Here is a 280,797-nt window from a genome sequence, read left to right as displayed (position 1 = left end):
GAAGCTGCACAAGTCGCTGGGACCTGATGAGCTGCATCCATGGGCCCTGAGGGAACTGGCAGATGAAGTTGCCAACCCACTATCCATCATCTTTGAGAGGTCATGGCAGTCCAGTGAAGTTCTCACTGTCTGGAAAAGGGGAAACATACCCTCCATTTTTAAAAAGGGATAAAAAGGAGGACCTGGGGAACTACAGGTCAGTCAGTCACACCTCTGTGCCTGGCAAGATCACAGAGCAGATCCTCCTGGAAACTATGCTAAGGCACATGGAAAATTAAGAGGTGATTGGTGACAGTCGACATGGCATCACTAAGGGCAAATCACGGCTGACAAATCTGGCCGTCTTCTGTAAAGGAGTTACAGCACTGGTGGATAAGAGAAGAGCAACTGATGTCATCCACCTGGACTTGTGCCAAGTATTTGATCCTGTCCTGCACAACATCCTTGTCTCTAAATTAGAGCTTCAAAATCAGTCCTACTTTGAGCACAGTTTGGACTAGAAGCATTAGGAGAGATGTCCCTTCCAACCTGAATTATTTTGTGTTTCTCTCCTGCTGCAGATACTAGATGCAGCATTACTTAGCTCTGCAGGCATTATTAATGCTTTGGAGCTGTTAGGAGAAATGTTGCAGTATTGTCTTACCATGCCATGTCACAGCTGTGAAATGCAGAGAGATTGCAGTGCTTTGAGCTAAAATCCTAGGCGCAGCCCTGCTACTCAAAGGAATAACAGTAGCCAGCTTAATGGGTTTTATTTTAGCACACAAACTCTGTACTAAACTAGGGGAAAGAACAGAAAGGCTTTATTTATTATTTGACAAACACAGAGACACTAGAGCTGCAATGAGAATAGCAGGGATTCAGACTCAGTCAGTGACGGGTACAACTAAATCTGTGTCTACAAAACCAAGTTGCATGCAAGGTGCATCATCTGGTTTTATTGGAGCAGCCGTGCTGCTGAAGTTTGTGCATCTGCAAAGGTCTGACTCATGGGCAACCGTTTTTTTTCCCCACTATGAGAGCAGGAGGAGCATATAAGGGTGCTATCTCACAGCACTTCAGTCTTTAGATGCATGAGAGTGATTCCATCCCACACTTTTCTGGACTATAGCCAGAAGTGAAGCTTTGCATTTTGTGCTGGTGAGGGAGGCTGAGTGTGTATCCCCTGAGCCCTGAAGTCCTCTGTTCACAAATCAGGTACCGCAGAAGCAGTGACAGTAGCAGCAGCAATATCTGTCTGCTTCTGAGCTGATGCAGCTGCACCATGGCATTTCACAGTGAGAAGAAAGTGTTTTTCACGTCAGCTCATTGCATCAGTGAGGACGCACATTTTGAACACATTTTCCATATTTTATTACACGCTGTCTCAGAGTGATGCTGGCAGTTCTGATAAAGCAAAGTGGCTTGGATGAGTCAGGGAAGCTGCACGATCTGGGAACTAGAAGTTGAATTCAATTACTGATTACTTTTCCATGCAGTCTTTGCAGCATGACTTTTTTTTTTTTTTTAAATAAGCTACCTGCATTGTCAGTTTTTATAAAAGTGTGAGGATTTAGGATGCCTTTATTATGTTTGGGAAATGAGGTTACAGAAGCCTTGGTAATGTGGGGAAGAATGAAGCTGCTAGAAAGCTGTGCTTTACAAGGGACAAAGATTATCCTTGTCAATCTTTTAGCTCAAAGTTATTACGTTCTTTCAGAGTCATGTATATGGTGAAGACTGGAGTTAATTTGTCAAGGCTTCCTTCTGTTAATGATATTTTTTGTAGCACCTTTCTCTTGATGTTCTCAAAGGACCTCAGTCACCTTCTTGAAAAGTAGGAAAGGTTAAAACCCCCTTATTTTACGTAGTAGGTCCAGCGATCTGCCCAATGTCCACTAGTACCACAGGGCTAGAAGCAGGTTTTAAACTCCAGCATTTTGACTGTCGGGATGAGACTCCAGCCCTGGGAAAACATACCTTTTGCCATACTCTTCTTCCCGCTACTTCCCTACAGAGACACTGGTTCAGCTTCTACTTGGCATAGCTCTTTCGTTGTAAAAGGGAAGCTACTACTTCAGGTCCTGTGATTCTAGAGGATATTGCAAAGCTCTTTGCTCTTTGGAAGTAGCTCTAGAAAATTCTGATACAATACCACCTGGAATATTGCTGTGGAGAAAAAAAGTACTAGCTACAGTGCTGTTTTTCCAAGGTTATCATAAGCCTTTTGGATTACTTTAGTAACAGCTTACTGCCTGCATGTGTAGTTTTAAATCATGGGTTAAGTAACAGAAGCAAACAGGAAATGCAAAACTGAAGTCATAAAGGCTCTGAGGAAAGGGTAAGGAAGCTGCACTGAAATATTAGTAAAAAACCAGTTGAAACAAGTTTTCCTGGTCTGGGGAACTGGCTGCTAGATGCCACAATAAGTTTTTACATCACTCTTAAATCTAATATTTTGAAAAAGTAGTGTTCAAGCAATTGGTGAACCAACTGTTTCATAGATTGATCACCATTCCTAGATCAGATTACCCCCCAAAATGGGTACAAAAGTGACAGTCACAAACCTTTGTGACAAACCTTTCCCTGCTCACACAAAGCTTTGAGCAGGGAAAAGCTAGAGAGAGGAAACGAGCTAAACTGTGAAAGGGGAGACATTCTTATCAACTGCAGGTTTTGTGCAGGCATCCTAGAATGTCTACACAGAATATTCTGCCATTTAATAAAGCAGGAGCCTATTGCCATCATTACTGACTTCCACAGATCTCTCCTCAGAAATAATTTCAAAGAGATTAACTAGGGGATATTTGACCACCCCTGATACAGCCATTCCTTGAATCTGGGCATGAGGAACTGCGTAACTTGACTCTTAGGTATGTATAGTAAGAAGTCACGCACAGCTTATGAACAGAAAATTTATTTTTTGTTCAGGTCCACTGGTAGTGAAGAAAGGAGATGATTCCTGCTCTATCACCTCCTGCATGGTTTAATCATAGTAATACAGGCTTTTTTCGAAACAGTAATATAACTGCTCCTCCCCACCCTGCACATCAGGCTGTAAAAGTTGCCCTGTTCTAGTAACTCTTACCATTTGTGCTAATAAATTGATTCCCTGAAGTTGTTGCAAATTACAGAGCTGTTGCAATTATGATGACTCTTCCAGGATCGTTACAATGAGGAAAAGCCAATTTGATGAGTGTTTGCAATTACAGTTTCAAGTGTCAGGATAGGGCACGATATTTTTCCAATTACATGTCACTGCTAAAAGCTAGGTGTTTTTTCCTAGTGCTCTTTGCTAAAAAAGGTCTTTTCTTATTGCTGTAGCTGTTGTTGTTTTTATCACTATAACTTTTAGCATACATGCTTCAAATCCGTAACTGGTCTCTAGCAACAGTCCCAGACTAAGCCTAATCATGAAAGGTGCAGTGTGTGAAGCTGAAGCTGCCGAAAGAAAAGAAGAAAACCTGGAGGCTACAGGAGATTCAGGTGGCATTGATTCAGCAGCGCGTCAAATGCTTCAGGCTGAGTCACTGCTGAACCTCCTCACAGATTTAGCAGGTGGCATTTTACAAGGACCTTTTTATACATGAGCTGAGTAACTGAATCCCCCTTTTCATCGAAGATCTCATATTTTCTAATATAATAGCCTTATATTTAGCCTTTGGGCTAAATTCAAGCTTGGCTATCTCTCTATATATCTATCTTATATAATAGCTGGAGAGCTTTTTTGGAAGAGCAGTCGTCACCAGATCATCAGAGGCAGAAATATTCTAAAACTTTATATGACTTCTTCAGAAAGAGATTTATCCTCCTGTGGGCTTGTTGGACTTCTGAGTGAACTTGATACTAAACCTAATGCGTAAGGAGTTTTAAATAGATCTACGAAAAATTATCTTCTCCCTCTCTTGACTTGTTTAAAGTTTGGCCTCAAAATGTGTAGCTTCTACTGATTCTTGAAGCATTGAGAAAGTCTGTTGTGATAAGATGGGTAGGAAAAATGTTGAATTTTAATGCAGAAGTTAGAAAAAACAATCAAAGTATTTTTGAGGCATTGTTCATAATATGAGAAGAGATACAAAAGAGGCATAAGTCCTATTTTGTTGATTTTGCAAGTCTCACACAAAGCTTGTTTATATGTACAGCTCAGTTGCCTTTTCTTTCAGTTTAATCCATGGGGAACCTTTTTAGAAAAGGCCAGAGCAGCCAGCTGTAGCATTCTCAAAATCTATGGACTACTGACCTGAGGCTTAATATGGGCCACCCTTTTCCAGGGGTGTGACTGTAGCTGTCGGACTGAATAGCATTAAGATGTCAGTCAACTGTGATCCTTGTCATGGAAACCAGCCATTGTGGATGGCGAGCAGATTTCTCCTTCACAGAATTTTGGTACCATTAGAAAGTTCTCACATGGCTTTCTCTAGCATAGAGCGGGACCTACAGATTATAACATCGCTGTGAAATACTGGAGGGGAAAATCTGAACTAATCACTCATAATAACTCTGCACAGACCCATGGGGTAAGTCTGAGGTCAGGGCTTAATTGATCTTTGATGTGAGAATAGCAGTAGCTGTAATTCACTTGCTGGTCATGGGAATGGCGCTGAGCCAAACCCAGTTTTCTGTGAGCTAGATACGGGGGAGAAAGGGTAAGAATGTGACTTAAGAGTGTCTCAGTTTTACATGCAAAGGACCTTATCTCTGCTGGATCATCCAGGCTAGTGCAAAGTGAATGCTGAGTAGAACACTCAGAGCTTGTGGTGTTTTATACCAGTTTTGTGCTTTCTTTGTGCAGGCTTCTTTGTGTTGAAATAAAATCTTAAGACTTAAGAATGACGTTGCTTTAACAGTCACTAAAGCTGGGTGTTATCTGGCAGCTCGTGTTATTTGGGAAACAAAAGCAGATTATTAGTTGGTCCCTTTGGCCATATGGTTTGTGAATTTGGATAGCTGGAGTGACAGCATAACCATTGAAACCCAGCTCCTGGCACCCTCTGTCCATTTGCATTCTAGTAATGACAATGATTTGTGTTTTCTGTACTTTTTTGCTTTTGTGGTGCTGCAGATGGTGGGGGGGAGTAGGGAGGAGAGAGGGAAAGAAAATTTAGGGAAGGGGCTTCTGTGTCCTGTCGCTATAATTCATTGTGATACGACCTTCTGGATTTTCCACCACTCCTCATGTGACTGTCACCTTGCATTATTGTAATTAGCAACTGCCAGCCCTAGAGATTTGATGGTGGAAGTGAAAAAGTCCAAGAAGGTCTCTACCAATTTAAAATTAACCCTGTCACTGCAGGACAGATTGCCCTGGTCCAGAAGTAGCTCATTGTCATTCACACTGGAACAATGGTATGCTCCTGCTGTTGTAATCCAGCTTCCTTGTCTCACCCTGCTTTATTCTCCTTGTGTCCTCCCAGGCCCCAAGGCTGCTTCAACCACCTTTCTCCCCACATGCCACCCCTCTTTGCTGGTTATGAGAAGTGATGTTGCTAATGGGAGCTCAAGCTGACAGTGCCAGGGTCCGTGTGGGTGGATGATAAACGTGGCTTTCCATGGCTGTGCCCAACGAGGTCTGTCCGCCCAGCCTCAGAAAAGTCCCTGCTCCTCTGTGCACATCTCTCTTCTCCTTCCTCTCTGCCTGGGACTTCTCCTCCCCCTATGTGAGTGCTGCAGAGTTCAAAACCACCTGGGTCCCTGCCCAGTTAGGTAGCCGTCGGTTTATGCTGCTAAGACTGGCCATCTTTGCTGCTGTGGATACCTCAGGCAGGTGGATGAAAGCCAGGCCATAGAATCATGGAATAGTTTGGGTTGGAAGGGACCTTCAAAGGTCATCTAATCCAACCTGCAATGAGCAGGGACATCTTCAACTAGATCAGGTTGCTCAGAGCCCCGTCCAACCTGGCCTTGAATGTCTCCAGGGATGGGGCATCGACCACCTCTCTGGACAACCTGTGCCAGTGTTTCACCACCCTCCTTGTAAATAATTTCTTCCTCATGTTTATCCTGAATCTCTTCTCTTTTAATTTAAAACCATTACCCCTTGTCCTGTCAGAACAAGCCCTGCTAAAAAGTCTGTCCCCATCCTTCTTACAGGTCCCTTTTAAGTACTGAAAGGCCGCAATAAGGTCTCCCTGGAGCCTTCTCCAGGCTGAACAGCCCCAACTCTCTCAGCCTGTCCTCACAGCAGAGGTGTTCCAGCCCTCTGATCATTTTTGTGGTCTGCTGTGGACCCTCTCCAACAGGTCCATGTCTTTCCTGTACTGAGGGATCCTGAGCTGGACGCAGAACTCAAGGTGGGGCCTCAGATCTGCCTCCTTATGCTACAAGTTCCTCACCTTTGTAAAGGGACTATAGACTTTCTCCAAGTGTAACTGGCAACAGCTGTTGTCAAGGCCCTCGTTACATGTCATTTACAAATCTTGCTTCATTTTCTTGTAAGCAGGGGGTGGCTGGAGGTCATCCTTGTTGCTATTCTGTTTGACTAATTAGGAGCAGCTCCTGTTCACCTGCTGTGCAGAGGTGACAGCACAGTGACAGCTCAAAGGAAGGTTGCCTTCCCCTGGGCAATATCTAGGGTTTCACACAAAAAATTGGTGTATGGAGAGCGCAACAATATCTGACACTTAGTCTCTGTAGTCATACACTCATGTAGTCATCTGTTCAAACAAATAGAGCACAGTCAGATAAAAAAGATCCTGATAGTCCTGTGGTTCAGCTGGGTGATGAACTATTGTGACAGGCAGGTTTGACACTGCCCTGGCTCAGATACCATTCTGATAGAGTTTGCGTAAAACCAAAAATATATTTGCTTGCTCTATTCCGTACCTTCCTGTATAGGTACAGGTTTTTTTACTCCCAAGTTCATAAAAGCTGGTACCCGTAGTCCTCTAGGATAAGGCCATACCCTTTTTGCAGTGGTTCTATGCTGCCATAGTAGGTTCTGATCCACAAGATGCTTCCTTCTCACCCCCCTTGTTGTTTCAAGCAGTTAAAACAAGCACTGTTGCTACAAATTGCCTGTTTCTTAGTTCAGCTTCTCTGTGGGGCTGGGACTGATCAGCCCCTCCTCATCACCACAAAAAGCATTAAGAGAGCCCTTGAAACATGTTTTCAGTATCTGGTCTTTACATGCTCAAGCCATGAAAGTTCCTGAGCCTGCTCTCAGCTTCCGAACACACAGATCTGCCTTTGTAACACGCACCTTATTGTGTCTCATGTCCATCCACATGGCAGGCCAGTTTTGTAAGAGCACTCTTGTATTTTGTTGGTGTGCCTGACACCGTGCTACATCCCAGCAGTTGCAGTGTTCACCAAGAAGCGGGAAAATGCCTACATAGCTATTACTGCTTTTAGCTTTTCTAATCACATCAAATTCTCATGGCCTGTCAACTACATCAACAGAATAACACATCCTTTCCTTTTCTTTGTGCTATGCTCTAGGTTATTTTATTGCATTGAGAGCTCCAGCAGCTTTATTAGGCCAGAAGACTCAGTTTCTCTTCTCACTTTTAGCATATTTACAGCCACTGCTCATCATCAGAGAACACTGTGGGTCTGTGGAAGAGCATCCTTGAGAATGCATAACCTTGATGTTATTCTTTGCTTCATATCGACAAATGAGGAGAAAATTGTTGCCAGTAAATGTAAAGATAGACGTGGAAAGAATGGAAAAGGACCAGCAGAACTCTCAAAAATCTCTGGAAACAAAGTTAAGTCTTTGGGTTGTTCATGAGATGAGACATTAGAAAAGCAGGTGTGACAGGCACTAGTGGAATAGTTTGTGCTTGCATTTTGTGACTGCCTTCAAGGGAATATGACATGATTAAGAGAAATTTCTGCTTGTTACTTAAATACCTGGCTAAATTTTATGTCCATGCAGCACAATGCAAAGTGTCAGCACCCATTGCTTCTGGAGCTTATGATTTAAGCTAACTAGAAATGTGCGTGGTTAAGTCTTACACTACTAGGTTAAGCTGGCCATACCCAGTGATGCTTTCTGGTGAAGCATGGAAAATGGAAGGGTTTGTATTCAGTAGCCATCAAATATTTGTCACCAGCTGAAGGAAATATGGGCCAAAACTTGCTGTTCTACTAACTATGGGCAGCAACATCTCACCTTCCTCATGCTGCAACGGGTACAGCGTAGTTCAGGTTGGAAGGCACCTCTGGAGGTTTCTGGTTCAACCTCTTGTTCAAATTAGGGTTGGTTGAAGATCTGAACAGGTTGCTTACAGCTTTATCCAGTCTTGAAAACCTACAAGGATGGAGAATCCAAGGATGGCGAAACCTTTCATTTTTGCACCCTCAAACAGAAAGTGTAACCTGCAATGCATGGCGATGTAATATCTTTGTGATCAGAGGAACGTGGTAACAGAATCAAAGCTGCTGTTAGTCTGCTACTTGTGCACTTCTCTGCTCTGTAGCTGTCTCTATCACTGTGCCCTTCAAAGTGTTGTATTGAAAATAGTGTATTTTTCACTTTAGGAGGCATGTCCTGCCTCTGTGACCTTAGAATATTTAGCAATATGAATGCAGATACATGCCACACATGCAGTGAAAGTCAAAGACTGTTTTCTCAGCCTATATTAGACACATTTCCCAGCTCTCACCTTGTTATTTTATGAAGGATGCAAAACTGAGCAGCTAAAAAGAGTGAATCAATGTTCTTTTATGTCAGCACTGGCTTAGACTAAGTGCCTGGGGAGCTATCACTGTACCTAGCCCAGTAGTGCTGCAGCTCTCCAAATGCCCTGGCAACCTTGCATCCAATAAAAGAACTGTGTTAATTGCTTGAAACCTTTTTTATATCTTCCTTCCAACAATATTTTAATGTATTTAAACCTAAGCTTCAGAATATCAGCAGTTCAGTGGGAGCTGCTGGTTTAGTAAATCCTGGAGTCCTGAGTTAATAAATCCTGACACACTGGGTTTAGTCACAGCTGAAGCTGGCTCTGCCACTAGACTGTTCTGTATCCTTTAGTAAATTGCTTTGCCTCTTCATATTCCTGTTTGGCCTTCTCTTCATTTTTGGTCTTTCTGGCCTGATGCTATAAGGTCAGTTGTTGAGTTACTATTGCTATGGATTTGACAATCAATGTCTTGCAACCCTAAGCAAATGCCCATATTCCCCAGCTATTAATTATTTGTTGCTTCTTGCTCTCTGTCTTTTCACAGGAAAACTCACAAGAGTCTTTGTTTTGTCCTATTGTGGAAGAACTATTCAGCAGAAAATGAAAAATTGTTTCTTACCCAGCAGTTATAATAACTACTATGAACCTGTCTTTCTAGATACATGATTTCCTGACATTAAATGAATTTGACATTTACAGCTGCTTTTATTTCTTCCAAGAGCCTTGCCTTTTTTTTTTTCTCTCGCTTAAAGTGCTGTTGTACTCTGAAAATTGTTGTTAATATTGACACCATGGGGGCTCCATATTTCTTATGTCAAATTTATTCAGAGCACAAACATGTGGATTGACAGCAAGAAACTCCCTGGCTTTTGTGGCCTTTGGGTCATGATGGGAAAGGCCTTTTCTAACTTATAACCCTGCAAATCTGTATGTGAGTCTGCCTGAACTGTGCAGAAGTGATGGAGGGTGACAAAGGAGAGCATGATGCACGGCGCTGAGAATAGGCTGTGCAAGAAAAGCAGAGGCAGCAGGCTTCTCTCCCATGCCCCGCTCTGGCTGCTACAGAGGATTTATGACGTGGTAACAGGCTTTGCCGTGAGTTGAATATGAACAGCACTTCTCCCGGACTCAGTACAATCAGCATTTTTGCTGCATTGTCTTCATTGCTTTGCTTCAGTACTCCAGTGAGCTGACTGGCAAGGTCCAAAGTTGCATGCTAAGATCCCTGCACTGCTGCAGGAAAATTAATGCGCTAGCTGCAGGAATAAGGAAATAATGCACCTTGTAAGTGCTGTTCGCTTAGGCAGAGATTCACTGGGGAACAGTGAAGAACGTGAAGAGGGCGTTGCCAAATATTCCTTCTTTGCTGTTATCCACTGCAGAGAAAATAATTTGCATGTAGATACTGCTCTACGAACTGCCTGATACAGTCTCTGCCCTCCGCAGCAGAGAATTGCTGGCTGCCTTCATACACGGTGGACAGATCCAGATTGCCATAAACACGAGGCTGGGATGATGGGATCACTTATCATTTCACCAAGATGAAATCCAATTAGAAAAAGCAATTTCATTGAAGTGTGTACATCTTTTACCAGCTTACTCTATCCATTGTTGTCTCTTACAGTCTAAATATGAGATTCCCAAGTAAGGATCATTAGGTATTCACAGTGCTGAACACAATGGGATCCTGATCTTCCTCCATCAATCACTATCATCATCACGTCAGCATTTATTTGTTTACACTGTCTGTTCTTTCAGTAGGAAGGTCTGCTGGGAACCATAGTGGTAATAAGGATAGAGAACTGCTTTTCTCAGCCATGCTTCCTTTTAAGAATACAAATGGCTTAGCTCTTTATGGCACCCTAAATGACATTTTTCCACAAACACCACTGATTATTTTCTGAGTTGGCTCTTCTCTTTTATGCCTATCTGATGCTTTTTTACACTGTAATATTTTATAGCTTTCTAGCACTTTCCATTTAAGGATTTTGAGGCATTTATATCTCTGAGGTACAGAATTTATTTTACAGATGTGAGAAACTGAGGAAAAGCATGGTGATGTTTACTTGTATCAATGTCATGCACTGAGTTTATCACAAAACTGGCATTTAAAATAAACAGGTCACCACCATTTCTTCCCCTGGTTTTAGCCATTCCCTCCCTTTGTGCCTAATCTTCCTCCTGTCGTCCTTTCCTTCTACTGTTTCGCCACTGTCTTACCCTTTCTTTCAACAGGTCTTATCCCTAGAAGTAGAGTTTGTTTTCCAGTTTTGTGAATCTGGATCTGATCCCCAACCATTCCTTTCATTTATGCATATGCCATACAGCACTCGCACACTGCCAGTTCTGCTTCTCTTTTATATGCTAACAGCTAGGAATTTCCACAGCAAACTCCCAGCCATTTCAGAGACCTTGGACACTGGCAGTAATTCCCATCTCTCCTGCTTTTTCCTGTGGCCCATTATAGTCCTGGTATTTAACTTTGTATTATAGGCCATTAGCATTTTGCCTTATAAACAGGTCATTCTGAAATGCTGTGGAGCCAACAGTGTATGTAGACTTGGAGAACAGTGTTCTCTGGGCCCTTCTGGACTCTGTATCTGTCATATGACTATGACAGTAGTATGTGGGGATGAGAGCCTGTATTTCAACAGACTCCTAATGCAAACTTTCTTTCTGTTATTCCCACATTGTAATAAAAAAAAAATTTAAAAACCCCCACAAAAACAAACAAAAAAACCCCACAAAAACACAAATCACCCAACCAAAAAACAAAACACAAAACCCCCACAAATGTTCTCTGGATGAATTCTTCAGTGTTTGTCCTTCAGTGCACCCCTAAAAGACCATCATCTGTGTACGATGCAGCTGGATAAAGGCAAGAGTTTAGGGTCTGAGTGTTCTGATTTGGTTTGGGTTTTTTTTTCCCCTTCCCCAAAAATAACATAACTTCTACACGTGGTTCTTTCAAAAAGCTCTGGGCAATATACTCTGTGAAGTAAGAATAGCCAATTCAAAATTCTGATTTGTATTGATGTGGGCACTCTTTGTATTTTAGGCACTGTGTAAATGCCTTTTCTGAATAGATTTGTTATCTTGTTTTTAATGCATTGAAACAAGGGGCAGCTGCTAAGGAGGAGGGGAGGCTCTTTGCCAATGTAAGGACACCAGGGAAGCTGTCTGCCAATTTCACTAAGAGAAGAACATCTTTTTCCTTTCCACTCCTCTACTCTTTTCCAGTGCTTCTACTCCTTCACATACGCTCCTGGATAGAGATAGGAGTTCAGTCTCCAAACTGAATCCACTCTTGCTCCCTTCACTAATGCTGTCAGCAGAGCAGAGTTACGTGTTATGATAGTGTTTTTACATTGTGGGTAGCTCTTCTCTATGTGCTGGGTTGATATAAGCAGGCTTACAGCCCCTTTCCCCTTTAGCCTGCTCAACGCAGGATGCACACTGCAGATCACTATTTGGCTGTGCACATCTTCCCTAAAATGGCTTCAACCCCGTCTCTCTCCTAAAGGCACCGCAAGGTCTTTGAAACCGTGTCTTTCATCTGAGTGTGCTCAGAGGAAAAATTCTTTACTTCAGAGGTCTGTTTTATTTCTCACTTGTTTCACATCACCAATTACCTGTACGAACAAGGCAAAAGAGCCATTAGAAAGAGTAGTCCTGTGCTGATAAGCTGGGTACCAGCCGATCCGACTTTGCATCATGTTCCAATTAGCTCTAGCCAGGAAAAGCATCAGTGACTGGAGTAGACAACATGGATGGGAGATTCTCAAGGGATTCAGCCAATACCAAGTGGATCAGCAGCCTCATGTTAGATGCTCTGATACTGGTGGAAATGGTAGTTTTCAGGTGAGACAGAAAATCTCCCTTCTATGCTGTTTTCCACAAGGCTGTCACAGCCTTATTCTAAACACACAACTGGTCATCCATACATGTCTGTGCCACTTCTTGCTAGATGATAGTTACATTCTGCCTTGCTCAGAATTCCCCAACCACTCTTCATTTGCAAAAGCAATCCTCCCTACTTTCTACCTTAGACTTCTGATAAATAAGTAGGTGTGTTACTGTGTTGGGGGAAATTTGGCCTGTATGCAGAGCAGAGAGTATACTGAAATGGCCAATGTCAGCTATGCAATTGATGGAATGATGAAACTTGTCCCAGTTGCTTAAATAGTGTCATTCATATATATTAAACTATAGTCTAATGGTGGAGTATTAATCTGGAGAGAGAAACTTATCAGGTTGGAAATCCATGTATGGTTGGTGAAACAGCATCTAAAGTTGGCCTCTTGTTCCCCCTTAAAGTTTTAAGTGCATTTCAGCTTTTGAAGCGAAACCAGTCTGCTGGAGGACTGCCCGGCCTTGCTTTGGCTTGCCTCTTTCTCTGGGTTCCTGCCACATAAGAGATGTTAGCTACTTCGGTTGTGCTTTAGAAACATGGAAAATGTGGCTCATGTAAGCTTAATGTTAATGGATTGCTGGACTCTTCAGGCTGATGTTGTCTTTTGCTCAAGAAGGAAAAATTAGTTTTCCCCCTTGTCTAAGCCTCACCCCTGTTGTTTGTTTGCAAAGAGAATGCTTTTGCAGAGGTGGCAGGATTTGACAAGAGTAGAATGGGAAAGAGGCTTGCCATCTAGATGTGACATTTTCTGTACCTCACTGGAGCTTTGCAGCAGGATCTTGTTTCGCTGTTCTCCGATGTCCTGTTTTGCTGTACTTTTGACTGATGTCTGTTAATGCTTAATCACCAGTCAGCAATCCTTGAGCTATCTCATGGCTTATTGAGGTCCACTGACTGTCACCATGCAACCTGCAACAGCCTTGTTTTTGTAACATCAGAGTGAGAAGTTGTCTAACAGAACCACTTTTTACTGAAGTTTTCGAATAGACAGCCACCACAACTCTTATCCCATTGTAGATAAAGATATGCTTATGAGGCAACAGGTGTGCAAAAAAGAATTGATTTAGTAAAATACCATATATATTTATATATCCCTTCCTATTTATATACCATCCTCTATATATATGTTTATATATCCCTTCAAAATCAGGGACTGTCAGTGATGATCTGCAGCGCAGATACTAAAGTGAACCATTTTGATGTGAGCAAGTTTCTCTCCATACTGCAAGGCATGGGCTCTCCTCAAGTCTTACCTGTGTAAGTATGGTTATGCTAAGGTAATGTGTGGTTTCACTGTTTCACTTCTGCCCTCCGTTCTTCAGGTGTGACTACCTGCCGAAGGTATGGAAATATCATCTTGGCATCAAACTGGCGCCAGGGAAAGAGGGTTGGCTTAAGAGCTACAAAGCCAGCTTGTGAGACAGTTCATTTTTTGTTCAGCCTTTGCAGGCTTCAAGTGCTTCAACCATTTCTTGTTTGTAGGGCAGTGGCAAACTTCTCAAGCAGATGTTAATATGTGAACACAGGGAAGAGTGGTGAAGTGCGCAGCTCCTATCCCATGCTGTGGCCCTCATTGTTCTGAAGAATTACACACTTTGTCAAGTCCCGTTTGTAATTCCTCTCTTGATTCAGCCTATTTTCCACCAGAGGGAAGGGAAGGTGAACTGCTTAATTTGCATGGCTCTTGGAGGCAAAAATCTTCACAAAAATTAGGGCCTTGACATGGTGATTTTATATGCATGTGGATGTCTTGTCAGCCCATGGTCATCCCACAGAGATAGCATTTCCCTGAATGGGTGGGTAAGGCCTGTGTGCACTGAATGTATGAAGTGCTTTTGGTTTCTGATGATACAAAAGGCCCTTGAAATAAACCCTGGCCTCACAGAAATCAAGAGCGAAGCTCCCAGTGGCATCTTTGGGGCCAAAGTATTGCAAAACTTCACCTTCCAGAAATGGCGGAAGTCTAAATGGGCCAGATTTGTCTAAGCTGCTAATAGGCTGCTATACATATGGATCTTTTTTTCTTAAGCTTAGTTTGCTGTGAAAAGACATTTTGCTTTAGAAATGGTTTTCCCATAGTGACCTGGTAAAGACAGGCTGATAGCCACACATTTGAAGAGAGTCTACGACTATATGGGATGAGTCCATAATGCTCTTCTTTGGGCAGAGTGTGGTCTCATGGAAAAATCTTAAAGCACTCATCTGAAAAGACCATGGAGAAACCCAATTCCAGATCTGGGATTCAGCTACCCTGCAGTTTTTTCAGGGTTCAAATTTCAAAACCGAACTGGGATCTAAATAGAGGCAAATGGCCATTCTCTCTTTATAGAAGACCTGAAATTGTGGGCTGGCATTTCCCTGACCTCTGCATTGGCCCTGCTGCTGTGTTTTGTGGCATCAGGCCATCTCACCAGCACCATTATGTCAAAGGAGACCCAGAGACCTCCCTGTCAATGATAAAAGAGTCATGCTTTCTTCCCCAACACATCATTCCCACCCATAGCCAAGCTCTGAGATAAAGTTGTCCTAGGAGGATTGCTCAGATGTGCAGGTCTGTTCCCACAGCACTATTCAGCCAGCCTTGACCTTTAGGGAGAATTACTGTGTGAGGACTGCTCTGCCCCGGTATCTGTTTTGGCTCCTGGCTGCCCTGCACCATCAGCCAGCAGGAGGGCTGGTGTGAAGTGCCTGGTACCCAGCAAAGCACCCTGCTCTTGTCCCAGCACAGGCCAAAGGGTACCTGTGGCAGTGTCGATAGCTCTGAAGGAGCAGTCAGCAGCAGGGGTTGGTGAAGCCCTTTCCTTGCTAACCCTGAGGACAGGAAAGGACGCACAGCGCTCGTACACTTTAGGCTCATTCTTTGCTCCCATTTCTCTCGGTGCTGGATAACCAGCTGCTGAAGCTGAGGTTGTTTCTAACCCCTTGGGCAAAGTTTTACTGCCACTTTCTAGCTGGTTGCTTTGGTGCTTTCCTTTCCCACTGTTGTGCATGGCAAGGTTGGCTGGACAGTGCAGCCCAGAGCAGAGCTATGTGTCCTCAGAGCACCCAGGAGTGAGCCCAGGGCAGCAAACACAGCTGGTTCTACTTCCATGTGCAAAATGTGCCCTCTGCAAGTAGAGGGTTTGGGATGCTTGTAGGATCTTTTTGATACAGATGACTAAGATGATATCTTCTCCTCCACCAAATACACACTGTCCTAGGCAGTACCTTTGCCTAATTTCCTGGGAGCCCAGACCTTGGTGGGAACCCACTGGCACTGTGGTATTGTGCCCCTCCATGACACTGATTAGCCTTTATTGGCTTAATTTCCCACTGACTCTGGCCTCCTATCAAGAGCTTCAGGGAGACCTGAACGTAAGATGTCCCTTTTTATTCTTCTGCCTGTAGGAAGCATTGGTGATGGAGCTTGGCGGACAAGCAAAGATAGGAAATTCCTGCTTGGTCTCCAATTCCAGTCTCCACTTCCTCCTCTTGCCAGAGTAGGAGATGTCTATATTTCAGCTATATTTTTCTACTTTTAATGGACAACATCTGTTAGTATTTTTTGGTTGGCTGCATTAATTTTAGAGAGCAATCTTATAATTTTGTCATTCATTGTGGCCTTCTGTTCCCTCTAGTGGTGGCTGGGTTCTCTGTAAACCATAGCTACATAGGGAATTTGGTTTAGGTCTGAGCCTACTTTCAAGATCTTATTTAGCTGTGTTGTTCACCAAAGATATTCACTAAGAGGGCTAGGAGGCATTTAATCCGAGCTCTGGAGTTAGGACGTAGTCCTTCTGCAGGCCTGAACTTCTCACGACCTGGTGTGTCAAGCACCAGTCCACCAGCAGGTGTCCCAGAAGCCCACTGGTTTCTCATCACAGTAGACACAGGGTCTCTCATACCAGGACTTGGGTCTTCTGAAGGGCAGCGTGGATGCTGGACCACAAGCAGGATATAGCCAAACTAAAAGCGCAATGTACAAAAGGAAAACGTGTGGATTGTGGGGTTGGGTGTTCTTGAGCCACGATCTTCACCTCACCTTGTGGATATGCTCCTTTCAGGGGCTGAGGAGCCTGCTGTTGCCTTGGTGATTGGAGCTGGCTGTTAGCACCACCAGGAGAGCCTAATCGGGTATAGTTCAGAGGATTATGAACAAGTCCCTGCAGTACAGCATGAGTAGGGGTGATTTCAAGGATGACGTGAGGCAGATATCTTATTTTGTGTCATGTTTAGCCAACACAGGAGTACTGGATTGAGACTGTCAGCTGCTTATCGTTCCTCTGCGCTGCAAAGAGAGCATTATCTTTCTTATATTCCAGAAGCCCTTCGTCTTTGAAAGGGACAAGAACTTCACTGGGGACTAACAGTTCTCTGTTAGCAATACCATCATGAGGCAGTAGTTTCTCCAGCTCTTGCAATGGAAATGAAACCTCTGCCTAAAGGAAAAGCTGTAATAATGTTGTATTAGTCCCTGCCAGAAACACAGGAGGATGTGCTAGCACCATCTAGCCAGCATCCCCATCATTGCATCACCAGCTACCTCTTTCTCCCTTTTTTTCCATCTCCCAGCTCGATGCAAGTAGTTGTCCCCTCTTTTCAACTCTAACTCTTTTTACTGCCTTGTATCCTTTGTCCTCTGGCATTATGGCACAGCCTCCCCCACTCCCCACCATCTTTCAGGGAGAGGCTGCAAACTTGCAGGCAAAGCCATAGACTGTGTCCCAGTACTTGGGAGTGAGGAGGAAGGGAGATGTTCTGGTGACAGCCCAAACCTCAGACCCTCTGACAAGGGTGAAACTGGAGTATTCCTGTGTGAAAATAGCTACAGGGCATGCATTGAAGCAGCCCCTGGGGAAGCTCTAGCTTGACAGAAGGCACAGTCCTTCAGCACTAAAAGCAGGGACCTGTGAAGTCACCTTTGCTACCTGCTGTCTCCAGGTGGGGCAGCTCCAGGCACGGGTCAGCTGGACCCAGTGGTCTCATTTCAAGACCATTTGTCCAAAGCAGCAGGGGAAGAGCCAGATGAGCAGCAAGTAACCACCTGAGGCAAGTAATCACCGCAGATTAGGTAGTGCTGTGGGGCCATCTCAGCAGTGCTCTGCTTCATGCCGTGGAGGCTGTCCTGGCAGCCCACTCTGTCTTGAAGCTTGCACAGCCCCTCAGCTCATCTTCTGGCCTAATTTTTTGGGGTGTGCTCTCTCTGGGCAGTGACATGGAGGTGGTACAGCAGCGTGTGAGTGAGGGCAGAGTATCACTGCAACCCTCGGTCCTCATCCCCAGTGTGTGAAGGTCACTGGCTCCTGGGTAAATTTCCGTCAGATGCAGCACTCTCCCGTTGCAACTCAGCATTTCTGACACCCAACTGCAGCTTCTCATTCTCATTTGATCATTTTCTTAGTAAGGGGAACTAACAGCCGTTACTAGACTGATTTGGCCACTGTCCAACAGTGTATATATTACTCACACATTTCCCTGCTAGCAAAAGGCTCTTCTTTTTTCGCTGTCTGGTCGCAGCCTCTTCCTATCTTCATCATTAGATAGCTTAGAAGGTCAGTGCTGAAAGAGAAATCTCAGAGGCTTTTTTTACAACTCAGATTAATGGAGGGCTATGGGGGAGGGGGAGGGGGGGAGTAAAGGGAAGGTATGCCCAACCGAATTGATTCTTCACTAGGATTGTCTCTGATATAGCTGAAAACACAATCCTGGAAAATGGGATATTTATAGAAGCCATACTGCTCCAGTTGGGTAAATCTCAAGGTCATCTGATGACCACTGCAAAAGGAATGGCCAGATACTGCTGCTGTTGCCCCAGCATCATGAAACTGTAAGACCTTCAATTCAGCACTGAAATCTGCATACAAAATGGGATCCTACTCCCTCTCCCTAACAACCGTCTCTCCTGAAACTGCATTAAGGAAATACACAGCCCAGCAGTGAGGCTGCTCGAAATGCCTGCAAGGATTTTTTTTTTTTTTCTGTGGGAACATTAAGCTATTAACTCTAATTCCCTCGGAGGTAGAGATCTGCAATTCATTTCACATATAGGGCACCTCAGGAGTTTGCCTGAACAAGCGAAGGGCCAAGTGCTGGCCTGAAGCTAATTCTTTTATTTTTGAGACTTTCCCATCCCTTGAGGAAATTCCGTGTGAAGGTACTGGATGCCAGAATCCCCAGAGAGAAAAGAGGAGCAGAGGACTTGTGTTTTCACTACATCTGTTATATTCCTGCACAAAGACAAGCACAAGTCCTGACCTCATCGTCAGATGAACACAATCCTTTCACTGCCCCCACACCCCAAAAAGTACTAGCTGTCAAAGAAATCTGTGGTGACAATGAAAGGTGAGAGCAAGGTATGAACCACAGCTGTTTCACTCCAGCCCAAACAAGTGTCCAGGTCTAAAGAGTGAGGGGTCTCCACTGGAGAGAGTGGAGTTAAGGAGGCGCTCTCCTGAGGCAGCTACCCCCTTCTGAAAGTTTACAACACTCCCATTCTAAAACATTAGAGGCAAACTAAATGTGACCTCTAGACAACCTTCCTGAATTGCCCTTCCTGAGCACAGAGCAACATCTTCCCTAATATATTCTCTTTCGGACATATTTTTTCTCCAGTAGGGATGCTTGCAAGAGCCTGTAAGTTTTGTGTATGGAGTTAGAAGGGTAAATAGGGTAATTATTCATATCTTCAAACATTTATTGCACTGTGAAACAAAATACTTGATTGCGGTGGCAATATTGTAGCCAACATAATGCAATGCAAAGCAGTAATAAAACCAAAGAAATTCAGACTGTGCCACAGTGGTCCATGACGAGTATGAGAATAATCATGTAGCAACTGCAACAAGGAGCATGCAAAGCACACAGCGAAGGTGAACGCTCACAAAAGGACACTGCATGAAGGGCACGTTTTTACTGTTGCATGACCTTGGGTCAGGTTAAGCTAGGCTGAGCAAACACAAGTGTGCCAAGCTGTACTGGAGCATGTCCTTTGAAAAGGTGTGCTCGCTCAGGCGAGGCTGTAGGACTTCTGCAATCACCTCCCAGGTCCTCAGCCCTGCAGTACCCCAGGTATACATTTCCTTCTGGGTAGCTGGAAGCTGGTCTGGTTCTCTTCATAGAAATATTAGAAATAATGCCTGCCATCAGTCTGCATTGCAGGTGGATTTAAACCTGGTATATACTGTCTTAGTGAGGAGTCATTTCTGATGTAGAAGTAGTGAGTAGGTTGCTGACCAAGAATATGCAGCCCAAGGGAAGTTATGGAAAAGCACTGGAAAATGAGTGGTTTTGAGCACAGGGGCTAATAACCCGCGCCTGAGCCAAGTTGAATGGTTCATTAAACTCAAGTGATAGGTTTTCGTGGGTCAAGGGGAAATGGTTACAGAAAAATGCCGTGGAAAAGCTTACCTTAATGCTGCAGGTGAAGGTGAACACTGAGTGCGAATATGCAGTTCTGCACAAAAAGGTGTACAAAATGAAAGCATGATATAACACAAGACCGTGCAAAGCATTTGACCTCCACATTCCCGGACCAAACCTCCCTCCTTGCCTCTCTGAAGAGCAGAGGTTGTAGGGGTATGAATTCCTAGGCTAGGATGGTCCATCTTGCTAGGAAAGCCCGAAAGGCTGCAGTTAATACACATGACATTCTCAAGGATTAGAAAGATGATTTTTCATGGGTCGAATTACTTTAGAGACATTGGAACTATCATATCAAGGTGAATCCTATTATCCATCCAGCAGTACACACAACAAATATGAGACCACCACTGGGGTATGAAATGTAGAGGCAGGTTACTTACATGGAAGGAGATGGTTAAATGGGAGAGAAGCCTGTAAGTACACTATTTCTCTTGTTAAACTTAAAAAGTTTAAAGCAGAGATTGTCTTGTGTTTGTTGTTGTCTTAGCCATATTTTGGAGAATGTAGAGTTGGCTTTTACTTAGTGAGGCCCAGCTCAAAGAGGCAAATGTTGCATGAAGCACCTAAAAATACAGGTCCTTGTAGGAACTACGCTGTTTCTTGATAGAAGTTTTAACTTTTCATTGGAATGCTCTTAAAAAGGAAATACCTTGCTCCGATCTGCTGTCGACTTTGATGATTAATGCACTGCTGAGGCATTAGGTGTCTTCAGGTAGCCTCACAGAAGTGCCTCGTAAACAAGACAAAGCTGTAGTTCGAACATTGTGGAAGCCTTTGTCTACTCTTTTTTCTCTTATTTATTAACACTTCTTGTTGAAGAAGAACTGTAGTGTAACCATTATTATGCTTGTGCACCAAGCCATGTGATAGATGAGAAAAATTCTCTTCTTTGGTCTTGTCCTCTGGGTGTAGCACCAACTCCATATTCACTCTCTCCTGCTGTATGTGGGAGTAAGAATAAATCCATACGTTTTTAACACTGGAACAACCAACTCCAACAGTGCAGAACGCTAAAGTGGCCGTACAGAGAGTGTACAGGTTAGGGCCGTGCCAGGTTAAGAGGGGTATAATTTATTCATTCACTCCGTCTAATGCTGTTTTTTGTGCCTTTTGAATTCTACAAAGTCACAAGAGACTCCTCCTGCTATGCACATTTTTTGAAAGACCTCTAGGCAGAATGACCTCCTTTTCTGTTCCCTTGGTGAGAGGACACCCTTCTGCCTACAGTGAAATGAAGCAAATAATAGCATCTGCTAGTCCAGGGGGCATCTTTCAGAAGTGGAAGCTTATAGGTTTTGCCTGGTATTTTCCCTCTTCCTAAAGCACATGTTAATGATTTTGACCTTTCTAGTAATTTGATTCCAAAACCAGTGTTGCAGCAGCTGAGCCCTAAGCTGTCATTTTGCAGAGGAGATTATTATCGCTCTGAAATCAAAGAAGAGGGCTGCTTGTTCAAGCCTGTGTGGAGATCCCCTCATGTATGGAGATCCTTCTCGCTCATCTCTCTGTGTCCTCAGCTCTGGGCCTGCTGTCAAGAAGTTCCAGTCTGCTTGGCCAATGTAAGGATAAATCTGCTGCCAATTATTTGCGTCATTGTAGTATAAAAAACCTCTAGGAAAGCCAAACTGGTTGAACATTTTGGGGTGATAACAAAGGAATCCTTGTACACAGGTACGTAGGGTAGAGGGGGGTTATGTGTGTGAAGATGTTTGTTTGTGGTGTACAGTCATCGAAAAGCCATTTAGGCTATTTGCAGACATGCCAGAAAGCGCTCCCTGCTTGCTGTAAGCAGAAACTGGCTCATGTGGAAGGTCTCCTTCCAGATCTGTGTTCCCTTGGCTCCTCCCACAGTGTGAATAATCCCTAACATTTCTGTGACTCAGTGGATTTGCGATGGAAATCACGGCAATATTTTCAGAGCCCCAGTCTAATACCTGAGCCCCGACAGGATTTTTGCCCCCACGTCTCTGGCATTTTGCATAGTTATGTAACGCCTCTTACTCACAGCACTGAAATCCAGACTGTGTCCATGTAGTGAGGAACTAGTAAAATTTGGAGTAAGATCCAAAACTTCTTTTTGTTCACTCTTGAAAACCTTTTCATTCATGTTTGGGTTTGCAGCTTTTTTTTTTTTTAATGTGATTTTTTTTAATGGCTTACATTTACCGATAGCTTGCTCTATTGGCAGGAACAGGGAGGTCACAGCTTTATTTTTAACTTCTTGCTTTTGTATTTTAAAAGTCAAGTTTCTGTATGGAAAGGAAGTTCATTTAGCTGCTTCATGAGATGAACATAAGCATCTGCCTTCAGCTTGGCTATTTCACCCTCTCTTCTCTCAGTCGTCCTGTTCCCTAAATGCTTAGTAAGAACAGCAATTGGAAGAGTAGGTGTGCAAAAAACAAAAGATAAGTAATCTCATCCATACAAACTCCTAAGCCCATGGCTATGCTCCTTGTATCAACTCAACAGAAAGCTGCTGTCCTCAGAAAACTGATAATCAAAATCTTTTGGGAGGCTCACTGCTCAGTGCAGAACAATGTCTGTTCTCAACCCAGTTTCTGGATGCTCTTTTCTGGAAAGTGTCCTTTCTGCTGTGCATGAGAGAGGTGGTTCTCCCAGGTCAGATGGAGCATTCACAGCCAGGTACAGAGGCCACAGAGCCTTGTCATGGGGCAGGTAAGCTGGGGAATGGTCACAAGAGGACTATTCAGATATTTTTTTGTTATATTCAGAGAGGTGATTTCACCTGGCTAACTGAAAGTTAGGGGTAAACCACTTTGCAGTGAGTTCACCTGTATGAATGCAAACAGGATTTGAAAGTGGTTGGCAGGCATGTCTTGCATGTCTGCACCACCTGCCTTCTCTGGGCCATTATCGCCTTTTCTGAGAGGTTGTATCAGCCACTACTGCTGTCTGTAATCATAGTAGCACTGACTGCACTGTTTATATATTCATACAACCGTGATCTCCCACGGTGAAAGCTGCTTCCCTTAAGGCTACAGACTTGAAAGCAGACCCACCTGCAGACTGCTGTGCCAGCAGCTGTACAGCAGGCAGAGAAGACAGGGCTGGAAAAGCAGTCATGCATTGCAAAGCCACTACCAGGCTCTGTTTCACAGGTGAAGAAATGGAGACAGATGGAGGGCAAGTGAATTGCTCGAAGTGGTATGAGTAATATCACTGGCAATGCCTAGTCTTGAAACTAAGCCTGGCTTAGGCCAGGTTCTGTGCAACGTGTAGTAAATTGGACTGCAACATCCCTGGGCTCCCCAGTCTTGCCCCAGAGAGACTCACTGCAGACAGCTGGTGCGGCAAACACTGTGGTTCTACCATCGTGTTGGCTCTGATCCAACAGTACTGCTGGGGGACCTTCCCCTTTCTTTCTCCTGAGGGTGTCCATGGTGAAAAAGCAGCTGATTCTTTACACAATAGGTGCTCTTTTTTAAATCAATGTAATTCCTTCTGGATTTTGTTCCTGTTCAGCTCAGTCTTCCCTTTTTGGGCACATGATGTAGTCGGGTGACTGAATAATTTATAGGTACCACCTGGCAGGAGCAGAGACACTGACATTTACAGAGTCAGTAAGGATGAAACAAAGACTTTGTTGTTTGCTGATGCTCCAAGAATAGGCTGCACTGAGAGCAAGCACAGCTTGTATTTCCCTGTCCCTTGTCCCTTTGGTACGCTCTCCCAATCCACTCCAGTTTGCAATTTCCACTTCTTTTTTCCCCGCTTCGCTCGCTACAATTGGCTGCCTCACAGGAACATGAAGCTCAGGTGCTGCATGCCCTGGCTGCACAGAGTTTTCAGTAGACTGTGGGCAAAAGTTGAAACTATCACCTTTTGTGCAGTCAGATGTATTGCAGTGTGATGAACTGGGACTCTCCCCAGCCTCTACTAACTGGCAGCCTGGGGCGGACCAACCTGTCTCATTCCTAGATCTCTGAGTTACCCTTTTCTGACCGATTTCTTCTTTCCATTTGCCTAGGTCTAATCATCTGCTAGACCCCTGTCTCTGACTAAAGAGCAAAGAGCATGCTTACCCATGAGCCCTGTTTTGGAGTTTTACCTTCCTTTTAGTCCTCCAGCTTGGCCAGGCCCTGGGCTTAAGGAGACCGATCAGGTTGGCAGGACAGTGTGCAGGAAGAGGGACGGCTGTAAAGGAGAAATGCGATGGAACTGATCCCAAATCATATTTGCCGTTTTGGGCAGCAGTTTAATTACCCATGATGTGAATATATATCCACCCCGGCCACATCTAATCTGCCAGTTCTTCCTGTCTTTCAGGAAAAATGATGGGATGGAAAAGAGCCAAACAGTTTAGCCTGTGTTGGGGCTAGGACTTTTATGGCTCATCTTGCTCTTTTATGGCTTATATGGCTATGTCAGGCTAACCCACAATTCATTGATTTTTCTAGTTATTCAGACTTTGCCTAGCTGTCCATCATCCTAGGAACCAGCTAGTTTTCTGAAAACTAATTTTCCCTCCCATTTCAACCCAGTACCTTTGGCAATCCTAGGACACTTCTCTTGCTGTTTGGGATGCTTGGATCTGGCCTCGATAAAGTAGGAGAGCTTGCTATTGCTCTTTGAACAGCACAGCCCTCTTTGCTCTGACTGACTGTTAGGCTGAAGTATTTGCATGCTCCAGGTCAGGGATGTCAAACTCATTTTCTCCAGGGGCCACATCAGCTTCGCGGTTGCCTTCAAAGGGCCGAATGTAATTTTAGGACTGGATAAATGTAGGAGTAGTTAATCTAGGAACTTAAAAAGAGAAAGACAGAGAATAGCACGCATATGCACACAGAAACTACCAAATGATGAAAATCAAAGAGGTTTCTAAAGTCCTCTTTTCAGATTGAAAACTTGCCGTCCAGTGTTAATGGTGTACTGCTCACATCTCCAGAAAAGGTATTTAGAAAGAAGAGGGAGATGCACATTTCCAGAGTTGGATGTATTGGAAAGGATAAATGCTCCTTCCCATGGTAACACTAGTCAGTCAGGCGTGTGCTGTGTGTCACTTTTTGGAGAAGTGCCTGCTCCACTGTACAGCACCTCTGCTGTCACTGACAGTAGTGTCAGTCCTGTGTTCCTCACTTAAATTTCCATGACTCTCCTCTGCACCTTCCTTTAGTATCCTTTAGTATCCTGCACATCCTTTAGTATCAGGCTGTTCCCTGCCTCTGGATTACAGATCAGGTCTGGGAGTACATCCCCTATCTTGACTGTGCCATGCTTTTTGTGCCTCTATGCCTTTTGCAGCCTCACATGCTGACCACTTTCACACTTTTAATGTCCTTTATTTCTTCTCTCCCCCTCTGCTCTTCTCAGCTCTATAATAGTATCTGGCACTTCTTTGAAAAATGTTTTTAAGCCATAATCATAGTTTCTTCAAGTTTTTACAGGTTTAGCCATCTCATAATGCCAGTTGGGAAAGTGAAGCTAAGCACACTTATTGATCACCCCAGGAAATGTTCAAGTCAGAATCAGAAGACTTCGAGGTATCTCAGTGCATGGCTCTGGCTCTCTTCCAGGGCCTGGACAATGCATGCTTCTCCAAGCCACTCAGGAGGTGGCAGTTCCTGCCATCACAGACCAGCCAGTGGGACACGCTGTGCCAGCCCCCCATAATCTGCTCCAGTGCAAACTCAACTGGGAAGTCAAGCTAGTGGGCTTGGTACATGTAGGTGACCATCATTCGCAGGATCCTATCGCCAGCCCAGTTTTGGGGGTACCAGCAAACAACTGGTTCTGCAGGACTATTCTAAATCTTTTCCAGATGTTTGACACACATGCCTGAAAGCCACAGACTGGGCAAGAGAGAAGGATATGATAAATCGGATAGATCTTTCATTTGCCCCTTCTCATCTGTGTGATACTGTCATTATCTGATGTTCTGTGTTCAGAGCATGAGCAGGTCTTGTGTCATCTTCAACACCGGGGTGAGCATAGCTCAGCTAGCTGTAAATACATATGTGCTTTGCTTTATTGTGCGGAGTGTAACAGAAGGGAATAAAACATTTCTCCCATTTATAGAGAGTAGTCTATGTATCTGCTATATATTGATCCTCCTTGGACAGAGCTGTTGAATGGCTGTCAGCACACTGAAGCATTTTAAACATAACAGAAAGCCAACCTAAACTTCCCTCATCTGGTCTGGATAATCTGACTGATCTCACCATTCCTGCTGAACAATGGAAAATTGCCTGAATATTTAAACATGTATTGTTCTTTGGGAAACAAAATGTTCAGCTAGTTTGGTTGCCTTAGCAACATCCACTTCTAAAAATACAAAAGAGACAATCTACAAAATAAGTGAACGTGTAGAACAGGCAAGGAGAGAAAATGTTTCTTTCTCCCTGACCCAGAGCAACTGGGTCATGGGCATGAAATGTTTTCATTTAAACCTCAGTGAAGGATTTAGGGTGTATCTTCACACGTTTGCTGCACAAGTTTAATTTTTAATAGTTTAGAACGTGACTAATGTTAAACCCATGCAAGCCCCTGTGGCATCCCTTTTATATTGGCTCCTAACTGATTCTGTCGATGGTATGTCTAGAGTGATGGGAGCACAGAAAGCCCAGACTGCACCGTAAGTAAGCAGCAGGTCACAGCAATGGTTTCTGTGTGTTCGGGGGCAAGTGGGCTAAAACTGTAAAGGATTAATGAAGAATGATCAAAGGCCAACCTGAGACAGACCTTGCAAAGGTGAGTAATAGAAACAACAAACAATTCCTTCATGACATGGCATGGAAAGGACCTGTACATGCTTGAGGAGAGTAATGAGGTGATCATTGGTGTGACCCGAGGACAGCATGAATTAAACAAGTAATACTTCGATTTTGAGAAATTCTGACAGTGGAGAACACAGGGCAAGTGCTGTGTGTATAGAAAAGGAAATGACAGCACTCAAGATGAAATTGGAACGTGAGCATCTTGATCAGCTCCAGTCACAGGCACCAGAATATCTCAGAATATTGAGATAGCTGGCATATGAAATGGCAAGTCTTCCAGGGCGGATTTTTAATTAATTTATCAAGTTGGTGGTGGCACTGTCTGACTGCAGAATAACAGATGCAGTAGTTCTGTTATCTCTAAGAAAAGGAAAAGGGTGTAATCTAGGGAAATGCAGACCTATTCTTCTGACTGCCACAGTGCATGCGGCTTTAGAACCAGCCTGTCTAGGGAATAATAAAAAACACAGAGGCAAATTAATAATGAAGTACAATGCAATGTTAGTTTGTCAAAGGCAGAGCATGCCAGAATAATTTGATATTTCTCTTTGATAAGACAACTGTTTTCGATAGTGGAAATGATAGAGATCTTATCTGTCCAGACTACAATAAAGTACTTTGCATAGTGACATATGTGAAATTAATAGCTAAAGTAAAAGTTACAAAAAAGTTAAAAGGCCGATAAAGAGCTGGCTAGTGGGAAGACAAAGGTAGGTTGTACGGAAAGGTAAGGTATCAGGTTAGAAGAATGGAATCCAGTAACTGGCTTTGCTAGTTCATTAGGTTTAATATGCAGAAATGTATCAGCACCCATAGCAGCAACACTATGGTGGCTCAGCAGCTGTAAATGCCAGAGAAGGACAAAAACTTGCACTTAGTAATATATTACACTGTCATCACATGGTGATTGTGAACTCCAACATGTTGCAATTGTGAAAAGGCAAATAATACCCTACAAAGTATCTGGAGAGAGAGGAAAGAGTGAATTGCGGTGTGCAGGACTCAGAAGAGATCTCATCTGAAAAACGGAGTTCAAGTCTTGTTGCCTGCTTACTAGAAATGTGTATTCCAATTGGAACAGGTGAAGAGAAGAGCGAGAGATGGTACCAAGAAGAGGGAGACTCCCAGCGTATGTGAAGAGACAGAGAGACTGGCTTTTAGAGCCAGCAAAGGGAAGGATGAGAGAGGCTGCATTTTCCTTCTATAAATGTGTCTGGGTATAAAAGTCAGAAGAAGATTTAGTTATTAAAGCTGAAGGACAATTGTATCCCAAGAACAAGTGGGTATAAACTGACCATAAAGGAACTTAGCCTGAGAATTAGAAGAAAGCTTCTAGCCATCTGATGGGAGTGGTGAGGAAAGGAAGCCAGCGTGCTTTAAGAAGATTTCACTAAAATGAAAGACATTTCATGCTGTGGCTTCCTGTGACATCACTCAGTGACCTAGTGGTTCCTAGGGCTATATTTGCTTAATCACAAGTCAATTTGGTGGCATACATATCCAAGAGGTCTCCACTCTACCTAAACCTAAGTCTACGCTTTCAGCCACACCAGTACAACTCAGGGTGCAAAACAATGATTGACTGGAAAACACTTGGTGGGGAGAGAATGACAACATGGAAAGAAAAATACTATTTCAGCAGAAGGCCCTTGTCCTTCCCTGGTACTGAGGGACACAAGATAATACCACATCTGAAAACTGAGCATACAACCCTATGATGCTGATTCCAACAGATGAGCTGAAAAAGCTTCATAAAAGTATAGTAACTGCATATACTGTGTATAGACTCATCATGGAGACAGACAGAAACAGCTCCAACTCTCTGTAAGTCTGTTTTTTTGCTTTCCCCCATGAACTGTGAGTCCATTGAGGCTGTTCACATGAAAGTTGTCTGTTTTCTGGATGTTGTTCAGCCTGTTTTAAGTCACAAGGTGGTTGCCATGCTGCATTTATGCTCCTTGTGAGATTTTGTGACAGTTCTTCTCAGAGAAACTTTTTACAGAAGAGAAACTGATGTTCAAGCCAATGGGATGACTTGCATGAAGTTGCTCAGGAAGTCCATGGTAGAACAGATTGTCAACCAAATCTCTCCTCCCTGCCTAACCACAAAGCCAGTGTCTCCACTACTCTTTCTTCCCTGTTTCATTTTCCACTTCTATTCTACAGTGCTCCTGTCAAGTTCACTCATGTCCTCTTCACTCATTTCTCCTCGCCAGCTGAAGCACATGGCTTGGATGCCCTACTGCAAGCCTCTGCCCTCTAATTTCTCGTGGTTCTCCATTGACTCCATCCATCACTCTCACGACTCTCACAGTTGTAGGTCACAACAGCAACAGCACAGGGATGGTTAGGAAGAACATAAGACAATGAGTAGTTGTGACTCTAGCTGAGGCAATATGCATGTACAAATGGGAAGCACAGCTTTGGGAGAGCCCTGGGTAGGTTTCTTGGTTTATGCAGTGGATAGAAGCTAATGTGACAGGCTTGCCAGGTCTTGCTCATCAAGGGTAAAACTCATGCAATTAATTCCCACCTTCTGCTCCCCTCAGCAGGCAGCTTTTGCTCAGTGTTTTCTCTGCAGCATTGAAGCCCCTGCCTCCTCTGTGTTCCCCATCCATTGCCAGGCACAGCTGGTGAGTTGTCCTGGTTTCAGCTGGGGAAGAGTTAATTTTCTTCCTAATTGCTGGTACGGTGCTGTGTTTTGGATTTAGTATGAGAAGAATGTTGATAATACACCAAGGTCTTAGTTGTTCACTAAGTAGTCAAGGACTTTTCAGCTTTTCACACAGTGCCAAGTGCAGAAGAAGCTGGGAGGGGGCACAGTGAGGACAGCCGACTACAGCTGCCCAAAGGGATATTCCATACCGTGTGATGTCATGCTCAGTAAATATTTTGGGGGAAGAAGAAGGAAGGGAGGAATGTTTGGAGTTATGGCATTTGTCTTCCCAAGTCACCGTTAGGCGTGATGGAGCCTGGCTTTCCTGAGGATGGCTGAACATCCGCCTGCCATGGGAAATGGTGAATGAATCCCATTTTGCTTTGCTGGCATGTGCAGCTTTTGCTTTACCTGTTAAACTGTCTTTATCTCCACCCACGAGTTTTTTCACTTTTACTCTTCCGATTCCCTCCCACCCCCAGCGAGGTGGAAATGAGGGAGCAACTGTGTGGTGCTTAGTTGCCAGCTGGGGTAAAACCATGACCTGAATATAATCTGTGATCCACTGAAGACCATCTGGGGTGACAAGGGTGCCACAGAGCAGGTCACAAACCTCTCATGCTGACATGTGAGCCAGTGGGCCACCTGAAACTCCTGTCAGTATAATGCATGAAGAGGAGTTGACAGAGAAGAAAGCAAAAGCAGTGGATACTGCAGTTGCTGTGCAAGACTGTTAAAATGATATTAAATTACTATTCTGGTCGGATCTATAATGCAAGGAAACTCACATGTGTGTATCCTTCTACAGGCAGAGTGAGCTGCAGCTCGTTTCTACATGTGCTTTGATTTGGAAAAACAGCTAAATATATATCATTCACACTCTACTGTAATTACTCTCCAGAAACAAAATTTATGTGCAGTGTGGAAAGGATCTGTCAATGCCACTGTAGCAATCAGTGAGCAAGATTGTGCAAGCCTGGTGGTTTGAGCAGGGAGATTTTCTCTGAAGTATCAGAACTTTTATGTGTCTAAACTGTGATCAGAATGGAGACCTTTCTCATCATATATGTGTCTTTCCAGTCTCAAAAGCAACTGTGATATGGTGAACATGATATCTGGCTGTACAGACAGTTACAGTAGTCCTTACCTTTCACAATCTTCCTGTCACTGTCCCATTTATATGGATGTAAGTTTTGGTGCAATTGCTTAAAAGGAAAATGACTTAGTTGTGTATAAATGTGGTCAGTGCCATGAGAGTCTGAGAAATGATTAATCATAATGTACCAGATCTTCACATGAATCAAGTTAATATTTGTCATGGAGAAAAGTGTGCAGGGCAAGGTGGCATAAACTGACATTTTACCCAGCTGGCCCTCACTCTGCAGAAAGATTAAAATGGATACAAAGAGAATGTTATTAAAAGGAGTTTAGGGTTTGTGCTATCTGTGCCACAGGTATATGTCCCTTGGAGACTGCTATAGAGGCCAGAGATTTAGATGTGCTCTCCCCTGTCTGCTCCTAAAAAGCAAGAGAAGCAAAAGACATAAAGCTGGGTGTTTCATGTCAGTGCTTGTGAACTTGTTCAAAAACCACAGGTACTTGGTATGACATTAAAGGCTTTTTACAAAATAGTATAAAAATATACACTGAAAAAAAAAGGCACACCTACATTCCTGCTTGCAAGCAACAACAAAAAGGAGAGGAAGGAAGTGATATTCTATTATATAAACAGAGGAGGAAAATATAATGGCATATACAAAATTTTAGCCTAATTTTTAGTTGATTATAAAGGAAAATCAGTGAGCTGTGTCTTTGTTGTCTTTTTTTTTTTTCATAAAGACTGGATTGCTAAGAAACACTGCTACACTCTGCCTCAGCGCAATCCTTTTGATCGGCTTTCTGCCTGCTTTATATCACAGACTCTCTGACTAAGCTGGGGCCACAGACCTGTCCCATTCTCTCCCTTTTCTTTCCATTTTCTCTCCTAGCTAGGAAGCTTACACACTATGGTGAAGACTTGAGAGCTTGGATCTCACTGTCTCCACTATTGCACCCTAGTCTTACCCTCAGGAAAGTTATCACTTTCTTTATTGGCAAGATAATTAAAGGGAAGCTCGCTTTGTACATCAGCTGCTCCTTTGCAAAGCTTCATGCAAAGCTTTCTGCTTTGTTCAGGAGGATTCTTCCCCGTTAGCCAAATGACTGATGTGGGCTCATCCCCTTTTATCTGAGGTATCACATTGTGATAACAGCAAGAGATTCTAAGCCTGTGGTCCAGTGGTCGAAAGCGGTGATCCCGTGACGTGATCTTCTCTTCCTTGCATGTGTGTTCCTGCCTAGCTTTCACATCCCCTTCTCTGTTGGTGATTTCCAGCTGCCTGTTTCCTGCTACCCCTTCTCTGACCTGTGATTCAAGTAGCTGTGGGAGTTCAGTGGCTCTGGGGACTGTCATCACAGGCTTTAATGAGTACGTGGTGATGTGGCGATGCCTCACCTTACAGTGTGGGGACACAGCACAAGAAAGAGGAAGGGAACAAGCAGTGAACTAAACTCCAGCAAAGGTTGTGTCTGCTCAAAGATGTGATGGCAGGCAGTTGCAACATCTGTGTGTGTTTGTCTGTGGTTACGTACAGCTCTTCTGCCATGTTCCCCTATGTTGCTTTCCACCAGGTGGGAGAATCCTCAAGGATAAAAGCTGATCTCAGTGGGGAGACCCTAGGATTTTTCTATGTCAATTACAAATCCTACCCACCTCATTTGTCACCAACTTTTTGCTTGTAGCTTTGATCTCAATTACTGATCTGTTCCTAAAACGGGGGGCAGATATGAGTAAGACAGTAATAATGCCTTTACTCCTCTTCCCCCTGCAGGAAGGAAAAATGGTCACAAACTTGGAGACCCAACCAGGCAAGGCCAGGAGCTGAGTAGGGCTCCCTGTTGTAGAAAGACTGTCTTGCTCCATGGCTGCTTCTGCTCTCTCACTGTCAGAAAATGTCCTGAGCCCAGGAACATCCCGGCAGACAGACACTAGTTCCTGCTACTGCTTCTGCTGCACAGCCTCTGCCTGGGACCTGGTAAGAGTATGAAGCAAAACTTCCATTACAGCAGAAGTGTAGATCATGAAACTTGGTCTTGAATGGGCTGCTGTGTGTCCCCATGCAGAAAAAAAGCTTTGGTTTAAGATATTTAAGAAATGGCTCACAGCACCGCATGAAGGAACAGGGGAAGCTATGCTTGTTCAGCTTTTCTGTCTGAAGCCAAGAACTTCCCCAAAGTTTCAAAGATTTTGGAGATGCGGTGTATGATGTAACTAGAAGTTTGTACTTTCTACCTAGCAAAGGTTTTCCTCATAAACAGGTCTAGATGGCATTGAAGTATATAGCAGTACAGTACATCCACCATGCTGAGGCTATGTGCAAAACCAAAAAAGTTCCTGCAGGCTTACAAGCACAGCAGATCTCCACAGCCAAACCCACACTCCAGCTAAATCTTTCTCTGTTTGTAGTTCGGTAGAGCCAGGATTTTGCCCTCACATCCACTTTCATCAGAATAACTTTTTTTAATCCTTCACACTTCTCCTTAGCCAGCATGCATCCCAAACTATCTGTCTGACCAGTGTCTTCTTCCCATTTAAATCCCTGACCATCTTCTGCAAAGAATCACTTAATAGGAGTTACTGCTTTTCCATTGTGTGGTTATTTTAGATATCTGTAAGGCTTTCCATAATCTGTGTGGCTATGTTGTATCAGACTAAACTGTATCACCGTGTTTGTTACCATTCCTCACCCATATTGTGTCCCAGTGATTTCCTTACCCCTCCATTCCCCCTTCAGTGAGATTCCAGGTTCCTGAGGGGAACCTATCTAGAGGTGCTAGGAACAGCAGGATTCTGCCTACCAGAAAGCTCTGGCTCGCACCTGCTTCTCAAGGGTGAGTGCCCCATCTGTTCATGCTCCAGCTGATGTCTCCACCACCGTGCATGCCCACAGAGGCATTCCACAGATGCATCCCAGCCAACCCTTTGCATTCTTTCCAGAATATCTGGCTGGGTCACAACACTGCAGTGGACACAAGAAAAGCTGCCCCGAAGGTTGCCTTTAAAGCTGTGAAATGATGACGTTGTCAGCACATAGTGTTCATTCCCAAGTCATGAAGTTTATTCTGGGACCACTTTCGAGCTTCAAAGGTCCATCCCCTTGCCAGGAAAATATCTGTGCTGTTGAGTTCTCCTTCAGATTCTCTCCATATGGCATAAAGGAAATGTTCAGAAACCTAATCTGAGGGGGATCGGGCTGCGAATTCTCCTTGTCTCCATTGACTTCATGAGGCACGAAATCTGAGGGTGCTGTAGGAATCAGGCAGCCTTTCTAGTGCACACCAGCTGTGTCATGTGCCTCCAGCAGGAAGGCAAGCTCTCATGTGCCTCCGTTACTTCAGACTCTGCTCTTGCTGGTACCCTGCTTGCTCAGAAGGACCCTATGGCCTGTAGATAGACCTGCTGCTAGGTAAGCAAATAGGAATGACATGTTCTTCCCTTGGGGTAAGAGATGAAGGATGGTCTTGTGACTGAGGCACTGAGCCGTGACTCAGAAAAATCAAAATTTCTGTTCTCATCTCTGTTGCTCAATTCTTGAGTGACCTTGACAAGTCATGACTACTGTTTCAGTTCCCATCTTTGATCTGGGGAAGATACAGCTTTCTTTTTCCTTTGTCTAACCTGTGTCAGTCCTCAACTTTTTGTGCCACAGATTATCATCAACAGTATGTTTGTGTGTCATCTAGCACAGTTAGCCCTTCACTCTGGGTGAGCCTTGAGGTGCTATTATGATGTCCCTAAGTAGGAGCAGCGGTGGAGCCTGGGGCATGTGGGCAATGCACTGATCCTGACAGCTCCTTCCTGGTCCCGTCCTCTCGGTGCATGTTGACTCTGCAAAGGCTGTCACAGTCTCTTGAGCATGAACCCCTTGGTCTGAGCTGCAAATAATTACCGCAGCCTCAAATGGATAAACACCAGATGCTAAACATTCACTGTCAGATGCTGCATTGTAAGTGAAGGCAGGTAGTTAACCTACTTTGGGTACCTCATCCAGGGTGTCAAGATGTGCTCTCAGTTCTGCTGACACAGACTTGAGGAGATAAACTAAATCAAGCTACATAAGCCTCATGACAGAGGGCTTTTATGTGCCATCCTTTGGAAGGCCATGGAAGTGCCAAATGCCTGACAGTATCTGGAAAGGAGATGACTGCAAGAAAGCAGTGGCTGTTTTGGAAATGATATGTAAAATGCCTATAATTGTATAGGGGGATGTCTAAAAAAAGGAAGCCACTTCTGCAAGACAGAGAGCACACAGAAATCGGGTGGGAGACAAAGGGAGAATAAACACCTATGTGGAAGAGACATTTCCTCAGTACAACATACCTGTTGGTAGACTCTTTTCTCAGGCCATAGGATGTCAATTTAAATCACCTATGGAGAGTGACTTGATGTCACCAGAAATCAACAGGAGAGTAAAGCCCTGTATAAATGGGCACCAGAAAAAAATAGTTTAAGGGTGTGATCTGATCCTGTAAGATTCTGCTTCAGAATCCAAGCCTGCATCAACTCTTCTACACCCTGAGCAGAACAAGGGCTGTGGGGTGGGACAAGGTGAATTGTGAAGGAAAAATTGAAGAGAGGGCAACAGAGAACAATCTTGTGAAGAAAATGGATGGAAAAACAGTAATAGGGACGAGGAGGTTTGAGAGAATAGGATGAAGGAATGAAATGTGGGAGTCGGTGTGTGGTTGGGACAGAAAAAGAAAAGATGAAAGAAAACTGCAAGGAGGTGAAAGGACAGAAGATTTTCTGTGTGGTGATGCAGTTATCGAGCTGGGTGTACCTTGGAGCACACATTGAATGATATATCTGTGGCCCTCCTGATAGGTCTTGGAGAGGAATGTCTTGTACTTCTCTTTTACCTTTTGATCTGGTTGGGGAGAAGCGTATTACTAAGACTCAGACCTCTTCTTTAGGAACCTTGAGTATCAGGGCAAGCTAAAAACAAACCATTTTCCAAACATGCTTATAAAGAGTGGCATTTTTTCAATGCCTGGAATTCCTCAAACTCCTGTCTCTGATTTGAATAATCCCTACAAAGCTATGTGATTTCAGATATACCTTGCTGACAGCAGAGGCAGATACAGGGTTATCCTAGTCCCTGAAGGGCAAGGTCTTCTTTCATCAGGAAATTCCTTTACAGACTCTTCCTGTTATTTTTATAGGCCAGTCTGAGACTCAGTGCTGGCTTAGATCTAGTATGAAGCTATCTTTGCTTCAATCTTTCTCCCAGACTAGCCAGTCACCGATTCCTGAAGAGCTCGCTATGGCAGTTACTGCCAACTTTCTGTATTTTATTGGGAGTTTCTCAGCAGTCAGAGGCTTTGTGTCAGAGTTATGGGCTTATCCAAGGGTTAGCTCTCTTTTTATTTAGTTAGAGTATGTTTCCCTGATGGTTGCTGAGAAGAACTTTAAAATGTGAAAGTTACGAGGTTTAAAAACTAGAAAAAAAATTTAAAATAATTCCTGATTTTGAAAAAATAGTTTCTATATGGATGTCATCATTACTAGTTGCCTCATTTGTGATTTTTTAACAGATTCTTTCAGAGTTCTGAAATAGGAAAATGAGATGGTAGCCAGTGTATTTGTGTAATAATTTTTCTGCAAGATTTCAAGATAGCTCAGGCAAGAAACGTGCAAAGCAAACTGTCAGGCTAATTTCTTTCAGTGTATTTCCTTCCCAAAAGTTGTGCCATTTGAAATAGAGTGGCCAAAACAAGCGTGAAGCTTCACAGAAGTAACTCAATAATGGAAGTGAAGCTGAGAGTTTCTTAGCATTAGGGAATCTCCATAGATAAAAACTGCATTATAAAGTTGTCAGAGTGGATCACATCAGGATTGCACATGCGTTGTGGCATTTCCATTGGTGCACCTCCTGCAATTAAACAAGCCTTAAAACATTGTGGCATGCTGTGACAGTGTGTCAGAAATTGTGCTGCCCAGCCCTGAGCGTCACCTTTGCCTCTGATTCCCGCAGAGTTCCCTGGTAACACGCAATATTGCTCGACACATCCAGCCACTTCTCTTGACCTTCCAGACAAGCAACAATACTCAACCCCAGTTCCTTAATTTAATCTTTCAATGTGGTAGCAAAACCAATTAGACTCTAAAATTACTTCCTTGACTAAATTAGCATCTTCTGTTTACTGTTGTTTTTGCCACAACATAATTCGTTAATAATCCTTAGGAGCCTTCTCTATCAAAGCACCCCACCGGCTGGTACAGGCTACACCACAGGCAGATTACGAAAATACAATTGCAGAACAATGAACGATCTTGCACATAGCTCATGTCCCAGCTCCGTCCACCGTGTCTGTTACATCCAAGCTGCAAATCTAGACACAGCACCCAGGAAAACTCACGGTCTGACCCCACAGGCACACCAGCAGTCCCACCCAGCCCCCAGGAGCGGCCAGCTGGTGGCTCCACACCTGCCTGCACCCCGCCAGCAGCCCAGGGCCAGTCCTCCTGTTGATGCTACAGTGCTCAGCTGGGAGCCCTGGGGCAGGAGTGAAATCTTGTCAGCCGGGGGCTTGCTGGGTAGAGGAGGCGTGGAGCTGGGGTGTTCTGGTGCTGGTGCACTTGGGCCAGCAGAGTCTTTCTTATTTTGCTGACACAACTGGGAGAGGCTGGCTGCCCCTGACGCAAGAGCAAGCTGACCACTGTGTTACTCTTTCTCAAAGGCTCCTCTTCCACTTCATGTGGTTCACGATAAAAACATACCAGCCTCTTTACTCAAGGCTAATGAAACCTGGTGCTTTCTCCTTCCCTGTAACATGAAGTGTATGGCAATATAAGCAATAGAAGGGACTGCCCAAAACAGCAGGGGTGTGAAAATAAACTGTCTTGTGTGTCTCTTTTCCCTGTGATCCTCTCCTGTTCCGCAGTACAGTCAAGACAGTGGTCTGTCTTGTTTCAATGCTTGTGGAGAAGTCACTGTAGACGGTCAGGCACCACATCAAATACTCCACATCTACCAAGAACCCATAGCCAGTCCAAAGAAACTTAATTCCCCCAGCTCCCTATTGCCCCATGAGCCATCTTCAAAATTCAGTGTATTGAGTTTAATGTATGCCTTAGAGCTGGCTGAAGGAGGTGTATGAAGGACCTGGCTGACTGGTGAGCCCTTTGACAGAGTAATCCCTTGTGAAAAAGCACATGGAAACTCCACTTTGCCAGCCTGAAGTTTGAGGGGCTCACCTATTGGACTATATTCCCCAGGCTAGCTGGCACCGTGTGCAGTCTCCATCACAACAGCATCCACACAATCTGAAGTCAGGACCGGGTAGTCATACTGGTGCCTTCTTTCCACACCTTGCAGGCTGCAGTGCAGTAATAACAGCATCTTTTACATTTCACATTGTCTCCAGCCTTAGTAAAATGACCACCGGCAGAGAACAAAACAGTAAAAGAAGGTACTACCAGTGAGAACGCTGATTTACGGCCTAAAGGGGATATAAGGACATATCTAAATGGTTGTCTTGGTATCTGCTTGACTCAAACCCTACAGCCATCCACAGTATTTCCCTGCTGGTGCTTATCTGGGACCATTCTGGTGTTTTTCTGGCTCCTCTCGGTGCACTTGAGGGCTGCCACCACAGAGAGTGCAGAGGTGGCATCTTTCCCTCATTTTGTTGTTCCTACATAGACTGTATATTACGACAAGGCTCTCTTGGCAGTGGATTTGCATGAATAATGTGGCTGTACTGTACACAAGTAAATAATGTTTTGTTCTAAAGCATTCCCAAGTGTTGTTTGTGCAGTCTTGGAGTATTCTTAAAATACTACCTACCCAGCCAAAGTTTGGTAATGAAAAGCAAGTGATTCATCCTGTAGGACAGGAAACCCTCTTTCAGGACTGCAAGGATGTGGCGATTCCAGGGCTGCACAAAACAAACTTCAACCACCGCGGAGCTGTAGCTGCTTCTGGGTTGAAGAACAGCTGTTGGGTACTGCGTGACACCATGACATACCAAATCCATTCAGGAAATGCAAAACAGTCAAGCAGGTGCTGCTAGGACATTCAGAGTAGGTGAAGCACTAGGGATTTTGATTGACTTATGCTATTTCAAATAGTGACCCTCTAGAAAAGGCATCTTTAAAGAGTCAGTCTGTTATTGCTTTTACAGTGCATCAGAGAGTACCTTCAGGAGAGTAAGACTGCGTGATACCATGGGAGGGTATTGGATCAACCACTGAGCAGTGTTTTCTTTAAGGTCTTCCACCCAAGTACTGACAGGTGTAACTCAATAACAATGAACAAGCAAGACCACAGAGAAGTGGAATAAATATTATTTCAAGTCAGTGAGAGAATAAACAAAACATGCTGAGCTCTCTCTTTCCAAAAACTTAGTCAGAGAAACCAGTCACCAGGCGGTAAACACCTCATAAGCTGAGGATCTCTAGAAAGGGAAATGTGGTATGTAGCTAATTAAACTGGATTTTTTTTTTCAATTTAAGGTTCTTTCATTCTAACAGGAAAAAACAGGATGCTGTGGTAACTTGAAGCTGCTGGTGTGACTAAGGTAATTAAAGCGGCCCATATGGATTTCAGACCACCCACCTACCCACCCCAGCCCTTAGTCAAGTCAAAACAAAGCATTAAATTTTTGAAGAGTTGCAGCTATGGAAAAATATAGGCCTCTAAAAAGCTTGTTATTAGACACTGCCAAGATAGGGTTTTTATGAGCTTTTCTGTTAATCTGGCAACATAAATAAAACACCAGAGTTTTTGTAATGTGAGGTGGAGGCTCTTTGGCAGGTATTCCCCTTCAGGGCTTGTCTCTCAGGCGTAGGAGATGCAGGTGGCAGGGCATGGTGGCATCTTCTCAGGGTTGCCAGTTTTCACACATTCATCTCAGTGAGACAGATTCTCCTCTCTATAATGTAGTAAACTGAGAGTAATTCCATAGAAATCACTGGTGTAGAGGCAGTGTGAGGTCATCACTGGAATGTGAGGTCACAAGCAGCTTCTCCCTATAGAGTAGCAAGGGACACCCTGCTCCCAGGCAGCTGAGTTTCTACAGGTGAGCAAAACAAATCTGTGGGTTTAGGACTACTGCTCCTGCGCGTTACAGATGGTTCACTGTGAAATTTTCCAGCCCAAGAGATCTAAGAGCCTAATTGCCATTTACATGCAAAATTAAGCAATTTGTGCCATGCCTGCAGTCAGGAGTTCTGCAGCTGCTAGATTTCTTGGTTTGTGAGCAGTGCCTTTATCATCACTAAAGATGGTACCTGTCTCCCCAAATGTGGCTTGTTGGCTGAAGTCAAGGTGCCCAGTAGGGGGTCAGCCTGATATGGTGCCCTGCACGACATCTTTGCGGGGCATTTCTGGAGGCTGTTGCAACGCTCAATAAACTGTGGGACTGTTGTATCAAAGTCCCATGGCTCTAACTTTAACTATGTGTTTTCCACCTCTTCTAATATTTTAGCCTCTTTGTAAATCTCCGCTCTTTCTTGTGTCCCTCCTCAGGATGATAACGTTCTTGGTTCTGGTGTACAAATGAGTCTTGCAGCTTGAAGAGACCAGACATGGGTTTCAGGAAAATGCCGCTGCCCAGTGGTTGCCTCTCAAGAGGAGGAGGATAAGGAGAAGGTCTTTGAAGGGTTGCTTCATTACAGCAGGCAGCACCTGTGTTTTTCTGCTTCTGAAGGTCTTGAAGTCCCAGTGCACCTCTCTCCTCACATTTCTTCTGGAGCACATCATCCTTTTACCTTCTGCCCTTATGGGATTCTTCTTTCCTCAGCCAGAAACTTTTGAATAGGATGAAATCTGAGACACAGTCTACATCACGTTGGGTTTTTTTCAGGTCTGGCAAAACTAGGTGGGCACATTGAGCATTTCAAGGATGCACTGGCAGAAGAGACTAGTTTAAAAAAAAAAAAAAAAGAAAGCAGAAACGTCGTTAGATTTATATCAGTAGTCAAAAGGAGAAGTTGTGTTTTTTTGATTCCTAAATCTTTTCTGTAACCTTCTGGGGAGATGCACAGAGGTGTTTTCCTGTCTTTGGAATTGCTCGGCTTCAAGTTATCCTTGTGGTCCTTACTGGCAGCTTGTAGCAATAAGCAGGGAAGACTAATAAGGTGAGTCCCAGCAGAAAAATGAAAGAATGCGGCAGTAACTGTTGCTCTGGCTGCTGTGGAGAGAGGTGGCTGTGGCTCACACGTCTCCCCCATGGCTAACAAAGAGCTGCCTGGAGCAGATGCTACTGAGCGCATCCCAACCCACTTACTGCCCACCTGCTCGCAGCATTTGTCCCTGCTGACCTCCTCCTTGAGGCTGTGGAAAGGACTCCTCAGCAGATGGAGGCAGCAGAAGTCCCATTGCCAGGGCCAGGGTTAAAGGATCAGGGCACATGGGAGCAGTCTTGAGACATTGAGACTGGATTCACTGACTGTCTCTTCCAAAATAATTGATAGCACTGCAAATTACTGTAATTCTCTCTCTGCTGAGAAGAGATTAGCATCCTCCACAGGCAGTCAGGTCTTTGAAACCTGATGCAATGCGTTGCAGCTTCTCATGGCAAAGAAAACACAAGTCCGTAAGAGGGTCACGGCAGGGCACAATTTTGGATCTTTTTTGCTAAGAAATGTTATTAAGAGTGGAGGTTTTTTTTATTTCTGTCATTTAACTTGCACATGAGACACTCAGAGATGGATATTAAGACACGGATAATGACTCAGGAACATCACGCAGGCAGAGCAGAGCAAGCTCTTCAGTGCAAGAGAGGGAGAGAAAATAGCTGCAGCAAGTACATTTCAAGGTCAGCTTTGTGGAAGGGAGACAAAAGGCTGTAGACTTTGAAAGCTGGTGGCTCCTAGTATAACTTCTGTCTGCTTTTATGAAGTGGGACTGCAGGGAAGAATCCTGCATATTGTGGCAATATTTCAGGACAGTGGATTTTGGGAAGCTCTCCAATACTGTGACAAGCCAGATCTTGAGAACTGTGATAGGTGAATCTCCAAGTGTTGGAAATTATGAGGTTTGTCTACACAGAGAAATTGCAGTGGCTTTAAATATCCTGATGGAGTTAAAGCGCTGTGATCTCTCCTTTACTGTGAATGAACATCGTAAAGGTCTATGATGCCGATACAACCACAACCATTTTTGCACGTGAAAACAAACCAGAACAAAACAAAACGCTAAACAAACAAAACTAAAAACCAAATGAAACCAAAACCCAAACCAAGACAAAACAAAAAAACTCCACCAAACAAAACCACCACCACCACTAACCAAAAAAAAAAAAAAGGGAGTGGGGGCAAAAAAATAAAAAAACAAAACCAAAACATCACCCCCCCCTCCCCAACTGAAACAAATACCTTGGAACTACTTAAGCAGAATACGTGGATCATACCAGAAAGCTCTAAAAGTCTGCATGATAATCATTAGGAGATGAAGTTTACATTCTTGACTAAGACTAGATTTGAGACTTGAGTAAACTGATTCTGTCTTTTCTCCTGGTTTTTGCTACAGCTGCTGTCTCTAAGGGTCTGGAGGAAACTGGCCTGAAAGTGGGATCATTTCCTAATTTTTCCAGTCCTTCAGCAGCCATGGCTGTGTGATTGGTTGCTGACAACTAGATATATAATAGCTTTGATAATGCACATGGAAGTGAATTCCAGATTGAAAGTTACCCAGATAAACTTAGCATTTTTGCTCAAGCTCCTTGGCTTGTCATGCAATCATGAGCTGATTCCAGATTTTCTCAGATCTTCTTAACTGAAACAACTTTTATGGGGACAAAGCGGGTGCCTTTCTAGAGGTATATACCTTTCTGTAGATACGTATCTGTTAGGCACTCACTTGCAGACTTGGACTTGGGCTCCACTTCATTGGAGTATCAACTGAGAGTGGAGTGTCAGCAGATTCCTTGTTTAGCCTGAATTGACTTCATTTGCCTCATTCCAAATATAATTCAGAAAACATTATTCTAGTGACAGCAAGGGACTTCCTCATGCCATTGTCTAGGGGTACAGGGAGGATATCTCCTACAAATAGATGTCACAGAATTAGCTGCCCTGGAAAATAAGGACCTAGCAGATGAGGGGAAATAAATCAGATGAGTGATGAATCCTGCTTTATGAGTAGATGGGGTAGAGGTCTCCAAATAGATAATTCGGCTGGCACGGTTACTGGTATTCTGAAAGGGAAGCTCTGACTGCCTGACTGGCAGTTTCCTTTTGTGGTTAACAGATGAACAAAGGATTTCAGTGTTGCTTCTCCATGATGTTTCTTCACCTTTCATAAAACCCACAATTACATGAACTCACTAAATAGTCACTGAATTTTATCTCCCTTAAACCCAAATTCCTTTAGGGAAGTCGCAACCGGTTTACAGTAATGCTACTACATTTATCCAAATCTCTCCTCTAGCCTGTGTAACTTAAAAGGATTTTACGTATTAGTCTGAGTGCAGAAGCCAATAACTGTACATTATTCTAGCTTTATATTGAATAACAAAGATCTGTGTAGCTCAGTAACCTACACACAGGAAAAGGAATATAGCTTAACCCTCCCACAGAGAATTGCTGTGTTTGACTGTGGCATCTATGCCTCAGTTTCTTCCCTGTAATGAGACCAGACCTGCTGCTGTCAAGGTTTTCTGACTGACAGACAGCTGCTAGAATTGTTCAGGTTGAAAGCAGCTGTCTTGCTTACACTAGGAAAACTGAAGTCCACAAAATAAGCAGCTCATCATCTGATATATTTACATATTCATCCCTATAAAAGCACCTATCTTCTCTGCAAACTACACTGAAGCAAAATACACTACTATAGATTAGAATGGCGATCAAGGGCTTCCTAATTGATTAATGTGAATTTAAACTTGTTTTCTTCTTTAGTTCTCTTTACTACATCTTCTTTAGAGAGCAGGTCACCCCTCCTGAAACATTGAATATAAAACCTCACTGTGTGCAATACATAAAAACAGGGTCCATTGCAGAAAATGAGTGCCAGTGTCGAAAATCCTGCATTAAATTGCCTATCCAGTGGCCCTTTCTTACCAAGCTTGTTCTGATGTTTGAGGAATTTAGGAGAGTAGAACAGCAGAAGTACCCAGATCTAGATCTTAATGCATTTCTTGGACTACTCTGTGTCACGGTGGGTGCTTAACTGGAATTATGGATGAAAAGGGTAGGGAGAGACAATAATTTAAGCATTAGTCTAGATTCAAAGACCTGCATTCAGTTCTTAGCTGTCATGTGATTGCAGTCTCGCCATTCCCCATCCGTAAAAAACTTTTGAAAGCTGTAGCCTTTCTCTTTGGGAAGCCTTATGAAAGTGGATGCATCAGCATCAAGAAAATGTCTAGGTACGATACAGCTGTGTAAGCCAGTAATGTAAGCAATGTATTGAACAGTGTATTGAACAAGCCATTTTTTCCATATGCGGTATTAAAAACTAGTAGTGATGAAGTAGTGTGATTTTCCCCTTCCATTGATTCCCAGCATGTTAGCAATTTCTGCAGCCTTCTGTAGTCCTTCCAGGTTCCTTCCCAAGCCAGAAGGTGACTCAGTTGTGCCTTCTTTGACTTGCACATGCGATATCCGGCATCAGGACATGGTGAAGAGCTGGTGAGAAAGTGTTGTGTAGACCCACAAGGGGACAGAAAGTTCCCCCGATGTCTCTACCCACTCGGTCTGCTGTGGGAAATCCAAAGCGTTGGACTTATGGATATGTTTCTTACTTTGAGCTTTTAGGAACTTGATGGAATTGCAGATACCCTCATCTCCTCTTCCCTGAAACCTCTTACTTGAGATAGCAAAGAACGCTTTCTTCATTGTGAGGGAAGAGAAAAAGGGAAGGCAAAAAGTGGGAAAATAAACCTTTCTTTAAAATGTAGTTGGAGCTAGGGATGCGGTAAATCCAGCTACTCAGTTGCTGCTTTGCAGTTGTTTGTTTCTACCATCACCCACAAATGTAGTGGAAAGGCTAATTAAAGTCATTGAATGCCTTCTGATTTATTCTTTCCTCTATTTTATACCCAGTATATATTTTCATAAGTTGGGTTGTTGTTACAGTGAAGGTAAAATGTCTGTCCTTTTTCTAGAGACTAAGTGTATAAGAAAATAAAACCACAAATTATTTATGGTATCACTTGTAGTGTATCTGAGTATACCTAGAGTCTAAAAATACCTATTTTAATTAGTGACCTCTTGGGGGTGAGCTGAGAGCTCTATTTTTAGGTACAAGATATTGGAGGAGGTGGAACTCCAGCACAGTTTCAGGGCAATAATGTAACATGGATTTCGGTAATATATTAATAGTTCCTAGCCCAGCAGAGGAGTGGGGAAAGTTTGTGACTGTGCTGTTCAACATCACAGCGTGCTTGCGCTCTGCCTGCAATATGACTGAGACATCTTTAAAGTCACAACGTTCTACATTAAAAATCCCAGTGATGGCTAAGTGATTAAAACACGGGGGAGTAACAACTGCTAGAGCCTACTGTTATAAGAAAGTAATTATGTACTAAATACCTAAATTCAGGTACATTTGATGGAAAGTACTGGCTGATGGGATACTACCTACATGGAATGGGGCTTGTAAAGAATAATTATAAGTTAATCCGTGGTATCAGCCAATTTTTTTTTAAACAGTAACATTAGAGTATTCTCCTTTGACTTCTGCTTTTGCATTCCCATTGGCATAAATGTGAATGTACTCCTAAAGCAAAAGGCAAAATAACAGTACTGCGTTATATTATTTGCCAGATTTATAGTCTATCACATCCTGTTGTCTGACTAGCCCTGTTGGGCAGGGTGAATATTGCTGTGGAAAACTAAATTTAAGATTGTCTGATTTACTAAATCTCAATCTTAATCTTAACAAATATTATATGAGGTAAGTGGGAGGAGTGAGGGGGAGCACTTATCTTGCACAATGCAATAAAACTGTAACTGTCATTGAAAGCAGTTATGTCTTGTTACATTTCCTTTTATTGTTCTGAAATACTAGACTGTTTCCTTGCTTGTCTCTAGACACATGGGAGATGTTATTGCAGGGTAGCTGAGGAAGGAGCTCATTTGCTACCAGGGGTACTAGCCTGTGTGCATGCTCTGATCCTATAGTGAATTTCAGCCGGCTTACTCCCTTTTCACTAAGTGAAAGATACTTCGGGCTTTTATTTACCACTGCATAACAGCATGTAAGTGAGAAAATAGATAATATTAGCTTATTCCCATGCTTGTGCAGTAAGAGCAACGCTTGGTCCTGAGATTAAAGATCAGACTGGGATCCACAGGAGAGGGGACGGTACCCATAAGATCATTAAGCTTTCTTAAACCCTTGTGAAAGTACCATATGCTGCACTTATCTCTGCATTCCTAGTGATTAGTTCTGGGTCATTTAATAACGGTCAAGTTATTGCTCCATACTCTGATCAGTTTGATAAACTCTTCATGTGCAATCAGTGTGGGACATCTGGGCCATTTAGGGACACACACGGCTATCAACAGTAGGTTAGGTTAGATGGAGAGCTTGAGCTAACCCTGCTGAAGCCAATGTGAGCCTTTCTCATTACTCTGATTCGAAGCTAGATAGAGACATATTTTGGCATGAAATTTATGCATGCTTCTTAGAAAGTGTCCCTGCAGGACAGAGTTGAAATGCAACATTGGAGGAGGGCTTAAGAGAAACTTGTACAGCTGTGGTCAGTGTTGCACCTAAGACTGTTCTCTCAGATGTACAAGCTGGCCTGTTCAAACTCCGTTTACAGTGGGGCCTCTCTTTTTTTCTAAAGGAGATGGCATTTTGGTGGTTCGTCTTTGCAGATGCTCTTCCTCCTCCCGCTGTTGTCAAATACAGTGAATTGTTACACAACTGTTGCATTTGTTGTGCTATTATATGACTGCATTTATAGGGATGAAAAGCCCAATAGGTTTGAAATGATCCCTCCTCCTCAATGGCAGGAGCAGCGGCAACAGCAGCAGCAGGTATATACAGGGTATACGTACAGGCATACTCGCTCTTCCTCTCTCTTCCAGAGCTATTCTTAGTAAAGGGTGTTTCAAAAAGATGGACCCAACTTCAAAGGCATAGTGGTTTCAAATTGGATCCATCGTTTTGAAACACCCTTTACTAAGAATAACTCTGGAAGAGAGAGGAAGAGCGAGTATGCCTGTACGTACCACTTTGCACACTGACACTCCTCCCAGGGGAACGGAGGAAATAAGCCAATTAAGCTTGGAAAAGGCAGTGTTAGTTGAAGATCCTTCTGTCTGATTCTCAAAGCTTTAACCAGACCTCTGAGTTTGCCAAGAGATTCATTTTAAGAAACAGCTGCTTAAAGAATTCGCCTTATTTGTCTGCTGTCAATCAGAGTCTCAGTTTGCTGCCCCAGTGGTAAACATTCACCTCCATGCTGTGAGTATCTGTCTCTGTGTCCCCAGCTCATTTCAGCCAGTGGGAACTAACACCGAGGAGTCAGCACGTCTTTATTCCTGGGAAGTTACACTATCTGTGTGCAGATGTTGCTGCCGTTAACTTGAAAATCTGGCTATGTAGTGCCAAGAGCAAGAAACATTTATAAAACTGGGATTCTTTGCCCAGGTCTGCTGCTGAAGCCTGATCATTTCACTGTAGCTGGTGGAGGCATCACAAAAGATACACCAGCAAGACTGGTACAAATAGTACTCTCAAAAGTAGTTACTCAGGGGACCAGAAGGAGCTGCTCTGGTGCATTTATTGCAGGTTAGAAAGTGACCTCGGGGGTAAAATCTAAATAGTCACAGAATAGGTGCAGCAGTGATAACAATTTCTACCAATGTGTTCAAGTTCTAACCAGAATTAGACTGTGTGTCATGATATCTGTCCTTGAATTCATACCTACCGGTTGTAGCAGTGTGGCTTTATATAGATAACTCTCCACCAGGAACAAGATGAGGACGTTAATTTGCTCTGCACAGACTTCTAATTGCCTGTTGAAATGAAAATAAATTTTGGCCACAGTACCTTGGGCTGATTTTTAGTTAAGCAAAAGCATGTTAGGTCCCATTTGTATATATTAGAGGAGCTGGGAACAGGGATGGGTATGAGACAGTGATGTTTGCAGATAATTAGTTTGTTTAGGCTAGATAAATCTTCAAAGAATGAGAAGCTTCACAAGGATATAGCCAAAGGTATGTGGATGGGCAGGAGTCTGGCTGATCTGTGCAAATATGTATGTGTATTAGTAACTACTGGGGAGCTAAAGGCAGGTAAGCACTATTAATATCTATCATGTGAGTTAAACGCAGTCACAGAGCCAAGGTGCTCACTACCACTGACTGTCAAATGGTGCTTCATTAGCACCATGCTTTTGAAATAATTTCTATCTATTATGGATTACAGGACAAATTTATACCAATTCTTGTATTTTGCCCAGAGCTTGGCCTCTTGCAGAGAAAAGACCATGCTCTGGATGATCTTGCATGAACCGATCAGCTACAAAACACTTTAAAAGATAAAGGTCTCTGTAGTCCATTGCTATTCTTCTGAATCTTTCACATTATTAAATTCATCTCATTATAATGCGTCTTTTCAACAGGAAGCTATCAAATGGATCCCAAGAATGTGGTTATTCTGACCCAGCTCATTTGCATTCACTTATCTCATGATAAAAAGCATAGCCGGAATACACCAGCTGTACAGAAGAAGATAAATAGTTCAGATGTCTATTTGGAAGCACTGTAAGTAGATATTTTCTCTCCAGTAATGTAATTTTATCTTGCTGTATCTAATTGCAGGTAGTTGCTGAATCTAAAGATGAGGTTGCTCTGTTTTCTGTCTTAACAATGGCTCTAAAGCCTGAAGCAATACGAAAAAGTAAGATTATTTTTAAATTGTCATGGGTGATTCCACTGTTGCATATATTTCTTGGGCTTTCATGGATTTCAGTAATTCAAAACTTTAATGTCTCCTTTTATGAAAAATAAGTTCTAAAAGAAGTTCCCCTGTAAGATGAGAAGGTTCATGAATTGGTTCGGTAGTCAACGGCCAACACATGAGACAGAAACTGAATGAGCCAACTGTTTTCTTAAACACATCTCACCCAGAAGCCATTTCTGACACTTCTAAAATGTAGAATTATGATATGATGCTTCTGTTTTGGTGATACTTTACTGATTTACCTATGGTTTGCACGGAACTTTCTGTCTGTGGCAGCAGAAGGAAGAACTGGTTGCTCTGCACTGTTAAAATAAATCTGTGGACTCATATTCATGGCCACTGTCCCACCTGGAATACAACTTGGGAGTCTCCTTGACAGCCATAGACCTCTGATACTTGTGAGCAAGAGCTCACCACTCAGCTGTAGGTGTGTTCCACTTGTAGCTATCACCATCTTTTAAATTATTTAGCGAGTTTGGTCCCTGCACTAGAGGGCAGTCAGAGTCAGCTGCACCAGGTGGTAGGGATGTCACACCAGCCTCAGGAAAAGTGCGAAAATCTGTCAGCAGAAAGGGCTGCGAAGTCTCAGGACTTGCCCTTTAGTATTAGCCCTTTGCCAGGGCCAGGGATGAGCAGCATGGGCACTGCCATTTCTCATCATGAATGAGAACTGAAGTGCAATGGCTGCTGGATCCCTCTCCAGACAGTATTTACGCAAGTTGATCCCTCTTCCTTGACTGTTCTCAACTCCAGCTTTGCATGTATTTCGCATTTTCTGGGCCCACCTCATACATTTTTAATGTAGATAAATCAAAAGGAAAATAACTGGATAGGAATGAAATGCTGAAAAAATTGCTGAATTACATGATACCAGTGAGACAGGACTCGGACAGCTGTCATTGATTTCCATAGACATTTAAGTGCTCGGGTTTGTCGGGAAAATCAAGTGTGATATGTTTACATATTCCCTTTTACCACTGTAGAAGCCATCAAAGCATTTCTGTCTCCTGCAAAGCTTTGTGCTCTTCACAAATCCAATCAACTTGCTCCACATCACCTTCATGAAGGGCTACATTAACTTATTGGAAAGGTCCTGCAACATTTCAAATCCTGTTTGAATTGTAAGACAGGCACTGGTAGTATCCATTCCCTTGCCTGCTTTCTCCCCAGGGTGGCTGAACATGCCTGGCTTCTGGCTGCAGTTTGGTATGGACCACTGGGCTGTGCCCTGCGGCATGTGGCATGCCAAGGGCAAGAGATTGGGTAGATCCTTTTAGAAAGAGTGTGGGCTCCCATGAGATAGAGTTCGCCCAAGATTTGGAAAGGAAAGCCATCATGTGATTGAGGAAGTGTATGTGAAGCACAAAGCAGAAGAGAAAATGGAGTTTGGTGGCAGTAGGTCTGGAACACTGAGTCATTGATTTATTTAGGAGAAAGAAATTTTCCTTCCTCATAGCCAGCACTGTGCCATGCATGGCATTCTGAATTTGTCTCTTGAGAAGCAGGTATTGCCTGATGCCTCAGACAAGATACTAGACTTGGTGGTTGCTAATGCAACCTGGCCAAGCAGATCCTGTGGTGTGTTGAAGAGAGAACTCTGACAGCTTGGAAATTCCTGTCCTTGTGTGCAGCCAGTTTTACAGCACCACAGGCATGAGGAAAGGATATCAAAACATGATCCTCACATAAATACCATGCTGCTGAGTGAATGGCAGCTTTTCTTAAAGAGCAGTTAGCTTTGCAGACCAGCCCCAAATAGGTTTTGGGGAAGAGTTTTTCTTTTTCCATCAAAAAGCAGGCAAAAGGCAGAGAAACGGATGGCTCTGTTGTCAGCTCTGGTTGAGGTCCCATGTCACTAAGCCATCTTGGTGAATCCTTCTCCTCCCTTTGCACCCCACACACAGTGCTCAGGGCTGTCCATAGCCCACTGGCAGCCAAGCCTGGTTTGCCACCTTCTGCACTAAACAAACTTGCCTTTTGGCTTGCTGCTGTTGTTCATGGCTCTGTCAGTTTGAACAGCAAACATAAATACAAGCATTACCAAAAGCAAAGCCCCATGTGGAGGTGACAATGTGCATCTGGAACTGGTCCAAATTGAGTAAGTCTTCTTTCTTCCTTCACATGCTTAAGCAGGAACCAGGAAATATCTCCAAGGGATTTCTTTTTTTTGTCTAATTCCTGTTTACCTGTTTCATAAAGAGCTGGCAATTTGTAAACGTTCCCAAAGCATAAGGTATGCTCTGAGCTTTTGCTTTCTCAGGTTTCAAGTCTGCTTATAGTACAATAAGGCTAAATAAATGAAGGGTAATAGTAGCATCTCTTTGCTTTGTTTCCTGGCTGGCATTTCCAGTCTGGTCTGGAACAGCTGAACCAGGAAGGAATTCTCACTGTTGTCAAAGGGCTGTACTTGAATATGTCCAGGGACTGTCAACATTTCTTTTATTCTGTGTGTTCTAAACTCCCACCAGTTTCACTGGGTAATGACACTTTTTTGCCAACAGCACCATCAGACACCCCAGCAGGGATCTCCTGTGTTGAGGCTAGAGGAGATTTATGTCTCATTTCCCTGTGCTGTGTGTAATCCTTTTGCTGCAGCATGAGGACATAGGGAGTACAAGGTCCTGTCATTCCGATTTCTTAGTATTTCACAACACCTTTGTACTCTCTTCGTTGTGTAGGGGACTGCATGTGATTCAGAGCAGTGAGGAGAAGGATTGCTAGGGCCTTGGGAAGTCCTTGTTGTGATCACTGAGATTTACTAGCTCTCAGGCATGAACAAATTAATCCAAACATAATAAACCAAATCCTTCTTTAAAAGGTCAGGCTCTTTTCCTTTTCCCCTTTCCCTTTGCCCTTTCCCTTATCTTTTCCCTTCCCTTCCCCTTACCCTCTCCCTTCCCCTTTCCTTTTCCCTTTCTTCCTTTCTTCCTTTTTTTTCACTTTTCTCCTTCTCCTGCTTCTTCTTCTCCTTCCCCTTCTCCATTTTTAGTCTCCTCTCCTATGAGCACCGAAAATTCTTTTAACCTTCTCTTCCAGATTTTCAGGCAGCTCTAGCATCAAAGAGGAGCTGATGTACCAAAACCCCATGCGAAGTCTGTTCTTACTGTATTTCTGGCCTGGTTTTGCTGCAAAGAGGGATGGATGCCCTCTGAAGCTCAGAATGGTATCTAGAGCTTCAGATGCTTCCCCTGACTATGGTACTTGTCCATCACTTGTCCAGAACATATACTCTGTTTGTAAAGCACTTGGCCACTCACAAGGGAAAAAAAGGTCACTATAGAGGTGAACTGCTGTCATTTTTGGGGGGTGGGAAATGTCACTCTGTCTTTCTTTTTTGTGGGGAAGAAAATGGGAGACGGCATCATAAAATGACCACTTGAAAGGCAGTAAGACTAAAGGACAAAAGGAGAGAACTCACAGTTCAGGTCAGCTAGGTGCCAGGTTTTCCTTCATCCAAGGTACATTGCCTGTTTGAAACATTTTCCTTCACAGTGGTGTTAGTAGACGAGGTACTTGATTTATGAATAAGAAACTGAAAGACGGAGAGATAAAGGAGACATTTGCTCCAGAACAAAATGTGGGGCTATTCCCAAGGAGAAAACACAGACTCATAGAGATGGACCTAGAGCACGTTTAGATGAGGTACCAGGGTATGCAGTAGTACAACTCCATCAACCCAGAGCTTACTCTGGTGCTGACATTAAGTCCTCAGGTAGCTATGCCTTTTTCTGTATCTTTGTTGGCCAGTTTAAAACTAGTTTGTTCATATCTGTGCAGGCTGAGGTTGAAGATATGACTTGGGTTGTGAAGGAAATGGCAGAACAGAGACTGAGCAATGCTCCCAGGCGCTCCACACCATCTCCCTTCTCTGCGTTAACTGGTGCTATGTCCTGCAGGGCAGGAGGAAAGGGGGAGCCCCCTCGCAGTGCACTGTGCCTGGCCCCATGGCAAGCAGAGCTCTCCTCTCTGCCAGAGCTCTCCGTCTGTCTCCGTGCACCAAAAGCAACATCATGTCGCATTGATTCATGGGATATCATTTTGGGACCACAGCCACATTGGCCTCTGTGGCTGAAGTTTATATAAAAATATGGAATCATAGAATAGAATCACATAATCATTTTGGTTGGAAAAGACCTGTAAGATCATTGAGTCCAGCTATTAACCTAGCACTGCCAAATCCACCTCTAAACTGTGTCCCTAAGAACCTCATCTACGTGTCTTTTAAACACCTCCAGGGATGGCGATTCTACCACTTCCCTGGACAGCCTGTTCCAATGCCTGACAAGGCATTGGATATAAAATATATATGTATATAAATATATTAAAACATATAAAAATAATTATCTTTAAAAAAGAAATTACAGTCTTCTAAAACCCTTAGTCGATCTGAATCAAGTGTACCACATAAAGCTTCTTAAAGGCTCTGCAAGTCATATCCTGTCTCCTCAATAGTTTTTCCCATAGGTTTTCAGGGGCCTCAGACAGAATGGCTAATTTGGAAGGCAAACACCACAGGGATGATGTCCAAGGAGGGAAGTCCATTATATTGCCTTCACGGTGCAGAATAAATGCAGGCAAGGGCAGAAGGGATGGGGGAGTGACAAACCCTACTGTGTGTCACTGAAGTGAGAAGAGTTGCTGGAGAAATATTTCCATGGCAGCAGTTCTGTTGAGTTACTAGTATTTTTGCATAACAGTTTGTCAGACTAGAACTGCAATTCCAAAAAAACCCCAACAACAACAACAACAAAACAACAAAAAACCTCAAACAAAAAAAAAAAATCAAGACCAAACCCTTAGTAATAATTCCTGGTTTTAAAGTAAGATGTAGTTCACCTTTGTTGCCTCTTCCTTTTCCTTAGGTAAAATGCCTAATGGAAACCACGTGTCACTTGTACCCAGTAGTACATAAAAGGAGAAAACTTTTCAGAATTTTTTCTCCTCTTTGTTTTAGAAGTTGATTCAGGCCTATAAACAGATGTATTCTTCACTGCATTAGCAGTTTCTTCCATTTTTAATCATCCACATGATGCTATCCAAATATCATTTAACCTATAATTGTCTTTTGTCCAGAAGCCCAAATATTTGTATCACTAGTAAGAACTCATTAAGGTGGCACTCAGATTTTTTTTTTTGTCCTTTGAATGCTGCCAAGTAGTCAAGTTATAATATATTCAGAGATTTGAAAGGCTGCAGTCTGAGTCCTCTCCCTAGTTATAAAATAGCTATTCTGAGAACTAACTATCCAATTAGTACAATTACTTCTTACCAGTAACAGCAGGTCCAACCTGGTTCAAAGATAATATACCTCATGATGTGTAATATCATACCCTGTATGAAAGTTCCTCTCTGAGGACAACTATCATCACCTTGAAGCAAGTACATTAAAAATCCTTGAAGATCTGTACTGTACATGGTGCTGCTAGAAATTCTACTTTTCTAGATTCTAATATTTTATTTAAGGAAAAAGTTTGTAGTCTTTTCTCTTCAGTAGTAGATTGTGGCAACATGTAGGGCAAAGCTGGGTGACACTGAATTCCAAAACGTCTGACTTAAAAAAGCTGAAGGGGAAATCAGGAAGAGCATGTGCTGTGCATGGTGATCAGGAATTGTGCATATAAGCAAATATTCTGGTACCATGGACATTTCAGGTCTGAAATACATGTGCAGCCTTTAGATCAAAGGCTCTGTGTTTTATTATGCTGATCTATATAATAATTTTGTGCAAACTCCAAAGTACCAGTATTTGGTAAACATTCACTTATCCACCTCTGATATGGAGCAATTGCAGGAATCAATTGTAGTTACTGTCCAACAGCATGCAACAAACTGAGCTCAGGTTTGTGGCAAGAGGTAAAAAAGCTCTTACTCATATGAAATGACAGGATAAAGTCTTGTAGCTGATGCCCTTGCCATGGTTTTATGTGTACATACCTTGATCTTTCCCAAGGAGCTGAAGAGACTGAACACAAGGGGAGGGGCAAGGTCTTGAGTCCTGCTCGGTTTCAGGGATTGCCTGGGGGGCTCTCATGGGGGAGTGCACAAGCACTGACTGACCCAGCACAGATAGTTCAGAAGTAACTGAGATCTCCTCGAAGGTATACCAAGCTGATGAACAGTGACTGGGAGAGTGAACTGGGGAAATGGACCTTTGGTGGTGGGTGGATTTGTTTTGGGAAGGGGCAAAGGGGAGGGTGAAGGAGTCCGAATGTTTGCAAGATGATGACTCGTTGCCCCAATTCTGTCTGGTGTTGCATGGGTGGCTGTGCAGGCAGCAGTGGGGATTTCAGCACTCCTGTCAGGTCTCTGTGATTTTTGGCTGCAGAGGGTACACTCCAATGACTGGTGCCGAGTGTGTGCACAGTGCCAAATTGTTGTTCAGGCTGGGAAGAGCTATCAGTGCTATCTAATGGAGCTGGTCTGGAGATGTCACTGCCGGGTTAACCACTATCGACTATTTTAACACACAAGGTGGTGCAGCGAGTGGCTATATGCTTATCGCAGCAGGCGATTGCAGAAGACCAGGAAGGGCAGCAGGCTCACTAAAGGAAAGGGCAGCTTGATCTTAAGAAGTGCAGAAACGGCATGATACTGGTAGAGAAAGAGAAGCAAACACCCATCCCATGCTTCTTGAAATCTTAATGGCTCCCTATCCTTACATAAGTCTTAATGGTATTGCCATGCTTTTCTGGTGTCTGAGTTGTGAAAGGTTCCAATGATGTTCTCCTGTGACTGGCTGGAATACTGCCAATCAACCAGAATCACCTTATTTTTATCTTCTAGTGGAACAGAGCAGAATCACAATTTTTCCTATGGAAAAAAAAAAGAAGGATTTAAGCTGTTAGAGCTGGGCTGATCTTTTTCTTAGGTGTGGTTTGGGCTTGGTTGGTTGTTTTTTCTCCATACTAAGCTTTTCAGGTCTGTATTATTCTAGTTAGAGTATGTTACTATTTTAATCTCTTATCAACCTAAACCATTGACCTAATACATCTTCTGGGATAAAAGGCATTATTTGATACAGGAAAATTTGTGTCAGTTTAGAAAAATAAATTGTGTACTCACCAGCAAAAGAGGGCCCTTAAGGATCAAGTCTCGGGTTCTGAATTGGCAAATCAGTGCTGATTCAGGTAATGCAGTTTTTGAAAAGCTAGTCAGCACCCCACAGTGTCACACTGAGGCCCAAAGTATATTTAAAGTAGCTGTGTGCCAATTAAGGTAGTGCGTGTGTCCACCCATTTGTTTACAGAACTATCCTATATACAAGGTCAAAACTTCACTATAGTTTGGCTAAGATTCCAAAAAGAAAGAAAATCCATTATGCTTTCCTTCTGAATTTCAGTATGTTGTGTGTTAATTTAAAACATTTCCACTGCTGTGGAGAGCAAAAAGTGAACCTGGCTAGAGGCAAGAGGTGAAGATAAAGGCTCTGAATTGTTCTGACCCTGCAAAGAGAAAATCCCAAGCACACAAATCAACTCTACTAACAGAAAAATAAATCAAGTCCTTAACATTCTCACAGCTATATCTGTGTCATGGCATTTTAATAACACCACTAAGAATGCTGTTGCAAGTTATCTAATTATTCAAGGAAGAAATTCCCCAGCCTAGGCTTTCTACCAAATCTCTTCTCACATTCCTCGAGGATTGCTCTGAAAAAGGATGGCCTTACACTGGCAGAGCTCATGTGGAAGTCTGGGGGAATTTGCTTTCACTGTGAGCTGCAGGAAACAGTTGGTGAAAAACTAAGTCTGATGGTAAGGGCTGTCAGCCAAATGGCCAAGCCCAAGAAGAAATAAAGGCATTTAAACCGTTACTGATCTCCGTGACAGGCTGTGGTTTACATTTCTGCAGGTCGCTGGTCCTGTATCTTCTTTTGCCTTTCAGGATTAACATAGCAGAGTTCAAAAGCTTTCTTATTTTCACAAAGAATAAAGAAGTGGTGTGTCTCCATGAGCTGTGGGCCAACTGGGCAGCAGTGCAGAAAGGAGAGTCCTGGCGAGGATGGTTAAAAAGCTAGAGGCAATCTCAGATCACCTGACACGCAGACGGGTTGTGCTGAATGCCCAGTCCTTTGGCTATTGTGTGTCACTAGATGGAGGACGACAGTGAATGCTGGAGCATGTGCAGTGATGGGGTTGTTCAGCCTAGAGAAGAGAAGGCTCTGGGGAGACCTAATTGTGGCCTTTCAGTACTTAAAAGGAGCCTATGAGAAAGGTGGAGACAGACTTTTTAGAAGGGCCTGTTGTGGTAGGACAAGGGGTAATGGTTTTAAACTAAAGGAAGGGACATTCAGGCTGGACGTGAGGAAGAAATTTTTTACAAGGAGGGTGGTGAAACACCAGAACAGGTTGCCCAGAGAGATGGTAGATGCCCCATCCCTGGAGACATTCCAGGCCAGGCTGGACGGGGCCCTGAGCAACCTGATCTAGTTGAAGATGTCACTGCTCATTGCACGGGCTTCGAAGTAGATGACCTTTGAAGGTCTCTTCCAACCCAAATGATTCTATGATTCTATGCCTCACAGCCTGCTGATGACAGCTGTGCCAGTGATGCAACAGGTACACCTGAGATTTGAACCAGTCCCAGGGCAAATGGAGCCTGTGCACTGGTGGCTCCGAGTGTCTTGTATAAGCATCCTAGGTGCCTCGAGTTTCCTAAAGAAAAGCAGGACATGGAAAGAATGAAATACCAGGGAGAGCTGTACCCTCCAGTTACTTTGCATCCTTGTAGAAGTCCTCAGAGGTCACTAAACCAAGTGCACGTCTCTTACAATCCTTGAGGTGGGAAAATACAACCTGAATGAAAAAGCTTTACCTTACAGAGATGTAGGAATGCATCAAATCTAAGTATGGGTGAAAGGGTCTAGTGAATTCCAGCATGTATAGCTTTGATTTAAGAGTTGATGAGCCAAGTTTCCATCAGTATCCACCACACAGGCAGAGTTCCCCATGAGCTGTGTGGCCTTGACAGTCCATGCCTCTTCAAGGTGGCACCACTTTCATCTTAGTCATGCAGCTTATTGCTGGGGACACACATACCATGCAAGCAAGAACCTCGTACAGCATCTTCCTTCCTGTGCTGTTGCTTGTCTACTCTATGTGGAAGGTCTTTCAGACCAAGTGTGTACACTCAGGTACAGAAGAACATTGTAAAAGAAATTAGTCTTTCCCTGGGCAGGCACTGAGCAAAGAGGATTTCACAGAATCACAGAATGTTAGGGATTGGAAGGGACCTCAAAAGATCATCTAGTCCAATTTGTTCCATCCCTCTTCAGATATCTGGAAGGCTAGTCTTGATGGCGATACAACCAGAGACCTGCTCTTTCCTGAATCCCACCTTTCGAGATCCACAGTGGACTTCTTTCTTCTTTGATACACAGTCTCCAGGGCTGGGCCAGCAACCAGCCCTCCCAGCTCACAGGAGCACAGCCTGACAGTAAAGTCAGCAATTTTGCCCCCTGACCTTCACTTCACTTGTGGCTCCTGTGAAACCACTTGGCTGTAAACCTGGCTGGGCAGGTTCAGCAGAAGTTTTGCTGAAGAAAGATTAGCAAGCTCAAGCCTTGATTAGCATCTGACTTCCAGAAGTGGATGGGCTCTAAGGAGACACGTAAATGTTTGTTTTCTTTGTGAGAAGGTACAATATTATTTAATTCATTGTAACATGTCAGGATTTCTATTAGAATGAGAAGCTTGAAGAGGAGTACATGCTTTTTTGAGAGAGGGGGATAAACAGAAATATGAAGAAACATCACATATATACAGCTAATGGAAAAAAATTCCAAACCCTACTGTACACATGCAGCAGAGATTATATCATTTTAAATGTTTTAAGTGCAGTACTCATGTCTGGGGTGACCAATTATCCATCTTTTTTGTGTCTTAGGGAAAAGTATTATAATAATTGCAGGCTTTGATCAATGGTAGATGAGTCATTTAATGGCAAAACTGTAGCAAAGAGTCCAAACCTTTTAATTCAAGTACATTTTATGCTCCCGTCCTGTTTAATTATCCAGTTATGGCAGCTTGGATGAAGAGTGGTAGACCGTGCATATCGAGTGACTTGAACTCCAAATTTTATTTGTAAACTATCAGTGAACAGGATGGTAAGTAGGACTAGATCCTGACCTCTCCCAAGTGGTATTGCACTTACTTAACCCAGATGAGGAGTGTGCCCAGAGAGCTAAAAGGAGCTCAGTAAAACTTCAGTGAAACTGAAGAGTCATCACACTTCGAAAGGCAAAAAGAGGAATATGTGACAGCTTGCATTATGACCTAGAAACTCAGTCACTCCATTTTTATAATTGTTCTGCACTAAAACCAGAAACATAGCCCTGCCCTGCCCCAGAAACTATAATGTCCAGTCATACAGTTCGTATGGAAACCACAAGCGTTATCTGAATTTACTGCAGGCCTTTGTTTTGCTTTTTATCTATTTTGTTTTTCCTAGTCTTTGGTATTCTGTGTTTGCTAAAGTTATTCAAGAATGCAGCACCAAACAACGCCCTGTTACTGCTCTGCAGCTTTTATATGAGAAGACAGCCTCTCAAATGTACTCATCCTAGGCAGTGATAGCTACCTTCACCCACACTTAAGGTTGCACAATCATTTCTATTACGAGTCTTTTTTTTTTTTTGTATTTTTCCCAAGTTGCTTGCAACTTTACTGAGTTCTAACATGCAGGCTGAAATTTTCCATGCTGGGTGTCTGCTGCAGGCCTCTTTTGCTTAATTTAAAACAAAACAATTTAAATATCACCCACTTCTGGCACAAGATGATGCAAAATGTGCACATCTGCCCACATTAGTGTACATCTGCCCACATTAGAAACCTTACTATCAACAGAAAAGCTTTGGTGCGTTTGCTCCCTCACCCTGCTTTGGAGGTCAATACAAAGCTGCCCTGCTTTTTACAAGTGCCTTTGTCATTACTGTGGTATTTCTTGAAATCTGAAAACAATGTAGGACTGCAGCACGCAGGCTGTGCCTTGTTAGAAGGAACCTAGAGTTTGGAAACTGAATTCTGTAAAAATGTGCCAGCCTTTCACGTAGAAACCAGCTCAGCCTGAAGTGTCACAGCAGTGGCAGCACCTGCCTGACCTGAGGCACCAGAGGGAGGGGGTCAGCCAGGGGCAGAGGCTTTTCCTCCCCAGGCCTGGGTCTGTTGTTTGTGTTCAGCACATGATTTTGAAATCCCCTGACAAACTAGGTACTTGGAGGTTCTTCTTAGGTTAAATATGCTCATCAGCCTTTCGCTGCCTCAGATGACGAGCTCATGTTCCAGCTACATATGATAAACCTTGTGAGGACTAAGGTGAAATTCCCATGTTGCCGCTGTTTATTTTTATTTTAATACTTTGGAAACCTTATGGGATATAGTTCACACAATGCTGTTAACATTGCAGCCATTCAGAAGCCGGGACTGTCCTTGCAACCATATTCAGCCCCTCTTTGTGGCATGAAAATGATGTGAAGGATATAGAGAAACAGTTGAGAAATTATGATGTCAAGGTGACCGACTGTAGAGCTACATCCACCTCCAGACTCTGCTCATTAAACCGTCTCCTCTGTGACTTATGACTCTTCCCTAAGAAGCTTCAAAGTATTGCCATTTTCTTTATGTCAGGCTGCTTCCTCTCATCCCCTCTCCCTCTGGCTTGTGTTAATGAAAGTGTTAATATATAAGTGTTATATTGTTAATAAAGAGCACATATGTGGCTAAAAGCAAGGGTTATGGCAAGATATCAGACCTTTTCTCGTAGTAACTAGGACTCAGAAAGAAAAGGGGAAAGTGCTTCTTTTGAGGTGCATAGATGTTTTATTTACGTTTTTTCCTCTTCTGGCAGAAGCTGTAGGAGCAGGTCTGTGATACTGCCACAAGCCCAGAGCAGCTAAGAGACAGGTCTGCTGCAAGCGCAGGCAAGGTGGGTCTTTGCCTGGGGCAGCAGACAGCTGCGGGCTGCACAGTCATGGTTGCCACAGTGCCTGCCTGGCCAGTACAAAAACTTTGGCTACTGTTGGAGATGCTCCTGTTGCAGAAGGGGCCACGGTCCTTCCCTGGCAGCTGCTGCAGGCCCTAGTGCATGAGGACAGGGGTCTCAGCAGATTTGGGCCTCTTTCTCCTGTTTCTTCCTTCCCCCTTACCCTGACGCCTGCCTCTCATCTCCAAGCAGCAAATGTAACTAACTTGTTCTGTAAGGGAAGATGGGATTACTGCTGAAGAAATACTAGAATAAGCTTCTTGAAAGAGACTTCACTTATTTAAAGATATTTAAAAGCTTTTTCTTTAAAATGTAGAATATCGAGTTCTAGGAATGAACTACATACCTGATTGACACTTTGTCGTTCATGAGCAATGCAGTCATATCAACCTCAAGCCATGTCATGAGTCTCACACCATCGTACACGTTCTTTAATTCTCTCCCCAACACACATTAAAAAATATCAAAAATGCAGAGACAAGTCATGTCAAGAAATAATATACATCTAGCCTTTTTTGAGTATATGAACAAAACCAGCTAGACAGTTTTCTATATTTTCCGGTCAAATTTGCGCTTGGGATAAAAATTAAAATATGGATGACCCCAGCGACTGCAAATTTGACTTGTGTTGTGGACTACATCAAGACTGATCCTCAAGGCAAGACCACAAGCCAATCTTCAGCTGCATTCAACTTACAAAAATTTATAATGGGTTCATGAAGCTGGAAGTGTGCATGTTTGAGAAAGCTGTAGTGCTAGAGTGGCTCTAATACAGGATCTCCAATACCCTGTTGATGTTGCTTAACTCTTAATACTAATGACTTTTAAGTGGCTTAGTTATCTTAAACTGCTCCAAAGCCTTAGATTGATTTAAGCAGTTTAGCTTATAGTTGTGCCAGTCATCGTTCATAGGGTTGAGGTGTCTTGATTAAAGCAGTGTATGGTCAGGAAGCGTCAAGACATACAGTTGAGCTCTGATGAATGTTCAACATTTTGAAGAGATCATAATTTCCTCTTTTTTTCCTGATTTTTCTTGTAAATAGAAATACATACACATAGAAATAGAAATACATACACATAGAAATAGAGGCTTTGCAGCATTGAGATTCAGGGCAGACATGAATTTCCTAACAGTGAGGAAGTTCTCAAATATTAACTCTGGAACTAAGTATTAATCTGAAATGATATTTCAGTGCTCTTTGGCATCAGTAATTTGGCATGTTACTTATTTTCAATATTTCACTGGTATCTTAGGATTTTTCCCTAGCAGTAGATCATTGAAATAATGCCTAGCTCTTAAGTAGTGCTTCTCATCTGCTCATTGAAGCAGCAATTTGCATTGCCCACTCCAATTTGAAGAAAGGCAGTTGACAAAAGTTTTAGAAGTTTTGCAACAGCTACTTTGTTTTCACCCTGATGGAGTAAGAAGTCAGAAGACACCAGAGCCTCTGCTTTCCCCTTGGGGAGAGAACTCACTGTTTCCACAAAACAAGGCTGAACCAAGGCCTGAATCTAGGAGACCCAGCAGACTAGCAGTCTGCCTGGAAGCGTTTGTGTAAGAGGCAACAGTAGATGACCATCCCCTGCATCAGGAAGAGTCTCAGGACACGTAGAAGAGAAAGGGCAGTGAAGACCTGGGTTGGGCAGCAAAACCAGAGGGCCCTGAAGTTGGATGCACTGAGCACAAGCCCTGTGGCCACGTATTGGAATGTGTTGACTTTGCTAATCATCATCCGTATAGCCTGGTTTTTGCCAGCACCAATTGATTAAAATTATATTCTGCATTAGCACTGTGTTGCTGAAAGGTTTTCTGGAGCTTAAGCTGTGAAGGAAGGTTGCAACCCTGCATTTCTTTCTAGTGCCCCTTATATTGAAAGGTCCATGGCTGGGTGATTGTCCTCATCTTACTATCACAACTCCTCACTCCTGATGAGAGTTTATTTGCTCATTGGCTGCAAGCTCCTCCAGGGAAGGATTGCTCTGCCATTGACTCAGTTGGAAATATAAGAATGGACCACGCTGAGGGAAGGTTTGTCTGGAAGATGCTTAATATGCTTGGCACCCTGCTAGGAATACTTCACTGACAGTAGTACTGTCTCTCTAGTGAAGATCTTTACAAACACAGAAGAGAAAAAAAAGCAAGAGGAGTAGAACCCTACAGCTGTCCATTCGCCCTGGGGCAGTTTCAGGAAAATCCTTCACCAAGGACAACTTTGAGTTAAAGAAATCCCTTTTGCTAGTGTCACAAGCTCTAACTGGTGAAAAGAAAGGGTCCGTTTGCATTTGTGCCAAAGAGGTAATGTTTATGTGTTCCTAATTTTTAGATAATACCACAGAAACAGTTGAGAGATAAGCAATACAGCTGAATAACAAAGAAAAAGACAATGCCAGTTGTGTTCCTGTGGCCTTTATTTTAGTTTTTAGAGCATATCAGGCACAGACACATTAGTCAGAGGTACACATGGTGTGTCCTTTGGGCTCTGCCTCACTTCTGTCATTTTAGGATGACACTGGGAACATTCCCTTGCTCACCTTTCAGCAGTCATTCCGAGTGCTTCGGCACCATCATCACTTCAGCACTTTACTTTATAAATACATTCACCAACTGCCTTGTGAGGAAAGAGACTGTTATTGTACCCAGGCGACTCATGGGAAACTGAATGACAAGAGTAATAAATGGTTTATCCAAAGATACATTGAAAATCGTGGCAACTCAGAGAGTTAAACCTGCATCTCCCAAGTTCCAACCTTTCATTAAGGCCACTGGACCTTAGCAGAGGATGCCTGCACTCTCCTAACAAGTTTGTCAACACACTCACTTAAAATCTCCAGAATAAGAGCACACAGAGAAATCTGATCCTTTATGTTAGATCAGAATTCCGAAAAAAAAAAAGCATTAACTCTGTAGATCTGAAATGCTACTTGTTGCCTTTAGATAGCCATACTTTGTCACCAAAAGCTCTGGGTTGCATATCCAAGTTTACCTCACATAAAGGTGTCATCAGTTCTGGAACAGAATGTAGTAGCGATCCTGCTGAATCCAGCAATTTTGTAAGAAGTCACAGAACAGCTTATAAAAGGACAAAGTAGAGATGATTTGTGTATTTGTAGCCTGGCTCAAGCTTTTCTAAAGAGTTAATGGGTGAGAGGGACCAGAAATTAAAACTACCTGCCTTGTTCTGCTGGTTCCTAATTGTCCCAGCAAGTTCCCTCATTATGGGAGGTCATGAAGGAACCAAACAAAGACACACAAAAAGCCCCATATCTGGAGTTACAGAAGAAAAATGGGAAGTACAGTTGGAATCCAGAGAAAAATCTCTGTGCAATTAATACGAAAGAAGAAAACGTGAAGCTCAGAAAAGGTTTCTCTGCTCTGTTGTTTAAGTCAATAGGGATGTAGTAAAGAATTTTTTTCTATCAAAAGGTGAAGGAGTAACACTGCTGTCAAAGAGGGAAAACACGTCAGAGCCAGAATCTTCACTTTGTCTGTGATGTCAGCCTGTCTTTATAAAGCTGTGAAGTCAGTGATGAGGCCAGCACAGTGCCTGAGCGATGGATAAGTCTTGGCTTTCTTTCATTGAAGAGCCTGGAGAAAGCGGGAGAATAAAGGTGGCTGTGCAAAGGTGGTGCTCTCCTGAACTACCACTCTTTCCACCAAGAGGAAAGATGGAGAAAAAGAGGCAGTGCTGAAAGGAAAGTTAAGTCAAAATAGGGTCCAGAGGACAGGGTGGGCCAGGAGGAGATGTGACGATTGATCCCAGTGTTGGAACAAATTATTGTGAACCTGAATATATAGTAATCATTCTTGGGCTGAAAGTGTGGATCCTTGAATAATTCTCCAAGGCAAAGAAAGTGATCTCAGAATCGAAAAGGTTTTCTAATTGAAACTTTGGCTAAAAGGAGATTAAAGTGCAGACTTGTGCTTAGCTTGGCCTCATTTTAGGACTGAGGATGAGATTCAAACAATGACTGAAGATATTTTTAAAGGGTTATTCCTGTTCAAAGAATGAATGAAGTTTGAAATAACTTGCTAAATATAACTACAGAAGACTTGTAGGTCAGAAGGGTACTTTTTGTACATGTCTGCATCGGAGGCTAGATGATCTCTCTCGTTAAACCTCTGCTTCTCATTTGCAAAGACTGGATGATACCCCTCACCTCTTGGAGTTGAAAGAGAGAACCTTCCAGAGTGGAGTGAGCTGTATTCTGCCCTCACAGCTATTTGCCTTACAGTCATTTTAAGTTTGATGTGAGAACTGGAAGAGAGAGATTGGCTGTGATTTCCATGAAGTCAATCTCCTTTCTAGCAAGAATTCTTTTGCTTTTCTCCCTGCAGACATCAGGCAAGACTTCTCTCTGACCCTCATGTCTGAATTTTGAAGGCGGTTTTATCCTCTGTTATTTGCAGATATGTGTCAGCAGGTTAACGGGGAGGTATGGAGAAGAAAGGTCACACCATCTAACAGACATGTGAGTGTCAGGGACTAGTCCCACAGTGAGCTGTGAAAGATCTATGACACAAATCATGTCAAAAGAAGCAAAAGCTAATGTTTACCTCCCCCTTAGTTTAATTCTCTCGGCTGCAGAGAAACAAAGCAGAAGAGAAATCAGGAATAAAGTCCAATCAGCCACGTGCTGTCAAACGGTTTCACCTGCTCCTGGGAGCACAGGCTGACACAGCCGTGAGACACAGTCTCCACCACTATCCTACTCTGAAAAAAGGATTGCGTCAGGGAGGCTAGTACTGCTGATAGAAGTTTTGTGCTGACTAGATAGCTAAGTGAAGCTATAATGGACTATGTCTTTTTTTTTCTTAAGGTATTCCACTTTGTGGAAGATTACAAATTTCATTGATTGACCAGTTTTATTGAATGGAGAAGGACTCTGAAAAAAAAATTCCTCTAGATCTTAGACTGGCCAGCCAGAAAGAGTTAGAGCTTGTGATTTCTAAGACTCAATCCTGTGTGTTTACAATAGGGTTAATATCCTTTCCCTACAATCTCTCAGAGTTGTTCTGAGGATATGACTGTTAAGTGGTAACAGAAAAAAAAGTGGTTTTTCATAGCACAACATATAGCTGGGAATAACACAGCTACAGGGCACACACATTGTTTAGAGCTGACCCCGCTAAATTGTCCTAACACTTCATTGTGCTGTGGAGACCTGAAGTATGAATCTGTGCTGAGAGCACCAAGGAGAAATATGCACAGGGAAAATAGCAGTTGTGCATTCAGTGCAGGATTCAGCTTGTGTGCAGGATACAAGGTGCAGAGACTGATGCGGAATGAGAACAGTAAGGATGAGCACATTTGCTTATTTGATCCATGACTGTATGAGACGGCAAGTCCAGTTCTAGGACCAGAGAGAATGTACCATGGCCGCATGATGCACAGTGCTGAAACGGTACATACTTACTCTGCTGTGGCAAATGCTTTTTAAAGAAGTGAAGGGACACTCTGTTCTGGCAGATTGTATATCATGCACAGTCTGCCTGTGCTTCACTGGCTTCATGATGACTCAAGTATGGTCTGTCCTTCCACAGCTGGTATAAGTCTCCTATATGAATATAAAGCTTCCTAAATGCCATCTTGTGAGCTTTGGCTGAGAAGATTATTAAAATATGATTGTGTGCTTGTTTCTAGTCCAGATGAAATTTGTAGCATGGTGACCCTGTAGTGTGCAGGCCACATATCAATGATTGTAGAGTCACTCTTCAAGTTCATCAGTTCCCTGTGCAGAGTGTGGTACAGGTTCCTCAGACAAAACAGTTTGTGATTCTGCAATAGGAGATTATCTCACAGTGCCTTACCTCCCACAGGGAACAATGGTTTCCTAGGCAGTTCTAATCTTGGCATTTCCTACTTGTGAGTGCACGATTTCGTGCCCTTGGTGGTGTTCTTTCTGTGTGTCACATGATCGTAAGTCTACGCTTGTGAGATTTTTCCACACAGCACTTGGATATTTTGTCTGTAACTCTTTAACAGTGTGCTTTTGTGTCATCCTTTGCAGAACTGCTGCTGCTGCTCTGTTTGTAATCTTTAGTGATCAATTCTGCTGTGAAATAAAGCGGCCTAAGACATGATTGCTTAAGCATCTACAATAATGAGACTAAATGTTCTGGCATTGAGGAGCTTCTGTAAACAGAGCTGCTTTTGTGGTGGATTCCTACTGGAAGTTATTGAAGTCTCATATCAGTATTTCTTGTTAAGTTTTAAAACATACTGCTTCCTTTATTACCTGCATCCCTAGCAATTCTCTTTGTCATTCAACAAATTAATAACCCAGCTGTTTTAGAAGCCAGTTTTACATCTGAACTTGAGGGTGACTTTCACCGGAATGCAATTCAGTTACACATTGTGTCAGATGCCAGGTGCCAGGGCCAACCTCAAACGAATACTGAGCTGGTTTGTTACACGGCTCTTGGAAGTGGGGCTGCTTTCATGCCCCTGCCAGGAAGGGATGAGAAGCGTTCCTCGCTGTGAAGCTGCTCCCTGCGTCCCTAACCAGAGGCTGCTGGTGGCTGTTGTCCCATTAGGAGCTACCGCAGCTGACCTGATTTTCAAATGGGAGCTTGCCCTTGGTAAGATCAAAAACATTCGCGCTGCAAATTGAGTGCACTTTTAGATAAATGCAGCACTTCTCCAGAGCAGTGTCGATTTTTCAAGCAACATAGCAAAAGTGAATTTAGCTGCTGTAAGTAGGAGGAAGAGATGCTGAGATCTACTCCTGTGACAGAAAAGGGAAGGAAGTTAGGGGGTATGGATGGGAGGAGCAGTGGTGGTGACCCAGCACAGGGATGAGAGGAGTGAGGACAGATCATGCTGCTGGCACTGATGTTGGAAATAGCAGCTGTTCACACACTCTGAACCCAGTCAACCAGAGGTGGTGGCAGCAGAAGACAATCGGGTTCTCCAGCACTCTGGAACAGGCAAAATAGGCAGCTGGGTCACTCACCGATTCCTCTCCCCAGCGCCGGTGGGATGGGGAGGAGAATCAGAAAAAAAAAAAAAAAGCAAAACTCATGGGTTGAGATAAAGACAGTTCAGTAGGAGAACAAAGGAAAAGAAAATAACCACGATAATAATAACAGAACATACAAAACGAGTGATGCACAGTGCAATTGCTCACCTCCTGCTAATCAATCCCCAGCCCATCCCCAAACAGTGATCCTCTGGCTAACTTTTTTCCCAGTTTATAAAACTGAGCATGGTATGGAATATCCCTTTGGCCAGTTGGGGTCAGCTGTCCCGGCCATGCCCCCTCCCAGCTTCTTGTTCATCTCCAGCCTTCTTGATGAAAAGTCCTTGACTTGTTATAAACATTGCTTGGCAACAACCAAAACATCAGTGTATTATCAACATTCTTCTCATACTAAATCGAAAACACAGCACTATACCAGCTACTAGAAAAGAAATTAACTCTGTCCTAGCCAAAACCAGCATGCTGGGTCATAGTTGGTTTGTGTGCTTTGATTTCCCGCTCTGGGAAGTTAAACGCTTTATTGACTCCTAGAACCAGCCCTACACCTTTCTACACATAGCCTCAAATATTTCCATTTTTGTTTGCATAGCACTACTTTTTCCCTCTTGCTGCTAAATCCCTGCTCATTCTTGTTTGTGGTCCATTGAGAGGGAAAGACCTTACTAGCACTTTTGTAATAAGGATGTTCTTTTCATTCAAATGATAGCAGTCTGGTTGCACTGAACATCTTTGTTTCCATCTCCTTCTCTCCATCTCTGCAGGGTGGGCTGTGGCACACATTGCAGGTCTAGCATGAGGGATTGTCTCACAACAGGCATGGCTGAAGTATACAAAAGGACAATAACCATTCCTCTAAATTGCCAATGAAGGTAAATATTAGCTTCATTTGTGGAGACTTCTCTCCTTTTCATGCCAGCACACAATTTCAGTGTTGCAACAGCATCTTTAGTTCTTGTCTGCTAACTGCCAAGGCCATACTGACTGGGAAACTCCCCATGCGCCTGAATCCAGGAGAGCAGGGGGAGCATTTTCCCCTGTCTTGCAGCCAAATCCACTTTCTTCCAGCACAGCACAAGCCTGCTACACAAGCTTCAGGCTAGAAGTGTTGTGAGAGAGGGGTGACAAACTAGGAAAAGATGGAAGTGTGGCCAGGAGGCTGGTGCCCCAGATACCCCTGGCATGGAAGCTGCAGCTGTCTTTCAACAGCAACAGCAAAGCACAAGAAAAACAAGCAGCGTCTCTTTTGCCTCTAGCAGCAGATCAGCACTGACTCTAATCCAGACAATGTGATAGGAGGGCACCTACAGTTTTGTCTGGGCCATGGGGACCTGCCAGCTGTTCACGGCTGGGAGCTGAGGCAGCGCTTCTGCAGGAATGAGGGAATGTGGGCATCACCCAGAGTGAGATGATGAACAGAAAGCAATTGGCAGATGGAAATGGAGAGGGTATCGTGTTGGGGAAGTGGTTGATGTTCAGGAATACTTGTCCTGGGGACAGTGCTAGCTTACTGAGGGCATTGGCTTGGAGATTGCAGTGTGCTCTGTGATTCAAAGGTTTGAAAGAATATTGGGCTTAGCAAGTGCAGCAATGGAGCTGGGAAGCCAAGCCAGCCCACAGAGTAATACCCAAGAGGCAGTTTAACTATATTATAGGCTTGAATAGAATTGCTTACTAAATTGCGAGCTAGGCCTTGCTGTTGAATAGGAGTGGCAAAGCTTTAAAATGCAGCTTCCTATCCTCTTCCCATTTTCTGATACACAAAGTACATACGGCTGGCTTGTTTGGATCTCATAAAAGGCTGGAGGAGTGTTTCTGTTCCACTGGGAGAACACCAGGGAGAAGTTTCCTACAGTGAGTTGTGGGCAGGCTGGATTGGAGCAGGGCCCTTGCTGCTCCCATGCACCCTGTTGTCCAAGCAACCTCCCACATGGAGGGTACTGTGTGCTCCCACACAGGGAGCAAGTATAGAACGCTTTGGGTACTGCAATGATTCCTTCCTTCTTCGTACGTATAGGCTTTCATTACAGAAAGCTGAGCATCCATGCAGGCATTTTCACCAGTTCCACCCTACCAGCTTACTCCAACATCTGAGATTGTGCACTACTGGGTTTCCTTAAACTGAAAGAGCCTTCTGATAACTCAGAGGTGGCTACCCAGGCCTTTGCACTGGCTTAAAACTCATCTTTAAAAATTACTTAAAAATTAATTTTAAAAATCCGTTTTAAACTTAACTAGTGCAATTTTCTTGTGGTAGCAGAGGCCAAGAGAAGAAAGGAAGGGAAGGGGATAGAGGTGGACCATCTATGTGTGTGTATACATGCTACCTTTAAAAACAAGGCCTGGCTGAGGCATCTGGATGTCACTGTTTCTTTTCTCTTTAGGAACCAGTCTAGAAACTTTTATGAGCTGTCAACTATTGATAATATACCTGGGTGGGCTTTGTACTAGTTACCTTCTCATTGGGATTTCAAACAAGATCAGGAGGGCAGAAGCATGCTTGGAGTTAGGAGAGGGGATAAGCAGGTGTCGTCATCTCTTAAAATTATGCCCCCTGACAACAGCTTGCTCTTTTCCTGTGGACAAGTAATTTAGTTTCTCTGTGCCTGAGAAAGTGGCAGAATGACACAGTCTTCTTTCTAATACAGGCTTCAGGTATTGCTACTTCACTTCCCAGCATCATCATCTTCTCTTTCACTTTCTCCTTATTCCACAGCTCATTCCTGCTCCTGTGCCATTGCATGTTACTACTGTGTTCACCATCAGTCAGCATTTTCCCAGCAGTACGATCAGTCTGGTAACTGCAGAGACTATAAAATAAAACGATGACAACAACAAAGCTTTATTAGTTTTGTTTGGTTCTCAGTTGGAATAGTTACACCATCTGGTTTATGGAGTCGTGCACAGTTGAGGGTTGGGAGGTGGAGATGCCACAAGGAAGGAGTGAGGAAGAAGCAGAAGCAGCAGTTGCTGAAGACCTTGCTGCTCTCACATCCTTCATATTGACAAACTATGGCCTCCATTTCAGCATTAAAGAGTAATGAGAGAAGGTGCTCTGAGTCATCACTAAAGGATGCTTGCAAAGTGTTTGGAGATCCTTACAAATACCTTGCAGAGAAATGTCCTTGAAGAACAGACATGTCTGTTCTTTCCCTACAAGATTTTCTAGGCAGGCAGTAATAAACAAGAACCGTTGCAGGTCATGGCAGGCCTTAGAGCGTGGACTCCCACTTGGGAGGAAGATTCCTGGATCATGTAACAATCACATGTTTTGAGAAAAAGAAGGGAGGAGGGATTGTTAGGTTGCAGATACTTTTATGTTGTCTAATTGCAAGAAGGTAGAGAGAAGACTCACAGCTATGGGTCAAGGTTTTGACCCTGTTCAGTAGGCAGTGGGCTGAGCAACATTTGTCTAGCAGGCTGCAACTGTTGAGAGCAGCAAGGCTATAATTTTGCAGTTACCAGTTAAATGTTATAATTCTCCCATTCCACCGTAGTTGTCTGTTGTCATTCTTCTCCCCTGACTCAATTGTCCTGTCTGTGGTGCTGGCACAAGCATTTATGTCATAGTGCTGTGAACCAGATAGCCATTTTGATGGGAAAGTTATTTTTCATCCTGAGCTAATTACGCAGCCAAGTGCACAAACCCTGGGGTCAGCTCAAGCAAGAGTGAGGTGCAGGAGTGTGAACGAATGATTAAAGGTAAAGAACACCAAGGCTTTTTAAGCCAGGTTAAGCAGCAGTGGTGTCTCGATCCATCCAGAGTGAAAAAGCGAAATGAACTCTTGCCTATCTTCTCAAAGTCTTGGCTTTTGCTTTTCTAAAAGGCAAATGAACAGAAAATATGCAACAAGACTTGACAGCTAATTATAGCCAGGAGAGAAAAGGAGGAGGGGAAAACATAAACAGGTTGAGCAGAAAGGTCTTACAAAAGCATTTTCTGTTGTGGAAATTTGTTTTTGCAGGAACACTCAGAGGTAGCCCTCTTTCAGTGGGTCCCCTGATTTGGCTGCAAGTTCACTGCTCTCATAAGGTTCTTTATCCACCTCTGAAGTACTGGAGAGATTCAGCACTGCACCCATGCACCAAGAGCTGTGCAGTCCTGCTGCCACTTTGGGTCACCAGCAAGCCGGATTGTCTTCCCGATCTGGTTGAAAACTTGCTCAGCCGAAATCACTAGATCTAGCACAAAAAAAGGGCTTGAATCATGCAGCAGCCCAGGGGATGAGGAGTTTAAGCCTGATGTGAAATGTCCAGGGGACACATCAGAGACCTGCATTTCCTCATCTCATAGGATACCTAACATGGGAGAAAGAAGGTGGTGTTCAGTGAGCACAGCAGCCATGTAGTGCACTATACATTATACTAGGTAGATGTTTACAACAAAGCAAGAGCTTTTACTTTACAGAAACACTGAGATCAGGGTATTGTTGCCTTAAACGCTTTGTACATGAGACCGAAGTATAGTGGCTCTGCTCTGAAAAGCCTCTAAAGCCTCCAGAGACAGGTCCGATGTGGTGGGAAAGGTGGTCATTTGCAAGGGACCATTCAGCATCCATCAGGTAACAACTCCTCTGCAGTGACATTGGTGATTTTGGGGGGATTTAAGATGGGAGTTCAGTGAGGAGAGAGTTGCTTTTATGACTAGAAGGAGTGGGGGAAGAACAAGTAGAAAAGAGGGAAGATAAGTGGGAATCAGTTGTGCAGGGAGGCTGGTCTGAAGGGATCAGAAGGGAGGATGTAGGAGCAAACTGCTATTCGAGAAGAAATGCCTAATTTAGAGTTGTAGAGAATGTGGATGACATTGTGAGTACAGCTTTGAGCTTGCTAATGTGATTCTATGTCTGTTCCTGTCAGCCTCCAATACAATGACCTGTGCACCTTACTCTATGCGATATGTTTGGTTTGGGGGTTTTGTTTGTTTTTTGGGTTTTTGTGGGTTTGGGGTTTTTTTTGTTTTGTTTTTGGGTTTTTTCTGCACAAGCCTCTATGACTCTGGGGTAGAAAACTTCCCATGGCTCTCTAAAGGGAGTCAATCTTGTATAGTTACTGGTGGATGTGAGGAATATCTCTTTTTAGGGGAGCTTTTGGAAGTGGAGGGACAATAGAAAGGAGGACCCATGAAACAGCAAAAATGGCTTTTTTTTTTTTTCCCTTTACTTATATGCTGCTGCTGTACACTGCAAACCTGTTACCCCAAATATGGCTGTGTTTCAGGAGCAGGAAAAGTCCTTGTAACACCCTGTGGGATCCCATGGGATGGGATGCACTAGGCCAATGTGAAAATTGTGCAGCACTTGTCCTTTAATTGCCAGCTCTGTCCTTGCTGGTGGAGTCCACGTGCTCTTCTGACTGGACTCCCCATAGGCTTTTTGCCAGCCGAGATCTGTAGAAATTCTGCATCATTTTCTATGGTGGTGGTTTTGCATGGCACAGCTTTAAACATTGCAGGCTGGTTCTACTTTTTTTTTTTTCTTTAGTGCTTGCTTGCTTTTCTTTTGCTCTTTGTTTGTTTCACCGTATTGTTCATTTATTTGCACTCCCTTTGTGCCTTGTCTCAAGGCTTTGAGCAACGTCTCAGTGCAGGGAATTCATTGCGCTACCACGTCACAGTAGAAAGAGCTGCCATTCAGAGACAAGGGAGTATTTTTTTAAAGGGGTAACGGTGTTATCCACAGCTTCATGTTTGTCAGCACAATGTACAAAGACTGTCTCCTTTGGCACAACTTTATCTCCTACTGTTTATGACAAAGTATGAATTGAGGAAAAGACAAATTATGACAAAGGAGCAAGTTGGAGCCTGTTGAAGGGGAGAACAAGCAAGCAGAGCAAATATCCAAAGCCACAGGCCATGGAGAGACCCCATGGAGTGCAGCTGCGATTTGGTACAAGACATCCAACAAGTGGGTGGGAGCAGACAGCAGAGTCTACACCTCTGTGTGAAGTGTCACATTTCTGCTCCTGCAGTTTACTGGCAAATGCATTTGGTTGGCCTTGATAATCTTAAGAGTCTTTTCCAACCTAAATAATTCTATGATTCTGTGATTGCCTTAAGCTTGTCTCAGTGTAAACTTGCACTCAAATGTTCAGCTGTGAAATACAGCAGGTACACACCCCTACTTCTGAATGGTGGGAGCAGACAGGGAAGTGGTGTAATTGCCAGACAGTCCTGCAAAATCTGTCCCTGAGTATAAGTTAGTGCCTGGGGTTCTCATGTGAGATTCAAAATAGTAGAGCCACCGGAGGTGCGAACGGCCGTGTCAGCAGTGAAAAGATTAACTCCAATGGATATGATAAAACAAGGGCTAAATGAAAGAAAAAGCTCACCGCCCTCGAAGTTAAAAATATGAACAGGGATTGGGAGGGAAAAAAGTAAAGGTGCTTTGTTAACTCCGCTTCAGTACATTGCAAACACGGTACTTTCTTGAGCCCAGGCAGCAAGGTGGGTAGTACAAGTCCCATTGGTGCTCACTGTAGTAGCTTAGGCCTGCATAGAGTTCGGCGTACTAGGGCTCCATGGAGAAACAGGAGATGATGGTGGAAAAGGCAATGGAGACAGCTGGTGCCTGTGTGCAAGAATAGGGAAGGAAACTGAAGGAAAGGTCTTGAAACTAGGCAGAGCCATAGCATTAAAAGCTTTATAAGCAAGAACACCGATTCCATCTTGCTTTCTGTAGGTACTTCTGCTGATACCAGTGTGCAGTCTCTGGCTCAGGTACCACTCAGCAAGCAGCACATACTGCAGGGCAGGCGGGGAGGGTGGTTTGAGCTGGTGTCCTATAGTGAAAGGAGAACTTGTAGAGTTGCTTAATACAAGTAGAGTCTGATGAGAACACAGCTTTCTATCTGTGCTCCCTCTATACAAGTACTCAGCAGTAACTGGCTGGCCCTGTGGCTTGGTATTGGTCCTAGGCAAGACTGGGTATGGCGAGCTGCTCTTGTATAAATTCACTTGCTGGCATTCACACCTGAACACTTAGATTTCAGTGCTGGTGCTGAAATGTGTGACACAAAGAAGTTGCATGCGAATACCTATTACTTGTACCTGAATGAGATTTTCATGTTTATTCTTCAGATGCTGGATATTTCTTTGCGTATTATGAAATTCATAGCCTCCATTTCAGAGATCAGTGTGACTTCTAATAAGCAATTAAGTCCATGGCAAGTCAATCGCTCTATAATTAGCTCCAATCTGTGTTCCCATTAGCTGAACATCCTTAACCTGCCATTGAGCAGCCAGCAGTAAAAGGTGTGAAAGTCCTCATGACCTTGGAAATGCATCCAAAAAGCTGAGGCAATCTCCTCCGGCCAGATGCTTGCAGACTACTTGAGAACACATAGCAGGAGCTGTCTGTTGGATAAAACACTGCTGAGGAAATCCTCAACTGTGGTATTTAGTAAAGCTTAGTTCTTTTTATTAGTCTTGAGAAACTATGACAGGTAATTTAACTGATGGGAAAGTAAGGATAAACACTTTTTGTCTGGATATATATCGATTTTGAAATATCTCTGGTTTTACGGGCAGGACCAGATTTTTTTAAAGCCAAATAGTGTTGTAAAGACACAGGCACTTAATTGGATTTTAAGCTGCTATCCGGCACCACAGGGAAGGTAGATACCTTACTCACACTAAATTCTTAGTTAGATATTGCATAAACCAGCTTGCAGCTTGTGTTTGGTTCTCCAATTGCTTTGCATGGATCCTATCTAGTATTTCTTTAATATGCCACAATGCAGAGATAAACTCAGAAGCTAGTTATTCATCCCAGTATTCGCTTGCTTTTTTATCATCTGATGGTATTTTAGTGTGTGCATTTTTCATCAGATGGAAAAGACTACTAAATGTGCATTGCCACAGAGAAAACAGCTCTCGTGTCTCCTGGTTAACAGGTACCTCCTGGAATGTGAGCAAAGCTAAAGGCAGGCAGGATTTAGACAGAAGTGTGCTCCACATCAGTGCTTCTCCCCACACACTTTTAATGGCAAAAATTGCCACCAACAGAAAGATATTAACATAGTCTGCACGGCTCATCAAAACCATTCAGGAGGTGTATACAGAGCATGGGTATCTATAATCAGCTCTTTTTTAACTCTGCAACTTGAACAACTGTGTGCTGGTCACAGCATTATTCTAATAAAAGAAAAGCTGTTCCTCTGCAGAGCTCCCTCACTTCCTAAGTCCTCCTTCACATCCAGTTCTCTGCCCTGCTGGAAGCCACGTACCTTGCTGTGGTTTGCACATTTCGGCCTCTGAGGCAATGCAGACTAGTTACACGAAAGCAAAGGGCCATGATGAAGAGGGGCAGAGGTTATATGTGCACAGAGAAACCTTTCAGGTGTGGTAGGAAGATTCATATGTAGAAGGTGAGAAGTGGGTGTCCAGAACTACACCAAAGAGCAGCATACTTGTGAAAGGAAAAAAAAATAAAAGCAAGGTACGGGACTGATTCCGCAAAGACTTTTGGGGTAGTAACCTGTTACTAAAGGTGCGGAATAGAGACCAATAAGGAAATTTTATTCTGCAACGTTTTTTTTGGTGGGTGGTTTTTAAACAGAACCATAATGTTTTCCAAAAAGTATAGTTTTTAAATGGGTAATTTAGATTCAGATGGGGCATTTAGAGTGGCTCAGGGTGCTTTTCCTTCTTACTGCTGACCTTTTGCTTCATAGAAAGTTTGAAAACATAGAATTCTCTTTTTTCATTCTGCTAGACACAACATCACTCTGTGCTCTTGCAGTGAAAGTACAACTTTACCTTATATTTTCCCAAGGAAAACTTTTTGCTGAAATATGTTTGGGACTTTGCTGTGAACACCTTGTGCACACCTTGTGAAAGGCTTGTTTGCATTGTGGGGAGCTGGAATCACAGAATCGCAGAGTCACAGAATCACAGAATGGTTGGAGTTGGAAGGAGATCATCTAGTCCAACCCACCTGCTAAAGCAGGTTCACCCAGAGCAGATTGCACAGGAATGTGTCCAGGTGGGTTTTGAATGTCTCCAGAGAAGGAGACTCCACAACCTCTCTGGGCAGCCTGTTCCAGTTCTCTGGCACCCTCAAAGTAAAGAAGTTTCTCCTCATATTCAGATGGAACCTCCTGTGCTTCAGTCTGTGCCTGTTGCCCCTCATCCTATCGTTGGGCACCACTGAAAAGAGTCTGGTCCCATCCTCTTGACACCAAGCTTTGAGGTATTGATAAGCATTGATGAGATCCCCTCTCAGCCTTCTCTTCTCCAGGCTGAACAGACCCAGGGTCAGAGGAATCTGCAATAGTTCCCTGTGCAATGAGCAGTTTTCTGCACTGAGGAGATTTCGTGTGATTTGATTTACTGCATTCTTCTAGAGAATCCTCTCCCTTAATTTACTGCCACACCCAAAGTATTGGGTGTGGAACTGGCTGACAGGCTGTACCCAGAGCATGGTGGTAAATGGCTCCTTTTCAAACTGGCAACCTATCACAAGTGGGGACCCCCAGAGACTGATATTGGGCCCAACACTGTCTAACATCTTCCTATATGATCTGGATGATGGGATCAAGTGTACCCTGATAGAGTTTGCCGATCACACCAAACTGAGGGGGGAAGTGGACACTTCAGAAGGGAGGGCCACCCTGCAGGGTGACCTGGATAGGCTGGAAGAGTGGGCTAATAAGAACCTTATGAACAACAAGGACAAATGTAAGGTCTTGGACCTAGGAATACATAATCTAGGAGCGCAGCACAGGCTGGGATCTGCCTGGCTGGGAAGCAGCTCTGTGGAAAAGGACTTCGGGGTCCTGGTGGACAACAAGTTCAATGGGATTGAACAGTGCACTGCTGCGGCAAAGAAGACCAAAAGGATGCTGGGTTGTATCAACAAGGACATCACCAGCAGAGATAAAGAAGTCATTATCCCACTCTACTCAGTGCTCATCAGGCCACACCTGGAACAGTGTGCTCAGTTTTGATCCCCGCTATACAAAAAATTTGTGGATAGGTTGGAGAGAGTCCAGAGAAGGGCCATGTGGATGATCAAAGGATCAAGAAGCCATCATATGAGGAAGGGCTGAGAGAACTGGGCTTGTTCAACCTTATCACCATGTTCCAGTATGTAAAGGGTGGCTACAGAGAAGATGGAGACTCCCTTTTTAGAAGGTCACATGGAAAAGACAAGGGGCAATTGGTAAAGTTGTTCCTGGAAAGACTCTGATTGGACACAAAAAGGAAATTTTTCACAATGAGAACAATCAGCCACTGGGATAATCTCCCCAGGGAAGTGTTGGATTCTCCAACATTGGACACTTTTAAGATTCAGCTGGACAGGTTGCTGGGCCATCTTGTCCAGACTGTGCTTTTGCCAAGAAAGGTTGGAGCAGATGATCCTTGATGTCTCTTCCAACCTGGTATTCTGCGATTCTATGATTCTGTGATTCTGGGACTGGCTTAAAATGACCCAAAGGAAAGCTTACCATTCATACGGGATGTCTCATCCAGGCATGGAATAAGGAATAGCTGCTGTGTACTTGGTGCACCCCAAGCTATTTCACAAATGCTGCTCATCACAGACAGGTGCTAACTAGGCACTGCAACTGTTACAACTTGGCAGAGTTCCTCAGTGGTTCCCCAAAATTTCATGGCCGAGGGAACATATCCTATCTCGTCACACCCAACAAATGGTTTTTAACCTTGTTCCAATTTGCCAGCCACTAAAAATTCCAGCAGAGGTGTGGGCTTCTGTGGGGAAAGTAGGTTTGCTTTTCTTGGTATTTATCCATGGACTCCTTAAAAATAATTCACAGACCTCTGGGATCTCATCTACTGTGGGTTGAAAACCACAGTACTAGATCAGTAAACAGATCCACTGGTGAAATGAACAGATCTGTTCCAGGCTGCAAGTAGTGCAGAAGAAGGGTGTGAAGTTAGGAAGTTAGTCCCCTTTCATTTGTTTGTTGTTAGGCAATGTGTTCTTGTGGATAAAGCACTGGTCGGGCAGTCTGGAGATTGGGTAGCAAACAGCACCTATAGTTGTGCAACATGCTCTGCAAAGCAGAAAGCATGGTTGGTGCTTGTGGAGAGATGAAACAGGTACTTAGCCCAATATTTTAGAGCCATAGAAGCAATATTGGATAGAAAACTGGCTTCTGAAAAGGGCAAGTAATGAAGCATAGTTGTTGAATGGCAGAAGTTCTGAAAAAGACCTTTCCTGAGATACTGTATTACTACAGAGAGACATTTTTCTGGGACATTAACAAAGGCAAGTTTCCTAGAGTAACGAGAGTAGTACAGTGCTGAAGATTTGGTTTCCATGTTCCAGTGCCACCAGAACAAATTTCCTCTTCAGTGTGTAGAAGACCTGTTTCTCTTATATTAGAGGACTCGGCAGGAGCATAGTACTTCACTCAGAAGTTCAGTACATCTCCCGTTAAAACTGCATGAGCTGGCTGTGGTTCAGCCTACTTTTCAAAAATGCCATCAACCTTTGAACTTTGCCAACAGGCTTTGGAAGAGCATCACATTCAGCTAATAAAATACAAGAGCTAAATTTTCCATTCCCCTTCCAAATTGCTGTCAGAAGACAACCTGCTGGTAGGACATTGTTACCACATCTTACACTTCCTCAGTAAGCTACTGGGCTGATGATGCTATCCGTAAGACGTCATGAAAGTGCCTGCAAGAGTTTTGTGGAGAAGTGAATATCCAGGAGTAGGAGAAAACCTGATGGATAGAAATATAAGATGTGTCTGGATGTTACTTTTCTAAGCTGGGATAAGTAAGTGAGGGCTGCTCTCTTGCTGTTTGGATATGCTTCAAAACGCTGAACAGGTTCCTGCAAAGTTGCCGCTAATTCATCATATCTCACAATGCCAAAACATTTAAAGTAGTTCTTGCTGCTGTCCTGAACAGCCAGTTCTTACAGCTGGGTGTTTGGAAAGCAGAGAGTTTGTTTTTAGTGATCAGTTTTAACTGTGGACTAACCAAGAATTTCTCCCAGATGGGGGATACAGTACAGGAAGATCTTAAACCATTTCCATGCTTGGAAATGAAAGCTTCCAAACCTCTTCAGAAAGGACTTTCTGAAAGAGAAAATACAAGGAGGAGAGGACTGTGTTCTATCATGTCTCTAAGGAATTGGTCCTAATTTGGTGCTTGAAAAGAGTAGCATGCTTGAGATTTAGTCTGTGTGAGGTCCAGAAGCAAGGGATGCGCGAACATCACTTCTTTTGTAGGTACACTGAGTATTTTGAGCATAATGTTTGCATTCTGGCTGTCCAGCACCAGGATCAGTCTGGACTCTTTCCACTGCAGACAGACAGAACATCCTGTGGTTTACAGCTAAATCTTCATGTTTGGAGGCAATCAGGGACGATCCCAGACGATGACCCATGACCCACACAGATTTTATTCTACACCTGACCTCACGTCTTTTCCATAGATCTGCTAAGCACTAAGGTGTCACATTGAGTGCTAGGACTTGCAAGGGGACAGTACTTGTCTAATAATCTTGTAACTCCCGGAAGGCTTCTCAGGACCAGGATGTTCTGATCTGATATTGCCTTTAGTGTGTCTGCCCCCCACCTCTTTTTTACTACATCTACTCCTATGACATTAGAGAGCTGCTGTCATTTTGGTGTAGGTCCCTGATTTTTGATTCAGAGACCAAATACAGTGACATATTTGGCATTTACAAAACTGTGTAGCCTATGCAGAGTATTGTCCAGATATGAAGCTGCTGACCCACATGCCATCTGTATGAATTAGGTCACCCTGGCTGTGTTTTGTCTTCACAGTACACATAAAAGAAATGACTTACCCTTCTGGAAAGTGGGCTGGAAGTCAGTACAAGGTTTTTAGTTCCAGTAGGACTTGTGCTGCTTTATTTATTAGCCCCAAGCAGGGACAATAAAAATAAAGCGGGGGGGAAAGTCATGAAGTGCAAGGTGCATATTGTGCCCAAGCAAGAGGATGTCATGTGTGTGAGCCAGGGCACTGCTTCTATACAGAAGTCTGTATTATCATGGCAATACAGGGAGACCCCAGCAAGAGTCAAGACGTATTTTACTGATCTGCAAGTAAATGCATAAGAATAGATCATTCTTGCCGCACATGCATTACAGTACATTTGCTGGGAGGGAAGCAGGAAGAGGATTCAGCCCATGGAGAATTGAGAGGAGGAATGGCTTTTCCCAAGTTGTATTAAAACTTGTGGCAGAGCCAATAATTAAACCCCTTCTCCTTTTCACTGCCTAACCATCCCCTCTCCAAATGTCCCTCCGTGGCTGTGTCTGCAAAGCTGTCGTTCTGAAGAGCATTAGGATCTGCCGCTGAAGTCACTTCAGTGCAGTTTCTCTCTTCCTCACCCCCGCACCCTTTTCTCATTAGCTTGAAAACTCCTATTTATAAACCTGCTCAAGCTCGCTTGTTCGAGGAGGAGGAGCCGAAACACTCAGCACACAGACTGGGAGACTCAGCAGAGATGCAGGCAGAGCTACTTCTCACTCAAAGGGTAATAACCAGATGGAACAAGTCAGCAGGAAGAGTGCCTGAAATGTCACAGAAATGAGATCAAGCAACAGCTAGAGCTTTGTGTCTGCAGGCAGAAGGGGGAGAATCACAGAATCTTGGGAAAGAGTAAGAAAGAAGGGCTGAGTGGAAGCAAAATATTTAAGTGGACAAGCACACTGGACTAAATGGCCTAATCGTCTCCCCAGACCATCACACTTCCATTACGTATTTTTGATGCTCTCTCCCAGCCTCTCTGACAGTGATGAACAGGAGGCCCATAAAGCTGGCTTGCTGCAAAAAAATGTGCCAGGCTACTAACTGTGGAGTGACTTGTCACCTCTGCTGTTAAACAGATCACTCCCCTCCCTGAGTCTCACTGAGATGCTGTTTGTAAGCACCACGCTTGTTTAACTCAGGCTTGCCTGCAATTTCTGTAGCACCTGGTGATTTTGTGCTGGCAAGCTAGAGAACAGGCTGATGACAACCTGAACCCCTGTGAGGGGAGGAGTACCTAAATAGCTGTCCTACATTGTATGGCACTATATACAACATCCTGACTTCCCTTAGCTTTCCTCATGACTGTATTTTCTGGTGATGGTCCTGACATGACCCGGCTATCTCTGCCTTTCTGGAGAGCCTCAGGACAATTATGAAAGACCAGACAAGCTCATCTGCTACAAAGAAAGAAAAAAAAATAGCCAGTTCCTAAGTTTTATGTAAAAAATAAACAAAACTGCAGTAACCCATAAGGAGTTACATTCATAGGGAGAAACAGAATCACATTGTTCAAAAAATCAGAGGAGAACAAAGAGGTTCAATGAGAATCCAAGACCAAAGCTGTCTCTGCTAAGGGGCCTGCATCCGCCTGCTGAACGTAACCTCTCTTTTTCCCTTTCCGGCTTACCAAATGATGTGATGGGGCTCCTCCCTGAACTGCTTCTCCTCCCTGGGTTTCTGACCCAGTGGAGGGCAAAGGACCTGCTGTCCTGAGTGCTCTGCTCGGCTCTTTTCCAGTCTGAATTCCTCCTGCTAGTCTCACTAATACCAGATTAATTCCCCTTGACATCTATGCTCTTGGGTGCTTTGTCACCTGATACATTATTACATTGCTTCAAAAAAACATTTTCATGCCCTCAATCTTACCAGGCTGAAGTCCCAATGTATTAAGTGACAGTTTACAGATTAGTAAAGGACAGTCATTCCCACAAAATGCTCAAAGGTGTTGAAGACAAGACACAACTGGTGAATGAAACAGGTGGACTGAGGGGATAAGACCAAGAGTTAGGGTAACAAAAGTAATGTGATGTTCATAATTGTGGCATTTTCATTCTGATTATTTTAGTGATGGCCTGCTGGACATACCGAAGTACTGGGAAACTCTCATGATAATACCAAAAAATTTCTTAAAGTAAGGTTACTGAATTTGCCTATATATAATTGCTGTCTTTGCTGGAGAAAACCTGATCCAGTTTGTGGTATCATCTGACACATCTTAGGTATTTAAGAAGCTCTCTGCTAACGTCAGCGAAAAACAACAGCTTATCTAGAGCATGTCTCTGTGTCAGACACAGACGGAAGTGGGTTTAGAAGTGAGCAACGAAAACTGTCACAGGTCTAGAAAACATGGCCGAAGTGGAATGATTGAAGGAATTGGGTTTGCTGGGTTTAGGAGAAAGAAAATTGAAGGGGAACATGGAAAACTGTCTCCTAATAAAGCTATAAAAAGAACAGAGATTAATTGTTCTCTGCTTCTGTGACAGAAGGGGTGTGCAACAAGCAGTGGCTGACTTTGCATAAGCAAAGATTTTGGTTAAGTACCGGAAGCAGATTTATGCTGAAAATATGGAGAAACAGTGAAGCAGCCTTGAAGGCTGTGAAGTCCCTGTTTATGGAGTCCTTTAGGAACAAAGTTTTGTTACTCAGTGATGGTCTAGGCATCTTTGCTATAAGGGACTTCTGAGGTCCTCCCAGCCCAATATTTCTGTTTTCTACTAAGTCTGTAGTTCTAACAGCAAGGCTGCAAGCTCTAATGTTGTTATATAAATAAAGATAAATGTAAATCTCCATTGGCTTCCCAATGACCAACCCTGGAAATGGAAGCAGGAGGTTTGGCGAAAACAAATGCCACAAGAACCTTTAAAGATTTATAGGTGTGATTTGACCCTGTAGTTTCAGGAGCACCTGTGAAGAGGGGTCTGGGTCAAGTGGGCTAAAGGGGGGAAAAAAACTACTCTTTGTCCTTTGTTTTGTGAAAGGATGAACTGGAGGAGATGAGTTTGTCTTGTGTTTAAACAGGCAGCTTCAGGGTTTGCAGTGGGATCCATCCTGCATCTCAGTGACTATGCTCACAAATGTGCAAATAACAAAACTCACAATAACAAGATGTTATTGATGGAAATACCATGAGTTTGCTAAAGTAGTTCACTGTTTCAGAGCTGGAATAGGAGAGAAATTTTTGAAATTAAGATGCCTATATTCCTTGTCCAAAGTCAGGGGGCAAAGCTGAACAGCACACAGGTAAAATAGATGGCTTTTAAATTACATTATCAGTACTCTATGGTATAAGCACTACATTTAAGATTATTGAGAAATTTTAAACAGCATCCACTGGGCTTGAGTTGAAACATTAGCTTCACTCAAGTGTAAGTTCTCTTAGTTAATAAAACTGCATATTAGTTGCCACCGTATACATTAAAATCTAGTATGTTTGCTTTGAGATAGCTTCATAAGGTTTCTTTCCTTGTCTTCTGAAGTCACTTGCTCATTGTTCATATTTCTGTGGCCACTTTTTTTTTTTTTTTTGAAAGGGGTTTTCCGTGTCAAATATAGAGGTTCCTAAACAGTGATCGACCTTGACTAATGGTCCTAATGGTCCTAACTTAAGCTCTCAAGCATGTGCATAAGACTTGAAACACTGTGGGCTCAACTCTGGAAGATGATAAGAACTGTGGCTCCAGTCCAAAAAGCTATATTTGTCCTGGGCATAGTCTGATTCAGCTGGACTACTCACATGCTCCAATCTAAGCACCAGGAAGGAGAGCAGTTAAATCAGGACCTATCGGGATGAAGAGAAGCAGTGCTGTTCTTATCATAGTAGTGAACTGCACCCCCTTGTCTTCGGTGCAGTTCCTGTGATATATGTAAGGGTAAGTGAAACTGGATCTGGATCCGTAAGATCCTTTCTCACTTTAGACTCCAGCCTTCAACACGATCTCTTTCACTTGGAACAACGTCAGTTAATTGAGATAATACATACTTATCACTGGTTTGTGACAAAAAGAATTTGCTCAGGTTCTGTAAAAATTATTTATTTTTGTATTAACAGAACCTGATTAACATATCTTTTCCAAGAAGATTAAACTTGGAGTATTTAAATGCCCTCTCTAAAGTACACAGTGGTGAAAGGAGCAGGCCTTGTCATGCCCTCATTGTTAATCGCTTGAAAGGATGGAGTGTTTAGCCAGGTTGGTGTGAACTGATAAGTCTTGGTCCAGCTCACGATAGACTACAGTCAATCTCACAACTGCTTCACGTGAACATCCTTGCTAAGTGAGGGACTCATTCTGGAAACCTTCTCAAACTGAGAGACTCAAAACTGAGGCAGTGTGCTAAGGCTGCTAGCCTGCTACAGATTACAACTTTAATCCAGACTCCTCGCTTCTTGTGTTGTTGTGTGATTGGGAACTGCTGGAGAGAGTCCAGCGCAGGGCCACGAAGATGATGAAGGGAGTGGAGCATCTCCCTTATGGGGAAAGGCTGAGGGAGCTGGGTCTCTTTAGCTTGGAGAAGAGGAGACTGAGGGGTGACCTCATTAATGTTTATAAATATATAAAGGGTGGGTGTCACAAGGATGGAGCCAGGCTCTTCTCGGTGACAACCAACACTAAGACAAGGAGTAATGGGTTCAAGCTGGAACACAGGAAGTTCCACTTAAATTTGAGAAGAAACTTCTTCTCAGTGAGGGTGCCAGAGCACTGGAACAGGCTGCCCAGGGAGGTTGTGGAGTCTCCTTCTCTGGAGACATTCAAAACCCGCCTGGACGCCTTCCTGTGTAACCTCACCTAGGTGTTCCTGCTCTGGCAGGGGGTTTGGACTAGATGATCTTTTGAGGTCCCTTCCAATCCCTAACATTCTGTGATTCTGTGGTTCTGTGATTAGACAGATGATATTTTTCTAGGAATCCCCTGAGATACAGGAGGTTGATGTGACTCTTACCTGTAAAGGCATCATGAGGAAAGTACTTTGTAAGTGCCTTCATCGGATGTTCTGAGCACATGAATAACTATTGTACGGATAAGCTATGTTGCTATTTATCTTTATATGACATTTACTATTACTGTTTCTACCTGCTACCTAGTCTCTCTCCTGTTTTTTCTGTCCCCTCCTTCCCTCACCAACTCAGATCTGAAAGCAGACCAAACTGTTTCAGAGTTCAGATCCATCCTAGGGTCTAAACATTTGTCACCACTTCTCTGCCTTTCAGAGCTTTGTTCAGTGTGGCACACATATGAATAATGCAAAAGACAATTTGAATCATGTGGCCTCTGCTTGCTCTCAAGTTTATTGGATGAACGGTAGTTTACTGTAATATGCTGCAGCAACAGAAATGCATCTAGGACTATTTTTCATCCCTTTCTTCAGAGTAGTAGGTCGTGGACCATTGAAAAAGATTAATGAAAATGCAGAACAACATCAAGCCCAGAGCCCCTGGCTTAAAGAAATGTACACTTTCTGTTTCCTGCCTTTCCCCTGCAAGGTGCATAGCCTGCATTTGAGCACTGGTTAGTCAGCCTTGCTGGCGGCCAGCAATTTGCATGTAATCGATCCAAGAATACCTAATTTGAGGCAGAGCTATAGGGCCACATACAGATGGTTACTCAGTAGTGCTTATTGTATGTTGACAGGATAAGGCAAAAAAAAAAAAAAGAGAACAACTAAAGCGAGGTTGTTACCAACTGCAAAATAAGAAGGAAAACCACTATTCTTTCCCATACACTTGCAATTCTCTGCTATTTGCTCCCCTTGCTGTTCTCTGCCCCTTTCATAGTCTCTCAGCATGTTAAATAATCATGCTTAATATTGCATAACTTACAGCGTTGATGTCACTGTGGAATTTGGTACTTGGCTGTTGGATTTCTTTTTTGTTAGATGTAGTGATTAGAATCTAAGCAGAGATCACAGCTTTAAAACTTCTATAAATATGTACTTGTTTCCAGTGGGATTTTCTTTGTATTTGTTAATTATCTATCTGATTCAGAACACTTAGGAGAATAAGTGTGTATGGAGAAGCAAGGGGGCGGAGGTTTGGATTTCAAAACCTGAGTCAGATGACTTAAGGGCAGCAAATCTGTACTGTAGGGTAAGGTGCTTTATTTCTTAGGATACTGAGAAAGGGAAAAATAGCTTCCAGAAGAAACACGTGATCTCAAAAATATTGGTAAGGAGATATGATGTGTCTTTTCATTGCTTTGGTGACCCAAAGCTAGCCCAAGGCTAGTGAGAGCTACTCCTATTGAACTTGCTGGGAACTACAGAAAAGGGAATCAAATTCCAGCGCCTGGGTTCCCAAACACCAGGTCACCAATGAAGGGTTAGGAATCGGTGCCCGCCTCTTCTTTACTTACACGAAATGAGGAGGGGTCCCAGGAAGAGGAACAAGGAAACTGCACTTCAAGTGAATCCATTTCTGTACATCTGCTTATGTGGGGATGAACTGCAGTGTCCCACTGAGGACAGCAGGCTGGGTCACTTGGGGAGGGAAGTCTGTCCTTCTGCATGTATTTGATTTGTTCAGTTTTGGGGGGCTGTATTGAAACCACGTGCCACAGGAAGGACATTCTTAAAAGAGCTGGTTTTCCCCCTAGGCAAAAAATACTGTTTTCCATGTTTCATTGCGATGGTGCCTTTCCTTGGCACCTCTGGCTCTACCTGCAGTTGTAGTTATTCCAGATAAGGAGTGCTTTTTTTCTGGTTTATGATAAGCCATGTCTGTAATAGGTTATAGGTGCTGCTCAGTGTTACCTTGGCTGGTCTCTTCAGTACTGTTCACTCTCTTTTTTGATGACCATCTTGTCTCTTCAGGTTGACAGTTTTTCTGTCTCTAGCTCTCTGCCTGCATAGTCATTGGAAGAGCCTCTTATAATGAGAAAAAGAAAATTTTTTTTTGGACATTTCCCAGCATGTGTTCATGAGCGCATGCAGCAGGTATGGCCTTGGGAGCTATCGACTCGCTGTCCATGTTTCAGACTGTTCTGGGACACGTTGCTCATCCCAGAGAAAGCATGCGTTGGTATTTCTGAGACACCTACACCTTGTTTATCAGTTCAATGTCACTTGACATTTTCTCTCTTCCTTTCACTAGAAGGAAAAAAAATAAAATGAGTGCACACAAAAGGGTCAATGTTTTTGAAAGGTCAGGAATTCCAGATGAAATGAAAACCTAAAGCTTAAAAAAATAATCTCCATTGAGCAATAAAGCACTTAGAGTTTGACTTTGTTATGCAATGGAGAAACTTTCCAGCTGGCTGGCAGTGGTTCCGAAGGGTGTCTGTGTGGTTATTGATTAATTAAATCTATTGTTACTCACTTCTTTCATTAATCCAGGTGTTTTCTTTTCACTTGTGTCCCTGTACAACCTTGTTTCAAAGATTTGGAATCTGTCAGAGACAACTGCTTTGAATATCAGTTTCCTTATTTGAAATGTTAACTCTTCCTTGTCTCAGAAGTTTCTAGGTGTGGCATTTGAGACCTCAGAAAAATGAGAAAGCTGGTTAATGTTGAAGGTGTCTCCAGTCTCATGTTCAGACCTGTAACTCTGTGTCCATGTGTAACAGAGAGGATGGTGCAAAAGGCCGGGCCAGAGAGGTGGCTCTGCTGCTTTCTTTAGGACTACATTCGGTTCCATCACTGAAACACAGACCTTGTAGGGGATTCCCTGCTCAGGTGAGGGCCAGATGCCTCTAGTGAGTGTACCCAGGTGGCCAAAAAGGCCAACAGCACTCTGGCGTGCATCAAGAATAGTGTGGCCAGCAGGACCAGGGAAGTGATTGTCCCCCTGTACTCAGCACTGGTGAGGCTGCACCTCAAATCCTGTGTTCAGTTTTGGGCCCCTCACTACAGGAAAGACATTGAGGTGCTGGAGAGAGTTCAGAGAAGGGCGGTGAAGGTGGTGAAGGGTCTGGAGCACAAGTCTGATGAGAAGCGGCTGAGGGAACTGGGGCTGTTCAGCCTGGAGAAAAGGAGGCTGAGGGGAGACCTGATCGCTGTCTACAACTACCTGACAGGAGGTCGTAGCATGGAGGGTGCTGGTCTCTTCTCCCAAGTAGCAAGTGACGGGACAAGAGCAAATGGCCTCAAGTTGCACCAGGGGGCGTTTAGATTTGATATAAGGAAAATTTCTTCCCTGAAAGGGTTGTCAGGCATTGGAACAGGCTGCCCAGGGAAGTGGTTGTATCACCATCCCTGGAGGTGTTTAAAAGATACCTAGATGAGGTTCTTAGGGACATGGTTTAGTGCCAGTGTTAGGTTAATGGTTGAACGTGATGATCTTAAAGGTCTTTTCCAACTAAAACGAATCTATGATTTTATGACACTTGCTGTTTGGAGTTGTAAATCTCTGGTGGAGTTGTGTGGAGGATGGGATAGCAGTATCAGCAGGCCAGCAGTGCAGGTTTTTTTCTCTGTATGCCCACCTCAGTCCTAATGAAAATTTCCAAATAGCCTCACACCCACCCAGTCCTCTGCTGGTGGTCCCAATAGTTAAAAGACATGAGCAGCACTGCTGGCCCAGCAGTAGGAGACTGTATCTAAAAACCCAGAGAAGAGCCCAGCTTTTGCTAAGCCACCCAGCCCATGGCTTCCCTGTTTGCTGTACTGAGGGGTCTTTGTTCGCCGGTCCCTGGCCCAGCGCCACTGGCTCCCGTCACACAGGAAGCTGAACCCCCGCCAGCTGGGCACCCGCGGCTGGTCGCTATCTCCAGCCATCGGTGCTCGATTGGAGCCTGTTAACAGGGCTCCTGATGCAGCTCCCAGGCATTTGCTTTCCCTTTCAAGCCCTTGAGATAGCAGGGTCTGTTCTACCAGGATAAATGTGTTTAGGAAATGCCAAATCCCAACTAGGCACCGCTGGGTACCGGGAATTTTTAGCTTTGAGACTTCAGTCCCGACTAGAAACATTTGCCAGAACCTAGGATGGACGGAGTTCAAGCCCAAGAGCAGGGCAGACCTTCTTGATAAAGCTTCCCCACGGCAGCAATACTCATTAAGAGATTCTTTATCACAGCAGCCACAAGTCACTCCTGCTTCCTTCCTGCTATATACCAGCATTATTTCCAGTGAAATACAGGGGTCATTTCAAGGGTAAAACTGCAGCCTTCAGTCAGGTCAAGAGAGCACCATCTCCACCTTTCTGAAGGAGGGGAAGGGAGGAGACACTTTCAGTTCGTGACTATTTGGCTGCTTTATAGTTTTGTTTGGTAGAACATAAGAGACCTGGAAATTTCAGATGGCTATTTTAGGACATCCTGTGCAAATTCCTTTAGGAGATGGGTTTTACCTTAACAATTCAACTAATTACAATCAGTCATTTGATCCTGAAAGCAGAAGGAAATTATATCACAGGATTTACTTAAGTATTGTGGGTTTTTAGCTCTTTGGCACCTGCTGTTAGTCCTTTTGCCTGTAATTTCAGCTGGCAATACCGATGCCTTTGTACCAGAGAAATGGGCTTCCACTTCTGAAGAGCTTAAAAACAATAGCGTCTGCTGGCAAGCTCAGTTCTTGTAAAGATCAGACGCAAACAAAATACGCATAAGTTGGTCTTCCAGCCCAGTCAGAAACACAGAAAATATTTGTGCCTGGAGTTGTCCATTTTCCCCCAGCTGTATGGGTAGGGATCCAAAGATAACCTTGCTGATAACAGTAGGTTGCCCTGCTTACAGCAGTACTGCTAATAAACACTACAGTAAACCTGCATGCAGTGTAGTACCAGGAAGGCCCCCTACTTTCCCTAAAGAAATTAAAACTGGGACTTCTTGACCATACCCTAGCCACAGCAACATGTTGGCCATTGTATGAGTCCCTCCAGGGGAGCCGAGACCTCGGGGGGCTGGGGGCTGGCACAGCAGATGGGGAGGAGCAGCTGGTGAGGTGTTGAGCCAGTGTGCTTGCTTAGCAGCATAAATGTGTTGAACACTGAGGAAGGTTGTAGTTAAATTGATGTAAACAAAATAATATATTTCTGCATAATTGCACTAATTATACGGGATGCTGCATTTAACTAAACAGCTGTTACCTTTCTCTGATTGAATTAAATAGCTATAAGCCTCCAAGGCTTGTGATTACTCTCTCTTCCTTTCTCGCTTAAATCTCTTTTCCTGTTGTCTGTTTTATCAATCAGTGATTATGCCTGAGGATTATGCAGTGTCTTTCTTTGGTCAGCTTAGAATTGTTTGTGGTGACTTGCTGTCTAAAGCCTTGCACACACAGGGCAATTTTCCTGGAGAAGTTCTCCGGCTGCCTCAGAAGTGCCTTTGTGCCGGCAGCCGCCTGCGCTGCTCCGCTGCTGCCCTGACGGCTGTGGAAGGGACTGATCCTGAAAATAAGTCGATCCTGATCTGAACAAGCCTGTCAGAAGAAGCAGCCAATGCTTTGCTACCCATAAAGCAGTTTCTAACAAGTAGGAACAAGTTTCAGCATTTCTCTGAATTAGGGTGATGCTTCACCTGCTTTTGCAGTTGTGTTAGAGCAAAGCAGATTTAGGCAAAACCATTTAACTCTGCCCTATATCAGATGAATAATTTGACCTTTACCAGCTTCCACCTGAAAAGCGACCACGAGCAGCAGTGTGGGTGGTAACATTTACAAACCACACCACCTAATAGCAGGGCAGCAGCAGGAGTCACTCTTCCAGCCTTGGGTCCCTTCAGATAATTTTCTGTTGCATTTCTCGTCACCTTATCCCCCTGACCCTCTTTGTGCTTTCCTCATTGCACTCTTCAAATATTTCCTTGTAGGTGTTTCAGGTCACCTTAGTGAAGCTGGAAGAAAAACTATAATCCTTTTGAAGGAGCAACAGTGATTGGCAACACAGCTCTCCTGCACTCAGCTCCACTAGGTTCCCTTGAATGCACCTGCCTGGCCCCACCTGACCTGTGGCCCCAGCAAGCCTGGCTTTGTATTGGCTTCGATTTGCTGCAAACAGGTCACCCCATCTAAGAAAGACCATAAGGAAAGAATCCTAAACATTTTAATTTGCAGAGATTTCTGAACTGGCAATGCTCTTGACAGTGGTACAGCTTATAAATGGCTCTTCGAGGGCCTGTGATGTCACAAACCACAAGAGCACTTGATTTGTGATTTATTACATCAGATCGTGGCTTGTTCATAGGCTTGTAACTTGCAGCTTATTTACAGTCAGTACACCCACCATTATTCCTAAACCATCCCCCTGTTGAACAGATACATAAATGCTGCCTAGAACTGAAACAGTAAACAACCAATTAAAAGTTTAACCTCTTCCTTTCCAATGTCTTCCTCTATTATTGACTGAGGATACTGTTGCTTAAATTAAGTTTGTGTGAGATAATGACAAATAGGTGTTCTTTCATTTGCTCATGTATCACATTTGCACAAACAATACTTGTAGATTTTTTGAGTATTCTCGAAAATAATATCTCATTAAAAATGCATTTATTTGAAGATGTTCTTTCCTTTTCTTCAGTCCAAGGTTGTTGTTTCACAAGATTTCATAGAATAAAATAGTGAAAGCTCATTTCTGGAATTTAATGAAAGAATAATTTCAGTTTGTTTTCTATTTCTTGATGCTGCATGCATAGGCACATAAATTGGTTTACCTAAATAACAGTTTGCAAAACCAGAGTTGGATAATGTAGTTAAAAAGGGAAAAGCTGGGTATTCAGATTAATTAAGCTAAGTAACATTTGAATTTTATGTCACGTCTTTTTGGCAGGGAGAGGGGACATGGATCTCATTCACTTTGGCCGTGTTTTGGAAGAGGTCATAGCTAAGGCTTTAAGATTTAAATACAGGCTAGTATAAACCTCAGGCATTAATGAATCCTGAATGTAACAATTTTAAGATTGGAAAATTCTTTGTCCCGCTCATGTTCCATAATATTTCTGAGTTCCAGGGATGACTTGGTTCCCAATAGCCCAGCCACAGGGAAATACACCCAGCTAGAGATCTACTGAAAGAGCTAAGACATTTCAACCAATGGTTGTACAATAGATGCATTGTAAAAGAGACAAAAGCCCCACCCTGAGAAAAGTTTGTTATTAAATTCAGGTGTCTAAAAAGTGGTTTATCCTGGCATCTAAGAGCAGGCAGGGGAGTAACAGTATTATTCAGAAATGGCGAAGTGGGAAATAATTTACATAGCTACTCTCGACTGAATATCAGTGAATCTCACTGGTACATTAATATGTCTTCTCTGTCGAAGGTTACTGTAGAGCACTGCTAAGTATATTGTTGTGATTTACTCTCTTCCTTTAAAAACAAAACAACACAAAACAAAACAAAACACAAACAAAACAAAACAAAACAAAACAAAACCAAACCACCAAAAGCCAAAACCCTCAGGTAAGTCTAATGCTATAGGAGAAGAAAAGTGATTAGTGGTACTAATGTCCTGTAAAATATCTCAGTCTATGCCTTGCAGTTTCATAGTCTGTGACCTTAAAAGCATGGCCTATGTCCTGAGATCAGAAACTCCTTTTGTATTCTCATGGGACGAAGTACACTAAGTCAGCTAGTAGAACGAGATCAAATACAACATGTCAGTATTACCTGCATGAGGGACACAAAGGAAACTTTTCTCCAGCCAGCTGGTTCTTTCTAAGCATTCATTTGTATTAAAGATTTACAATGTTAGCAGCCCTTACTGGGGTTGGGACAGAGTACAGATAAGATGGTTCAAGGTGCATGAGAAATCTAGTTTATTGCGGTCTTCTCTGTACAGATTTTGCATTTTATATCTAATCTTGTTTACTAAATAGTGAGTTGGCTAGCTAAGGTATACCGGTAGCCATGAAGGAGAAATGTACTGCACAGCATGTCAGCAATATTCCTTCTAGCTGGGTTTACATACATCTATTGGTGGCCTCAAAGCTATTTTAAGTTTATTTTTTACTGGGCCTGCTTTTGAATAGGAGTGTTTTCATACTTTTGCTCATGAGGTAGGCAGAGGGCTCAGTGGATTGTGGGAGTTATGTGTGCTTGCTGTCTCCGAAAAGAAGAGCCAAGGTCTCTTGAATGTCAAGCAAATGCATATCTTTGTCCAAAGAAAAGGTATTGTATACACTGCTACTGATCTCAGGTGCTTAGTCATCAAGGAAGAGGCCTTCAAAATTTACAAAGGGATTATTAAATAAATTGGAAAAAAAATCCTTTTTTACGCCCTCTGGATATGGGTGCCATTGGTGTGCAGTGGAGTTCTGTTTTCAGGCTTGTCTACAGAGTCATGACAGCTCGAATCCTGTTTCCCTTTGATCAGGGCACCTGTGCAACCCCTTAATACCGGGAACTGTGGCTTTAAGGAAAATATTGCAAAATTTTCCTGTATAAAACTATGCAGAGTTTTTGTAAGATTTATCATCGAGTTACTGGCACAGGGTAGCACCAGAGGCTGACTCGGTGCCTTCAGCAACTATCAGTGTGTATTTTCCTTTGTTTTACCATCTCCCTGGGCATGTGGTAGCAGCCACTGTCAGAGCTGGGGCAATGGCCAGATAAGCCTTTGCCCTGCCCTGCTGGAGCCTTTCTTATGTCTTATTTTGAATCTGGAAGAGTTAATAAATATACAGATTCATTTTTCCTCCTCCCTAATTAGATCCCAGAGGAAAAGACGCCACAAGCCTCAACTACGTCTTTAATCTCCTGAACAATAGAAACTGTATTTAAAAAAATTAACTGTCTTCCTGGGAGGGGTGGCCGCTAGTCAGTGCCCCAGAACTGGGTTTCTGGTGTGAGCCTTGCATGGGCTGGCCAGGGGCAGCAAGGGCAGCTGCAGGGGTGCAGGGGCACCTTCTGCTCAGCTGGGCTGGGTTGGGGTCCTGCCAGACAGGTATGTGTGGCCCCAAAACAGGCAGGGTGCTTTGCAGCGGTGTGGAGAGGCATCGAAGCCTGGGAAGGAGGGTGAGCAGCTTGCTCACCTCTGCAAGAAGCGGCTTCCTTCCAGGTTGGGAGCACTTTGGCAGAGGGACGGGGTGGATGGATGCCCTGCGCCTGCTCAGCTCGGCTTCTGGGGAGGTGCCTTCCGACTTCAGGGCTGTCAGCTCCTCGGTACCAAAAATACTGCTCTGAAATTGCCCTCCTCTGCACAGAGCCGTGCAAAAAGACTCGTCTGGGCTGGCAGAAAGCAGCCTCCTGGCGTTTTCTGTGTACTTCAGGAAGGGCGCAATCAGCTGCCCAGGACCATTATCAAAAGAATTGGGACAGAGAACTGCACATGTTAACCCAGCCTCTCCTCACTTCCCCCTCCCTCTGACTCAACAAGTAGAGTAAGCTGCAAACAGCACCCTTACCCAACAAGCATGTGTTTCATTTCCATAATAAATTGAGGTATTAGGAATTTTAAACCCTTAGATGCTTCTCAGTTATGTAAACCAAGAGGCACCCAGATGCTCATACAAGAGCAGAGGGAAAATCCCTTTGAGAGCATGTGCCTGGCCCACGGCTGCAGCATTATTCAAACAGTGAGGTACCACAGGCTGAGGTAGCAAAAGGTCAAGAAGAATGAGGCAAAGGTGTAAAATACACAGTCTTCCCTTTCTTTTTCCCCAGGTAGACCTTGGCAAAACTAGAATATACTATAGTTGTGGCTTTCAAATCACAATTGAAATTCTCCTATGCATGAACTCAGGGAGAAAGCTAACCACCAGAAACAGGCCTAAATGGCACAGAGTATTGAAAGAGAAAAGATGTAACAAGGCAGATAAATATTATATTTGGTGTTTCCCAATGTACTGCATTTCATTTTCTTCTCCTTGTTTCATTCCCCTCTTGAGACAGAGAATTGTCATCTGGGAACAAGGAGAAATTTCTTCTTGTTTTGTCACAATAGGGCATATAAGGAACGTTTGAAAATGTTTAGGTTTTTGAAAATTATTTTCTATCTTTAGAACTGTCAGAAACACTGGCTCTGTTTCTTGGAAATCTTTCTTGGTGGACTCAAGATGTTGACCAGGAGGTCCATGAATTCTTAGAGAAAGTAGCTGGGAATTTATTTCCTTCCAACAGTTTATTTTGTCCTTTTAAATGAACAGATATTAATGAACACACACTGTTAAAAACAGCTGTTCCTGCCTCATCCTAGAGCTCGTCTCCACCATGGTAGCTCTGCTGAAAAGAGAAAGGCAATCTCCTGGTATGGATCCGGTCCTGTGTGAGCTTTTTGCTCTACTTTCTTCTGCGAAGCTCTGTCCCTTGCCCAGAACAGGCAGCTGCCTCTATCTACCTGCCATCTGCCCTGAGATGACCTGTGTTACAGAGATCAATGACACGACCTAGCCTTATCTTGTACTAGCAAATTATAGAGCTAAATACCTGCGGAAAATACCTTTTCTCTCCCTCCACTCCCACCAGTCAACTGTAATCAGCACAAGCCTCAATGTAAATGCAGTGATAGAGGCAAAAGGAGCAACAGGAGGTTTTTTACTGCTGTGGCTTATTATTACCATCTGAGAAAAAAACCTGCAGATGCAATATTGAGTTAAATTGTCCCTGTACCTTGTTTGGTGGAAGCAAAGAATGAGATTTGAAACTGTGCAATCAGTGAGGCAGGAAAATATTTTGTCAAGAGCTGCAACACCCTGAGGAGTGAAGGAACTAAGCTGTAGGCACCTAAGAAAAGTATTTGATAATGTTTTGAGGACATCCACATGCACATGGGGCCTTTCTAATGGGAGCTTCACAAAACTTTACGAGTGTGGCTTCTCATCCCAGCTTGCCTCTGTTGCAGTACAAAGGAATCCACAGTTGGGACACCATCAGGCCTTTCTGGCTGAAAGGTACTGACTGTAACTGTGAGTGGCTGACTCAGTTTCGGCCTAGTGGCCTCCTAAAACTCTCAATATGTGCCAGATATAAGGAGCTCTTTCGTGCAGGTATCTCCAAAGAACCAAATTGAGGCCAGCATATCCTGGCATGCTGAACACCAATCAGTCCTCGGGGCTGAGTCACCATCCATTCTCACCAGACCACATTCTGAATCAGGTCAGAGGATCAGTTGTTTATTGTCAAACTCATTAAGCTCTCTATCCCTCCTTGCCAGTAAAGCTATTTAGCTTTCCACCACGGTTTCAAAGCCTTATTCTTTCAAAGTGGCCTGTGCTTGACTTCTCCTTAGTACAGCTCTCTGGAGAGAAGCAAACGCAGCATCACCCTTGGTCAGGGCTGTGTGCCCCATGTCCGTGACCTTTCCCATGCTAACCTGCCCTCATCTTGCTCGACAGTATTAATTGCCTCTTAGGGCAGCTCTGTCACCAGCTCTGGGAGGTTAAGACAGACAGCTCATGCTTCCGATAGTTAGGATCTAGTAATAGCCAGCTTGCGTCCCGGTATTAGAGGAGGAGAGGCTGGTAATACCCCTGCTTCAGCGCCCCATTAGAGTGAAGGCATCCTCAAAATGTGGGTTAGTCTCAGCTGAGTCCCCTCCCTTGGTGGCCCTGGCTCTTCCTCATCTTCTCTTTCAGCTCTGCACCACAACCCACGTGAGAAGGACGTGATGCTATTTATTCTTGTTTCCTCCCTCTCTGGGTTCCTATCAGAAACACCAGTCTGAGTCAGAGGCAGAGGCTGTGACTGAAACCAGAGCAAAAACTCGGAAATGCACAGATTTTAGCCCAATGTGGCTACCTCGGCTCTGTGAAGGAAAACTGGGCCTCAAAAAATGCGTGAGATACTCAGCAAAATAGCAACTAAAGAAAGACGAAATGTGTTAGAAACTGCTTAGCAAGCAGCAAGAAAGGAGTGGCCAGCTTGTCATAGGTAAAGAACAGGACTCAGAAGAGTGTTGTAGCATGGGTGTTACGTGACCTTCTGCCCTCTTGCAATATCTGCTATTTTTGGACATTTGCTGAGAATAATCCCTCCAAGAACACTCTTCTGGTTTATTGGGTGGTGATAGCTGGGGTTTCCAGCACAAACATAACTGTGCTACAGTGAGAAGTTTCCAGCAGGGATACTTTTTCCCATGCGTTTGGATGAGAAGTCATTTAAAAGCCTATGCTCTGCATTTGGCAGGTAGGGGCAAGGTACCACAAACCAACAACACGTCTCCAAATATTCTAGCCCCAGATATGTAAATCTGGCTGCTGGCAACGTGTTCCCATTGTACACTAAGCAGCACAGATCTGGAAGTATCAGGAAATACTTTCTGCATCCAGATCTCTCCAGAAATAACCACATCTTGGGCAGATTGCATTTTTATTGCCTTCACTGCCTTGCTCAGATGATATCCCAGTGCTTAAGGTGAGCTGTGTGAGTAATGAGACTTCAGTGTAACGAAGCGATTTGCTTCTGCCCAAGCGAACTGGTGCTTAATGGTCTATACAGTTATATGACCTCTGGTTGCAATCTGATCAGATGTCACCAACTAAATGGAGTCTTGCTGATAATGCGAGGGGAACAGAGAGTCTTAGGGTATTGCCCAAAGTAGGGACAATTGGTCTATAGGTGTCAATCTTATATCTGAAGCAGGAAAAGCCCCCCCAGTGCTAGAAAAATCTGTGATATCAGCCATGTCTTCAGTGAGACATGTAATAGTGAGGTCTAGATGCCTTGTGCACTGGTTCTAATCACGTGGATTTAATTTTCTTTGCAGTGTGTTAACCCTGCACCCTTGCCAAGTCCCAGATATTATGACTTAGTTTCCCTTCCCTCAATTTTTCTGTGCCCTCTGGTTGCATATCTGATAGGTTATATACATCTTTCTCTTTTGCCAGACAACAGTGCAAGGCCAGATGTGTAGCCTTGCCATCTGCAGCTAGAAAGCTGCTATGGAATGGACTCACCGTGCAAATGTAAGTCATGAGTTATCATTAACCGAATCTGCCGTTCAGATGTGTGAGAGGAGGGCATTTCAGTCCTTCCAGAGATGGATGGCTGCCTCAGACTTTGATGGCCTGGTTTGTTCATGCAAACTCAATCAACTGCAGCCATTTGATCAATGCTACCTTTAATTCAACACTGCAGCTTAGGAGTCTTTGCTCATATCGTGCTGACTTGAGAAATGCTTTTATTTGGGGGTTTTTATTATATACAGAAAACAGTGCTGCAAACCATTTCCAGAGCATTTGACCTCATTTGCACCCTGTCAAGTGGGAGAGAGACCATGAAGCATAAGGAGAGTGGTTGGGACCAGGCAGGGAGTATGCAGCAGTGGAAGTATTTATGATACTTGTTGTCCTAACAACAGCAGCCTTCTCTAACCCAAGATTTCCTGTGTTAACATCTTGAGGAATCCTTGTGTATGGCCTGTTACCTGAAAGGCACTTCATGCACTTGTGCGGACGGAGGAGGTGAGAAAAAACCTGATGCTGCTGCTTTTAAAGCGAATTTAGCACTGACAAGAGTAACTTGTTCACAGCCCTGGAGCCTGAAGCCTTGTCTTACCCACAGGGGTGCGGAAAACAGGCAGGGCTGTCCTGCCTTTGCTCTGGGTGGACTGGGACCTTGAGCCCATGAGAGTGCGGGTGATGTCCTGCAGGAAAGGGGTGGCTGCCAGTGCCAGCCAGTTCTTTTTCATGGATCCCCCTGGGGCGCCTGTCATCTACAATGGCCAAACTTCATACAGGCCTCAGAGCACCAGTCCCTAGTACCCAGCTGAAACAGTGCTTACGCCAGTTTCAGAGGGGCAAGGTGAGGGGGCTAAAAGCTAGGTGACTTGGGCATGGTTCTGGGACAGGTTTGTGGCAAGGCCAGCTGTTATGCCTCCCAAATCCTTGCTCTTTCTCTCAGGTTAGAGCAGTTTCAGTTGCCTGTTCAGATCACAGTCCCGTAACCAAACAGCTACTTTGGGCCCATTGCAAGTGAGATGTGAACCACTGAAGCGTAAAACTAATTTTGCTCGGCCTGCCAGCGGTCACCGACTGGAATTTGTCAGCTAAGCACTGCTGGTCTGTGCTTGATTTAAGCTGGAAGCCTTCTTGCTGAAGTCAAGGTCAATAGGAGTAGCACAGGGAGGTTACAGGCTATTACAGCACACAGAAGCCACCCAGTCACTCACAACAGGGTTTGATTTCTCGCTCGTTCCATTGCCTGGTTTTCACAATGCACATCCACAGGTTTAGGTTATAACCCCAAAAGCGTTGCAACAAGTTACGGCTTGGAGCACGCTGTGTCCGCAGTGTTTGCACGGTCTGTCTTGCGAGCAGCCAGGGCTGTCCCAGGCACACCAGCAATGTGCCTGCAGCGGCTGGATGAAGCTCCCAGGTAGTGAGCAGGGCATTAGCTCCCGTCCCACTGTAACCCAAATTGCATCGAGTGTAGGCTTACCGAAATGGAGACCTCCCTACCAAGGTGTGCGCTCCTCGCCTGGCCACCTGGGGCCTTTGCCCAGAGAGCTCAGGGTGCTGCGGCAGTGCAGACCAGCGATGCGCGGGAAGGAAAGGGCGAGCGCTGGAGCTGCGCTGGCTCAGGCAGCTGCTCACACCCTGCCCACCGAAGCAGTGATCCGCGCTCAGAACCTGGCCAAATTTCGGCCCCTGCCAGCTTCACAGGAAAAACGCTGTGGGGTTTCTGGGAGGCGTTTGCACAACAGCCCATGCTAGGTGGGCTGCAGGCTGAGGCAGATGGGTTGTTAAAGCAAAGCTGCCACATGTATTGCAAAGATGACTGAAAGATATTGGCATTTTGTGTCATTCATACCCAGAGGATGATTTTCTCTTTCTGAATACCATCAAAATGGAGAGGAGGGAGGGATAAACATGATTGTTACTCTAATACACCAATTATGAGTGGCAATGTGTGCCTGACATGAAGTCAGTACATTCAGTAATGCTTATGTTGCTTTTATGTTCGTAGAAATTTTGTAAGTGGATTACCACCTAGAAAAAGCTAGGAGCCTTTGCTTCGAGAGAAGGGCTTTGACCTGGTGGTATGAAATTACTATGTTTTGGAAATTTTCCCTTCATATCAGACATCTGCTCTACATCTACCTAGAAGCTCTGACTCAAGCAACAGCCTCTCATGAAAGACAACTTCTAATCACATGTAGGCACAAATGGAGGATAATATATTTTCTTTCACAAGGATGAGGAGGAAAAGCAGTGACAAACACAACAACTGATAGGAAAAGGCCACTCATTGTTATAAAACAGATGTCGTTCAGCCTGAGGAGCTGGTGTGTGCTCACGGTGGAGTGGAGGAGTGCTGGCATGTATGAGAGGGCTTGAAGCCACACACCTGGCCTGGCCCAGTTGTGCGTCTTCCTTGTCACCTTTGGTGAAACACTGGTTGTTTTTCTCTGAAAACCATTTGCTTTCCACCCACCTACTGTGTCAGTCCTCAGTTTTTCGTGTTGGAAAAAAATGCCTGTTCATCAGCCTCGTATGTCAGGCTTAATGTCTCCTCTCTGTCTCTTGACCTTGTTCCCAGCAAGAAGCACATTTGTTGCAGCCCCATGGAGTCCAGAGCAGAAATCTCTGTTTTGCCTTCCCTGGAACTGGGAAAAAAAGTAGAACAATGAAAGAGTGAAATGAAAGGAGAAGATGGAGCAGGGAGGCAGCAAAATATATGGACAGGAAAAATGAGATCAATGTGTGATCCCAGCCTACAGGATGGATATGTGAAGGAAAGGAAGGGACAAGGCTTTTGTCTGTGCTGGAGAAGCTCTAAGGGAACCAGCTGGGAGACATAGGAAATTTTACTAGAAAGGTCTCAAAGGCTGAAAGATGTCAAAAGGGTCTTACGAGCAGGAAGGAAAAACAGTATTCTTCTTGGAAAATGGGACGCATAGGGATAGCTATGGCCCTATGGAGAGCTTCACATTTGTTTCTTTAGATGGCCCTTGCTTAATTATGCTGAGTACCAGTATCACTGAATCACAGAATCACAGAATTACAGAATGTTAGGGATTGGAAAGGACCTTGAAAGATCATCCAGTCCAATCCTCCTGCCGGAGCAGGAACACCCAGATGAGGTTACACAGGAAGGCGTCCAGGCGGGTTTTGAATGTCTCCAGAGAAGGAGAGTCCACAACCTCCCTGGGCAGCCTGTTCCAGTGTTCTGTCACCCTCACTGAGAAGAAGTTTCTTCTCATATTTAAGTGGAACCTCCTGTGTTCCAGTTTGTACCCATTGCCCCTTGTCCTGTCATTGGTTGTCACCGAGAAGAGCCTGGCTCCATCCTGGTGGCACCCACCCTTTGCATATTTATAAACATTAATGAGGTCACCCCTCAGTACTTGTAGCATAGCCCCGCTTATGCTATAACTTTAACCCGCCGTGTTAGCAAGTGGCTGAAATGGCTGGCCCCAAACCACATGAATCAAGGCGCTATGTGGCTTTCCTTCTTGGCCTGTACCCAAGAGGGAGCTGTAGCAGCTCCATAGGTCCCATAAACACCCTTGTCTGCCTGGAGGCCTCCCCGTGTCCCAGCCAGCTCGGAGTGGGGCCTGGGAGGACAGTCGTGCTGGTGTAACTGGTTTGGTCAGCATACCAGCCCGGAGCGGGTGCCAGACAGCCCTGCTCCAGCCCCAGGGCTCCTCCCCTGGTGCCTCCTCGGGGCACAGCAGCAGCAGGGTATCAGCACCCCACACCTGCTTGGGCTCTTTGCAGAGCAAGGCTGGGCCACGTAGGCGAGGGAGCATGTTTCCATGGATGAAGGGCCCCGTGCTGGCACATGGGCAGTGGAAAGCCAGCAGGGCACCCGAGCCAGCAGGAAAGAGTATGTATCAGTGCTGGGTCCAGCTGCGGGTCAGCCTGGGCAACTGGCCGAGCAGCAGCACAACCGTCATGCGTTGGGTGCCTCCACAAGGCCAAGTGCAAGGACAGAGGTCCTTTGCATCAGCCTCCAGCTATGTGTGCTCAGGGTCAGTGCACCGCACCGCCCTGGGCATGGTTGGGTGCTACAGTCTGGTTTGCAGCAGGGGAGCAGTGCAGAAAAATTACTCTCACAATCGCTCTCTTTTGCTGTCCCAAGTTGCCCTTAAGGGCAGCGGAAAAAGCCAAAGGGGGAGTCCCTTTCTGCAGCTTATTCTCCTTGAACGCCAGAAGGAAAGTTGATGTTGCTGTAAATGCAGCAACACACTCTGCCACTGAGGCATTTCTGTGTGGCTGACAGGGATTTTGCCTAATGTCACTCAAGAGGCCAGAAACATGTGGTTCTAGCCTTAATAGCTTTTTCTCCTTCTCCTGCTCTGAGGATTGGCATGAAATAATGAAAAGTGCATTGGGGAGGGACAGCTAGCCCCAGTCATCTACCTGTCAAGGTCTCAGCAGGAGATTCCTGCTCTGGAGGTCATAACCCAAGGAAAGCCTCCTCAGAACAAGCAGAAATACCAAATCCTAAGCCTTGAGCTGAGACTTGGTCTTGACCATTTTCAGGCTGGAAGGACAACTCCAGACTGGATTCTTTCCTTTTCTTTTTTGAATTCATTTTGTTTCAAGGCACTGATGCTGTGGACATGAGTAAGAATCTTCACCTTGGACCCCTCTTCTTTGGGCTTTTTCGCATGCTGCTTGTATCTCAGGAGCAGGCAAACTTCCTGCCTCTCTTACCACAGATTGTATTTTTTTTAACCCCTGTTTTACGCAATGCATTTCAGTGAGAGATGTGTCCTTTAAGCACATTGCCTCAGATCATCCTGCCCTCCACAAGCCAGGACTTGTGGAAAGGAAATCTCTTTGGGCCAGGAATGTGTTAACTGTTTGGCACTGGCTCTCCCATCAGGGGCTGTGTGCTGTGCTGGGGATTTTCCACCGGCTCTGCCTGTTCCAGCTTCTCAGCCGGGTGCATTTTCCCACAAAGACGTGGTCTCAGAAGTGCCATCTTCACAGTTTAGTCAGTCAGGTAAAGAAAACGATTAAAGCATGGTTCTCATACTGTCTCCTTCTTACCAGGCATTTGGCTTTATCTGGCATTATAACTGAGAATAAATCTTTTTGCAAAACTATGTGTCAGCACTGAATTATTTATAGTCCTGTCAAACATTCCTGAGTATATGGGTAAAACCCAGGACGAAGTATCCTGGTATGCCACTGATGACAAAGACTTGTTTTGCCAGTCAGAGAGCTGACAAAGATGTGATGTAGACAAAGATGTTTTTTGCCAAGCAGAGAAGGGAGGTTTCTTGTAACGAAGTCAAACAATATGCCATTGTGTACACATGCGCAGGCACATCGCAAGAAGAGCCAGAGGCCACGAATGCATTGCAAAGAGCAAGTTTTACTTTAATTACCTCTCTACTGGGGGATCTCCGAAGTCGCACCTGAGCTCCCAGGCAGAGGTGACACAAGCGGGGACGCAGGCGCTGGTGAGTTCAGCCCTGCTGGTAGATCACTGGGCCTGCTGAGCTCGCCTGTATTTCAAGGCTTCAGGCAGGCGCAGCCTCCCGCTCTTTCTCACAACAAAGCAGGAATCTCAGACATAGTGATAAGGTGCCTAGAGTTTCTCACAGGCCTATGTTATCTAACACAGAGGTTCTACTCATCAAGCACACAAGGTCAGTAAAACAATTAGTGTGATGTATGTGCTTTTTCTACAGACAGGTGCGAGTCACTTGAGCGTATTACATTTAACCAACCTCCTCGCCAAATCTTCCGCTACATTCCCATACAGCCATATTTTATTATTACCTTAATAATCACATATATATAAATATATTTTTTTCAGCAGCAGACTGCAGCAGGAGATAAAAGCCTACAATTACATTTGTGAATTTGACTGGCGAAGGTTGCAGCCTGTTCCCAGGCCATGTTTATTCTCTTCAACAAAACAAAGTATTACTTAAATTGAAGGCTAGAGACACTACGCTGCAGCTGAAATATGACCCATTAGAAATGCCTGAGAAACCACAATAAAAGCTCAAGAAATTTTAAATTATTTCTCCCCAATAGAACCCTGGGGGGGAAGAGGTGTTGGTGTGTCAGTTATTAATCCAGATCTTAATTGGTAGCTGCTTTTTTTCTTATTATGATATTTGCCCTGTTTTAAAGGATAAAGGCTTTATACATATATATATATACACATATATATAAAAAGCACAATAATGCACCATGATCTTGCTTGTCCTTTATTAATTTTCTATTAAATCTTCCAGCACTTGGAGTGCTCATCCTTGTATTCAAAAACAGCGTGGCTTTAGTGGCTGCTCTCTCCTGTTCTCAAAATAAACAAGACCTCCATATCTCTAAATTTTTAATCTCATTTTTGTCTATGTTCTGCTGAGTATTGAACAGCCCACTCTCACTGCCCTCTGCTAGAGGAAACTGTGATAGATCCTGTCTTCAGTTAGAGCAGGTCTCAACGCTGGCATCTGGGAATTCCTGCTCCCTGCTCTGCTGTTGAATTCTTGGTGCATTGCCCATGTGAATGGGCTGGAGAGGTGTCAAAAGAGTGGTTGAGTCTCATCCATACCTGAGAGGGTTCAAGTGGAGTCTCCAAGAGCAAAGAGTTGATAGCCTTTCACCTGTTTTGGTTTTCTCAGTTGTATCATAGCAATATCTGCATGCTTGGTCACACCCCTTCAAAAAAGATCTGGTCTACTGAAAAACTAGATCTGTTGATTTGCTCTACATTTAGGTAAAACCAATCTTAATTCTTGGACTGTTGAAATGCACACTTTCCAGCGTTCAGTTAAGGAAGAGGGGAGAACAAACACTGGAGCAAATCCGTCTATAATAGTATAGTATTTTACATGTCTGTTTAACAGACAGCTACAGCAGTGAGGGGAGGATCTTTGATCTGCGTCTTGGTCTGGATTCCAACAACGCTCTGTCTCCTTTGAATAAATTTATGCATCGCTGACAAGTCACTGCCAGGGAGTCCAGGCACTTTGTGTCGGTTTGTGCTCCGAAGGCCACTCAGCTTCTCCATTTTCCTGCAGAGTTTGCAGATTGGATTGTGCTTTCATGATGTTTCTGGTTGATGGGTAGATGTTTATTGTCTGACAATGCTTAGGGAGAGGGAGAAACTTCCCAGCCATAAAGGAACCATTGGCATCCTCAAGGTCTTGAGTGCTGGGGACAGATCACTGAATGGAAAAGTTGGGAAAATCAGAGTTACTGCTGTTGGCTCTTCAGCAGAGCTGCGTGATTTCTCAACTTCTCACACTGGAGTGAATACTTTTACCTGGGTTTGTGTTTCCCTTGCTAAAGGGTAATGGTGATACTGACAATGTACATATGGATTATTCTGCATTGAAAATTTTTGCTGTCTCTCTGGGGTATCCTAGTTGGGAGTATAAAGGAGAATAAACCTCAAACTCATATCAGTGCTGGCCCTAACATAATTTCAATTATGCTTGCCAAAAAAAGTTTAAAAAAAATTACACAGCTTAGTCTATTTAGGTAGCTGAGAAAATAACTCCTTCAGTGGTATGAATGGCATCTCCATTACTGAAATATTTTTGTAATGGCTCTAGCAATATATATATATATCTGCTGGAAAAATCCTTTTAGTGTAGACACTCCCTAGAGGACCTGGATGTCTACCTCCCTGAGAAGGTCAGCTAGGTACCTAGCTCTCATAGACACATTTGAAATCACTATCTAAATACTATTTTTTTCTCTTTTGAAATGATGGTTTAACACATTTCTCCATGTTCTCCCAGACCCTGTGAGGTCTCTATGAACAATATGGCATCATCTTCCCTCAGTCCAGCCTCCCTGGTGGTCCCCCTGCCTTCAGCACTGCCCCTCAGACACACCCTAGGCAGCAAAGCTGAGGTAGGAAGCCTGGGGTGGACTGGGCTGGAGAGAAAGTGGAAGGCTAGGACTAGGTTTGTCAACAACAGGCAGCAAAGCCTATATTTTTAACTGGCAAACAGAGGGACATTTTCCTTTAGTGAACAGACCTGCCCCTGCGATGCAAATGGAGTGGAAGATTTGCAGTGTTATACCAGTGGGTGTAAATTTCACTTGTTTTAAGATACACAAACCCTAAGCCTATTTTTCTCTTTCTTTTCTGCCTCTGGAGCTAATACGTTTAACTCTCAAAGAGGAGACAGCTGGTTGTTAGCTTCAGCTTCTCTTGATGTTCATTTTCTTTTTAAGCGAGCTTGCATATTATTCAAGCTTAATTAGATCTTTCTGTAGATAAAATCCTTGGAAGGGGTCCACCCTCCTCCCCCCATTCTGCTGGGTTTCTTGCTTGATTTCTTTCACATGTCCCTTCCCCAGTGAATATATCTGAATGTTACGTGGCATTAATTAAGGATCTCAATTGCATATTCGTCTTTGCAAAACTTGCCAGTGTGTACCGGCAACTGTGATTGATTGACAGCACACGAAGAACAATGGAGAAGCCTTAACAAGGCTTGGCAAAGCAATACAATCAGTGGAGAGCATGCAGAGGGGAAAAGCTTTACATAAGGACTTCAGGAAAGTCTGTGCTTGGTGACTTTTATTTCCTTAATCAACGACAGGAAACAGTTCAGCTCACTGCAGCTGGTGATAATGTAGCTCCCCCAAAGCCCACCAGTAGATTAAATAACCACATGGATTGAGGTAGAACAAACTGTTCTGGAACACACACTTGTATGGTTATTCAAGGAAGTCTTAAGAAACCGTGATTCTTCCCAGAAATGGTGTGGAGCTGAGAGATTTTGTTGTTGGGCTTTGCAACTGTGCCAGGAAAAGGTGCTTGTGATGCTGGTGCAAAGAGGTTTCTGGATGGGAGCTGGAGAGTCACCTTCTAGTTGAGGTCCTGACTAGTTGGCCCAAGGCTCTACAGTTCAGCCATCTGTTCTGCTGGCCACCTAAGACAAAGCTTGATCAGGCCAAAAGAAACAAAGTCTGGGTTTACCTCAGCTCACACAGGAGGTCTTCCATAGGCAGGGTGAGCTTCAGTTGTGGGCACCAAGCACCATCCATGGGGCTTGCCTGTCTCGTGCTGTGGTGATCTCTGGTATAGCCACATCTGAGCATCTCACGGCTTCCCTTGCATCTTTGCATTCTCCTCATGTTCCCAAGGGGTTAAAAACCGCTGTAAGCCCTGAATTACTGAGGCACAGAGATGTTCACCTTTTCCATTTCCTAAGCAATTATGAGAAATCCTGGGACAGAACTGGGAACTATAGCAGAGTTTCCCATTGGCGTTCCTTGGGGAGTTGCTCCAGGTGTTTACTGCCTACAGGGACAGGACTATGGCTGGTAGCGGATAGAAAGAGGGTGCAGTGTTTTACACAAAACACTGAGGAATCACAGCAGGCTGGGATCTGTCACGTTTGGGATCAGTAGCATAATGCAGCAGCATTAGAAACTCCTTTCCCTCCATCTATCATGCCTGGAATGGCATTTACGCAGGCAGATTTCCATGCCAAAGGGTCATGTTACAGCACAATTCTCTGCTAACCATGTTACTGCATGTTTTTGCCTTACCTGTGCATGCAAGTCCAATCCATGTTACAGCTCAGGGGACAAATTCCTTGCTAAAACAGAGTTTGACGTTATGTCTACAAGCAGTAATCGCCACTATTGCAGCAGGATTCCTGGCCATGCTCAGTTTTCTGTGCATAGAGGACTGCTCACACCACTGGAGAAGGCTGCTAAAGTGAGGTGTGCACAGTAAATTTTAGTGGGGGATGATGTGCCGATCTATAAAAGTTTACAATATCTTTTTAACCAATTGTGTAATTGTTGTTTCTTGCCCAATTTATCACCTCCTCCCTGTCCTGCACTTCTCTTCTGAGTTCAGAAGCACAACAGATCAGGTATTTGGGTGCTGGAAAAACACTTGGGAGACCTGGAATCGATATATTTTCCTGCCACAATCCTTTGCATCTGAGCTGGGTGAACCCCTTAGGGCATGTCTGCACCAGGTGAACTATTAATAAGTGCCCAAGAAGTTCTACTGTCTTGTAGGCAACAGCTGGATAAATTAACCCAGGGAGAACATGGCATGATTTGGATCGATTTAGATCTTGTCTCTTGAAGAGGTTGCCGGGGCTGCAGGGGTGGCTCAGCTGCTTATGAAGCGGTTGGTGAACCACTGTGGTTAACGACCCTCATCATTAAGGTAAATTAGCACCAACACAGAAAGTTTTAAATGAAAAATGGTCATGCTGGGTCACTGTAAATGTCCATCTAGTCTAGTATCCTCTCTTTATTGATGGCTGCTAGCAGATGTTTAGAGAAAACTGTATGAGAAAGGCAATCATGAAATGGTATACCATTGTCTGGTGTACTTGCCAGGCTGTGGGTTCCTGAAAGGTGCCTAAAATCTTGCTGTTTAATAGTGCTTAATAGATCTGTCCACAACTTTGTCAAATCATGTTTTGAAATCTGTTTTTGGCTTCCACAGGACTGTTGGCAGCAATCTCCAGAATTTAACTACGCATTTGATGAAGCATTTCCTTTTGTTAGCTTTCAATCTGCCACCTCGTAACTTCATTTTATGCCATTTCTTCTGCATTATCCTGCCATGTGACCAAACTGCATGGAAGTCTTTCTTCAGTCACTAAGAAACTTTTCAGGCTGCTGTCTGATCTATACTTGCATGCCTGTGCAACTGTTGTGGTTATGTGTCTGTGTCAAGGGGAGTTTGTTTTTCACTTAGCCAAGTCCATACCAACGTAACTCCCAAATTTAAATTCCACTACAGTAGCCTGAAAAGGTCTGCCACTGATTTAATTCTTCTCTCTTCTTGGAAGTGAAAGCTTTGCCGATGTAAAGCACTGATACATTAGTGTGACCACACTCAGTGTGCAAGTGTAGTCAAAAAAAGCATGTTTTTCAGCCACAGCTTTGTTACAGTTTTCCAGCACTAGTGACTTTTACCAGGGAGGTGTTCCTGCTGTGGAGATGGCGTCTTGTCAAGGGTGTGCTCTGTACCAGCCTGTAACCCACAGGCAGAAAACAGGGCTTTGCTGCAGGAGCGACACCAGGAAGGCAGCTCACCCCTTTGCTGTCCTGACTGGTATGTAGGCCAACAGAAGTCTTCAGTCATCCAGCCTTTGGGGCTGAACCAGCTTGATGGGATGCAAGGTTGTCCCTCAAGTCATTTGGAAGAAAAAGCCCATATATCCTCGTGGAGTCCTTTCCTACACTAAGGAGTCTCCCCACCCAATAACTGTACTGATACCATGTTCAGTAAAGTCCTGTGCCTATGATTTGTATAAAAAGGTGTGTCACCAAGACCATATCTGACAGCCTGATAAAAGACTTGATTTTTCAAGAACTCTTGAGTTTCTGTTAAAACCAGTGAGAGAGATTGTGAGTTCTACTCATTTGAAATTCAGGTCATTTACTCAGGAGACTAAATGTGGAGTTGGACTTTTATTTTATGAAATATTGGCCTTTGTCTCGGGCTGTTGTAAAGCAAACATGAAAGCTAACAACTGGCATAAAATTTTCAGTTACTTTCTAAATGTTACACCAGCAGAGAACAAAGTAGAAGTACCGAAGGGTCAAAGGCATAGATTAGAAACATCGTCAAGAAATTGTAAGAATTACTGATAAGTTTTAGTGTCTTTGTTTTATTACTTCCCTGTCTCAGTCAGGTCTGCAAGCACACTGATTCACGTTTAATTGAACAACAGCTTCATTGTGAAACCTGCCACTCTTAGCTCCAGTATGGAAAACATCTTTAAAAACACCACCCCCAGTTTCTAACATTGTGCAGACAGAGAATTACCGCTGATCTGCCGTAGGATATACACTACAAGTGGCATCATCTTCCTTAAGTCTCACTTCTTCCTTCGTACGTGGTGTGACAAACAGCAGCCTGGGGACCCGTGTGCTGTCAGGAAGAGCTGCTGTGTGACAGCCTGCAACAGGCCCTCTCCTTCCCACACCGCTCCCCTCCTCTTCGTGCGCCCCATGCATGTGCCCCAGTCATGACAAACGTCCTCTGGGCCAGTGTCCCACAGCTGCAGACTTGGGCAAGGCAGGCGATGCTGCGTGGAGGTGTGTGGGTGACCTTCACTTCGGGCTCCCGAAGCCCTGCCCCGCTCTGGGTTGTGCACAAGCAAACACACCTCTCGCTTCCCTGAAAACAGCACAAAATGGAGCATGGTCTGCTTCCTTTAAGCATGGGCTGTTGTATACTGCAACGTTTGCTACATATGATAATATATTTGATTGCTCTCATATAAATAAAAAAGGATTAGCTGGCTGAGAGCATTTGACCCATATTTCACTGGTTTGCTTGTGAAGCTGAGCTGGATAGAAGTGTGAAAAAACCACAGTTGTGAAAGCCCTGGTGTTGACACAGTTAGGTCAGGAAAAAAAGTCTGGATAACTAATTTTCTTTTGAGGCATGTGTTTCTTTGATGCTCTTAGTTGTGGCTTCTGCTGCAAGCCCCGTCTCGAGTAGATCATGCAAGGCATAGATGATAGGGTATATAGTCCAGCTTGGTGGTGACTCAGGCTATATGGCGCTGGCAGCTGTGCAATCTAGGCAGTAGTCTGATGACCTTGGTGCAACTTCTAGGAGTGGTATGCATCTGTTGCAAAGCCTAGGCTTGAGGAGAATGCCTGAGAGGCTTCTGACCTGCCTCTAATTTAGGATTTTTAATCAACAGGATACTGCAGCCATGTGCTCGGTGTGCGTTCACCTCAGTTTATTTAAATTCCAACACACAGGGCATGATGCAGTGGCAGATGCAGTGGTTTGGAGCAGAGTGGATGGTCCCCTAGATCAGATGACGGATGCGAGCAGGTACTCAGGATGCTCCATGCTACGTAATATGCTCCTTTGTCTGCCTTAGACCGTGTGAGACATCGCAGGTCTAGTGTCGCTTTAAAATTAACTCACCAAGGAGATCTAAATTGACTTAACCAAGGCTAAAAGTGACAGTTCAGTACAGATAAGCCCTTCATTTTAAGTTGGTTATTTACATTAAACCAGCTTGTGTGAGTCACATGGCATAAAGAGCCCATTCCACTACCTGGGTAAGGATTTGTCTGGCTGTCATTTTTTGCCATTTTTAAACTCCTTATGCAGTCAAGACTAGTAGAAGGTGGCTGGATACTTCTCTGCAATGGTGGTGCCTCCCCTTCTGCTCTCAGTTTTAACCTTTATTCATTTTACTTTCAGCCAAAATTGCTGAAAGCCCTTTCTTCCCAATCTGTGCACTGAAGATTATGAAAAGCTAATGAGAAAAGCTAAAACTCATTTGCTCGGAAAGAATAATTCCAACTCTCTCTTGTTGCATATGGGAAAATTAGACAAATGCAGTGCATTTGTCACAGACTCAGTTGAATATGCTATGTTTTTTTCAGCTTCATGTAAGAGTACTACAACAAAGGTCTGGTCATAAGTCCCTGACAGGCTAATGATGATTCCAACATTGTTTCTCCAGGGCTTGTCAGAGCACTGTATTTTCCCAGCTAAAGAACTGGCAGCCTGAGGAAAGGTCTGGGCCCAAGGGATCTTGGTATAGAGTGGGATGGGTGGATATCTATGAATGTTGCTAGAGAAGACCATGTCCACAGATCTCTACCTAATGACTGCACCCAGGTCTGCTGTGGACCGCCCGAGCTTTGGTGAGTTGGGTCTATGAACCAGGGCACCAAACATGTTATAACAATCATTTGACTTCTGGGTGTTACGCCCAGTTCACTAGTAAACACCTGTCTAGTGTGACTAAGGTCAAGTAACTTTTTCCCATCTCTCAGTTTCTGCCTCGGGAAAATGTAAGAAATAGTGCTTCCTGTCCTTAGTATTGTGTCAAGAGCCAGCACTGGAAAACTTCTTACATATTTTCTGAGTATTACTGGTGATCCCAGAATGCTGAGACAGTTCAGCCTAGTCCAATAACGTCTAAATATTTGTGAGTGAATTATTTACCCTGTAGAATCTATTCTCCATTTTTCTGTCTTGCTCATTTTTATGCTTTATTCTGATGTCTATTTGAATCTCTCTGCACTGCCCAACCTCACACTGCCATTGGGATGGGGCAAGAGAAAAGGCCGAATTCACGCTCATGGAACTGCCCACCAGGTTCTCCTTTTGGCTCCTGTGTAGTGCCTGAGGCTGGGACCACCCAGTAAAGCTCACAGGCTTTGGTGTTCCTGTTCCAGCTTCATTGCTGACATGCTGAGGTAGACAAACAGAGCTGCCATATGTCCTCAGGAACCTAGATATAGCAGTGACAATAAGAGATGTATTTGAGATTAGGAGAAATTTGCATTCATACTGGTGTGATAACTTCAGACCCCTGGAAAGGAATGGGGTTTTCTCCTCTTTTTTTTTTTTTTTTTTTTTTTTTTTTTTTTTTTTTTTTTTTTTTTTTTTTTTTGTGTGTGTGTGTGTGTTTTGTTTTGTTTGGTTGGTTTTGGTTTTGGTTTGGTTTTGGTTTTTTTGAGCTGCTATATGCCAAAGCTGTATCCCCAAGAAAGCAATGACTATGAATTTGTACAGAAAGGCATGTCTGCCAGAGGGAAAAAATATTACAAAAAAGTAGTTTGCTAAGAGGAAAATTGGTTTCAATGGAAAACACACATCCAACAAAATGCCTGGAAAAATCTGACTGCAGCAAATACCTGTCTTTATGCTTCAGTCAAAGATAAGCTATCAGGCTGACTGAAGAAGTAATGAAATGAAATTATACTGTCTGTGTTATGCTGGAAGGGCCGAATAAATGATCCCAGACCTTGCAGTCTCGAAGGACTGTGGCATTTTTATGAATTTTCTACACAGTGTTGCTTGCAGCCAGACAAGATGCCTGCCAGCTCACTCCTCCTGTCTTGCCTCTGCTGTTCGGATCTGTTGCAAATCCTGATGTGGAAGGGGTAGAAGAAGAGTGCAGCAGGGCTAGATCCACAGAAAACATTTCCAGCAGTGATAGAAAGGTAGTGGAGATAAAAGCTGCTTCCCTGGATATTTGTGCATGTCTGGGCTCCCCCACTTCTGCTCTAGGCACTTCTTTTGGACGATCCTAAACAAGCCCCTTCTCTCTCTGGAAGGGCTTCTTTACGAAGGAAAAATAAGGAGAAAAGTCATCTCATTGGACTAAAACCATGAATCCCAAATGGGTAAATCAACTGCATTAAAGTGGACACCTTTAGTAAGAATTAGGATGGGCTAAATTAAATGTTCTTCAATTTGCTTTGAAGGTGAAGTATACTGCAGAGAATAAACATACCTTTGAGTTAAAATGCCCACATGTGGCTTTAATGTTATTTAATTAAGTTTTCTAAAGTTTTGTTTGTTTGCAAGGTTCATCCAAATTAGGTTTCCAGAGCACCTCTATGTAGACAAACCCATAGTTTCTCCCACTGCTGAAATGGGGACCTTGCTACCTTAGAAAAGTGATGCTGCCGGACTCGGTTCATTAACACCGAGGAAGCACTTTGCTCTGTGGGAGGCCTGAGGCAAGGTGCGTGTGGTTCTCTCTGGTGAGCCCAGCAGATGAGGGCTTTGGGCAGCTGTGGGTGGCTCGGTGCCAGGCTCCCAGCTGCACCCCTCTCCCAGACACCCTCGAGCTAGCAAGGATGGTGCCATCACCTGCACGAAGCCGTACCCAAGGTGGAAAAGCACGGGTTCTGCTCTTTCTTCTGCCGCCAGCTTCCCATGGACCACACGTACCTGCCTGCTAGAATTGGGGCCGTAACAGCGTATATTCATTTACTCTTTTATGTGCGCTGAAGTGGAGAGGGGAGAGAGGGATTTGCAGGCCTGTTGTGAGCACCTGGTGGGGGTGACGTTCCGGTGCCATTTCCTTATAGGAACTGAACTGCAGCAGATTCCTGGAAACCTGCTCCTTGAGATAAAGGCAGAAGAACTGAAACAGCAGTATCTGCCCCGTGCTCCAGACTTTCAGTTCAGAGGCAGGTCAGACCCCCACTGACCTGGCACAAGGCTGTCGGTATAAATATAGCTGTTCTCAGCCGTAGGCACCCAGTGGGCCTGGGAGGAGGCAAAAGTTACATTAAACAGCCACTCTGCTTTCCGAGTCACATGAGACCTACCGACATGGATTTTCTAAGAGACTGATGACATTTAGAGCTCTTCGAGTAAACTGTTTGCTTTCCATTTATAACAGGATATTCATCCCACTGCTTGTCATGGGAATGAAGCACACTGGTCACTACCCCAATGACCAAACGTTTGCTATCTCAAAAATGTACTTCTGGAGAATAAAATATGCATCTTCATTGTTAAATTCTGCCTCATCAGTAATTCTGGGACAGATTCTCTTACAAAGGTATCAGATTTAACAGAGCAGCCATCTTACTGACCACACCAGCCTATTTCCAGATGACATTTTGAATACAATATAGACCAGGAGCTTTGCTAACCAGCGCATTATTCAATTAATTAGCACTTATAAATTAAGTATGTGCCTAGCTAGCAGAGTGTGTCTTTCCACGTGGCAAGCCTCTTCTCACAGTGCCACAAGGAAGGACTGTGAGTCAATGGGCCACCACAGGTGACATGCAGGCCACCTCAGTCAGTCATCTCGCCTGAAAAATGAGAGGCGATTCCCATGTGCTAGGAACCTGAGACCAAAGAAGCAGCTCAGAGTCAAGGATTCAGAGCTCTTTATAAACTCACACGTTATAGGCTAGTGTGTTGTTTGGTGGAGCTGACATGTGAGTGATTGCTCAAACACCACTGTGACAGCAAGGTGAACACATAGCTGGGTACCTCACTCATCAGCTGCACCAACGTGCATCCACTGAAGTCTATGGTCCTCTTGTTGCTGCACGCCCCACGGGAGGGCTAATCTGCGAGCCCCCTGAGGCTGATGGTGACTTACACCGCAAGAGCAGAGACAGCTTTAAACCATCCTGCTGAACCATGGTGCAAAGTACTCATGCAAAGCCCGGTGCAGTTCATAGCTGCTCACCTGTGTGACTGTGAGACCTGCCCTCACCTCTGCCCAGCTGCTGGCCTCTAGAGCTGGCTCAGGTGGACTTGCAGAGGCTGCAGCCACACCACCGAGCTGGAGGGTGAGGTGCAACGTGCTGGATGCAAACTGCTTCTCCAAAGTGAGACACAGATTAGGTTTGGGACTACACCCAGTTTACTTAGCTGTCAGTGTACTCCCTGGTTTGGGAAATCCCGAGGTGGCAGGCTGCTGGCACCTGACAGGTCACATCAGTGACTCTGTACTTGCCCTGTTCTTGGGCTCTTTTTCTAAATATTTGCTATTGGCCACAGCTGGAGAAGAAATACTTGATTAAATGGACCCTAGTTGCATTCCAGGTGTGGCCAGTCTTACGTTCTTACAATTGACAAAACTAGCTTGTAATGAAACTGATTAGCTAAGGCCACTTTGGTATTGAGCATTCATTTGTGAAGTGTTTTGAACATCAGGTGATAGTATCTGATCTTTGATTACAAGCAGTGACTGCTTTTTCAAAAGGAAATATGGGTGGGGAAAAAAGAGAATTTCTGTTTCAGTTCCTGATCCTGGTTGCCTGGGGAATACTTTAACATGCAGAAGAAGATACTTACATGTTGGTATCTGGGGGATATTTCCCAAGAGAAAAAAAAATGCAACTCAAAACTCTAGCTGACTTGGGAGGTCTTGTCACGATTATATCTACCAAGGGTTTGTGTTATTCAGCTGATAAATAGTTTAAACAACAGAAAAACAAAGGTATCGCCTTAGGTAAATAACAGCAGCATCACCGCATGCGCCTTCTTCCTCCATCCCTCCCATTGTTAGACCAGAGGTGATGGAGTGGTTTGCTTATGATGTTCACTTCCCTCTGCCCATAACTTGCTGTGTCTTATTTAGCCAGAATTGGTAGTTTCTGAGAAACACCTGATGGATCCATAGACACCAGTGGCACAAGTGCCCAGCTCCCGCCACCCCTTTGCAAAACAGATCTGCTTTGACACAGCTCCGATACAAATGTCCATGTCAAATGTATCCTGGCTATCTGAGCTGTGGAAAGTCAAAACAGATTTTCCAAGGTACACAAGCATCCAAAATACAAACGAAGGCCCATCCAGCTTTTCAACTCATCCACACAGGTCAGGTCCTTAACTCCTACTGGTTATAATGAGAAAGACTTCAATGCTTTCTAAACTGCTATTAGCTGTGTGTCTGTCTCTTCTGGCCTGTATGCGAATGCCTCTCAGGCTGTGTGATGTGCTGCCTCTGTGCAGGACTGGTTAAAAGAGAAAAGGGAATTTCAGACTCCAGTGTGGTTACCACAGCACCAAATTTATGCCAGGGAAATTAACACAGTTCCCATCAAGGCTGCATGATGACTTTTGTTGCAATAACTGGATGTTGAGGACTAGAGGAAGATTCTCCAGTCAAAATGTGTTTGGTTTTTACACGCATTGTGTTACTGTGTTGCAGGTGAGGGTGCAGTGTTGGTCATCGCAGGGTGTTGCAGGGGGACCGGACAACCCAAACCAAAGCAAAAAGCGCCAAGAAGCCCACAGTGGACAGCAGGATCCCTGGTTTGCAGAGTCACCTACCTTCAACTGGTAAGAACTTTAGTGTGGACAATGCTGGAGTAACCTTTAAAATTATCACAGACGTTTGTGAGTTGTTTTAGGGAAAGGACCTCCCATGAGGAGAAGGAGAAAAGCCTCTTGCAGGCACTGTAAATGATGTAGCATCCCACTGTGGCCATGACTGAACAAATAAAAGAAGGTGTTTAGGAACAAGTCATACCCTAAGTTACCATTCCCATTGCCAGCCCCTGTGTGGTGCTGCTTAGATAAGTCTCGCTCTTGATGGCTAAAGATAGAAATGTTTTTCCACTCTGATTTTGTTTTTCTTTTTAAACTGTATTAAAACAGGCCTCAAAATAGTTTTGGAGTTTATTTAGTTCTCGTCCTTTGACTTGGTTTCGTGCTGGACGTCCCGGACTGGCTGGCCCTGGAGACAGCAGAGCTCTAACTGGGGCAGCCGATCAGGCTGGTGCCCCAGTACAACCTGCCATCAGAAACCCCTTATGAACCATGGTTAGGAGTGAGTGGAGAGTGAACCTTTGCGATCTTGCTGCCAAGACAGAAAACTAATGACAGCCTGTTTTAATGGTGCATAGTGCTGCTGTATCCAGTAGGAGCTGAATGGGGACCATTTTGTTTGGACCAGCAGGGATGACAAGTCTGTCACCCAGACTTGCGGCTGCTGGCTGCATCGGGAGCTCACGTAGCTGCCTGAGCTTGGTGGCTGCGTACCAGGAAGCTGGCTGCCACTCCAGTAAGGGCTCCAGGTGCTTGTTGTCAGAAAACACGTGCTGTTCTTGCCAGCCTCATAGCTAGTTACTGAGTAATACTTCTTTCCTGTGTGGTGGTCACTTCCAGATGTGCCAAGGAAAACAGGCTGGATTTCATGCAGGGAAGTATTTTCATATTATTTTCAGTATGGACAAGAGGCGTTTTTCCTGCATCAGCCAAAGAGAGTAATTCTGGCAATAAGGTTTTACTTCAGCTGCCTTCACAAGTTGCCCTTGCCTCCATCACAACAGTGTTGATAGCTGGCAGGTTTCACTGCTGGTGGCCATCAAACTATACCATGCGCCAGAAGTATTTATCCAATTATCAAACACTAGACACACAGCATGTTGTCTCTACCGCATCCCTGTTTTCTGTCTCCACCCCAGAAACCATCCCTTATCCTGCACCTAGTGTCCAGTTCCATATGAAGCAAATCTTTTCTCAATCACTGAGCATACAGGCCTTCTCCTGCCAGGACTGGTTAGAAACTTATACCAGCTGGTCATTGTTGCAGGGAAAAATGGCTCAGCTCACACAGGTTAAATCAAATCAGGACTGAAATGGTTTGTTGATTACTTAAGGACGTGTAATTAACCAACAATCAGTGAACTATACATTCACTATCTATGTGAGCAATACAGCTGTTCAACCACAATGTTAGACACCTAAAAACCATTAATAACTGCAAGTTCCTAAACACACTTCTGAAACTAATCCCCAGAAGTTCTCATTCCACACACACAGACACCCACCCCTCTCTCACTGACAGGGGGTCACTTCTGGCAGTGCAGGTCCTCTCACTTGTGTCTTGCTCCCCTTGGGTTTGTGGCTGGGGTGCCCACATAGAATCATGGAACCATTTTGGTTGGAAAAGACCTTTAAGATCATCAAGTCCAACCATTAACCTAATACTGCCGAGTTCACCTCTAAACCATGTCCCTAAGAACCTCATCTACACATCTTTTAAACACCTCCTGGGGTGGTGACTCAACCACTTCCCTGGGCAGCCTGTTCCAATGCCTGACAACCCTTTCAGGGAAGAAATTTGTCCTTATATCAAATCTAAACGCCCCCTGGTGCAACTTGAGGCCATTTCCTCTTGTCCCGTCACTTGCTACTTGGGAGAAGAGACCAACACCCTCCATGCTGCAACCTCCTGTCCGGTAGTTGTAGACGGCGATAAGGTCTCCCCTCAGCCTCCTTTTCTCCAGGCTAAACAGCCCCAGTTCCCTCAGACACTCCTCATCAGACTTGTGCTCCAGACCCGTCACCAGCTTCACTGCCCTTCTCTGAACTCTTTCCAGCACCTCAATGTCTTTCTTGTAGTGATGGGCCTAAAACTGAACACAGGATTCAAGGTGGGGCCTCACCAGTGCTGAGGTGGCCAATAAACTGATCACTTCCCTGGTCCTGCTGGCCACACTATTCCTGATACAAGCCAGGATGCTGTTGGCTATTTTGACCACCTGGGCACACTGCTGGCTCATGTTCAGCCAGCTGTTGACTGACACCTCCAGATCCCTCTCTGCCAAGCAGCTTTCCAGCCACTCTTCCCCAAGCCTGTAGCATTGCATGGGCTTGTTGTGATCCAAGTGCAGGACCCGGCACTCGGCCTTGTTAAACCTCATGCAACTGGACTCAGCCCAAGATCCAGCCGGTCCAGATCCCTTTGTATGGCCTTCCTACCCTCCAGCAGACCAACACTCCTACCCAACTTGGTGTCACCTGCAAACTTACTGAGGGTGCACTCATTCCCCTCATCCAGATCATTGATAAAGAGATTAAAAAGAACTGGCCTCAATACTGAGCCCTGGAGAACACCACTCGTGACCAACTGGACTTAACTCCATTCACCACAACTCTTTGGGTCCAGCCCTCCAGCCAGTTCTTTACCCAGCGAAGAGTACGCCCGCCCAAGCCTTGAGCTGCCGGCTTCTCCAGGAGAATGCTGTGGGAAATGGTGTCAAAGGCTTTACTAAAGTCCAGGTAGACAACATCCACAGCCTTTCCCTCATCCATTAAGCGGGTCACCTTGTCATAGAAGGAGATCAGGTTGGTCAAGAAAGACCTGCCTTTCATAAACTCATGTTGACTGGGCCTGATCACCCTGTTGTCCCATACGTGCTGTGTGATGGCACTCAGGATGATCTCCTCCATAATCTTCCCTGGCACCGAGGTCAGACTGACAGGCCTGTGGTTTCCCAGATCCTCCTTCCCACCCTTCTTGTAGATGGGTGTCACACTACTCCCTACAATCAACTAATGCACCCGCTGGTTAGAAGGCAGCCCAGCAGGTCACCCACACACACCCAAAGTGAGGATCCCTATGTGCTGCACCCCACAGGGTCAGGCCACACGCTATGGGTGCTGACTGCTGATGGTGTCTCATGGATGAGGAAGCTGCTGCATCTGGTCTCAGCTGAGGTTGTGAAGTGCCAGACTGGGCTTTGACTGCTGCTCTGTTCCCAGTCCAAGGCCTCTCTGTTGCAAATTGTTGTGTTTCTTTTATTATACAGCTTTTCAGACCAACTCATTTTTGTTTCAAAAGTGTCTTTGTCATTCCCTTGTTCTTGTTTCATCCAGCTGATGGCTGCCATCCTCTTCAGCATGATCAGCTGAGGACTGATGACTGTTTCCCTCTTCAGCAAGATCAGTTGTGGGCAAAGGCCCTCTTAGACACTTTTGAGTTTTCCATCCACACATGCTGTTTCCACTCACTTATCTATCTTAACAGCTGTTGTTTTCCACATCATTTTGCCAAGGGTCAGCTGTGCAGGCACCCCCTCAAGCTATATTACACAACAATCAAACTGATATTAAAATAAGGAATACTGGCCCCACAGCTGGATTTGGGGGTAGGTTATTTCTGTACATATTTACTTTCTCAGTGCGTACCAGTTCACGATTTTTTTAACTTAGTTACCTCAGCCTGCATAGCTACATGCAATTAATCTGCCCATTGTGCACAGGGGAACAACCACATATGTCTATAAACCTAATCCCTTGTGACCCCACATCTGTGGGGGAGACAAGGAGGGGAAGGAGGAAGACTCGAAAGACATTTTTGTCGTACAGTGTTCTGGGAGACTACAGACCCTGCTTGAGGCAGTGTAATGTGCCGCAGCCCCTGAGCAGGCTCTGTTTCTCCTGAACCTCCCAGGCAGAAAATCCGAGGACAGCCCTATGGCGGTGCCCTGCAGGACCAGGAAGCTGGTGTGGGGACCACACTCTCACACTCACCTTGCTGGGACACCGTGGACAGTTTTTGAGGGTCGCTCCTCACCCCTTCGAGGCCCCTTGCAACGCCCAGAGGGGTACAAAACGCCCGTGTGCCACCCAGCCTCTTGCTCACAGTCTGCAGGGCCACAGCAGCTCTCATCGCCCGTTTTGTTCCTCACCCTCTCTCACCTGTTGTGTCCCAGGCAGGCTTGGTGCCAAGCTCTTGAGCAGCTGCCCTTTTCCAGCCCCCGGGCATGCCAGCCTGAGGAGGCCCAGCCCCATGCGTTTGCAGTGGCAGCCCACAAATAGTAACTACTTGAGGCCATTTTGCACACTTCTGTCATCTTATAATTAGCACTTGGTCTCGCAGTCTGTGAGAGTCCCTCCCCGCATGGCATGCCTCTCTCCTTCCTCTGCTGCGTATCGCAACGTCATCCACAGCCACTGTCAGAGGCGAGATTCTTAGGGACGTGGTTCAGTGCCAGTGTTAGCTTAGCAGCTGGATACAATGATCTTGAGGGTCTCTTCCAACCAAAATGATTCTATGATTCTATGTTTCTAGATCACACATTACCCAAAGTTCCTGCATGTGACTGTCAGCTGCACAGTCTCATTTTCCACTAGAAATGGCACTAATGGGCAGAACAGTTACCAAGATGGACAGATCCTCACTTTGTTTTGCTCTGCGCTGGGCTCTTCTCTTTTGCCACTATGTCAAAAGTAATTGTCCACCCTCCTCCTGCCCTGCAGTGAGACACCTCTCTTTGCCCTAGGTGCTTTCTCCTGGTCCTGCAAGGCAGGAGACCCAAGGAAGCAGGAATCTCGTTAGTGGCTATGCCCAAACCCACCAGAGAAATCAGAATGCTCTTCACATGATAACTCCTCACAACAGTGAGATAAACCCTAAGCAACTTCCATCTTGCAGGCTGCTCCTTTCTAGGTGCCGATGCACAGCTTTCCCCAGCGCCGTCCTTCCTCCTGCAGCTGGTCTCCTGGACACGGATCACTTTGCACATTTTGTTCCAGGCAGTTTCAAACATTGCCTCAGGCCCTTATCGTCTTAAAAAATCAGATCATATAGTGGTGGCCTTAGAGACGGCCTGATTGATATCTGAGCAGCCAAACAAATAGTAAATTTGAATAAAATTTGGCACCCTGTTGCCTGTTAGTTCTGCTGATTCTGAGAGGATAATTCACCAACATCAAGGAAAGTGCATGTCCTGAGCATACATGGGACTGAGGCTTCAGGTGTGTAAAAGGGTTTACAGGAAGGGTGTGCAACACTCATGAAGGGCCTTTTGCCTATTCCGGATCCTGCATTCCCCAGCCTGTGCAGTCACAGGGATTTGGTGTCACTGGCCACTGCCAACCCAACAGGGCTTCTCTATGTATTTATACAGAAACATAGGCACTTGCAGGAAGAGGAGGGATTTTCCCAGTGATCCTTATACAAACACTGATGAAGCCAGGGGCTCCTGCAACTCAGCTTCCACCAGCACCACTAGAGCTTGTTGCAAAGGTGAAAATGTGCTCAGAGGAAGATCATATTTCTGGGCGGCCATTTACCATGATACAATTATTCAGATATTCTCCAGCCGCTTTCTCCAAACTCGCTCTCTGTGGTATTAGGAAATAATGCTGTGGGAGAGTGTACTCTCATTCCAATCTTCCCTGATTTGAACATCACCACGAACCTGCCTGAATATCCCATGCCTGTTTTGTTTTGGATGGCCCCATTGCTCAGGCAGAAGGGAAGGAGGGGAAGGCTGCACCGACTGCTGGTGTTGCATGTGCCCTGAACTAACTTGTGTGGTGTTTTCCTCTGCAGAATAGATGAGCTGAGTCCTGGCTCGTGGGGAATGCCAGATACAGCATCCAAGGCTGGGCTCTCTGATGAGTAGACTTCATGCTTGGGTGACACCACCATGCACCCACACATAACTCCCAAACTGCTGCCCCTTGTACGGTAGCATACCTAGGGCCACAGATTGCAGCCAGGGCATTAGAAGGAAAGTTGGTTCAGTTCCCCAGTGGCCAGTGCAGACCTGGTGGCCCAGCAGCTGAGAGAAACTGCCCAGTTGGCTCCAGTGGTAACTGCGCTGAGGTCTGGGAGTTAAAAATGGGTGTTTTTTCCTCCAGCAGTGCTCGTCTACTTATTGGCTTGATTGTAATCACAGCCGCCTTAACTTGTAACTGATACTGTCCTCCCTGCAGCCTAGATGATGTTCACTTGGGTATCAGATACTGCTGTCTGTGTTTGCTTTGGTTATCACCCACCATCAGCAGGTCTCTTTAAAAGACCAGCTCTGACCAGACACTGAGAAGAAAAGAAAGATGCCACTTATCCTCTTTCCTCTAGCTGATCAGCCCTTTTTGATCACATAAATGCCATGGAGAGCTGATTCTCCTGACCTGGCATGAAAATCCATGTGGCACACCTGTCTCCCTTTGATCATGCATAACATGTAGTGGAGCGTTCAGCAAACCGGGCACTCCCAATTAAACACACAACAGCCTTGTAAGGCACACAACCTCCTGCCTGATACCTGTCCTCCTTCTAGCCTACAAGCCTGCGCAGCTTTGAGAAGTATGGCCGTATGCCTACAGCTAAGGAAGCCATACTCAGTCACTGCCATGAGCGGTGGCATGACCTTGAGGGTATCTGGCCCATGTGGGCCCCGTGCAGCTCCAGTGGGCTAACGCTGATAGCCTAAAAATGCTGGTCTCTCAATTGGCTGCTTCAGGGGCTGGTTCTGGGTTCTGGATCACTTGTAGAAGAGAGACACATTACAACTTGTCCCTTGACTGCTAACTTAATGCCTTAGAGAGGACAGAAGATGATGGAGGCCAGACTGCTTCTCCTTGGGGTCCGAGAAGAGCATGCTGAGGCTGGTTGGTTGGGTGGTCCTCAGTTTCAGGCTAGGTCATTCTTGCAGGTAACTTCCCAGAAGAACATGTACCTGCTAGGAGGTACCAGGAAAGGCCCGGCTTGTATGCATTTGTCCTAATTCCCAGACTGAACAGAAATAGGAGGATGGAATTAAAGTTGGAAGAACGTGTCAGTAGCTTAAGGGCAAGAAGACGCGTGGAATACAATGTTGCATTGTAATAGGAAATTCAGAGTTACTCTACATATGCTTTGGAAACATGGAGGTAAGGATCATGTGTAACTGTAACTGTCCTGTAGCAATACCATGGGATCAAAGCAGATTAAAACAATAGTTTTAATGGTGGGTAAAATGCCTTTTTTAAAATTTTATTTTATTTTCTGTTTTCCTGCAAGATACAAGTGGATGATTGATGCGGCCGGGGGCAGCAGGCCGAGTTCCCAGGTTGAGATGCCGTGGCCCCTTGCGTCCTGCCCTCCCCCCGCTCCTCCCTGGCAGGACACCACGTAACCCCGCGCTCCCCCGTGTCCCGGGCAGGGCGACGCGGGACCCTGCGGAGCACCGCGGGACAGGGGCTGTGCGGGCTGGGGGAACGGGGTTGCGGGGGAGCCGCAGGCCTGTCGCAAGGGGGAGGAGGGCGGGCTGGGCAGGGCGCGCTGTTTGCAGTAAATATTCCGCAGCCGTGTTACGCGTGAGCCAGCCGGAGCGGGGCGGGCGGGCCGGCGCGGGGCAGCAGGAGGACGAGGAAGAGGGGGAGGAAAAGGGGGAGGGAGAGGAGGGGAGGCCGGCGATGCTGAGCGCCCGGCCGCTCGGTCTCGGCTGCTGCGGCGCTGCCGGGGGGCGGCCCGGCCCCTGCAGGACCCGCCGGGAGCGGGGCGGGGCTCACGCACGTGCGCGGGCCCGCGCGTGCAGGTGTGCAGGCGCGTGCCTGGGCGGGTTGCCCGCGCACCTGCAGGCGCGGGCCCGCGCACACATGCGCAGGCAGGCGGGCATGCAGCCAGGGACGGGCAGGGGCGCACGCCCACGCCCGCACACCCCCGCACGTGCTCGCCCGCCGCAGCCCGGCCCGGCCCGGCCCGGCCCGGCCGCGGGGCAGAGCTCAGGTGCGCGGCCGGGCAGCCCGGACCGACCGGTGCTCCTGCCGCCGGCGCCGCAGCCCCCCCGCCTCACTCCCGCCATGCCGCTCCTGCCGCCGGCGCGCCTCCACCGGGCCCCGCCCGCCGGGGGCCCCGCCCCCTGAGCCCTCTGCCTGCTCCCATTGGCGGAGGCGGCGGCGGGGCGGAGCCGGCGGTGTATATGAAGGGGCGCGGCAGGCGGGGAGCGCGGCTTTTCTGTGCCCCGTGCGCTCCGCTCGCTCCACGACCCGCCCTCCCCGCGGCCGCCCGCGCCCCCGGTCGCTCTTCCCCCCCTTCCCCTGTCACCCCCCCCGCCCCGGGCCAGCGCCGCCGGCCGCCCCGCAGCGCGGGCGGACCCAGACGTTCCCGGTGCCGCGGGGCGCGGAGCCCAGCCGGGGCCTGCCCGCGCCTCCCGCCCAGGGCTAGACCTCTTCCCGCCGCCGCCGCTCTCCCGCCCGCCCGCTCGCCATGGCCCGAGGGAAGGCCAAGGACGGCGACGGCAACTGGAAGAAATTCATCTGGAACTCGGAGAAGAAGGAGCTGCTGGGCCGCACCGGGGGCAGCTGGTGTGAGTGCCGGGCCGGGGGCGGCGGGACCGGGTCGGGGAGCGGCGACGATGCGGCGGGCACTGCGGCGCCCCGCCTCCGCCGGCTGCGGCGGGGCTGCGGCCCCCGGCGGGGACGGCCCGGGGCGGGGAGGGGGGGCTGCGGCCGGGGCCGGCGGGACGCGTCCAGTCCCGGCTGGGTGGGGGCGAGGGGCCCCTCTTTCGCCAGCTCCGGTGCCCTGTGGGGCCCCGCGGCGGGTCGGGGGGCGCTACCCGCGTGGGTGTGACTTCAGGTGGGGACGGGGGCGAGGCGGGGTCGGTCCCCGGCCACGGGATGGAGCCCGCGGCGGCCCGACCTTGGCGAGGGCGCCTCGTCCTTGGGTCTCCTTCCCCGGCGGCTGGCCCGGCCCGGGGAGCATCGCCGTCGGGGGAGCCTGCCTCCCTAGCCGTCATCTGCCTTGGACTTCAGGGTGGCTTTGCTTTTTTTTTTTTTTCCTCCTTTTCTTTGGATAAAGGAAACTGAGCTAATTTTATCTTGTCCAGAGAGAACAATTGACTTTTAATGCCTCTGCAAGAAGGAAATGGCTGTATGCGCATTCGTGATTAAATGCTCATGATGTATTTATTAGGTGCTGTATAAATAGCACTTAGACTAAGAGGCTTTTAACATTTTCTTTACGCAAATAGATAGTCTTCCAGTTGCTGCCAACCACAGCTGTTGTGCCACCCTGGTGATGCTGAATTCGGCTCCTGTTGTAATGGATCAGCTGGAGGTGCCACATCCGGAGCTGCCAGCTTTAGCTCTGGCAGGCGGGCGGACTAGAGCAGGCTTCTGCTGTATCTCTACGTGAGCAGAATTGGGCTGTGGGTGCGCATGGATAGGTGTTTTCTGCTCCCAAGGCACCAGGCAACTGCGCAGTGCTTCAAATGCGGAGGCTGAACCAGGTCCTTCTCCCAGAGTGCCTGTACCTATCCACCTAGGACTGATTTCCATTTGTGGAGTCGATATGCAGGCTGATGATCCAATTCCTCTGTTATAAACCTACCTGTTGCAGGAAGCTTTCTTGTTCAACCCTGTTGTGCTCGATCGCTAGACCTGCTGTGTAATTTCTGAGACCTAGGAGTGGTTTTGACCTTTCAGGTGTCTTTGGCATTAAGAGCATCCTGGCTGGGAACCTGATTAAATAAGCTACCTCCCAGCGTTTGCCTTTTGATGTTACAAAACTCAAAGGCGTTATGCTGCAGACAACAGCATTAGTGTTTGGTTTGTTACAACAGCACCTCCTATGACTGTGCTCTGGAAAAAATTTCCACACGTCCCTGACGTCACAGCCATTTGCTTTACGCTGCCTGGATACCAAAGAGTGCTTTTAACTCCTGGAGCACCATGCTACTGCAGCTCTGCTCACCAGCCCTGACTGCCTCCCCTGCACGTGAGGAAGATGAGAGAAATGGAGTGCCTTTCTGACAGCGTCCCTCAGCCTCTGTGTCGTTGGCTGTCCTTCCTGCTCACCTGTCTTTCATAGACTTGAAAAGACGACAACCAGAACCGCCTGCTTTCACTGGGAGGCTCTTCCACTGATGCAGCTTTTCTTACGATGGGGCTGGGGAGGGAGGAGGAATACTTCCACCTACTGCTTCCTCCCCTTCCCTTGTAGCTCATCACTTCAAGTCCTTCAAGTAAACCACCTCCTTTTCCTTTGCAATTAGATGAGGGCAGTCCGAGATCAAGCAGGCTGTCTTTCAAGTATTCTCTGGCGTCTGCGCTGTCCTGCTTGTTCCTGCAGCCTGATTAGCATATAGTTTCTTGGCATGGGCAAGCTTATCCTTCCCGTAGGCAGCCTGGTGATGCCTAGTACAGCATGTTACTGTGCAGTTAATCAGTTGAGATAATCCTTGTAAACTGGTAACTGATACCCAGAGTCTGAGCCATGCTGTGTCTCCAGGCTCATCTCCACAGCATCCCCCCCCACACACCCCGATTATTCCAGGCATCTCCCTTTAGACCAAAACTGAATTTGGTCTTTCATTATGATATAATTCAATTTTTAATTGGTATGAGAAGTGCTAGAGCACCTTTGTAGACATATGAGGCTGGCAAACTTTGCAGTACTGTGACATGTCTGAGTACTTCCTTACATTTGAGATTGAGTGTTGGAGCTAATTTGGGCCCAAATTCCACTCCTGTTGTTTTTAATGGAGGTGATAGCCTGAATTACTTGCTTGTAAACCTGAATGTAGCATTTACTGTCGACTGTCCTGGTAATAGCTTTGAGAGCCAGAGCTTTGTGAATGGGTGTCCTTGAGAGCACACCCATAGTATGACTTCTTGCGCTTGGCTGCTTGCTTTGCTGAAAGTTTCTCACCTGTGATTGTGTGTGATGGTAGTGTTGGGTCAGCCAAGGGATCCTTTAAAATATGGAATAAAGTGGCTCAATCTTCATGTTTTACAATCCCAAATCCTGATTCGTGGATTTCTGGGTTTTCAGGGGCTCATGCTTCCAGTTCCCCAAACAACTGGGGTGATTCGTATTTTCTGTTTGCATCCGGGTGTGATCTGACTGTTCAATGCGTGCCTCTGCAACAGGGCTTCCCACCTGAATTCAGTGTGCTGGGCTCTTCCTTGCAAGTGGCAAAGGCTGGAGATTTTGTCCTGAAATGTATCTGCCTTGAGGGCTTGATTTGATTCCTCTTTCTGTTTGTTTTCTCTTGCAGTTAAGATCCTCCTCTTCTATGTCATATTCTACGGTTGCCTGGCAGGTATATTCATTGGGACCATCCAAGTGATGTTGCTCACTGTCAGTGAATTTGAGCCCAAATACCAGGATCGAGTGGCACCTCCAGGTAACTAAGCAGGAGGCCCCTGTTTGACTCGGTGAAAGCTGTTCTGGGGAGGCGGGTTGGTTACTCACCTCAAGAAGGAGGATGAAATAAGCCTGTTGTTGCTGCAACACATATTTGTAGGGGGTGGGTATGTTCTCAGCCTTCTGTGTTAACCATACTGGGGCTTGAATGCAATCCTCCTAGAATTAAAGGTTGCATCGCATGAAGTATGCCTCCTGTCTGAGAGGAGGTTGAACCTGGATTGCTGCTTTTCTCTTCCCTTAAACTGAAGCAATGGGGTGAAGCCAAGAGGCTTCACTTGGAGATGAGCTGTATGAAGAAGCCAGGTTCAGTTTTTGTTTCTTTGTAGCCCCTGTGTTCCCATGGGTAAGTGAAGGGACAAAGCTAACGTTTTGGCTCTGTGAAATCAGGGTGCATAAGGAGAAAGGAGACTGTACCAATTCTAGGTGTGTTTACTGAGTTTTATTAGCTGGCACTGAACTCCACTGTGTGATCTAGAGGAGATGGTAGCATTTACTAATTGAACATGTCGTGGGAGGCTGAAGGTGGGTCTTAGAGTTGCTGATGCATGACCTGTCCTTACTAGACAAAATAAATCTCCGCTCAACATTAAAATGATCTCTTGAGCAGTGTCTGTGGCCAGCCCGCCCTGGGCAGGGGCAAAGGGAGTCGGGAGCCCTTGCCGCAGGTTCCCCGCGCTGCCCGTCCGGGCTCTGCGGCTCTGCCTGACTGCGGCTGCAGCCAGCGGCGGCTTGGAGCGTGGCGGGGGAGCTGCGCAACTGCTGCTTTCCCACATTGTAAATGACCTTGAGGCTGCTTGGCACCGGGGCTGGTAACGATCTGTCTCTCCAGTTGCTCAGTAAAACAGTTCAGAAGCTTTTAATAACAGTGGTATTTAAGTGACAATTGTGAGGCTGATGGCTTGTAGCTGCAGAAGCTGGCTCTGGTGTCACACAGTGTCTTACAGCCCCACTGTCTGCAGTGCTCTGCTGTGATTATTCCCTGCTCTAACAACACAGGGAACATTACCATCACCAAATGGTGTTATATCTCAGCAAAGAATCATTTTTTTCAGATAATTGCTTTTCCACCAGCACTTTTTAAAGATGGAGCAGAGACTGGAAGTGCTGTATTAGTGTATGGCACTTCCTAATGTACTGGCATGGCTGGGGTAAATGCTGTCCTAAGCACTGAAAGTGGCTGTTTCCATCTCTGCAATGGGCTCTGACATTTGCAGGAAAGACTACACTGTCACTGATACTGCCCAGAGCTGTTAGGTGCATCTGAAAAGCCAACATGGCTAATGGTGGAGTAGTTATTTTAATAATGTGTTTTTCCCCGGCTGAAGCCCAGTGGTCTCACCAGACGTGAAATAATTAGCGCAGAAGCCCATGGAGCTTGGGTCACATCCAGATAAACCTGCTGTTTAGCCTGATGTCACATAATTACTCATTCTAGGTAAACTGTTCACTTTCAGTCTAATAGCAGTTTGCAATTCTAATTTCAAAGCAACTCTGTGGTAAAATTTCTGTGTAATATTTCAGCCTGCAGAGGAGTTTTATTCATCTTGTAACTGTATACTGCACCAGTTTTTCTGGGGCTTTTTTTTTTTTAAACCAAAAAAGGGAACTGGATTTTGAGATGCTCTTGTAGCGTGTACTACAGAAATCAAAATGGAGGAAGAAAGAAAGAAAAGGTCATCAGGGATCTTTGTAATGGGCTTTCAGGACATGTACTGAAATCAAGGGGAACAAAATCCAGCTCGTCAAATCTATGACGGTAGGCAGCCCAATAAACAAGCGTTTTGAATCAAGGAGTTATTTACCAGTTAACAGCACAGGGTCCTTTGCAAGGCGCCATGTGACAGATCTTCCTACAGATGCGGACAAGCCAGGGGGAAGGCACGATGGAGGCTTTTAATGTTGAGTCAGTTCCTCGTCCTGTAGCACAGCAGCCGTTAGACCACAGTGAGTCAAAAATAGCCTTTTAATGTGGGCTTTCGCAGAGACTGATGCTGTGGAGAGTTGCTGCGTTGCTGTGTTTGGGAGGTCGGCGATCCCTGTGTTCCCCTGCTGTGTAGGGCTCTCCTCAGCGCTGCAGCCACAACTGTGCCGCTGGCAGCGAACACACGTGTGGCCACGTTCGCTCCTGCGCTCGATGAGCATCTAACCCAAATTTTCTGTGATCTGGGACCCCTGCAGTCTATGAACTACACAGAACAGGGTTTTACGCATTTCAAATTCCTGCTTCTTGTGGGAAGATTTGTAAGCCAAGTAAGTGTATTGGCGGCTTGATAGACCCCTGGATTTTCTAGGAAGCTAGAAAACCTGGTTTTGTTCTTGTTACAGTGGTCTGCTCTTCTTGGGTGAATCACTGCTATGTTGGCCCAAAATGGCTGAGAAAAGGGAAGCTACACTTCCCTTCAGGGTTTGCAGGAGAAAAATGCTGTAGGGGCTGCTATACTATCACTCTTGTTCTGAAATACAACAGATTTCATAACAGCAGCAGAACCTGCAGAATGTTTTATTGAGTTATTGACATGGGTATAACACTGAAAGCCATAAAGTGCTATTTTTGTAGCCAAGTGTCATTACTATGCTAATTGGTTTCTGCATTGAACACCACAGGAATGTTATACAGGGCTTCAGGGCAAGCTGAGTTTTGTACCTTTCCCTGCTACTTCTTTCGTCCTCTTTTCGTCTTGGGGTGGGGGAAGGGACAGCTCTGTTCACCTTCTCTTCTGGCCTCACCGTTGCGACAGCCCCAGCTCCATGTGGGACTCTGCTTTAAGCACAGGACTTGCCCTGCTAATCAGGAAGGATGAGGATATTGACTCTTAAACGCAGTGTACTCAGTGGTTTTGTGTGTGGTTTTTTTTTTTTTAAAAAAAAAAAAATACTCTGTTCTTCTCCCCCGCTTCCCCACCCCAATATAAATTGGGCTGTGTATCCTGCCATCTTGTGGTGTGCATCCTGTGGAACACGGCGTCCCGTCGCTGCGGCTGGCTCAGGGCTGTGAGATGGACCTGGCTGCTGCCGGAGGCTCTTTTTAGGTGGCAGCTGGAAGGAAGAATCTCTGCTCAAGCCAGGGGATTTCGGGTGTCCCTGGTTGAAGTGCTGCCGGGACACCATGTGCCTGGGTGGTAAGCGTGTCATGGAAAATGCCACTCTGTGTGTTCCACACTGGGCTCATTTAGCTTGGATGGTGGCAGGAAAGCCCCAAGGAGTGTCTGCCACCTCCTGTGAAGTTGCGCTTTTTCTGCTTTGGTCTCTTGTTCTCTCAGCCACCTACATTTGGAAAAAAATCTCTGAATCTCAAGCTCCAGGGATGCAACTGCCAAGCAGGTTTTGCTGCATTTGTAGAAAACTTGCACCTACTTTTTGCACTTCGGGGATGAGGTAGAGGGTGACTGGAAGCCTGGAAGGACATGGCTTGGTATGGAGGCTTCTAAAGTCTATCTGCATTAACTGAGTGGGGGGGTTGGTAAATAGAAATGGTGTAGAGATCACTCAGTTGGTCATCCCAGGAGTGTTCAAACTCATTCAGGACCAAGATTATGCGGTACTTGCAAATGAGCATTGCATGATGAAGCAACAGTGGTTACTATGGACTTACACAACCATTCCTAATAACAAGCCTGACTTCCTACTTCTAGTTTCTTGTTCACCCTCAGGACACTTCTTCCTGAAGTCTTGCTCCTGCAGCTTAGAATGCTACAGCCTCCATGGAAAATCTGGTTTTAAATGAAGTTGAATAAATGTGATCTTAATCTGCAATGGTGTTTTGGAAGTGGAACTGTAGCTGGAAAAAAAATATCAGTGACTTGACATGCTTTTTTGTTTTAGGTATCTCGGTACATTCCAGAGTTGAAAGCCAACAGAAGGTGGTGTCTGGTACCAAGTCAAGGCGTCACTCATAATTTATGTGGACAGTGTCAGTCAAATGAAGACAGGAATCAGATTTCCTAGCAATGCACTCAAAGAGCCAATTGCAGAAATTGTCAAAAGTAGCTTGTCAGTATTTTCATAGCAATAAGTTACTTGATTCTTCCATGCGTGAAGAACAGCATCACCACACACACCACCATGGTGCATCACTGTCGTAGTAGCATGAGATGCAGAACTCTGGCTCACAGAGCATAGTCTGAAGATGAGGAGAGGGTTGTTTATAGACTCCTGGCTATGAAAGCACGTGAGGCATCATTTGTTTTCCCCAATAGGGCTTGGTCATGAATGTGCACGAAGCCCCCAAGAGGCTTATTCATCCCTGTACTTTATTTGAGCCACATGCTTCCCTGGGTGTCTAGCAACCCATGGTAGGTAGCACTGGAATGGCTCAGCTTTGTGATTTCCACCCCCCACCCTGCCTTGTTGCCCCTACTTGCTTCAGTTCCCCTGATGGGGAAAAACCAAGATTGCTTAAGAACAGTTCAGTGATAGTGCTGCTCTGCTAACAGTACCGAAGCCTTTATTTTGGCCATGGCACATACAGATGGAAAACAAGGAAATGATAGATCTGTGCTTAGGGCTCTGTGTTCAGCCAGTTGCAGGCATGTGAGAATGGAGGTTGAGGTGGAAGCCAGTAATTTTTTAATTGGGGTAAAGCTATTTTCGTAACAAGCCTTTCGTCTTCATAAAGATTTGCTTTGTCACTTTGAAGTGGGAAGACTGATCTCTACTTTGGTGTTGTCCTGAACAAAGCAAGCACCTGCCCTACCAAAGCCCAGTCTAGTTCATCCAAGTACCTGTAAATGTCCAAAGTGTGGCTGAAAACAGCCCAGCTGTGGCCACAGGCTGAGTCTACCTGGCAGGAACAGTTGTTCTCTTGTGCTGGTGGCTGGAGTATGGAGGTGCGGCTCAGGCTTTGGTGCTGCTCCGCAAAGATTTGCAAGGCAGGGATGCTTTGGGTGGGAGTCTGTTCTTCCTGCCAAGTTCCTTGTCTCACAGGCAGAGGGTTGGCTTTGGGCTGTAGGCGTCAGAGACCAGGGCCTCCTAACCAGACAACAGAGCTAATCTGCTAGGTGGCTCTTATACCCCACAGGGTGGGTATTCCTGACCTTCCCTTCACCTTTGCCATGGGTGCGTTTGTGCGTTACCTTGAACAAGACAAAATGCAGAGGTGGAGGGTTCCTTGGCTGTAGAGGTCTTGAGAAAAACTATATATAGCTCATCAAGCCTGTCCAAGATTGCTTGAATTTTATATTTATACACTTGAATGACATACCTGTAACTTGAACTCTGGAAAAGGCAGACCCAGGAGAGGAACCAAGGCTGCAGTGCCGGATAGCCACTGCGAGTGACTCTGAGCCTCTGGCTTCCCAGCTGCGTGGTAACATGAGGAGGGTTCCGCAGGATTGAAGTCCCTTACTAAAATTGAACCCAGCTTATTTATTTTATATTTATAGCTGTGAAGCAAGAATGCAAGCAATTGCTTGAAAAGGGGTTGAGAGCCACTGACTTTGACGGGTAGGACCTAATTCTGCTAGTGGAGTAGTAAGTTGCTTCTAAACTTGTAACATTCAACCTGGTCACTTTGTACCAGAGGGAGTTTTGAGTGGTTAAGGCTGCTTCCTGGAATAAAACTTGAAACCCTGAGCTACTCACTGGGTGTCTCGCTGTCTTTGGCTACTAGGAGCTGTGTTTAGGGGAACAAAGCTAATCTTTGTCCTAGGTTACAAATTCCAACTCTGTGGGTAGCGGGTGGGGGAGTGGTGAGCTGGCCTGAGGAGGGACTAAGCAGAAGCACTCAAGTGGCTTTGGAAAAATTGCTGGAGTCACAAGCTCCTGTGGGCAGGGGCCAGCCAGCTAAGCTGCCTGAGTTCTGCACCAGGGGAACTTGCTGGCAACAGGCCTGCTCTGAAAGCTGTCAAAGGAAATGCTGCTCCCCTGCTCATTTTTCTTGTTCTTGTTAAAATGAAGATGACAAACTGAATGGAAGTCAAGACCTTAATAATTACAGTGGCCACCATAAAAACAGCATGAGCTCTAGCTCCCATTACTTAAGTTTAAAGTGTTAGCCATGCATCAATGCCTTCAATTAAAATGTGACCTAGACATCACACAGGAGCAACCATTTCCAAGTCCCATAATGAAAAGCAAAGGGGCTGGCACTTTTCATCACCTGTGGGTGTTAGTTGTATCTAGTCCCTTCTCCTCTCCATGCGTTCTTTTTCTGTTCATCCTCCTAAAGTCGAAAGTGGAGCTAGTTACGCAGCACAGAATCTGGGACAGTCTTTTAAGTGTCTCTCCTACTTACCTGCCCAGTGATGAGCTTCTGATTAAAGAGCTGAGGTGGCTTTTTCTGCAATCAGAAATACCTGTGTACGGAGTGATGAAAAGACCAGAGAAAGCGATCAGGCTGATGAGTTTGAGTGAGAAAGTCTCTCCTGCCCTGCATCCTACATTTGAGACCACACAAAGGCAATGTGGATTGCAACCAGCAGAGACCGTACCCAACATGGGAAACTTCTTATCTTTTCTTGCAAGGGTTCATGAGTGGGCAGCTCTGATTTTTATCCTAAACACATAGCGAGTTTTGCAGACTTTCAAGTCAGCTTATTAGGCATGCCTACATAAGAGTAGGCTTCGGCAGGGCTTTATTGTGTGTAGTTGGTCTCACATGCAGACAGCGTCCCTTCTGTCTTTGGGGAGGAGGCAGAAGTGGGCAGGGGACCTGTGGGTGGTTGTTTTTCTTGAGGAAAACCTTGACTTCTAGCCTCGTTTCTGGATTCTGTGATTTTTATCTGCTTGGTGATGCAAACATCATGACAAATATTCCAGACTGTTGTTGGAAAGAGGGGATGAGAATCTGTTAGAGCTGCCCCTCTAGTGAGCTAAGGCTGTTTTGTGCTGAAGTCTGAAAACTAGAGATTATTAGAATGAGTTATGTTCTTGGTGTGCATTGCATTGCCCGGAGGCTGTGCGGCTCTGAGGTGCACTTAATGTTTTCTTCCTGGTTTTGCTTTTCTTAGGACTGACTCAAGTCCCCCAGGTACAAAAGACAGAAATTTCCTTTACTGCCTCCGATCCCAAAAGTTTTGACCCGTATGTGAAGAACCTTGAGAAGTTCTTAAAGGACTACAGTGCTGATCAGCAAGCCGAAAGCATCATATTTCAGGACTGTGGGGGTAAGTCTGGATTGTTTCCTGCAGCTGAGGGCTCTGACCAGCGCCTCCGCGTCAGGCCCGTCAGAAGTCGAGGGTGAGCAGTGGTTGGGTGGTCTCTGTCTTCAGCTCTTCCTTTCCTTGTACCCAGCGGCACGTTGGTGAACTGTCAGGCTCTGGTTTCAGTCATATGGCTGCTTGTTAAATGATTAGTTTGGACAGACCAGACTTGGCCAGGGATGTAGCTAGAAGCTTATTGTAGCAGTTATATGGTGGGGAACTTCCAGATTTCACTTGGAGAAAGTTGCAGGTGGCACTTAAAAGCATGTGGTGCTGATATTATCTTCTCTGACAGCCATGGGGTTTTTGCTGATGACTTTGCTATAGCTGGTGTCAGTCTTTTGGATGCAATGCAGCAAAACATCTGGGAGCTATTAATCTTTAATAGATGACATGTAATAATGCGATTGAGACTATCAGCTCATAATATGTGCATGTAAAATGTGAGGGGAACCCCCTTGTAAAATCTGCCAAAAAAAAAAATCTCTGAAACAGTGGATTGCAAATGTGTTTGTTCTCTTGTAGTCTGCAAGAATCCTCAGTTAAAAACTAAAACCCCCACAAACTTGCTGGTCTGGGACCAGCCCAGGCGTGGGGGTGGCTGGGTGCAGGGCTGTTGTGTCACTTACCTGTTTGGATGAGGGAGAAATCCTAACTGTACAGAGAAGCACAAGTGTTGCTGTTCCTGACAAGCAAGAGGTCACGTTGCACGCTTTTGTCTTTTCATTCCCCTGCCATGACAGAGATACCTACCGATTACAAAGAGAGAGGACCATATAGTGAGACCGAAGGCCAGAAGAAGGTCTGCAAATTCAAACGTGAATGGCTGGAAAACTGTTCTGGAATAAATGATCCTACTTTTGGGTACAAGGATGGCAAACCATGCATCCTCGTCAAGCTCAACAGAATTATCGGCTTCAAACCTAAGGCAAGTATCTCTTCCCTTTCTAGCAGAAGCTACTGATGAGGAGGAGGAGTTGGCTGCAGGTTTGCTGTGCCAGTTTTTCTGTCTCTGGAGAGAGAGATCAGTATTAAACCCCTTCTGCAGAGGAGAAATTGTGAGATGATTTGAGTAACTGGCTTTAACAATACTTTTCATTAAAAAGCAATGAAAACCGTACACTGCAAGATGGTAACACTAGCAAATGAACCTCACTGTGCAAACTCCTGGTTGTTTATCTGGTAATTTCTGTGCCTGCTAACTGAATTGCTGTAAAAGGGTATTTTCTTCAAATGATAAAACCCATTAAAGTTCCTGTATGCTTCCACAGGACCACCCCAGACTGACTCTATCTCTCGTATGATCAGTACATTGTGTCATGCCCCGATCCACTCAGCTCTTTCCTCAGGCAGGGTAGAGTTGCCTGCCTTGCTAGAAGCACTTAATTAAATGAAGTCCTGGCTAATGTTCACTATCAGACTGATACATAGTCTGTAAAGCCTAAGCTACATCTGAGAGTCAGGCACAGCTCTTACTGCAAGAGGAGTGAGGAGATCTCTAGGTTATTTAATGCAGTTTCCCAGATGCTGTAGGATGTCTCTGTCACCCGCTTGCTCTGTACTGCATCTAAAGGCATGTTTGCAGTAATGCTGAAGGATGTTAACCTGGACAGGAAAAGCTTTTACTTCTGTGTTTTTCCTCCAACGCATTTAGATGTCAAAAAATTCCGTAAGAATTCACTGGCAGAGCACATGTTACTGAACAAGGTGGTGTGCAAAACCTGCCACTCCATCTTCTGGATGGAAAACAGTGCAAATGGTGGCTAAGCTGTCTTTGTCACCATCTGTCAGTGAAGTCAAGGACAGGGAATTGTGCTATCTAGCTAACGTGTTTTGAGGAACATCCTTCGTCAAAGGGAGCCTGCCCTGTGCTAAAAGAAATGAGTTGAATTTTGGCTCGCCTGATGCAGGGTGGAAACAGTGGGTGTGTTTTAGCAGGAACGTGCTGTGCTTGGTGTGCAGTGGTTGTGGAATGACAGAAGATGTGCATGACTGGGGAAGAGAAGGGTTTGGTGTGTTCCTCTTCACTGCAGAGCTCTGGACCGCATTAGGCAGCAAGGTCTAGTCAAGGAATGACCTTACCTGTTTCATTTAGAAATGGCATGTTTATCCAAGGCAACACTTGTTTCCTTCATTTCATGCTCCTGCAGAGAACCCTACAGTTCTTGTGCTGGGCAAGGTGTGTGTGAAGCAGGTCTGAGATTTGCAAGGTTGTGAAGCAAAATTACCGCACTTGTTAGGAGACCAGAGAGCAGCATCAGAGCTGGCACTCCTGCCTTTCCCTGGCATACTCGGGGCCTTTGTCCTTCCCTGTAGGCTGTGTCGAAGTTCAGCAAGGTCAGGGTGCGGCTGCTGCTCTTTGTTGTTCTTATGCATTTCTACCTGGCAGGCAGGTGGCAAATCCTCCAGCAGCACGTCTCTTCCTGCCACTGTTGGGGCTTTGCACAAACCAGCCCCCTGCTAGCAGTGCTCTGCCCTGAAACGCTCTCCCCAGTGACACCACGATGTGCAAAACAGCCTGATCTGCTTTGCCTTGGTATCCACAGCAGTAAAGCTGTAATAAACGGATAACAGCTCTGCTTGGGTTAAGTTCCCCAGCTTCTAGTTGTGTTATGCTGCATGTCTGTCCCAAGAACCGCTACCAAGAGCTGTTGCCTCTGACACTGAGCTAGAAGGGGTTCTGGTGAATGGCACATGTGTGGTACCACTCAGCTTTGCTGCTGCAAAGGTGCTGCAGAGAAACATCTGGTGTGTAACATGCACTTGTTTTGGGTTTCTTTCAGGCTCCGGTAAATGAGAGCCTCCCTGCAGAGGTTATGGCAAAATACAACCCGTATCTCATTCCTGTGCACTGCACTGCCAAGGTAAGTTGAAATGCACTGGAGCAGAGCGGGGAAGCTGCAGGGACAGGCTGTCCAGGGCTTTGTTCAAGTGTAGTGACCCCTCTTTGCAGATGGGCGGAGTAGTTTTTAGTTGGGACATGTCCCCCTTCAGGAGTTTCTCAAAACCTCATTGGTGACAAATGATGGCGCTGCCCTTGCAGAGAGGGGTAAAAGCAGGGCTGGACATCAAAGGGTACCCTGAAAAGTAGCTGTTTTGCTTCCAAGTGCTGTACTGGAGCTCTTAGCAGGGATGGCTGAAAAAAGGACTCTAGGGAGGAGGTGATTTACTTGGTGTTGCAAAGCAGCTGGGACACAACAAACCTTTATTTTTTTCAGCCCAAGATAGTGCATTGGAGTGGCAGGAAGCTGTGGTGGCTTCCAAACGCTTAAAGTGGTTGAGGTTTTAAAGAAAGAAAAGCCCTTGACTTGACATGTGCTGGTTAGGCAGCACTTACGTGTCTGTCCCTTCCACCACCGGGACTGTCTTCGTGCTGTCAAGTCGAGGATCAGTGATGACCCAAGACAGGTTATGGTCTCGGTGAAAAAAAGATGCTGCTGGGGAAAAGGGCTGCAAAAGGTCGAGTTTGTGTGATTGTCATCGTTTTGTTCTTCATTTTCCCGCCTCTCTAGAGAGAGGAAGATGCAGACAAAATAGGCACAGTGGAGTACTACGGGATGGGCGGCTTCCCTGGCTTTGCCCTGCAATACTACCCCTACTACGGGAAGCTCCTGCAGCCGCGGTACCTGCAGCCGCTGGTGGCCGTGCAGTTCACCAACCTGACCTACGACATGGAGGTGCGTGTGGAGTGCAGGGCCTATGGGCAGAACATCCAGTACAGCGACAAAGACCGCTTCCAGGGACGCTTTGATATTAAATTTGACATAAAAAGCAGCTGATTGTAAGCACAACTCTTTCCCCCCCTGCCCCTCCTCCTCCTAGCCATTTAAAAAGGTTAAAAAAAGAAAAAAAAAAAAGAACAAAAAAGAAAACCTACTAGTCTTGAACAAACTGTCATACGTATGGGACCTACACGTAATCTATATGCTTTACACTAGCTTTCTGCATTTACTAGGTTAGAATGTAAACAAAGTGTAGCAATAGTGACAAATATTTATTCTACTGTAAATGACAAAAGAAAACAAAATTGAGCCTTGGGACATGCCCATTTTTACTGTAAATTATAATTCCATAACTGACTTGTAGTAAGCAGTGTTTCTGGCCCCTAAGTATTGCTGCCTTGTGTATTTTATTTAGTGTACAGTACTATCGGTGCATACTCTGGTCATTTTTCAAGCCATGTATTGTATCTGTTTTCTACTACTTGTGAGCAAAGACTTTTGCTGTCTGAGGTGTAAATACTCAATGGGACTAGAACTGGCATGATACTTCTCATTATTTTGTTCCTTTTCAAAGAAAGGCCCACCTGTGAGATTATATTTAACAGCACTCCATATGGCTTCTGACTTTTCTGTGGTGTTAGGGTATTTTATTCGGAGGGGTGGGAACAGAAACTAACTTAAGTTCAACAGAATAGATGATTGTGTACTGTGCTTTGTAGCGAATGCTGTCTCTCTCTCTCTCTCTCTTTTTCTCCGCCTTTCCCTTCATCCTCCAGTATGTTGTATGAGAGACTGGGTCAGACTATCACTCTCCTCAGTGATAGGCATAATTCTTTGCTTTGTATATTTTCTTTTTTTTTCTTTTTTTTTTTCCTGCTGGAGGCATCGCACAGTGCGGTGCTAATGTCTTTATTGAATGTTTTAACCATTTTCATGGTGGAAGAATTTTATATTTATGCAGTTGTACAATTTTATTTTTTCTGCAAGAAAGTGTAATGTATGAAATAAACCAAAGTCACATGTTTGAAAAAAAATCTTTATTTTAAACTTTATAAAAGCAATGCAGTACCCCATAGAATGGTGTTAAATGTTGTCTAAAGTGCAAAACTCTATGTTCTAACATGTAATAATAGCCAGGAGTACAGTGCTCTTGTTGATCTTGTATTTCAGTCAGGTTGAAACATTGGACAAATAAATGAATGAACACACTGATCTGTGTGCATGTCTTTTGCTTTGGGTGAGGATGGAGGCTGTTAGTTGTCAAGAATCTTGAAGAAGTACTGCACCTGTTTCAAACAGAAAACACACCTTTAGCATTTTCAGAGTGTCTCAGCTGAAGACAGCTGAAACAAATGTTGGGATCACCTTAAATTGCTGTTCCCACCTGTGAGCAAATGTACTGTGGATCAGCTCCAGAAGAGGGGGGTTTTGTGGTAATTGGTTTTTTCCTCCCTGAGCTACCTAACAGCTGTATTTGAGGCTGCTGTGGCACACTTGCCCCTGATCACACCAAAAGGTCTTCAGTGCATTTACCATCGCTGCACATTCTCCACCTCTGGAGGCACAGGCTGCACATTCCAGCACTAACTACAGGTTAAAAATGGTTTATCCTTAGTGTGGGGTGAAGCATCCCCCAGCGGTGTGTGCTGCAGGTCCAAGAGGGGAAGGTGGTTGCTGAAGTGGCACATGGGAGCGCAGTGTCATGGCAGTGACTGGTATGTTGCTGCTGGGCTGATAGCTCAGCACTGAGGACAAGAACAGGCCCTGCCTGGCAGGGATGCTCAGACATGACAACATGTGGCAGGCGGCTTCCTGCAGGAGTCAAGATTGCTTTACACCGCCTGGTGGAGATGAGCAGCGAGCATTGCTCTGTGTAAAGCGGCAAAATATGGCTCTCCTAGAGCAAGATGCTTGATAGAGCCTTCCTAATCAGAATGCACAACACTGGGCTGCTAAACGTGGTGCATCTGCTAGAAGGACAAGTGTAGTTACAGTAGGCTGTGGTGGGAGCACACGTGTGCGGCTGTTCCCAAGAAGCAGGAGCCAGCAGAAATCTCACCTTCAACTGTTTCATTTGCTGCTGGATGTTCCTGGTGAGGCAAGGGTTTGACAAAGATGCTGTGATTAAAGCACTAAAGTGCTCCCTGAAGGGAGCTCTGAACGCACAGGCGCTGCAGGAAAAGCTGAGCCGTGGTGGCTGCCAGCAACTGGTGGGTTTAGTGCTGCCACTACTCGTGGGGGAGGGAGGCTCCAAGTTTGATAGGATCAACTGCCCCTACAAGCCAATTCTCAGGTGTGCAGCCTGTAACTGTTTAAAAAAAAACCCACAAAAACAAAACAAACAAACATGACAGCCACCAAAACCCCCAAATTGCTTTCTTTTTAAAAGACACAAGTCACAGTTAAATAATTGTTCTCATATAGTAAATTAAAATGATAGAACAGTCCAAGAACACAGTGGTGACAAAGCTGATGGCTTATTCTAGGGATTGGGGCAAACACTGTAGAAAACTTAATAGTGCCTACATTGGCTTCAGCCAGCAACTGCCAAAAGGTGCATGCATAATGTACTTTTAGTAATGGCTTATCAAATAAAGCAAAAACATACCTTTACCACCCCCCTCATCATCACCTTCTAGTACCAAACCAGTGAAAGTGGGATGGCCAGCCCTGATCACTAATTAACCAGGCAGTAACAGCAGTAGCTCCCCCAGCTGCATGTCCTGCAGCCATCCAATACTTCCCCCAGATCCAACTAGTCACAGCCCTCACCACATCTCTTCCACCAAAGGGCTGCACCTTGCCCTTCCACTCCCTGCCTCTTCCCCCTGCCCACCCCTCCCCCCCCCCAAAAAAAAAAAAAAAGACCCCCCGCCATATGGCCGGACTTGCCACCACCCCCATTAGAAATGCTCCTGTGCTTTGTCAGCCCTAATAGCCCTATAGCATTAAAACGCTGCAGGTGGGAGGTTGAGGGGAGGGTGGGGAGGGGAATCCACCAACCAAACACACCAAAAACCACACAAACCCAACCTGCACCACACACCCAAGACCCAAAAACAAACACAAAAAAACCCCAAACACTGAGCCCCAAACCCCCACCACACAGGACAAGCTGGTGCAACCTTCTGGCCAGCCAGCTCGCACAATGGCACCCGAACTTTCAGTACACAACAGAATTGATACTAAAACTGGCTTTCACAAGATGCTGCTGGCACAGTCTTGGTGTAGTAATGGACCAGGCAAAAGCCCCGGGTGGGTAGGGTGGGGGGAGGCCAGAGAAAGGGGGGGAGTCGATGTGATATCAAACAAATTTAAAATTAGCATTGCTTTCAAGATTCGTTTTGGGGTGGTTTTTTTGTGTCTGTGCTGTATTGCCTGTGTAAAACCTACTCTCTTGAGGAAGGCATTGCTTTCCTTAGTGCCTAATCAAAGATTACAATATAAACTGCCAGTTTGGACATGTTGTTCTTTCTGCCAGACTGGCTCAACATAGTTAACTATAATTGTCGCCATTCAAGTGAATGTTTAATCTCCCTTCTTTTTGATCTAGGACACCTGCATTTCAGGGTTAGAGAGACACACAAAAATACTAATAAAATAAAAAAGCAGAAATGGAGACATACGAACATTTAGGGGCAAGAACCTTCAGGGCTGTGTTTGCATGAACACTTGCACTAAAACACACCAGCTACAAGTTTTACAGCTCCAAGCACGGGCACTTCTGGGTTTCTGGTTGCAGTTTGGCCCAAGGCATAAGGCGGCACGGGCCAGGCATGACCCTTAGCTTTGCCAAGGGCCAGGAAAAAGGCCCAGCGCAGTGGAGCCCACTCCCCTGCGGGTAACAGCTCTGGGTCCAGCCCCGGCCAGGGGCACCGAGACACCCGCTGCCACCAAAAGCCCCACACCCCTGAGATAGGGCAGGTTTAGCAGAGTGGCATCGACTCCGACCGCTGCCTGTCCTCCCCAGGGTTAGGGAATGAGCCATGGCTGCGGATGGTTACAGGGAAGATGGATGGAGACTCCCTTTTTACAGGAGTCACATGGAAAAGACAAGGGGCAATGGGTACAAGTTACTCCTGGGGAGATTTCGATTGGACACAAGAGGGAAATGTTCCACTGTGAGAACAATCAGCCATTGGAATAATCTCCCCGGGGAAGTGGTGGATTCCCAAACATCGAACACTTTTAAGATTCAGCTGGACAGGTTGCTGGGCCATCTTGTCTAGACCGTGCTTTTGCCAAGAAAGGTTGGACCAGATGATCTCTGTGGTTCCTTCCAACCTGGTGTTCTATGATTCTACAGGTGTGTGCTCTCCTTGCACAACTCCTGCTCACTTGTGCTATTTCAGTCCTTAAAAGCCCCTGATTTTGTGCAATCAATTCTCCCAGGCCAGGCTGAACAACCTCAGCTTACTTACAACCTACAGCAGAACTCTTCTTCCTCAATTAGCTTTTATTGGATTGCTGACAATCCACACAGACTGTACCGGGAACACTTGATTATCATAAAACCATTCTACGTATTGTATAACATGCAAAACCAGGTGCCAGGGTGTTCTCTTGGTATATAATTATCTTTATGTGGGTCAGCTGCCACCTATCTCCCAGTAAAACCAGTTAAGAGCTGGCAAGCTTGTGGTACACAGACAGGATTCTTCTCTCCAAGAACCTCACCCTCTGAAGCACAGCACTGCTGGACAAGAAACACCAGCCAGCAGGAAATCGGGGACATCCCTTACCCCAGGCACATCACAACACATGTGGTGCTTTGCAGAAGAACAAAGACCAAGGATTTCAGCACTACCAAGAGATTTGGAGTGCCCCCATCTTGAGGCCCCAGCTAGAGACAGCCTGGAGAGCCCAATTCTAAAAGCACCAGATCCTTTTGCAAGGGGATGCAGGATTTGGGGGTACTTGGCACCAAGCACCCAGACAGAGGTTAGGTATTCCAAAGCACTCTGTATTTTAGGAAATACAGTTACTCTCCCAGGGTCTGCCTGTAGGATAAACCACGGAAAAGGAAGCTGCACCTCTACAAAACCTCTCAACAAGCCTCACATTTGGCCTAGGGCAAGGTCAGCTTCTCTGAGCCGAGCACACTTCTGGTCTCTTTACAGGACCCAAAGGTGGCAGAGGACAAACCCGCACCAGGAACTGATCTGAAACCAACCAAATGCATTTCACAGAAGCCACCCAATGCCCTTCAAATGATGCTAACATTCAGGAGTGCTCACTCCTTCCCAGGGATGAAACAGTTAAATTTAATATCAGAATTCTCCTTTCAGATCCCAGGAACCATCTACCTGCTTTATGGCACACAGCTGTGCCTGCTGCTGTTCAGGGACAAATAACAGGAAGTAATAACAGGTGAATAACTGTGACCTTCTGGTTCTGACCCTATAAACTGCTTTGCTGAGAAGGGGCTGAGAGTTGCTGTGGTTCTGTGAGTTCTGCTTCAGCTGCACATGCTCTCTGCAAAACTCCTGTTAACTGAAGTCGGCCGTTCCTTCTGGGCGCTTCCACGCGCTACTGCGAAGTTTCAGGAGTCAACACAGCAAACAATAACAAAATCCAGTCTAACGCCTTGGCTGAGCACAAACGATTATCATCTGAACAATGTGTGCCCTAAGAACATGGAGAGGCCAGGCAAAATTTAAAAAAAAAAAAAAAAAAATTAAGAAAAAAAAAGGAAACAAATGGACTGAGGCAGTCAGTCTTCCAAGGGAGAGCAAAAGATCTTGGTAATAATGCAGGACCCAGCGTGCAGGCACAAGATGTCCTGAAGATTTCAAGTTTAAAGTTTAAAAGTTTCAAGTTTAAGAATTACAGACACCTACAATGTAATTCTCCTTCCACTCATAAAACAAAGCAAAAAGTAGTGCTGATGAGAGGTGCCAGCTGAGCAGCTCCGGAGCCAGAGCTTTTGCCTCCGTAAGGACAGATCAAGGTACACCTTGAACGCTACCTGCACATCACCCAGGCAGCACTCCTTACATCTCGCCTCGCAGAAAACCCCAGCACGGCCAGGGTACCTCAAGTCCCATTGCCCTTGTTCCCTTGGGCTGGCAGTTTTGGACACAAGACCCTGTTAGTATCATTCATGGCAGAAGCAAATGGGCTGCCGGGGAGACACACTGGTAGGAAATATGCTGAGATGACAGATTCGCTTTTCACCCATCACTAGAAAGATGACGGCAATTTCAGTCCTTCCTCGTCTCTGCTGAATCAAACCTGGCAGCCCGGAGATGGAAGCCTTTTCCATCCCTGTACTCACTCATAGCCTGTCAGACATCTCGGTGCCTTTCACACAGCTGGACAGACACCCTCCAGTACCCTCTCCCCAAGACCACCACGAAACTGTGTCTCCTTGGTTCAGCATAGGTGCCCAGGCACACGATCCAGAGAGTCTTTGCTGAGCTGAAGTTTCAGCATCAGTACAAAATAACACTCTCCCAAAACACTTAGGCCTTACAATTTTTTACAGGTTATCTCAGTTTGAGGTCACTGGTGGGAATCAAAAATCTCTTTGCCCATTAATCTTGGTTTGTACATCAGCATGAACCTGCTGACTTTGTTAGCACCTGCTAACACCTAAAAAGCATTTCGGCTACAGAACAGCTCATCTGTTCTGTACACTCTGTTCTATACACTCAGCTGACTTACACAACTAAATCATTGGATTAACACACTGAAAACCCATGCATTCATACCATCCTTCCAGCCACAAGCAGTCCAGAAATAAAAATGGTTGTCAAAGAAGAGGGTCTGCCTACTCACTGTATTATTTGTTCTCAAAATAAAGACCTATTTTCCTACATAAACCTGAGGAGGGTTTAGTTCCAGGCAGTTTGTTTAAAAAAAAAAAAAGGAAAGTTAGTCACTGCTGCCTCTCTCTCAAGCATCACGCACTGTAAGAAATAAAGCTGGACAAGCTGCCCAAGGCAGAACAATTTGTACACATGCACTTCAACTGTCCAAGTTAATTTCTTAAGTACAGGTGGGATAAAAACCCCTCTAGACCAAAAAATCAAACTTTGCAACAGAAGGTTTTATTAAAGAAACACTATAGGACAACATAGAGTGTAAAAATTCTTCACTGAGAGGGTTGTGAAGCATTGGAACAGGCTGCCCAGGGAAGTGGTTGAGTCACCATGCCTGGAGGTGTTTAAAAGGCATTTAGATGAGGTTCTTAGGGACATGGTTTAGTGCTAGAGTTAGGTTAGGTTATGGTTGGACTTGATGATCGTCTCTTCCAACTGAAATGATTCTCTGATTCTATTTTGCTTTTATGCTATGTGCCATTAACACAGTCGCCTCAAACACTGCATATAGTTATGATCAACTCTGAAATTATAGTGAAAGGCAATGGAAACTGTATCATAAAATAAAACATTAGAGAAATGTGAATTCCAAACAGGTTGTAAGTGAGAGGACAAGACAATTATTTGCTGCATCACAATCAAAACACCAAGAAAGCAAATGTTATGCTATTTACTTTGTAACACTACAAGAAAAATAAGTGAAACAAAAAACTTATTTAAAATAACAAAGTGTTTTTACATCATACATAACTACTGTGCTGACTCAGACCACTGATCTCTGAAGTATAGACACTTGTAGATTTAATAAGAATGTACAGGTTCACTGAATCTGCCCACTCCACAGTGTAAGCCAGCTGCTCAGTAGCCAGAGCTGAACATATTAGCCCAGGACTCTCCCACCAGGAGCTCTACTCCTCCTTTAGCAACATCTTTGGTTGCCATCAGAAGAGATCACTGGCCTGGTACAGCCACTGGAATCAAATAAAGTGAAGGGTCCTGGCTCCCATCTCATGTGAAGAACAACACGACAGCTAGTACTGCTTTCCCCAGGATCCCAAGCAGCAAGTTGAGTCACCAGGATAACTTCACACTTACCTTGAGGGACACCTGCCTGCCCCAAAGTCAGGACCTCTTATATGATGCCCTTGAACCAGTTGGCTTAGGTGCAGACAAGATGCTAGGTGCACCACCACAGGTGTCGATGCAAGCTGCCAACATATCCTGAACACCGCGTAAAAACACTGAAAAGGGCCCCTGCTGCTAGCACCTGAAATATCTAAGAAAAGCCTGTTCTGGATGTGTTCATACAAGCCACAGGCACTGGGGGGGCTCCTTGCCAAAGCTCTCCAGCCTACTCAGACAGCACTGGAAGTCATGGTCTGCATGAGCTGCCAGATTATGGCCAACAGAGGAGGAAGCGGTTGCAGAGAGAGAACAAGAACGTGTTTCCACCCACATCACGTATAAAAATGAGGACAGAAGCAACAGGCAAATAAATGAAGTAGAATACATCTAGCATTTAAAGCTTTTCCCAGACAACTAAGATGTTCTGCAGGGTAGCATTTGGACAGGGGACCCAACAAGCTACACCTGGCAGCAGGGTAGAAGTCATGACAGATGAGACAGTAACATAACATCCTGCAAAAAAACCCAACCAAACAAAACCACCACCTGGTCCACAAGTAGTGGCCTTGCATACACCATCACAAGCCCCTGTGTAGACTGTGGCTTCCTATGCTGATAGGAAACAACCCACCAAACCAACGGCATAAATTCCCCCAGCATAGTGCTCAAAGTACCTTCTGAGCAATGTCATTGAATCTAGAAAGCTCCATTCCCCAGAGGAGCGGGTCAGTATTAAGAGGCCAAGAGCTCGTTTCAAGTCTCAGCAGCCCTCCATGATTTCAACACTCCTGCTGTGTGCTAAACCATGTACTGTCATGACAGGACTAGTCTCTTGGCACTTGAGTGACCAAGTTGCTATTCATCAGCTGAACTGAGTAAGGCAGCTACCAGAGTCAGCCCACAGTTCCCAGTTTGTGGTGGGATGGTCTCGGCACACTGACTGTCCCCAGCAGAACAGCAGTAACTACCATTGACACCGATGCAGAAGGAAACTTGTCCGCTTAGCAACTCTGGCCATTTAAGAAAATTGCCTCTTGCTCAGAGACTTACCTACTTGTAGATATATCTATAAGATATTCTTATATCGCTCCCTACCTATGTGCCAACACACTTAGGGTTAAGGAGGAAGAGGGAGAATCTGGCTCTTACTACACCCAGCATCCTCTCGGGTGACCGCTGCCACCTTGTTCTTCTTGCACAGCTGCTGGCACAAGCTCGTCACGCCCAGAGCCTGAGCCCTCAGTAGTATCACAGCACCAATACTGGCACGACACTACACTTCGAATAATTAGTTATAATTATGTATGAAAAAAGAAGTGGTTTCTTGAGCTTGATAAACTCTTAACTCATGATATCCCAGTATTACCATCTATGTGAGGTAGGAAATCTTGTTCACAGTCCATAGTAACATGTTTGACTTTGTTTTTTTCCTCCTGTGTTCCAGACACATTTCAACACATGTATGCAGACAGCCAACTTAAATTCTCCTTTTAATTAATACTGGTTTACAGTAGTCAGTCAAGGAGGTTGCACTGATGAATGAAGGGGTAAACCCTGCACAGAAAGTACCAATATAGCTATATAATTTGCCTATTTGACCTCTGAGAGAGAGGTGGGAGGTACAACTGGATGAGGTCAATAATGGGAATCCACATAAAGATATATTTGCATCACACAGCAACATCTGCTACAGGAAAACAGTGCTTCTTTTACCCCAAAAAAGGGGCAGGACTCCTTACTCAAGAAACTAAAGGAGATTCTGGGCTCCTATGTAACTGTGTAGCTACAGTGTACCCTTGGTGCTTTTGCTGTATAAGCTACTCCCTTGGGCTTTTTTCTCTTCTTTGCTGTAGTCTGCCCATCATGCAGTTGAGCTGCAGCTATTATAAATTGTTGCTATGCATCCATTGGAGGAAGGGGGTAAAGGAAAGAGGACCTGGGCTTTTTGGTTCAAAACGAGAAGATGCTGAGAGAAAGAAAGAAACCAGCAGCCTCCAAGACATAAACTGGGCCTCAGAGGAGTTATCAAGAAGTGTCATGCCTTCCCTCTGCCTTGACCTCCCCTCCACAAAATTACCTGGCTCAGCGCAACAGGAACACGTGCCAAAAGCCAAGTCCTGTTTATCCTGTAGGTTACCTTCGGGATCAGGTGAAACTTAAAGAGCTTTGGGAGCTGCTTGGTTCACACTCCTTAACTTCTCCTCTCTGGTACTTATAAACCTGAGACTTGGCAGAACAAGGGGCAGCTGGACCTCAGGTCTTACCCAGAAGTGGAAGCACAAGAGCTGAACAATTTCACAACCCTGTTTAAACAAGTTTCTAGTTTCGTTTGCCTGTCTGGCCCACGAGTACAATAATTATACAACCCACATTCAAAATTAGGCTGCAAATGACCTAATACCACCATAATTTTTTTAAGAGAGATTGCCAACATGTATTCAAAATCCATCCCTCTCTTATTGCTATTTTTAATGTTAATTTCTCTTCAGAGAGACATAGGCAAAAAGATAACTTAATTCTTTGAACCAGTATACATACAGCATCAGGAAACACTGTGAGACAGAATTCCAGTGCTGGCTGGCATCCTCTGATATGCGAAAACACCACCAAATAAGACGAATTTTTCCTACACTCCAGATTCTTTCCAACCTATTCCCACATCAGTTGAATAAAAAGTCTCAGAAAGTTAAAATGGAGAAGCACTTCAATTATAATAACCATTATCTGATAGATCCTTTTGAGACTGAAATTTCCAACTGACAGACAAAAATAACAACTGCTTTGATGAAAACTTGCAATAAAACCCACCAAAAACCAACCTCACCCAAGCCCTCCAATTTTTTATTTCTTTTCACTGGAGATGATTAAAAGCATCTTACCCTGGATTATGCAGCTCAGTATGGGCCCCTAATAAAAGGCTTCATTGCAAAATTGCCATATGACTGAGTGAAACAATGGCTTCTTTATTAATATTTTAAAGACTCCCGAGGGAAATGCTGTACAGCTGAAATGGCCTCAGTGAAAGGTTCATTGCCATGCTATGCACTTCTGCTGTGTAATGTTTTACAAGCTGCACTGCCCTGTGAATGGGGAGAGTTAGTTCTCAGCTGGCAGAGGCAGCTTGCATAATACCAGACAAGTTAATCGGTAACAAGCAATGCAGGAGACCTTTGTTCCGAGTGTGACACACACGAATTCCACACTAAGCACATTGACGCTTCTGAGAGTTACTCATTGACATGCTTTATTAAATTGCTTGGACTATACCTTGATGCACCAAAAAGATTAGTTTAACAGAGCTGCGTCCCTCTGATGCCTTCCAGCCCAAACTGTTGCACTACAACCTCAGCCCATGGACCAGCTCACTCCTGGTAGGAAAGCATTTCCAGGGTGGATGATAGCAGACATCTTGCAGCACGTCCACGTGTCGAGACAACGGCAGCAGGCAGGCAAGGAAGCAGCAAACAGAAAAACGCAAGTTGGCAGCCAGCAGAGTGCTTCTGTAACAGGACTCTGTTCACACAGAAATGGTCATGGGAAGCATTTGCGTGTGTCCCTGCTGCAAGGCGAATGCGCCCCTGTCCACTCCAAACAGCTTGCTAAAACACCACCCTCCTCTCAGCCTCCCCGAATAAAGGCACAGGGAAAGGAGGCAGAAGGCATGCTTCCCCTGGCACTATTTGGAATGCCAGACCAAGGAGAGCTGGTGGATCTAGCAGGTGGAAGACAGGCTGCACCAAAAGCCCAGGAGCAGCAGAGCTCTTAACGCTCATCAGAGTATTTAGTTAGTACTAAGTCTGAGGAAATCGATGCTGGTTTTCATCACCCTCAACACTTGTCCAGACGAAACACACCTGCTGAACTGGCCTGTCCTGTCACCCCTTATCATACGATATCACCTGCCACCTCCCCATGGCTGGATCCAGCCAGCTGGAGTTCCAGTGCCAGAACTTGTGCGAGTCTCTGTCCGTCACACTGCTGGAGCTGATCTGTACAGCTAGATGATACTACTCATTTGCCTAAACACCCTAGAAGCAGTAAGCCAGTCTCACTGGTGCAAGGCTGAGCCAGGGAAAGAAGAGCTTCCAGCAGGACCATGCACGGTCTGCCAGTCCCCATCCTCACTCTCAACCACTGCACAGCTGAAATTCCAAGAAGTGATAGCGAAAAAAAAGAAAAAACACAACCATCATGACAGCTCTCTCAGAAGACAAACAAAACCCACTCTTCTTTGATAACAGCAAATCATCCTCCTTCAATAGGTTGCTTTTATGTCTGTGGGTGCCACAAATATCTCCGAGGCAAGGGAGAAGGCCAGCAAATGACACTCAAGGAGTTCTCCACTACTGCCTGGCTGGAAAGCTGCCTGCGACACTGAAAACTGGCACATCTCCCTCCACAGCCCCAATGGCCAAGGCAGAGCCTGCTGGCAACCAGCAGCCACACAGGCAGCACCCGAGGGGTCAGTGGGAAGAGCACCCGTGGGGACGTGAGAGTGAGAAGGGAGTTGGCACATCCTCCTACCCCTGAAAACTGGCTGAACAGCCCACCTCCCTCTGCAGTTTCACACACCACCTGCCAGACACATAAAGGCACGGGCAAGTACACTCTCACAGCAATTGCCATGTTATTGTCTACTAGAAGAATTAACCAGCTAATAACAGCAACAGGGAGAAAGTTATTTCACCCAGAACTCAGATTCTACCCATTCCACAGCAAATCCTTCTCAATGCATATCTTACTGATGGCAGCATCCTCTCCCTCTGTGTAGAAGTACACACACAGATATACGTGCATGACAAATAAGCATTTTTTCACAATGCAAAGAAACTCCATGAGACTGACTCTGCCCAAGCACCATGGCGTAGGAACATAAAGCTAGTGTGGGCAGCTCGGATACAGCAGGTTGCACCTCAATGGAGAGACCTCTTGGGTCAACCCAGGCATGTGCAGTCTATTGTCCACAGAGCAAAAATGCCCTCACGGAACTGCTCCTAAAAAAGTACTTTGAGCTGCTCAGAATGAGCAACAATTTACAGGCAGAGAATGCCAAACCCCAGAAACACTGGTTTGCTTATAACTGCAGGTCCAGGCTACTAGTTTTTTTAATGGCTGCAGATTATGTGAATTCCTGCATAATCTGAAAGGTGCTCAGACACTCGAGACCAGCTGAACTGAGGTGTGTGTACAGCACCACCTCCTGTGGAAAGTTTTACTCACTGTACTTCCAGTGATGTGAATAAGGCCTTCAATGACTGGTTTTTAATTTGCCTTCACTTCTTCAGGGAGGCACATAAACTATGAAGTCCAGCAGCCGCAACACCTTGTGTCAAGTACTTCGATTCAAACTAGTCCAGGAATGACTAACTTCAAGGAAACTTGTTTTGTCTAGAGAATGATGATTCATCAGATCAATGGTTTGCAAGTACCTATTTCAAGAAGATATTTATCAGAAATGTTCCTCGGGTCAAAGACAGTGAGTTGAGAAACAGAATCATCTTTCACCATGGGTACATGAAAGACAAACACAAAACCATCTCCAATCTGTTAAATGGAGCACTCACTTGGCATATAAAAACAAGCATGTTCCAGTCTTTGTCTGAATCAGAAGCAACACGAATGCAGGTGAGTACTGTAATTGTTTGCTCGCTCTAAATAATACCTGCTTTATATAAAATAGAAAAAAACTGACAAGGGGTAGAGCAATACCTAATTTGCACGTAGGAAATGAATGCAAAGCCCTGCTCTGCATGAATGTCCTATGCAACATCAGCTGATCAGAAAAATTAAGAAACTGCTGCTTTAGCCTTCGCTTATGAAACCCCATCATCTCATAAATACTCCACCTCTATCAAACTTACTTCTCTACTTCCTGCAGTCTTTCCTGACCCCATTAAAATGGGAAACTGGTGATGAGGCTGAGAAAACAAACTGTTCTGAGCTATTAGTCTATTGTCACTTGTGAAAATACATTTTGTACTGATATGAGGACACACAAGTCTATGAAATGAATAAGTAAGTGCCTGACTCAGTATGTCAAAGAGCTCAACCAAGAGGCTTCAGGGCAATGTTCACCCTCCTTCTGTATCACTAAAATAGGAATAAAAGAAGCAGTTACAGCTTTACAACTGAAAATACACTGATTTTTCCATTGTGGCCAGTTGCACTTTAGGCTTAACTGCATCTCCCCTTCTCTCTTGAGCCAAATAGAGTTATTCATTAATTCTGGTATGCTTTAGTCACCGTCTAAAATGTGAAGTAGTTTGTAGAACAAAAGATAGGAGTTAAGGGTCAAACTGGTGGGAACAAGTGCTAGCATTTGCTTTTGGGGTTGGTTTATTTGTTTATTTATTTGTGGCTTCTATAAGATTAAAAGTGAACTTCCCTTTTTCCAGGTCCATGGAAAAGAGGTCTAACATAAAAAAAACCCAAACATCAAAAAACTGCTGTACTACATTAATTAGTTTTCTAAAACTAGGTGCACAAGCTGACCATTACTGAGTTAATTAGTCCCTACTGTTCCCAAGAGAGCATTGTTCCCTCTCCTTTCCCTGAGTACTCCTTGATCATGATTTTGGGGAGAAAGGTCCCCACCCTGCCCTTACTAGTGACCTTTAACTAAGAATGAACCACCAAAGTCACCTGGAGTTTGGCTATTAACTTCGGCAAAAGCATTTGATCTAGCCCTGAGCTACTTATCTCCTCTAAGAAGTCAAGGACATTGCTCCGTTTATGGACAATAAGACAGCAGGTGCCATTGCAAACACTTTCCAAATTTCAGTTAGATCTTAAACTGTGGGTGATGAAAACTACAGAAAAGGGCCAAGAAATAAGCAGTATCTGGTACTAGGGATACCTGAGTCCTTAGGAAAGCACTGGTGTAATCCCTTCTGCACAGGAACATGCCTTTTTTGTGCTTCCATAAATACTGTGCACCTAAGGCCCATGATAGGACAGCAGGGTTAACCAGGCATCTCCTCGTTCCACCTCTGTTTGGTTGTGGAAGTTCAAAAGTCATAAAACCAATTAACACACAGACCAACCTATTCAGCTTCCTATCCATACTTCGACCACCTTGTCTCCAAGGCCCTTTGGGCACTGCTGACCCTGCAGATGTGCACACCAAACATACAGCCACAAAGGAGTCAGCATTGTGCCAGGGACCTCTAATAAGCTGCTTAAGCATTAGCAGCCTAAGTGTTCCACACACCAGCCAACACACACAGCTCAGGCTTTCTTTGTATTAATACAAACCCACTGGGCTCAATTCAAGCTCAGAGATACTGGGGCTTCCACTCTGAAGCCCTCAGACCTCTAAGGAGAAGCTGCACTGGAAATGGGAACTTCTGGAAGAGGATGATTCAGCCATCAAACATGATCAAGGCTGTTCAGAAGCTCTGAATCAAAGGCCGTAAACATATTTATTCTCACTGTATCAAACTGGTTCTGCCTGCTTTGGGGCTGTAATAGGTCTCCGAGGCCCACCTCTCTGGTTCACCAAGAGTAAGCTTATATCAGGGCTTCCTCTCTCCAAGAAAGCTTACTAGGTTTCAGAAGAGTAATTAAGCTATTTCCTATTTTGGATAAAACAAAGAAACAAGCAAACAACAACAACTACAAAACCAGCACTACCACCACCCAACTTGAAACCAAGCCAAACCAAACCAAAAACAAACCAAAGAAAGAAACCACCACAAAACATGAAAACCAATCAACCAACCCATCCTCGAAAACACCCCAACAATGTACATGTAGTGGGAACTGAGGAGGAAGAAGTGTTAGAAATGTTGTGTTGATATTTGTAATAATGATTCTGCAGTTTGCTTTCTAAAATTTGTTGCATTTAGTATTTTATTTTGGAGAAGAGAAATACAAATCAGAACATCTTCATATGGAATTTCAGAGCCAAATACTTTTATGCCAAAATTTGCAAAGTGGCTCAGCCAAGCTCGGATAAAATCAGCACCAGAGTTAGAAATGAAACTCAGGAGTTCCTAGTTCTTGTGCCTGAATTCAGATTGCCAAACTTACCTTTCATCAGTAAAACAGGAGTGCAAGAATTTGCATACATGCTGTTTTTTGGAGCTACACTGGGTAATATTTGCAGCAGAGCATTAACACTATAAAAAACAACGCCGCCCGAAGAAAGGAGACTGCTAGGGATGAATTCATTTTCTTTGGAGTTTTAAAAAGGATTGGTCATCTTTGCAGTGTAAACCTAGTAGGTCATATTTTTCTCTGAAATTTACTCCAGACTCCTCTACTAATCAGTTGTCCTACAATGATACTGTAAAGCTTTCATGGGAAAAGCAGCATTAACATTTCAGCAACAATAACATCTCCTACCAGAACACGGACATAACAAACACAGGCTAATTCCGTACTGAAAGAAGCCAGTGCCACTGCTACCTATTGATGGGGAGCCAACATAGCCCAGGTCATTCTCAGTGACAAGTGCCTTACCTGTCTCTGAATTCACCTCCTCTGAGGCTGAGAATAACTGCTCTATTAAACTCAGGATATTAAAATATTCAGTTATCCATTAAAGAATGAAAATGTGTTTCCTAGAAACATTCGTCTGGCCCAGTTCCCTTCCGTGGTTGCCTCTTGTGCCACACAGTTGCTGTGCTGCAGCCCAGCATGTACAGCGCTGTTACAGCTGTTGGGGCTGAAGGGGGGAGAAGGGTCTGGCTCTGGTGACTGGGTTTGGGCTTCTCTCACAGAAAAGCTCACTGAGGAAAAAGTCCTTCCCAAGGACCATCTCTGTGTACACTGTTCAATTTCTTCTTCATCAGGCGTGACAAGCCCTTGCACTTAAGCGAATCCAGAGGTTACTTTTTATTTTGCTTACCTAAGTTTTCAGGCAACTACATTTCTTACAGAACACAGATCTAAAGATACTCCAAGAATTAAAGTGTTAGCAATAAAAAGGTTTCTATAGTTTACATTACAATGCTTATTTGCCAAACAATCAGAATGAAACATTTGCTGCTTTATTCACTCATTAAAGAACATTGACCAATGTTCTTTACAACTGCTGGCTTAACTTGGACTGTTATAGAAGAAAGCACAGACAGATGAAGAGCCATATTTTGTGTACAATTATGCCTACAGTAAAAAAAAAAAGGATCTTAAACCCCCCTCTGCAAAAAAAATACAATCAATAAATGATGGTTAAAATGGCAAGTCTGCAATGGGAACTGCAACATGTGTAGTCGGAGTAATACTAGATCAATAATTTAGCTTATAATTCAACTGTGGGATTCAAAGGACAAACACGAGTGAAGACCTCGAGAAAGAACTCCAGCCTCAATTTTTTTTTCTGGAGAAGCAATTCAACTGTTTTTTCCCCCCCACCTCACTTATATTAATAGTAGTTGTAAACATAGTTTAAACAACTAGTGAAATGAGGTTATAACTGCTTTGCACCAGCATAAAGGAGACAGACTGTGGACACGAGAGGGAGAATTCTGCTGAAGTACTAAAATGCTCTGCGAGTGTTGATGAGATTTTCATTTTTCCCTTGCAGGCTATGCCTTTTTTTCTGCTGCCATCCCATGACTAAGGGATTTTAGGCATGTGGTGACAAATACCTGTTTCCTTGTCTAAATCCAGTCCCTTTGGGCAGAAACTAGAAGTTGTCAAGTTTATCGACAGCTTGGAAACTGTCTAAAAAGCTGCAACTTTGTTGATAGTGGTTGCCATTCTCAGTGTTGAATTTCACTAGTTTATTCCTCAAACTAGACGTGATTTCCTGGCAAACAGCACTTTAACCTACAGATCTGATTTTATTGCATGAAGGGAGATGGTGACGCAGTTAGCTCTTCCTCTCCTCAATGGAAACACCATTTTGGCAGTGTAATATTATCCAAGCTAGGAAATCTCTCGCTGCTCAATCACTCTGCTATAGTCTGACAGCAAAACACTCACAAAAACATGTAGATGGTAAAACAGAAGCTGTGCATGAGCTGGAAAAACAACTGCATTGATGCAGAGATCTATCGCTTACACACCAGTTCAACCCCCTTGTACAAACCTTAGTTTTGAGGCATGGAATTAATGTGAAAGACCTTATTCTGGTTTACATAGTGAGTATGTCTGTCTTTATAAACTCCCTTAAATTAACATTTTTGCATTTTATTGAACTTTAATGAAAGCATACAAAGCCAAAATCGGACAATAATTAACAAGTTAATATAAAACACAGGAAATACCAACTGATGTGCATAATTATGACTACCTACAAATAAACCTGGACCATATCTAGAGAATTTTATTCCCTAGTGCCTGTAATATTCCAAGCCCTAGACAAGCTCGCTGTAGAGACAAGCCAGATCAGAAGTCGTGGTGGTCATCCAAGGTGTCCCTGCAGAAGCACTGTTCAGTGCTGATATCCAGTCCCAAGGACACATTTGACCAAAGAGAAGACTCAAGACTTTCATTTCATTAAATACTTCATTGTACTATATCCACTGAAGAAAATTGCATGGATGAATTTTTTACAGTATCAGAATTAACTGAGTTAAATGCCTTTAATTAACTCTGCTTTTGTTTCTAGTTGATCACTGGTCTCCAACACAACTATTCCACATATAAAGCACTTAAACAGCTTAAAACACTGTCAGGTATAGCTTTTCACTTTAAAACTTCCTATGACATGAAAGCACATGTTTGTCTAGCAGGTCTTACCTCCAAAAGTCCATCTTCAGGTAGGTCTGTGCAGTGGACAGCATTCTGAACCTTGTTCTTCCCAAAGACAGCACGCAGAGTTCCAGGTCGGAGATGTCGGGCTATTTCCTATTGAACACAAGAAAAACAAAAGACTTTTGTAAACCACGCTCTTCCTTTATATCATGGATGCAAAAGAATGTTATAAAGTAAAACATTATTGTGCTATTAATATATGTGTGGTACACTATGAAAGAAAATGAAGAGGGAAATCCCAGCTTGCACTATGCACATACACAACTGCTGAGAAACCATGACCAAGATTGTGAAAACTAATTGCTTGAAACTGGGCCAATCAAACCACCTCAGGTGAAATGCAGGACCCTTTGTATTACAGATGCACCTTCCTGGCACTTGCATTAATACGATTAGCTGATGTTAACACCTTTGCAGCTCTCAAGCACAGAATGTGCTGTCCTTAGTGAGCAGACACGAGCGTACCACCTTGCAGACTGCCTCCCCGAACACTGCCTCAGAACCTGACATTTGTGAAGCCCAGCTACTAAACAGCCTCTCCGTCTCCTCTTCTGAAGTGCTCCTCTGACACCGTGACTAGTGCCAACATCTGATCCCCTCTGAGGATTAGTCCAGACTCTATGTCTTTCTCTGTTCTTTGAAGTTGATATTTCAATACTTTCCTTCATCTACAATGTCAAACACTTCCATGGACTCTTAGAATATTTCTCTTACTACAGCAGATACCACCCAGTTTCCGAGACAACATTGCTCCCCTACCTCTTTACTGTGGTATATCTCCCATCTTATACCACAGAGGACTGCCTTTATTGGCTCTCCCCTCCATCATTCTCCTTCTTTCAAGAAATAATGCAGTCCTGCTGTATTTCTTTGCACTATTGTTTTGCAGTGTTGTCCTTTAATCCTTTTCCTGTGCCAACTGTGCTACACCTTGTTGGCCTCTCTTCCCAACACCCTGAAGCTCTCCTTCAAGCCTACCTCATGCACAGTGTGCCTCCTTTTAAAATTCAGTGGTGACAGCATTAACCCAGTTTTCCCTCCTTAAAACCCTTTGGACATTCTCCCATGAGTGCCTCCCAAGTACCGCTGCCTGTGAGGGGACAGGCTGATGACAAGCTCACACTAGAGCTACTGACCAAAAAAAAAAAAAAGCATTCTTCCTTGCCAACAGAGCCTACATCGCATCGGCCTCTTTCTGAAAAGGCACTGGGTACATTAGGGTGTAATCACTTTGGAAGCGTCCAGCATGGTGCCACTGTGCCACTCCCAGTTGTTTGCTTTGGTGTCATACCTGGAGGTTTCTGCCCCCACAGCCAAGTCACCAGACTGGATTGACCAAGCATTTCTTAACCTTCAGTGTCAAATGGGTTCAAAGTGACTTCAGCTGCGCCTCTTGGCTGACCTGGAAAACCTTGCAGAGGCAGAGAGGAGAACCACTCACATGATGCACCCTCACTTCTGGGATGGCAGTCAATGTTTTAAGCTGGTCCCAAAAGACCTCACAAGAGTGATATCTGACAACACCCTTTAGGCACTTTCCAGCTTCACTTGTTGTGTCTCATTACTAAACTAAGACCATTGGACTTAAAGGGCAAGACCTGCTCTTGCCCCAGCAAGTCCTAGATATTTTCCTGTAATAACAATTAACAATTATGGTGATCTGATACCCAGCTGGAAGACAATTAAAATGTGATGAGAGTATGTCTAACCCAAAGCATGCTAGGAGGAGAAGTTTCAGCTCCCCATTGTTACTCTGTACGTCACAGGTTATACACGATCTTTGGATATGAATATCAAGGATATTTGAATAAGATACACTCAACATCAAACAAGTTTGGCTGCAGAGGAAAGTTCAAGAGTTTCACTTAAAAAAAAAAAAAAGCCCCAAGGAGAAAATAAACACCCTCCTCTACCTGGCCCTCATTAAAGGCTTGTGATAAGAAAGTCTGCTGGAGAAACAAAGTCCCATGCCAGTTAACTATAGCTGTGTGACACTTTAATCAAGCCTTCCTTGGAACAATTGTTGATTCCAGTAACAGCTAGCTGTCAGGAAGCCAGCAATAGCACTAGGCTTTCAATTATTTGAAGGAAAGTCAGGGCACGTTGGAAAATATTATGGCTATGAAACCTTTGGAAACATTTTAGCAAGAAACAGGTCAGATCTAAAAAACTAAAGCTTGCTATTTCAAATACTATTTATTTAATGAAATCATAGAATTGTTTAGGTTGGAAAAAACCTTTAAGATCATAAAGTCCAACCATAAACCTAAGACTGCCAAGTCTAACAATAAGCTATGTCCCTAAGCGCCACATCTACACATCTTTTAAACACCTCCAGGGATGGTGGCTCTACCACTTCCCTGGGCAGACTGTTCCAGTGCCTGACAACCCTTTCAGGGAAGAAATGTTTCCTAATATCCAGTCTAAACCTCCCCTGGCGCAACTTGAGGCCATTTCATCTCATCCTATCACTTGTTACTTGGGAGAAGAGACCAACACCCTCCATGCTACAACCTCCTGTCCGGTAGTTGTAGGCAGCGATCAGGTCTCCCCTCAGCCTCCTTTTCTCCAGGCTAAACAGCCCCAGTTCCCTCAGACACTCCTCATCAGACTTGTGCTCCAGGCCCCTCACCAGCTTCACTGCCATTCTCTGAACTCTCTCCAGCACCTCGGTGTCTTTCCTGTAGTGAGGGGCCCAAATCTGAACACAAGATTGAAGGTGTGGCCTCACCAGTGCCAATTACAGTGGCATGATCACTTGCCTGTCCTGCTGGCCACACTATTCTTGATACAAGCCAGGATGCTGTTGGCCTTTTTGACCACTGGGGCACACTGCTGGCTCATATTCAGCTGCTGTCAACCAACACCCCCAGATGCTTTTCCGCCAGGCAGCTTTCCAGCCACTCTTCCATGAGCCTGTAGCGCTGCCTGGGGTTGTTGTGACCCAAGTGCAGGACTCAGCACTTGGCCTTGTTAAACCTCATACAGTTGGCCTCAGCCCAACAATCCAGCCAGTCCAAATCCCACTGAAGGGCCATCCTACCCTCCAGCAGATCAACACTCCCACCCAATTTGGTGTCACCTGCAAACGTACTAAGGGTGCACTCAATTCCCTCATCCAGATCATTGATAAAGAGATTAAACAGAACTGGCCCCAATACTGAGCCCTGAGGAACACCACTTGTGACCAGCTGTGAAATGGATTTGGCTCTGTTCACAGCAACTCTTTGGACCCGGCCATCCAGCCAGTTCTTTATCCATTGAATAGCACACCTACCCAGGCCATGAGCTGCCAGCTTCTCCAGGAGAATGCTGTGGGAAAGAGTGTCAAAGGCTTTACTGAAGTCCAGGTAGACAACATCCACAGCCTTTCCCTCATCCACTAAGCAGGTCACCTTGTCATAGAAGGAGATCAGGTTGGTCAAGCAAGACCTGCCTTTCATAAATCCATGCTGACTGGGCCTGATCATCTGGTTGTCCTGTACATGCTGTGTGATGGCACTCAGGATGATCTGCTCCATGACCTTTCCTGGCACTGAGGTCAGACTGACAGGCCTGTAATTCCCTGAATCATCCTTCCGGCCTTTCTTGTGGATTTGCTGACCTCCAGTCAACTAGGACCTCCCTGGTTAGCCAAAACTGCTCATAAATGACTGAAAGTGGCTTGATGATCACCTTTGCCAGCTCCCTCAGCACCCTTGGATGGATCATCTGGCCCCATAGGCTTGTGTGTGTCTAAGTGGTGCAGCAAGTCACCAACCATTTCCCCTTTGATTATTTGGGCTTCATACTGCTCCCCATCCCTGTCCTCTGGCTCAGGGACCTGGGTACCTGGAGCACAACTGGTCTTACTATTAAAGACTGAGGCAAAGAGGCATTTAGTACCTCAGTATTTCCCTCATCCTCCGTCACTATGTTTCCCCCTGCATCTACTAAAGGATGGAAATTCTCCTTAACCCTCCTTTTGTCTCTCATGCATAGAAACATTTTTTGCTGCCTTTTACGGCATTAGCCATATTAAGTTTTAGTTGGGCTTTGGCCCCTCTAATTTTCTCCCTGCGTAACTTCACAGCATCCCTGTAGTCCTCCTGAGTTGCCTGCTCCTTCTTCCAGAGGTCATAAATTCTCCTTTTATTCCCCAGTTCCAGTCAAAGCTCTCTATGTAGCCAGGCCAGTCTTCCCTGCTGGCTCATCTTCTGGCACACAGGGACAGCCTGTTCCTGCGTCTTTAAGACTTTCTTCTTGAAGAGTGACCAGTCTTCCTGGAGTCCTTTGCCCTTCAGGACTGCCTCCCAAGGGATTCTGCCAACCAGCCTCCTAGACACATCAAAGTCTGCCCTCCAGAAGTCCAAAGTAGCAGTTCTGCTGACCATCCTCCTTACTTTTATGAGAATAAAAAACTCGATCATTTCATGATTCTATGACCAAAGTGGCCTTTGACCATCACATCGCCCACAAATCCTTCTCTGTTTGCAAATAACAGGTCCAGTGGGCACCTTCCCTAGTTGGCTCCCTGACCAGGAAGTTGTCTTCCATACACTCCAGGAGCCTCCTAGACCGTTTCCTCTCTGCTGTGTTGTATTGCCAGCAGACATCTGGTAAGCCAAAGTCCCTCATGAGAACAAGGGCTAGAGATCGTGAGATTTCTCCCATCTGCCTGCAGAATATTTCATCTGCCTCTTCATCCTGGTTGGGTGGTCTGTAACAGACTCTCATCAGGATATCTGCCTTGTTGCCCTTCCCCTTGATTCTCACTCATAGACACCCAACCCTGTCATCACTCTCATCAAGCACGAGACAATCAAAACACTTCCTAACATACATGGTTATTCCACCTCCTCTCCTTTCCTGCCTATCCCTTCCGAAGAGTTTATAGCCATTCAGTGCAGCACTCCAGTTGTGCAAGTCATCCCACTATGTTTCCATGACGGAAACTATATGACAATTTTCCTGATTCACAATGGCTTCCAGCTCCTCCTGTTCATTGCCCGTGCTGTGTTTATTGGTATATATGCACTTCAGCTGGGCTACTGAACTCACTATCTTTTTGAGGGGAGAAGCCCTAATTCCTACGTGACCATTCTCAGGTCCTTCCCTCATTTTTAACTCATTAATAATCCTCATGTCTCTTCTACCGCATGGTTCTCCATTCCCTACCTCCACTGATAAGGCAGACCAAAGGACCTCGCTAGCACCCCATCCCCCAAACAATGGTATGCCATCCTCAAGTTTATGTCCAGTGAGCCTGGTTTTCTCCCCTTCCCCCTTCAAATCTAGTTTAAAGCTCTTTCAATAAGCCCTGCTAACTCCTGTCCAAGGATCCTTCTCCCGCTTTGAGACAGGTGTGTCCCCTGTGTCGCCAGCAGGCCAGGTGTTGTGTAAACCGACCCATGACCAAAACACCAAAAATTCTGCTGGTGACATCAGTCTTGCAGCCAGGTACTGATGTGCTGGGTCTTCCTGTATCTGCCTCATCATTCCCTACAACTGGAGAGATAGAGGAGAAACTCTATTTCCTATCCATCAAACTCTTTTGCTCAAACTGTTGGTGTCCAAGGTGGACACAACGTGTCCAAAAGTTCTGCTTCTTATGAAACCTTCCCAAGTTTTCTCTTGACCCATCTTCCCCACCAAACCCATTTTTTTTCCTTCTCTCTTTAAAAGCAGCTATGGCCTCCTGACTTTTCATTTGTCCTAAGCTCTCATTTCTGCTTCACAACTTTATAACAGAAGACCACGTTTCTTCTCTCAGACTCTCACTAACACGGCAAAAGCTCCTACTGCTGCTGTACACAATCTCCTGTTCTTCCTTCAATTTTTCAAGGCAGGTTGCTACACATTCTCCTGCCCTCCTGAAACTCACCAGCCATCTTGCACTAAAAAGGACTCATTCTGTTCTGCCTGGGATTGCATTAGATCAGAAGTACACAAAGGTAGGTCGTCCAGCACTTGACATTGCTAGGATCTGATTAATAAGAATCTAAATAAGTCTTTCTTGCCATCAGTTAACAAACAGGGAGAAGAGTAAAGCAGCCTCTGCATATATTTACAGAGCAAAAAAGAGGACAATAATTGTCAATTCCAAAGTTTTACTGTCCTGTTGATTTCTTACTACACCACTGAGGAGCCCACAGGGAAGAAGGCCTCTGTAAATAATGGAGATACAAAGAGCTGTATGGATCATTTTTAGGTGTCCTCGTGTATGTATGGCTGGAAATATTGGGAACGTTTCAGGAAAGGAGGAAGAGAGTTCTTTACAGAACTTATTCTTTATAGCACATATTAATATATACTCTTCTGCTCCATTACAGGAAATTTGCCAAGCATTTTATTTATAGGGCATCATCTGCAATAACAGGGAGAAACAAACATAATAGTGGGGTTTGGGTTGGCTTCCCCACATCCCTCCACCTCTTTTCAACCTCTTTTTCCCAAACTTTCTGCTGAGTCTAGTTTCTGGAGTACATGTTTTGTGTACTGATTTTCAAAAACTTCTTGAAAGGAGTTGAGAGCCCAATGATGGAGGAGTTAAGAGCAGCTACAGCTTTACCACATGCATGAAAGGAGAGTAATGTGTGCACTGGAACTTCATGTACCTGTGTAAATGGGGATGCCATGAACTCACACCTCATGTAAAGAATACACTGCTTGTGGCAAAACAAACCAGAGGTGCTGAACCAAAAGGCTTCATTCTCTTTAGTCTTATTCATCAGGCTATTTGATGAAACCATCCAGGCTGGGCTTTGATCTACAGCTAGCCCTTTGAAGATCTTTGTCCTACACAAGATACAGATGCATATATTTCATGTTTCTCTTGATCACATAACTGTGCCCAGTGCAACACTGTCTGTATGAAGAACTTAGCACGTTCTAAAACCTTTCTATTTCTATACAAGTGAAGGGAAACAAAAATGTCACCAGTGCCAGTAATATGTCAAAAATCAGACTGAAAAATCATAAACGTACTCATGAGCAAAGCTCATTAACCACTTTTCCTTTAAATGGCCATTTTTTCATGGGCTGGATGGGAAGTTATACAGAACAGTAACAACTATCCCAGCCAAAACTGCAGATCCCAAGAAAATTTGGCCAGGTTTTTAAAAGCATCTGCCCTGAACACTTAACTGGGTATCTAGAAAGGTTGCGAGGCCACCACTCTTACACATTTCTGCGTGCTTTGTTGTTGTTTAATTGGCATCCAAGGAAAAGCCAAAGAGATGACCACTGACTCTGTGCAGCAACCATTCCTTCCCTCCTCAGTGGGAAATAGCACAAGCTCCGAACACACCAAAAGAAAAAAAACAAGGAACTTTTACAACCTAAAACTTTGTTCTACTTTAACATGAATTAGAACAAGAGAACCTTGAAAATTCATTACTGGTCCTTTTGAGTGAAACAGAATACAAATAAGAGAGTCTGTGATCAAACCGTCTCCTATGCACAGTGTGCTCCCAAGGCAGGTTCATTCTTTTAGGTTTGCTTTCAGGCCAGCAGTACCCAGAGGACTTCTTGGGCTGCAACAAACTCCACACAGTCCCCTCTAAGTCCTCATAAAACACATTGTTTTCCTTCTCTATCTGAGCCCTGACTGCTCATCTGCTCCTTGCTCTTCTTGGCATTCCTTATTCATCACTCTTTCTGAAGGCTTTATGTTGACTTGGCCTCCCCACTTCTGCTTTCCCCACCCTGCACTCCTGAAGCTTTTTGCTTCTACAGTTCTCCATCCTCCACTGCTGTCATGAAAGAGATGGTGCCTCTTTCCCCTTGAGGGTGCCAACTGATCCCGAAGGCAGTAGCCAGCCTCAGGCAAACAAGCAAGTGCCTTTCGCCTTTTAAGGACCAGCTACACCCTTGTTAAGAGATCAGAACACACAGAACAAACAGAATAATGTAAATTCCACCACTCACCGTGGAATTTGCCTGGCTGAACTTTAGCCACCGGAAAGTTGACTGCCTCGTCCAAGTGAGGCACCTGAGCTTTCTCTGTAGTGAGCAGAGGGTGAAAAACCCTTTCAGGGGGAAAAAAACCTCTTTTGCAATACAACAGCCATGTAAGGTAGGTAGGATAAGAGCCTCTTTTCTTTCCATCAGCATAGCCCTTCAGGTGGCTTTCATTTTTAGGGGATTTTAGCAGGAGTCACATCACACGCTGTTGGTTGCAGCAGAGAGCTGCACAAAATACTCATTGCTACAGAAGCCACCATCAAGAGGTAAAATGACAGAAGCAGCACAGCCTCTGTCTTACAGAATACTAGACAAGTGTCTCCAGTAACACTTACTCACACTGAGAAACATCATTATTGTTACTGTGGGAACAACCTCAGCTGATCAGCTTGATATATCTCTTGCAGAAGCTCCCATTCAAAGACAAAGGCTTAACTGTCAAAATGAAATCTGTGGTCACATATGATCTTGTGCATGACACCACAAGGGTTACCCTGCCTCAGCTTGCTTCGCATGTTTTCTTTGCAGTCCATACTCCTTTCAAACCCTAGCAAAACAATTCCGAGGTGTGTGCTTCCCCTCTAGCTACATCAGCTTTGACCTGGTTCATGTTCCCCAGTTTCCTGCGATGAGCCACCTTACACTCAACATCAGCTGCTGCAGAACACAACAGCTTTCTACTCCTGCATCAATCTGAGGTCCATTTACTCATCCCTAAATGTAGTGCTAAGCCTTCTGTCTATCTTACAAGCAGAAAAATCTACATAAGATGGTGCTGTTGCCACTGTAAAATCTTTACCTGGAAGGAGCACATTTTGCCCTGGAAACCTGGGGCTCGCCTATTGAAAGGTACTTCTGAAAGTTTCTAAATACAAAACCAGGACAATGGTAAAGAGGATTACATTTCACAAACCAAACCAGAAGTCTCTTGTTGACAGAATAGCACGTTTTCTTTCCTTGTGTTCCACACGAGCTGCAGCAACGTCATATACAAATATGGAGTCAGTATCAGTGGTCTTACGCACACTTCCAAGGGAGTCAATGCTATCAGAAAGTCTTTTGTACTTTCTGCATATCACGAAAAATAATCAAACTAAAACAATCCCCTCCAAACTAACCCACTCCATACTAAACACCCTTCATCTTTTAATCTTTATCACAAAACAAACTGATACAGAGGTTCTCAAAAATGTGGAAAGGTTACATTGAAAGTCTCTGTAATATAATAGTTATGTACTTGAAACAGTATGGCTGTAAAGGTTTGGTCAGCAAATTAAATTATCTGACTCAGGCAACAGCAGCCAGATTTTCAATTGCAAGACTGTAAAAGGTGCACCTGAGGCTCACCTCCTTCCAAAATCAAACAGTTTTGCAACAGTAGCAGCAAGTAATCAAACTATAGTTTATTTTGTTACAAAGGCTGACTCTGGTCTGAGTAAAACAAAGAAAGAAAATATACATCCTGATGCTTTTCTTTTTATCTTAAAGTCAGCCTACCCTTGAACTACCAGTCTGAAGCTCTATTCTTTAGAAGTTTTGTAGTTCTGTTAACGAATCTAACATTATCTTCCATAGTCCAGTGTCGGCTTTTTTTTTTTTTTTTTTTTTTTTGGAAGCTGACAAGTCTGCAGCAGTTGTTAGAGTGTCCTGGCTGCTCTCCATCCCCTGAGGCACTTTTATTCTCTCTGCTTCCCTTCCACACCTTCCCTACCACTCCTCTCCGGCAGCCCAAAGGTGCTGCACCAACCCTCTGTGGACTCTCTGCTGTTGGCAGCAAACGTGGCACATTCGCCAGCCTGAGACAGCATTTTTACTGGTCTTGGTGCTTCTGGTTGATGCTTAAGCAATTCTAATGATAATTGCCCTGCTCAGAAACTTATTTACTGTCATATTGGTATGCCTATCTGCCACTGCCAATGGGCTGAATTTAGATAAGAGCAAGCTTCCACGCTTCTGAGTGAAGTGTAAACTAGACTGGATGGTGAAATCTTGAGGATAACTGACATACCAAATGTATGCTGGTCACACAATAGGGATAAAGATAAAAAAATCTAGCTATCTTGTTGTATTATCCGGGTGCAATAAGGGATATTTACATTACTTGACAAGTTGGAAAGAGGAAGCATTTAAGAACTGAAAAGCAATTAACCCCACAAGACATGAGAAAACACAGTATAACTGTACATTTGATTATTAGTTTCTTTAAGCTTTAAAGGTGAAATAATGGTCCTACTGATGCTTTTCCAGTGCCTTCAAGGCATCCAGAATTTCATCCATTTATTAATTCACCTGTACAACAAGGATAAAAAAAATATTAGGCTGCAAGGGATATTTTGGAATTTCATCAATTCATTTCAGCAAAATATCTGGAAAGCCTCCAGTGAAAGTCACTATGAAGTTGCAAGGCATTATTTTTAGTCTGCAGATGTCTTGGCTGAGTTTTCCCCTGTAAAAACAAGAAAAACTATAAATTATCTTTTCCTCTGAAATTTTTGAGATGGAATTTTACATTCACAAAAGTAGACCAGATACCTGACCTTCACACTTTGCAAAGCAGAAAAAAACTGATTCAAAATTCTACCAAGACTTCCTCAGCTGAACCAACTTCGGATCATCCACTTCAAAAGAAGATGCAGATGAACTGCAAGACAAAACTCACAAGCCTGCAGCAAACCCCAGAGATCCTTCTCATTCAGGGCCTGGCATGCGAGAGAACTTTCCCTTCCACTCTGTGGCCTCAAGCCTCTCCAATCCAAGAGCAAGCTTCTCCTGGGAGGCAGGAGTGCTGCCATCTCTTCCCACATAGTTGTGAACAGCCCTGTTCTGACAGAAGGAATCACTCATTATTTGTGTTATAACTGTTTTTTGAAAGTCCCTGCTGTGTTCAGGGCTGGTTGTACCAGTCAGTGTTCCTATATATACTAAAAGACAGATACTGGCATGGAAAACTTATATGAAGAGGCACAAAGAACAGAAAATGAGAGCAGAATGGACCACATTTTTTGGAGTGGGAAACCAAGACAGGAGACAGGAACTTCTCAGGGGCACAAAGAAATACACATTACACAGGGATCATAAGTTAAGTGTCTAGGTCTCAGCTCATTTTTTGAATCCCATACCAGTTCCTCAACTATTCTCTCTCCCCGATTTAATGCTGCTTTAATTCCTGTGTAGCACTTCAATCATAAGCCACAGCCTGCAAAACTCAGCCCATGCCAGGTCACCTAGGGGAACCTGAGAGCTGCCATGGGAATATGAAGAACCGCTGCTCACCCATCTTCCACCCTGACATTCTAGTCCCTTGATCCAGGAAGTCAAAGGATGCACAGAAAGGGAAAACTTCCTAGGAGGAGTGTCCAAGAGAAGTCCCATGTGCACATCGGATGCCGTCTATCATACTATAAGCAAAAGAAGCTGCTAAAAATTCTGCTCAGGTGGCCCTGCAGTAGAACAGAGAACATCAGCCTAAACCAGACCAGCAAGTGGCACCCCAAATTATTCAGCAGATTCTCAGCATTTGAATTAATCATTTTATATCTAGTTTTTAAAATGCCTTTGCTTAGTTAGTAGTGTCCACAGACAATGAGACCAGTGGTACAGAAGGAAAACTATTATTGCAGCTGTTCTCATGCCTGTCAGCAATTACAGAGAGAAGGATTTATAATAATAAAAAGAAGAACAATAATAATACCCATCATCATCAGAAATGCAAAACCAGACTACCTACTTCTTTTTGTTACAGAAGAGAAGGCTTAGGCCACAGTGTTCGTTTTCCCCCACTTTGAAGTCTTCAATAATGTAGTTTAAGCAGAAAATAACTGCAAATATGCTCTGGCCACTGCACGTACTTCTTGCATTACTACAATGGCATGCAAAGCACCTAGGGAATTTCAGTCCATACACACCCTGTTGCAATGTACACTACAAGGATACCACCTATGCAACCTAGAAAGTCAACTGATCCCTCTTAGGGAAAACCCACTTGAGAAACTGATAAATCTCCTTCCAGTGGTGATCAGTTCCCTCCAGATCAATCTGGTTTGTGTACTGATTTCTCAACAAGAGTTCGTAAGATACACTGTGATCCTTTTCTATTTGCTTATTATTAGCTCTGCCACCAATTTATTAACCAAGCAAAGCATGAAACCCTCTGAGATAAGGGTTTGATAGGTCTGATCATCCTCTTCACCTGGCTATTCCAAGGAATCTTAAAAAAAAAAAAAAAAAAAAAAAAAAAGTCATGCACATCCAAGAACCAACTACTCATAAGCTGCTGACTGAAAGACAGGAAACCTTTTGGGACAGATACGGTCAACCTCAGGATACTCAAGATCACAACATCCTCATGGTAATAAGGAGAAGTGCTCTGTTGCCCTTTTTCTATATGTTTGTAACTTCCTCTACTGCACATTTTCAATGAGCACCTTTGTGTACTGACTCTTAACTGCTTTTACAGTGTTCTAGAAAAAGCCCTTCCAGCCTGTTCTACCAAGTTCTACCTTGTTTTATTATTTTCTTTGGTTTGGTTTTTTACTGTAGATGTTCCAGTCAGAACTTGGGAAGAATTCAAGTGAAGGACAAGGCTATCTACAGTCAACAAAAACCTGAGTCAGGCATGTAAGCAAACACACAAGGTCACTGTGACCAGGATGCTAAGAAAGGGAAGGAGAAAATAGTTGTTTAGTGCAGTAACAGAATAATTTTCTTCCCCAGGGTGACCTCAGCACTTCCCATATCTTCTGGGAACACTGCTCCCTTTTTCCAAGGAAGGACTGAGCTTATAGAGAATTTGCTTTTTGACTTGAATGCTTTTTTTCAGGAATTGACTTTTTTATTTTCAAAAACATCACTGTCCAATGTAAAAGAGTGATTTTCTGCCTTCTGTAACCAAACGGAACACAAGGGAAGCAAAGGAAACAACCACAGAGACTGAAATTAACCCAGAACCATCATGTTCTCAAAAAGGCTCTTACCTTGTGCCTTTATAGACTGAATAAATAATATTAATGAATCTATTTTCAGAAACCTCAGCAGCTACAGCAGAACCATAATACAACAGTCCAAAGGAGGCAAGGGGAAAAACAAACACAAATCAACAAAATAAAAAGGAAATCACCAAGGCAGGCAGATCTCGTGTCACTGCAGGAGACTACAACCTAGAAATTCTGATGGCCAGCCCTTTGTCTTACTAAGAGTGTATTTTCACAAGGGAGAATACTACTTTTATTTTTTGAAAGTGTTGAAACTCTCTCATTGGAAAAGTAAATTGCATTTTAATCCAGTGTAGATGAGAGAAATAAGCCCTAGAAAGAACCCTGCAGATTACCTTTGATCAGCCTACCAGAGTAAAATTGCACTGTGTATTTGTCTATACCAGGCTGGTACCACATGATCACCTGATACATTAGAAACCAACCTCTTTTTCTACAGGCAAGAAACAAAACTTTTCTCCTTAAGCCATCTAAAATACATAAGCAGAATTACAATAAAGATGGTATTTTGAAATGTATTAGCTAGCATTATTTAAAAAACAAGCCAAGCAAATGCTAAAAGAAACCAGGCAAAGAAGCACTTTAAAAACTTTGTGTGGTCATCTTTTTAAAAAAAAATGATCCATCTATATCAGATACTAAATCTGTAACAACGCTCTCTAAACTACTGCATATAGTCCAAAGCTTGGAGAGAACCTAAACAGGAAGGCACAACACAAACAGGGTAAGAAAGCATTCATTTTGCAAAACAAGACATGCAGATGGACAGTTATAACCAAATCCTGCACAATCTGAAAAACCCCATCCTCCTCAATGTTGAAGAGACAAATTTATGTAACTCACAGCATTTATAAGAATCTTATGTTCATCATAGACACTTAAAATACCACTTTTTTAATAACACCCACATACTATTTCAGGATGCACTCACTCTGAGTGCAAAGGGAACCTTTATGATCCCTAAGCCAGTCTCTCAGGCTTCTTGCACACCTACCTATAGATACAATTAGTCTTTGTGATTTCAGATTAGCCTAACATCTCCAGGTGTCTGCAGAGCTCAACAGTACAAAGTCCTTGACCAAGAACATGAGTTTTCTTAAAAAGTAAATATTCTAAGTGTGGCTTAAACCCTTAAAAATGGCTAGCCCTATGATGCTTTGCAGCGAAAGCCCTAAAAACCTAGCTCCAGGACACCCTGGGCGCATTCTCCATTCTGCAGAGCAGCTAGGAGGTCTCTGTGGTGGCACAGCAAGGCAAGGAAGATCAGTAACCAGTGCTGTTAATGCCTTGTCACACATCCCTGCTTTCCTTCAGTCCCTGGGCTCAAGTACAGCTTCTCTCCTCTTGCTAAAACAGGGCAAGCCATTCCAGCCTGGAACCAGGCACGAGTTGCCCAGGAAGAACCAGTTCAAAACCAGAGACAGATTGACATAAGGGAAAGATGAGAACACAGATGGGAACCCTGAGGCTTCTGAAGCTGATGCTACTTTCCAGGGGGGCATTGAGGATTCGTGACAAAATGTTGATAACTTCCTGAAAATGCCCAGAAATTGCAGTTAAGAAGGTGCCTTGTCATCAGGGGATGCTACAATATTGTAGTGTGACAGGTAGCAGAGGAAACTACAAAAAAACGCTACACAGGCCAGAGAGGCTTTGGCAGCCAACTGAGAGGAAAAAAAGCATTGCAGCATCTGGAAACAAGATGCAAATGTACTCCAGCTTCAGGCCTCTCTCAGAGGTGCCCAGCACCTTCCCTCCAGAGGATGAAAGCAGCAGACTCCTCCAGCATCATGCCTCTGTGGTAGTAGTGGGCTTGATATCAGACAATGCAATATCTTTTATTATCTACTTTACCAAACAACTGTAATTTGTGACCACTGAATCTAAGTCAAATAACTTCCCATCCAGAACTTATTTAGGCAGAAATTGTAGCACTGGTGACACGTTCAAGTTTGGTAGCTCTGGAGCCTCAGACAAGCAGTGGCAGATAAAAGATTTTTTTCAAACTGTAACCTTGCCAAGATGCCTCAATCACATTAGATTTAAAGCAGAGTTCGGTCTCGAGGGCTCTGTCAGTATTCAGACTCCTGATGGAGACTGCCAGTCACCACTAATAACAGCAATTTTCAACACATATGCACCTACCCATCAAGAATCAAAATGAGCCTATGAACTCCAGTTCCACATGACATTGAACAGCCATCATATGACAGCAACCTTCAGGCAATAACAAGCTACATTTAAAGCAAACTACTTGCAAGCAAAAGGCTCCTCCACCACTACTAGTGCTTTGATTTTTGTTCTAATCTCCCCACAAAGACATGTTTCGGTGAGACTGAAGTCCCTCTTCCTATCAAAGGACTTCCCATTGCCTGCAAAGCATCGCTTGGAGAAGACAGTATGCAAGAAACAGAGCTCTAAGCAGGTCACCCCAAAATTGTAACCAGATCATGCATACATGCCACTACAAAGCACATACGCATACACAACCAAAGCAAATGGGGCAGCAGATGGGGTGATTCAGGGTCTGGCTGATCTCTGCAATACCCATTCAGAAACAAGAGGAACACATCAGAAGAGATTTTTATGAACATTTACTTCATGCCTGTAAAAATGAATTATTAGATTCTTGGCTCACAGCTTTGACAGGAAGAATAAATATGACATTTACGTATCAGTCTTGTTTCTGGTGGAGCCAGTGCAGACTCCATCCATTTTAAACCAAAGAAAGCAACTCGCCATCACAGGTATGGCATCTGGCATCCACACAGACACAGGCTTGTCTCTGACAAGAAGCTGTAACACTTTAGGAGGTAAATTTCAAACCATACACCAACATATTGACAGTCTAAAGCAGTGGTGGCAACTCACGGCTACAGTCACATTACAGCTGTGGGTCATTAGAGCACAGCTGTCCTAACACTCCCTTTCTTCTAGATCCAGTCTCCATAAACCCCCTGCCCACGCACAGAGGGGTGACACAGAACAAGGCACAAGAAGTCCTGGACCCACAGAGACTTTGGGCTTTATAAACAAGCAGTGTTAGCTCAGCAAATAAGGGCTGCACTAGAGGGAAGAATCTCCCTCCACAGATACTTACTTAGTCAAAAATTACCATGTCCCCCCAGTAAGAATCCTTAGCACTGTCTAGAACACATTTTCATTGTCTTGCAGAGGCTGATGTGGAAAGTAAAAACTGAAAGGACAGAGCCAGATGACTGACCCTAAATAACATCTATGCAATTCAATCATGTCTTTCCCATTGCAGGCTTAGAACAGCAGGATATCATAACTGGTATGGATCGATCTGTTTGCTACTGTAGCTGGTAAAGGTCTGGCACTGAATGAAAATGTTTTTATTATTACATGACTCAGGCTATCTGAGCAGATAATCAACTATGTGAAAAACTTCTTCATCAAAGAATTAGATTAATAAATCTTATATCTCTTGAAATACAGTATTTACTTCACTGTCAACAGTCTGAACAAGGCTCACTAGGCTATAGGGAGAATCCACATTGAAACAGCTGTGAAGATATTACCAGAAAATGAATACTTGGGAGCTCAAAAATAGTCTTTATATTTCTTTATATCAGCCACTGAACTATTTTTTATGTGACATAATATGAAAATGTCGTGCTGCTAATGCAGTTCTAGGAATGAACATTTTTTGCCTCACATGTAGATATTTTTCAGTGATAGAGATTCACAAGTCTATATAAACACATCTTACAGCAAGGGTGCTCTTTGGCTCATACCATTATCCCTATTTAACTGATGTGATAACTGAGGCAGAAACATATTGAACTTCTTGTCCAAGGTCACACAGTGAGGTCAGGAAGGGAGTTAAAGCAGACTCCAGCTCTTTCAGTTCACTGCTTTGTTTTAAAACATCTGATCTCCCTTTCAGCTCTTTGGCGTTGATGCAAAAGCACAAAAGACTGTTCATACACTGTTACTCTTGAAACTGCAAATCTTTGATGTAAAAAAGAATGCAGGTTAGGTTCTAAAGCAAGTATATGAAAAGCCCTTTCAGCCCACTGGATGCAGAAATATTGCACCGCATCCCATCACTTTAATAATATCTCACAGCAGAAGGCACTTGAGTCACTTTTAGTGTACTGCCAATCCTAACTAAAGGCTCTTAAGACTACTATATGTCATGCAACCAGCCAGGAACACGTAGCTGATGTAAACTCCCAGAATCACATGTTATAACCAACCTTTCCGTTTGTGTATGAAGAAAGTTCAAAAGAAAGGCAATTTTTTTTTTTTTAAAAAGTAATATATGTCATTTCTACAGCATTTTACAAATGTCTTATGAATATTATGTGATCACATCAGCAATTCCATGACAAAAAGTTACCAGCAGCTATTTCAACATAGAAGCTGCACGAAAAGTGCAGCTGTAGCAAAAGGCCTCCAAGTGCACCAGGGGCCAAAAATACACAAGCATCAATCAATTGAAACATCAATGCCTGTGAGCTCAGGAAGTGATGGGATTCCCTGGCCACCATCCCCGTGTTCTGAGGTTTTCTGTTATAGCCTTTGCTTCCTGATCAACTCAATACAAGACAGTCTGTGGGTTTTTTTCTTACCACACTTAAACAACATAGCTTTCTTGATAATGCACACTGTGCTGCATTTACTCCTACCCCTCCAAGCACTTACATGTCTTTACAATGAAGAAGAATCATAGCTTCTTTTCTGCTAAACTTCAGTTGCAGTTAGCAACTCTTATTTCTAAGTGATAGTGCGTATTGAAAGTTCAAAAGGTTTGTGTTCTGCATTAATCTGATTTAATTAACTTTTTAACTCCTCTTTCTAGTTTTTTAGAGCAGTTACCTCTTTGCCAGAAGTGTATTTTTTTCCTCTCTCAATGTCAGAACTGCATCAGTAGAAACAGAGTGAAATAGCACCCAGCATGAAACCCATAATTTAACAGTCTGCATAATGAATTTTATAGTATATTTTGAAAAAGGGCTTAAATGATTCAGACACACCATGGAAAATCAGTCAAATTCAAAGTCATTTCAGAAATCCCATTCCTGTTTGAAATTTAAATATCCAAACTGAAGTGCTCAGCTGCTCATAGGATCTCAATACATATCTCAAAACTCCTAGCTTTGGGTGCATAGCAGAGGCTGTGGGTGCTTCCTCTCCTTGAAAAGCTACGGTCTTGTGTGGAATTCAGAGATCTTTTTTAAATAACCGTTGTTAACATTGTAAAGAAACACTGTTTTCAAGATGGCTATCAGAATGGCTACTGGCTTTTTAAAAGGGTGCTGTAACAATAAGTAAAGCGTAATAGCCATTTGTTATAGTAGATGTGGAGAGACCCTTTCTTTTCTAAGCCCTACACATTAGCCACAGAGGCATTCCAGGACAGAGAGAACGAGGCGCAGAGCGACACCAAGAGCATCACGGCTGAAAGATTACAGAAATGCCTCAGATGAGGTCACCAATGACACAAAATAAATCCAGCTGCACACCAAGAGCTTAAGGTGAGTGTAATTAAAGGTGCTGATAGTTTACCAGGAGTGCAGTGACCCAGTCAGCCACTCACTAGAAAAGGGCCAGTGTACAACAAGAATGCAAGCAGCAGCAAGACCTGCAGAAAAGCATTTCTCCTAGTGCATATACTATCCACTGGGGACAAATGTTCCACAAGCCTGCAATCTGTGACACTGAGCCCTTCAATCAGGTCACAGCAATTTTGAGAGTATGCCTAGCACAGCTCCTTACAGATGAGTATCTTTATCTCACTGCCCGCTTTCCAGATTTGATAGTCTGTTCGTATACTACTACAAAGAAGCTCAAAACATGGTTTTGGTTAGTGGCCTTCCCTACTACCATATGAGAGGTTTTAATAAAGTATTTATAAGCTGGTTTATAATGAAGGATATTTTTGGCAGAGAGCTTTACTGACCTGCAGTGCTAACAAAATATTACCCAGTTACAGAAAACAGAACTAAGTTCTGTTTAATTTTTAGCATTGTACACTTGGTATATACTGCTAGCTTATTAAACTATAATACTCAAAATGGAACAACTCTAATTCTTTCTTCAGCCCTAAACAACAGGGACTTGGACAAAACCAGATCTATTTCCAAATGGCATCTCGCTTTGATTTGGGAAAATTAGTATCACCTCTTTTTGCATGTCTTTTATTGAAGTTTATGCCAACTACCTCCTTGCAAAACCAGAAACAGACAGAAATTCCTACCCAGTTTAGATATGTGACTTTCCACAAAGTAATTATTACATTTGCTATGTATCTAAGATATAATTAACTGCACACATGATTGGGAGAGAATTCATTATATAAGTCGAATTCCAACAGTCAGTTCAAATAGCACTTTGCTTTGAGAGTAATCACAGCAATTTCAATGGCACTACTTGCCAAATAGGATGCTATTTAAAAGGAGCCAAAGTGACCCAGTCAGGTACATTTTGTAGTAAACTCAGTCTTCACCTGTGTTTATAAAAAGGCTGTACACACACGAGGATCTAGCATATATAAACAAATGAGTTATAGAGAGATTCAGATCTCTCAATGATAATGCACTATTTACACGACACTTAGATTTACTCTAACCACTAGAATATCAAGTCCACGGTATCTTCATGGTCTGTATATAACCTTGCTAGATAATGAAATTGCTGTTATGATTTCTGCTACTCCTATTTGAGACAGATATTGTAACCATAAAGTTCAGTTCTGAGCTTCTCTGACGATTCTGGTTGGGAATGACAAAAGACCACTAAGATACCTTAGACCAGGGACGTCAGACTCATTTTCACCAGGGGTCACATCAGCCTCGCGGTTGCTTTCAAAGGGCCGAATGCAATTTTAGGACTGGATAAATGTAACTACTCCTACATTTATCCAGTCCTAAAATTGCATTCGGCCCTTTGAAGGCAACCGCGAGGCTGATGTGCCCCCCGTCACCCCGTGAAAGTGAGTTTGACACCCCTGGCTTAGAACCTTCTTCCTCAAGGACAAGCTACCAATGCTATCTAAAGAGACAGATAAATTTCAGGCAAAGATCACTCTTGAGAGTTACTGTACCTACGTCTTATGTGCCTGAAGAATCAATTAATTTGCAATTTTTATAGAAAACAGTAGACAGAAATATATAATAGAGCTGCCCGTCTTCCAAACATCCCATTAGTGTAACGGCTATGAAGTCAGTGTCCCAAACCTTACAGCCATCTGCTGCCACTAGAAGCAGGTGGGTACTCATTTTCACTTCACAAGTCACACAGTTAACCATTAAAAGGGAAACACAAACAGCACAGGTAAGTCACTAGCAAGACATCTGGGAGGCAGGAATTTAGTTCCCTCCTTTGCTGTTTTCTTGTGCTACTCAGAGAAGCCACCAGTTTATACATCTCTCAGTCAGTTCCACGGCTCGTCAACTATTCTTTCGGTCACACATGTGTTGTATGGCTATGACAGGGCTTTTCATGTGATACAGTAAGGGAAAGTAGAGAAATCCCCCTTTTACAGGTACATTTGTCTTTAACAACCTAAATCACCTGTGATGTTTGCAAGTGTATTTCGATTTTAATGTATTAGGCATTAAACAAGTAGAAACATGAAAAGGATATAATAGGCCCGAATTAAAAAAAAAAAAACCTGCATCTTTGGAAGTTTTAAAGATCAGAAACCTCAAACATGGAATTTGAAACAAAACTGAAACCACTACAGTGTGTACGTTACTACTGTTACATCATCCTGCAGTTAAAATTGAGTCAGATAAACAGGCTACACTCCGCTTACAAGATGCTAACCTAGCAGAGAAACATTTGAATGCTAGCAAATAGGAGGGGAAAAAAGGTTTGGATAATGCCTTTAAATTGTGCTTTCTGTAATGGAAACTGGATCTGAAGAAAAATATATCCTGAACAACTTGTTCTCCCCTTCAACTATTAATCTGTGTGAATTTTTTCCATGGAAACTGGTAAACCCACTCAGTCTGCAACTAAAATGTCAAAACATAACCAAAAAAACATACAGATCCTGACCTCATTGCCTCCATCTTGACATTTCGCCTCATGGCTTCTGTGTGGTACAGTAGCCTTCATTCTTTAACAAAAAACTGCAAACTTTTTGAAACAGCACTTACGCTTGCCTCCAAATTGCACACAGTATCACACATATCCAATTAGTCACCTCAAGAAATTAAAGATAAAAGCTGGAAGCATTACCTTAGCAAACAGCTATGAGAACTTTTTTTTTTTTATTTGCTTTCTTCTGAAAAAACAAAGGAACCAATTCTCCTTTTACGATTACAGAATATTTATAGATCTTCCTCAAAGACTTCTGCCTAGACAGCTTTCCTTTCACGCAAGTATCATCACAATATTTTATCATCTAGTTTAGGTAAGATCAGAAGAGTTGCTAGAGGATTTGCAAATTGGTCCACTACAACTAGCATCTGACCTCTACAATAAGGTAATGCTTACGTTTCCAAGGAATGCAGCAGGTACGTGGCAGCCATATCACACTGCAATATTTTCATTCACACAGACAGCAAATCAACTTTTTAAGCATCCGTTATCACTCAAGCAAGTACTTACTGGGTCAGAAGGACCACAGAAGTCTCTGAACACTTTTGGAGGCTCGGGTTGTATAATCTCCATTGCTATGCAAGGGCCTGAACACAACTCTGTAACCATCTCCTGGAAGAGAAAAGAGACAGAAAGAAATCTGAGCTTCTTTGGCATTATCAAGGGTTGTATTCCTCCCCAAAACTAGACCCAAACATACAGGACAGGAACAATTAAGAAATATTGATGCATTTAGGAAAGCAAAGACATGAAACAAAGATGTCATTAGTATTCACAACAAAAGAAATGTTTTCCACCTTGCTACTTGATTTAGAAGGTAGAGATTGAGGTAATTTGGATATTCAGCTTGAACAGGATAATGGGCAAGTGTAGAGACTTGCATCTGGGTAGGAACAACCCCAGGTTCCGGTATAAGGTGGGGAACGACCTGTTAGAGAGCAGTGTAGGGGAAAGGGACCTAGGGGTCCTGGTGGACAGCAGGATGACCATGAGCCACCACTGTGCCCTTGTGGCCAGGAAGGCCAATGGCATCCTGGGGTGTATTAGAAGCAGGGTGGTTAGTAGGTCGAGAGAGGTTCTCCTCCCCCTCTACTCTGCCCTGGTGAGACCACATCTGGAATATTGTGTCCAGTTCTGGGCTCCTCAGTTCAAGAAGGACAGGGAACTGCTGGAGAGAGTCCAGCGCAGAGCCACGAAGATGATTAAGGGAGTGGAGCTTCTCCCTTATGAGGGAAGGCTGAGAGAGCTGGGTCTCTTTAGCCTGGAGGAGACTGAGGGGTGACTTCATTAATGTTTATAAACATGTAAAGGGTGAGTGTCACCAGGATGGAGCCGGGCTCTTCTCGGTGACAACCAATGATAGGACAAGGGGCAGTGGGTATAAACTGGAACACAGGAGGTTCCATTTAAATTTGAGAAGAAACTTCTTCATGGTGAGGGTGACGGAACACTGGAACAGGCTGCCCAGGGAGGTTGTGGAGTCTCCTCCTCTGGAGACATTCGAAACCCATCTGGACACCTTCCTGTGTAACCTCATCTAGGTGTTCCTGCTCTGGCGGGGGGATTGGACTGGATGATCTTTCGAGGTCCCTTCCAATCCCTGACATTCTGTGATTCTGTTAATAGAATGCAACAGCATCCACGATACTTTAGATTATTTTGTGGGTACATCCTCATTGATCTGGACCCGGATTTCGAAGAAGTATCCCATAACTTGTCAAACTAGACAAAATAGAACATGCTTTGCCAGTTATAAGCCTGAATAAAATCACACTGTTCCACAGCAGCCAGTTCCACAGGCAGCAATGTACTTTGCAGTGTTCCCTACAGGGACCATGGTACACAGCCGCTATTTGTTTCCAAATATATAATACACCCTTTTGATGGCTTTAACTCATTAAAATGTCTCTTGGACTTTTGGTTCTGTCTTTTTCTCACATATTATTACAGAAGCTGAAACACACAAGTCAACAGAACAGAACTGAAAAGGGCCTGTGGCACAACCTGTTAGGGAAAGGGTCCTTGATCTGGCAACATTCTTGTGCTTTGTACTGTTACCACAATCTCAGTTACACCAAAATCATCTGTTTCCCCGGAGCCTCCTCGAGAGTAAAGAGACATCATGAGTTCTGAGTGGGTGATGAAGATAGGTCTTAGTTTTTGTAAGCTGAAATTAACTCTGGACATTAGTGTCAATTTGGAGTTTGTTAATTAGAGGTATAGGTTTCATAAGCAGAAGAACCTATTTTGACATTCTAGTCTGACTTCCTTTTTTAAAACATGCCCTTGTAATTGCATACTTGTCTAGAAATTTGGGCAGACAAGTTTTGAACAAATCAGGACAACAAAAGAATCAAAACCAATGAGGAAAGGGGAAGGGAGAAAACATTCACAGGAAATAGGGAGGACAGGGAAAGACAAGTAAGGTACAGCAACCACACCTGCCAGCCATGGGCAGGTAAAGGATGAGCCATGACAAAGAACAAGAGAATAAAGAGTGGGCAAAAAAGCAGTAGGAAAAGAAGAATTAAGTCCTTCTCTGCCTTTTATGAATTATGATGGAAACCAAACACACAAAGACTCCAAGTCAAGCAGCATTGCTCCAAAGAGTTGGTATCTTCATAACGAACTCCATGCTGAGAGAATGTACTTAATCTTCCCACTCTGAAGTCCACATGACAGAATTTTAGCCAAGTGCCTCTATCATCAGCCTGATCCTCAGAAATGCAGGTAGAAGCATTCCCAAGAGGACATGAAAAGACTAGCTTCATGGTCTACAACACAAATAAATATTTTAATTCCAAAAACTGTCTTATCACCAATGGATCCTCTGTCAAGAACAGGTCAAAGGGCAATAGATTTCATTCTGTTAAGAAACAGTAAATTGCCACAAAGTCACTACTCTCTACAATTCCGCTGAATTTTGTCATCTAAATAACTGTTAACAGGAAAGCAGAGAAAAAACAGGCTTTTAATTTTAGTTGAATCAACTTAATTCCTCCCTGCAAACTTTTTTATTCTGGTTCCTTCCTATTCTATCGTTTCTGTATCAGCACTGACATCCCACCAGCAACAGCAAACAATGTCAGCAAAGCTACTCCTGACTCCCTCACTACAACACAATGCTGAGGACTGAAGACCAACCACCATCAGCTCCAGCAGAGAGGTGCTTACACCTTACACACCCTCATCAAGTCCAGAGTTGAATTTAAATAGCAGATATTGTTTCTCTCGCAAAACTCACAGTTACAGCTAAATCAAATATTCTTTAGCAAATGGTTTATTCATCAAATGCATGGCCTGTGGTCAACCAAAAGCATTTCCTGGAGTTGGATCAAGTTCAAGTATCTTTGATTAACAAAGTGGACCCTGAGCTGATCCAAAATATCCTCCCTCTTTTTCTACCTCATTTTCTATTCTCGCTACATTAGGAAATACAAAGCAAAAGAGCACAAAAACTAATCAATAGTATGCAAAATCCAATGGAGGAGACACCAACAAAACTAAAATTCTGGGCAATTGTTCAGCTTTCTGTTTTCATAGAGAAGTGTTTTACATACAATTTCAAGACTTTATCTGACAGATAAGGGGTAACCAGAAGAAATGGGAGTACAGTTTTTGAAAAGGATTTCTGGATGCCAAATATTTTCCATGATGAGTTATTTTGGTGTCATAAATAAAATTCAGATCAAAACAGACGGTTCTGAGTCACAGATATAAGAGGTCATATTCTTTCTTCCATATTCTATTTTGCAACATACTTCTTCCTATTTGGCCTGCACTAACAATATCTATTGCTGTTCCCATATGCGCTTTCTTTGGATCCCTTTACCATCATGATTAGCTTTCCCACATTTTCTTGCTTCATGGACATCGTGAGCACATGGAGATATTTCATTTCATTTCATTTCAGCTGAGTGTACCCAGCACATATGGCTTACAGGACAGAGCCCAAGATTCTCACTTTTCTTCAAATCCCGTCTAAAACACATCTTCTTTATTGACTTACCCTGTTTAAATGTCACTTTTGCTTCTGAGTAACTCTCCAATTAAATTATGTAACTAAAATTTGCAATTTATTAGAGGGTCAGAGATTGTACAAAAAACTGCAGAAGATGGTAGAGAATTTTTGGTTTGGTTAAAAGCAGAGACTTTTGCAGTATCACAGGATTCTTCGGGCCCTGATACTGGTCAGATATTACCACATTTGAATTCTGCCACATACCTACAAGTCTGCCTGTCTGATCTCCCTTTGGTCCTTGTCAAAAATGCTATTCTCAGTGGAGAGCCTAAGAGTATTCAACAGTCAGAGTGAACTAACACTGCTCCTAACCTATTTAAAGATAAATCTACAAATGCTGCTGAAATAAATTAGACTACAATCATAAAGAGGGGGAAAAGAATGTAATAATCAGAGTAATATTAGTAACTGTCTGGAGTAATATTACTATAGTAACTGTGTAGAAAACTTTTAGTAATTTGACCATTTAAAAAATAAGGATAATTTGCATGGCAGTGAAGCTAAACTCATTACTATTTGTAAAATGAATCAAAATCCTCTGACAGAAGGGGATACAGAAATGCAAGCTCATCTTCTTGTATTCCTGTTGTTCTGTCTACAGCTAGGAAGTTTTATGTGACAGTACACCAAGGCATAATAATACATAGAGTCTTAGACATCCACTGGGATTACAGCACATCTTAAACTTCTTAAATTTTCTGAAGATCCACAGAAGTCAGATCAATAAACTTAAGAATAGCTCAAAGTGCCAATAGGAAAGCATTCAAATACAGCAGCTCCATTGTAAACAAAATATTAAGTATATATCCTGGTCCAAGCCACTATTGTAATATCAAATCAAACAAAGCTACAGATGGGACACATTCTCATAGCTCTACTGCAATAAAATAAGTCATCTGAGGAGCTTTTTTTTCTCCACTGTGTTGTATTTTACAAATTCCTTGGCTGAACATTTTTAACAAAAGACTTACAACACAGCACAATTTTCAAATGAGTTAGTTTATTGGGTCAATACCAGGTTCCTAAAAGAAATCCTAACACAATCCCAAAAATGAAAAGATGTGATCTTTTCCTTGTACAATCATATATTATTTTTAAACAGATTCTTTTCAAACTTATGCTTACCACATATTCAGCGACAACACCTTTATAAATCTCAAAAAATTCTTCCACATTCGCACGCTCCATGTTGAACTAAGAAAACAAATACGTTAGTTAGTCTGCCGTAAAAAAACAATATAAAAAATAGACAGACATCCCTTCTTAACCAGCAAACATTCAGAATACTCTTTTAGGTTTCTCTAAGTAAAAGGAATGGCTTTACAGCTACAATATGAAGTTTGTCAACAACTTAGCCAATGATGAAACAGCCAACATGGCATGCACTATCTTCTTCCACCTTAAATATAAGTAGACAACATAGTGTTGGTTGATGCCACCAAGACATGCGAAAGCATCTGTTTCTTGCACAGTAAAAGGGCCGTTCTTCATTTGTGGTGGGGATTTGAGTCATGGGGAGATTTCAGATCAAGACTTTCACAAAAATCAAAGGGCAGGACTTACAGCACTACTCTTGGGAACAATCTCTGTGCCAACTTCCTTTAACTGCTGAGGGGGATCAGCGTGTCAAAATCCTTTAAGTATCTTTAAAAACCTTCCCCTAAATTCATGCTAAACATATATTTAAAAAATTGAGGAAGGATATTAACAATCATTTCTCTAATCTTAGCAAGTACATTTTAAAAAGCTATCTTAAATTGCTCTAGAAAACAGAGATATCATTATCTCGCTTGTAACTATAGGGAAACTGAGGTACAGAGAGATAAAGTGTCTTGGCTCAAGGTCACCCAACACCGAGAAACAGAACAGCTGATCAATCAAATAATAAAACACAAATATCATGAGGACACTGCTGATCCCAAAACATCGCTACACAGTTTTCACAAGGGTTTTGTATTGCAGTAAAACACCTGTGCATTATGGTGAAGTGCACACAGCACTCCTCCAACTTCTGTTTATCAGAAAAACACACACAGAAGGAAACCTACCATCTGCAATGCTGAGATCCGAAATCCTTCATTGATGATGGCATTTATAATCTTTCCAGCTAGCCCTGAAGAAACACCAAAGACAGTATTCAATTTTAAAAAGCAGAATTTACAACTGGAAGGTATTTATGCCAATATATGACTTATTTTCAAACCAAAAAAGTGTTTGGATAATGCTGTGAGAGGAAGCAGAGAGCAGAGCTGAGTTCACATACTCCATGTTCTATCTATAGTGACATCTTGATGTTTTCAAACAACTAAATTCCATGCAGCTGTTGAAAAGAATTTAAATCAAAAAAGGTAATTAGTCAAGCCTTTGCTTTTCTCAAATCAACTGCAAAACACCCAGTTGCTTTAAGATCAAGATTTAGATTTTTAATTTAGTTCCACTGGCAGTACCAATACTTAAGCAGTAATCAATTCAGAGCACAGCCTGCCTATTTTGCTGGTTTTATATAGTGTTCACCACAGTGGGGGTCCTACTTTAAGCTAGAAACAATGCAGGATGATAATAAATATTCCTAACATACCAGCACAAAAGTTCATGCCTTCTATGGGAAAAACACATTAGTGCAAAATAACCTACTGCTTCAAAGGTTATAACTCACAAACACACTACTGCTGATTGTACTGCTTGCTTTATTCTCTCCAGAATGCATCCTCAAAGATTGAATGACATTGTAAAACAAAATACTAAACTTTAGAGAACAAGAACTACTGATTTTCCACTGAATGTGTAGTTTAGATCTGCCTGTGCTTACAAGATGAGGCCATCTGAAAGACTGTCAGCCAAGTACAGTACTCTGTGTGAGTGAATTTTATAGAATCACAATTTTTACAGAGCATAAGTGCATATCCTCTAGCACAATTTGTGAGAAAATACACATTTCTGGACATTTATTCAGAGCAAAATAAATCATAGAAGAATACCCTGTAATAAATGACAACAGCTGGATTTGACTCTTGGTCATTAAATCCTCTTATTAACTAGTCTTTAAATTGTAGGATTTTTAGTACTGCATAAATTTAGTAGATGAGAGTAAAACATATCTGGTGTCTAAGTTCTAGCATGCTCAAGACCTAAATTGTACATAATCTGCTAATACCTGTGGCATACAATTGGGGAGTTTCCTACCCATTGAAAGGTCAGTGGAAGCTCTGAGTAAATGAGACAGATAGTTGGAGGGCTTTCAAAACTTGTATTTACAAATTAAAATTTTAAAAAGCTGTCCCTGAAGTATCCTCCACTGTATTTTCACATTAAGGTTTATGTAGAAAAACCTTCCACATATAAAACAGTGCATACTTCTTAAAAAAAAAATCTTCAAATTACTAAAGAGAAAACCTGAGATTTTGGTACATAGCCCATGCAGCTTGAGCTTACAGGAAGTGAAAACAAGTGGAGGCAGGTGCAGTTCCTGCCATCCCACTATACTGTTACACCATGGCTCACTAGCACTGGCAAAAGTTTAAGGAACGCTCCTGTGAAACCAGGAAAATATATTTCACCTTTTTTTCAAAGCAAAAAAAAAAAAAAAGCAGCAGCAATTTTTCCAGGAAATGCAAGACCACATCAGACCACTTCTACTACGGAGATCTGCATTTTACAGAACTTTTGTCCTCAGCAGTTTTATGAGCTGTAATCAAAATCCATGTTTTGAGAAACAAAGAGGGACTCAAATATTCAGCTTTCTGGGTTGTTTCTCTACTGAAGTCATTATGATTTTTCTTCTCTCTAGAGAGGAAACAGGCTCCTTTAATGATAGAAATCAAAGTAGGAATGCATTTTGCATGAAGGTCTTTAATACAGGTTTGTTTAATAATTAACTGTGATAAAGCTACCAAGATTTTCCTCTGCATTATATTCCTGAGTTCACTCTCACTCATCAGAGCAACAGAGCACCTTGTTGCTCCAGACAGATTGCCCATAACTGCAACACCCAAAGGCTTAACCAAAGGAATTATTGCCACCATTGTACAGATAGATGTCTTGCCCAAAAAAAAATTCAAAGTGCCTTGAGGAAGAGGCATGAGATTTCATTTATGTTTGCAAAGCAGGATGTTAGCTCCACTTCCCAGATGTGGGAATTAAGGAGAAGCAAGTTGCCAGTGGCAGCGCAGATCTACGAATTCAGTGACTTGGCCTCCCTTGTCCCAGTTCAGGCAATACACGTATCGCTTCTCCTAGGGACACTTTCCTTTCAAATGCTACCTGAACCAAAATAGAAACAAAAAGCGTAGAGGCAATCCCCAAGCAACAGAAGAGTGGAAGCTCAAGGCTCGGCTTGGGATTTGTTTCAGTCTTTCAGCCAGTTGTATGACTGAATTGGGACATGTCCTCTGCTCCATGGGCAGAGAAAGCTGAGGAAAAGAACTAGTTAGATAGAGTGCCATTTCAGCAGCTTTCAACAATTTGTTTTCAGCTTTTAAATCCAGATCTGTAGTGAAAAAAACCAAACCAAACCAAAACAACTTAAGGACCCTTTGAAAAGGGCCACTGCATGTTTAAAATGTGATTACAGTAAGAACTCAAATCAAAGCTTCAGATTAAGCACCAGTTATGATGAATTTTCAGCCACAAAGCACAAAAGAATCACAAGCACTACTAAATACAACTAGAGGAATTTAATACTAATCCTAGCAAATATGAGAGAGAGAGAGCAAGCATGCACACGTTTTATGTCTCCTAGGCAGCACTATGTTACTACACAGCTAACACAAGATGAAAAATCTTCCAACATATTTAAATCAGATAAAATGATAAGGCACCAAGACTTCCTCAGTTACATTGATCTTCTACAACTCATTGCTTTACAAAACACAGTATTTGAAAATTGCACTTCATTAGGAAGCAGAAAGCAGCAGGGAAGACATCAGACTGAAAAAATGTTACAACTGTTTGCAGAATTATGGATCTGACTAAAACAGTTTATGCAAGTTACTTTTAACCTAACAGCACTTTAATTAATGGAATGTAACAGCTGTGTTACCAAGACTTGCCAGTCCCAGCACACTATGAACCACCAGCCCTGCTACTGGAGTTGGTACATTCTCTTCCCCTTGCTCTTGGCCCGTTTCCCAATTCAACCATTCCACCATTAAAAGCTTATTAGGCAAGACACCAGACTGCCTTCAAAGCAAATCAAGAACTGCCTTCAAAGCAAATCAAGAACTACCTTCCTCGTCTCAACCTCTATATGTATTTTTTTTAATATCCTTCCAATAATTAAAAATAATTACTGTGGAACAACAACATTTTTTTGAGACGAATACAGAAATTGTCATGACTGATCAGCTAATGATCCACCTAATCCGGTAACATATTTCTAGAAGTAACCAGTACCAGATGCTTAAAGTAGCACTAAATACAAGTAACAATTTCATGTCATGCTCATTTTTGACATTTTAAAATGCAAATTTGTTTCACAGAATAATTAAATTATCTGATTCCTTATTGCCAAGTGTTAAAGGTCCTGTCCCAAAATGCCAGAGTATCACAATAAGGTTTGACCGTGAGCACAGTACTTTTTGAATTCCAAAAGAGGAAAAAAATGGGTCTCAGAGCTGGGCCCTCCTGCAACATATTTCAGTTGAAGTTCTCACTAATCTTTGATTCAGAAAACGTTGCAAAACACAGTGCAGTAGGAATCTGGCAGATGTACTTCTCAAGAAGTGCGCTTAATCCCTGAAGAACAAGGTTTAACTGTCTCTTCTCTTTTTCTACTTAGAAATAACGCAACTCCAGACATTCTTACTATGCAACATAAATGCACCATTTCGAGACTCCCCAAATGTTTGGCCATAGTGATAATCTGTAGCTATTGATCTCCCAGCCTCGCTGTGTACTGCAGAAAAAAGAATTTCCAGTTATTTTCATATTTGTACTCTGGAGCACCAAGCAGTAAGTCACAGAAGGACAGAGGGTCTCCTGAGAGACCCACATTGGGTCAAGACAGAGCAGGAGGGGAGCTCAAAAGCTACCCAGGCTAACCATGAGGGGGGAAAAAAAAAGAGACAAGTGGATACAGACAGAAGATACAGAGGAACATGTGAGGAAATGATGAAAGAATATAGTCCATAGTGATAGAATCCAATATTTTCCATCATTCCTCATTTCTCTCTAGGCATTGCATTAAAGGAGAACCTAAAGAAGTTTGAAAGGCAGCTTTACAGATATTTATGGAGAACTCTATCAACACGGTAGCACTGGTGAAAATCTTTACAAACAATATTCATTTGAAAATAGTATAAAGGGTGAAGACAAAAGATATCACCACTGCTTTACTGGAGAACAGAAATCATCATTTTGCTGGCCCAAGAAAAAATATGCATATGCAAGTAAATCTCAGGGGACCTTGAAATGAAAACAGCCAAGCGTTTGATGCAACCGAGAATAGGAACCTAAAGAAAGACTCAAAGGAAGTAAAAGGTTCAAAGGCTTAATCCCAGCTGCAACTTTCTGAACCACTCTGAACAAGGCAAGACCACACTTGTGAATTCCAGACAGGGCATTAAGACAAAAAATGGTGAAAAACTGTAGGAAAAAACCCCGAATTCTGCAAATGCTTGCATAGGAATAGACGGGAAGAGTCACATTTAAAATTCAGATGCAAACATCCATAGAGAAATTCAAGTCAAAGATCACAGACGGGCTACAGAAAGTATCCAGCAATTTGGCTGTACAGAGTGTGCAATTTGAGAAGTGAATTTGAGGAAGAAAGAAAGATTAAAAAGAAAAGACCAATACCTCTGACACAGTTATACTGAACTCAAACTGATGGCTGTATATCTACAAAAAACCAGAAAGGCTTAGGTTTCTGTCTTTCTTTGTCCTTGTATTAAGAGAAAGCTTAAAAAGAAATACCCAGGTTGTTTGTCTTTCATTTATTTCTTTTGAGATGTTCACTATTCTGCACACCTTTAGCACATTCACTTTGATTTTTTTTTCTCACTTGAGAATATTACGGTCTATCACTCTGGCTAGGAGAATGTTTCTATGGCTATAATAATTTTCATTTATGTTTGCTTATTTCTTGAGTGTGAAAAAAACTAAACGTGATATTTTAGTTGAGGATGTAACTCTGGATTATACGATGGCATTCAGTATTATAATTCAAACCATTCCTATGCTTACTCAGTTTCTTTTTTTTTTTTTTTCCTGGTTATCCCTACTGAACACTGTGTATGGGACTTTTCACGAACAGTTACAGAGAGGAAGTGGTTAAAATTATGCCTTGTAATGTGCATTAGCCCATAATTATAAACAATAATTTCAATCTACTATTGGGCTGTCAATTAACTTAACCCTCAAGGTTAAAACTCTCAGGAGATCCCCTATAATCTGCTCCAGCCTTTAATAAATTTATATTCCACTTCCTGTGGAAGGTTTGCCAACTCACTGTTCTAGATCAACAGTAAATATAGTGTAAGCTCCATCAGTTCTTTTCGACTTAACAAAAGACTATTAGATACTCCTACATTCTGCATCTTGACTCTTTACAGAGCCAATACCTTGCCTTTCTCCTTATGCTCTGATTTGAAAAGGGCAGGTACAGTGAAGTTAGATTATTTAGGGCTTCGTTTTTTAAAATTTTTCTAAAATGTTCTCAAAAACTTCTGGTAACAAAGGTTCCATTATATCCCCAGATATCAGGACAGTGATATACAGGATGTTTCAAAAAGACAGACCCAATTTCTCAATGGCAACATGTTACAATTACACAAAAATTTACAAATGGTTTAATGAGTTATCAAGTTTTAGTAACATTTTTATAAATGTTCTATGTTCCCTCCACCTGCTGTATGGACAACATCAACACGATAGAGAATTCATATATAGTGATCTCAAATTGGGTCCATTTTTTTAAAACACCCTATACTTTGAAGTTTTCCTTAATGATTAGATTAAATCTTCTTTCATCTGAATTAGTAAATATGCACATATTTTCCAAATTTACATAGAGAAAGCTGTATATCCCTGTTTTCTCCATCTCAGGTCAAAAAAATGAAACCCTTCAAGTTTTCATCAAGTTTTAATTGACTACATCTCTTATTCTTTTTGCTCACAGTTGACTGTATTATTTTTGAAAAAGAGTGCCCAGAAGCTAGACATAGTACACAAGTCGGGTTTTCACCCGCACTGAGCAGTACTAGTTACTGAAAAAAGAAAACAAAAACAACCTAAATAAAGCGTGTCCAATATTGTGAACATTAATTGTGCTCATGATACAGCACTATTTCAAACATTACTCTACAGACTTCCCACTGATAACCTGTTAGTTGTTCTCTATTTTGTATTTGCGCACTTATTTTCCCTCCTCCATGGTAGTGCTCTGCAGTTATTCATATTCAGTTTCATTTTCTTCTCATGGCTTCATTTCTGCAGTTCATCATGAATGTTCTGAATTCTAACCACATCCTCCAAAACTGCAGCAGGTGCTTGGTACCATCCGCAAACACTGGAAGCATGCTCCATCCTTCCCCATTCGAGTCATTAATGACAACATCAACAAGAACTGGCCCAAGGATGGGTGGCGAGACTCCACTTGCAAAACCCTTTTAATTTGATGTGCTCATGTCCAGTCTAATGTTCAGGAAAACATTTAAGGCTATGCAGATGCTTATGCTGCACAGATCTAAATATACAAATAAGTTCATTAAAGGAAAATTTTGGTTTCCTAACAGCAAGGGATGAAGGCACTGATATTCAAGTGAATTACACTATCTGATTCTGTTTTACCTTCCTTTAAGGAAAGCATACTTAGAGAATTCAGAGATCAGAAAAGCATATTTTCCTTCAAAAAAGACATACTGGTAAACGTCCATCATATCATCAGTATCTAAGTAGCTTAAATGAAATTATAGACTCTTGATTCATCAGTTTCCTTGGTATGAAAGAAGTTTCACTAGCCTGAAATGCTCTGGACCACTCTTAGAATTAACTTTTCTTTAACCCTTTGAGAATGAAAATCCCAAAATACAGTAAAAAACACTCATTCCTAATGTTTGGGGTTTGTCTTTGTTTTTTTATGTCAACACCATCATCCCTGCACACAGATGATTTTCAGCAACAGGAGCACCACTAATATAAGTCCATTGGACACAATTTGGAAACACTCTCCAGTGGTAGAAGGATACTTAGAAGCTTCAGCAAGGATTGACTGTGCCATTTAATTTGGGGGTTTGTTTGTTTGTTTGTTTTTCTCTGAAGTATACCTCCTCCTATTTCTTCCAGTCTCAAACTGTCAGAAAGAATTTTCAGATTCAGTTCACGTCCTCCACTACCCTAATCAATTCAAATGTAAAATATATTTTTCATACTTTGGAAAAATAAATGTCGCTTCCCCACTAGCCACTGAAACGCTAAGTCAGTCTAAGTTGGGAAGCCAATGCCAAGCTGCTAAAACTTTATGCAGCAAATAATCAAGAAAAAACATAGGCTTGGTTCAAAAAAAAACATCCCAAGCAAGGAATATCCATCATTACAACTACAGCAAAGAATTTAAAACACAGATGGAAGCAAATGGAATACTGCTTTCCTGGAAGCTACATTTTTTAATCCAAAAAATGGTGATAAAGTGGGAATGTAGGTTGCTTTCATTTTAATCACTTTTTCCTAGCTTCTCTGAGGAGAAAAAAAACAAGCATGCAGACAAAAAAACCCAGCACCACCAGACACTACCAAACATTTCAACACCCTATATATAACGTATTCAAGGAAAATGTAAGAAATGAAGAGCATCTAAATCTTCCATAAATATGTCCTCTGCCTGGGCAAATCTGTCTGAAAAAAATGCCGGGATCTGAAAGTATAGTGCTTTACTAGGTAGTTTTCACGATTGCAGCACTAAGATTGCCATATTGCATGTGGGAATATCTAGAGGTCACATCTCAAATGATCCACTGTCCTTCTTATAAGCATCTGCAAAGATCTGCATTCATCCCACTTTTTTTTTTCCATTTTGAGATTCTATCTTCAAATAGTTCATTCTGTTAAGTGTATCAAGGCTATCACTGATGTCCTTTGTACTCAGCCTTGTAGATGAGATACAAAGAAAAGTTCTGCCTATGATTAAGTGAAGTCCACAGCATATGCATTTCACCTATTGTGCATACTTATCACAGACAGAAGATGCTTTAAGAGTACTTATAAGAAAACTGCTTTCCTCATTTTTTTCTCAAGTATGAGAAAACAGTTTTCTGAAAATCTTGTTCTGCTTCTAGGTTTCCTGAAAATAAAAATAATGAGTTACTCAAACATATGTCTAAAAACCCAGGGTGAAAAAAAATATATTCCACAGTTTGTTTACAATTCTAAAAAATCTTATCTAATGAATACAAATCATCTTGATAAAAAACAATTATATAGATAGCTAGTCCTGAGAATTACGACAGATTTGCCCCTCTTTTATCCTGTCCTTCTTTGCTTTTCCAGCTTATTTCCTCCTAACCACATACATGTAACTATACTTAGCACACTACAGAGGTCAACTGGACATTTTCACAGTGATGCCTATTTCTCTTCCAAAGAGCAACAAGTATCTCTCGTGACAGGAACAGCTCTTCAGTTGTTTGCAGTGAGACATATAATTTACCAAAATGCAGGATTTCAGTCCTTCTCTCCCCACTCTCTCTTGTAAAGTATCACAGAATCACAGAATGGCTGGGGCTAGAAGGGACCTCTGGAGATCATCTAGTCCAATGCACCTGCTAAAGCAGGTTCACCCACAGCAGATCACACAGGAATGAGTCCAGGCAGGTCTTGAATGTCTCCAGAGAAGGAGACTCCACAACCTCTCTGGGCAGCCTGTTCTGGTGCTCTGGCACTCTCAAAGTAAAGAAGTTTCTCCTCATGTTTAGATGGAATCTCCTGTGCTTCAGTCTGTGCCCATTGCCCCTCATCCTATTGTTGGACACCATTGGAAGGAGTCTGGTCCTACCCTCTTGATGCCCACCCTTGAGATATTGATAAGCGTTGGTAAGATCCCCTCTCAGCCTTCTCTTCTCCAGACTGAACAGACCCAGCTCTCTCAGTCTCTCTCCTCATAAGAAAGACGTTCCAGACCCCTGAGATCCTCTCTAAGTAAACTCTGTTTCTGTACCTGCTTGAGACTGAACTACTATCCTTTATATCCTTTTTGTCAAAGTTAGGTTTGTCTCTGGAGCAAGGAACTACTCTCTCAATCAAAATTTTTCTAAGTGTTCACATAAATAAGGAAATAAGACTTTTACAGTTACCTGTCATGCAGCACTCTGCTGATCAATATAAAAGTCTATGCATTTCTAAAGCAGTCCAGTAGGTATTAAGATAGGAGCACTCTCTGAGATTTAGCATCTACTCAAAACAGGTCTAAAACCACATTTCCACAGAACATCTTTTCCACTCAGAAAGAACCCACTTCTCCTGCTTTTGTTTTCTGTGAGACTTCAATTTTAGTTGAAGAATAATGTGGAAGACATCAGTGTAACTTATTATTTTTTTATTACAAAAGAAGGACAAAGGTTTAACTTACCAGCATTGTTCGTACAAAATCTCAAACTTAACACATATTAGGAGAATGAACGTGCCTGAGTAGCCAGTCTCACATCCTGGAGCCCTCAAGACCACAGAGACTTCCTTATCTCTAGGCAAGTCTCTCAGTTTGCATCACAATCAATGAAATCCTGACTAGCAGTTGTGCTTTCCAAGTTCATGGCACAGTTCTAGCCTCAAATTTGGTTTTGCAAAACTCTGATGTTAGGAGAACTCACATATCAGCTTGTGAGTGCAGAAAAGGAGGGCAGGATTTCACCTCTCAAGCTCTGGGCTGTAACCTAAGTACAAAATGTGAAATAAAACACACTTCTGACCTCAGCCGTTATAGCCTGACCACCACTATTTTCGTCATTTTTTCCCTGCTCGTTTTTCAAAGGAATTAAGTAAAAGCCACATCAGAGAAACTTTAAACCAGTCATGAAATACCAAATTCTAATTCCTGCAGAAAACATGACTAAACTGTTACACATAAATACATTAAAGTTAATCCCACCCAGTGATCTACAAGGTGCGATTTCTGCCAACAAAACAGTCAAGTCACAACTGTCCTCAGGGCATTAAACTGAATTTCATCCATTTACAATTTTAGCTTCTGAGCACTACTGCCAGTACCTCCAGATATCATAACATGAGGGGAATTACAAAAAGAGAATGTCTAAATGATTGCAACTGTGACCTTGTATCTGAATTATCAGAAGCTCCAAGCACAAGAAGCAAGTGGGTTACAGAAACACAGATCCACACCAAAACTATCCAATTATTAAGCAATCAAGCCCTACAATCTTAATCAACACACTGAAGAGCTGTGCTTTCTAGTTACCATACTCCTCGACTGAAAACTGGACTCAGGAGAAGAGAAGGAGGAAGCTAAAAGACACTGAAAAGTGTGGCAGATCCTAAAGGCATCAAACCACATCATGTCTCCCCAACACATCCCTGCTCAGAACAAGTCTGCATGGAATAGCATCAGGTTGCTCTTGCATTCTTTCAGCTCCCAATCAAGAAGAACCGGACTGTTCTTACAAACCCTCTTCAGAGTTAGAATACAACCACCTGGCCACTGCCAACTTTCCAACCAGCCAGGGACGGGCTTCATCACCACTGGGAGGAGCCACTAGAGAATGAGGTAAAGCTGTCTAGTCCAGAGCACTGAGCTACATCGCCTTCGCTGGCCTTCCCAGCTGGTTTCCCATCTCTGATCCTCCACAGAAGACGTTATGCTGACACCAGACTGACCAAGTAGCTATTGTTTTACTTCTTTAAGACATGCATATGATACACGTTCCTAGAGGGCCAGCGATACCACCCCTCCAGCATCACCAGCACCCTCGACAGCTAAAGTTAAACTGCTTGTAACTCCCCCGACACCCTTTATCAGGCCCTGGGGTCCCTCTGCAGTCTGGAAAACACTTTGGGCACTCTCGCTGACAGGACTCATCACGTGTGTGCCATGTCCTGCTGCAGGTGGTTGGGCTGCACTGCAGTGGCTGCCGGGCAACAGATGTTTCTGTGTGCCTGTCAGGAGAGGGTCAGCCAGGCCAGACAAAACCAACTGTGATTTTCCACTGCTTTGCCACTGGATAGGAACCCTCTGAACCCTCTGCAGTAATCAAAGGCAGTTCCTAAGAAAAGACTCTGTCTGAGAACTGAATAGTGTAAACTAGAGACTAGATCCAGCCTTCTGACAGCAAGGCAAACTTGCTGAAAAGCCTCTTAGCTTACAGCTGTGGTCAAAGTAAACTATCTTCCAGGATGGAAAAACAGAAGATTTTTCCTTCTAAGAATCAGTTATGCAAGAGACTCTGGAGGAAAAAGAAACACTGGGAAAAGGACTGGAAAGCAAAATTCAAATCACTAATTCAATCAAATGTTTCTCCAGAAATAGAGACTAAAGCTCTGTGTAAGCTCAAGCATTTAAGTGAAACTTCACGTAATTGTACATGTGTAATGAGCAGATTATATTCATGGTAATTAGATAATCAAGTTCAAAGCTTCAGCAGTGCATAGGAAATGGCAAAAAGGTTTATTTTTAGATACTCAATACTGAAAATTTGTGGAGCACAAATCTGCAATGCATAAGAGGCTCTGCTGCTTTGACCCACATAAATTCCTCTCCACGTCTCTGCCAAACCACCTTCTCACACTGACGGCCACATAGGATTTCCTTTTCTCTCCAGCTGCTGTGATTCCACTTACGTTCTCCCCATCAGAAACAGCAGGGTGGACAGTCACAGCTAGAAGCACTGCTGCTGGGGGTAAGCAAGCTGCTTATTTTTTAGATCACACAGTTTCCTACGTGCAATTTTGCCAAAAGGGCAGCTCACCAGTTGCTATAGCACTTACTTCAACAGAGATACAGGAGATGTTGCTGGCATAACCAGAACGTCTCGGGTATCACTGAACACAGTTACTAACAGCTGTTAAAAGGGAGACAAGATGAGCAGGGCCTCCCCTCTCTGTCGCGGATCACTGAGCCCAAATAGGTCAGCCCTTCCTTCTACAAACTTTCTGCCTACAGATGTACAATCCCATGGGGCCAACCTGCTTCACTGCCATGTCTCTGCCCTCTAATTCCTAAAACCAGGGTTCTCCCTTCTCATCTGCCTATTTCAGGCAAGCAGCTAGGACAAGATTGTTTGCTCTTCTCCTGAGCAGATTGTTTGGTCCCCCTAAACCCTTTCAGCCTTCTATTCCTGACTCCAAAACACTCTGGACGGGGAAGGAAGAATGGTGACCTTTCTGTAGAGACAGCCTGCCACTGGATAGACAGCATGCTCAAAGCTTTAAAAGCTTCAAATCTATAGGAGGCAAAGGCTATCTTCCTTCAAAATTAAAAAAGTCAGTTTAATCATGAGAGTAATTTGGGAATTAAGACATACAAAAACTGCTGCAAAGCTGATGCACAGCTCTACTCTGTTGTGCATGGTTCTTCCAACTCTGACGATGCAAAGTGCTTTATAAAAAGACTAAGTGTACCAAAAGAGATGCCACTCAGTGATATTTTTGTTGTTACTCACGAAAACAGGCCGAAGAAGAATACAAGAAAGACTAAGTAAGACAGAAGAGGACAAGCTAAGAAAGCCAAATCCTCTCCCCTGCGACACTCCTGGTCCATTGGGCTCATGTTGGAGAGTTCCTGCAGCCCTTGTGAGGAAGGATTCATCGTGCCTCACACCACAGACTGGAACCAGTTCAGTTGCAATATGAAGCCACACCAGTGCTCTCAAAGAGGGAGATCGCGGCCCAGCCACAGCGACTCTTCCTTCCCTAAGCCAAACACCCCATCAGAAGTCAGACTTCTGGAAAGTTTTACAAGACCACCTCTGTTTCATGATCTCTTTAAGAGATGCAGCACCTGTGTGGCTTTTGAAATATTCAGAGTAACATTGGGGAGAACAGGCAGGAACAACAGAGCTTAATCAGGTAAAAGCATGATTTCATCATTCTTGATCTTAATTTAAAAATGATAAAACACTTTGCTGACTTATGAAAGAAAATTCAATTTTCATTTCTTCATTCTATTGAGGGTAGTAACCAAAGCTGTATGGATGGAGATCGCTCAAAAAAGGTATATTTTGTCTTCCAAATTTTAGTTGCTATTTGGCAGCTGTGGTCTGCCTTTCCAGCCTTCTGTGGTGGGAGAAAAAGGACTACATATTGAATACTAAGCTCAACTTCAGTCCAGACTTTCTAGTACTTACATTGCAAAGTTGGATGTGCACTTATATTTTCTGTTTATCTATACCCATACCTCTTTCTCCCTCTCTCTCACCACCCCCATCTCCCCCAGACACTCAAACTCCCAGAGTGCAAGCATGGCCAGAATTTGTCCTTTGGTGAGTCAGAAAAATTCTGAGTTCAAGAAAAAAGAAAGTAACAGACAGGGCACTATGAAATCTACAGAAATGAAGAACATTAAAAGTAGGAAGGGACAACCTGAGCTCACTAAGAGAGAGTCTGAGCCCCTATATGTAATAGAAATTACATCTTAAGTATAAGAAAGGACAGCTCAAGACATCCACTTTGCTATTTTCACAATCAAATTAAAGCTTTTGACAATCGTGCCATAGAAAAGTTTGTCCTCTGCAAACATATAGCTGGATAAGATCACAGCCCCAGTTGCTTCCCATATTTCTGTAAAAGGAATATCACACTGTCTTTGCTGCATGGCAGACTTATCAGTAGCAGATACCATGCAAGGCCTCAGAGAGGTAACAGGCATATCAGCAGTGAGTGTGAGACTCTTTGTTGTGAAAGCCTTTTTTTTTCTTTTCTTTTGCAGTAAGCTCTCCAGACATCTCACTTGAGGTGTGAAAGGACTGGAAACTGCTACGGTCACTTCTGCTGTTTACATTTCAGCTATCCATAGAGGAGTGATTAAAACATTGGAGCATGCTCTACATCTTACTAAGAAAAATCTCAATACTCTCACATGGCAATATTTATTCTGCACTCAAAAATACTGTTGCAGTGCCAGAGCCAAAATATTTTACTGTACTCACTTCTCCTACACATGGTCCTGTAGCTAAGTACAGGACACAAAAGTGAGATTACTTTTGCATGGTAACAGTTGGGCATGAAACATCTCCAATACTCATATGGTGAGCTCACAGGACATTCTCCAGCACAGAAAGGTCTTTGGCTCACTTTCATAGAGTAAGCCTTTTCTACTTTCAATCCCCGCAAGACTCATATCACCACAAATCTCCTTTTGTGAGTAGTTTTAACATAATGTGTTACTGCAAGTACTGTGAGTGAAAGGCCCTGCAATATGGGTGTCCTGCTTTCACTCTGCCATGAGGATGCTAAATCTCAAGTACGTGAGTGTGGTGGGCAGACAGGAGCAAGGTGGCAGCTGTCACAGTAAGATTCATCAAATCTCATGTTTATTCTTATTGCTCTTCTTTTTTTTTTTCACCTCTCACTTCTTATTTGGAAATTAACAAGTATGCACATGGAAAACACTTGATCCACTCTTCATGGAACTGAACTGCAGAAATACTAAAGCTGTATGAAAGACAATGTATTTGCATACTTTTGCACGTACTACGAGATATATCCTGTGCTCTTGCAGTCTCATTCTCCCCAAAAAGGCCACAGGAATGATCACGGATACGATGTAGTACACGTTGCTTTCACCTCCACTATCTGCATTGCTTACCTTCATTAACCGCATGAGGCTTAATAATGCAACAAGTACAGTTTGTGTATTTTGCACTGTTGACTGGTCCGCGACCTCCACTGGAGGGAAAGAACAACTCCAGCTCCTGAAAACAATTGTAATTGAATACATTTTAGTTTGATCTAGCTACATACATCAAATTTTATCACAAGTAACCACATCTGAAGTATTCGTAGTCACAGAAGATAAACGTTAATTACAGATTTTTGAGCTACTAATACTTTTTCCCTATAATATTCTCTCAAATATATCTTTCCTTCTCTGACATCATTGCTACAGTCACAAAAACATGATTTGAATATTTCTTGCAATGTCTTTCTTTTTACTTCCACTACACAAATCATTTTGATCCAAACCATTCAAAATGCTGCTGCCACAACCATTTGGTAGAGGTGTTCCCAGCTTTTTGAATTCTGTATCTCTTTCCTCAGTATCTTTCTCAAATCCATTCCCATATACACATATTTTATCTTCCCTCTTTCCACATCATCTTTTCTACTATATGAGCCAAAATGCACCTACCATCCATTTCTCAGTATGTTTTGTTTCTTTATACAAAACTGACCGCCATCCCATTTGTTTACAACTTTTTTTCCTTTTGTCTTAAAGAACTAAACTTTCTCTAAAATTGTTGACTCACTCCTCATGCCTTACTGACCCTATTTTTTTTTTTCTTTACTGAATTGAACCTGATGAACTCAATTGCTCTGACTTCTGGGATCAATCAAAAGAACCTCCTTGCCTCTAATCACTTCCTATCTTGCCACCATCACTATTCAGGTATCATATAGCTTGGGTCTTAGACCATACTGGGGTGAGCTTGACAGCCAGGCTCCTTGCCTCAGTGATATTTTTTCACTGTTGACTGCAAGCTTCATGCTTTTTCCATACCATTTATTCACATATGTTACACAATCTGCCAATAAACATTCGTGAAATGCTTGAAAGATAGATTCCATTTCAGACCTATTGGTCAAATTCATTAAGAGAATTGATGAATTTCTATGAAGGGAAATAATAATATCTTGGAGATAGTACTACTGAATTTGATTTTTTCCTGTGTAACTGTAGCAGTGCCATTTCCTGGAATTGTCTCATTTAATTTACTAGCTAAATTCAGATGGAACAAATTTAGCTATCCCCCAGTCTTTAGCTCATGTCACTGACGATTCCTGTAACCCTTACTTGAACAATTATACAATTCAAACTAATGGGTCTTTCAACAGAAGGGAATCTATGGCTTTTGTTTTTGTCCTAGCAAACGATCCACATTTTAAGTGGGCATATCTGAGACAAAAGGCTTTGTTTCCTACATCCTTCTACTGATTAAATGCTGCGTGCTTCGAAGACTTTGTCCCACTCTGTTAACTAATGTTTACTCTAAAAGAAGCAGCCATGAAAAGGCAGCCAAAGATTAAAAATATTTAACACCTTGTTTTATCCATTAAAAATCATAACAGTAACTAAATAATGCTGAAGGACTAGGATAAAGAAATGCCAAACTAAAACCAAGTGGAACCTTGAAAAGAAAATTATTTTCCCTTCCCTTCATTCCTGATCTAAAGACATTCCAAAATTTGGCCTGCAGAGAGACGCCAGCTTAGAGTACACAAGAGGCATACTATCATGTGGCATTTAGCCTCCAAAAGAACAATTCAGTCTTCCACTCTAACTGTTCAGTTTACAATGCATTCATTAGATGTGGTTGGGATTTTGAGTTTCCTTCAGAAGAGTTCTTTTAGGTCCCTTTATCTTATATTTCTTTCTTTACAGCAAAGCTTCTGCAAGGTGCAGCCAACTAGTTTCCATGGCAACTGCTATTCAGCCATACACTACTGGGCCTACTAAATTAAAATAGGCAGAGGGGTATTAAATTCACAATTTTTGTTGATTTATTGAAGATTGGTATCAGTAAGACCACAAAAGATGCAGACACCTGAAAAAGTTCAGCAAAATAATCCCACAATCATAAATATATTGCAGATGAACAGGGCCTTCAAACCACATTTCAAAAATAATGAAACGTAAAAAGAACAACAAACTTAAACTGAAGCACATACTTAACGCTTCTAATAAAAAATGTATGCTAATAGATGCTTTTTCCTACACTTTTGGTTTAAAATCTGGCACAGTTGTCATGACAGTACATAGAAACAAAGAGAAACTTTCACCCTTACCTATGAAGACATCTAGCTATTTAACCAGAACTACAAAGACTTTTCTGACTAAAATTCTTCATCAGAAAAGATCGGTTTCATCCAAATGCCTTCTGACTATGCACCATCTTCATCAAGTCTGCCAGCAGAAAAAGCGTATAATTTCTTGTCAAAACCAGAGGCACATGGAGAGGATCCAGCAGCCCAGGCACGGTACAGATAAGCGAGATGAGTGCTTGACCAGGGGAAAACCACCCACACTTTGCAGATACGCTATGCAGCCTAATAACCAGCCAGAAGAAAAGGCTGACCAGCTCTGCCTTCACCATCAGGAAATAATCTCTACATATATTTTCTAGTATACAGTACTTGGCAGCTTATGGTCTACAGATAAGATACCACAGCGCAATACCAATCAGCCATTGTATAGCAGCATATCTACCCCACAACAACACACACAAATAATCACCTCAATTCTGTAGAAATGCTGGTAATACCTATCACCCAATCTCAGGGCTTTTTCTTAACCCTAAGGAATGACACACTGCAAACAAAGCAAATGAGAAGCTAACTCCTCAATGCCAGGTCCATTGTATTAGTTCTCAAAACACAAAGCAATACAAAGCGGCCTGCTTTCATAATTATTCATTCTGAACAATGACAGCAGAGGAAAGCAGGCTGCAGGCAAAGGACTAGTAAGGACTGTAGAGGAGAACAGGTAAGAGAAACACAGGAGGGCACAAAAGGATTTAGTTGTTTCATCCCTTTCTTGTTATGACCAACATTGGTAGGCTATAGGTAGATTATGCAGACTATGCAATTAACTCAATGTTTGTGATGTACAGAAGACATTAAAAATGACCAGGCATGCTCTCCTGATCAAAGTGGCCATTGTGGCAGAGATAAATGAGATTTCTGTTTCCAGACAGTTTATTTTTCCATGCTTAAAAGGATCCATGAAGAATACCTAAACTAGTTCTGAAGTCAGGTGGGGGAAAAAAACGAGGAATTCCTGATGCAGCTGTTATCAGGTAAGGTAAAAACACACTTCAGTCAAACAACACAGTCAAAAACTTACTTGAGCAGCTGAAGCAACTGATTCTGGGCCATGAGCTGCATTTCTTAGGCCATCATGTCCATAGTTCGCTCTAATGCTGCCTGGTGCATCAGTCTTAGCCACTGCAGAGTTTGCTGGCCCCAATAATGTTTTCCATTTACAAATTGCATCATCTCCTAAGATTTCCATAGCAACAATGGGACCACTCGTTATAAATTCCAGAAGCTCACTGCAAAATGGAAACAGCATATGGTGATCCAAACTACAAATTAAAACCAACAAAAACGTATGATCTAGTGGGGATGCTCAGAACCCAACTGGGCAAAGCTTGGGGTAACCTTATCTATCTTGGAAGTTGGCTCTGCTTTGAGGAAGAGGTTGGGCTAGGTCATGTGCACACATTTCCTCCTTCTTATGGTTGTAGAAAAAGAACCAGATAATACAAACTCACTCAGGCTACTATGTAGTATGTTAGATTCCAAATGAATTTTTTTAAAGATCAGTACTGGCAACAGTGAAAGAGACCCTGCCAACCATTTTTCTGACAGGAACAATTCCTAAGCACGTCTCTTCTGCCCAGTGGGATTTCAGGATCCTCACACATGCCCTGTATGTGTTCCCCACTGACACAACTTCAGCGCTGCTGTCAGGACAGATTGCTCCACTGCCCTGTGGACCTCTCTCATGGATTTTGCCCAGCCAAAATCCAAAGTAGGAGAGAAGGGAGAAGCAATATTGGAAAGTTTGTAGGGGAGAGGAGACTTAACCACAAAGTAAGTTATCACATCCTGGCATAAGCAGAAGTCAACTGATTTTAATGAGATGAATCCAAGTAAGGAAAAAATATTATCAGGAGCAGCCTGCCTCCTGTCCCGACCACCTCACTCACATGGAAAACAACCACTCAAACTGTAATTCTAATTCTATATCTTCACAAAACATGCATACCAACAAGCCTGACTTTTCATTGTGTAGTCAGGACAGAACCAACAAAGGAGAAAGTTGACTCAACGCTTTTTGTACTACTTCCTTAAAAAAAGAGCTTTACAGAATTATAACTGTGTGCTTCTCCAGTCATCTTCCTAATGATAGTTTATGCAGAGAAGAAGAAAGAAGAAGAGAAATCCTACTAGTTCTTCGCTAAAAGAATGATATTAGAACTATGAAAGGTTACATAAAGAAACTACACAGGGAAAAGTTATCGGAACTCAGATTCTGTTGGTCAGAAACTGCTTATTTAGGACACAGTTAAATGACTTAGACGTTCATACCCAAGAAAAAAGCAATTTCTACAACACTGCTTACTATGCAGGCTAATGGTGAATATTAAATAATTTTTAAAAATTAAATTATTTATATTAAAACCATTATTTTCCAAACAAGTGCTATTTTTCCCTACTATTCGCTAGGCTTACATTGACCAGCGAACTTGCAAATTAAATCCAAATTTAAAGACAAGTAATACAAAGCTAAATATAAACAAGTCAGAGATTTTACATTTCACTGCCTTAAAGGTTCTTGTTCTATTTGATTTGTAATGCCTTATAACTATTTGTTTATAATTTAGAGAAAAATCCTATACTGAAGGTGTAGCAAATAGGACTGTAGGATGTGAGACAGGCACATTACAGTGAACAAAGGCTACAGTTCCTCAGATAATTACTATTAGTGTAGATAGACATCTGTGAAATAACACTGCAGGCAAAATTCTTTCTTATTTATCAAGATATTCAAACAGGCTTATTCAGGATAGAAAAGGCAATTCTAGATCTTCCTCTGATCTCCAAAGTGGTCAGAGTAGCCTGGGGCCATGCCTCTCTGAAGGGCTTGAGTTTGAACCCACAATAAATCAGTTGCTATTGCAGGAGAGCAGCTGGCAGATCCTAACACTCAAGCACTTCATGACAGTACTGAAAACAGGTCTTTTGACCAAGTCAGTGCAAACCCAGGTTCAAACCTGGCTGAAAAACACAAGGCAGAGCTGCACCCTCTTCCTAAAAGAGGCAGCCCACCAAATCCAGAGGGAAGAAAAGAAAGTTGTTTGTTGGCACTTTCAGGCAAAGTAGAAAAGACACCATTTCTGGATCATAAGTATCAATCTGGTCAGTTATGGAAAGACTAAGGTTTTTCATACTAGGTGGAGCAGTTTAGCACCATGGAAGTTTGACATTTTGTCCAAGAGCAACAGTACAGTAAATAACTGCTCCATGCACTATCCTTTCAGTTACTTACGATTTGGGGTACTTGCTACCAAATGAATTCTTGCAGCTAAGTTTTCCCCCATTACTTGCAAGCTTCACCCTGCTCCTGAAGATGCTCCTTCCCCTGGCTTTGAAGTTTTGCCTTGCTAGGAACATTTTCACTTCTGAGAGACCAAAGACATTCCCCTGATATCACCAGGTTGTAAAGAGTGTGAGTTAAAACCCTGCATAGCTGAAATAAGGATCTATCCCTGGAGGAAGACGAACAAGGTGCATACTTTGCAAATGGCTGATTTTCCCATGGTCCTGCAGTACCCAATACAGTAAAAGAATCCTGTGCATTCAACAAATAACCTTAATACATGTCAAGCTGAAATCGATATACCTACTTATAATAAGGTTTTGATTGATGGTCTACGTAGAAATCAACTGCTTCTTTTCTGGAAGAGTAAAAAGATACAGATGTACATATGTAGATACACACACACACGCACACACACACACACATATATATATAAAACTTCCTGAAAATCACAAACTATCATTCATCAACATGTTTCTACAGGTAATGTCTTTGCAAGCTGGACAGCCTGTGGGGTGTTCATGTCCAATAACAGAAACTACATTTAACTTTCTGTCATTTTTGGTGTGGCTACAGGTGTAGATTGTAGCTGGTTCTGCCTTGTGCTCCTGCTCTGGGAAGTAATTACTGAAACCTGTAGCATGGATTTTCAGGGTCACTGATGGTCCTCACATTCTCAGGTTGAGACATAAATGCAGCAGTCACCTTCTTGCCAAGCCATTCACTGCTATGTTGTTTTCATCCTTCATCTCAGTTTGAGTATGTTGGTTAATGAAGTTTGGTTTTAAAAAATAAATAAACAATTTATCTGCTTCACTGGAACCTATTTCCTTATCAAGGGTAGTGTTTGCTTTCACTGGTGCACAACAAAATATTGCATAACCTGGTTTCTATTCAGTATCCTCAAATGTTACAAGTCACCATAGACAGCACAATGCCCTTCAGATTAAAACTTGCTTTCTCCCACACTTTCCCACTTGAAAACTCGATTTGGCCTTGCACTTCCCCTCAGGGAACACAGCAGTTACTACACGCTGTGTAGTAACCCAAAGCAACAGGGTTTCGGTAATGAGGAGGTCTCCTTACATTGCCAGGCAAATAAGGGCCACCAGACATACAAAGTATGTCTGTACCACAGCTGTTACTTAGCCTTTTCTCAGGTACCAGCAGCAAAAAGACACCTTTTTCAGGCAGGGGGTGTCTCTCTCCAAGCTCTTCATTGCCACAGCCACGCTTTTAGCAGCACTGGGCTCAGCTACACAGCTACACAAGTTTCATGGACCATGGTGCAGACCCGCCATCCAGCCACTGGTGGGCTTTTCACCCCACCAGCCCCTGTGCACCACCTAGACAACCTACTCTCTTCCCTGCTTTTTTTCTCCAGCTGCTTCTCATGTATGACTCTTGCTTACTGCAGTGCTTTCTATGCATGGCAACAGCTAGAAAAATCCATAGGCATTTTCAAGTCTAGCCCTGTTATTTTGCAGCTTCAAAATTTCACTTCAGAAGTGCAGGCTTGGTCTTGGCATGCTCCAAACCCTGGTGTGTACCACTTTCTGAAGGTAGAATTTGTGGAGAAGGATAAGCTCTTCAGGAGGATTGACAGGTGAAAGCAAGCAATATTGCTCATCCCTAGTGTGGGCACAAAGTTCATAATCAACGTAGAGCTGCAGAAAGACTAAAAGATTCCCACTTGGAAAATTGTTTTTATATGCAGTCTTCTGATTTTTTCTAATCTCCATGATTTTGCTCACTTTTTGCAGCCCTCTTTACTGAAATAAATTACCTGCATGTTTTTCAAATAACAGATTCCAAGTCTGAACAAAGGCACAGTTCTGTCATCTGTAATACAACTTTTCACATCTCTCTCCCATTTGCAGTCCAGACTTAAGCCCAGTATTGCCAGAGGAAAGCAATAACCTCAAGAAGAACCTAAGAATTTAATTTACCTAACCTTGACAAATATGTGAATAGTCACACCTTTCTGCAGCCTTTTTATCAAAATGACCACCTGCTCATTGGAACTGAGTAATTCCTGGTTTGTTGCTTTCAATTCAGTGTAAGCATGAGCCATTCAAAGCTCAAAAGATTATCATTAAGCATACAGCTAATATGTTTTCCTTCCATTTCATAACTAAGGCAGAAACATTATTTTAAAATTATGCTACTCACAGCAAGCTCACAATAGCTTCAAACCTACACTCTGCAAATTGCCTACAGTTTTTGCTTACAATTCACTATTTCACCAGAAAATCCTCTTCTTAACTAATTCACCAAATACTTTTGGAAAGCAAATACAAAAAAGGTATGCAAACAGATTAAGTATCATCGTTTTGGAACATGAAGAAATATTTGAGGGATATATTTCTAAAACAAATTGAGCTCTGCCACTCAGTTAAGAATTCCTGTTGCAATAAATATAAAACTGCAGTTGTACTGTATAACTTAGTTCCTTTTTCATTTCATCTCTCTCATTAGTTCTTTGCTTTTAAAGAATGAAAAACAGTGTTCATTTGGGCATAACAGACTGAACTGACATATGATCAAATGAAAATACTAGAGAGCTGACCTACCAAAGCAGGTGCCTGCCCTTACTTTCATATCTTGGCTACAATTTTTTACAGAAGACATGAATCTACTTAACAGTGATTGCCAGACAAACGTCAGTAATAATCCCTTTAAAGAAAGCAGTAGGTGATGATGCTGGTTTGAATGAGCATGCCTGCAGAGATCTAACGGCAGAAAACTTTGGCAAAACCACAGCTCTATCGTTTTAAAATGGCATAGTCCCAAGAAACAGATCATACAGTATGCAGAGAAACCAGAAATACTCAAGACATTATTTTACACACATCCAGTATCACAGCCCAATTTTGTACTTATTAATAATTATTTTCAATTATACAAGACAAGCAGGAATTTTGATAGTAATAGGTAATAAAAGTTCAAGTCTCAAAATGTCTTGTCTTCAGTGTAAGTCAACTCTAAAAGATGTAACTTGGCTCAACAGTTCTTCAAAATCTCAGACACTGAAACAAAGAACCACTCCAACTAACACCTCACAATCAAATCTCTCAGACTGCGGGAGAGCAAGCCAAAAAGCTGGCTTGAAAGACATTGTGAATTATAAATCACCATTAGAAACCTGATTGAACTCGCAATCTGGAGTCATTTGAAGAAGGATTTGGGACCAGTATCATCAATATTGCAGCAGGTAAATGCAGAGACAAGAGGAAGAAGTCACATAGTTGTTTCATCAGTATTACAGAAAGCCAAAAAAGTTTTGAGGTAGGGCAAAATTGTTCCTGACCTCACACAGACACCATAAGAACACACAAAAATGGTATTACATAAGACAGCTTTTCTTTTCAAATACATGTTGTATATGAACAAGTTTGGCAAAGCAGCAACAGAGAAATAGTGCAGTAACTTTGGGAAGTCTTCTAGGGTAAATTAACTATGTTTTCTTTCCTCTGCAGCATGCCCATTTTAAAAATCTTGTGATTCAATGAGATAAGTGGAGAACAGCAAAGGCTGAGGTAGATTAGGAAGATGCATGAGTAAAATCTGTCCAACCCTGCAACAACATCAGAAGATCACTTGCTTTGCCTGTGACTTGCAGTCATTAAAAAGCAAATAATTTTTGGTTCTGAGAGCACAAATTAAGATAACGGGTTTACTGAGAGCAAAATCCCCCAATTACTTTAAGGACAATGCTGTTATAATCAGCAATATGGTTTTTACCAGGAAGCCATGAGGTGAGGACATTCAGACATGTCAGTAGTAAACACTGCTGAATTGCTGAAGCTATGGTAGTCACCTTGGATTCATATAGAAACATTACATATTTAATCATCCATACTCATTTGCACAGAACTTTTTAATACTTAGCTTAATTCTCTGCATGCTTTCAGAAACCTACATGATTATGAAACAGATGAGTCTTCCCTCTATTACTCACTGAAATGGATTTGATGTGTCTAACACCACAGGATAGCTTCAGAGAACATTCTTAACTGCAAAAATGTTCAGATACAGTAGAGCTAACCTTAAAAATTCCTTACCTTGAAAGTACCATCATTTTGGCCTTAGTTATTGTAAATCCTGCATTAATAATGATATCAATTAATTCTCCAATCTTGGGCACTGCATCAGGTTTAATCAAAGCCAGTGTTCTGGGGGAAAAAAAAAAAAAAGTAGAGAGATGCAGTCAACACTACTTTCCTTAGAGCATTTGGTGTGCATGGTGAGTTTATATTTGGACAAAAACACATCACATCAAAGACAGAAATTCTGCCACAGCCAAACATCATAGTTCCAGTGTCTCATCAATTTCCACGCTGTTCTTGAACGCCTGCACAAGACATTATTCTGATAAAAAGAGAGTTCTGCACATTACAATTTCCTCAGCTTTCTAACCCAAGTCAGCTCACAGTGTTCCACCAGCAGTCATTATTTACTGGCTTCTCCCTTCACTCTCAGAGCAAACAATTTGACCAAACAATTTGACTTAGTTAGCTAGTGTATATCTATAGCTCCTCACTTACAGCTCTGGGTTACAACACAACTGATTTGTTAACGTCTCCCTGTGCTTGCTCAGCTCCCTTTTTTCCTGATGTTAATCATTATATTCATAAAAATGAAGCTGTTAAAATTTAAAAATACTACTTAAACACGTGCCTCTTCCATAAAACTCAAAGTGAAATGATTGTTTTGTTATTACTTTTAAAATATTTGGAGGCTTCAGTGAGAAGGTCCTATTATGCTTGGTACAGTACAAACACTTCATTGTATACAATTTGCATGCCAAATAGCTGACAGTATTAATAGACACAATAAAAGGTTGGCAGAGGAGGCATTACATCTCTTATACCAACTGACAGCTATATTCTAAGGAAGACCAATCCACAACTCTCTACACTCTCCCCCACATCTTTGTTTCCAAGTACATCCTGTCTTCTCAATAATTATCTTTTTATACTGTACATCCTCAAGGCCAGGACTGTTTTATTAGTGCACTTTGCTTAGCAGCAAGTACACCCTCAGCACTAAACATATTATTAATCAAAAACAACAAGCACAAAAAGAAGATCTGTAAAATGGCATTTTCTATTTGCATTCGTCTTGCAGTGAGTCAGCTTCAAATGTGCTCGGCTTACAAATCAATAGATTTATTCAACCCTGTATCTGAAAAACTCCACATCTGACAATCCTAAAGAGCTCTTTCCATCTTTTCCACTGTTTCCAATAATGAAGGCTACCTAAGATAGACTTTTTTATTGCAGTACTTCCTAAAATGAAAGGCATATAATTGCAAATTTCTTATTTTACATACCAGCATAACATGGAAAACAGCCTTTAGGTTAGCAGCAATATATTATAGCCCGCGCAAATACATTAAGGTTACAGGAGACAGATGAACTTCCACTACAATTACTTTGAACCTCAAGTGACCTCAGATTGACAGATGCTTTGGGAACAGACTATCTATTTCACAGCAAATCTAAAGGAAGGGAGGTGTTAGGACCAGGAAACGTGAAGATTTGAATGTATGTGACATTTCATCTGAAAGTAAGGGAGAGACGTAAATGACCTTCCGAGCTCAGAAACAGAGATTTCCTCAAGCATCAGGAAGCTCATACACATGGACCAGCTATACGACACAAAAAGACTGACAGACTAGGGTGTAGCTAGAAACTGCATCAAAGTAGTCAACCAAGCCTATGCTTCAGTCCATTGCAGTGCAAACTAAAGTAGGTTTAGCCCTGTCTTCAGATCAGGAAAGACTGACCCTCTGGCAAATACTCAACCTGGTTTGCCAGCATAATCCATGCAGTGTACAGCCTGTAGCCTGTTCCCCTCTTCCTCAAGGATTTCACAGCTCCACTTCATTTTGTGATATGATTTATCACGACAGGGTGTGCCACATGCATTGTGGTATATGAGGGGGAGCAGCTGCATGCTTGACCGATGACACGTACCCACTTGGTCACAAAATGCGTGACCTGCATCCTGGCATAAGAGGTTCTCAGCTCTGTTGTTTACTGTGAACAGTAAGGATCGAATCACTGGAACAAGATCTCCAGTACCGTTTGCGTTTTCTTGAGGAATACTTTTTTGATTTTATGTTATTACACAGACTATCTGAGACAGACTGCTAATGCTAGAAAGAAACTGTCCCTTATTTTGGTAATTTCAAGCTTTCTAGTAAAACTGTTATTCCTAGCAATATGGAATGAAATATTGCATTATGAAGCAATTTACCTAGAAGAAATTAATACAAACTGCAATAAGCAACTGTTACAATATCTTTTCTCTAACAGTGATATATAAACTTTAACATTTCAGAGTGAGCTTCTCAGAAGTATGCAGGATAAGAAAAGTACAATTCAGGATGCTGAAGACTGTTTCTCAGGTTGGATTTTGATTCATGTGCCCTATTTTTAGTTTTAATTAGGAATATGTTTATTGTGGTTTGACATGATGCAGTCTGCAAAGTACATCTTGAAACAGTTTTATGTCTAGGAACAAAGGAGAAAGAATGAAAATTAAGCTGATTTGCTTATATTTTCAGAGAGACTGTACGACAGTACGCCAATGAGTACTGAAACAACAGAAGATGGGAACTGATCAAAGGAACCGTGCACAAAGCATGCTGTGGCTATGCTTGTGAGATCTACTTATGTCTAATAATAGGACTGTTGCATGTACAGTAGCTTATGTCTTGTCAGGGAAGAAATGCTGATTATGTCAATAACTAGAAGCATAAGAATAACATATCCCAATTAAAAAAGAATTCAAATATTTCTGGTTGAGACCCAAGCTTTATAACGCCATTTTCAAAGTCAGTGATATTAACTGACTCTAAGCATAGTCTACTCAGACAGGACACATTACCCACACAAATGTCTGCTTCAAGTTACAACCACCCAGGATCACAAGTGAAAGACTACAGAAACAGAAATCCCTGTTCCAAGCCAGTGATCTCTTATGTGGTACACTCTAAGTAAGCACATGCTTGCTTACCCATTTTAGTTACTGTTTGTGACCATTTCCTTATGATGCACTGAGAGGGGAGTTGGAAAGAAGAACACTGAAATATGGCTCTATTTAAAAATTGATCCTAGATGTAGGAAAAGTTGGGGTAGAAATTGAAACTCCATAGACTTGTCTTGATAATTTTAGGCTAATTATAGAAAGGGTCTGTGCAAACCTAGCCTCTTTTTACACAGTTGTTTTGTACCTCATGTACCTAGAGTTACACTGACTTGGTTGACTGACAAAAACAAAGGTCCCTAAATCAAAACATTCAAGAATTTTACATACATTCACCAGTCTCCCTCAAAGGTCTTTGCTGAGTCTGTCTGCATACATATTCAATGATAAAAGAACATATTTCCAATGTTGAACTAAACTGCTGATAGTCCTGTACAGCACAAAGGGAAGAAAAAGATGGGGAAACATTCTGTCTCATACAACATCCTTAAAGTTATTAATAGAATTCCAGCTACAGGTTATTTTAGGAATTATCACATATTGCAGAAATCTTACTATATATGTTTAACTAATAACTGCTGTAAAACCTGCTAGAAACAGGCTAAAAAAGACAAATACCTCATATGCAACTGTATCGCCCAAGGACTCTTTTAATATGACCCTCTTTACCCAGTGAAAGTTTCTGTGAAGAAGCTGGATTTTGAGAATCCCTTGCCTGTTTAAGACACCTTTCGCTACGTTCCTTTGGGCTATTCTGAATATGTAACACCACTTGCATATCTATGTTATCTTTCAGACAACATTCCTGAAATGTTTTCCAAACAGCTGACATGTCATAAATTCCCTTCCTTCCTTTTGTAGAGCAGCACAAAAATGCACTCTCTCCCAGGACCACTTCATTGACACAACTATGGTGTTGCTGTATAGACAGCAACTTCCCTTACAACAAGAAGAAAATGTCATTTTATCACAAGCTGCCTTTTCTTGGTATAACTGCATCAGCACCAGGGCTTATGCTAGTTTAGGCAGAGCTGGAAATACACAACTATAAAAAGTTATATTGATATAAAGACAATAAATAAGACAGAGGTAATCTACCCAAGGGTCCACTGAGGAACAGAGAGAGTAGCCACATATACAGAAGCCATCCTCTGGTGGTCTCCACCTCCTTTACTACTCTTCCACCATTCCACATCGCAGCTTGGAGAAAAGGTATCAGGAGAACTCCTTCTGGAAAGACACTGTGGCAGTCATTTCCAAGGTGATGTTTTTGTGAGATTAAGACAAAGATATGTGTTGAAACTTGCAGCTCTTCCTGTATGTCTGCGTATGTACAACTCTCCAAAAAGAGTTCAAAATAAGCCCAGTTAGGCAGAAGGAGCAAGAAAGCAGGGAAACAGGGCTCACTGGAGCATCATACCTAAGAAAATATTCCGTGCTCTTTCAAAAAAAGATGGAGCAAATTATCAAAATGTATTAATTTAAAAATTCTGAGATTATCTGCACTGCAGTCAAACCAGATTAAAGTCCTTGTAAACTAACCTTATTGTGGTTTTATTAAGTGTCTCCTGATAGTTTTGTTCTTGCAGTCTTTTCCAAAGCAAGTCTTTCAACCAAAAAGAGATGATGAGTCTTCATCCATTATAAACACAATTTGTCTTAAGCCTATAGGTTTCGTTGACATTCTCACTCCATATGTCCTGTCCTCATGCATACAGAGTTTAGGAGATGCTGAAAAAATTATCAGAAAAAATCCTCCCTAGTGGGAAAAACAATGGAGAAAGAGAATGGGCCTCTCTCAGTCCTGTTTCTGCTGTTTTCAGTTACTGTTCAGTAAATCTGATTGGTAAGGCACTAGGCTTCTGCACAGATCCCAGAGAGACATGTGATAGTTTTGCAAGACCCAGGCCTTTCGAGTCTATCACACATCAGGGTTATCATAAAAATTCTGCCCCAAGAGAATCCACAAATCACAAGAACTCTACTGCTGCCTGCCCCAGGGAGGTAATAATGCTGAACAGGACCCCATATTTTCCTCCTCCCTCTCTTCTCTCCCAAGGAGAGACCTAGAGGAGGCAGCAGTTGATGCCACAGAGAAGATGGCCTTGAAGATTTATCAGGTAGCTGTGACTTATGGGTTTGCCCATAAGCAGGGCCCACTTCTCTCCAGCTATCAATGTACCAGATCACTTCAAACTGCGTGCAAACTTGTAGCTCTCTCTTCCTCTCCCCACAGTACAGAAAACTTCTTTCCAGCAAAGAACAACTACTTTGAAACCCCAATCACAAAGGAGGATTTTAAAAAAAACATGCTTTCTTACCTTTCTTTGCGGCTCCCCAGCTTGCGGGCTGTATATTGATCCCCATAGTCCACTAAGGATAGATGACGCGAAAAAACAGTAATTTTGTTGCCCACAAATAAATCCTCAAGGTGTAAGCTCTCATACTTGGTGCGCTTCAGAAAGGTGTGATGGTTCTTCACATCATACTGCAGAGAAAACAAAATTAACATCCACCATAGCAAGAGACTTAAGCTGTGGGAAAACTCAATCTAATTTTTACTCAACCTTCAGAAATTTCCACAGTACTGTAGGATTAAATCTGATCACTAAATTTATTTAATTCCTAACCCTTTGAACTTGCAGGTGTACCAGGAAAGCTTAGGAGACTAAACACCAATTACCGATTTGTTACATTTAAACAGTCTCAGACTGACAGCTATCTTTGCATTTTTTATTTTATCATTTCCTTGTGCTAATTTAAGCTGTGATAAACGGTCCAGGTGCCTAGTGGATACTTCTGCTCAGTCTCACTGAGCGTTGCCCCTAGCAGATCTGTGGTGTTTCATAGACCAATGGCTCGCACCAGGAACGATCAAGATCCACACTGTGGCAGGTCTCCTCTTCAGGGCATCGTTCCAGTGACACTATGCTTTGCTGGACTGCATAAGACTCAGAATTAGGGACGGATGGATGACTGCAACATTAGGTTGAGAAGTTCTCACTGCCTAGAGCTGCAAGCTCAAAAGCCTGTCAAGACAATTCAGCCATATATCATCATTCCAAGCAAGAAGCAAGACATTCATGGGCAGTATTCTGGCTGGGCTGGCAAAGTACAAAAGCCAACCTGATGAACATTTTCTTCACTGCTTGTAGCTATTACAGATGCCTTCGGTTTGCTGGGGAGGTCTAAATCCTATGAAAGGAAGAGTTTTCTCCTCAAGGCAAACTTCCCCTTCTCTGTCTTGAATTACGGTACTGTCCTCCATTCCAATTATATATAAACCAGAACAGGATTAAAAGAACATCATTACCACAAATTTTGGAGGGAAAAAAAAAACCTAAGAGCAAAATTACATACTCCTCCGTGTTCTGAAATGTATATATACAGTTCTCTACTGTTAGAAGGCTAGAAGAATTAAGTTTTTCCAGATAAGCCAAAACTTTGCAGATCAGATAATATCAATTATTTTGATACTTTTTTCTGCTGAGGTAGGATTATACGGAAGAATCCTTCTCTGCTGAAATGTCTTTAGCCCCTTAATACTTGCTCCTACTCAGTGTGTGGTAGGGAATTAAATGACAATATGCTGAAACAAAATCACTTGAATTCAGCTACTTGTTTTATCCTGGACTTTGCCAGAAAGCCTGTTAACTGAGTTGACCATATTCAAATTCTTAGTATCTTGACTAAAAATCTGAACATTTCTTTGATTATTTTACTAACACTTGCTAGAAGAGCCCAGATAAAGGCAGGGGCGGGGCCGGGCGGGAGAGGAGGCATCTACCTCTGTTAAAGAATTATTCTTTAGAGTGAAATTTTGCATCTGTCTAAAAGACCTTTTTACAAAGTGAATGATAAGCCAAATCAGAAGAAATGTAAGACTCTTAGGACTGTTCCCCTCCTGCCCATGTACATGTAGAAGTAAATTATCCAGAACAAAATAGTTCTCTGCTAAGAATAGGTCCTTTTTAAAGATTTTTTTCTCTCTTTTCAGGAAATCTCCTATAGAAAGATAAGTTGTCCAGACTATAAGAATTCCCCATAAGAGTTATATACTACGGAAAATTCAGAGAATGGGGCATCTCTTTGTCAAGAGATCCAGTTTGATCGTAAGAGCTGCTTGCTGTCCCTGGAAAAAAACCTATGCTGTCTTCCTCCAGCTGCAAAACAAGCTGGAAACTTTTCTCATTATTCTCATTGTCATTTTTCTTCACAAGAACAACCAAGACATGAAGGACTGAGAAAGAAAAGGAAAGCTGAGGACTTTGCGTAACACAAGCCTTCAACAGCTCTGCTCCATCCTCAGCTGAGGTGTGTAATAAAGGAGAGCGATTGTCAGGGAGGTGAGAAGGGGGATGAAACATCTCTCTCATAAGCAGGAAGCTGGCTCATATCCATTGCCCCCTCTTCCCCTCAGACACATTAGAGGTAAGAGCAGGCAGCCGCTATCTCCTCGGGAAGATACCAAAAGATGTAGAAGAATTAGACAGTAATAAAGAAAGAATCGTCAAATTGTGCAGCAATTAAAAAAAATAAACAAATCAGAGGAGAATTCTGAATTTAATCTCTGTCCACAAACCTACCCCCAAAACTGATTTTGATAAATTCTATACATAGAGTGTTACATGCATTTTTTGCTTTTTCAGCTCCTGTCCTGATCACACACAGTACATACACACTCACGACTGTGTACATACAATACTTAATATTTTAACATAAGAGCACACTAGCAAAATGCAAAAGTCTACCAAGCCATCAGTATTTGATGCTGAACGCATTAAGAAGCTCAAGAACACCTTGAAAGCTCTTGGTTTTGAGATGTCTAGGTGAAATGAACAACAATTTTGCCAGCCTACACATGGTTGTGTAGGAAGATTATTACGGCTCCTGACTGACTAGCTGAACTGTCTCTGAGAAATAAAAAATAAAAATCTTCACATTTTGAAAACTGTCACACACAGACTTCCTACAAAGAACTAATTTACAAGGCACAACATCATGATAGAGTTTGCTTAAAGAGACTATCAGTAAAAAGTGCAAGGTGCATCTCCTCACACAGGTGGGTACCATGGTTTCAGTGGGCTGTAGTTTGGGTAATAAAAGAGAGATTCGGCTAGCTTTCTTATTTATCTATTTGGTATTTATAGCAGGAAAATGAAAATTTGACAATGAAATTACTAAGCGTGGATATCCAAATTTAGGCTACTCTCAGACTCTTAGGTCTTCATTAAAAATCCAAAAAGAGTAGTCCAAGCCATTCATTCATTCCTAAAAGGGAGCACAAAGCATTGGTCGGTTTATTAGGATTATCTTTACAGTACATATTATGTTTTTATATATATGCCTGCTACTGCAAATACTTATTTTAACCTGCTATCAATAAACAATGGGTATTAGTTCTATGAACCACAAGTCAGAAAGGTCTGTGCAAGCACTACTGATGCAAAAATTTAGATCCCACTGTCTGAAACATCCGTGCCTTCATTAAAACCAAAATAAGAGCAATTTGCCATTTCCACTACTTTGATAAGAATCTTTTACATTTTGCTTTTCAGAAACTTCTGGAATTCCAGCTGTAGCTTATTCCTCTGTTTGGAATCAGCTTCAATTTATGTTTCTCAAGCAGTAGGTCAGTGGTCCTGAGTTTCAATTCTGAAGCCCAAGCAGAGATTGTGAAAATGTATCTCTCCATGCCAAAGCAAGTTTTAAGGAAAAAAAAAATCATAAACATGGAAGCTTCTCCACATGCTTCATTGTGAATTTGTATTTTTGCTTTTCTTTTAGTTTTAGAAACAGAGTAAGATACATCTTAAGTTACATTTTCCTTACCTGGAAAATTGATAGGCATAGGCAGTGGCTTGCCATTTTACAAACTGTTTCATTGGATATTACACTTATGATGACAGATTTTTCTTTTATTCTTACCATTTCAACTGATCCATCTTTTGGATAATACAGAAGTTCATAACGTCGAAAGAGTGAAGCATTTGGGTCATACCATTCAGCAGTGAAAGCAAATCTGTCATCTTGACTCTGGAAAAGAAAAGAGGGGGAAAGGGCTATTACAGAAATCATACATGTATTATATGTAAAAATACACAAATAAGAAACTTCCTTGCACTTGTTATCAGAAAAGTTCAAAAAATCACTAGTAAATGCACTTGTACACTCCGCATATCATCATCTGCTTACCACAGCTGGTGACATCTTTTCACTTGCTATCATCTTTTAAGTATTATGGAAATAGCACGGTAGTTTTCCAGGTAGTCACAAAACTCATTCTGATTTCATCAGTCATGAAATGTGAACTGTTGCAGAAGTTGTTGTTAGATTTCTTAAATTTGTGGAAGTATTTTATTTACTTTCATTTGTTAAAAATAACACGTTTGCTCACAACTAAATTATAGAATCTTAACACATTTTCTACACATCCTACAAGAAAAGACTTCTCTTCCTGAGCAGCCATATCTGAACTCTTGTTAATGATGAGATAAATATATTCAAGTTAAGAACAACATTAGTTTGATTCACTACTTCCTGAAATTTACATAAAGCATAAATAGCCCAATGTCATTTACAGCTCATCTTCTGCCCCTAAGGAGTGTGACAAGAAAGCTAGACTGCAATGATTCTAAAACTGTAGCTACATGCGTAGCTTCACTCCACTCCTCATCCTTCAGAGGATAATCCCCTGCAGGAAAGTAAGCACAAAGGCGATGCAATGCATGTGGACATGCAGTTCTAGCACCTCTTAGTGGTTCATGTTTATTAGCTATTGAAACTGCAATGCCAGGTATTTGGAAGCTGTCAGATGGAGCTCTAAATATTTATTTTCTACACCTCCTCTAAATCTGATTGCTACTCCTGAGGGTAAGCACAGTCTTGCCATAAGCTTCCACTCTTTAGAGATATCTATCTGTACTCTTCTTATACATCTTAAAACACTTAGGTACCATTGGGAGTTCAAGTTGAAGCCATGTAGGCCTTTTTAGTCTTTCAGATTTTACAAAGCAGCAGCATTTCAGTTGTTTCAAAGACTGCTCAATGGGCAACAGACAGAAAGAGTTCCTCTGGGCTTCCATGACTACTCTGGAACAGCAGCAGGAAAATAATCAAAATAATCATAATCATTTTTCCTAGTGAGTGCAAGCCTATATAGACATTAAAAAAAAATCTAAACCAAAACAAACCAACCAAAAAAAAACCACCAAACCACAAAACCAACAAACCCAACAACCCAAAAAACCTCACACAAACAACACACCAAGCAAACAACAACAATGATCTTGCTTTTGTTGCCAGTGCAGTTTTTCCTTCAGCATCTTCAGCCTAAAACTGACTTAGGACTAAGTGCTTTTGCAGGTTGAAGCCCTAACGCAAGCAGCAGCAGGAAGGAGATAATGAAAAACAATTTCAGAATTTTACAATGTGATGAATACTTGTACCTGTTCAGTTAAAAGCATCATGGCAAGTGCCTCACTCTCCTGTCAGCCCTTATGGTACCCCTGCACTGCAAAACAAATATACGATTGTATCGCAGAAAGGGTTACACAATGGGGGCAACACAGTGCACTGTGAAGGATGCAGAGCTTCCATTTCTAACTGTAGAAGTCTGTACAGCACTGAAAGCCTCATTTACGTGAGCTACTTTAACTTCCGTGCTATCTCTACACTACACACTGCAGCCTTTGACAATGCTTAAACTGATGTTTTAGGTGCAGCATCCAGCACAAAAACTCCTTGGGGACTTAGCCTGGTTTCTGGCCCTTACTTAAACCACACATGCTTTTGTTTTTATTGCTACTGCCATTGTTATGGAGATATATAAGCCAGAACAAACTCTTTCTTACATCAAAACTTGCACCTTAATTTTTCTATATAGGCATGTTGTTGCCAATAAGCAATAATAAGGATTGGCAGACAATAATAAATGTTTGATTTCAACTTGGTCTTAAATACACTCAACACTGCTGGAAGACAAGACAAAATATTTGATCAATTAATTTGATCATCAGCTTGTGAAGGATGGATGTTACAGAGCACCAGTTCTCTACCGAAGAGGTTGTCTAGAAACAGTCTTGTTTCTACAGTACCACCTTCAGAGGTAGACTAGTGATGTATGAAATAAAAAAGATGCACCATACCTAATCAATGCCTCTTCATAAAACAAAGGCACATATAGTTGCATTACTTCATGCTATTTATTTCATAATATAGCATCACTTTCAAATATATTTTCTAGGCAGCAGTTGCCAAAGCAGCAACCAATTTTCATCTAAGCAAAACTTCAAAAATTTCCAAATGCTTACTTGTCTTGAGAAAGTAATGTATTTATGTGAACAAGTGAAGAAAACACCATTAGATTTTTCACTTAGTCACCAGTATCAGTCATCAGCACCTTTATGCTTACAGGGAGAAAGAAACTACATTGTGTCTTCTCTGGTGAGGAATTGGTCTGGTTTTTTTTCTTTTAACACAACCTTGGTTTTAAGATCCATTTGAAATTCATTTTATAAGTTCTTACGCAATGTCTGAGCTATTCATATTTGTTATTCAGCAAGCTCTACTGGCCACTGCTTCTCATTCAGCTGAATGGCAGAAATGACCACTCTGTATTATCTTCTTTCAGTATTGTAAGCAAAGGCAAGGTAATATTAGACTTGAAAAACACTGCAGAGCTAACCCCCAGACACCCAGTAATATTATCAGTAAGCAGGAAAATTTGAATCAATTATTATTTTGTATCTGGAAAATATGGAGTGCTAGCAGCTTTCTAAAATGGCCAAAAGAAAGTCTGTAAAGCTTCTCCCAGGCCATAGCTAGAATTTCCTCTGCTTTATGAACATAAAATGATCACCATAAATACTTCTAAATACAGAAAACAATATCGGAAGAAAAGTGTTTATGGGAAGTACTGTAAAAATAATTGGAAACAGATTATGTTTGTGAACAGGTAGATTGTTTCAGAGGCACACACTGCCAAGTGAAGAAATTCAATATCAAAAGCAAACTGAAGACCCTGCAAAATAGGTATAATGTAAAACACAGTAGGGCTGTGTTTTACTACTGCAGATTCATGCAAATAGTCTTAAAACAGAGAGAAGACAATCCTGAATACAATCATCACATGGAGTAATGTGAACATATTCTAGTGAGTCCTTGCCAGGCATCACTGTAAGACTGCCACTCCAAGTCATCAAAAACACCAACCAATTTAAAATCATATGTTTTAAAAAATTAGTATTAAGCTCATTATACATATTTTTAAATGAGAAGTGAGACTTTTATTCACTTACTTAATGCAAGAGTAAGATCTTGAAGGCAAAAGCCAAACACAAAAACCTGTCTACTTCCCACCACATATTGTAAGGATTGCAACATAATTTTAAGTCTTCACATCCCTGAAATTATCTTTCCTGAGTATTTACGTTCAATCAATTTACTACTCAATCAACAGAACTGGTATGGCAAACAACTTTCTTACATACCCTTTCACTAGTGTGCCCTAGACGGCAATGTGGGAAGGAGTCTCAAAGATGAGAAAGTACTACAGGAGATAAGCTAAGTTTCATCCTTGGCTTCTGTTCATCCTCCTAACAAAGGAAACTCCAAGACAAAACAATTATCCAGAGCAGAGATCAGCAATACTCTGCCACGTGGTATTGTGTTCAATGCACCACACTGCTCCAGACCAGCACTGAGCCCTGAAAGAGGAACGTTTCACAGTGCCTTGACCAGAGAGCCCTGGCACCTCATTCCTCCAGGAAATGGCTGAAACATGTTAGTTACTAGAGAAATCACATCACTGCGAACAGCTCGAGTAATAACAAATCAAGTGGATCTATAAATGAATTATAACTCAGAAAATTCTTGCTTTAAAGCATTAATTTCCATTCATTTCTGTACTGTACCCTCATTAGAATCACACATAGCCTCTGCTGCCATGACTACACAATTAACCAGGCAATACCTAATGGGGGAGAAATAACTTTTCATAAGGTTTCACATCAGTGGAAAAATTACCACCATTGAAATACCTAGCAGTGACTGTGCACTTTATATTTATGGGCTGATAATTTTAGAGTAGCTGTCTTTAGGCTCAATTTTTACAGCCCCTTTCCATTGTAAAATCTAGAGTGACTGAAATCAGTGATGTCAAGAGTTCACCTACTGTGAATAAGGAAAGAATAATATTTTTCTTTCTTCCACCTTTTACAAACTGCATGGAAAAATATTTGGATGCATGGGTAGGTTTTGCTAACTTACACTTGTTTATATTAGTATGTGTGAATATTCTGTAGGATGGCTCTGTGCACATGAGAAACATGTATTGAAGTACAGCTGAATTTAAAAATTATGTTTTGTACTTAGTTCTGAAAGTGATGGGGGAAGTAGTCATTCTTAGCTAGCATGGGACTAAGTTCTCAAAGCTAAATCCAAGCATTAATGAAAGAACTGTGCTCACAAAGAACTCTGCTGCAGAGGGAAATGGTTTATCTGAGGCAGAGCTTCCCAGGAAGCACATAACGAGAAAGCAGAACCCTTAGCAAGCTGGACAGAAAACAATCTGTTGTCCCATAAACCTTTCAGACTTTCAAGGGGCTTCTGTTCTGTAGTAAAACAAAAGCAGATCTTCCAAAGGTTTTCATGAGAATAGTGGTAGAACTGCAGCACAGGGACTAAGGAACTTGCACGGGAATGTGGAGAAACGATTTTAGCTCTCTGGTCTGAATCATGCAGAACATACATCTGGACTTGGCTTTCACCGCTTCAAGATGCCTCCTGACTGCCACACTATTTTACTGCTCTCAGGTGAGTCTGCCATCTGCCTGTAGATTAGACTAGTAATTTCATCCTAGAGTTTCTCTTACAATGGAGAACACAGGCAATCAGGAGCTATAGACCTTTTTTTCCTGCTGGTCATATGCATGCTCAGACTTACCATAGTCTAAGAGAAGGGCCGTTTATGACTCTCCTCGCTATTATACGGACAACATACTTTTACTAAGATCCTGCCTTTTGCATTATTTTCTTTTTTCCATTATAAAGATAATTCTGTCCCTCACTAAGCTTGAAGTTAGTATTTTTCTGCCAATTTCTCACTTCAGGCTTTTGGGCTGTAATCTCTGTGATCTGCAATGAACTAAAACCAACTATCTGTGCTTAAACTAGTTATCAGCCTGCAATGTATCATAACCCCTTTAGCTTACTACTCAAGAAAACTTCACATGAAACAGTATAAAAATGTTTCTTAGAAAAGTCCTGAGGTATCTAGAAAGTGCATTTTTACATGTTATTAGCAGTCAGGTCTCTATGAGGCGTATACATGCTATCAGGAACTTCAACATGCATGATATATTTGACACAGGCTCACAGTCTGTTGCCCACGTATTTACAAATCTAGGAGTCATGAAGAGTATTGCTGTATTTTAAGTGGGCAGCTTCGTGTCTGCTGCTTCTTCGGATTTTCTCACTGACTCAGTGACTCTGAAATCAGACCAGAGAGAAAAAGAATCAAAGGACCTGAACTGATTCCCAACAAAGCAAAAAAAAGACTGCACAAACCTCAGTAAAAGCTGAATCAGAGCCAAAAGGATCCATCTTGATATCTGTGTTCTATATTTTGTAAAATTCTGTGCTGTCACAGGGAAAACCTGCCATCAAGCACTGGCCTTAAGAATCAAGCCGTTTCTATAAAAATTACTGAGAACAGAATGGAACAGCAGACAGGAACTACTCTCACATTGAATGGGTATTTCTCCTAATACACACACACAGGAAATAAAAAAAACCCACAACACACCTTCTGGAAAGATGCCCCTGAAACTTCCTACAATTCTGGCAATAACTGTAAGACAAACATTTCTTTCACAACCTGCCCCTCCCCAAGCAGGCTGGTGGCACTCTCAAAAATATTTTAAAGAGCAAGAATACTTTTATAAAAAATGAGACAGTATCAAAGGACAAGGATACAAATTATTTTTAAAATTTCCAGGTGAAGATATGAGTTTGACTGACTCTAACATCAGGTAGTCTGCTTATGCATTAACATGTACTTACATTATACTTTTAGAAAAAAAAAAGAGAAAAAAAATCACTAACGTATGTAAGTTTGCTGACCACTCTCTCTGGCACAAAATAGAACTTGTTGAAATGGCCAGTCAACAGATATCTTTCTCCTTTCTCTCTTTGCAGGTTCTACAAAAAAAGAACTATTGCCATACACATTGGTGCATTCCTCAGACAGACATTTGACTCACACTCTCCAGACAATGGGCTGAAGTGGCAGGCCTGCCCAGCTGCCTTAATCATGAACATTATTTTCAGAATTCGGTGCAGAAGTTATTGTTGTAGATGTATGCTAAACCTCTAACAGCAAGTATCTAAGTTCTGTTGTGAATTATTTGAAACAGTACCTCAAATCTCATAAATCACTGATCACTCATCTTCAGACCAATCACCACTTCAGATTTAATTTTTCTTCCTAGTCCTCAAGAGGACTTCAGCACAAATTAAACGAAAATCACTGATAACCTCTAGTCTGAGGAGCAACAGTCACTGATTTCAGCCAGATCTATCATCACCTTCCTCAAAGGCAACTACTCAGTTTCATACTCCCCCAGCAGGCCACAGATACAAGCACTGTCACAGTATCACCTCCTATCTTAAGAGCCCCAGAAATACTATGATTGCTTTAAATCCTTCACTTGTTCTCCCATTCTAATATCTGGCTAGCTTTGCTTTATTTTCAGCTGAATGCTTTTAGGTGCATCTGAACTGCAGACCCAGCAGTACACCTAGCTTTCCAAGCAGCACTGAGTGCTCATTAATTCAGAACACCAGACAAAAAAGTAACTTCAATTAGCTATAAAGATACAACAACCAGTGGGTTAGGAGTGATTTTCTTTCATGTAAGGACGTTTTAAATGTGACAGTCCCCTGCAGATAAATCTATAAGGCTGAAAAAGGAAAATAAAAAACATTTAAAACAACTGAAATCTCTACTAAAATGTTAAATAAAAAGTCAAGACATCAAACGGGACATGTCAAGCTCTTCATGGACTTCTGCACCATCTCAGACAAGTCAGCTTAACCTTTTTTTCATCCCTTTCTCCAGCTGTAACAAAATCCTTATTCTGGAAGGGCTCACCACTCTGGGCACTAGTAAATAAGAGGGATATTATAAAAAAATTGTATTATAAAAGCTGTAAAGCAATTCCAGCTTATACAAACCAGAGAGCCTAAATTCCTCTTATACAATTTATGGCTGGACTGCTACAGTGAGATGCATCTCAGAGAGCAAAGGAATGGTTAGCAAAATGGATGGTGTCACTTCATCTCAGTGCAAAGCACTTGGTTTTTCATCAAACATGTCTGTCTTCATAGTTTGCAGGTACTATGTGCCTTTCAGTCTGACTGAACAAGGACGGTATGCTTAACTATAACAGGCAACAATCTCAAGCAAAGAAACTTCCAAACCACTATTCTCTGCCATTCTTTAGGACCTTATTGAATGGCAAGTACTTCTGCAAGCATGAGAAATAATGAGTTCTGCTTCTCTATATTCATGTTTCTAATCCCTGACTGATTTGACCACAGCCTCTCTTCAGCTCAGACACTGAATAAAGGCTCATACCCACCTGGATACTCAGATGTCTTACTAGAGTTGAGCTCACACCAAAGTCTTTCTTTAAAGATGCCTTGGAAGGTTTCTTCCCCCTCCCCATTCTTGTGAAACCTCGAGGAACATCATTATCCCTTTGCCAAATCTGACTGAGATCTGCAAGTAAATTTCAAACTTCCCAGGGGGAAAACTTAGTGGTCAAATAAACACCAACAGACTGTGCTCACACAAACTTTGGTTTTCTGAGGCAAAGAGGCTAAAAGCATCTGTATGAAAAATTCTATTTCCATACTATAAGTAATTTTCCATCGTCAATAATTCTTTAAAAGAAAAATCTCCATTTGTGAAAGGGAAAGAAAAAGTGCAGAAGTAGCTAAGCCATTAAATGTTCATGACAATTTTGCAAGACAGAAACAAGAGACTTCAGACATATTGGTGGTACTTAACAAATAACATTCTGAGTGGCAGAAAGTGCTCTCATTTTCAGCGTTGTAATGCACTTTAAATCCTAAAATGAATCCTCAGCAGTACACGCTTATTAAGTTGTGTTATTCAACCCATCTTCTGCCTTCATGGTTCCTATAATACATGATGTTTTACAGGAAAAACTTTAATCCACAACACTGTGTAAAGTACTCAGCTCTGTCTCTTAAAACTCATTTTCCTCCTCCTTTTCTATTCGTGTTTCTGACACATGAGCTAGTGTAATTTTTAGAACTCAAATTTTGCAGTCCCTTGCTGCTGTTGGACCTCCCACCACTTTCTCAACAGGCTTTTCTTTAGTCAAAAAGTAAAATCAAAAGATTACTTTTCAAATGGAGAAACATCTGGCAACTGCAATTTCCATGACAATGTGTTGACTACAGATGATTCTCAATCTAAGCCTCATATACAAGAGCTCCCTCGTGAATTTTGTAAGCGTATCTCTTTTTGTCATATCCTTTTAGAAAGCAAATCTTGCCTACTAAAGATTTCACACAAATTCTACACAACTATTTCAAACTAATTATGTATTGGTTAAATTATTAAAATTATAAATCATCTTTGGAAATCCATTGAGCCAGACACTTACACTTTTACAACTACAACATTTACCCTGCTACTTCTTTTAGACCCACAGATATCTTACTCCAAATGTTACTGGTACCAAGGCTTCTCAGATGCCTTTTGGACTATATATGTTCACATGGCTACTGCTCCCTGGACCATCTGTTGCCAGGTAACATGTGGATCCTTCTGTCTCTGTAGCACTAACCAAGTCAATCTTCCTCATGGACAGGGAACTCAGTTCAGTAAATCATTCCCATATGCTCAGGGATCATGATGACCACAGCTCTAGAAGCCTGAAGGCCCCAAATTTTCTTCTTATATTTAGGAATCTGCAATCCCACCTCACATCAGCAAAACTATCTGGCTGTTCTGTCAATTTACTAAGCAAGAAATCTTCTTTTACTACTAGTCTATGTAAATTCTCCAAGCTTCCTATCAAGTGTGTAGGCATGATTAGCGTAACCTATTTTTTTTTTCCCAGTCTCTCATATAAGACAATCAGGAATTCAAATCCTCAGTCATTAACTCCAATCCCCTGCAATAATACATTATAGTTAAGTACTTAATTACAGGATTCCTGTTGTTTTTCTAATTATGGAACACGACTTCTCTAAAACACATGAAAGATGCCACACTGCTGTTTACTGGTCTGTGAAGATAGGTTTAGCTTTAGAAGACCAGCTAAACCTTGTCCTTAGGGGAACACGTCACCATTTACTGCATGTTACAAGACGCACCTTATAAAGCTGCAGATCATAAGTTATATTATCGTACTCTTAATTACATGACCACAGGTAATTCCTCTAAGAGTAGTCAATAGCACTCAGTATGTGCCTATCTGCCTCCTCCAACTGAAGAAGAGTCTGACAGTGATTTTAACAAAAGCAGAGCTATTCCCTGACTCAGAACAGCATTTGTAACACAAGTCATCTCACATAATTACATTTGAGCATAACATTTAGGTGCTTTGCACCTAATCAGTCAGTACTGGCAGAACTAACACTGCCATGGTCAAGTGCTCAGTGCTGGGTCTCTGAACTATGACGTTAGTGTCTGCATGTGATCCCAGAAAGGGAAATAGAGCCACACATACACTGAGTTACCTGTGCGCATCCCATTACATGATCCAACCTATATTGTACTTACAGGAAAAACATCGTTGGGCTCAAAATTTGGCTCAACAATAAGGCTGATGGCAATACTCAAAGGTAATTTTATTTTATAGAGACCATTCTTCTGGCAAAATTTCAGCTTTCAATCTCCAGCCTTTTCAGAACTAAAGCTCTTCAGAGGAACATTGATTTTTTTTTTTTTAATTAGGATTCTAAAATGTTTTCAATTTTTTCCCCCACACATTCTTATTCAAGTCTTCCATTAAATTTTCAACCTCCAGTAGAATCTGTCTAGAAAATTTCAAGCAGAATGGTTAAAATTTCAGAAAGTTATGAGCAACTGGAAGTAGAGGTTTGAAAGGAAACACCTACAAATCCTGAATCAAAGCTGTCAACAGCACTTCAAAGTAGTATAATGCCTTCAGATTATCTCAGTTCATAATAATCTTCTGAAAAGCATTTTTAACAAGAACTAGTTGGTTGCCTTGGAATCACAGCTAAGGGAGAGAGGGTCCTTCAGCTAGCCAATACTGTGAGCATTAGCACCCAGGAGTTTGTGTGGATGGTCTAAAGACCACACATACTCCATTTACCTTGAACAGGCAGAGCTTATAATGGTCGAGTAACAATTTGCAATCATATGAATCAAACAACTCTGCCGACACATTTTTTGTTCCCTACTGTGGGCACTAAAAGCAAGCATTTTGTCTACACTACTGTTTAACCAAATGTTGATACTAAAATACTATTTTTTCTCAGACTGTGTCAAATATTAATTCTAAAGTAGTTGGACTAAATGCAGATTTCAGCTAGTACAGATGTTGTGGTCATATATTCTTTATGCGGAAGTCACACTAATGACATGTGACATGTGAACAGAAGTGCTCATGATAAAAGCTGTTCAACAACTTCCTATTAGTAAAGTTGTCAAAAAGGTCTATGGGGTAGAAGAAGCAAAGTGAGTAAGTATAATCATGTTCTTAAACTCTGCCAATCCTAACAGGCTTTTAAAGGTTCATCTTATGAAGATTTGTTCTACAATTCAAAGATTTATTTCTCTCCCAGAGCATTGGACTTCCGTCATCACAGTTCTGAGCAGACTACTGTTATTCCCCAGAGATGTGAAGGTCTCTTCTGGATGCAGACAGTGACTAAGAGATTCCAATCCCATACACAATTTTGGTCAAGTTGCTTACAGTTGCCCCCTGCATTAGTGCATTTGATGTTCAGTACTTTTAGAAAAAGGAGGCTATATTTCCCACTTTATCTATTTGTAGAATAGGAATAATCACCATCATTCCTTTCATGGAAGGAAAGCAAGATTTAATAGCTAAAATATCCATAGTATTTAGGCATCATAAATCCCTCTTGGTCTTCCTGAAAACATGGCAGAGGCAGCTCAGATAGTTCATCCTCCTTTCCTGCTTTTGCAGACCCTTCACTGCAGCACAGAAACCAGGCACCTATGGAAGGAGTCAGAACAGGGCTGCCCATGCTGCCCAGCCCACTGCCTCTGCAGTTGCCACCAGGAGCCACTGCTGCTCCAGAATGTCAGTAGCTGCAAGGACTGGATCCAGACCACAGTTCCCCTCGCCTCCCCAGTGATTTGGGGATGTACAGACTTAAGAGGCCATGGTTCAGTTATTAAAGAGCGTGCCATAGCAGTGAACATCAGACAGGGTGAGGGCAGAATGTAATTAGAAAACATAGAGCATAATATAATCCTGCTCCTAGATACTACAGTAAGAGAAACAATATATAGAAAGGATAAAAATAGGAGGGATACCAAGTTTAGTGAAGGATCATACTTAAACATGCATGTGTTCATGTGGAAGAGCTGGGAGACAGCCCCAAGCATGCATGCCCACATCTCCCCCTTCCCATGTGTAGAAGTCTCTTAATGTGGCTCTCTTCAAAGTGCATTAGAATATTCGGCAGAAAAAATGTGATTTTTAAAAAATAATTAAGGTAGTTAGAATTATCGAAGAATTCCAAGCAAAGAACATGGAACAGGCTCTCTGGAACACATTTCCGGAGAGAGACACTTCTTTGCAAATACAAGCCCACCCTCTAGTGCTCAGAGACAGGTTGAGCACTTTATTCTTGGTTTAAATAAACTTCCTGAAATTATCAGTAAGAAATCGGCCCTGTTTGCCATCTCTTCCTAGTGCACTATGCCTCAAAATGAGTAACCTCATCAGAGGAGGTATAAATGACTAAATTATAAAGCACAGATCACCACAGCCTGGGTTATAAAGTCCTTTCACGTAAGAAAACTGCTGACAGACTGGCATGTGGCCTTCTTCAATACCCAGTCTCCAAAAATGCCCACGTCACGTGTTTTAAATGAATGTCGGAGCTGTCCACTCCAGGACAACTTCATACAGAATCACAGAATGTTAGGGATTGGAAGGGACCTCTGTTGCAATGGTCACCTCACAAAGTTTATCTCACACTTAGAACATACATCTCTATCAGGCACTAGTGTGAGAAAAAAATAATTTCTACCTTTTATATGTGCTCACCTGATCAGGGGATATTCTCGCTATACATGCAAATACTTGCTAAATTCTCATTCTCAATATTAAGTTGTGGCACTGTGTTCCAAAGCTCATCTGTACAACATTTACTCCCTTTATCAAACTCTACCCTGGTTTTGATTTCCATTTTGTTGGCTGGGAGAGAGCTACTGGGTTCTGCTCACAAAACACTACCGAGTGACCTTGGCGTGTTGCTAAGGCACCAGTGCCTCTGGTTTCCATCTGTGTAAGTACACAAGTGAACACAAACACTTTGGGAGGATTAGGCGAAGCACAGTGCTTACTTCCAGGAAATAGTACTTCTGGTGATTATTCCTGGTAGCCACAATTACAGTTAAAGGTCAATGTTCACAGAAAAAGCCCCCTTCAGACTCTCAGCAATCAGGGTTCCCTACCACCACCATTTCTCACCAGTCAATGATTAACAGAGTATCCCACCTGGATGTATTAGATCACCATAATATTTTAGAAACTGACACCAAAATGCTCAACTGAACAGACAGAAATACTTTCCAGAGGTGCACTATGCCCTTGGTTTAAATGAAACAGACACTGTTGAACAGAAAAAAAGAGAAGGTTCAGTTTTCAGTGCTTAGCCACTGGCCACCAAGAGAGGGGCTGGAGAACACAACACATGAGATGAGGCTGGGAGAATCGAACCTGCTCAGCTTGAAGAGAAGGCTGAGGGTGACCTTACTGCCGTCTACAACTACCTAACTGAAAGACACCAAAAAGACAGGGCTAGACTCTTCTCGAAGGTGCACAGTGATGGCAAAAAATGCAAAGGACACAAGTTGAAACATGGGACATTCCAGTTACACACTAAGAAAAAAAAAAATTACCAAGAGGGCGATCAAACACTGGCACAGGCTGCCCAGAGGAGGTGTGCTATCTCCATCTTTGGAGATGTTCAGGACTTGCCTGGATGTGGCCTGGAGCAGCCTGGTCTGGTTAGACCTGTTTTGAGCAGGTTGGAGGTCCCTTCCAACCTAAATGATTCTGTGATTCTTATTATATAATAGCTTGGCAGCTCTTTGCCCAAAGGTAATGTCTGCCCTTCCAAGGTTCTCCAGAACATGCACAGATCTGTTGGGTTCATATATTAACAACAGTCAACATGTGCTTTCAAAAAATGAAGAGCTCCGACACAACATTCTGAAGTATAAATTTTATCCATATCAAATCTGCCTGGAAAAATTCTCTAAATAACCACTGGCTCTGTCATCAAATCCTATAATGTTTCATTGCCAACTGAAATAAAAGTTTGTAACTTTTCTTTATTCCTGGCAATGGTTCACGGAGTAGTTCCTGAATTTCTTCAGTTTCTGACAATTAAAAAAGAAAAAAAAACCAACAACAAACTATTAGAACAGAAGTGTCAAAAGTATTAAGAACTGCACCTACAACCCGAAGGATCTGGAGAGACAACTCTGGGTGATAAAGGGAGATTAGTATCGATTTTATCATTAGGTAATGCCAGATAACTTTGACTATCACACTCTCAACTATTTGAGCCACTCCATCAGAAGAGACATCAATGCATCTAAAATTACTTCCAGAGAAATGGCAATTTCTGCAAGCCAAAGCCAAGACTTGGCTAGAGTAGGAGGTAATTTATCCTATGGATTGTGAATCTTCCAACTTTATATTTGTAGGATGGCATTTTATATAGCAAAGATGGCAGCATCAAACCCAAAATGAGCTCCTGGAACAAAGGAAAGTTATATTTTTCAGCAGTTTTCATTTGGCTGTTAGAGGGTCAAAGATTCTGTTGTTTTATCAGCTACATCCTCTGCAATGTACATAACCTATCTGCTCCAGAAGTAAATTAGCAGTATTTGGAAACACTAGCTTAAGGAAAAAAAGTGACACATTTTTGATGCTCACAGGAAAGCTCACCATGCAATAAGCACTTAAAGGCTACCTGATAGCATTTTGTTTATTTTTAACTCACACTGAATACACTGTTTTAATTTCCCCAGTGATGAAATGTTGCAAATGACAGCCACTAAGGAAACTTGTGTTTGTCGTTAGTTCTGTCATGCAAGCTTACAACTGAAAGGGTCAGGCTACTTTGCATCTGGAGGGGAACACACACACAAAAAAAAGTAATCACCAGCTGGCACTCTAGGGAAACTGAGTCTTGTTTTAAGACCAAAGCAGTAAATCTTCTAAGCATTAGGAAAGTGTCTTTTGGGGAGATTTTGCATCTCTTCCTGGAACAGTTAAAAATGCCTTTTTTTTTTTTAAAGGGCAACTATTTTGTAACAAAAAGTACGTAATTTGAAAATCACTAAAAGAAAAGATATCTTATAAATGTGCACTCGTTCAGGAAAGTCTATCAGCAGGAAAAAGTTTTGTCTGTTTATATGATCAACACTGACTGACAGCTCTTTAACAAAGTTATCCCATTTTACCAGTTAATCCAGTATGGTTGATATTATTGGCTCCCAAATGAAACTCCTGTAAACCAAAGTATATTCCACAGCTGCCCTAAGACCTGTATTGCCTTTTAAAAGTCTTCAGCTGAATATTTGATCACACCATGATATACTGGACCTGAGGAAACCAGTACTCACTGTTGTCAAGTTCTAGAAATGGCTGATTCACTCCCTATTTTCAAAGATCCATTTTCCAAAACATGAAATAAGTCTTTCCCATCAATTAATCAAAGCATTTTAAAAAAATATTCATTTTTCTTCCCTGCCTAAACTGAGGATTTCCATGATGATATTCTCTAAGCTGGAGGTTCTGCCAACGAATTGATGATAATAACAGTAAACACATAACGTACAAGTTGTAAAATTTTCTGTTGAAGTGAGCTGAACTACTCATCTCCAGATATACTCAAAATTGTGGTCAAAATTACAAGACTGCAAGCTCTGGCAACCTATCCCAGGAGAGTCTACTTCATATATATTTTCCCCTGACTTTGCAAAAAAAACATAGTTGGACACTCAAATTCCACTAAACGTGTGCTTCTACATCCACAAAATCAAAGCCAGATGGCATCATATTAGACAACTCACCTGGCTTTTATGTGCCTCAATTTCTTTATGAGCAAGGTGGAAATAATATTTATCTATCCTGTTGTTTAAAGAGTCTTTGTAATGTAGGCTGCAGTTGTCAGATGTGCAGGGGTAAGAATAATTGTTTTGAAGAGTGGAGGGAAAGGAAGTCATCTAACTGCACCTATGCACACAGCCTCTTCAAATGCAATAAGGCTCTGCATCTGTGTGACATGCTGCTTGTGTTGAGAGGCCACTGTTCTCTGGCAAATGCTGTATTTTCAGATCTGGAACACTTTCAACTGTCAGAGGACACCAAACTCATTAATAAAAAGAAATTAACATTGTTAAGATGATGGTCCAGTAAGTCTCTGCATGTGATTACATGAACAGCATCATTAAAGAGTAATGCATTCCAGCAGCCAAGTGAGGCGGCACACCTCGGATAGAGATAAGCAAGTTTCCCTTTGGGAATTTCCTGCTCACTGTCCACAGCAGCCATGTGTCACACCTGTACAATCGAGACACCAGAATGCATTAGACTTGATTTGAAATGCGGTCATCTGATGACAGTAAACACTCTTTTCCAATGACTAGCAGACCTTTAAGCCAAAGTGCTGTCATAGAAAGACAAATAACTGAAGGATATTGCAGAATATTTCTTCCCTTAGCTTCCCCCACAGTTATGTGCCCAGTATTACAATACATGGAACTACTTCCAGTGTGTTGCTTCCGTATGGTTGAAGTACAGGGTTTAATGCAAATACACTCCATACTGATTCCACTAAAAGTTACAACATTTTTCCTTCTGTGGCCATGATATGACGTGTAACAGGGGTTTTTTTGTAAGTACATATGTTAAAACTAAGGCAATCTATACAACTGACTGGAAACAACACAGTACTAAAGGTTGGCCAAGCTTTCTAGCAGAAAATTCTCTACTTCCAGAATATAATTAGGTTCCCGTGCCTAAAATCCAGCTTGTAGATCAATATCTGAATCCACCGGAAGGAGTTTTTTAAATTTTTTTGATTCACTGCTCCTGAGAAAAGACATTTTGAAAATGTTTCAGATGGATCAGGTGTGTAAAGTTGTCGTGTCCAACAGTCACATAACTTATGCCATCCCCAGTATGTTGTGTCCATACCTAATTGGGCAGCACACATTCCCAAAAAATCGATTTTCCCATCATCTTCCAGCTACCAAATTATACTTACTGTATTTTCAGAAACTGGCAGGAAGAAGGGTACATTACTGGGAAAACAGGCAGCCTCGTAAGTATAAAAGAAGCAAACAGGACTCTGTAACACTTGAAAGGCCAGAGAAAACCAAAAGGACAGAGGTCCCAGAGCACTAGAGAAAGGTAGGAGAGTCAACCTAACTGCAGTCTTTGGGAAGATACTGGAACAAATTATTAAGCAGTCAGTCATTGAGCATCTAAGAAGACAATATAATAACAAAAATAAGGTAACATAAATGTGTCAAGAACATTTTTTTGTCAAGAACAAACCTTTTTCTGACACAGTGAGCAAGGGAGAAGCCACAGATGTGATAAACTTGGCTTTTGATTGGGCTTTTAAGCTAAGTCACCTGAGAGTCTGACAAGCTGAGTAGGGAATTATGACCTAAACTGAAGAGCAGTTATGACTACATGTGAAGAAGTAATTAGGAATACTTCTCTTGCAAACAGTGAGTCAAATGGGGTTCCACAATGATCTGCCATGGACCTAGCTTTGTTTCATATTTTTCTTGCTACACTGACAATGAAACTGAGAAAGCACACATTCAGAATCTGGGCTGATAACTAAGGTGGGAAAGATTGCAAGCAGTTTGGTAAACATAAGCAGAACTCAAAAAGATGTTCTGAAAATTCTACAGAGACAGACACAAAGTACTACAATAATGATCAAGGAAACAAATTCAAGGGGAAAAACTAGCCAGGCAACAAAAACACAGTGAAAAAATCTAAAAGTTACAGCATGTTGCAGTTAAGAGTGCAATGGCAAACTGGGCACTATGAAGATCTAAGACACAAGTATTTTGCTCTGTTCAGCAGTTCGCAAGCAATGTACAGATTAAATACCACATCTAAAGAAAACTGCAGACAAAGTAAGAAAAACCCCAAAACTTTAAAAACACATGATCAGTAGGAAAATACTGAGTAAAAAAATTGTTTAGTGTAGAATAATGTGAAAAGAATTAAGCGTGAAGTCAAAATCTTCAAGTTCTTCTGCATATACAAGACAAAAATGGAATATCTTTATACTCACCAAGGACAGAACAAGTAATCATTGGCATCATTTGCAACACAGAATATATTAGGGATTAAAAAAAACCTCAATGAACTATAAAAATCATCATATAACAGAATTATATCAATAGATCATGCATTTTGTGTCACTGAAGGCTTTTCAAGACAAATTAAACAAATTCACCATGACATGTTTTGCTAGAAGTTGCCATAAGATTCGACACCAATTTAGTGAGCCAGTTAACTTGGTGCCACCTCAGAAATCAAGGGAGGCTAAAAACACATCACACTGATAGTGACAGTCAACTGCAACGAAGCAATCACTTTACCTACGTGACGTCCGTGTGAACTCACAAAGCAGGACTTCCGCTGACGTGAATAAATTCAACATGGGAATTGAAAATTACAAATTTGCCTGGATTAAACAAAAGACCTGTAACCCCTGTATTTGAAAACAAACAGTGGCATTTCTACTTAAAGTGGCAAATGCTGATCTTGAGTTTGTGTTTTGAAAGCAAGGTGCAAACAAAGCTGCTACACAGGTTTAACGAGGCAATCTGAGCTGCCTGAGGCAGGTATTTAAAGCTGAGCACACTAGCAGGTGCATTGGCCAGGCTCTTGCATATGTGTTTGAGCACAAATTAAAAGTTGTCGGGTTTTGATCAGCTTTGCAACAGTGGTTTTCACATACCACCTTCCACAGAGGGGACTCAGTTGTTTAACCAGTGCAAACCGCTTTCTCATTAGTGCCCCCACAACAACATCCTGCCATCTTCCTTGCATTACCGAACAGAAGATCCAGGCGAGAATGAAGACTGTGGCACCTGATACGTCTTGTCTTCCTAAAACTCACCAGCTGCCTTCCCAACGGGCTCCTCACGAGTTTCTGAACGACCCTGTTCCCAACTGAGGGAGGTTCGGGTGCGCAAACAACTTTCCGGTTGGGTATGAACGAGGCCTAACGGCAGTTTAAAATTACCCGCCTACTGCGCCTCACAAGATCCCCCAGGCAAGAAGGAAAGGAAGGGCCGGGGCAAACTTCGAGCCAAGGCAAACCTCACGGGCGCCCACCGGGCCGCACGGGCAGGCGGCACACGGCGGTGGCGCCTCCGGCCGCCCGCGCCCCGGGGAGCGCAGCCCCTGACGGGAACCCCGGGCGGGCCCGGCGGCCGTTGTGCCGTCAGCTCAGCATCACCTGCCCTGCGGCCGAGCTTCGCCCCGCCGCCCGCCTCGGCAGCAGCCCCGCGTCACGGCGCGGAGATGCCGCCACCGCTGACCCCCAGCCCCGCTCGTCCCGGCCGCTCTCCCCCCGCCCCCGGCCGCGGCGGCGCTCACCATGGCGACGGCGATGGCGGCGATCAGCCCGCCTCAGCCTGCGGCCGCGAGCGCCACGTGACGCCGCGCGAAGCCGCGCCCTGGCAACCGAAGCCCCGCCCCCGTGCACGGCCCAGCGATTGGGGCCCGTCAGCCGCCAGCGCTCCGCCCGCCGCCGGAAGCGGAAGTTGGGCGAGGTGGCGGATGTGGCGGTCGTGGGGTCCACGGCGAGCAGTACGGCTGCGCGCTCCGGTAACGTCCTTGGGGCCCCGCCGCCCCTCCCGTGGGGCGGCCCGGCCCGGCCTGGCCTGGCCGGGCCTGGCCTGGCCTGGCCTGGTCCGGTCCGGTCCGGTCCGGTCTCTCGTGGTGCTTGGGGCGGCCGGGGGTTGCGGCCGGCCTGGTGGCAACAGGGCCGTAGCTCGAGGGCGGCCGGGGCCGGGCTCCTGGGGTACCGAGGCGGGCGGGAGAAGGACTCGGTCCGGCTGCCAGGCACGTTGCGTTACCCATTCTATTGGCTCATACCGCTGTGGGCTGCGAAGCCTCTTTTCCAGAGCGGTGGGTAACGTCCAGCTCTGGCTTACCGGCAAGGTGAGGTGAGAGGGGGCACCTCCTCGGGCCTGGTAGCCGAGGAGAGGCGGAGGCCGAGTGGCGAGGGCTGGCCCGGTGGTGATTTTCTGTTGGTTTGCTCATGGGTCGTGACTCAGCTGTGTTAATACAGGATTTCCTTGCGTTGTCTGTCATACGGAGGGTTCTGTGGCACACGGTGTTAGCTGAGAGGGCCAGTGGTTAACGATTCAACCAGTGAAAAAGTTTTGCTTATTAGAATGTAATGAAAGGGGCATATATTTGGAGGCTTAGATTGAGACTTTGAAAGTAACAGGACAATAGGAACAGTATCATAACATGAACATTGAAGGAGCAGGATCATCAGCAGGTGGTCTCAGATGAAGCACCTAAGACCAAATGCTCATTATCAGTCTTTTGTTAATTATTCTGGCCTCTATCTGAGCAAGTACATCTTCATCATCCTCATTTTCCTCAGATGAGTAGAGATCCTCAATAAAAAATTAATGAATGGTAGTGTCTAACACATCAGGGTATTAAATGAGCAAAAATGTAACTCCAGCTGTAGAAGCAATGAATAGCAAGATATTCCTGTGTTTATAGTTTGACAAATCTCAAGGAGGGAAAGTTGTTTCTTTTATCTTCTGGTTATCAAAAAAAGATAAACCTCTTTTCCACAAAACAAATCATGAATCTAGAAAGCTGGCAGTAGTGTGCTCACTGCTTTTCAGGGCAGAGAGCTGTAGCAGTGGAAGTGAAAAAAAGCTGTAGCCAAGCCTTTTCAGTTAGTGGCATAACGAAAGGAAGCGAGGACTTTAGGAGATCTCCCTTAAATAACATGGAGAGCTAAAGCAAAACACAGGGATATAGCAATCTCAAACTAATGTAGTTAATGGCAGATCATAGAAAAGGGGGGTGAGTGGCCTGGGGAGTTGGGAGTGGATGGACCTGTGGATAAAGGAGGCAATGGTCAATAGCATTGGTGGATAAAGGATAAAATGGGCCAAACTGTGGGTAAAGTTTTACTGCTGGCTTAAATTAAGCATGTGCAGCCACTCAGGGCACCAGCTCCTGCTTTGGCTGGGAATTGGCTTTGTTAAAAAAAGCTGTATTAGCAAATAGGTCTAAAGCAATTATGCAACAGTGCAGTTGCCATTGTTTCCTGCTGACTCTTGGTCTACTTTAAGAACAGTGTGGGATTTCCCTTTCTTGTCATTCTGTGTTGATTTTAGGTTTTTCCAGCACAGTCCAGCTGTTGTACTCTGTGAGTGTTATAGAGTTTTAAAGGGTAAGATGAGGGCTTACTGAAAAAAGGAGGGACACCAGAAGGAGAAATCTGAGGAAACTGAAACTGGGTGAGGAGTGAGAGGTAGGAGTTGAAGTCCAGCTCTTAGTAAAAGAAGAAACAAGTGCCACAAGTCTCACAGGTCACCTTCTTTTAACTCTTTGGATCCTGGTGTGGTTTTATGATTTGGGGTGGGTTGGTTGGTTTGGTTTTGTTTTTTGTTTTGGTTTGGGTTTTTTTTACTGTGCCACTGAACTGGAGTTGAGAGGTTGTACTAGAAAACAAGGTAAACAGAGATTAATTGTTACTATTACCTTGCTAAAGATTTTTTTTTTTCCTCTCCTCCTCAGACCTAAGTTAGGAAGAGCTGACTGCTAAAGAGAAAATGACATCTCTAGAAAAAGGTAGGTGGTTTACTTGATATTTAAGCAGACCGGATTAAAATTACTTCCGTTCTAAAGACCAGAGTTACACTATATGCCAGACTCCATTCAGTTATTATTCTTTTTATGTAGCTGTTAAGAAGTAATTATGTTACTTCATTATTGCAGTGAAAACCAGAACTGCCTGGATGGAACACTTCATTGAATATGATTTTCTAATCCAGCTTTGTTTTGAAAAACAAGTTTGTCACTAGTACTGTCACCTGTCTGTGCACTTGTCTGTCAGTCCTGCTCTAGTATTTAGAACCTGTTGGTACTGAAAGTAGGGCAGTATAATGGCGCTACTACAACAATTCTCATGTTACTGCCACAGTATGTGTAGTTATATGCGAAGAAACTTCTGTGCTTTCACCCATTGTGAGGAAACTTTGCTACAATAATATTTAATTGAGTGAAAACTTAGTGAACTGAAATAAAATGAATTTCAGTAAGCATTATCATGCATATTGGGGAATTCAGAGCAGAATGCAGCGTTACTAGGAATACTGGGGTCTGATTAGAAATGAAGCAGAACTGGATTGCTGGCTTTTCTTAAACCTTAACTTGGGCAACTAAAACACATGGTAGGTAGTATTTAAAAGTCTGCTAAACTTCTTAAGGTGTTAGTAGCTATGTAGCTAATTTATTTAATTCTTGCTTTTAAAATGACACTCTTCTGATTCTGTCAGCTCCCAAACCCTGATTTTGCTTTCAACCTGTAAGTAATATTGTCAAGAATTTGTTCCATACTAGCCCTTTTTCATGTCTGCATTTAATCTTGTCTGTCAGCACAAAATTAAGATGAATACAATTCAGATAAAGGTTTGTGTCTTGTACTATTAGTATTGATGACTAATATGCACTTGAGTAAGAACTTTTCTTACTCGTGCTTGATAACTGCTGCTGCCAAGGACTAGTTTACACATGCAGTTTGCAGTTAAAATCTGTAACTTTGAAATACAGAAATTAAGGGTTACAGTGAGACTATAACAAAGTGAAAGGTGCTAAACTTTCCCTCCGCTGTTTCTAAATTTTAGTTGATGATGCCTCATCACCCATCCGAGGACCTGGAGATGGCATGGAAACAGAACAAACAACTGAATCAGTGGAAGTAATGACTGGAGCCAACACTGCGAACCATTGCATCCACCACAGCCCACATAAAAAGACAGTATCTTCCCTGAGTCCCGGAGTTCTGCAGCTAGGGAAAATACATGCTGATAAATCAGTGGAGATTGAAGCTATTCGTATATTAGTCCCCAAAGCAGCTATCACCCATGTAGTTCCAACGAAAAATACTAAGGTAGCTAAATCAGTGGGACATAAAGGAGACACATTACATCAGTCAGATGGACCCTCAGATCCCAAGAAAGAACAGATAGAGCTGAAAAATGCAATTGAAAAGCTAAAGAATTCAGAAAAGCGGTTGTTACAGGATAAAGAAGGTCTCTCCAATCAGCTACGTGTTCAGACAGAGGTAAGGAATTAAAGTTGTTTGGTTTTTTTCCTCTCACATCTGAGCTGCTTTGGTTTATATAGAGTTTGTGAATGCAAACAAGGAGAACTGCTATGACACTCTAGCCTTGAAACAAACAGTTTCCCTTTTGGAATTTATCAGCTAAGATACAGAGTTGAAGTACATCTTATTACTCCAGTACTGCCTCGCTGACAACAGATACAAGTATTTAAGACTTGAAGCTAGGAGAAACATATTGGAGGGATACAGGGAAATGTATCTTTCATGAGAAAAGATTTTATTCCTCAACTCAACTGCTGAATTTAAAATGTTATGCCATAGAAGGGGTGACTGTAATTTTCTACATCATATAATCTGTGGATGTCTTGTGTAATCCTTTGGTTTTTTACTGATTCAGGATGTGAACACTACTGAAACTTTGTTTCTTGTAGCAGGCATTTCATTCTTCCTCTTTGGCCTCCATTAGAATTTAAACAATGTGTTAAATGTGTATTAGTCTCAAATGTTTCTGCTTACTGGAGTGGTCTGTGAGATTTAATATACTCTGCACTGGATGCTGCTCATTCTGAAAAGAGGCAATTTATTGTTAGCAATTTGTACTAATTTGCATTGCATTCTGGTAGTAAGAGGTGTTTAATTCTATATTGATAGTTACAATACAGTCTGGTCTAATTCTAGGTGAATCGGGAGCTGAAGAAATTACTTGTTGCTTCTGTCGGGGATGATCTACAGTATCACTTTGAACGGATGGCTCGTGAAAAGAATCAGCTAATCCTAGAAAATGAAGTCCTGGGACGGAATGTGTCTCAGTTGTCCGAACAACTAGAGCGCATGTCTATACAGTGTGATGTGTGGCGAAGCAAATTCCTAGCAAGCAGGTATCCCTTCTTACAGAGCTGTTACAACAGCATTCTCCTTCAGTCTTTTATTACATACACCCATTGCAACGCCTGGCAATGTGCTTATGTACGCAGAGAACAGCCACGAAAGCTGTACTGACGCCTACTATGAAATCTGAGTATGCAGAAAAGGTACAAAGAAAGTGAGCTCCTTGTAAATCTGAATAGCTCTGCTTTTCAAAGGTCATACAGTGGGCCCTAAACCTGCTAAAATCTTAACTACAGTTCTTGTTAACACAGCAAGAGAAGTTCTTAATTCTGATAGACTGTGTGCAGTCTAGGGTTTAAAAATGTCTTCCAGGACAGCTGTCTTGCCTTAAAGGTAATTAGCTTGATTTTTCATCCCAGTCCCCCAAGTTTGATACCATCATCCATGTGTGAAGTTGACTTGGTTAAGAAATCTGCTGACAGTGATTCAGGGATGTACTGGGAAGGGCAACTCAGCATGGGAGAGAAAGTAGGGGCACCTTTTCATTAAGCACTGATTATATTACTGCTAAGAACCCTGCTGTTACTCTATAACCATAGAATAATGGGTAGGAAAAGTCAGGAGCAAATCTTAAGCTGGTCTGAATGTTGAAATCTCATTTGACAGTGGATTAGACTTGTAACTTGCTGAGTGTAGTTGTCGTACCTGATAGGTAAATAGTGCTCTAGGATTTTTAATCTTTTACCGTACTTGGATATAATTCACTAAATTTTGGTTATGATGCTTTATGTGTATTGCAAAAAAGCCTTACTGCTTGAAGGAAATGGTGATAGAATACAGCATCCTCCCTTTAATTTGCTGATAGTCCTAGCCAGGCAAGTGATACTATTGTAATTGTTTCTTTAGCATTAATGGGAGTTCTGAGATCAGGGATGCAAGTCCCTTCTAGGAATGACAGTGTGGTGATGTGCTTGGAGTAACACTCTTCGATATTATAATAGTCTGGTTTATTGAGATCTCAGATTTCTAGTTGGTAGTTTTTCAAATGTCATTCTGTTTTTTGTAGTTGCAGTATCACAGGCATTTGAAATACTTGCTTGAAGGGTCTGTGTCAAGTCTCCTGGCATAGCAAAATATGAGAACAGATGTCTCATTTGTACCTCTTAAATGCTTGTATTTGTCACATATAACATCTAGTTGTTGCCCTTGAGAAAGGCAAAGAGTTTAATGAATTCAGTCTGTAGCCATAGCTGTTACCTTTAGAGTTGAGTATGAAAAGATGTGATCAAGCATACTTGTGAGAACTGCATTAGTAAAACAAAATGTATTTGTCTTTATCTGTCAGGATGGTTGTCTACCGTGTTCACTTACTAAAGTTGTTTTAAAATGTCTGTTACCAGCTTTGTATTAAGTGACATAAGATTTTTTTTTAACTCTGCAAGTCAAAACATGATCTTGCACTTGTGTTGACTGTAGTTGAACAGAAATTGCTCCTAATACATGTCCTTTGTAATACGGTTGATAGAGGTCCTGCATGGGGGAGGGGGATGAGAACACCAGCTTAATACTTGGAGCTGACAAATTACAGTCTGCAGTAGAATAAAGGTGGCTTTCAAACTGCTCACTTACTTACACTACTGATTGGAGATTTCTTTTGCAGGGTTATGGCTGATGAGCTAACGAATACCAGAGCAATTCTTCAGCGTCAAACCAGGGATGCACAAAGTGCAATCCAGGACTTGCTGAATGAACGTGATCAGTTCCGTCAAGAGATGATTGATACACAGAAGTATGATTTTTCTAATCCAGACTACCTCTGTGTAAACTTTTCATTTCTGTCACCTTATTCTAGGCAAGAGAAGAATCAAATCACTTTCCCCTGTTCCAGTGATATTCAACAAAAAATAATGCTGTGGATAGTATGGTTGTTTTTCAGTCTGAGCTGAAAAAGCCAAAGTAGCATTAATTCTTTTTTCATCATTCCCTGGAGGTGTGAGGTGTTAGGGGTCATATACTGTGAAACTGACATCCCTCATATCCTTAGACTTTGTCTACTTTATCACTTACTGTCTTGACTTCAAGTCTCTTCTGTCTCCTTCCAAAATATACAGATTCTTCTGCCCACATTGGCTTTTTAATGCTTATCCTGCCAGATGTAAAAAGTTTAACCAGCGTTAAAATACCGTGGTGGTAAGGCTTTGTAGTAGAGGATAGCCTGTTTGCCTCCTTGTTTTAAACACTTAGACTTCCTTTTTTGGTTAACACTGGGCTTGTGCTGTAAATCTTAGGAAGAGGCTATTCCTCTTAAGTATGCTGTGTGCTGATAGTATAGAGTACAAAAATCACTGCGAGTGCTTTTTTCCTCTCTGCACAGGCTGCTGGAGGAGCTGATGGTTTCTCTTCAGTGGGGGAGACAGCAGACATACTATCCTAATGCCCAACCTTACACTACAACAGAGCTAGCAGCCGTAAATTGTAAGCTAGCCAAAGCTGTAAGCTCGCATCTTCTTGGAAATGTTGGCACTAACAGCCCAAAAAAGACTTCAGTAGCTGTGGAATTTTGCAATACCCCTGCTGAGAAAATGGCTGAAATGGTAAGAACTCTTCAAACATCTCAATCTGTCAGCACAGTCTTCGTTCTAGAAAGAAATGCCTTGCCTTGTGTTAACTGCTTAATATCTTGCCTTTTTAAAAAAATATATGCAGGAGAAACATGCTGAATAGAGCTGTCCGTTTCACTCATTTTAAAAAAAAAAAAAAAAAAAAGGAAGAATAAGCAGAGCAACTTAAATAATATGATGATACATACTGGTTTTTTCTCTGTCCCTAGCACCACAAATGACTGAGTTAAATTTTTGTAGAGCTGGTGTGTCAGGAGAAAGCCAACTGAAAATACTTAGTTGAGTTTAAACACTAAGTGGGAGAAGAAACCTATTTCAGGTAGGTGTAAGTCATAACACTTCAGCAGTAGTTTCCGTTGCCCTAAAAATCAATTCTGCTGAAAGTGGATGGAAACACAGAAGTTGTACGGTTATCTTTCAAGATAAGGTTCCACTGCAGGAAGCTTGATGTTTAAATAGGAAATTAGACTAACAGTTTAGTCTGGAAGCAATTGAGTAATAGTTGAGCAGCTCACAGTACCTGTGGTGTTCTTGCCTCGTTTTGCTCAACTCTGCTAAAAATATTAGATTATTTTTTTTATTCTCAACAAAATCATACCTTGGATTTCTGATGGACATTACTAATTTATAAATACTACTTAATGTCTTTCCATTGAGGGTCTGGGTAGATGGATTTTAATTTTCAACTTGAAAAAAACTTGCTTTTGAGCAGAAACCCTTCCTAGCTGTTAGTGAATGATAAACCCCATTTAACTTAATAGATACATGTTCATTCTCAACTTTTGTATCCTTAGGTGCTATGTGCACTGGATCCAGCTGCATCAACAGAAGTTTCTTTTTCTGAGACTTCTCCATCCACCTTCCTTTCCACAAAGAAGAATATTGGAAGGTTTCACCCATATACAAGATATGAAGATATAACTTTCAATTGTTGCAATCACTGTCAGGGAGAGCTGGTAGCCCTTTAAAAGCACTGCCCATGCAATTGCACATGCATTCTTTCTGAAGAATTACACTAGTTGATGTTTGGCAGGCTTCCCTTTTTCCTATTTTTGTAATGGGTGGGTTTAACATTTGAAGTTATGGCGTTTCTGCCTCTCTACCTCTTGAAGTTAGGGACTGACAGCGTTTCCTTAGCCTCTGGGATACTTCTACTGCTTCTCGGTATGGAAAACAGCTTATTTTCTTCTATGAAGGCAAGACCAAACATGCTGGTCCAATTTGTAGAGTGTGGAAATGACCTTGGCTACTTATGGTTTACAGTGTTGTTAGCAAATCTCGATGAATTTCTTTTTAGAGGGAGACAAGAGCATAACTATACCAAAGTAAATGAAGTGCTAATAGGTTATGTGTTTTAAAAAAAGATGGAAAATGGTCAGCTCCATGCTTTTTTAATCTTAGCCAAGGTGGTGAATTGTCCCCAAGTCTACATTCAGCCTTTTAAATTTAGTAATAAAAAGGAATATGTGCAATGATTCTTCGTAGATGTAAGTTCTGAAAGTAAGGGCACAGGCAGTGTTGCAGCCCTGCTGGCAAGAAGGGGGAAGAGCTTGAATGAACAATAGCTATAATATATAAATAATAACTGGTTTTAAATGTATTCTGGAAAACTCTGCAGGGTGAGATTATTCTTATGTTTCCATAAAGCTAAAATAATGGCTTTTCCATCTATTTCAGTTTCTAGAGTGAAGCTGTTGCATGGCTGATCCTCAGCAAAGACAGACTGATATACCTCCTTTAGTACACAGTGTTGAAACCTGACCTAGTATTAGAACATGGTCCTTGCCCAAGGTCTTCCTGGGTGTTAGGGAAAGATGAAGCTAAGCACTAAGTTTGCACAGGTATTGGTAAAAAAAATATTTTTTTTTTTTACTTGTATGGTTTTATAATCTTGATATAGGTTCTAAGAGAAATTTTAGCAGACAATCTGCTAAATCCAAAGAAGTCTATTTAACTTTCAAATGTAAAGAGGAAAGGTAGGAGGATGCAAATATGCATTTTAATTTCTTAGTTTCACTCCCAAATGTAGTCTGGTTTGGGAAAGGGTTTCTGAAATGGTTGCTTTTACCCAGTTTTCCTTTGAATCTCATACCATGTTCAGAATATGTAAGTTATAAGTTCTTGCTGTTCCTGGCCATGCTTTGATTTGCATGAAGAAAACTACAATAAACTTTCGTTGCTTGCTTTCAAGTTAGAACTTTGGATTTAACATAGCTGTATTTCCAACCCTGTTTCCTCTGAAGCATAAAAGGAACATAGAACTGTAAAACCGTTCTGAGGAAATGAACAAAGAAACACTTCTTTTATAGGTTACTAAATTAGGAAGATGCTATGAACCTTTAGAAATTTTCCCCTGCATTTGCTTGCTAGACACAAGAAGCATTTCATGCCCTTGGTGTCAGGGGAAGGTACAGGAAGGAGGAAGACACCTGTTACTTGTGTTTCTCGTTATCAAGTGAAACTTTCATTTTGCATCCCTCCCCTTTATGCTGGTAAAAGCTGTGACACAACACCCTCTGGTCGAGCACCAGTACTCCCTCTCAATATGCTTGTAACTATCTCCAAAATGGTATGAGAAAAATACTAATGGCAAATTTCCTTTGCATCTACTACACTTCTCTCTGTTACAGTACTTCTAGAAAACATTTTGAATGTGGAAAAATGTAAAAACAAGGCCAGATTGTGAAATCTGTTGGATATGTAGCTGGACAGAATGTTCCTCATCTTCCACTAACTTCATGATTTCATGAGTGATCTCAACATGTTCTCTGACAAGAGTTCACAATTTAGCTGGGTGAGGTGATGTAATTTATTATAATGAATTTAGCAAACATGGACATGTATACAAGGAATCCAGCTTCTTTGATATTGGTAAAGGTCATCATTCATTCAGCCTTTTAATTTCATGGAATAGAAAACAACTAAATATGGCTCACAGAAATAAGTTTCAGAAACTACTGCACGTTCACATACATGTTAGCCTTCCAATAACTACTTTCCCCTGAACTAAAAAGAGTTGTCTGGTCTAGCCAGGATTAACAGCTTGTCAGCAGATCAATAGAAAGTGGGACAAGAAACAGCATTTTCCAACAACATAACACCTTATATAGTCTTTATCACAAGCAGCAGCAAACAGCAATATTAATACAGCATTCAAATTCAATTCATTTTATATAATAGCCTGCATCCAGGAATTCATGGTGGAGTTGAGTATAAAGTGCCTTTTAAAGGCAGGAACCCTGCATATAGATCTCATACTCATTTAGATTTGGTCAAACCAAGAAGATCCCTGAGTAATACAGAAAAGCAGGCTTTTCAACAAAATTACAAATAAATAGGTAGTAAAATCACTGTCAGTGAAGGGAATCATTACACTTGCTTGAAAGCTTTAAAAACACCACAAAAAATCAGTAGCTGTGAAGAGCAAAAGCTCAAACCTTAAAAATTAAGAAGGCTGACACTAAGAACTCAGAGGTTACATCAAACTTTCAACTATAATAGTCTGTAAAGCAAAAGGATTTAGGCTCTGAACTAATACAGTAGATGTTCTGCAGCTGTTTTGCTCTTCTGGCTTCTAATCTAAGTTGCCTTGCTCTCTCTTTAGCAGCTAGTTCTTCTGCTCTTTTTTCTTCTCTCTTTCTTTTTAGCCATCTGTGGAGAGAGAAACAGGACTAAAAGTACTGACAGCTGCAAATTAAAGTTTTACTCCACCCACTCAAAGGAGATTTGCCCCCATATAACTAGTCACCTTGTCCTGTAGGATAAAGTTAGGTATTGTGGCTGAGCCAGCCTAAAAGCCTGTTGCTCCTGAACACAGGAAGTACTACTTTTCCATCCCTATTCTCCTGCTTCTGCACCCACCTTAACCTTCCCGCGCTGGGAGGATTTGACTCATGGACTCAAGATGTGGGGGGGTGAGGGGGAGTGGGTGGGGAGGGGGGAAGTATTGGGTTAACTTTCTGCTTGTTAAATGAACTGAGTTAACCCAAGCCAGGAGGAAGGGAAAAGAATCTCCCTTTTCCAGCAGAAGCAATTCACTATTTCAGCTCAGGTTCTGATAATTTCACAACAGCGAACAAACAACATCAAGGAATTTATGTATTTTTGCTAGCATGCAGATTTATGATGGCATACTCATAAAAAAAAAAAAAAACAAAAACCACACAGTAAAGACTACAGCAGTAAAGACGTACCATAAAATGGCTACAGTCTTAAGCTGATGGACTACAAAATTTTCAAATACAATTCCCTAGGAATGACCACACTCACTCTTTAAAGGCTCTGTTGCATTCCTCTGTTCTCGGAAAAACAGCAATTCCTTCAGCTTGGCGCCTCAACATTTCTATCTGTTTTTCTCTCATGTGTTCTTGGTGCTTTTTTTTAAGCCATAACTTGAAGGCTTCTTCTGGATTCCTGTTCCTCTCCTATTTAAAAAAAAAAAAAACAAAAACCAAAAAACACACAAAAAAACATATACACAAGTCTTATCATTAAATGACCTTTATTTTAATCATGTTATAATAATTTTTGAACTCCGCTGGCATCTCCCATCTATAAAACATCCTTTATAAGCAAATTAGAGCATATGCTGATCTAGCATGGAATATATACATGAGTAAGCATTCAAACCACTATGTTTTAAAAAATACTAACTGTAGCTTTTCAAGGCCATAACTGCAAGCAGAGGTACTTTAGAACAGAGCATCTAAATCTTTAGGTTTTAGGCAAGTCACATGCATTAACTATTTGCCAACAGGTTCTGATGGTAAGGAACATACTTGAAAGGGTCTTCTGGCTGCTTGTTCACTGCATGGTTCAATCAAGCCATTCTCCTGATAAAAAGGAGCATCCCTGTGTCTCCTGTGATACTAGAGCTATTATGTTCATACATGCAGCTTCTACAATGCAAACCACCCTGCCAAGCAGAACAATTCTGAACATGCAAGTCAATCTAGCTCTTCACTGAAAACAATGTAAGAAAACCATTTCCTATCACTGTAACTTTTCATATGCTTAGCTAAGAGCGCAGGCTTAGAATGCGGGCTCGTTTTCCTGTCTAACCAGGGCACTACAGATCCCAGTCCTACATTAGGGAGATCTCACTTTGGTGTTCAAGTCTTCTAGCTCCTTTGCACGACGAATGCGCCTTTCTTCTTGCACTTGTTCTTTCTTCTTCTGTAACCAAGCTTTGAAAACCATCTCATTCTCTCTTTTCTTCTGTTGTTCTTGTTCCCTTTTCCTTTCTTCTTCCTTGAATGGAATGAAAAGTGAATAAACTTAGTTTTTAAGAGAATCATAATCTGCAAAGGCCTTTGTAGACAATCAATAAGCCCTTTGAATTACGTGAGAGAGATACACAAGTACTGATGAAACAGGAATACTCAAAGACTGCATCATAGTTGATACTGCTTCTAGGAAGAAACAAGTTTGAGCACTTCTGTGGTTCATGTTACATTCGGATACTTTCAGTCAAACCCCTTCTGTGATTACCTCGATTTCCATGATACATCTCAACTCACAGACGTTTCAGTAGCAACAGGTGAAGGCTTTCAAAATTAAGCCTGCCCAATAGCTCTGATTGGCTTAAAATCACTTTAAAGTGATACATTTTAAAAATGAATGCAACTCTCAGCTTGAGTTGCCTAAACCCTAAAGCATATTAAACTACCTATGGACTATAGGCACTACCTTTTAAATAAGGTTGGTTTTTTTTTTTTTCTGGACACAAAGTTGTAATGTATTTACTTAAACAGTATTAGTAGCTTAACACTTTTTTTCAAGTTTACAAAGGAAATTATTTTTACAAAATTGAGAAAAGTTTTTGTAATTATTAATCATGTTTTAGCTAACAACAAGTATCTGGAAGGAGAAAGGTTTTCAAACAATGTTTCAGAAAGCTGATGAGGACATTTTACTGGGTATTGATTCTCTTTGACACAAAGGCTACAATTCCCCACTCCTTTCAACACTCAGAGAAATCTATTCTTCTTGCAAAGAGATGATATTTCTCCCACCTACATACATCTTTCAGACTATCCTTCAAATTTACAATTTGTAATTTACTGAAATGAAACAAACCACACCAAAATGAAGCAGATGGATTCCAGTAATATGTCAAGAGATATTTCATGCCTGTGAAATCCATCACAGAATGGAAGAACTCCATTCAGGAATGAAGAAATAAGGTAATGCATTCTTACCTTTTCATAAGTCAGCCAACAGAGGAAGAGATTTAGCACACACTGTTACGAAAATAACTCCTTACCTCCACCACACTACCTTTTATATTAAATATGCAGAGTGTGGTGTCAAGAGATCTAGTCTTGTGTGTACAAAGACGACACATCAGTAACTCTTTACGTCTCCTACCCCTCATTACTGAGCTAAGCCTCAGCAAACTTCTCAGATAAAGCAGGCTAGACCTATTTCCATGGGTAGAAAGCAACTTTGAAGCCACTTAGCCAGCTCACTTAGAACATCATGGCACAGAAAAATGGTAGATGCTTCCATGCTCCTTTTATAGAGCTACACACATAGTAAGTGACCTTTTTGCAATTGTATCATCATAATGCAAAGTGAAGCAAAACATCTATGTTTTTAAAATCTTTGGTAAAGATTTCTGAAGTTCCTGCTACAGCTGTCAGAGGATGATTCTCCATTAAATATTTGTTTTTCTGAATAAGGAGCTGAGAAAGAATTAAAAGGGTTTTTTCCAAGTAATAAGTAAAATACAGATTTGATTTTCTAATATATTTTTTTTCCTTTTAAATTACTGCCCTTTATAGGTATAGGAAGAACAACCTCACTACTGGGAATATTTTTTTTTGTCCTCTGGACAGCACCCAAGTAAAGCCAAATCAGAAGGAAAACCAGTATCCACCAACAGAAAAAGGGAGAAATAACCTACTTTGCAACAAACTCATTGGGAAAACTTACAATACTCACTGATGCAAAACTTTTACAGAAAAAGAGGATCCAGTTATATTATTGGTCAATGTGACTTCACCTGCATGCATTTTACGCAAGCAATAAGGCATCCCACTTTTTAAGTCAGCTGTATCTTCCATACATGTTAAACGTACTCTGCTTTGTTCATAGTTCTCTGTCATTCTCCCGTGTAAATCTTATTTTATGACTGAACACTCTCCCAGATGATAATTGCCTATTACATACTTCATGAGCACCCAGGTATGCACCTGCATTACTATGGTTAACACTAACTTCCTGCATTGCAGTGTAATCTGTGGAGATGCGATACCACGTGCTACATTCCAGTAAATAGTGGGCCTGTAATGGAACCTAGGCAGAAAGAGAGTCAATAAGCAAAAGCAGTAAGTACAATAGAGCAGAAGAAGGCCTATTTATGAAGGATATATTAAACAACTACTTTATTTCTCCTGTAAGCAAGGCACGACCCTATGCCACTGTGGGTTTGGTTGTTTTTTTCTTTTAAAGAAAGCATTTTTGAGAGATTCTGTAAAAATTCCAGAGAATTATTACTATTCTCATTATTGCTGCCCCTTTTATCACGGAAAAATGGAGTAAATGCCCTGAACATGTGGTCTCTGTGAAGCAGAAGAACAGGATGGTCACTGCGATCTACTTGTTGCCTCTATGTTTTTACCTCTTTCCTCAGTTTTTCTTTTCTTTGTTCTAACTGCTTCCGCAATTCTTTTTGTCTGGGAGAAAGACAGTAAGTGGAGCTTCTCACAGGCGCATTTGCAGACTGCGCTCTCTGTGGAGTCTTCTGTCTTCCCAGACCTCTTGCAGCATTGACAGCAGAATTTGGACGACACTTAGGGTTAGATGGAGGCTTAGGGAAATACACACAATCTTCTTGCCCATGAGAAAAAGAATGTGCTCCTGGTCTTACTGGAGGTACTTCCTTCATTCGAGAGACAGTGCCAAAAGGACTGTAGTGTGAAGATTTTGGAGACATACGTTGAGTTTCAATATCAGTAAAAGAAACACTTATAGGGGGCAAAAAGCCCTGGCCTTCAAAATCATGTAAACTTAAGAGTTCAAACTTCCCATCTTTTTCCACTAGGATTTTACCATCCATCTTTTCCTCATCCTTGCCAGCATGTGGTGAAAGTGATGTGCCCTGTCCCATTTCATTAGAAATATGCAGCCGAGATAGCCTATTTGAAACATCATCTCCTCTTGCAAGGTCAGTTTTACAAACTTCAGCATCTTCTAGAGGAGGAACTTCAAGATCCACCAGCTTATCCTTAAATTTTAATTTCCGTTCTCGGTTCTGATTCACAGGAGCCTGATTCTCCAGCAGTTTGTTGGCTTCTTCAATCTTTTCCAAGATGTAGCGCTTTATTTCTTCATCCTCGTCCTCATCCACTTCCTGCTGGTTTTCCAGCTTGGATTCCTGGATAGAGCTTTCACTATCAGTAACAGATACATGGTACCTCTGTTTAATATCAGACTTGGATTCCAAACTCTCTTCATTGGAGGATCTCACTTTCACATCTACATCTGCCTGTGAAAGCTGATCTGGATTTTCTTCCATTTCCTCATTGTCTTGCTCAAACTTGTCCGCAATTTTAACAATTTGTGCTTCAATATCCTCTTCATTTTTTTCAGGATTCTAAAAAAATTAAAATAAACTAGTCTATTCTCCCAACAAAGAACAGTATCAGAGAAAGAGAAAAGAAATAGCAAGAGAGAAGAGCAGTACTAACTACCCTAATTCTAAACAGGCTGTCAAGTAGTGCATGTCATAACTAATAGCTTTTTTTGGCACTAACGACTCTCTTGCAGTTTCTCCATGTTCATATCTGCACAAAGTTTAATTAACCACAGCTTGCATAGTAAAGCATTCATTGACAGCATAAAACCCAAACGTGTGTTGCACACACTCTTAAAGGAACCCAGAAGTACTATTGAAACTAAAATATTATTTTCAATGAACACTGAATTTTCTGTTTTAAGGCAATTATAATCAAACTAACCAGTTCACTGAATTATTTTTCACTATAATTCCAAACAAACTTCCTTGTTAAAATTTAGTGAATATACCTACACATTTCAAACCATATTTAATTTTGTGCTTCTGATTACAAATATTACTCAATTTTGTCTTCTAAATAAGACAACTAGCATTTAATTTAACAAATACCTCTCTTTCACCAAGATTTTCTTTTTCTTCTTCACTAGTTAGCCATTCAGGGTCTTTTTCAAAGTCATCCTCATATTCTCCACTTTCTGTTAAATCACCCATATCTGCTGGATCTCCTTGGTCTTCCTTTTCACTCATTTTGTTGATGTGTTAGAGCAATACTATAAAAAGGAGAAGGAAAAAAAAGTTTTAAAACTCTAGTGACACACAAATACAGAACACGGATACCTCTCATGGCACCTACATCAATCTTGTGAGCAGTATCAATACAACCACATTAGATAGTGCCACAGCACCTCAGAACTAAGGATCACTAATGGTTTATAAACATGAATGGTTTTGGCATTTCCCACTCCTACAACCAGGGGAAGATTTGAGTCAAAGCAAACTGAGGTGACTTACTCAATGTCTTGCAGAGAATCTCTGACAGAGCTAAGACTAGAACTCATGGTCTCTTAAGTGTTAGTCTCATCCTTTAACAGAGATCACTGATTTATGTTTATTAGAGGTACTACCAGCTTTCATTGCTCCCAGGTGTGTTTTATATTCCTGTTTTATATCTGCCTGGCCCATTTTCCTTTAAAGAAATCTTAACTTGTGTGAAGTTACATTGCAAAGACGTAGGATGCACAAGTCCTAGAAGATCCATGCCATGGCTTACAGTGGACCAAATTACCAAAAAGCTTCCCATAATGACATATCCAAGTGAGAAGACATTCATTAGACTCTTGACAGGAACCTTCTCCTAGAGTGGCTAAACATTTACAAGCACATAGCTTTCAAACCATATCACCTCCACTAGTATCAGGGGTAAAGAAAGTCACACAGACACCAATTGAGACTGCTGGGAAAAAAATATAGTTCTGGTTTGAATTTCTAAGGAGAGCAATAATGGAAAATACCCAGTAGCCAGTTAATCAGGCTGCATATAGTCATATTCATGATAAAACCAAAGAGAAGCCACTATAAGGATTGAATCTTTTAAACAATCATTGGACTGCATGGCACACAGGTACCAATGGCTCCTAAGGGAGTGCTTAAATGCCAGTGCTGGGGGGTCCAGGTGGACTGCCTGCACCCCTCAGCTCACTCAATTGAAGGCATCTGTCTCCATCTAAAGACACGTGGAGACACACGTCAGCCTACACACCCGATTCTGCACTTTTTACAGCTTTAGCCACTCATCATTGCTTTCTGAATTCATTTATTACTGTTTACGAAAGGAACATAAATGAAGAAAATGTTGATTATTCAACATTCCTATTCTCTTTGCACCCTCTGCTGTAGGCTGGCAAGTGCCACTTCTAAGTGTTTCTCTAGTAGGACAAATCTATGTCATTCACAACATACTAAAAGATCCCGATACCAGCATTAGCATATGGCAACACAATATGGGATGTAAGAGCTCTGAGTCTGGATGGCCCTGGAACAGCAAGACTGCATGTTTGACAAGAGCGCTGCTCTTTTAGACCTCAAAATTTAGTCAAGGTTTGTTTAAAAGGAAAGAATGGTAATAAAGCTGGGCACTTCTGTTGCAAACTTGTTTGTATACAAACTTTATAAAAACTCTTCTTTTTGTTTGATCCATATTTTGTTCAAGAAAATATGATTTTTTTTTCCTCCTAATTCACTTATTTTTAGCCACCACTTGCCACAAGAATCACTCTAGATTTCTCAGCTTAAATTTTCAAATTTGTTCAGACTGTTGCCTTGGCTTTCCACACCCTATTTCCATCATGCTTTTCACGCACCTCTTCTCATGTGACATGTAATCCCTTTTGCTTGGAAACACCCCTTCATTCAAAAATATCCTTGGTTTGGGTGTGACATGTACCTGAGTTCCCAAAGAAATTATTTTGCTCTAGTACATATTCCACACAAAAGACCAATTTCTCTTTAATATCTTCTTCATTATGGTAATTGGATGCAAGAGCTACAAAGCTGAATTGTGCCTTTGACAAAACATGACAATTTATTTATGACATATAATAAAGGGCAGCAGCATAAAAATCAGCCTCTTCTGTTGTAACATAGTCATGGCTGAAGAGATAATTTCAGTTTAACGACCTTGTTTCCTAAATCCTGAATCAGCTTCTATTCTATTTAGGGTCTTATGGAGTAAAGATTAAAGTGCTTCAGCTTTAATAGGGACCAAAACCATTCAGAAAATCTCAAGCTGTCATTCTCTTCTGCTATTCTAATTAGCAGCGGTATGCTGTGATTGACTTGTCCTGCAAAGCTTAATAACACCCCTACCTGGTTATATCCAGGCACAGGCACAACAGGAAGAGGGATACTGTGACTGGCTTTTGTTATTTTGCCCCTTTGTACCGAAACGTCCACACATGCAGATTCATAAACCCCAACCCAGCAATGTCGCGCTGGGGAACGTCCAGCCCGGCGGGCGGGAGCAGCAGCGCCCGGCTCCGCATTTCAGCGCGGGCACCTTCTGCTCACGAACCTCGGCAAACGACACTCCCCGCCGCACCGCCTGGCAACGCCTCCCCGCGATCACCACCAACACCCCGAGCGGGAGAGCCAGCCCCTCACCGGCCCGCCCCGCACTCAGGCCGGCCGTGTGCGGGCTGGCGGCGGCCTCCCGCGACTGGGCCGCCCCCAGGCCCAGCCGGCAGGTGCGGCCGCCGTTCCTCTCACCGGCCCTACCAGCTCCCCGCGGGAGCCGGCCCCGCCTGCCTCGGACACCCCGCTCACCCGGGTCCCGCCGCTGCTCCCCCGGCCCGGGAGGACGAGGTGCCGGTGGCACCGCCCGCCGAGGCCCGGCCCGCCCCGCCGGTGCGCCCGGCGGCGTTGCCACGGCAACAGCGGGGCCCGCCCCTCCCGCTCACCTTCCTGCGGCAACGGTCACCGCCGATGGTGGCCCCCGAGGGCCAAACTCCCCCCCGCTCGCACCTTCTCCTCTGCCGCCGGTGCCGAGGCGGCTGCGGGCGCGAGCGCGCTCGCGAGGCGGCACCGCCCCGTTGCCATGGAGACGGGCCTCCGCGCCGCGTCCCCACCCCCACCGCCACCGCCTTTGTCCTCCATTCGCAGGTCCGAGGCGCCTGTGGGGACGAGGCGCCTTCCTTACCCTTTGCGCGCACAATTTCGTTGAACGCTCGGAAATTAAAGCGGAGCAGAACACGGGGTGGCGGGGGCCAACAGCCGCCAGCGCCCAGGAGAGGGGCGGCGGTGCGGCAGGCGGCTTTCCCCGCCCGGAGAAAAGCCTTCCGATGCTGTTAAATTATGCACCTGCCAGGGAGGAGCCTGAGCGTCGGCGGGTTTTGTGTTGTATTATTCATGCTCCGGCTGGCGACGAGCAATCTGATCACACCAAAAGCCAGCGGTGTCAAAATTTGAGCTTTTGTTGATAAAGACAGCGCCGCATCTCCGAAGAGGCACCTTTCTGCATTAATCACACGCTGCTCCTAGTACTTTGAAATACAAAAAGAACCACAAACAAACAAAACAACAAAGACACACACACAAAAACCCAACCAACCAAACAAAAAGCCCCACACACAACAGGAAAACACTCTAAATTAATTCCCTTCCCGAAAAAAGCCACCAAAGCCCACCCTGAGTTCCCTCCTGGGTGTGAAGCTGTCGGTGGGGCCGGGGTCAGCCGCAGGGCTGTGGGGGCAGGTGGGACATCGCAGCCTCCTCTGTGGAGGACCAAACAGCCCCGCAGGCCGTGGATGCCGTGCCCCTGTGATCGGCGGCCCCATTACGAGCCAAGTTACCACCAGACCCACCACAGAGCACGCAGAAGCGCTTCTGCGAGATGCTGTCTGTGGTGGCTCCAGGCGGGGGCTGCTACGGCTGCAGCCCCGCAGGGCCTTGCAGAGGGCAGGGCTGTGTTGCCCGGCCTCGCAGACGCAACCGTGGTGCGTGAACAGCTGGCTAAACACGTTGATAACTTCTGAAAGGATCGCGATAAATGTGGTCGCTGGTGTTGCCACCAGTTACCAGAGAGAGCAACTGGCTTGACCCTGCTAAGTGTAGTTCAAGGGGAAGCAGATAAGCTTGCTTGTTAGAAAAAAACTAATAAACCACTTCCAAATGTTGGCTCACGTCGCAGCCTCGACTCCCACCCGCAGCACCAGTGCAAGACCAAGGTATAAACCTCCCAGCAAGCAACACATCTCCATGGTCTCCTCAGCCTGGTGAGGGCAGCTCCCAGCAAGGGGAGGCAGCCAGCACTGCTGCCAGCCCTCTGGGGTGACCGAGGCTCATAGAATCTTAGAATCATTTTGGTTGGAAGAGACCCTCAGAATCATCGAGTCTAACCATAGCCCAAGTCTAGCACTAAACCATGTCCCTAAGAACCTTGTCTAAATGCCTTTTTAACACCTCCAGGGATGGTGACTCCACCACTTCGTGCAGCATCATGTGGTGCCTCCCATTGCCACAGTTTGGGGGATGATCCTCCTTAGCCCCCTTGCCAGCATGTGGGTGCAGCCGCAGCAGCATGGCCCCTCCAGGGCAGAGGGAAGGAGTCATCCTTGCTGGCAACACTGACATGGCACCTGTCACGCTGGCCCAAACACAGCCGTGGCCTCTGGTTTTGAATACACTGGCCCAGCAAAGCAAAAGATGACAGTCTACAAACACGCCAGAAGGCTGCGCACCTCAGAGGGCAGCACATCCCTCGCACGAAAGGGTTAATGTTAATGAAAGAAAATATGAGCAGAAAACAGCCATGAATAACTTTAGCCTGGGTGTTGATAAGTCTCAGAGTAATGTGGGTAGAGTTACCCTTTCACTCAAAGTAACACAGGGCAGAAAGCTAAACCCCTTCAAGGTGGGGTTCAGGAGGTCTCTGAAGACAGTTGTCATAGGCCACGCATCACAGGAGGAGGCTGGACTCCACAACCTCAAGGTTTCTGCTAATCCTACACCATACAGCCAGAAATCAAAATGGGGTTTGACACGGTTTTTGGTGGGTTGGAAGGGCTCCATGATATTTAGCTGAGATAGCACTCAGGTACGTGCTTGGCAATGATTCCTGCTGTACCTGGAAAAACTTCAACCACTGACTTCACCCAGGGTCATGCAGTTATCCTGTGCTTGAAGACAATACACTGAACTTCTGATTTTCCACACTTCACAGACAGGTGGCTTTGACATGCTCATAGCAGCAAAGAGAACTAGGCACAATATCAAAGCTTTATGCTCTGCTTTTATCATAAGACATCTTACACATCAGTACTACCCCTTTCATTCACAAGAGGTGCTTTATTCAAGTAATTACAAGTTCATGAGATTGTAAAACAAGGATTAGACCCCATTGCTGGAAGGTCAAGCTGTGATGCTTGATAACGATAATTTAATGATATCCTAAGGTCAACCTAAATTCATGCATGCATTCATTAACCCATATGTCATTAAATTTAGGTTTTCATATGCTCCCATCCATGAAGAAGCAACAGAACACAATCATGAAAAAACACAGTGGAAACACAGGGCTCCAAGGACAGGCCCTGACATGTTGGTTGCTCTTTTCTATGTTACTAATGCTACCAGACACTGCGTTTAGGGAGCACTGATTTATGCAAAGCAAGTATGTTTGACAAAGGCTGCATAACAACTCCAGAGCAATGTTAAACAGGTACCTTGACAGCCTTTATATATTGTATAGGAAACAGCTGACACTGTCAGAGTCGCTGCGATCAGGGTCCACAGCTCCCAGTCTCATACTCCTTCCATAATCACAATCCCTCTTTCCTTCCCAGTACTTGACTGCAATCACACCGACAGAGAAAAAAAGGTAATCACTTCCATGCAGAGCCCTTCCCTTTCCTCAGGAGCACTGTCAGAGCAGCCAGCTTGTTTCACACATGCACACAGCCACAGCATGGTTGAATATAGCCCTGCCATACCTTGGTGGGCTGTCACAGCTGGTGCTAGACCAGGGGGACAGCAGTGAGTGCTGGTCTTGAAACAGCAGCCTCTGGCAGCTCTTACTGGTCCTCACCTTTTGGACAGAGCAAGCCCTGGCCTCTCCCTCTAACAGTGATCCTAAAGCCCAGGAACTATGCCATGTCTTACCAATATCACAGCAAGCCTGGTGCAGGACACAGATTCAGTGGCAACACTCACCTCCAGCAGCTCCTGGCATCAAGTGGAACAAAGAAACAGCTGCAGCCCCAGCCACAAGCAGTATTTATCTCCATCAAACCACGTGTGCTGTGCAGCTAATGCAGGAATTCAGCTCCTTGACAGTAGCTGGGTGCCCCTTTTCAGCTCTCTCAGCTCTGCTTGGTGTGGCAGGATGCAATGGGAGGAGCAAGGAGGATTGCTACCATTCACACTCAGTACACAGGCAAGAGGAGCCTCAGGGTTCTTGTCACACCACCTTTCACCAGCACCAGAGATGTGAAACACTTGAGTCCACCTTAGAGGGTAATGCTATACCTATAGGAGCTACTAGTTGCCTTCCTGCCCTATGCAAGCAGAGATTTTAAACTCCTGCACTGTCAAGAAGCTCAGGCTGGCATTCCTGCACAGCTCACTCCTGTATTCACCAAAAAAAAGGCAGATGAATGAAATTCAGAGCAAGCCTAACATGCTGACAGTCCTTCCTGCCTCAGCAATAAAGCTCTCAAGGCATCGCTTGTAAGAACGGCTTTTTTTTTTTTTTTTTCTAGATTTTCCTTCTCCAAGACCATCCATTTTCTCTTGCTTTTGGCATTATGCAGAAGGCTTGTTGGGCTACTACTCACACCAAACTACATCAAACTGGCATCAGATATTCAGAGAGCACTTTCCCCTCCATCCCAGCCTGTACTGTCAGGTACAAGCCTTCTCTAGAAGCACAAGACAGGGAGAGCTTTCCAAAGCAGTCAAGTGTGTGTGTGCCAGGATGGGTAGTTCACAGGTTTTCTTCCTTAGGGCCTCAATTTTGTAATTAGGTTGATGTAAACAGAAAGGTTCTCCTGCATGGCTAACCTACACCCACTTTCCCTTAGTCACCCTCAGTGAGACCGATACATCCTGACCAGCGTTTCCCTGCACCAGTGAGTGATCTTTTCCCCTCGCTGGACCAGTCTGCACTGGAACTAGAGTGGTGTTTTTGAACTGCTCAGCAATTAAGGATCCTCAATGCAAGACACCTGCACAGAGTTCTGCAAACCTACACAAACCAGTCAACAATTGTCAGCTTATTGAAGACTTGTTTCTTCTGGTGTGTTTTGTCCTGTGTTTTTTCCCCTCTTTGTAACAAAAATGCTCAGAACAACCTGCAGTAGTAGTGCTGTAGATTTGCAAGGTATCAAAAATACAAAACAGACACTGGCCACACAGGATAACTCAGAGGATTTTTATTTAACAAAAATAGCTATTCAATTAGAAACCAACAAGGTTAACATGTTTACAGAATTTCACAGGCATCAGTAACTCCACATACAGCTCCAGTCAGGCTCTACAGTCACCTCATCACCACAGCAATGTCATAGCATAGAAATCTGAACAACATCCAGGTGTTGCTTCCATATATTAATGGCCCTGAAGATGTACACAGTGTAGCATGCATCTCTATTGCAGTTGCCACAATTTCATTAATTTGGTAGAAAAATATTTGTTATTGCTGTAATTTCTTAGTTAATTTTTGACTTGCTTTTAAATAACTGGGTTGTTCCCCAAAGATTTGTTCTCTGTATGAAATATGTGATTAAAATTGAGCTGCTTCTTTCGGTCACTAGACACAAGTGCTGAACACCCATTCCTGGTGCCTCGCTGCAAATGCCATCAGGCCAAGGAACCCAAAGGACAGGATATGTACCTACTATCTCTTTCTCAGCTCAGCTTGTCAGCTAGCAGTTCATGGCTTCTGATTTTTTTTTTTAAAAAAACAAAAAACAGTAAAGAAAGGAATATGTACATGAGTGGTTTCAAGTTTCCATTTCAGGATAAGGCAGTTATGTTTACCTGTGCAAATACCAGTAGAGCTGAGCCTCTGTGTTTAGGGGGATGTTTTAGGAGGCAGGCTGCAAACACAGGGAAGTTTTGGGGAATGCGTTCCCCTGAGCAGCCAGCCTGGTAGGGCTCCCCAGGCAGCACATCCCAAACACATTAATCATTCACCTTGCGTGGTAAAGGCTGAGGCTTACAGAAACAATGAGAAAGGCTGTAGCTGCCCCAGCCAGGGGAGAGAAGCTTGCCCAACCTCAACGCTGCCGAGTCTCTCTCCATGGCACTAAAAGCAAGCAGTGAACCAAAGCCACTTCTTCAGGCTCTGACTGGCAGAAGCTCTAACCAGCACACAGAGAAGCACGCTGCATCGCCTCTTCTCCCTTGCCAGTCCTCCTGTACACTTAAACTCATCACAACCTGCACAGCAACAGTCCATAGGCATTGCCACAGTATACTCTACAGATATATGTCCTGCTGTGCCACTCATAGTGCTTGAGTATCCAGGTGCCCAAGCCCAGGACAACCCTCTGCAACTCCTTCCCAGTGCTGAAGCAATTTGGAAAAATTACTTTTAAAAACCAGGTATGAGGCAAGTCCAAAATTGCTCAGACTGGAGAAAATAAAAACTGCCCGCCCCAAACATTCTTTGTCCTGCTTAGGTGGAAAGAAGAGGTAGGACTAGTGTACAGAGACCCACCAGAAGCATAAAGGCATTTTAAAATAAGGGGAAAAACTGACAAACCAGAAATTAGCATTTTTCAAAGTCTCAGGCATTCATCCTGCTAACTATCATAACTGAAGGTGTCCATTTAGTCGCTGCAGTCATGAGTCTCCAAGGTTACAGAGAATAGCTTAAAATCCTGCAAGTCACCTTCCTTCTCAGTGCTATACTAACATCCACCATCCCACCAAAACAGCCCAGCCCCCAGCAGCAACTCCTGCAATCACAGGAATCTGCAGTCCTAAAGGGCAAAGGCAAGGATGTCCAAGGGACCCTCAGCTTAGCATTTTGTCTACTTGAACTCCCGCTAAGCTTCCCCTCTATCCCTACAGTCCCTTGGGCACAAGCCTTCACGGCACAAGTCACGCTGCTTATAGCCAGTTCAGTGTCACGAGTTACCCCAGGACACAATTAAGTTTTTGGGGATGCACTCTGATCGGCTATGGTAAAACTCTTGCAGCAGAGGGCACAGACAGGAACAGCAGAAGCAGCACAAACAGCTCAAGGAAGTACGTGCATACACAGAAACATCCTAAAGTGGAGCATCCAGCATCACAGGGCAGGCACAGGAGAGCCACAGTGCAGAGCACAGGTCTATGGCCACCTCCTGTGCCAGGCCTGGGGCTCTCCACAGAGAGGTCCATTAGTGTGCCCTCACTTCTGCCCTGCAGCAGCACCTCAGTGACAGAGGGTAGTGGTTGATTAGACAATCATGAAGCTGTCTTTTCAATGGCAGCCTCCAGATGCACAGCCTTAGACTAAAAACCTCTCACGGCTTTAATTCTTTGAGAGAACTTACTGTTCTTTGCTGCACATCCCATATATGCAACAGAAGAACAAAAGGCATTTTAGAAAGAAGATATTTGTTCTTACTTATGTAAGAGCTAATACATTTACCTTCTAAAATGTGCTACTAATATAGTATAAATATGGATCAAGTACCATTAAGGTGACCACCTTGGGAAGAAAAGGCAGAGATAAAAAAAAACAGACCTATATCTTCATATATAGCCACCCAGAGTCCTCACTTGGTGTACTACTGGCTTTCAGGAGATCTGCTTTGCCTTTGCTCTTGTCTTCCGTAAGCTCTAATAATACTGTATATGCCACTGCCCAAGAACACCAGTGAGATGGCCGCAAAGTAAGAGGCATAAATCATGAACTGCAGAGAAGGGGAAAGAAAATAAAAAAAGTGGTTAAGTCAAACAGTTACCAAATTTGTAGCAAGGTTAATACATGAGCTCCCTTCCGCTTCCAAAATTTCAGAAATCTGTGATTATGTCTCTGTCAGCAAACCCCTGACCCAGAAACAGGTAGCTGAGAAGCTTTATACCTCAATTTACCTTCCTCCCTCCCATCAGTAAAGTTAATAATCTATCATACCTGGGTGAAGATGTCCAACCCAAGCCCACTGGCATCCACAACAATCAAAGTGAGCAGAGTCTGAAGTGCTAAGGCAATGAAAGTGTTGACCCCAAACACCAGGGCGTACCGCTCCACGCTGAGATTTGTAGCGATCTGGAACCTGGAAAGAAAGGGATGACCAGAAATATAAGGACAAGCAAAAAAGCAGAGAAATGCAAGGAGGAATACCTCTGGACAAGACGACTATGCAATCTGAAGAGTTACAGACTGGTCCAGTGTTTTCCACAGCTGAAGTTACCTCACTCTGACCATGTATTTCTCTAAATAGGATCATGATAGACTAGCATAGAAGCTAGAAGATACCCACAGACATCTAAAAGGCTTACTGAAGCAGTGCTCCTGTCCAATGCAACTAAAGGGCCTTGTCACACAGAGAAGATACAGCAACGCTCTGATCCCAGAGAGCATTTGGTAGTCTCGAAGCATCAGCCTCCTGCAGCCTGGTCCATAACCTCCCACATCCTTCCAACCAGAACTCCTTTTGCAGTTACCAGTTTCAGCATCTCCCCTCATATTGTGCTTGAGCTATCTTGTAGTGATTACGTACATATAGTTCAACAACAGCTGTGTTTTCCTCCCCAAAGTGACAAATAATATCGAAGAAGTTTTCTTCCCTACAGGTTAGGGAGAGTTGACCCTACAACATAAGCAAAGGATTGTCCTTCTCCACATCTGCTGACACTTCACTCCAGCCATGTTTATGAAAAACAGTACCCTGGCAAGAAGCACTATCTAATATTTAGAAATAGTCCCTTTAGTGTCATAAGACTTTTAAGCTTGGGCAGGCTGCCAGCCAAATATATCTTTGTGTCTCAGTTTCCAACCTGAATCACAACACAAACCCTTGCAACAGATTTCCAGGTTCCTTGTAGGCAAGACTCTAGTTACAGGGAAAAATATGTTGCTTTCACAACAGCTGTAACCCTGAGAGGTACTCACGTTGCTATGGTGATTAGCAGCATGTAGATAATTCTGAAGACAACATACGATGCGTAGCACACCCAGATGTTACGAACAGTGTCCATGATATATACAGCAGCAGCAATAAGAAAGGAGAACAGGGCAAGTGCCACTTCACCCCACATTGCCCAGGACGTTTTTATGTGACCCACAACAAAGACTGCAACAGCTCCTGTGAGTGGAAGGAAAGCATAACTGTTAGTAACTGCAATTAGAGCAATTTGGAGACTGTATTAGGAGCTCTACAGCCGCTAATAGCCAAACACAACTGAAGTGGAGGACACTAATGTGGACACCTTAGCAGGTCTCCTTCCTGACCTCTCCCTCACGTGGTAACCTGCTGTAAACTCTCATTAACTTTTACAGGAGAAAAAAAAAAGTAAATGCTGACTGCCTCTGAAGCATCCTCCCTGGCTTCAGAAGCACAACAGCCCAGGACTCAGACCCAGTGTTGTCAGCTGGGCTACAGAGAAATGCAAACCCTGGTTCTCAAAAGTACTAGTTAGTAACTAGTAACTAATAAAGGTTAGTAAATAATAGTAACTAAATAAAATAATATCAATAAGATATAAAAGTAAATAGCTAGTTACTTCATCATGCTTTAGGGGAGGTGGGTGGGAGGAAGGCACTACCCACTTTGATACACAGCTGTTAGAGCTCTCTCCCAGGAGACAGAAAAACCTACATTTACTGTCATCTTCATGCTAGGCTGTAAGCATTAGAGCAGGAGTCCAATTCCACATCTCCTGGGATGCAGCCTAATCACAAGCTGCAATCACACACTGTTGTTTGTACAAGAACAATCCTTCACAACCAGAACAGGTTTGTAACCCCTGCTGGATTTTACAAAGAAGGGATGGGGAGAGAATACAGATACAAGATGGAAAGTGTGTGATATTTCATGCAACTCAAAAGAGTAGACAAGGTGTGTTTCATGCACTGTCACAGCTGTAACTGCTGAGAAGCCCAAATGCATATTACATTAAAAGAAAATTCCCATTTGAAGTAGGCCTTGTTCTGCAAACAAGCTAAATAGCAATCAACAGCATAATGATGCTGCTGTACACAGCAAACTAGACAAACAGCATACTGACACAGTGAGGTTTACTGGAGATCTCTGAAAAACAGGATTGTATTCAGCATTTGACCACTGTACAGAAGTGCTTCAGTGCAGCATCTAAGCTCTTTGTAGCCCTTAGCTGGCCAGCTAGCTTAGAAATCCTTCAAGCACATGAAGGCTCCTTATGTACCCTCAGTGTGTACAAGCCTGCAACCCTGTTAGACCTCACATCAATCTTGCAGACTAGTGAAAAAGGTAGCTATGCCAAGGGAAAGGAATTAGTTTCCCACTTCTAAACTCTTCTTTCTGGTGCCTGCTGTGACACTACCTGACTGACATTTTGCTCTTTGAAAGTCTGGATTCCCCAGTAGCAAAACCTTGCAACATAAGAAGCAGCTATATCATAGAGCCTTCTTTCTACTGTCTCAGCAATTCTGACATCTGGGAACCAACATTCAATGTCTCACTCCCTGAGTATCTTGTAGCAACTCACAGAGTTGTACTCCCCCCATGTCTCAAGGTTATATCAACCAGACACCTAATTATGAAAACATATACAATCTGTGTCCTCCAATTAGACACCTACAGCTGACTCAGTGGTTTCACATCCCAATCTGATAAAGGATTGACACATTCAGCAGAACATGCAGGGATGCAGCTTAACAGTCAGTTGACCTCACTAGAAAGAATACTAGAGGACTACAAGGATGCCGCGAATTTGTACAGGAAGAAAATTAGAAGATTCATAGCCCAACTAGAACTTAATCCTGTTACTGCTGTAAAAGCCAACAAAAAACATGTTTCTATAAATACATTAGCAACAAAAGAAGGGCTAAGGAGAACGCCCATTGTTCAGTGGATGCGGGAGGAGACATAGTGACAGAGAGCAAGGAAAAGGCTGAGGTACCAAATGCCTCTTTGCCTCAGTCTTTAATAGTGAGACCAGTTGTGCTCTGAAGGGGCACAACTAATCAAAGGGGAAATGGTTGGTGACCTGCTACACCACTTGGACACCAACAAGTATATGGGGCCAGATGGGATCCATTCAAGGTGCTGAGGGAGCTGGCGGAGGTGATCATCAAGCCACTTTCAGTCATTTATCAGCAGGCCTGGCTAACTGGGGAGGTCGCAGTTGACTGGAAGTTGGCAAATGTGATGCCCATCTACAAGAAGGACCAGAAGAATGATCTGCGGAATTAGAGGCCTGTCAGTCTGAACTTGGTGCCAGGGAAGATTATGGAGCAGATCATCATAAGTGCCACCACACAGCAGGCATGGGACAACCAAGCAATCAGGCTCAGTCAGCATGGGTTAATGAAAGGCAGGTCCTGCTTGACCAGCCTGATCTCCTTCTGTGACAAGGTGACCCACTTAATGTATAAGGGAAAGGCTGTGGATGTTGTCTACCTGGACTTTAGTAAAGCTTTTGATACTCTACCCACAGCATTCTCCTGGAGAAGCTGGCTGCTCATGGCCTGGATGTGTGTGCTCTGTGATGGATAAAGAATTGGCTGCACCTCAAATCCTGTGTTCAGTTTTGGGCCCCTCACTACAAGAAAGACATTGAGGTGCTGGAAAGAGTTCAGAGAAGGGCGGTGAAGCTGGTGAGGGGCCTGGAGCACAAGTCTGATGAGGAGCGGCTGAGGGAACTGGGGCTGTTTAGCCTGGAGAAAAGGAGGCTGAGGGGAGACCTGATCGCTGTCTACAACTACCTGACAGGAGGTTGTAGCATGGAGGGTGTTGGTCTCTTCGCCCAAGTAGCAAGTGACAGGATGTGAGGAAATGGCCTCAAGTTGCGCCAGGGAAGGTTTAGACTGGATATTAGGGAAAATTTGTTCCCTGAAAGGGTTGTCAGGCACTGGAACAGTCTGCCCAGGGAAGTGGTAGAGCCACCATCCCTGGAGCTGTTTAAAAGATATGTAGAGGAGGTTCTTAGGGACATGGTTTAGTGGTGGACTTGGTAGTGTTAGGTTAACAGTTGGACTTGATCTTAAAGGTCTTTTCCAACCAAAATGATTCTATAATTCTATTTATCCTGCCTAGGACAGGAAGCTGACAGCCGCATGAGTCATCATGCTCTACTCAAACCCTTCTGCAGGGCAGCAGAAGTACAGACAGGGATGGCAACAGCATCTTACATGAAGGCTGCCAAACACTGCTTATAACTGAGCACAGAACGACTGAGAGCCATGAAGATGGTAAATCAGATCTGGGATGCACCAGGAAAAGTATTTCTAGTATACGGAGAAAAGTGCAGAGTGTTAATGTTCTTCTACAAGTCTGTGGCCTCACTGAATAAAGCCAAGTGCAGCTCTGGTCACCCATCTTTAAAAAGAACACAACTCAGATCAGGTTTGGTACAAAGAGGGACTAGTAAGATGACAAAGTGAACAAAGAGCTTAACTTTACCAAAGAACAACTAGAAAAGCTTGGCTTCTTTGGCTCAGAGCATAGAACAGGTACCTACAGACAGGCCAGAAGGAGACAATTTTGTGCTAAAATACAGCCTTGGCATAAAGTCAGAGATATATAAACTGCTCTTTAACAAATTCAAACTGGAAAACCAAAGAAGTTAAAGCATTCGCAATAGGGCCTAAGAAGTCAGATCACTGGATGCTTATCCTTAACAGGTCCCTTCCAGTCTTGTTATACACTTCAAGCTTTTACTTGAAATTATTACTTGTTCAAAGCAATGAATCTGTGTCAACCAGAATTGTTTTTGTTCAGGAACAGAGGCTAATTTGCTTTCAGAAAACATCACCCAAAAATCACTCAACCATTTATAAAAATGATACGGAGGAAAAAAAAACACCAACCAAACAACAACACACAACAAAATGGGAAACCAAAAACTTCAGTTTTGCAGGAGTTTAGTGCCAACCACCTTTTCGTCCAATAGGTCCATTCTTCACAGGCCTTTAAAAAAAGGACCTTGATATGAAAGATGTTTATAATAAGGTTTGAAGAATACTCCATGTTGTGGTGGTTTTTTGGTTTTGGTTGGTTGTTTGTTGTTGTGGATTTTCTGCCCCACCCCAATCTGCCCTCATTTGGCCATGCTGTGGGTCTTCTTGCCCTTGATACTGATTCCTCTGCTTCCTGGGACCAAGGCAGGACAGTAGAGGAAGCCAAATCAAACAGGAAATAAGAGCCACAGCATGGTGCTGGAATGGAGGAACAGTGTATGATTGCGTGCTGTTTAGCACACAAAAGGCAGATTAATAGCCAAAGCCTTCAGAATCAAGTTGCCAACAGTTTCAAACCCAACTAACAATGCGTGGTAGACAAGCTTTTAGAACTAGAAACCAGCCATGGTTTCCCACTGAACTCCAAGAGGAAGATAAGCATGCCCAAGAAAGTACTAAGCCTTCCTTGTTTGTGTACCTTGGTTTCTTTTGCCCCCAAGTAGTTGATGTCCACAGCAGATGGTGGAATGATGACTCTATCAAAGAAAAGCAACATACTGCCGCAACACCTAGAAAGCCTCTGCAGGGGTATGTTAACTATATTAAAAAGGTATTGTCCTAGTTCTGGTAATGGAACAGTATAAAGAAAATGAATAAACAAATGTTTGTTTTGACTAACCTACCTGGCCCTTTCAAGTCAAGCAACTTCTTTCAGCTTAATAGCTTTGCTGCTTAACAGTGCCGAAATGACTAAATGTGGCTCATTGGATGTGTACAGGAAAACTTCATGCGTTCCCTGCACTTCCAGAGGGAAAAAAACCAAACATTAAACCCATAGGACCCTTAGCTTGGCTTTGAGCAGTTAAAACAAGCATAACCACACTGCAATAGTGGCAGCCAAGAGCAGAGTCACCCACAGGTCTGGAGTCTCCTGCCAAATATTTCAGAATGAAGATTGACTTGGGAGGCTCCTTTTAAACACCTACGTACTGGATCACAAGAATCAGGCTTGCATGCAGCAACCAACTCAACACTGGATGCTGTACCCACACACGTCAGGGAAGACTCATCCCGAATGCCAGCGTTGCCTCTCCTGCACGCTTGGGGAACACAAGTCTCTTATAAACCATGCTCTGGTGACCTTGAGGGACATGAGGCATTTCTTACAGCAGAGCAGGAGCAATACCTGCAGCTTACCTAGCAGCGTCGAGGCCGCCTCCACGGCACCGTTGTAGATCTCTGTGCTATGAGAAGGCAGCACCATCTCCCACAGGCCCTGAACGTAGTTGATGACCTGGAAGTAGCCGCAGGTGGACAGTGCCCACCACACCGACCAGCAGAGCAATGTCCGGGAGGAGTAGCACTGTAGGAGATCCCGCCAGAGATCTTTGAGCACCTTTACGATGTCTACTTTCTGCTCCTGCATAGACTGGGGAAGGAAGGGGAGAGAAATGTTAGTATTTCTTTATAAAGCCTTGACACTGCTTCAAAGCCGCCTCTTTCAAGTGGTTTGATTACTGGTGAGTGACAGTACTCCTCTTGGGCACAAACTCCCACAGAGTAATGAATGAAAAGCTTCCCCATGCCACAGTCCCAGCAGTGGGTCTCTGCCCTAACCAGGGCTGTCCCCTTACATGCAGAAAAAGGGCTCAGTCCCAGGCACCCTCTCGATCTCTGGCTTTCTCACACAGAGAGCTGAAACTGCTAGTTGTTAGAAGTACTACACAAGCAACTGAAGGGTACCAAAGAAAAGAGACAGGAGAACAGGACACTAAATCCACTTTGACAAGACAGGATCAGAAGCCAGTCATTCAAATCATAAAGGCAAAACATCATTGACACTTTTGAAAATTCCTGGTCCAAACTCAATCAAATTCAGTAGCACAGAGAACATGGGATCCACCAGATGAGTATTTTTTTCCCCACAAATAAGTAATTTTTTTTTAGTAGTAGCATTCAGGAATTATAAATATTCAAAGAAGCAATCTCATTACACCGCGCTCTACCCCTGTTAATATTTGCCAAGGCTCTGAACATGAGAGATGTTGCCTGGGGATCTGAAGAGAACTGGAAGCTCCTTCCACTGGACACTGCTATCACAAACAGCAGCTCCTGTATATACAAGTGCTCTGACAAATGCCATGAGATAAAAATGAAACTTTCCCCTCCAAATCTTTCTAGAAAAAGCGCAAAAGGGGGCAGATCCATGAAGAGGTTTGAAAAAAAACTTTGAAAATAGATCATTTCCAGCAACAGGGGATGACGACAAATGAACATTGCATTTTATCTACATAGGCTGTTACAGTCCTGTTCCAAGCCACTTTATGCCAACAGCACCAGAGGAAATGAGTGTATCTTTACTTTGCAGACAGAGCTGCTAATTATATTTGCTGCACACACAGACAGTCTTTGTAGACAGGTGGGACCCTTCTTGTGTAAGTCAGAGCAGTGGTTACTTCAGGTGAGATTGGGCAGAGCCCCCGAGGTCCACCCAGCACCTCTGGGCCCCTTGAGCTTGGATTCCCTGCAGGGAAACATACAGCAAGGTCACAGGACTGAGCTATTGCACTTTGTGCCATTGCACATCCAGTTTCAGAGCACTTTCCAGTCAGCAGCAGCAGCAACTTTGGGCTCTTGGCAGTATGCCCTTCCCCTGGGGGAACTGTGCGGTGTGTACCTTGGAAAAACTATTCTCCATGAGCAATAAAACCTATTTTAAGGCATTTCTACTAAAACCTCCAAAAGACCATAGCCTAACTGTCTTGGATTCAATTTTTTCCACCCCTCAAAGCATCACGGATTTCTGAGCATCTCTATTAAACACCACACAGCCCCCAGTTGCTTCACACCCAGGTGCCATTCCTCTGAAGCCCAACAGAACAACTTGGGAAGAGATCAGCTTGCAGCAAGGCAACTTTAGCAATGTAACTACCACACAGAAGGCTTCACACAAAGCTCAAGTTTAGGGGCAGGAAAACCAGGGAAGGGAACTGCCACATAGGCTGTGAAAAATGATTTGGCACGTCCAGCCCAAGCATGTCCTGATAAGCCAGAAAGGCCCATCCATCCTCCCACCACCTGGCAGCGCTTCTTCAGTACAATTATTCCTACAGCCATTCATTTATGTTTGTTAAATATAGTTGCTGTTAACTTAGTAAGAAGGACTATCATCACACTCCAACGCCTTTCAGCTCTTAGCACCTGGTATAACTGAACTCTGAATAGTTATACAAGTGTACTTGCTCATTTTTTTTAAATTTTCACCATTAATTTGGAACCACCCTGGCTCTCACAGAATGGGAGTAAGATAAACAAATAGGATGCATAAGCAATATTAATGCCTTGGTCATTATTGGCACAGAATCTGTCTTAAATAACCTTCAGCATGCAAGTATAACATAGTTAAAAATACTTTTGCTCACGCAAAACTGTGCTGGATGGGGCAGGATTAGGTCCCTGGAATGTTAATACCTTTAATTCCCTGCTGTATCCAGAGGAAGCTGAAAGTGGCCCTGGGTGCTGCCTCCCCAACCCAGCTAATGGGGGCCTACTTGCTAACCGAAATACCCATTAGCTGACTAAACCAACAGCCACACTCACCTTCTGGCTCATTCTCAGAATGAGCAGAGCCTCCTCCGGCCCGAGGAGCAAGGCTGAACTCTTCCCAGGGCCCCAAATCCCCTCGCACACCCGCACTGCCCAGCCGGCAGCTGCACGCCCGCGTGGGGCCTCAACACTGCAGGCTGCCCACTCGTCACCCCACGGGACCCAACACGTCCCAATGCTGGACAAGGGCACCTGCACGCCTGTTTCCATACAGGTGACTTTGTTGGAGGTTGTAGTCCACAAAAGCCACAAGCTGGGGCACTACTCCGGCACTCTCGTGGGCTGCATTAAGCTGTTACTATGCAAAGGTGTTTTTGTGGTTTATCCGTGTTCTGTCCCGCTATAATTAATCTATGTCAGTCTTTAAGCACTCTCAAGGACTACTGCAGTTTCCTTCCAGGATCGTAAAATAAAATCCAATTACTACACAGCTTATTACTGCACAACTTGCACAATAGTTGAAGTAACAAGGGTTTTCAAAATGCTAAGTGCAGGAAGAATTGCCTCTTTTCTGCAAGTCACAGGGCACATCCAGAAGCACACACAGAATTTGGAGAGATACACAATTTTTAGTGCTCCAGAGATGTCGCTTGCTTTGTACTGTTGAACAGTAATTTGACACCCAGAGAATCTTCATCACAGCTTTGTGAGACATGCAGAACAACTTCGGAAAAACTAATGAGCAGACTAATGTGTTTGATCAGCAAAAGGAAGCTGGGAATTAATTTTTCTGTGCCATAAATAAGGAAGTTGGATAAGGGATACTTTTTTGCTACTAGATACTACAATTCTGCTGCTGTGTACCTATATCTATACATATGCATGCATACATATAGACACACATACAAGTATGCAAACCACATCGGTATTGCATCTTCTATTTATGTAAACCCAGGGCACAACTCACCTGTTTCTCTGCTGAATGACCTTCTCCTTTTAAGGGAACTTTTGTCTCATCCTCCCAGCCGGGTGCCCTCTGCACGTTGGGATGGTCTTGGACAGCTGATCCATTTTTACAGTCCATGACCTTCATTTCCCACCCGAGCTCCTGACTTGGGACGTGGTGAAAGAAAAGGCTTTTTTGTGGCATCGGCAGGAACCACGCCGTGCCAAAGGCAATGGAGATGCTGGTTAAGGAGATAACGTTCAAGCTGAAGAGGGACCATCCTGCCACAGACACAAGGACCTGCCCGGACACTGAGCCCACTGTGTAGCCCACCAGGGTGGCGCTCCGGCAGTAGCTGGTGACCTTCTGGTACAGGTTGATATCGACGACGCTGTAGATGTAGGAGTAGTAGGCAATGTCAGTGGCGGTCCCGATCCCGTAGAAGAACTCGAGTAACTGGACAGCCCGCAGCCCCTGGGCGTACAGCAGCATGAACCAGGTGACGATGAGGCTCAGGCCCTGCAGCAGGACCACGGGCTTGTACCGCAGGTAGTCTGTGGCCAGGAACACCGGGAACAGCAGTGCCAGGTAGGAGTAAGTCCATACAGGGTAAATCTCGTTGAAGACCTAGGGGGAAAAAAAGAGACGACGGTGTTAAGCCCCAGCCCCTGCGTACCGCGAGGAAAACGCAAATACAAACACGCCGGCGGGGGCGTGAGGTGCCCCGGGCCGCGGTACCTGCGTCTCGGAGAGGTTTTTGTGCGGCCTCAGCAGGTACCGGGTGAGGAATGGCTCCGAGGGCCGCACGCTGCAGAAGAAGCCGTAGGCGCACAGCAGCCCCGTGGGCAGTGCCCAGCAGCACCCGCCGCCGCCGCTGCCAGCTCGGGCCGAGCGCCGCGCCGGCCGGCCCCCCCGCAGCCCCGCCATGCCGGGCAGGGGCCGGGCCGGGCGCGCTCCTGGGGCCGGCCGGGCCGGTGGGGGGTGGTGGCCGCGGGCCCGTCCCGGGTCACCTCCCGCCGCCGCCGCCGCCTCCCAAAAGGCACCTCCAACCGCCGGCCCGCGGCCTTGCTCTTAAAAGATCATTCGCCGACGTGCGGGAGGCGGGGCTGAGCGCTGCACTCTGATTGGGCAGAGCCGTCTCCTGCCGGCAAAGCTGGCCAATGGGGAGCGGGGGGCGGGAGGGGTGTGGCGGGAGAAGGAGCACATGTGCGCGGAGGGAGGGCGGTGTAGGGGCTGCCGGCGGGGGGGGCGCGCCTGGAAACGGAGTACGCCTGTGAGATTGAGCACTGCTTGCCTTACCGGAATGGTGTAGGCGGGAGGCCCCTCAGAGGAAGGAACAGTGTGTTTTATGAGTTAGGATACACGGAGACCGCGGAGGGCAAGGCTGACACCCATCCTGCGTTCATGCAGAAGGAAGACGTGGTGCAGCGTGGCAGAGCTCTGGTAGCTGCTGACATCCCCCCACGTGGGCCACTGTCCCCCCAGAATTCCCCATCTCCCCCTTGCCCCGAGGGGCAGGCACAAGCCTTTACTGAAACCGTCTCGACAGAGAGATCCTCTGCCTGCTGTGCTGCACTTGTTGTTCTTTGCCTTGCCCAAATGCATTCAGCTGCTGATCTCTGCCACTCTCCTCCCTTCAGCAAGATAAGAGCTGGAACCACTTCTGTAGTTTCATAAAAGCTGAACCTTGTTGTGCAGCCAGGAGGAAAGTTAGACAACTGGAGAAAATAAAGCCGTTACCTCCAAAGTAATTATCTAAAGCTTTGCCCATGACTGCGGTTCTTAAAGCTTTGCAATCCTTCTTTGAACTGCTACTCAACCTATCCCACACTTACTATCTATCTGCTTTGCCTTTCCCCGTGGTCCACTCCCTCTATTTCTACCACATTGTTAAAGCTGCTAGGGCTTCCTACTCTATACCTACAGTTTGTTCTCAAAATTGGCTGAAACCATAGAACGTTCACACCAGGGGTCAGGTCTCCCACCTAGGCAACTGCATGTCCTGCCTCCTAGCTGGGGTCAATGCTCCAGGACACAAAATAAAAGCCCTCAGAAGGCACTTGGCTATGCACAAGTCTGTGGGGAAGACCAGGTTCCTTTCAGCCTCAGAACAGGTTGCCTGAACCACACAATTGTATTGCTATCCACATCATCATAGCTTAATAAACATAACTATAAAAGGTTTTAGGGCCATAAGGTTACTCAGCTCTCTGTAAAACACAGCTAAACATGTTGGTCATGTATCATCTGGCAGCAGTGGTTTGCTGCTTTCTGGCTATTTTCTGGGTCTAGCAAAATTTCCTTTCAGTTGTTCTCTGGCTGTTGCACCTTAGCATCTCTGTGTTCTCTTTTGTTTGTAGGTTTATTAGGAAAAAGTCAGATCTTGGTAATACTGGCATCCATCTCAGCCATTTGCAAGGAACTGCTGATCTCTTAAAATAGCAGGGTTAGAGTGAAATGAGCCGAAACAATGATTGATAAACAAGTTGCCATGGGGAAGCGAACAGAAAGGCACGGTTCCCTCTCACTTAGCTCTTAGCAGCTCCTCTGTACTGCTGGCATGTGGCTCAGTAGCAGGTAATAAAAGGACATGACCTGCTGGAACGAGGTGTAGTGCATCTTCTTACCAGTCTGGGTCATTGCCTTACACTGAGCAGAGGTGGGAGGAAAGAGTAAAACCTTGGAGTTCCCATGGCACATCCTCCCTAGGGGCAGCCGTTCCCACAACCTCCAGGCTGCTCACAGGATCAGATGGGTGGCCTTGGTCCTTTCCAAAACAGCAGTCCCTAGAGTTGTGCCACTGGAGCCCGGTGCTGTTTCCAGAGGATTGACTGGGATAGGAGGAGCCATGTCAGCTCAACCCATTTCCTCTAAGCAATACACAGTCAGTCAACCTAGATTTCTCATCCAAAACCTGCATAAGAACCTGCAACATTTTGATTTAAGTACTCCAGGTTTTCTCAGGGTTTCTTTTGTTCTCATAAGATTTCACCTTATTTTGTGTTCATGTAATATTTAGAGCCTTTGGAAACAAGATAAAATTTTATTCCCTGAATTTTTACTTCTATATTTCCTTCCCCGGCCTTCCTCCCCATTTTATTTCTTCATGTCACCACTCTACTAGAAAAAGTAAGGTAAGGTTAAGGGGGTGTTTGATAGTAAAGAAAAACCTCAAAACTTCCAGTATTTTTTTCCAAGATGGATGACATAAGCTGTGAAAATTAGGATTTCTCACACTTTCTTCCCTTAATCATACCTGCTCTCTACCTCTTTCAACAAGCACACACCTTTTTCAGTGGAAAAAAAAAGGAGTAATAGGAAGTTTAAAAAGAAAGAAATAGGAATAGGAGAAGAATTTATACACTTCAGTTATAATTTTTAGAATTCCCAAAGGAAAATAACCTTACAATTTACATTAGCTCTAAAAAATTATTGGTTTCATCCCAAAGCTATGTGTTTGTTCATTTCTAGCTTCCCAGATAGGTGATGTGAAAAGTGTTTTGAAAATTACTACGTTCCACACAGGGTGAAACCATTTTCCAGGGCAAATTATTCTCTTACCGGAAAGATTTGACTGATCTGAGTGACTGCTTGTATCCTGAGCACTTACACATAAATAACGCTACGTGAAAATAATTCTAAAATCTTTCTAGACCATAACAGTCAGTACAAATCTGCCAGAGAGGCACCACCTGCCCACGTGTGACCGGAACCGAATGAGTGATGGTTGCAGCACGGACGCACTGTGCAACGCCGCCCTTCGCGGAAACAGGTCTGCCTTCTACATCCCCTAAGTCAGTAATGTTCTGTACGACAACACAGCTCATGCAGCAGGACTGGACAAGACCCTTCTGTGCTGGGTTACTCGGCCACTCAGAGCTGCCTTCAGAGCATGTGCGTTTCCGCAAGCAACTTCTTCATCAAAAGCCTCACCTTGGTACAACTCAGGGCTGCCGCACACTAGAAGGCTCCCTTGCTGGCCAGGGGACTCGCTGGCTGTGTTTTCCTGCTCCTCTGTTGCACAAGGGAAGACTGAGATCTGTCTGTGCTTGCCGAAAATTCTTCAGATTTTCAGATCAATCTCAGAAATTGCTACTGGCGCTTTGGAAGAAAAGGATCAAACCAAGCCCCTCAGCAGAGAACTGTTGCTGCTTTCCTTAGTGCTAATGACTAAGAATCCCTTTTTGTCTGAATCTAGGGTGGAATCACCCCTAAAGGATGCTTGATTCAGCATGAGATCTCACCTAAATGCACACTTCAGTCTCAAAGTCAACAACATTTTAAGGTCACAGCTTATCCACACCATAAAGTCTGATAGGTTTCACCCAAAAATGCACCAGAGTGGAGTATTGCGTACCAGTTCTGGCCTGCAGTTTATTGTGGAGGAATTTATAAAATATACGTGCAAGAAAACTTCCCTTGAAGTCTTGCCAAGTTGTTCGGAGAAAAGCATCTGTAAGTTAAAAACCTTCTGCCCTCTCGTGAAGCTGTTCTTCAGAGAATATTCTGTCAGTATGTGAGAGCGCTCGGATGGTACAAACACCTCAGAAACCCTCAAGAAGGAGAGAGCAAAACAGATTTGTGTTTTGCTAAGCATGGAAGGAACAAAGGCACATAAATGTGAGAAAAGGCAGCAGCTGATTTCTTTGCTTTTATGATTTTGGCCATTGTAATTAATCTGGGGAAGTAGACTCTATTAACTAGTATATATGCTGAAATGCAATAGAAGTAAAGAGAATGAAAAAAGCCAAATTATTTCTGAAATTAAGTATGATTAGTTTGGAACACAGCCTATTAATTGTAACTCTCTGTAAGAATAAAAGATTGGGTAAAACCTTGAAGGTCTATTTCTTCTAGTTCTCCCAGATTGATCCTTTGATAATGTGGGGGCTCTCATCAGGAGGCTTACAAATATTATGCAGCCATTGGGGTCTAATTTAAAGCTCTGGCATTGATTAATTTATTCAGATAGTATGCCTTCATTTTTGTTACTTCCTATTCTCCTAGGGTTTGTTAGTTCCAGACTTTTAAGATGTCACATGTTGAACAAATGTGAACTCAAATTGAGGAGGATAGCCATGTCCTGCAAGCACAGAGCATGTGTTTCCCTGGCATCAAAATGAGCAGAACAAAGTAATTTCACTGGAGGAAAGAATATAGTGTTTTCCCACATTATGATCTCAAATAGTAAATTACTGTTTTTAAAAAAGCCTTAAGAAAGACAGGAGAATTGACTCAGCTTCATGATCTCTTCCTCTCAATTCCTTTAAAATTCCTTCCCCTCTTCAAAAAATAAAGCTGCATCAGTTCTACTAGGATGTTTTCTGAATGCTACAGCTTTTTTGGAGCCATTCTGGAGCCATTCCAGCTTTTTGAGAACAAGAAAACTCCCAGGTACATCATAATTTTGTATTTTAGAGAGGTGAAGGGAGGGTCAGCAGTCATTGTTGTAAATATATTGCTATAATCTGATCAATTGACCTTGCCCTGTAAGAAAAGGTCCTTTGGTAAAAGGTTGCAACAGCTCTTCTCTGTAGCATGGACAGAGCATGTTTTCTCTTTCTATTTTGCTATACACAATCGCACAATCTGGAAGTCTAAGACATTTTAGTATTCTAGTTCGATACAAATTCATCTTCTTGTTCATTTTTCTGAAACTTTTACCTGTACTTCATGCCTTGATGACCATACGTTCTACCACGCATCTCCTCCAGCACTCCCTCCATCACCTCTAGTTCCTTACATGCTGGATTTTGCATTCAACAAGACTGGCAAACCAAGTATGTGCTAAAAGCTGCACACGGGGGGGAAAAAGGAGCACTGTAGTTTACTGGAACACAGCTGACACAGAAGCCAGTGTAAAATCCAAGGTATCAAGACCTGCGGAAGCCTTAGGACAAACAGCAGCCACCTCTCCGAAGTACAGGAATCATTAGGAGGCAGGTCACTACCAGAAGCCTCTAGCAGAGAACTTCCCTTGTCCTCCACACACCACAGCAGGCTCTGCACTTTACGCAAGGCAGGCTGAAGCACACAGCTGCTGGAAATAAGGTTATTTATGGCTGAATTTGTGGAATCACTTGCCACAGGATACCAGATTAACTCCTGGTCTAAGATGGACCATGTTGGCCAGCACTATGCATTTCCATAATGCACATAACATTTAAAAAATATTTTGCAGTTAGTTACATGGAAAAAAAATGGAAAGGCCACTTAATTCTGCTAATATTGGGGATACTGATGGACAAATTTTCATGGGAAGCGCTAAAAGACAGTACAATAGCAGGTGTTACCAAGAAAAGCAAGCAGTGGATCAAGTAGACTTGGAAGAAACATACCCCGTACTTTTATTAAGTATGGAAGCACGTAGGTTGATATGAATTAGTTTCTGCTTTTAGACATATCTAGGTCACAGTGGGCTTAACATAGTCTTGCTCCCATTAGGAACACTGTTACAGATGTGCCCAGGAACCCCGAGAATAATCCCACAGCCTGTTTTGGAGAGTGCCCTGCAAACATTCACGATGGAGTCCCTACCTGCAGAAGATTATTGTAATTAAAACGTGATGCAAGTAGTGGGTGTAACAAACAAATGGAGAACGGGGCACAGTAATGATAGGAAAGTGTAGGTGGATAAACTGGTTATGAGGTACAACTAGCATGAATAAACATAACAAACCAAAACAAAATATAGGAGTGAGAGCAAGAAGAGGAATATTCAGCTCTGATTAAGTGGAATGACTGACTCATACAAAACAGCAGCTGGTCACTCCAGGACAGCATTACATCTCATTTCTATAGTGCTAAATAGTAACATATTAATAAACACCCTTCCCTAGCACATATGTGGCTATGGGCACAGCCTTTACCTTCCTCCTTCAGGTATGTGTCTAAAAGATCTTTTCCTGTCATGAAAGATGCCTTCTGAACATCCCTCCTTGGGAGGTTGCAAGCCCTCTTTTTGCCCCTTAGCACAGTCCTAAAATTCTGATCAACTCACCAGTGTTCATGGCCATTTCAGGGGCGCTGGAAAGTGCTCAAAAGGTTAGATATTTGTCTGGAGTCCTGATCAGATTCATGCTTGATGCATTTTCTGTAGAGTTCCGCTGACACTTCGCATGGGCATACTTTTGCCATGCATGCCCGCTGACATCTTTAATACGTAAAGTGCCCCAAAGCCCACATTCACCTTTGCATCTATTTTGATACGCAGCTCAGGAGGTTTCTGAGAGAGTGAACACAGAAACGTGATCTGCATTGACTTTAATCCATGGGTAATGTGCAGCTTTATGTCTCCATTACACTTTGCTATGCCAGTGATGTGGGGGGAACCACCCAGTTTGCAAACTCCTGGAAACCTTGGTGTAGGTAAGCTGGTGCAGCTTCAGTCCAGCTGCCTCTGCAGTACAGGCATTATGGTCAGAACTGGCAGCAGAAAAAAAACCCAAACAAAACATTAAAAAATGGAGGTTACATCTACTCTACAAGCAAGCAGCGTGCTTACTGATTCCTATAAGCCTGCCTGAATCAGCTTTAGACTTTACAGGGCTGTCTGTACAAACCTATCCAAATACTGGGCTGATGTGTCAGGGTCTGAAGAAACTACTGTGGTGCTGCTGTCAGTAGCTGCTTCAGAGCTGCTCAACTGTCTTCACGTGTACTTCCACCTCACTTTCAATCCAAGTGCAGACACAACCTGTTTCACAACTTCTGCTTGAAGGAGTACAGCTACCACCTCCAGAAAGCAAAAGGAAATGCTTAGTGGCACCTAGTGAGAAAAGCACGAGGCTTCATGCAGAGCCATCCCTATGCTATTGTCACCTGCAGCTGGTCACCTTTGGGCATCCCGAGGCCTCCTGGAAGCTGGAACCAGCGTTAGAGGGCAGCAACTCCATTATAATGCTGTTTGAGGCTAAACGCAGTTAACTTTGGACCTTTGGATCAAAAGGCCAGTGTGAAGGCATCCACCCAGATTTGTGAGTGAAATTATGGGCCAGATTTGAATACTCTGAACTCCGGCACCACATTTCTCCCTCAGTCCGAAAACGCTTGTGTTTGCTAACCTTCAGGCTGTCACACACATCTTTATTCTTTCGTTTGAGAGAACTGCAGGAACTCTTGCTCCCCTTGTGTATTTTGCAAGTAACTTCAGTATCCACAGGATTTCATTCCACAGTGTATAAAAAGTGGTATGAGACTGACAGTTTTAACTACAAATTTCCAAAAGTTTTGGCAGAGTCAATCTAAGCTGGTTGCTTCGTGAAATTGATAAAAGTTCTTGGTTTTCCAATCATCTATAGGGTCACTAAGCACGGCTCACTTTCTGTTAGGCAGATCTGGTACAGACATGTTTTCACATCTTCTTTGCTGTAAATATGGACCAAGAATTTGACCCCTCCTTTACATTTGTAAATACTTCGTGTACTTGACCTGGCTGGGATGGAGTTAATTTTCTTCATAGCAGCCTATACAGCGCTGTGCTCTGGATTTGTGTGACTAAACCAGTATTGATAACAGGCCGATGTTTTAGCTGTTTCTGAACAGCGTTTGCACAGCGTCAAGGCCTTTTATTTTTCTCACTCTGCCCCGCCAGCGAGCAGGCTGGGGGTACACAAGAGCCTGGGAGGGAC

The 280,797-nt window shown here is 43.2% G+C and overlaps 5 protein-coding genes across 10 annotated transcripts; 2 read left to right on the top strand and 3 right to left on the bottom strand.

Moving 5' to 3' along the window:
- Positions 1 to 124,484: 124,484 nt before the first annotated feature.
- Positions 124,485 to 139,733, top strand: ATP1B1 (ATPase Na+/K+ transporting subunit beta 1). The gene is made up of 6 exons (XM_065637899.1): positions 124,485 to 124,820; positions 127,512 to 127,640; positions 134,611 to 134,766; positions 135,546 to 135,730; positions 137,586 to 137,666; positions 138,315 to 139,733. The coding sequence occupies exons 1-6, from the start codon at positions 124,721 to 124,723 to the stop codon at positions 138,579 to 138,581; spliced, it is 918 nt and encodes a 305-aa protein (XP_065493971.1). The 5' UTR covers positions 124,485 to 124,720; the 3' UTR covers positions 138,582 to 139,733.
- NME7 (NME/NM23 family member 7) lies at positions 139,565 to 236,429 on the bottom strand. Of its 2 annotated transcripts, XM_065637886.1 has the most exons (12): positions 236,390 to 236,429; positions 217,395 to 217,502; positions 213,788 to 213,954; positions 208,535 to 208,645; positions 204,778 to 204,828; positions 202,209 to 202,416; positions 198,954 to 199,059; positions 184,258 to 184,322; positions 183,335 to 183,403; positions 178,699 to 178,800; positions 157,163 to 157,270; positions 139,565 to 139,810 (listed from the first exon to the last, which is right to left on the bottom strand). In XM_065637886.1, the coding sequence occupies exons 1-12, from the start codon at positions 236,390 to 236,392 to the stop codon at positions 139,778 to 139,780; spliced, it is 1,131 nt and encodes a 376-aa protein (XP_065493958.1). In that variant the 5' UTR covers positions 236,393 to 236,429; the 3' UTR covers positions 139,565 to 139,777. The 2 variants fall into 2 exon arrangements, with proteins under 2 accessions (XP_065493958.1, XP_065493951.1); XM_065637879.1 differs by lacking the exon at positions 236,390 to 236,429 and having other exon boundaries at positions 217,395 to 217,544.
- A 115-nt stretch (positions 236,430 to 236,544) lies between these two features.
- Positions 236,545 to 246,056, top strand: BLZF1 (basic leucine zipper nuclear factor 1). 4 transcript variants are annotated; one of them, XM_065642246.1, is made up of 7 exons: positions 236,545 to 236,620; positions 238,568 to 238,621; positions 239,677 to 240,116; positions 240,795 to 240,994; positions 242,605 to 242,733; positions 243,319 to 243,538; positions 244,360 to 246,055. In XM_065642246.1, exons 2-7 carry the CDS (start codon positions 238,603 to 238,605, stop codon positions 244,531 to 244,533), a joined length of 1,182 nt encoding a protein of 393 aa, XP_065498318.1. In that variant the 5' UTR covers positions 236,545 to 236,620; positions 238,568 to 238,602; the 3' UTR covers positions 244,534 to 246,055. The 4 variants fall into 4 exon arrangements, with proteins under 4 accessions (XP_065498318.1, XP_065498344.1, XP_065498336.1 ...); XM_065642272.1 differs by lacking the exon at positions 236,545 to 236,620 and adding an exon at positions 236,651 to 236,857 and having other exon boundaries at positions 244,360 to 246,056; XM_065642264.1 differs by lacking the exon at positions 236,545 to 236,620 and adding an exon at positions 236,869 to 236,956 and having other exon boundaries at positions 244,360 to 246,056.
- Positions 246,057 to 246,404: 348 nt separating this feature from the next.
- CCDC181 (coiled-coil domain containing 181) lies at positions 246,405 to 255,630 on the bottom strand. 2 transcript variants are annotated; one of them, XM_065645146.1, is made up of 6 exons: positions 255,542 to 255,630; positions 252,696 to 252,856; positions 251,190 to 252,164; positions 248,669 to 248,815; positions 247,835 to 247,989; positions 246,405 to 247,216 (listed from the first exon to the last, which is right to left on the bottom strand). In XM_065645146.1, the coding sequence occupies exons 2-6, from the start codon at positions 252,831 to 252,833 to the stop codon at positions 247,054 to 247,056; spliced, it is 1,578 nt and encodes a 525-aa protein (XP_065501218.1). In that variant the 5' UTR covers positions 252,834 to 252,856; positions 255,542 to 255,630; the 3' UTR covers positions 246,405 to 247,053. The 2 variants fall into 2 exon arrangements, with proteins under 2 accessions (XP_065501218.1, XP_065501209.1); XM_065645137.1 differs by lacking the exon at positions 255,542 to 255,630 and adding an exon at positions 255,408 to 255,490.
- Positions 255,631 to 260,006: 4,376 nt separating this feature from the next.
- Positions 260,007 to 273,186, bottom strand: SLC19A2 (solute carrier family 19 member 2). Its single transcript, XM_065636439.1, has 6 exons — positions 272,906 to 273,186; positions 272,189 to 272,794; positions 268,873 to 269,104; positions 263,689 to 263,881; positions 262,708 to 262,849; positions 260,007 to 262,486 (listed from the first exon to the last, which is right to left on the bottom strand). Exons 1-6 carry the CDS (start codon positions 273,092 to 273,094, stop codon positions 262,361 to 262,363), a joined length of 1,488 nt encoding a protein of 495 aa, XP_065492511.1. The 5' UTR covers positions 273,095 to 273,186; the 3' UTR covers positions 260,007 to 262,360.
- Positions 273,187 to 280,797: the final 7,611 nt, after the last annotated feature.

This window comes from Caloenas nicobarica, chromosome 1, assembly GCF_036013445.1.
Source record: "Caloenas nicobarica isolate bCalNic1 chromosome 1, bCalNic1.hap1, whole genome shotgun sequence".
In the NCBI taxonomy this organism is placed as follows: Eukaryota; Metazoa; Chordata; class Aves; order Columbiformes; family Columbidae; genus Caloenas; species Caloenas nicobarica.
This window is presented reverse-complemented; position numbering and strand designations above follow the sequence as displayed.

Bases quoted from the DNA above. Each gene is read 5' to 3' on its own strand.
- ATP1B1 (XM_065637899.1), top strand. From the start codon at position 124,721: ATGGCCCGAGGGAAGGCCAAGGACGGCGACGGCAACTGGAAGAAATTC. The intron at 134,767-135,545 runs GTAAGTCTGGAT...CTGCCATGACAG, and splicing joins CATATTTCAGGACTGTGGGG to AGATACCTACCGATTACAAA. The intron at 137,667-138,314 runs GTAAGTTGAAAT...CCGCCTCTCTAG, and splicing joins CTGTGCACTGCACTGCCAAG to AGAGAGGAAGATGCAGACAA.
- NME7 (XM_065637879.1), bottom strand. From the start codon at position 217,544: ATGATTTCTGTAATAGCCCTTTCCCCCTCTTTTCTTTTCCAGAGTCAA. The intron at 184,323-198,953 runs GTAAGCAATGCA...GTGTTTCTTCAG, and splicing joins GCCTCATGCGGTTAATGAAG to GGCTAGCTGGAAAGATTATA. The intron at 139,811-157,162 runs GTAAGACCTGCT...TGTTTGAAACAG, and splicing joins CTGAAGATGGACTTTTGGAG to GTGCAGTACTTCTTCAAGAT.
- BLZF1 (XM_065642272.1), top strand. The intron at 242,734-243,318 runs GTATGATTTTTC...CTCTCTGCACAG, and splicing joins GAGATGATTGATACACAGAA to GCTGCTGGAGGAGCTGATGG. The intron at 243,539-244,359 runs GTAAGAACTCTT...TTGTATCCTTAG, and splicing joins CTGAGAAAATGGCTGAAATG to GTGCTATGTGCACTGGATCC.
- CCDC181 (XM_065645146.1), bottom strand. From the start codon at position 252,833: ATGAGTGAAAAGGAAGACCAAGGAGATCCAGCAGATATGGGTGATTTA. The intron at 248,816-251,189 runs GTAAAAACATAG...ATTCCATTCAAG, and splicing joins AAGAAAAACTGAGGAAAGAG to GAAGAAGAAAGGAAAAGGGA. The intron at 247,217-247,834 runs GTGAGTGTGGTC...CTCTCTCCACAG, and splicing joins TGCAACAGAGCCTTTAAAGA to ATGGCTAAAAAGAAAGAGAG.
- SLC19A2 (XM_065636439.1), bottom strand. From the start codon at position 273,094: ATGGCGGGGCTGCGGGGGGGCCGGCCGGCGCGGCGCTCGGCCCGAGCT. The intron at 262,850-263,688 runs GTGAGTACCTCT...CTTTCTTTCCAG, and splicing joins CTGCTAATCACCATAGCAAC to GTTCCAGATCGCTACAAATC. The intron at 262,487-262,707 runs GTATGATAGATT...CCTTCTCTGCAG, and splicing joins GGTTGGACATCTTCACCCAG to TTCATGATTTATGCCTCTTA.